The sequence below is a fragment of the Calypte anna genome, chromosome 2 (genome assembly GCF_003957555.1).
Source record: "Calypte anna isolate BGI_N300 chromosome 2, bCalAnn1_v1.p, whole genome shotgun sequence".
Taxonomy (NCBI): Eukaryota; Metazoa; Chordata; class Aves; order Apodiformes; family Trochilidae; genus Calypte; species Calypte anna.
In genome coordinates, this window is record NC_044245.1 from 133051016 (window position 1) to 133339373 (window position 288358).

At 36.8% G+C, this 288358-nt stretch overlaps 1 protein-coding gene across 1 annotated transcript; it reads right to left on the reverse strand.

The window, feature by feature from the left end:
- Positions 1 to 19300: 19300 nt before the first annotated feature.
- On the reverse strand, positions 19301 to 177124 carry ANGPT1 (angiopoietin 1). The gene is made up of 9 exons (XM_008502688.2): positions 176828 to 177124; positions 102092 to 102247; positions 98893 to 99014; positions 89625 to 89857; positions 70931 to 71058; positions 66881 to 66982; positions 53362 to 53528; positions 29464 to 29594; positions 19301 to 19617 (listed from the first exon to the last, which is right to left on the reverse strand). Exons 1-9 carry the CDS (start codon positions 177122 to 177124, stop codon positions 19457 to 19459), a joined length of 1497 nt encoding a protein of 498 aa, XP_008500910.1. The 3' UTR covers positions 19301 to 19456.
- Positions 177125 to 288358: the final 111234 nt, after the last annotated feature.

Genomic DNA, 288358 nt, shown 5'->3' on the forward strand with positions numbered 1-288358 from the left:
GCAGGCTTGTGACGTGGCTGCTCTTCCATGCACTGTTCTTACTGCAAACACATAACCTGCACATAGCGTGTGCTAAGAAAAAAACTGGGTGCTGCAATCATATATTTCTCCATTCTTATTTGGAAGTGGTGTTGGAGTAGCTTGATCTTGGTATCAGATAAAATATTTATTCAGCAGTACACCATGTGAGGAAAGTTATGCAATATCTTATATCTTAAGATACATTGTTAATGCCCTGCCAAATTCTGATCTTAGATAAGTGTTGAAAAATTCATATTGCATTGACTGAATTAATCAAAACTTACTGGCAAAAATGACAGTAAGCCTTTTCACATTGTTGTCAACTAAGCTGCACATATATATCTGAAGGGAGGAATGAATTTGCAAACATAGGGCCAAACTGAAGGTTTCCCACTGATTTTTCTGGGCTTTGTTTCACACCGTAAAGTAATTTCAGGGTCAAATGACACATCTTTAACAACAGCTGCGTAGGGGATAATACATCCACTCTTCTAACAAGCTTTTTCAAAACTAGTTAACAATCTTTGGCTTTTTTCACGTATGAGATTTTTCTGAAAGACCTTGCCAAAGTGCTACATAGCTCCAAATCTATCTCCTCTCCAGTTAAGCCAATACTGTTAACTGGGATTTAAATTGGTGTTGGTGAGTGCAGATTATACCTTAAGAAGGCTACTCACATGGGTAAAAGGAGCAGGATTTTTTTCTTTAGAAATGGAATGGAAACTTTGCTGTTAGAATGTTGCTCAATTATATCAATTATATATCAATTATATAGAGTATCTCTCTATAAAATTATTCCAGAATCCAGCTGAAAGCACTTAGAACAACAGAATATAAACTTAATTTGTAATAAAATTCGAACGATTTTAATAGACTTTTTATCCTGGCTGTGCAAAATTGTATTTAAATTTCTGATCAGCAACATTTGAAAAAAGCCTTGTCTATGATTTTGAGCTACAAATTTTCTAGTGCATATACGTGTGTGGGAGAGAGCTCATTAAAGAATTTTAGAGCTTACTTTGTTATTTAATCAGTTTGTCATTCAGTTGTTATGGATGGTGTGTCTCCATGTCTCCTGACTGGAGACCAGAGTGGACCCCTGATGGCAGTCAGTATGGCCAAAGCTGAGGGATTGTTTCAGGAAGCCCCTGTATCTCTTCTCTGGGGCTCCTCTGCTGTGGCAGCTGGTGGCAAGTTCACCATAGAGCACAATCTTAGGGAGGAGGTGATTCTCCATCCTGGAGATGTGCCCTGCCCAGCACAGGTAGAGCCTTTCTTTAATCTTCATTTGTGAAGCCAAGCCATGATGATGATGATGATGATGATGATGTTCAGTTGCAGTCAGAAAAGCAAATCAAAGGTTGGAAAGGATCAAAAAGGAAAAGAGTTTAAAACCTTCTGCCACTGTGTCATACTATGGGTCTCTTACAAGCTGAATTCTGACTGTATTTATGCTGCTGCCATTACAAAGAGAAATCAACATCAGAGGGAAGAGGAGGGAACTGAGAAAAGGGAGGCAAGAAGAATGATTCAAGATTTGAAAAAGTTTCTGAAAAAAAAATGAAGAAGGAATACCTATTATTAATCAAGATATGTACTCCATTGAAATAATGAGTGGTGTAGAACAGGGAATGATTGCTCGCTGTCTTTGATTTGATGATGTAAAAATAAGAATATCTTTATCCTGAAATTCTAGAAATATTGAATGTTCAAAGTGTTTAGAATACATGATTGGAAAAAAATACTGTCAGAAAATCTATAGTCATTAAATAAAAGACATTGCCTTTGAATTAAGAAGTTCCTGAGCGATGTTCATGGGCATCATCTCTACATTCTGGCCCTGCTTTTACCCTTTGTCTTAAACTTCAACTAAATTATAGGGCTTCCTCTATAGAAAATCAAAACATAGGGAGGAGTTTGGTCTTACCTGGTAGAAGCTTCCTTATATGTTCATTTGGAAACTACCACTCTGTAGAGAAACAAGATAAACCAGGTGCCTCGAGTTGCTAAAGAGTAGGTGTGAATCCACCTGTGCCTGGTTAGGGCAGGCCCCCTATTACCAGGGGGCCAATAAAGGTGGGACACACCCACAGAGGGAGCTCACTCTGGTGCGAGGCATGGAGAGGCCAGCAGCTCGTCGAGCCTCTGGAGCAAGAAAGGCTCTTCCCGCTACACTTCTACCCTGGAAGCGCTGTGTGGTGGCTGGAGTCCTGGAAGAGACCAGCAGCTCGTCAAGCTTCAGGAGCAAGAATGGCTCCTCCCGCTACACCATTCAGTTGAAATTGTGGCCTGTAAATATCAGTTGTCCAGAGGAGAGAGAAGGGCTGCAGTCTTTACAGGAAATGAAGGCTAGGCCAACACTGCAATGTCAGTTTTGTTTAAAATGAAAAGTTACAAGCACGAAAGAAAGACAAGAATAAAATAACACAGAAAGCTTGATAAGACAGTCTTAGAAATCTTTATTTAAAAGATGGCATTTTAAAAGGATAAAACTTTATCATATTACTCCTCATTTTTCAGTCTATGTAGCAACATTAGACAGTACATGCAGGATTATTGCGTGTTTGATTTTACTTATAATTCACCAAGCAATAATGCTATGTCCCAAGTCTGCAGTGCTTGCTGATCTCAGGAAAGATTACTTGTTGTAAGGACTGTCTGCACAATGTTTTGACCAGTGTGGCTGCATACCCCCTTCTGTGCTGAAAGCACACAAACCATCAGCAAGGTACCACCCACAGCTGCTTATAAATGCCTCTTGATAAATCCTGTGGGCTGGAGGCCTGTGAGGCTGTGCTCAGTGCACCGAACATGACAGCTGCCATCACTTGAGTGGAAATTCATGGGAAATTTTAATTGTTGTGGGCTTTTAGCTCTTAGTTTCTTTTTCCCGGCAGAGGCTTTAAGTCCCTTTGCTGGGATGATCTTAAGGTTGGTTCAACTCCAGCAGAACTGAGCAAAATAGTGCTGTGCATCATCTGAGGGAATGTGCGTGAGCAACGCATCTGCTCAAAAAAGAAGGGCTTCCAACCTGTCAGGTTTGACCCTTTTTAATATCTGATTAGCTACACACTTTAAAATTAAGTCTGAGAAATATTAGTTGCAATACATTTGCAAAAACAACAGCTATGCAGTTTTTCCAGCTATAGCAAATTCAAAGTACCACACAGGAGAGTACAGCATGATTTTGAGCCACTGAAGAAATAATTCACTTCTCTTTTCTTTTTATATTATTCCTTAAATTTTCCAAGTATAGGTGAATCAGTCCTTTCCTATTCCAGCATAACAGTACTGGTGTCAACAGGATATCTATAAGGCAAAACTGTTCTCTCAATTTTGATTAAAAGTTAGTGGTTAGTGAACTCCTCTCTCATCCCTTCATTGGTTATGAACTCAGTATAAATTCAGCCTTTTGACTCCAATTAGAGGTTTGAGATTTCTTGGGAACAGATGACATATTTATAGCTCAATATGTTTGTCTCATCCATCTGTTCTCTGTTGGCAGGTTGTAAATTATTAGGACACATACTGTCTTGTCTGTATCTTTGCACAGAAGAGAACAGGGTGGGAGCAGTTTCCTGCTCTAATTGGTATTTAGGCTCCTCCATTGTGTGAAAGTTATTTTATAATAACCCATGCATGTTTTTTTAATATTCTCTAAACACATTTATTTCAAATCTCATCACTAAAGAGTCATGGTAAAAGGACAACAAGCACTCCTGCAGACTAGACCAATGTCAGACACAAAGTCTCAGACTTTGAAAGCTGATGAGTTCCAAAATCAGGTTCTTGTAAAATCAAGGGAATGCACAGAAAATGGTTGGTGCTGCCACACTCAGTATGTGATTTATTGGGAAAATAAATTTTTAAACCTGTACAGATAATTGCAGTTTCATAAACTTAGTCCCTGTAGGAATAACCATCAAGCCAAAAAATGTATCTTTTTCCTCAAACCAAAATTTGTTTCAATATAATGTATGACACTTTTAACTGCCATATTTTCTGCGAACCCACTGCTGGAATCAGTTTTATTTGAGAATTCTCTATCAAGTTTCTTTTACAAACCCTAGTTATGTGGTTGGCTTTGACAGTGTGGACACTTTGAAGTTTAAAAGCAAACCTGTGGGAATAGCAAAGGTGCAGAATCATTGTGCTGTAAATGCTGTTCTAACTGGGAAAGCCAAAATAGCAGTACAACTTTTATGGAAATCAAACAAAAATTGAAGAATGCATTAAACACCCTAGAAAAGATTATTGAGGAGTCAATAGGATGATATTGTTGACAGTTCATCAAGCCAAACACTATTCGTTCAAAAATTATAAGGAAAGAGGGGTTAGAAATTAGAGAAGCTTAAGCAGATGCTTTTATGATTTTCCCTAGTACAAGTAAGATCTCCAAGGACTGGGCCATGGTTAGCATAACCTCATTATTAAAAGTCTAGAGATTTACTTAGAAATTATATATTAATCCATTCTGCCTCATATGGGACAGAAGTGTTTCACAAGATCAAATAAAGATACCCTTGGAGAAACTGACTGCCTGAGAACTGACACATGTTCTCAGGAAGTGGAGATCATGCTTGAGCTGGTTGGAATTCCTGGCAGATATTATTGCTTCAGAGGTGCAGGGTGATTTGCTAGAGTACCAAACAAAAAACTAGAGAATTTGCACTGTGGTTATTCAGACACTTTGAGCATATAAATTTGTTAGAATTGTAAACTGATGTGGATAAATGTTCTTTAGTTCAAGGATAAGTAAAACTGGTTAATGAAATTAAAGGTGTTTCTTAAACTCTTCTGGCTTAAGACTTTTAAGCCATTAGCAGACTAAAACTTTCTGTTTAGGGTTCTTGGGATCTTGCAGGTTTGGATGCAATGAAAAAAAGTAATAGTGAAGTTACTACACTGTGAAGACCAAGAGAAGTGAAAAAGAAACAGGAGGCAAAAAGTACTTTAAAAGTTTTCAGAGTTTCTCTAAATGGTATTCTGCCACCTAGAAGGTCCAGCAGGGTAGCAGAAGGACAGAGAAAATGGTGCTTTAGTTTTGTTTGCTTAATTTGTGAACACAAGCAGTGTTTAGTACAAGCTTAGTAATGTTTAGCAGAGCTCTTTTGTAAGTGTATTAAAGGTTAAAGTCACCTCAAGATTAAAGGTTTTTTTCCTCTTAGTGCACCAAGCCATCGCTGACCTACTGGGATCAACTCATTTTTTGTTGTATACTTGGGGAACTTGGAAAGATGGAATAGTAGGCGACAACACAGAAAGAAACCAGCTTCAGGGAAGACCAAAGTTAAGACTCAAAGAATAACTTCTTCAGGATTAGCAAACTTTTCAACTTAGATGACTGTTGAGTTTTCATTATCAGCATAAAAATTCCCAGATTGCACGGACTAGACAGAAGAGTTAACAAAAAGAACAACTGCCAAACTAAAGCTTTTCAGCAGGCCTTACAGAAACCTTCAACCAAGAAATCAGGTTAAGAGTAAATAATTTTATGAGTGATATGGGATTACAGTAAGTCAAAGTAATAATTGTATTCTCAAAATAAATACATTCAAGTTATCCTTTATGCAGGGAAAATACAAGACCTTGTGACTCTAACAGTAACAAATACATGCAATGGGAAGATTTTAACCCATACATCCTAAGTTGGTTTGGTTCTGAAATGAAAATAAATACAAAAAGGCAATGTACAAAAATTGGTTTCCTCTTCAATATTTATTTTGAACTCTCACAATGAAGCCTTTGTGCATGACTGACAATTAAGGTTGCTGTTCTCAAAAAAAAAAATGGACAAGAGATAATGAACTCTCCCTTGCTTTTATATATGTAAATATATATACATCATTATATACATATATATGCATTAAAAATGTATTGTTATAACATGCAAAATGATCTAAGATTTAAGAGAAAAGTACTTGTTTCTCTGACTGCTATCAAGAGATCTTCAGCAAAATTAACCTCACCAAGCTTATACCTGTCTAGCAGAGTTTTCTTTGAATGAAATGTCTCCCACACATCTCTGTCAAATGGCTACGAGTCTTATGAGACAAAAATTGAGTTTGAAATGGAAGGAGCATTTCTGGTTTCTTCCTTATGGTGCAGACTAGGTTCAGTGTCAGTAGTATCAAGTGGGAGCAACACTATTCCAAAGGCTTTGGTGAAGGATTCAGATAATTGATCAAGCTGCTGTGGTAATTTTCCTGCTTGGCATCAGGCTTGATTTTTGGTAATTTTGAAATATCACTACTGAGCATCATTGTCCCTGATGTAGCCACAAAATCTAGGTGTGTGTTCCTATGTTTAATAGCTATTTTGCTGAGATTTAGATTTGAAATTGTGACTGCTTAAGATTCTTATTTTCAATTGAGTCAATGAAATATTTGCCAGATTTTTTATTTAGGACTAGACTTGGTTTTTTTAGCCTTGTATATATTGAAACAGTTATGCTTGTTAGAAATAGATGCTAGTCCAGATGGATTGAAACCAGATTTCTGAGGTAAGGAGTCTAAAGTAACAAATTATTGACACATTTCATTACTTCCACTGCAGCCTAAAATATTGGACAAAGATGTAATATAAATGCACAGCTTAGATAGCTTTTGGAACAAAGGAAGGCCATGAATTCTTTCTGGTCAAACATGATATATAATCACTCAAGTAACACCACTCTGCTTAAAACTGCAGATGTCATTTTTGGATTAGATTTAATATTATGGTTTGGTTTTTTTTCTTTTTTTTCTTTTCTTTTTTTATGAGAAAAATTTGGGTGATTTCTTTTGTTATATGAATTATTCTGTGTTTCCGTCTGACATGTATTTTTGTGAGGTGGAAATCTACTGAAAACTTGGCTTCAGTCACACTGCTCTAATGGCATAATTGTTACTCGAACAGAAAATGGCAATGTCCACAGATCAAAGTCTTCTCAAAACTAAAGTGAATTCCTTGGATACTCCAGAGATTTGTATTCATGTTGAATCATATTATCTAGAATTCTTGCAATAATCATTTTATGCCTGCCTATAAACACAGAACAGATGCAGGTTCCCCTTTCTCTTAATGCTCTTATGTATGCAGTATCTGGAGAGGCTGGTTTTGCATGTAGTCCACTGACACAATATTCTGTGTCCAGCAGATTTCATACAGCTTTATTAACCCATTCAAGAGCTGAACTTATTTCCACAATTATTTTTGAATAAGCAATTCAAAACATTACCTAGACAATACAGGACACCATAAAACTTATTGTTGGTTGGGTTTTTTTCTGTTTGGTTGGTTGTTTTTTTGTTTGGTTTTTGGTTTGGTTTGGTTTGGTTTAGTTTGGCTTTGGTTTTGTTGGTTTGGGTTTTTTTTGCATGTTTTGTTTTGGTTTTTTTCCATTAAATAAAAGGGCAAAGGACTGTGGTGAAACTTTTACTTCCCCTACATATACCAGGTTTGATTTCTATGCAGGCTACTTGATTGAAAGATTTTTTAAAAATCATGCCAGAGGCAAAAGAAAAAGATGATATACAGAAAAAAAGATCTTGCACCATCTGCACAGGAAAGAGTATTGCTGCTACTTTCCATAGTTTTACACATGATCTTGAGAGATCCAGAAGCTGAGTGCACCTTTATGGATTGCAGTTCTAATTGCTTTCAAATCATGTGTTGTTTTTGGAGGGTCTTGAGAAAAAAGTATTTTTTATTTAGATGTTACTGAAGAAGATACAAAAGACCCCCCACCCCAAAACTGATTTTTTACATGAAATTCTGTACAAGATCCATGATCACATGGTCAGCTTCTCTTTTCTAGCTTCATGCAATTATGATTCTAGTAGGGCTGGATCTGTCACTAGTCTTGAATTACAGTGACACTAAATCAGGAATATACTTTCAGACACTTAATTATGCCCTTATGTTACCTAAAATACAGAGAAGAGGGACAGGAAATGCAATTTTTCCCACAATTTTTTTCAGAAACCCGTTAATTATTGTCTCTTATTTATATTTAATTGTTGATTTCCTTAGTGGTATTTGGGGTTGGTAAGGGAGTTATTAAATAAAAAACCCCATAATTCTTCCACCATAATATGAAAATATGTGGACTTTTCATTGGAAACCCAAACACTTCATTCCAAGGTTTTCTGTGAAACCACAAATATGTCTAAAAAGAAATGTCCCTGCCCTGAAAATTTCTGTTTAATGTAAATCCTCTGTGAAAATCCTTGTTTTGTAGAAATAGATCAGCATGTTTGATGTCTGGTTGTAATAGAAATAATTTTCAGTCCCAGTTTTTTTAAGCATCTTGGTTAATCATATCTTTCACCTTTTTTAGATTTGGTAACTTCACCAAAGTAGAATAAGTGTCAAATACATTAATCCTTTATAAGGTAATGTATTCCATGGTATCACAGAAATTTTGTACTCATTTTTGTACTTATTTGGCCAAGCCCTTTGAAGTTTGAAAATATAAATGGCCCCAAAAGAAATAGGTTGGAGAAAGTTAGTCAGCACAGGCTATTAGCAGTCCGGGTGTTAACATCAACAAAACTGAAGAACAATTTACCTGCTACAACAAGCAATATTAATAGGATGAAACAGTCTCAAAAATTTAATGAAGAGGTACATTTGAACATAAAAAATACCTCTGGATTCTTTAGCTATAGTTGTCTTCTCACATAAATTATTTTCAATAGAAATTACTAGACATGGAAAAGGTAATGTTAAGTTTCAGCTGTGGCATTTGAATCCATTCCTGTGTTATGACCCATTTTATGTCAATGTTCGAAGTATTGCCAAACCAATAGACAAGATGTTCAGAAAGTTTATTTCCCCCCCCCCCTCCTTTTTTTTTTTTCATAAGTAAAAAGCTGCCCAGGAAAAAAAAAAAAAAAAGTTTATTTAAATTAATAAGAAAATGCAGCCTGATACAATGCAATAGAATTCTGCTGATGTGAGTTCTGACACTCAGGAATTAAAGAAAGCAATTGCTGTTGTTTCATTTTATCCTATTTGAAAGGAAATAATTTTGAAGAGTCAAGACAAAAATGAAGATTATTCAGCTAAAGGATGAAGCAGTTAAGACGTAATTGAATTTAGAAACATTCTACACTGTCTCCTGAAAAATAATTCATTTATGCTGCCACATAGATTTTCTGTACACAGACATATGTATGGGAAATCTGTTTGCTTGTGTGGAGACCACTGCCCAAATAAGATCTTACTTAGCAGAGGCCACCCACGACAGCCTTGCATTGAAGTAACTCTTCACCACCAGCCATGATTCAGTTAACCTTTGCTTAAACACAGGAATTTAAACTATGGAAAGGTCTGAAACCTGACACAATTCTCTGACACCTTAGTGTCTGTCATTAGAGATAATCTTGCATTAGGTACCGATTTCTGAAAATAGAATTAAACTACTTTGGGTTTTGATCTTAACCCTTCTGTATTACAAATGTAACCCTGCTGTGTCAGGAGACTTCCTGAATTATTGCTTCTCCTTTCAAGTCCTTGTGTTTGTGAAGGAGCTTTGGGGGTAGAACAGGGGCCAGTGAACACAAACTGGGCAACCCCATCATCAGCAAATTAAGTGACTGTCTGGGTCATAATGATTGGTGGACCGCAGAAAAACCCTGGGACTTCTAAGTCTGATTGTACCTCATTCTTCCTTTGTTTCTTCATACTTCATACAGAGATATTGCATCAGAAAGACAGACAACATGTTGCTTATTGTTTTTTTAAAAAGATATTTTCTTTGTCTGAGCACTGGCAGTGCCATGCTGCTATTTTAAACTGTTTTAACTCTCTGGAGTCTGTGCTCTGTGCAGTTTCTGGGGGGCAGAACCTCCTTGTGAAGATGGTCCTGGGATGACCTGAGAGGCTCACACTCTTAGTTGTAGTTTTACTTTAACTACCCAATTTTTTCTCCTCTTCCTCAACTGTTTATCCTGGTAGCTAAGAAAATCTCAGCGGGGTATGCTGATATTTCCTCATCCTGATGTTCTTTTCCTCTGTGCATCATTAAACACTGGCAGTGACATGGTTTCATTTTGTAGTGGTTGTGTCACACCTGGAAATACAAAATAACAAACTGAGAGGAACACAACTCAGCAGCAGATTTCCATTGGGAAACAATGCAATCCAAAGTTCATAGACTATAAAATATGAGAAAGTCTTTGTATTTATATGTTTTTTGCAAATTTGCCCATCAGTTTTTTGGGTTGTAGTGTACTGCAGCTGAATTGGAACAGGGTCCTGGCTGACAACAGCCCAGGCACTGATTGTTCTGCAGAGACAACTTCTACACCCTGATCACCAGCGATGCTATTGAGGAGTGGGACATTGCCTCACAAAGGGGCTGAGCTTGGAATTCTGGCAGTAGTCCAATCTGACCAAGCAAACCCTGTTTGAGAACAGATTTCTCTTGAACCTGAACATGAACACAGGTGACAATGTGTTCTACAGCTCTCTCTAAGCCACCCCAACACTCCTGCATGCTGGAGTTCCCATCAGTCTTTTCAAGTCACTAGCAGTTTCATCACTTTTAGAAATAAACCTTTTCCTTCTGCTGATGCAGAAGTTTATCAGTCTGTCTTTTCAGCCTTTATCCTCTTTGCAATGCACAGAGGATGTTCCTATTCTCCAATTATTCACAGCAAACTGAAAAAAAGAAGTCAATACTATTTTCTTCTAGCTCCATGATGCATGGGCACAGAGCTTATGAAGGACAGATTGGTCCATGGCAGGTCTTCAAGTGACACCTACTTTGTCCCAGGGGGCTGCAGTGCAGCTGCAGTTTCCTAAAATTAAAACCCATCTTGTGTGCCTCTCTATAGTTAAGGTTCTGGGTCCTCTTCACATGTGTCCTATGAAGAAAAAGTCCAAAAGTTTCAAAATTCTTAGTTGCAACAAGGCTGTTGAAAGTTTCAATATGAATGAAGTTATTTTAGGATCATGCCCATATTAACATTTTTTAAAGCATTTCCACATGTACTTTCTAAAAAAAAAAAAAAAAAAGGCAGAAAGACAGACAACCTAAGGAAGCTTTAAGCTTTAGCTTAAGGCCGATCAATGCAAACAAAGAAAGATGGCAAAAGCTGAAAAGTCTCCCTCAGGGATGTGGCCTTTACAGAAAGAGGAAAATGAAATCTTACCCTTGTCAGTGAAGCTCATTTCACAGTACTGAAGAGGGCATTGCATTTTGGCAGGGTCTTGCTGGCTGATTATTAGTGCTGTTTATTGTGCAATCTTTGTGTCTGATAACAATGTGCAGAGCACTAACTGGAGATAAATACTGAGATGCATAGAGTAACATGATATTTCCTGGTGAAATAACAAGTTTATCCCTTACATGACACTAATCTTGTAATTCGCTTGCTGAGCACTAAAAATTTCTCTTACAAATTATATCAATTTGATAATCCATCCAGTGCTCTGACATACTTAAAATGTTGCTTTTCATGTTGCTCCCTGGATAAGAGTTTAACATGGTGATTTGAAAAGAGCCAACAGTGGACGCTTGCAGCCCAGAAGGCCAATTGCACCCTGGGCTGCATCAAAAGAAGCATGGCCAGCAGATTGAGAGAGGTGATTCTGCCACTTTGCTCTGGTAAGACCTCATCTGGAGTACTGGAGTCCCTCATAGGAAGGACACGAATCTGTTGGATTGGGTCGGGAGGAGCACCATAAAGATGATCAGGGGGCTAGAACAACTTTCCTACAAAGCCAGGCCTCATTTCTTTACCATGAGGGTAGTAGAAGAGTGGAACAAGCTACCCAGGGAGATAGTTGAGACCTTATCTCTGGAGATATTCAAGAGAAGGCTTGACAAGGCTCTGCACAAACAGATCTAGTTGAGGATGCCCCTGCTTACTGAAGGGGGCTGGAATAGATGACCTTCAGAGGTCCCTTCCAAGCCAAATCATTCTATGATTTTATGATTTGTAGATGCCAGACTCATACAGGTGCACACGTGAAAGGAGCTTCCATGTTCTCATTGATAATGCAGGAACCTGGAGGTTTCCAAAATCCTTGTTTTCTTTACCACACTATTTTTTATAAAAGCCTTGTAAGCTTCATTGAGTGTCGCTTCTAACAAAGAGAATACAGAAATAAATAATGCCAACTAGCTTTTTCCAACTTAATTTTTGTGTAGAAGGATGAATGTTTTTTATTCTTATTATTATTTACATCATGTTCCATATTAAAACCCTCAAATTCAGGATCTATTTTGATAAGACACTGAACCTGCCCCAGAGTTCTAGGAGATAAAGACAATCAAGACACAATGCTAAAAGTTTCAGAAAAGAATGGTCATTCAGTCCCTATTGAAGCAACTGGAGTGTCTATCCAATCACAAATCTTAGTCCTTCAAAGGCTTTACATTGAATTTATTATGTAGCTTTTCTTGCCTTTAGTAAAAGTAGGACATTAGGACATTGATTTTCTGTCATTCATTAGATGTGAGATCCTCTGCATGTGTTCTTAAGAGGGTAGACAACTGAAAAAAAATCCCATTTAAGAAATCTGTGGCATTAGATAAAAAGCTGGGCAGTCCACAATGATGTGACACTAAGGTTTTTATATCAACAAACTGACATGTAAAAGCACATCCTCAAAATATTTCGGTGTCTAACTCATAAGTGTAAAATGTTGATCTAGAAGCAAGCGTGTGAAATGATGGTGCTGATTTGAGCCTCTTCAGGTGTATATTAGTGATCCAGAGAAGAGATATTTGAGTTACAGTAGGACATAATGCCTGAGCTCCTTCATGGCAAGAGCCTCACCATACACAAAGAAGATGAAGATCCAAAAGAAGGACATTAGTCCCCTTTCCCCCAAAGACCCCAATCTCTATAGTGCAGAGCAGATTAGAACTGAACTGCAGTCCCAGGGCACAGCTGCCATGAGAAATTTCTTTACAGCCAAGGTGCTTGGATTGAACTCTCCACTGTGCGTGTAACACAGAGCCAGCTCCTCCATCCTGCACCACAGGCACTGTGCAAACCTGGAGCTGGAGCTGGGATACGTCCTAGGCAGCCACGAGCAAACCAGGTTTGTCCATCAGATTTGTGGCCCACAGGTAACAAAATCCCTTCTGGCTTTGTTTCGCCTTCATTCATTTTTATGTGTTCAGAGCTCCTAAGTTCACAACCTTTGAAACTCAAACTGGACAAGAGGGCCTGAACAACTGGATTTCTCCAGCTTTCTAAATATTGATTCACCTCTGGTTTCTGTAAGAAAATGACATGGGGTTCTACTAATATCTAAGGTTATCTGTGCCCTTTTGACCTGTGAATCATAACCACAGTGCAACTCTGGTTTGAACACTGGAAAGTGAAAGGTCAGAGAAACAAGATAGTTTATGCATGGCAACAAGATTAACAGTTTAGGCTTCTCTGAAGATATTAATTTGAACCCTCTTGTGGGCAACATCACCCAGGTGCACTTAAGAGAAAAAAAGTGAATTCTTGAACTCTTGAAATGACCCACTTTTTGGATTGATAAATAAGATTCCAGAGTAAATTAAGCACTAGAATGAGTTGATTAGTAGGAGAATTAAAAGTACAAAATTATACCGACATGCTTTCATTACCCAGTGAATTATTCCTCATGAGCAAAACCTCTATTGTGATGTGATTCTTGGACCATGCAAAACAACCAATCTGTGACAGAGTAAGTAAAGATTTTCAGAGTAATGCATTATGCATAAGTTTGCTAAATTTAGTTTGGAAGAACAAACAGAATTCTTACATTTACAACTGATGGGCATTTGTTTTGAAGACTACTTTAACATGTATTGGGCTTTTTTTGTGTTTTTTGGTTTGTTTTTTTTTTAATATAGTTCAACATCAATCTCAATGTACATCTTTCTTTTCTTTGCTTCCTTCCTAGGTCCCCTGATACATGCTGATCCATATATATCCATATACATGATCCATAATGTATCTGTGGTCTAGTGAAATTGTAGTAAATGCTATATAACTTTTTAAAATGGTTATGTGTAATTCCCCTTTCTCCATAACTTATGTTTTTTGGAGCAACTTTTTACTCTGTAAGTACCAATCTTTTCCTTAGGGAAGATCTAAGCTGCTATAAAACCAATGTATTTTTAATCCATTTGGGATAAAATGAAATCAGTGGGAGTTCAGTACATTTAAAAGTGGAAGCACGTACCTAAATATAAACTTAACTTTGACCACCCATGCTGGATGTCCTAACCATTTCTATTAGTCCCTTTAGTTTCCTTTGTTTCAGATCTTTTTTTCACTGAGTGTTCAGTTGATTCTGACGAGTTGATTTTTGGAAAAGCTTCTTTTTGAACCATAGGTGGCAGCAGACAGCAGAAACTTCTTATACTCCTCTGCATCTCCGAATGAGCCAGTACCAGGACAGCTTGCTTTGTTGTAGGATGAGTTCTCCACCGTTTTTTGCCGACATCCAGTGCCTATTTGAACTACGTGTTATATATACTTTTATAATGCTTAGCTTTAGAGAAAATATTTTTGCCTTTTTTTTCTCTGAGTACTTATACGTATAAAATATTAACATGAACAGGTTAGTTATTTTATAAATCTCCTTACATTTCCTGCATTACACACTGACTTGCAGCAGTTTGATTTAATCCGTTTTAGATTTTATCAAGCTGAGGAAGATTTTCTGATGTACTTTTTGGGTTGTGGGGCAGCTCCCAGAGGCAGGAATGGAGATTCCTGAAGTGCTGGTGCCAAGTCACATTTTCACGAGTCACACAGTGGAAAAGAAGCAGTGACAGAGCTGCTGGCTCCCACCAGGAACTCTGTTAATAAACCCATAGTCACAGCCACAGAGGTAATTTTTCCATCTCTTCATTTTACACTGTTGGGTAATAAAATTTGTTCTTGCTTAGAAATTTATTTTTACGACACAAAGTCCGGTGTATTTATTAATCTTTTCCCAAACTAATTACCAAAGCTTTTGTAACATACTAAAGGTGAGGGAGCGTATCAGTCCTATGTGCGTGACACCAGAGGCACCTGCACCTCCCTGTTTAGGGAACAGCCTGTCTCCTCTTATGGCAAACCTAACATTAGTTTCTTAATGTAATAAACAGAATAAATTTGTGGAAAAGCCTTTGGCAAATGCACCTGTGCTTTTTAAAAATACTGACAAGCATTTGTACCAACTTTGGCTTGTGATCTGGCAATCTAAAACCCAGCACCTTCACTCCTCAGGGGCTGCTCTGCTGTGTACATGGCCCAGAGATATCTAAATCACCTTCTGAGAAACTGGTATCATGGTGGGTCCTGGGCTGTGCTTCTCTCCACTCATGGGACAGGGAGCTATTCCAGAAGAATAGGAATGTAAAAGGGAAGCAGGGAGGCTGGATTTAGGCCTGGACTTAGGGTACAGAAAGCTGTGATGTCACTTTCAGCCATAAGCATTTGGGTAGCCACAGGTCAGTATGCAGGGATGAGCCAGAATTTTTGGGATCCAGGACCTGCATTGGTGTTGCTCCAAGGAGTTCCATATTTCTTGGAGGACTGAGCAAGATGCCTCAAAAAAGAGGTTATTGATGCCTGGCAGTGCCATATTCTACATGAAGGCAGAAGAGAAAACTGGAGACAGGAACCACTGCATGAATCCAGGAGGAGGCTTTTGCCTGGGGATTTTACAGAACAAACAGCACAAAGTGCAACTATCAAAGAGAGATTAAATAATCATCTCTGGTGGATGTAAGATGAACTCCAAAGCAGGAACTTCTTCAAAAGAGGAAGACCAAAAATCTATCCAGGAGTTCTGCTCCATTTCTCAAAAGAAAACAAAATAGTGGTTTGACAATGAAGCTGAATGAGATGTTTCTCAGACATATGGACTTGTGCATGTGTGCACGCGCGTGTGCATATCTGCACACCACAGGTCAGTCAGGCAGCACCAGCAGCACCAGCTGTGTTCAGGGGTTGCTGCCTCTCTCCCTCAGCTGTCCAGAAAAAAGCTGGAAGGCAGGAATGCCTCCTGGAACAACTGCAACACAGTCTGCTTGTAAATTGAGCTTGTTGCTACCTAGAGAGTTAAGATCTTGTGATTGCTGTTTCAGTTTTGCTCTTCCCAACAGAGCGCTATGCCAATCCCAAATGAGGCTGAGACATGGCCAGAGCTGTGGTTTGAGCTGTGGGTTTACAGAGAAGAAAGTTGTTATTGTAGCTGGAAGAGTTTTTTAAGGAACTTTGTCTTGGGAACCTGTTGTACAGATGATTATAAATATAAATATAGGTGACTGGCCTACTTGATGGGCTTATATTGCATGCTAGGGCATTTGGCAAAGTGTATATTTAAATTGTATCTCCAGCCTTAGAAGATGCAAAAAATTAAGGAGCTATATGTTATGGAACACACATCTACTGATTTATAAAAATTCTGTATATTCTTGTTCTATAAAACAGGGAGAAACATATCTGTGAAGGTTACATAGTAAGGTTACATTACCATTGACCACTGACAATTTTTTCAATATCTTTCAAGGCAAGTGACATTTTAATACAAAGCAAATCCAAAGTCCATTTTTACTAATTATAATTTGTCAATTCATGCAGTAAATATGTGTTCCACTTAAGGAGCAAAATGTGCTTTCATGTACTCAGTCTGTCAGAGCTTTAGTGTTGATTTTAAAAGTTTTAAAAAACTAAAAAGCATACATTGGTCTGAATGAACAATATGAGCAAATCCAATTAAGCAAAAATTCCTGAGAAAATGAGGATAAGTGACTACAAAAAAAATGATAAAACCAATTCCTGTAGTGTTAAACCATGTAGTGTTAAAAAGAGTACAAATGGAGCAAGAGGAATTTCTGTAAAAGAGATCAATGGAGATGGGTCACTGCCATGCAACATAATCAAACAGATGATAGAAGAACACAGCATAAGGCAAGAGAAATAAGTGTTGCAACTTTTTTTTTATCTTTGTCCCTAGAATTAGAAACATTTCATTTACAGATTGATAGAGAGCTGTATGATTTGAACTTAAAATAAGAAAGTTATTTTAATCAAGAAAACTGAATAAAAAATGCTGAAATATGGATTTGAAATGTTAGAAATATTAATTTCTGGACAAACTGATCAGACTTCCTAGGCTGTGTCTGAAATCATTAGTATATTTTACAAGGAGAGATGGTGGCTTGTAAAATGGTGTAAGCCTTTCACAGAAAGGTATACTCAGAGTAAAGCAAATCATGGACTCTGCAGTTTTAAAAAATGTTTTATTATAAATGATGGGAAACCAAATCCACATTTTTTCAAACCCAGATAAATAAACAGTAAATATCATGCTTCAGATTTTAAATGTGTTTTACCTTTTTTCAATAGCATCTGCAAAAATGACATTCCTAACTTGGAGACCTGTGAAAATATTTTTTTTGGGGAATATGGAGGAAGACAAACCACATATTGTGCACATAAATGGAGACAATTTCAAAAAAGCTGCTGAAAACAGAGACAAAACATTTCTTTGAAGAAATTACTGAGTAAGAATTAGGTTGGAAATTTTCAGCAGAAAGCATCAAATCAACCCTTAGGCAAGAATATTTCAAATATATATATAAATATATACAAATACACAGAAAACAAAGATCTTCCCACTTAAAACCAAACAAAACTAGAGAACTCTGTGGGGCTTGTGACCTTTAAGAATTATTTTAAAAATCCAGGTATTTTTATTTCAATTCCATAGAAATAAATTCCTAAAAGAAAAACAAAAAACGAAAAAAAACCCAGCTGAAAACAAAGAAACAACAAACCTCAAACAAACTCTAAACTATTACCATTATTTTTTAAAAAAGAATCTTATCTTTGTTGGGACTGATCCCAGGAAAAGTTTCATGAATGAAACAAATCAACAGATAAAAAACATCACCACATCCAGATTTTGAGTGTCACGTTGGTCCCAATTTAATCAATGAAAATGTCAGCTTTGATTTCAGTGGGATCAAGGTTAAATTCTTTTTTATATAGCAAAAGCAGAATGACTGAAAGTTTCTTTTCCAAATGGTATTTAATCATATGACTAGATCACAAGAGGCTGTAAATACCGAATGCAGCCACTACTATAACCTTATGGGCCACCCAGCTATTTTTTTTTGCTTTTTATTGCAGGAACTTATCTTTTCTGAAAGTTAAATGGTGAAACTTGCCCCACACAATTCTGCAGAATTTTAACATACCAAAATTGCTTGCTAGAAACCTATAAGCAGCCTTCTAAAGTTCTTTTAATATTTATATCCTTTTGAGGCTTTGAACCCTTGTGGTAGGGTCAGGGCTGCCTGTACAAATTAAATGACCATTAAAAGAAATATAAACATGCTATTTACAAGTACACAATTCTTTACTCTCTATACAGTTCCAATGAGTATTTTGTATAGTTGTAGCCTAAGCACTGTGTAGAACTGGCATGCTTCTGATATTCACAAAAAATGTAATAAAAAAGTAGAATAATTAAAAAAATTTGTGCACATGCAAGGAAACTGCAAAATGTATCCATTGCCTTAAGCTATGCTTTTGTGTAATTTTTATATACCCTAACAGTTTGCCTTCCTGTATACTTTTGATGGAAATATTCCATGTAAAATCCCATATTTTTTCTTTAGGATAATATATCACATTCTTTAAGCCTTCCATTAATTTTTCTAGATGACATTCGGACTGCTTTTAGTGAAAGAAGAGTAAAACCTCAAAACACAGCTACTTTTGTTATCACACTATAAATCCTAGTTTAGGGATTACACCAGTTATCTGATTTACTTCTACATAGCAACTGAAGAATTTACATTTTTATTCTTATCATTCTTCATATGTTTGACTGAGTTTATTTATGATATATGTGTCCTTTAAGGATTTAATGAAAAATAATATTCAGACAAATTATTTGACTCTGGGCTTAACATAAATCCACCAACCATTCAAATTCTATTCATTTAAGAAAAACAATACTTAGTCACCTTGAGTGCTTTAAGATGAGTTTTAATAAAGATGTCTCCATAATCCTTTTTCATGTGTATAAAGTTGGCATTTCACTGCTGAATAACATTCAAATCAATAGACCGTGGTTGATAAATTTCATTTCTTCAGATTCTGATGCTGTTCCCTAATAATCAAGTATGCTTTTGCATCTCTTTTTGGAGAAAAAAAAAAAAAAGAACATCCACTGACAAGCACCAGATAATGGTAGAAGAATCAGATCCAGTTTTTCTCTGGAAAATCATTGCAACTCCCTTCTTCTAAATCAAGCCTCCCCCAGTCATCAAAATGTGAGGTGATGACATTTGGAGAATTTTTGTAGGTTCTGGAGTGACCATGAAGAGACTTCACCTCATTGCTATGTGTCACTTTGAAGAAGCCCTTCACCTTTCACCTTTAAAATGTGACAGAGGTGCTGCTGGGGTGTCCTGTTTTGTTCTGGGGTCCCCTGCTCAATGCCTTTAGAAATCCAAGGGCCGAATCATCATGGTCGTGGAGCGCAAGGAGTAGCTGGGCCCTTTGAAGTAATGCCACTTGATGCCATTCAGCTTCCCATGGTTTTGCCCAGCTGTGTAGAACATCCCATTGAGATTGGAGGGGCCGCAGGCATCAAACCACCACCCTGAAAATGTTAAGACAAACGATCAAGCTGCAAACGCAGTAGGCATTTTTATTGTGTTTTATAGGTTTAGCTGATCAACAGACTGTGGTATTCCCAGCCTCATAAACACTCCTAGTGGTAGTATTTTCATATTATCCTTTTTTGCTCCCTTGTGCATTCTGTAGCCAGTGGTGTTGGAGAATAAACAACTGTAATTACAGAGTTGGACAAGTGTTTAAGTCTTAGTTAATTATGTTTTTTCTATTCACTATGTGAAGCAAGAACAAGAACAAAAAACCTGCTTTGCTCATCTAGGGAGTATTACAGTTCTGTTTCCTGTAAACCTCACAAAAAAAAAGACTATATTAATAAACATTTTGCATAGTTTCAGTTGTTTGGTTATTTTTTGGGTAAGCATGATTTAACTTTAATTACTTTTCCATTGCTTTAACTGGTATTGTTCAATTGCTCAGTTTGCTTTTGCTCTCAGGTGAGATGTTCTTAGTGAACATAGGTTATCAGTGTGGTAGTGCTGCTCTGTTATTGTAATTACAATATTGTAGTAATATATAACAAGTATTCAGAATGGGGCACAGGGATACAGGTAGACTCTTTCTTTGAGACATGACAAGTTTATAAACAAGTCTCAAAAAATTCATGAAAGCACAGAGTGAAGAAGACAATCATAACACTGCAGGACACTGACTTTTACAATACCCAGGAGCATGGAGAGATGATTGAGATGATTACCTGAGCATGTATGCATTTAAGTAACAGTATAGCCTGCTTCAATCAAGGTTTATTCATTGTATGCAGAGTTTTGGGCCAGAACAGTAACATTCAGTCCTGAATCTTATTATTTTCAATGGGGAAACCTATATTAAAACATAAACCTCTTATTTTGATTTTGTAATACGCAAAATGCTTTTGAGTCAAAGTGTCAGGAGGGTCCTTATTGAGATGTATCTGACATTTGTTCACTTCTCTGAAAAGCCTCTAATGAAGTTTACATCTGATACTTAGAAAATTGACCACTTTATTTATTTATTTATTTATTAAGCAAAAGTGGTGTTAGGCACCTGTAGGTATAAATAGCAGGAAATTACTGCTTGTCTATCATTGACTAGAAAATGGATTTAAAATGTTACTGATTGATGAAAATTAGGCTTAGAAACTTGCTAACTGCCTTTGTGAGTGCTCTGTTAACATACCACTGAAAATAAATCAGAAATAATTATTAAGTACTAGTGAATACTACTAACAACAACAGAGGTTTTGTTACCATTTGTATGATGGAGTGCAGAAAATTAAAAATTACTAGAAGCACAGGCTGGTTGCAAACTGTATGCAAAAAAGTCATCTCACTTTTGGATTTGTGCAGTGAAGATATGTATATATGTCTTTAACCATTGGAGAAAATTGAGCCAGTGGTGAAATATAGTATGAGTGCTCAAATCTATTTTGAACTAAGATGAAATTAATAAGTCAAGTCTCTTGTCTACATCCCCAAAATTTTTTCTTGTTAAGGTGAATTTTAGATTGCCATGGGGATTAGAGTTTTAAGAAAAACTGCAAGTAACAAGAAACTTGGCAATGCTAACATTACAGAATACAAAATGACAAAGATAAAGTAGGTGAAATGCTGACTCCACTGAAAGTAGTGGGAGTTTTGTGGTGTATCTTGATGGAAATAGAGTATTCTCCCCAACATCTTACAGCCTATCCATGTAATATAACAGCAAGATGCTTAGTACAGACTGAGGAAGGCAGAATCAATCCCCAAACTGCAAAGAGCTAATATTCCCAATGTCAAAAATATATTAACCTCAATGGCTAGGAGCTCCATTTTTCAGAGAGATTTGTGATGATTTTTTTCATAGTAAGACCTGCGGGGTTTCTGACCCTTTAATATAGGATTTATGCATCTTTCCATGTAATAGGTTTGTACTGAATATTTGGCTTCTTGTATGAAGACAAATATCATAAAGATCAGGTGGTGGGTTTTGCTTTTGGTGGTTAAATGCAACTTTATTTTTAGAAGTTATTTCAGCCTGCACATTACAGAATTGTGGTGTTCCTAAGACCCCCTGCAAACCTTTTTCAAGCACCACCAGAAATAATGAAGTGATCATCTAGTGAGTGATCATCTAGAAGTGATCATCTAGAATTCTGCAGGTGACATTGTGAACTGAAAGGCAGAATTTTAAATTTTCAGTGTGTTTCCCACTCTAACTTCTAAGAATGGAATTAAACTGTGAGAAGCTCCTTTTAGACAATAGTGAATCCTCCATTTTAATCATATTCAGTGGTTAGTATTTTATCTACTTATAATGAATGTATTATATGAAAGTATTTTAAAACATTCCTTACTACCGCTGATGGGACAGTGAGCACGATTACCCTTCAGATCCAGTGCTTACTTTGTCCTTTGAATTCAGATCCATGTAATTTATGCTTCAAGTCTTGTAAAGTAGTATCTTAGATTTTGGATAATACTTAGTGGGCTATTTTCAGAAGTAACACTTCATAATGAAATCTTGAGGGAAGAATTTATGCCAGATAAATTCTGGCAAACTTTTATTTTGATACAATTGACCTCCCTTTGATTACAGTGTTATACCTAAGGGGGCAATTAGCAAAGAAAGGGAAAACCATACAGCTGATGTTTTCCTGTAACCAGAGTATAATCTTGTAGAAACTTAAAGCAAAGTTAAACAGAGAAAATTTAATCCTCATTTTTCAAAGCTGGAACGCAGATGCAGCTGGATTCTGTTTATGGTATTGGGATGAAGACATGGCAAGCTGTGCTAGTTACCATTTCAGCTTAAAGGCACAGCAAAAGATGCACAAATGGCCATTTCAGGAAGAAGGATTTCAGTGGTGTCCTACAGAAAACCTTTTGTGAAGACCTGCTCAAAGCTCTCATCATAGATTTCTTCTAATGAAATAATTATTTCGAAATATTTTTTTTAAAGTCTACTTTCTCTCTTTTGCTAAGTGTTGATTTTTGTTTGTTTTGATTTTTTTTCCTTTCTCTCTCTCTTTTTTTTTTTTTTTTGATGTGTTTTTTCCATATAGTTATTTCTCTCCATCCTCCATTGCAACCTCCTAAAGGCTGTTTATTCCCCATATGGCCTCAGATTATCACAGGACTTCCTACTGCATGTCTCAACACCAAAAAAAATCCACATTTTAAAATGGATGTAAAGGGAATGTTTTTTCAGATGCTTTGTATACCAGGGAAAAGGGAAATGGAAGCAGTGATTTTCATGGTAGCTGTGATGAACTGGGGAAAATAAAATACGGGTTTCTGAAAGTGATATCTGCAGCACTGCCATTGCAGAAAATATCAGATAAAGCGCTCCCAGAAACAGTTTCGCCTGAGGAAAGACTCCCAGTAGCTAGATGTTGGCTTATTCCCTAGCGTTCGTAGGATTTCCCTCCCATGAAGAGTCTTGTTTATTTTTCACTACAGGGTAAAGGCTTTCCCAAATACGTATCAATTCTTCCTTGGCTAGCAGTTAGATTTTAACCTTGGAGATAATTTTTGTCAATGATTTTCATGGTATATTTGAATTTTTCATGAGAATCATGAAGAGTGGGCACTATGAGAAACAATAAAAGAGACACAAGATTTTAGAGTGAACAATGAAGTGATAAAGAGGATGCTTTAATGAGAAAGTTAAGAGAATTTTTATTCAGAAAAACAGGTAGTTTCTTCAAGTTGTTGTGATCACAACGTTGCTAATTGTTTATTTGAAGTTAATCCATCTCCAATACAAGCAGCACTACCATCGCTGAAATAAAAATCCATAGCTCATAGAGTATATAGTCCAAACAAAAACTAATTTAGATAATACATTGATAAGTAGTTGAAAATTCAGTGGCAGCAATAAACATGAATGCTCACAGCTGCTTTTTTGGTGCAGTTAAATCATGCTTATACTTTGTGGACTCCTGCTTTGGTCTTTAATTAGTGTTGCTATTACCGCTGGGAAGTTCATTATGTAATGAACTCTTCATTACATAAATATAGTCTGAATGCTTCAGTCTACTTCAGCCACCTAGGACCAGATAGTTCAGCTCCATGTGCCTGCTTTTATTACATCTTTATAAGACAACTAATATCCTTTGAGGTAATTTCCACTAATTCTTGCAAAACACTACCTACTAGAGAAGCACTGTTCACATGAGTGATAGTATAACAAGAAAAAAGTAATGGCCATCTTCTATAAGAGTCTTCTGAAGTTACTTATGACTACCTACTAGACTAGTTACTCGGTAACTAGTTACCTAGTTACCTAGTAACCTAGTAGTTACCTACCTAGTTACTTATGACTACCTACTAGTGAAAACACTACCTACTAGAGAAGCACTGTTCACATGAGTGATAGTATAACAAGAAAAAAGTAATGGCCATCTTCTATAAGAGTCTTCTGAAGTTACTTATAAAGTTATTTCTTATATAATACAATCTTCTTTGTCAAAAGCAACATAAAGAGGTTTCTGCATGTGAAAGCCAAATCTTTCATTTTTTTGGCTTGTATAAATTGTAATTAAACATATATGCATGTAAAATTCTTTGTTAGTAACCCAGTGCTCATCGTTTAATCAGTGCACTGTAAATCTAGTGCTTGTTGAGAAGTTGCTAATGATCACTTAAGTTTCATAAGAGATTTACATACTAAAAGAATGGGTTTCTAAACACTGCACATATGATGGCAGACACTTTCTTCACACTTTTGCCTCTGCTCTCCCTTATAAGTGCATTGAATCACTCCAAATGTAGGAAAACCAATATAATCCATTCACTAATATCCAAAGTATGTTTGAACTGCATATTTATATGGCTTTACAGGGTACTTGGATGCTCTGAAAAGCCCTCTGGGTTTGTGCATAAAATTTAGTTCATTTGGCAACAAAGCCAAAAAAATGTCTAATGAAAAATATTTTAAAAGTTCTCATTGTTCAAAAGACCTAACGATTTTATAACAATTTAACTGTTTCTGATATTCTGAACTTTAAAGAAGTTAGATGGTAATACTTAGGCTCTGGTAACTTCTCAGCAAGAAGACTGGGTGAAGTTTTGGATGACACCTCAAGCTGTATGTGGATCAAATCCAGAAGACTGAATATAAGATGAAAGAATCTTATAGTCCAGAACTCAAAAGAGATATAGGTAAAAATCTCAAATTCTTAAAAAATCTGCTGAAAAAAAGAGCAGCTTTTCAAAGAAATGAAAAGGAATTGCCTGTTCTTTGAAGTGATGGAACACATTTAAATTAGCACAGAATTCATTAAGTCAACAAGCCAAGATTTCTTATATTAAGTACAGAAAAACATATTATAAAAAAGAATCTCTATCACTACAAATCTTCAAGATGAACAGAAAGACAAAAATAAATAGATGGAGAAGAGTCTGTCCTAGACTAAATGATCTTTGGAAGTTATTTATGGACCTATATTCTTTTATTCGTTAGAGTATTGGATTGACTGAACTATCATTTAGCAATTGGTACTTGACATTAAATCAGAATTTAGTTCTCAGGATGTAAGACAAAAGTCATTAGCTTTTTGTACCAACTGGATAACACAAGGACCTTTTGATGAGATAAAATTAACACAAAACTTGCAGTCTGGTGACCATATCTCCTAAATAGGGTAATTTTAAAGTTAGTCACTCCTTGGTGTTCTTCTAATATTTTAAGAGCGTTGTTCATTCTTAAACCTGATAAACACATCAATATATTAATTAATTAAAACCATTGAGTAGTCACATATCTAATGAAACATTTCAGCACCAATCAAACAATATTCCAATAACTTTTTAACTGCATGGTGTATATATTTTTCTGTCAAAATATTAGACAACATAAATGATACTTCATGAAGGGTGTTTTATAATAATGTTCATTAAAAAATGCCACAGTACTCTGCAATGCCCATAAAACCCAACAACTGATGCTTTGCTATTTAAGTAGAGGTATATCCAGGGGGTGAAGTTTGGTACTTCTACGCTTGCTGAGGTTGCAAATTGAATTTTTTTTCAAATAAAATGTATGAGATATTTGGTGTGGGGTTTTTTTCATTGTTTTGGTTTGGTTTTTCTTTTTTTTTCTATTGGTTTTTTTTCTTTTCTGATTGGATGATGAATGGGCAGTTTTCTATATTCAGCCAAAAATGTCAGTCCAAGTTATGGCAAGAATAATACATAGGATTCTTGCCAGAAATTCATAAAATTCAACACTTGGAGAAAGAAGCAATGAAACAAAAGGCAATGAGTGCACTACTGTTTGGTATTGTCGTTGAGCAGCCTCTCAAACAGATGACAAATCCATTGAGGATTACTGAATACATGGGAACTATGTCTGATTTGGGAAGCCCCTGAGATGTAAAAGATACTGGGAAAATACCCATGGGAAGCATAATTTATTTGCATTGGTTTTATGGCTGTACTGAGTCATCTGCTGACACTGTGGTTGGATGGACCTCTCATTTCAATAAAATAAAAAAGATATTTCAATAATGTCATGCTGTTTCCATACTAGCAAAACACCTAGAAAGTCTCTAACACTTTTTCAAATTATTTCAGGGATCAGAAGTTGCGAAATGTTCTTCCTTACCACCTGAAGCAAGGTAAATGACTTCAGCTAATTGAAGACCAAGCAAATCACCTTGAGATTTTATCATGAGCCAAGTTATTGCAAACCACTTTCCAGTGCTGAAAACAATAGCAAGAAGAATTCCTGGGGCCCAGCTGACAGGTGGTACCCTGGCAGAATGTTCTAACTTGGCATCGTGCCCTCAGATCTCATCCAGTGACATTAAGTGTTCTGCAGTTGGAATCTATCTGAAGCATCTTGGATGTTTACTCAGGGCTTCGTTCTGGTGAGAGTTTGTTATATTTTACTCACTGTTTCTTGCAAAACCCTGTGTGTGTAGCTCACTGGGGTACCCTTCTGAATAATGTTTGAAATTAAATTGGGACATAACCTTATGTTTTTCTTCCTGGACTGAGATACTGTACTGGTTCTTGATGGGTATTTTAATGATATAGAGTTCTTTTACTATTTTGACAAATGTTAAGTTTAAATGAAAAAAATATTTGAATAGTTGTACTTTGCCTCCCCCTAAAATAAACCACAAATGCTTAGATTAAATTTGTCAAGACACAAAAAAAGCGGATAAACCATGTGACTACCATATAAAACTCACAGGGGCTAAAAGGCCAGCTCATGCTTGTACTTTTGAAGTTATTCCCTAAAATCAATATTGAGATAGAGTCTAATATCATAGCATGGGTCTTAAAAATACAAGAAACACCCACAAGAAACACCCTCTGTTGATGCTACTTCTTTATTTCCCCATTATTTAATTTCTTATTCTGGGAGAGAGGGAGGAAAAAAAGGAGAATAATAGTTTTAATATAGACCAAATAAAAATGACAACTAGTAAGATCACAGAGAGAAGAGTGTGCTTTCCTTACATTTTTATTTTCATCCTTGGCTATAGCCACATTACAGCCTTCAGCTTCAGCTTATCTCACCCTTTATTTCTGACATAAATATATTCAGTTCACCTCATAGAGATAACAGGATCAACAAAACTGTCAAGATATCTAGAAACCTTCCTGTATATTTCATATCAATCACCATTAAAGAGTTCTCTGTGATGTTGCCAAAACTAATAGAGAGTCTGATATCTTTCAGGAAAAAAAAGAGGTTTTCCAAAACCTATTATGATTGCTACTCTTATTTTGTCTTTGTCTGAAGCACAAAACTGAAATTGACTCATTAAACAAATGTTTTGGCACTTAATTAAATTTCTGATATTTCTCAAGGAATGAAAAAGCCATTTCAAGGAGCAAAGTATAGCAGAGTGAGAGGAGCCCTAGCATGACTGAAGTATTTCTCAAAAAACTACAAATTGCTCATTACTATACAGGTTATCTCCAAAGACTGATACTCAGAGTCTAATACAAAAAAAACAGACTCCTCTACCTCCAAAGGAGCTGCATCTCCTTTTACTCTGCAGTGATTTGTTCTCTTTGTGGTTTCTCTTATGCGCTGGTAGTTCTCCTCCTTTCTCCCTATTTCTTTTGTTTTCTACCAGTATATTCCAATATGTGGTTTTCTTGATTTACAAGACTGCTGCAGCTAAATATATGTGAACCTTGCAGAAGACCTGCCCTTAGAGGGGCAGTGACCTGCCATAGAAGTCAGGGCAGGAAAATAAACAAAACCCTCAGCTCCCAGAATTAGCTGTCTGGGAGCTGAGGTATTTCCAGGCAGCTTGGACACATGAGTGAGTATCCACTTCAGCAGAGACACAACTCACATTTAGGAGCTTCTCACTAGCCTCTGGCTTGCCCTGGAAGTAAGACACTTTAATTTAGGATGGTCTCCAAAGGGAAAGGTTAACAGTTTTATTAAAATAAACCACTGACTGCCTATCCATTATCTGTCTCTGGAACTACCTGGTCAGCTTCCTTTTTTATGCAAGTGGAGAGCTCTGATCACCTATTTGGTGGAAGAAGTTTCCCATGCTGATTTTTAATAAGCCATCACTAAAGGAAGCTACGAAAGTCTGAAAAAACATCTCCTTAAAGACTTTCCCATCTGGGTCATTTCCAGTCGGCAAAAAGGAATGAGGAGCTAGGCTGTGCATTTGATACAAATTCCCAGTGATGGGAAAACATCTCCTATTAGCAGATGATAGCTTTAGAGGCCTGAATGTGGCCTGAGCTGGATTCAGACAAAGTGCCAGGAACCACAAATTCTGTATGTTTAACAGTCTGATCCAAAATACCAAATAATTTATATGCTATAGGATTTTTTCCAGGAAAGTTAGAAATCACTGAGGGAGAGTCTCTGAGGAAGATCAGATGTGAAGATAAGGACTTCTTTTGTTCATATGGTCAATGGATGAAATACTCACAATTTAAGCTTTTTGCTTTAATGCAGTGTCCTAGAGATAAAAATGAGGTTGCTCACTGAGGGACTAGGAACAATTGTCACTTGCCAGAGAAAGATCTCATACTTGTGCAGAGATTTAGATGTCTGGATAAAGACATAATCCCAGATATTCCTCTCTATAGGAGGGAATAAGTATCAGTCCCACATACTATCCTTGCTGACAGATTGACTTGGTGCTTCAAGTATCCCAGTACAATTTCTCTGTGCTCTCCCCTACTTTGACTTTCTCTTCTTCTGCAGCTCACTAATAATACTATTTTAAATCTTCCAGAATACAAAAATACTGCAATTTGAATGAGGGGTTGCATGTCTTGTCTTTCACAGGTGAGTGAATTAACCATTATATTCACTATATCTACATGTGCATATGTATTATGCTCATATAAAACAGAAAGCTAAGTCATTATAACTATTTTAATAACAGAATCACAGCTCTAAGTGAAGTATTTAATATATTGCAAACCCAGATATTGAGTGTTTTAAATTTTATCTTCCATTATCAATGTCCCTGCATTTTCTCCTTTATTTTCAGCTGATTCTTCAACTTCTTACAAAGTTCTTTCCCCCTTCTTCATCTCTTAGCTGTTTCTTTGACACCTTTTTTGCCTTAACTGTAACACTAACTTAGGCTTTCTCCCTTGACACTGTTTCAATAGATTCAGTGCAGAAGTATACTGGCTGCATCTCTGAATAATCACTTCCCTGCTGATAGGAATTGAGGTATTGGCACTACCACAATATATATACAGAAAAGACTAGGAGGAATAAGAATAACAGGAATTTTCACACAGTACTTACACATCCATGAATACAACTTCATCCACAGTTACTTTAGGGAAATAGAGTAGATTCCTATCAATGTACCAAATATTTTAAGAGTTGTTGTACTCACCTCCAGTCAACATGAGAGCACATTTACACATGCAGTTGTCATTGTCAGCATCTTTTGTACTGAATTCAGCACCATGTAAGATCAGACTACTCTGTTTTCCAGCTGTTCCACTGTGACCCTTTAAATAAAGCCTGAAAAGGCAAGAGAAAACAACCAGTGTCACCAGAAAGGAAAATAAAAGATCCAGATCCCTTTCTACATCAGATTTGCCTTGTATGAAGCACACACGGAAAACTCAGAAATGTCTTATGTTTAGGCTCAATCTTTTTGTTGTTTCAGGTGTCAAATGGAGGCACTATGGAGTTTCCAGTGTATCTGTATTAGTACATTGTCCCTGCCACAGAGCAGAACTGAGCACATGGATTTCACACAGAAAAATGCAACAAAGTGGAGGGAGTCAGAAACAGAAAAGAGAATGAGGAGAGGTGCCCAGAGATTTGGAATACACTGACAGAATAATTAAGTATTTGAGTAACTGGTCTCTTTACTGTGGCACAGAAACAGAAGTCCCAGTTAACAGCAGCCACATTATTAATCTGTGGGCTCAGAAGAGGATTTCAGCAGTTTCAGAGTTTTTAATTCCACCAGTTAAAGCATAAGTCAGCAGCCCAGTTCTGCCAAAGCTGTCTCTGAGTGATGAATGGAGAATAACTTAAGAGTTCAAGCCACAAAAGTCTTCATGATTTGCAATGCTAAATATCCCTTTTCTTAAAGTCTTGTCAACTAGTTGAACAACTGTGAGCTAGGAAACTGTGAGCTTGGAGCCTAAACCCAGCTCCAGCAAGTAACAGAGCATTGGTGGTGCTCAGTGCTGTGATGCCCAAGCATGCCAGCTGCAGGGATGCTGAACAGAGCATCTCTGTATCAGCAAGGAAACATTGTGGCCCTAGGCAGGTCTAACTGGAGTTCATAACTGCATGGACATGCACAAGAAAATGAGTAAGAGCAAGGCGAAGGGAAGAAGGAGAAAGAGAAGGAGGAATAGGGAGAGGGAGAGGAGAGACAAGACTTAAACTTCACATAATTTTCAGAAAAATTCTTCTTATGTGTCCTTTCTCCATCTTTAAAAATGGAGTTAATAGATGCTAAGCACAAGCATGTTATTTATTAACAAAGAGAATTGTTTGGGTTACTCTTACAAAGTAGTTACAGTGCCCACCTTCATTTGATTTAATGTTTCCTGTCACCTGATCTGAATCTTACTATTAAACAGTCTTGGATGAAATCCTTAGAGTGCATTTTATATATAGATAAGTATACACACACACGCACACACAAAAAATCTTGGATTAAATATAAACACCATGGATAATCAAATCCCTTTGGATAGCACGAAAATGGATACAGCAAAGTGTAAGCCTCAATAAAAGATCATGAAGATTCTTCAAAATTTAACAAGGAACAACCTAGAAAAAGGTATCCAGGAAGGTCATTGTATTATGCTGTTTTTCCATCTCGCTTGCAATTAGCTCATAATTATCATGTTACGCTATCAAAAGATACTTGTTTTAGACAAGATTACTCAAAGATCTGTCTTTGCCCATGTTCATTTCTTTTTTCCATACAAATAAAAGACTGGAATTGATCCCATCTTCATTCATTGGACTTTTGCCTTGTTTAGCAAGCTGTGCCTAATTTTTTGCAGAACAAAATAAACTTCCCTGAGGATGTGTTGATAGAGAAATTACTTTGCTACAGGATATCTATAACCTGTTTTAAATGGCTATACATCCTCACTATATCAGCAACACCAAAGAAGTCTCATAATGTGAGCATAAAAAGTAAATTTATTCATTTAATTCAGAAAGACAATGGTATCCAGATCATTTTATTAACAATCAACACTATAAAGCCCACGTACTCCAGTAAAAAATTCATATACTGTAAGAAAACAATAAAGAAATTAATAACACTTGGTGTGCAATGTTTACCCTGAAGGGGTTGGACATTAGGATTATTTACAAGCTCATACTCTTGCCCTGATGTTTTATAAAAATTCCACTCATCACAAATTTAGATTTTGCCAGTTATGTTTGACTTTCCCTCAACACCATTTATCTAGTAGGTCTCTAGTGACTTTAAAAGAATAAAGCTTAGCTTAGCTTTAAACTCTGGTAGGCTTACCATACTGCATCAGTGCACAGATGTACCATAGGGTGAAACAGTAATTGTTTTGCTTTGGCTCTTTCTCCTGGAACTGATATTGATTGGAGAAGGAAAAAATGATACAGCAAAGTTGTTGCTACTTAAGGCCAAAATCAAAGAACTAAACCTGGTCCTGAAGCAATTAGTTCTTTGAGTTTCATTTCAAGCTGTATGGGTTGGAACTAACTTGGCTTAAGACAGCATATCTACATAACACTGGGGCAGCTGCAGAGCTGCAAGTTCTGAGGCAGCTGTAGATACCTTAACACTTAAACTTTATTAATTTTTAGTATTACCAGATTCAGATCAGTAGGATTGACAATTTGAAATAAACACAGAACAACTATCAGGACTTATTTTCTCTCCCTTGGAAAAGATGGCTGTTCAAAGTAGAGTTCCTCTTGGTTGTTCTTGAAGGAGACAAAGAAAAGGAAGTTACAAATAAAAAGGAATTTGTTTAATTCAAAATTCAGGTTACTGGACTTTATCTCCAGTTGTACTCCTTGCTTAGAGCAGGGAATTTCTGAAGAACACAGAAAGCAGTGGAAACATTGCTCAGATTTACAGTCAGTGTGAAAAGCAAATTCATTCTTAAATAAGCAAGAATAAGTCTACTTTGTATAAAATGGAGTGAAAATAGCAATAAATAATAATAAACCAACAATTAAATAGGAGTAAGAGAAATACCGCACATGTATAAATTCATTTTTTAAGACTTCTGATGAGACTTTTTATGAAATTCTAAAACACTATGAGAAACATCAGGTGTTAGCATTTAGTTAGAGATTAGCAGATTTCCTAATGTACTTAAGAAGAAACAGTAGAATTGTTAAAAAAATTGCAGCTGTTGTCTCTTATCTAGCATGAGTGTTAGAAATTCCCAATATATTTTTTCCCTATTATAGCAGTAGCATCTTTTGATCAATACATACAGAGGGTAAGGAAAAAATCTTAAGCATGTTTTGCTTTTACCATTCCTACTGTGTGACAGAGCTATCTGCAGTCCCCTGAAACCAAAGTAAGGTATATTATGGAGAAGGAATAGTTCTACAAATACACAACTGTTACATAAACAACTGCATTGCATTCTCTAACTTCAAAATTGTGCAATAAACCTTTCCTTTTAACTGCCTACAACACCTAGAATTCTTCTTTCACATAGAATCATAGAATTGGCTGGGTTGGAATGGACCTCCAGAGATCATCAAGTCCAACCCTTGATCCACTACTGCTGCAGTTACCAGACCATGGCACTGAGTGCCACATCCAGTCTCTTTTTAAATATCTCCAGGGATGGAGAATCCACTACTTCCCGGGGCAGCCCATTCCAATGTCTGATCACCCTTTCCGTAAAGAAATTCTTTCTAATGTCCAACCTAAACTTCCCCTGGCACAACTTAAGACTGTGTCCTCTTGTCTTGCTGAGAGCTGCCTGGGAAAAGAGACCAACCCCCCCCTGGCTCCAACCTCTTTTCAGGTAGTTGTAGAGAGTGATGAGGTCTCCTCGGAGCCTCCTCTTCTCCAGGCCGAACAGCCCCAGCTCCCTCAGCCTCTCCTCATAGGGTCTGTGCTCAAGTCCCTTCACCAGCTTAGTTGCCCTCCTTTGGACCTGCTCCAGGACCTCGATATCCTTCCTAAACTGAGTGGCCCAGAACTGGACACAGTACTCTAGGCTTAGCTGTGTTCACACCGTATTTGAGGAGTTTAAAAGCTGAGCTTGGGATAATTCCAAATAAATATCAGAGATATTTGTTTCTTTCTGCACTACTCATTTCTGAAGACTGCAACATACAGAATGAGATATTAAAAATAAATAAATAAACAGAAATTCCAAGGTCAAGAATTCAGCCACAAGAAAGGGTACTTAAACATATTTATGAACTTTACTTAAGTACATAAACAAGCAGAAACATAAGGCAAATATTGGACCACTGCTAAACAGAAGTGAATTAGTCACTGAGGAGGCTGAGGTTCTCAACACTTTTTTCACCTTTCTCTTTACAAGCACTGTTGAACCCTAGACCTAGGAAATAAAAAAGAGTTGTGCAAAGGGTGGTGCATTCCACATGGCTGGCAGAAAGAAATCCCAGATTCTGATCTCTTCCCTAATAACACAACTAAACCACCCTCAAAATGAGCAGTTTTATTTTAAGTTCAGGTGCCTGGTTTTTTCTTGTGGTTTTTTTGGCTTTCACTTTGGTTTGGTTTGTGGTTGTTTGTTTATCTTGGGTTTTTTTGGGTTTTTTGTTTGTTTTTTTTAAATTAAAAATGCTCTGGTCAATAATTTGGGGATCACAAATTGTTTGTTACCAATGAATAAAACCTAATATCTACCAAAGTAATATTACCTGTCATTGACTCCTTCTAAAGTTTCCCAGTGTGCCTTTTACTAAACATATGACAAAACTGCATGAAGTCTCCCAATAATAACAGTTGTCCCTGAATACCAAAAGCACATCTGTAATATAGGCATCTTCCAAATATTCAGTGATAGATAAGGTGTTGTGAACAGGAGATATTATGAACAGGAGACAGCTTCTAAATAATCACTCCAAAGTAAAACTGCTGTCACTGAGTTTGAAGCTCCAGTGTCTGCCAAAATCCCATCACACGTGGAACTAAATATAATTTGGTAACTATCTTGGAAGCCTAGCCCTGGTATTCAACTTTTTTATCATTTAATTATACCACTAAAGGACAAAGGAAAACATCCCTTGCGTGTACATTTGTAAATTCAAAAGGAAGATCATCTGGTTGTTGGAGACTGAGCATGAGCCTCCTGTGGTGATCGGGGAGATCCCTGAGTTTGGAATGATCTTTGTAGAGCAGAAGGCATCAGAGTCAGTGCTTTTGAACTTCAGATTACAGATAGATTGCCCAGGCATCCATCTGGATCCTTCATCTATGTTAGGAAATGTTAAGAATTTTATTTTTAAATATAATATACTTTTTTTGGGAAAAAGTTTAACTTAGGTTTGTTAGCATAGTGCATACTCTCCTTAGGAAGACAAACAAAATTAAACTAAACCCCAATATTTCATAGTAAATCAAGATTTATTAGCTAACAATAGCTAACACTAGATGAGGTAAGTAACCATTAGAAGTAAATTAAAAGACACTCTCAAAATAAGAGAAATACTTTGGAGAAATTGAAGAAACTAGATAGTGTGCAAGATGACAAAAACTTCTCCAGTGACCCCTGCTCTGACAAAATTTTGAGCTGTTGCTAACCCATTTATGTGATTTTCAAGCACAATTCACCACCTTTACCACCACCTGTCCTTGACGGACTGACATAAAAATGCCAAAAAGAAGAAAAATCAGAATGTCACAGTTACTGTCTGTTGGTAGAAAAACAATATTAATCTTAAAAAACAAACAATACTATTTTTTTTCCCTACTCTTAACTTTAGTCCAAGCTTGAGTAACAGTATACATGATAAATCCATGCTGAAGTTCATAAGAAACACAGCTACATATTGCAGCAAACTATACAACAATCTAGTAAGTTTTGCTGTTGCACTGAATGTGCACTTACACACGTAGTGGAACAAATTTGTTTTTTCTATATTAAATGTAATGATTGACTGAAGAGCTCTATTTATTTGAAGCAGGTATACTGAGAAGTGATAATTAAATTACATCCAGATTTACTGTCAGATAAATTTTTCCTCTAGTAGCACAAATAGTCTGTCAGCACTGTCTGCAGACAAATGGTGCTTTGTCACAGATTACAAAAAGTGTTTAAAAATATTTTTATTCTGGACAGTGAGCAAGCAAACATTCACTTCTGCTACTTGAAATACATGCTACAGATGCCACAGAAACTGTCACTGGGGCAGTGTGAGCTGCTTGGCTTGCAGCTGATGTGAATAACATTGTGGTGATAGAGAAGAAACATGAGGCAACAGCTTATTTACTGCTAACAGGGACCGAAACATTTAAAGTCTGCTATCACAACGATGTGTTGAGCAGAAATAATTCCCTCTAATCTAATCTCTCACTAAACACAGCACAGAAAAGATACATTCATTTGATACTACAATTTTTTGTTAAAACTGTTTTTCAAAACAATAATTATATAAAAAAGTCACCCACTAATTTTTTTCTCATTAAAATCTGGAATTAATTTTTTCAGTCGTTAAATTTATTTTTTTATTGATGGAAAGTTAAAATCTTGTCACAGGATAAAAAAAAATAATCTTACTCTCCCACCAGCTACATAAATGCCAAGATATCCTATTGTTACATTATTCCTGATTCATGGCTGTATAATAGATAAAATGTTAATTTAGAAAGTATGTGGACTGTACTAATTTCAAACTTTAAATAACTAGAGATGATCAATGTTTTAGACAGATATATAAACACTGAATATCTACTCAGATGATAATGCAGACTGTTTTGATAGGAATGAAGATGAACGGACTTCTTAAAAAATAAAATACGAAATCACAACTTAATATGAACATTTGCCCAGGATACAGGCAATGCCAGAGTTAAGAAATTTGGTTGGCTTAAAGTGTAACTTGAAATGTAAAAATGTGTTTCATCCTACTCCACTTCTCAGGTTTGGCTGAAGCCAGCAGCAGAAGTGCCAAACTTGATTCTCAAGGGATTTTTTTAGCCCAGAAACACAGGGAGCCTCCAGAGAAACTCATATTTTTAGTTTCTAAGAAATAAGAAATCAGGCCTTTTACTGCTTATCTTTACTGAATTTCTGAACCTTGTGAAGATTGTATGCTTTTTTTTTTAAGGATCTGTTTTACAGCCTTTGAAGATATTGAAAAAATTCAGTGTACTTTGGTTTGAAATTTTGTTTACTATAAATTGATTAATACCATTTCAAAATCAATAAAAGAGACCTTCACAACTCCAGTAAAATTTAAACTTAACAATACTTCCAAAGTACTTGCCTAATGTTCCCAAAGTCTCATAAATCTAAGTTATTGAAACATGTGCAGATATATTGCAATTGTGAGCTTCATGAATGTGGGCTTTAGTTGTACTGAAGGCAACATTAATTACCTACTGTCATCCACATAGGCTGTACATTATACTAATTAACTGTTTTAGATAAAATACAATGGAAAACTTCATGTATGAGCATGCTGCCAGTGCTTTTACTCTGATCCCTACTATAGAGATAATAACTTCTTACTCTTCAGTGTCATTTAAAAATATCATTTACAGGCCACAGTAAAGTATTTATCACACAGTTTACATAATTGAAAGTAATTAATCATAAGTAACCATAAATGTTACAAATATCATAGATAGAGTTATGTTAAAAAATTTTATAAATCTTGCTGAGATACGTTGGTGTTTGCAAACTGATGTGCTTAAAAAAGTATATAGCTAATGAGATTTGGGGGTAGCGTTAGGGATTTAGTTTGGGGGTTTTGGGGGTTGCTTTTTGGGGGGGGGGGTTAGGAGGCATGGTTTTTATTTTTTTGTCTTTGTAAAGAGCATTCTGGAATTATGGCTGAAATTGGCTTTAGTCGTGCCAGTCGTAGCCAAGTTAAGTACCACAAGTCCATCTCTACTTTTGAATTATGCTAATTATAATTTTGCTGTGTTGTATTTTGTTTAGAATCAGAAGAAATCTGTGAAGATGCTGTCAAAATGTATTACTTTTTTCTATTCAGCAATAAAATAGAAAATATAACTCATTATGGATTCTTTTTCCCCCAGCATTTGCCTGAAGCTAGGATATCAGTACCACCTATTTAAGGATGCCTGTTATTAATATATAAATACCCTTTTATAAAATAGAGTTTAGATGTTGGAAAACCCTAACATTTCAGGGAAAAAATGTATTATCTGTCCATTCAGAACTTATATCTTCTCACTTTTTCCAGATGCACCAGATTAAAAAACTATTCTGCTTACTAAAGGACAATTCAGAAGTTGCTTTATGCACAGGCTTATTCTCATTAGAAATCCACTGTCACTTGACAGGATGATTTTGTATATGCCTTTTTTGAGGTTACATAGGTTATGTATGCATTTTTAGTATTTTTTTTTAGTTAAAAAACAATCCAAGTAATTTTATAAGTGGAGTTGGCCTTCTATTTTACCTGGATATAGGACTTTTATTTTTTTTCTTAATTGTGAACGTTCAAACAAATGTTTGTACAGCTTAGCAGAAAACTGCAGCCTACCTGAAAAAAGTCACTATTTAAAGGAGCTGATCTCCTTTCAGAGAAGAAATTAATATATTTAATAATATATATATAATATGATATTTATATATATATATATAATACACACACACACACACACATATATATATATATAAGATTAATATTTTAATTGAAATTGTGCTCTTTCTTAATATCAGACTCTTTAAATTTCCATGGTCATGGTAATATCTTAGGTGACACATCAGGCAGTGAGCTAATTAACCCTTCAGCAGGCCTGCTCTGCAAGACAGACAGACCAAGAGAAGGATTTAGCACCATAAATTATTTTGTAAGAACTGGCTAAGAAAGGAGAAAAAGTTATAAGTGTAAAAGCAAGGACCAGCACTTACACAATGTCTTTAAATTCCAAAGATTTACATTAAAAAATGAGATAATATCCTTGAAATTAGCTATTCCAAAAATGTCACCAGGCCTGAAGCACACTCAGAAAAAAACATTAACACTTCTACACTGTGAAAGTCAAATGCTGTCATTCTGTTCAAGAATCATTCCTGCTTCACACAGGCTTATATTGCTTCAACTTAAGTGCAATTGTTGAGGCTGTTGGCTAGAAAAGCAATGAGAGACACACTAGCTCATAAAATTCCAGACTGGAAATATGAGTACTGAACTTTGTGTTTTTTCATGTTAAATGCTGAATGAGGTGTAACCTGTAATCACCATTAAGAAATTATTTAAATATTGAATTGGACACAATGTCCAGATTGAATAAACCTCTTCCCCATGTTTCCATTAGCACAATGGCTGCTTACTTAAAGATACCTTTCTGTGTAAGATACCTTTAAAATATTTATATTGGCTTTTTTTTTTTTTTTTAACTCCTTGTGAAGAACTTGAATGTCAGGAAATGCATCAGTACTGATTAGAAGTACTGATAGAAGTACTGAGTATTACTTACTGAAGATTATAGCTTGCAATAAATTTTTCCTATTTTTTTGTTTTATTGTTTATACTGATTCTGTGCTAGCAGTGCAATCTTCTTTTACAATTGTGCTCCTCTGGGCATTTGCAGATTTTGGGTTTGAATTTTTTCCAGTGTTAATGACCTAATGACCCTCTCAAATCATACTACAGCATTGCTATAATGTGGATGGAATGGAATCAGTTTGCAGCTGCCAACAGTCTACGATTTAAAGAAATAACTTAATGAATAACACATTAAAGTAAATATTTTGCATTCTGTGTGAGATTTTAAAGATTTATGATAGGGCTGTGTCAAGAGATGTGTGCTTCCTGCTGGGTGAATCCCAGAGGAAAATGGGGGGATGTTTTTTGAGGGTTATTATTTTCAAAGCAAAATGTTAACCAGCTTTTCCATTCACTTACCTATGTTTGAACCTGTTTAGTCTTGATGAATAAGCAAGTTCAGATTTTATTAGTTTCTACTAATTAGATTAATGAGCTTAATCTGGTGTCTGTGTACTCAGACCCATGACTTCAGTAAGCAGAAGAATCACTTCATGTAGACGACAGTAAATGCAATAATTCCCAAATAAAGAAATAATCTGAGGTAGCGTTAATGGCAATGTAATTGTCATGGTTTTTTTCTGACAGAAATGCCTTTATATATGTATATATTTATGGCATTTTAAAGAGTTTTCAATGGCAATGAAACAAGAGTGATTTGACCTCCAGTGAGAGCTCTGGTGGCCCTGCCTCAGCAAAGTACTTAGTATGTGCTTAAAATAAAAAAAATTGCCTAAGTGCATTGCTGAATGAGGGCCTAAGTACACTTTAAAAAAAAAAAAAGAAATTTAAAATTGAGAAGAAGGGAAAGAGGAGAAGAAAAGAAGAAAAAAGCAAGGAAGAGAAAGAAGAGGTGTCTCTTATTCATATATTATCACTCACATCAATAATGTGAAAATTAGTTAAGTTTTATGATATTAGAAACAGGATGTAAGCCAAAAATATTTATATATTCAAGTATGTCCCATCTCCAGTGTGAGTAAGATGCAAGAGGTCTGCCTTGATGCCTCTACTCATTAGTGGCTGTTTTGTACAACTTTCTACTCTCATCCTCTGGCCTTTATCTCCATTATCACACAAATGTTAGGATTTCTTTAAAAGGGCAAGTATCTAGGAAAAGGTAACTGGTACATAGAGACTTTCTGTGAAATGTTTATACTTATTTTAAAAATAAATATTGGCTTCACTGTTTGCTTGGTTTTCTTAATGCAAAATTAAGTTTAAAAAATGCCAAAATGACTTATGTGGCACTAAGACCTCTGTAGAAAAACATAAACAGACTGTTAAAACATATTTCAACTCCCTTGGCGTCATTTGTGGCCGATAAACAGTCATATATGAGTGAAAGGTTCACTGACTGTCACCCATTTATGATCCAAGTTCTTTGCTGGTGCCACACTGACCAGGCTAACAGAGATCAGCATGTCTTACATGCCTTTTTCCCCCCTAAAAATCCAGGTCAAGACCTTATAAGAGCTGTGATTCACAGTAATTACTTCTTTGGTCTACATGGCATTGAGTTTGGTACAAAGAGGTTTTACTTCAGTGCAACTGAATTACAATGCTACAAAAAAGAAAACAGAACACAAATGATACACTCACACTTGGGTCAAGTGTGTTGAGCTGTTCCAGCACTGATTTAAAATTGAAAACCAGTCAGTCTCTACTATCTGATGAAACAGAAGGCTGGAGAATAGACTCTAATTCTGCTCCAGGCACTCATTTGTCTTTTGCTCATTAGACTTGCATTGTTATTTAGTTTCTCCTTTTTCCATTATTGTGAAGGTTTATTTCAACTTTGCAGACCAACCAACCAAATTATTTTGTATCAAATATCACAATACTTCTGTGCTCTGATGTTCAGAGTTGTTACTTGTTTGTAGGTTTATGTAAATCAGTAGCTCTTTATACATGGTGTTTACCTCTGCTTTGTGCCCTAACTCATCTGCTGCACTGCTGATGTGGACCAAATAATAAATAATATCACTATTATTACCATTGCATTAAAGGGAGACACAGCAAAATCAAGTAGTTTTCCTTTAGATAAGGAAAAAACCAAAACAACTACAAAATAATAACAAATTCTTAAAGACTGATGCAATAAATGACTCTGGGAAAATCTGGGATGATCCCCTTCCCATAATCTCCCCAAGTCTTAAAGGTACACTTGACTTTTTGAGTCATGAAAGAAGTGAACTCACAGAAAATACCACCCTACTGTGGTGGTATTATCCTGAAAATATAGTGAATCACTGAAGAAAGTGTTCTCAGAATTAGGTTTTACAAACACTTGGCAGTAGACCTGTTAATGATAACAGGGGGGATGGGGTGAAAAACCACGAGAGTTTGTTGGCTGGGCTGTTGGAACAGACTTTGGAGACTTTTACCACGAAAATACTAGATTAACTAAGGGTCACTCTAAGAATTTCTGCATGTTATTTTTGCAGACAGATGAAAGCTTGCTCTGTCAGGTCTCTGAGCAGACATGAGCTCATTCTGCCCACACTCCATCCTTGCTGGAAGCAATAAGCACGAAACTGAGCCTACTGAAGGGCAGGATATATTAGTGTGGGCTTGATGCCCACAGTTGTACCCAGCTTCTGTTTAGTTCAGAGATTGGGCAGAGAGGAAATAGTTATGAGGGCACCACAATGCACGTCTCTTTGTTAAACTATACAGAGGGTACCTCCAGGCCCCATTCTTCTTTGCTCTTGCATTATGGATTATTAAGTTTGAATTTCTGGCTCATGGTAAAAATTGTGGACATTTGGGAAAACTTTCCAGGCATCATTATTTTTAATCTGGAGATCTGGTCCATAATGATAACTAAATTCATCATAATCTTGTAAACATGTAATGGTCTTCACTCTGATGGAGATCTTAATCATACATGGGAAAAATATAATTTTTATAATTGACACATCTCATTCTTTATTTCCACACAACCTTTTCTGGATTGACATATAGAAATGTCAATTTTTTCAGTTTGGAACAAGAATAATGTGCAGGTTAAAAAATTTTGAGCTCAACTTGAATTTGGATCCTGAAACCGTACTCCAGTTCCCAACATTCACAGATAATAGTGAGAATGATCTAGTAGTGGAATCTGAGTTAAAGGCACTATTCTAATACTGAGATATTTTGTAATCCTGGATTTTACTGAGATAATTTTTTCTCATAATACATTTTACTTTTGCATTAGTCTCTCACAGTCCTTTACTGCTTGTACTCTTAAACTTATATATTCATTATGATGCAATCCTAAATGATCAATGTAAAAGTGAGTAGTAAATATTTAAACTTTCATAAATGTTCACTCTGTAATGCTGTTTCTATCTGTAACTTTTGGCATGTCCTTATTTGTATCCCTTACACATTGTAAATAAATTTTCAGAATGCTAACCTACGTTCTCATATTCATTATAAATTGCAGAGTTTCAAGAGTTATGATATTATATAAAAATTAAGCCACTTTAAACAGTGAAAAAGGGACAAGAATAATCAATTACTGATTAAGAAAATTATTCCAACATTTAAAATTATTTACTATGTTATTTAGGGTTTTTGTTTTTTAGAAGTAGAACCAAATATCACATCACTTATGTTCCTGAACTTAAATGCCATCTGATCTTGGAGATGCCTGGACATCCTACACATACTAGTTTTGAGATAAAAAAATTTCCTCATATGCAGACATATCTCAGCGTCACAATGTTCTTTTATTCAGAAGCTTTTTCATGTCAAAACCCAGGGGAGACTGAAAAATTATGCTACTGATTTCTATACTAAATTCTACACTAATAAAAACATCAGTAGGTTTAAGCCCTTTGGAAATGCTTTGACAGAGTAGATTAGAGAAACATAGTTCTTCTTGGCGTTGTTACTGGCAAAAGTGGGAGTTCTTACCTTGGGGACAGTGGGGTCCATTCACACCAGGATTTTATAAACTTTGTTAAAATACTTTTTTGACATTCTTTCATAATACAAATATACAGAGGTTCCATAAAACAACATAGGCTTAAAAGAGCAACACTGTGCAAGAAGAATAACAATATAGGTTACTCACAAGGATATCAACAAGATGAGAGGAGTCATTTTATACTAGTGAACCAAAAAATGGCCATTACCTTATAATAGCCTGTGCAGCTTTTTTCTAAGTGCCTTGCCATGCTCTAATTGTGCTACAATAGCTTGGGAATAGCTGGTGAAATCTCCACTGTGCTACAAAATCTAACATGTAAGATCACTACCGAGTTTCCATATATTGTTTTCTGCCAAAACTTACATGAATTAAAAAGTTATTTTGGATTTGTGTCCCTGTATGTTTCTTGCTTTGCATTATAATGTTTTCACACAAGTCTACTTTCTGTAGATTCTCACGTGATAATAAGTAGTTGAGCTCCCAGTGATTGTCACTCTCCACTATTCATGTAACAACTGATTGATCTCAGTGATTAATCACCATGGAGGAGCTGTGGTTTAAAACCACAAAACTTCCCTCACAAAGGTGCCATAACCAGCAACACGTCCCACCGAAAAAAAATTGTTCAGGATTCACAGAGCCTTAGAGGGAGTACAAGTGTAAGCCTAGCAGAATTGTTTGTATAGTGTTCAGAGCTCAGAGATAGCCCTCACTGATTCATAACATGTTTGTGTCATTTAATTAAAGCCCATTTAATTCAATATGAGACACAATCCATGGAGTAGGAAGCATAAACTTAGAATTCTTTCTCCCATCTCACTGACAAATGACTTGGTACCTACTCATTCAATGAGCATTGAATTCTTCCCTGCACAGTATCAGAGCTTCATCAACCAGCCTGGGTTTATGCTTCCTCTTGGGAGGCAAAAGCTGTGGTCAGGACCCCCTCTGGCAAATGAATGCATTAACCCAGGGTCTTTCATTTCTTTCCTGATTAACACAGGACATCATCTCCTACCTTCAGGCTGTGTGCTGTGAACCATCAGTGGATATAAATGGATGTCTCGCTCTTTGCAGAATTTCCTAATGGTTAATTCTAGGTAGCTCTCTGGTCTGCACGTCGCCTGATTTGGCTTCTGTCTCGGGAGCTTATCTCTCCCCAGGCATGCACAGAGAATCAAGCTGTCTCAGCTAGGATCCTTCAGTCTGGTCCTAGGGCTCAACAGCTTTAATGTTAGCACTGAAAAATCTTTATCTCCCCTACCTCTAGGAAACCATGTCTGATCTGTGAATAAGCACTTAATTTCATTTAATCCAGGATGATGTTTAAATCTAGTAAACTGTTACAAACGTTTTTTTCCCTGTCTCAAGTAATCAGTAATTTGAGCTGATGTGTTTATTTTATTGTAGATAAGCTTTATGGAAAAGTAAGATGTTTTTGTTCTTACTCTGTATTTTTCTCTTCTTAAAAAAGTAATTTAGGAGAAGATAAAGACATGAACACTATGTCCCATAGAGATAGCTGTGGTGGAAGATGAACTTCTTCCCAGCTATGTGATTGAAACACCAAAGGAAAAACAGGTTTCTACAAACATAAGAGCACAATCAAATTTAATTACTGTAGGTTTCATTATCAATAGCCTACCAAAACCCCCTGGTAGGTGGACTCTACAGGTACATGGAAATCGAGATAAAATAGAGCTATCTAGATTTGGTGAAGGAAATATAGGAGGGCAACTTTGGGCAACCTGTTCCAGTGTCTCACCACCCTCATATGTCTTCCTAATATCTAATTTAAATCTATCCTCTTTCAGCTTGAAACCATTCACCTTCAATCTATCTCTACATGCCCTTGTGAAAAGCCCCTGCACCTGAAAATAAGGTTTCCTTGGAGCCTTCTCTTCTCTAGGCTAACAAACCTAACTTTCTCATCCTGTCCAGCCTTCTGACCATCTTTGTAGGCCTCTGGAAATGTTCTGGGAGTACAGCTCCCTGTACTACTTATGTTGGGCACCCTGGATCTGGACAGAATAATCAAGGTGGCATCTCATGAGAGCAAAGAAGAGGGGGGAATCACATCCTTTGACTTCTGATGCCACCAAGAAACAGCTGACTTTCTGGGCTGCAAGTGCACATTGCCAGCTCACGTTGAGCATCAACCAACACCCTCCAGTAATTTTCCTCATGGCTGTTTTCAATCCTAGATATTGGTGCATGAAAGAGCTCTAGCTTTATTTTAGTCCAAAATAAAACCCAAAAAGAAATGTATGGAGATTCAATGGTGGTTTTTAACAGATACTGGCTGATAAATTGGATTATTCATGGGCATATACAAATTGACATTTCAGTTCCTAAAAAGATATTTTCCTATATCTTTTATTTCAATCCATTCATGCTTGTGATCCATCAATTTAGAAAGGTGAGGAGATTTGTGTTCTTCAAGTATATTACTGTAATTGAATATGTATATATTCTTTACCACAAGGGCCTAGAGACTAATAGCAGCATTCATTTTACAATGACTAAGAAGGCTAATGATGAAAATGCAAATACTTAACTCTTTCAGAGGAAATAGACACATTTGTAACTATTTGTGCCATAATACATACATTGAACCACATCATAAATTTCCAAAATAAATTTCTCATTTATAAAGTTATAGGCTAAGAAAAATAACCATGAATGCCTTTCTGTCACATGAAAGACAGTTCAGTGAACTATGTTAGTACAATATCTTACTGGTAATTCTTTAAAAATCTGTAACTCTTGGAAAATCAATTATTGCACTTCATAAGGACAGATATAGTTTTATATTGAATATCTGTTACATCTGGGTTTGGTACAGCTGGGTTTTCACGGCTGCAGCCTGTGCTCTTTCCTCACTGAAGCGTGTCAGACAGTCAGTAGATTTTGCAGAGCTGCCAGTTATGAAGTTCCAGGGGGATAATAAAGAATCACATACCACTTCATGGAGGGCCTTCAGTTTTGCTGAAGTGAACCTGTTTTCTTGTTTCTTAAAGGGAATACAAGCAATAAATGCTTTGGTGTTGGCAACTGCCCCCTACTCCCTGGCCAACTTCCCACCAAAATGGGCATGTGGTGGGGGAAAGTGCTCCACAAGGCCCTAACATAATATCCAATAGCATCTTCTCCTCTCCCTCTCAGGAGCTGCACATCATCCCTCTTCTATCTCTTCCCATCATTGTCTCTCACTATTCACTTCCCCTTTTCTGCTCAGTCACTCCTTTCCAGCACTCAGCACATACATGTTTTTATTAAATTCCTGAACACAGAAGAGGAAAACCTCAGTTCCTGCTTAAGGATATACACAGCTGTTGTATGGTGAACTGCAAATGAGCTTTATGTAGTTAGAGCAGGCAATGATCAGCTGTAGATGGATAGTATACATAGAGATTTGTGTGGATTAAGTTAAATTTTATTATTCATAAACTCCACAAGTATATTTGCATCAACTTTCAGTTAGTCAGAGAAAATGTTGCATTTCTTTTCTGCTTACATTTGGAGATAATGCATGGAGAGCTAGTGAGCATTAGTCATTGGTATAATATATTAACCCTGGCCTGGTTCCAGAAAGCCCTCTGGTTAATGGGCATCAGACTGAATCCCTGTAGTTGGACTTCATCAAACATTGGTGGACTGACAGTGCTCTTAACTAGAATGCAGTTATTTCAGCCAAATATTTATATACACAAAAATACACTAAATCTGTTTTCCATATTACACATTTTATACCATTTTTGATGAAAAAATATTAAATACATTTTCAAATCATGGGAAGTGTGTATAGCACAGATATCATTCTGCCTGTTGATAGGATTTTGTACGGATATTTCCTCTTAAGTAGACTTGCAAATTGAATTTCAAGTTGTCAAAGAAAAATTAATTACTATGGGTTAAAATTTTCACACCATGTCTATTTTTTTGAAACATTTAGTTTTCATATTTGGCGAGACAATTACTTTGATATGCACAGGGGTGTGGGTATCAGGAGCTCTGGTTTTATTTTCTTGCTTCACTAAAGATTTCCTATGTGTCCTCCACTGCACTTTTACTTTGCCATCTTAAAATGGTCCCTTTGAATTCCTGCGATAAGATTAGCACAGAAGAATCTGAGCAGATGGCTCAGAAACAAAAGTCACTCTGGTTGCCTGCTTTACCTAAACCACTAAAGTCACCCAAGAAAGATGTATGTTACTTGTAGCAAATGCATCACTGAAAAGCCTTCTTAATAACAAAGAACCACATCAATTGATAAAACTGAGCTTTCATGCACTGAGGAAAGTGCCAATGACCTGTTATTGTTCTGTTATAGAGGAAAGAGTAATAGTTTGTGGAATATATTTTAAAATTAAAGATACATGAATGCAGTTATCCCCATAAAAATCACATTCACCAGTGATAATTCCATATATATACTGCAGCACTTTTATTAGTACAATTTAAAAGATCAGACAAAAAAATTCTCCTTCATTTTGCAGAAAGAAAAGTGAGAACTTTTGGTAGCAAATTCCAGCATTAGTTCAGCAACAATTATTAAAATAAATCAGCTGCATCTTCCTTAAAAAAATCAAAGATTAATATCACACCAAGGCCTCTGGTTCCAGGATACCTACCTAGTTTGCCTCAGTGCAATTTAGTAGAAAATAAATATACAAACAAAAAAGAGCTAAAACCCCCAATATACTGTTGTGATAGGATGAAGGGTAATAGATTTAAATTAAAAGAGGGTATATTCAGATATTAACAGTAGTGCTAATGAAACACTGAACAAATCATCAAAGGAGATGGTAGATGCCCCATCCCTGGAAATATTTAAAGTCAGGTTGGACAGGGCTTTGAGTAACCTGATCTAATTGAAAATTTCCATGCTCATTTCAGGGGCACTGGACTAGACGACCTTGAATGGTTCTTCCCAACCCAAATTATTCTATGATTCTGTGATTCTACTCAGTGAATTAAAAACTCTCTGCTGCCAGCTCCCATATAGTCTAGCAGTCATGAGTTTACATTCAACGACCATTCTGGTTTCCCAAAGGAAAGCCTGAAGAGAAAGAGTATTTTAGAACTCTCAGAAACTGTGCTATCTAGATCTATATGAACCACAGCACCATAACAGTGCTCTGAATAATTTAAATTACTCTGCCTCCTGTTTGCAACAAATTCCATCAACTTCTTCCTTATGAGGACTCATACATCTGACTCTTTCCTGCACAATTGTCTCCTGTCAAATTGTCTCTTACTTATTCTACTAATAATGTATTTATGCTCTTTTTCATTTTTTCATAAGATTTTCTAATCTCTTTAGCATGTTGGTTCCAATATAAAAAGTGTTCTCCTTAATTTCAACTATCAGGGGTCAGCCAGAACCTTCACATTAATTATTCTATCACAGAAGTTAAGATGATCTCTGCCTACCATCAGTTTTCACCTATACCTACATTAAACCCAAAGTCTTGCTCACCTCAGCTCACCTAATCATTTTATCATATAGGTACCATAGGTACCATTCATTGAAGAAATGGAAAGGTTTTCTAAATAAGACATGATTAAGTAGTGGAATATAGGAAGAGATTCTTTACAGAGAGGGCACTGGAATGGGCTGCCCAGGGAGGTGGTGGATTCTCCATCCTTGAAGCTTTTTAAGAAGAGACTGAATGTGGCACTCAGTGCCATGGTCTGGTAACCATGGTGGTAGTGGCTCAAGGGTTGGACTTGATGATCTCCGAGGTCCTTTTCAACCTGGCTGATTCAATGATTCTATGATTCCGTGACACTGTCACAGAAAGGTGAGGGTATATTAAATGTCTCTAAGGGTTCTGAGGTACAAACAGATCAGCTAATTGAAAACTGCTTTTCCCCTATTGCCCATCCAGTGGCCTCTTCAGAAGTTCTGCTCCTGTATCACAAGTTGCAAAACCAGGTGTGTATGCAGGATGAATTTAGTGGTGTTCAAAATGCAGCATCAGTATAACTTTCTGAAGCTTTCAGTTGCTGGTATGTGGGATTATGAAGTGTGGTGCCTGAAACCCCAACACAAGGTTACTTTTCCTGTTTAATTCTGGAGGGTCTGAAGGTACAGATCAGAAGAGCAGTATGTCATAACTGTACACTTTCTAAGAACTTTAAACAATATCAACAGGCTATCAGGAATAGGCTAGGTAGAGTCTGCACAGGAAAAGAAGACAGGCAGCGTGTCTTCTGGGATTGTCTTTCAATTTATGTTTTTATCGTTCTATGAATAATTCCTTTGACTGAAATTAAGAAATGCTGCACTAAATGGGGATTGCAAGATCTGACTTTTCTCACTCTATAGAGATTTTACTTGCCACAATATAAGAATTACTAAAGGAATGGCAGAAATAGTTGTTATCACATTTACCAACAGCCTTTTGTGTAATCATTTTGTGTAGATAAGCTGCCTATGGATGTTCTAAAGCAAATTAATCGCTTAGATACTTCCATGCTATTGAAAGTTTTACATGTGGTGCAACCTTGATTTTCCTGTTTCAGTTGCCATTTATCATTATACATTTATTGCCTCAGTAATCCACCCTCTCATCTCAGCTTTATTCTCCACAGTCCTCATCTGGGATAGATAGATTTTATTCTGCATTCCCAGAAACCCTTTTGGAGCTGTCTCATTTTGAAAGAGAAACAAGTATGTTTTTATCATACATGTGTTCAGCATTATTCTTTTTAATCATTGATTCTTTAGGGTAATAAAAAGTAGTAAAGAGAATACAAAGAGCCCAGAGAACAAACAGAACCCTTCTGAAATCACCAATTGGGAGTTATCCAGACTGAATCAAACTTTGCATAATGTTGGGGATGGATTTTTGAAAAACAGCATGAAAATTATTTTCTGTATTTTCTCAGACACATTTTGTCACCTCAAGTAGATTTGTTTTGGTTTGATTTAGTTTTAATTTATTATAATCAAATATGAGACCTGGAACAATAAGTTGGCTTTTTGTATGTCTTTCAGGTAGTGTCACAGCAAAAATGAAAGATGTTCTATCTCTTCAGCTTCTCCTTTCATTTCAGTGCCCTTTCACTATTTCATATCTCCTTGATGGAGTGCCCAGACCAGCATGGAAACTTGCCTCTTTACTGGCTATTATTTTTTAGTGAACTTGTATTATTTGAAACTAATGTACAGCGCAGCCATCCTATAATGAATTTTTTTACAATTATCTTTGCAAATAGTGTTGAAGAATCAGCATTTAATGTAGGTTAGCAGATAAATCTAACAGCTTCCAAAGTAAGTACTCTAGTTTGTTTGGCAAACTTATTTCTAATGAACAGAAACTAGTTTTGAACAGGTATTCTGTATTGTGTTTGAGGTATTGAAAGCAAACAGCAAATGTCTGACAACTGTGAAGGAAAGGCACAGTGAACAGAAGGCAGGGAATTGTGGTTTTCAGATCCAGAGGAATCATTTAAATGCCTAATGGCAGCTCCTCAGATAAAGAGAAAACAGCATCCTCTGAAGAGTGGCCAGCTGCTTAGGACTCAATAATCAGGCTCTTATTTGGCCTGCCTTCTGGAATTGCTTCTATTACAGATAGTGAAGCTGGCAAACAAAATAAAGAGTTTTCATGCACAGGATGCATTCTTGTAATAATTTCTAAAGGGAATCCAACATAATTTTGGTTTACAAAATGTCTGTTGGACAAACATTTGTTGGACACAAGCACTAGTATATTTGTCAAAAATGAAAGACAGTTTAGGTTTGCACATGGCTAATACTCATTATTTCCAGGACTCTTAGTGTGTTATTCAGATTTTTTCTTCAAGTATTCATATATTTTTTCAGTGAAAATAACCAAGGAATTAATTTGAAACCCTAAGGGCCAACAGAGATAGACAGAGCCTTTTTACCTCTTCAGGTTATGCTCTTTGTTTATTCCTGGATAACATGAATGGATTTTATTCCCTGTTCCCCAGACAGGAATTTCAGTAAGGAGGCCACAAAACCAGCATGAATAGAGTTCATTCTGGACTTTCATTGGATTGTAGAGTAGGACAGGAACCAAAGCTGCAGTCATTAGTCTCAAGTCAAATTCCTTCTGACTTTGTGGAAAAGTGACTTCAACATGAATAACAGAATACATCCCTGTTTTGGGGTTTTTTGTTCAGCAAGAATTTTCATGGATCAGTTTTCACAACTGTATCCATGTTCGGAAAACATAGTTTATATCTCCAAAAGATCTCCTGTTCTTCTAATGAAAGTGCATTTACTTTAGATTCCTAAATATTTCCCTGTTCTTACAGAGAACCTGGAGACCTTGACTGATCCAGGATGACTTTCCAGGGCTATTGAACTGTTTATCAAAATACGAAATCTAATCCATTTAAGAAATCTCCAAGCGACTGAGTTATCAGACAAGGAAGAGAGACAAATCCTATGCCCAAGTCCTTCAAAGACTTTGAAGTAAAGTTTATTATAGATGGCAAAGAACATATAAGAACTTGAATAGAGTTTAAATCCTGAGCTAGGGCTTTCTCTTTGGTCTTCAGATTTAACAACACACCACTATTCATGTCTGTATGGTCAGACTTTCTTCCTCAACAAACTAACAGAGACTTGCTCACAGTGTGTATTGGAAAAAGTCTCTGCTGCATGGGATTGTGCAGATGTGTTCATAAATTGCCTGGGAAAGTGCTGCTTGGATCAGGCTAAAAGTGTGCCAGGAAAAAGGCAATCAAATATATATATATATTTATATATATATATATACATACATAGGCAACTGTACATCATTTCTTAAGTAATTAAGAATTTATTATCCTGATCAGTTGAAAGCACCTGAGGTATTCTCAGGCTGCAGCCCCCAGCAGAGCTTCTCGACTGTTGGAGAGACAACAGTCAAACCTTCCCCAGAACTCATTGCCTCTTCTTCTACTCTGGGCACATTACATGGACTTATAACAGGCAGAAATCCCTTAAGCATTTCTAATTTGCTGTACTATCTTACTACAAATACAATCTAGCATTTTGAAAAAAAATAAAAGAAATTCTCTGATTATTTTGCTATGAATGAATCCAGAGGAGTTCTGAAAATAAATCCTTCCTTAACATAGGCTTTAACGTAAGTTAAATTTTCCACATCCTTCTGATTCAACAATGTGTTGTCTCTATTCAGTACAGAATAAATGTGAGCTAAAAAGAAAGCTCTTGTTAGCAAATTCAGGCATCTTAATTCATGCTCTGAGTAAAACTGCCATTTTCTCTGATTTTCATAATAATTTTAAGAACTATGTGTAACTCTGTCCTTTGAGATTTTTTCTCATGTGACAAGTATTACTCCCATTTTTTCCTGACATTTTTTAACATCTTCCTGTACTAATATTTAGGCCACCACATTATCTACTATTACACTGCTAGTTTTATGTTTTGTATCAGTAGTTCTAATTTCCTTTTTTAGAAACCCCCTTTACTTATATTCACTCTTTGCTTAAAAGTGCCTCAAATGGGTGCTTTGCTTTCCTGAATCCAGGGAAATGTCATGCCATGGGCAGTGCCAGGCAGGGCATTGCTGGAGTCAATGGAGGACAGAGCTGTCCTTTGTCTGCCCTGGGATAAACCTTGATTTACACAGGAGCTAAACTCAGATTGCTTCTAAATGTAGCTTTGTGTTTTTACACTCTGTGTCAGTGCACTTTGCCAATCCCCAAGATTGAATGGAGCACTATTTCTAGTCCCATATGGGCAGAGTCCTGTCAGCAGAGCGAGCCAGTTGCCCTCACTTCCATTTCTTTGTAGGCCTAAGGGAGAGAAAGGAAACCAACCTTTCTGAGAATCAAGTGACTTGAATTTAAAAATCTGGCTACCAACTTAATCTCACATGTTATGACTTGAATGTTTGGGTTTACAATGTATTTGTTTCTCTACTAAGGTTTATGCTAATTAGATGTGCTGTAATAAAAAAATAAAGATATTTTTCTGGGTTTAATTTTCTTTGTTCAGCAGTACAATAAATTATTATTAAAAAAATAAAATTAAACCACTTAAGTCATCCATAACACTGGTGTCTCCAAGGTTCCTTTTTTTAATAAGCAGGTTTAAATTCCCTACTTTTTTACCTTTCAAATGATGATGAATCAAGGCTATCCAGTACCTGACATTGACTTTTGTTTCATTTCGTCACAATAAGATCCAGCATTCTGGTTTTCCTCTTCATCCATACTGAATTTTTAGTTTGAAATTTTTAGCTTGAAATTTTTAGTTAGAAATTATCAGGTGTTTTAAAAGCATTTTCAGCCTCTTCTTCCCATGTTCATCCCTCCAGTTTTATCTTCTGAGGTAGAAATCCTTCCAGTTATAATGAAGAATCCATAGCCCTTTTCAATTCAGTCAGTTCTGTGTTTTGACTGGCTCAGATATGCTGAAATTTACACAATTTTTTTAACTCTTCTACAAGCCAGCATCATTCAGAGTTCAACCCTTGTTCTCAGGTATTATTTTTACTCTAACCTGCCATCACTGAGAAATCAGATTTCTATGTTATTTTTACCCTCTTACTAATTTTTGATGAAAATCAGTATCATCTTCTTATGCTTTCTTATATTTAGCATGTGGAAAGTAAACAATATTTATCACTCAACAGAGTCAAAAGAATTTCAATAGATTCTTACCTGTAATTCTGTTTTTCATTTCCTATGTGAAATCTGTCATACTGTGAATATGCCCGGTTTCCTTCCCAGTCCATTAATTCAATTCTTAGAGAATATTGCCTCTGACTTGTTATTGCAAAGATAAATTCATTTCCCAGCCAATGTTCACCTGATGGGCTACCAAAACCCTAGAAAAAAAGTTGGCAGAATAACTAGATGTAATTATTGCAAGTGATAGAATCTTTATACAATAATAAAATAGTCATTACATTTTACCTATGAATTCTAATTACTGCTCATAACTTTCTATGTTTCAGTTTGATAATACATAGCAGCATGATGCTGTACTTATACATCCTCCAATGGGAATTCTGGACAGAGTCATAATCTAGAACACATTTTCTATAGTGTTAACCCTGGTTATCATTAAGATAAGTTAGAGCAGAATACAGCTATACACTAGAAAAGGTTAAAAAACAGTTAAATTAGCCTAGATCACACAGTGAATTCAATTTAGCTGTGGATGATAGCTTGTGTTTTAATCTTTAAAGAAGAATGGACCATTCCTATCTTGTCAAGTGTCTGCCACAACTGAAGGAGGGAGGATTATAGTTTAAAATCCTCTTTTGTACATAAGACCTTCTGGGTGGGTCAGTGTCTGTTGGTGATCATGAGTTGTAACATTTATTTACTTCATTCTTGGTCCTCTAAATCTCATATTGGCTCAGATTTTGACTACTAGAAAGTATTTTTTTTCTCATTCTGCAGAGCTGAAATATAATATCCATCTATACATGTTTTCATGCTTTAAAATCTTGAACCAAAATATGCAGACATATTCCTACAAACTATCCAAAGCACAGGAGAGGGTACTGTAACTTTATTTTCTAAGAATGAAAGATAAACAGCAGTATAAAATTTTAAGTATCTAACCTCATATTTCATATATTAAAATGATCTTATATGCAGTTATACAAGCTAAACCATTTCAAATGTGGAAAAATCAATTAAAAACATAACCATTTTTCAAAATTTATTCCTAGATCTCTTTTTTTTTAAGTGCGCATCTTCCAAGTTTTAAGGTTGTTTAAAATTTTTTAAAGATTTTAATGCATTACATTTAAATTTTTATTTAATGCCATTAATTTACTATACATTAGAATTTTTTTTCATAAAATATTCATACCTGAGAACTTTTAGCTCCATTTTTTGTCTCTTTAAACAACAAAAATTTTTAAAAATCATAATCTTTACTTATGAATAAGATCAACTTCAACCTGACTATGGTTATTCATGTTTCTCAAGCTGGAAACTGGAAAATGGGAAGTGGAAAACCTCTGATTTGTTTATAGTGATGGGCTGGGAGTGTTTCAGCTACTGATCAAATTAAAATGAAAGAATGGAAGATTTGCTCACCTATGATAATAATTCACCCTGTGTTCTAAGCTAAGACTCTTAGTCTAAGGAAAGAAACAAAGAAGAGAACAAGCCTGGTTTTGGAATAGACTGTGACCAATCACAGATATTTTCCTTTGTCATTCATTATAGAACGTTACTTTTCCTCCCCACTCCCTTTCATGGCATGCAACAGGCAACATTTTCTTATAGTTTCAGATCATGAATTCAGCAATGTGATCTGCAACTGAATGAGTCAGGGTAATTTTCAAGAATAAGAGTGAACATTTACAGAAAGTACCTTTTTTTTTTATTAAAGGTGGTAAAGTTAAGAGACTTCCATAGGACTGGAAGGTAGGCAACAGGAAATGTGAGACACATAGGTGAGAAATCGCTCTTTTCTGTATGAAGTTTCAGTCACTCATAATGTGAGATGTAAGCACTGAAAGGACATCCCTCTCTCTCTTTTGTTTTTTTACATTGCCCCTGGCTCCTGCCCATGAGGAGTTGGGTCTCTTTGAGGGTGAAATCCTACCTCACCAGAGGCCTCGCAGCAGTGAGAGAAGCTGCAGCTCAGCTGATACCTCACTCAGGAAATGCACAGGTGTACCAGCTGCAAACTTCTGAAGTAACTTAATTTAAAATAAGTGGAAGTTTAAAAGTTTGATTGGATCAAAAGAATATAATACAGAGGGATTTTTAAATTGTTCCTACAGGGAGTTATACTAGAAAACACTAGAAAACTATTGAGAGGTCATTTTTTTTTTTATTAGCCCACCTGAGCTCACTGATAGGAGGCTGGGAAGAAGACATGACACATTTGACTACCCTGAGCTAAGTACCCCGAGCTTACAATTTCAATAAGTATATCTGCCTTTTGGCATGGAGACCACCAAATGTTTCCCGCAGACAAAGTGTTTACTCTGCAAGAACTGAAATTCAGTAGTTCATGGTGAGTCTCAGACAAAACCCAAACTGAAATATGGGAGGATACTACTAGTTGGCTTTTCCTTTCCTGCACATTATTTCATTATATCCTCTTTCTCAAATAAATGATTTTCTACATAAGTTCCTGTAAATACTGACTGTAGCTGGTACTGGTAATATCTTGCTTTGACCAATCAGTTTTCCAGTGCTTTGATCACATTCACATGGATATTTGGTATCATACAAAACGTTTGTTCCTTACCTGCATATGCCTTGACTTCAGCTGACATACCCTTCTGCAGTTATCTCATCTTTCTCTCTGTTCCTTTGACCCTTTCCATCTCCTTGACTTCTCTGCCCCACTACTGTCACACCTCATCTCTCCTATTCTAGCAGCTTTGGCAGTGCCATACCAGAGGAGTCAGTGCTTTGTCCCTGACATCTTGTTTCACCAGTGGTCATTGCCACTTGTCTCAGAGAGAGGGAAAATATGCTGTGCAGGGACTACCTAAGAGTTCGTCTCCCTAAAATCCAGCAAGCGGAAGTTGGAGCATAGGTATTTATATATTAGCAAAACTATGCCTCTTTGCAGTCTAAATAATTTCTTATTCACCAAAGATATATTATTATCAGCTGTCTCCCTTTAAAAGAAGATTTTCAGGAAATCCTTTCTCCCTTTTCCCCATTGCTGGCAAGCTGAGGGGACTCCCCTTTGAACTGTGGCTCTGTTGAATTACATTTGTCTTATCTTATTTAGATTACAGCCTATTCAGAATGTAATACATGTGGCTTTTTTAACATTATGTGTTCCCTTATGTGCTCTATATAAACTCCAGACACCATATATAATTATTATGAAATAATAATTTTTCTTCTTCACATTTACACTTCCTTCTCCCTTTTCACATATGTTATTACAATAAGATGAAAATCTATCACTAAGTGGTTTGCTCTCCTGACCAGAGGAAATGAAGTTGTAGCAAAGGGGAACAGAAGGAATATAAAAAGAAATAAAAAAAATTATGAGGAAAGCCACCACTTTAGTTAGGAAAAACTGAATCCTATTATAAGGAGACCATGAAAAGAAAACCATGGAATTAAGTGGAGTATAAAACATATCTTTGCAGCAAGAAATGTTCCCAGGGAGAAGTAGTGTATTTTATTAAACACCTAATATGGCTGGAAAAAGAAATAAACAAACAAACAATCAGGCACTTAAAGCTTTCATAGATCTAAACCAGAGAGGAGCAATACATTTCTGTTAAGCACAGAGTTGGGAGCAATTTCTTCAAGCATAATTTTATTATGCCAAACTCAACTGTTTCCAACCTGTATTTCAACAGCAGTTTACTGCCTTTATTTCAGACCTGAAGAGACTTGCATGCTTGCTGTTTTTTCCCAGATACTTTGGCTGACTTAATAACCACACAGCTTTTCTTGTTTATATATTACTTAGGCTGCCACTGCTACAAGAACACTACGATTTGACAAGATATGTAAGCTTTTGGATGCAGAAGGGAATGGTGTATTATTAGAAAAAAAATTACTGAAAAGCAAGATTTAACTTTTCATTCCCATTCGTAATGCTGAGGCTGCAAAAAAAAAAATGAATATTGTACCACGTTTTGCCTTCAAGATCTTTAGCCTTCAAAGTACATCTCAGTGTTTTATCTTCAAACACAACATCTTTTCTTTGTTTTCCTTCAGCCAGAAAACTGAGGGAAACAAGCTTGTGCAATTGGTATGCCCATCTGTCCTTTATTTTTGCAGACTTCTGAGGATGGGATAGAAATCACGCAAACTTGAAGCTCAGCAAAGTTTCAGGGGAATTGGTGTCTGGGATGAGTTGCTGCAGAGAGAAATTCTGAAGCAGAAGCCCGTCAGTTGCTCATTCTAATTGCCTATTGGCAGGAGAAGACCATCCAGCCAAGCACATATTTTGCCTAAGTGGACCCTTAGACATCTGGGAAAGATATAAGGAACATAAAAGTGGAACTCAAGTTATTGCCACAGAGAATCTTAGAAAATAATAGGGATTCATGAGAGTATTACTAACAAGGATGGAACTTATATGTGGGACACAGGAAAAATACCCACAGAAAAGCAAACCTCAGTAATTTTGCTGTGCATGAGACAACTTGGTAGCTGTTCAGTAATGAAAATTCAAGCATTCAGTAATGAAATTCAAGCATTTAAGGTAACAGAACATTTATGTTTATACTGCTTATGTTTATACAGCTGCTGAAATTTTAGGGTCCCAAGGGATAAGATGCCTTTACCTTGTCTTAGACCATACTTGTCATCTTCTATGGACTAGGAGTTTGGTTTTGAGGATGTCTTAGGACATAGAGGTAGATCTTAGAAGTTAACAACATTAGGATTGACTTATTCCATGCCCATTCTTGTAATTAGATGTGTTTCCCAGTATAGATATACTCTGTCAACATACTCACTGCTTTGCATTCATATTGCTATAGCAAATACTTCCAGAATTATTTGTGTTAAAGTTTTGAGCTAAAGAAAGTACAAGAGATGATCCAAGTCATCCCCAACTATCAATGTACTAAGAAAAGGAACATCTGTATTTCATGAATATATCTGTAGTCAAATGCATTCTAAATGGCTCTGAAACCCAGTGGGTAGTAAGTGCTGTTCCAAAATTGTATTTTAACTTACCAAGATAAACTATTTTGTCATAAGTTTTCTATATTTATTCAGTATATTTCCAAATAGAGGGATTAGCTCATTAAACACTCCATTTTATATAAAAAGTGTTCATTTTGCTTTTCCCTTGAAATTTGCATAAAGTTTTGGGATGACTGACAAATTACGGTCTTTAGGTACCCAAAAGAGTGCTTAGTCTAATAGGAAAAAGTAAGGAATTTCTAAAAGTTTTCAGAGTCCTCCTACATTTTCCTCATTTGCACTCTGTGGAATTGGAAATATCCTTACATTATAGTAATATGCTTTCTTAATTATTTATATATATATATATTTATATATATATATGCATTTAACTATAGTAATATGCTTTCTTAACCAAGCCACAGACAGGATACCCAAATATGCCTAGCACAGATTACTTTAATAGTTCATTTTATTATTGTTCACAAGTGTAGAAACATGTTTTTTGCTCCTGAAATTTGCATTAAGATCATATTTTGGAAAATGTTGATCTTAAATAAGTAATCTAAAACACTATAAATCACATCCAATTAGTAAAATAGGGTTTTTATCAAGGAATAACACCATTTATGTACTAGGATGAAGCAAAGGAGTTTTCTGGTTCTTTATGCCCTATAATTATATAACAAAATTTCAAACTCTGAAATAGTGCCCAACTGCTACATAAAAAAAAATAAAATAGTTATTTGTTATTCTTCTGTATGTATTTAAGTACTTAGAACCAGGAATCACAGACAAATGTGCATGATTTTATAATATTTACTCTAGATGACATCCAGGTTCTGCATCACCTCATTTCCAGTTGCATGGTGATTAACAGAGTCAAAACTACTAAAGCAGTCATGAGTACAAAGAAACAGAATCTAACACTGATCTTAAAAATGACCTTAGGAATTTACAAAGTTGATACTTATTCAAAAATAATAAGTAGGGTGCAAAAGAGTTTTATTAGCTTTGGCAAAATCTGTGAGGGTATTCTGCTTGAATAATGTTACTCCAAGTTCATTAAACAATTATCTCTCTTACTTTATTTATTTTGTCTGATAATGCTCATAGGAAGCTTTGACTTTTTATAGACAAAACAAAATTGAAACCAGACACAGTCAATATATCCTATGAGTTCAACGCATGTCAGACAATTCACTGAATAAAGCAGATAATAATTCAGTGTTTTACAGCAGCAGTGTCTTCCCAGAAGCCATAAAGACTATACAGCTCCTTTTGCCTTAGCTGAGAATGTGGAATGGATTTTGTTTCAGAACATGATTTCTAAAAACATCAGTATACTCTCTCATTTCCACTGTTTTGAATTATTGATTGTATTATTTGAAATAAAGGTGTGGTCTATAAAAATTGCTTTGATTTCCTCAGAGAAAAATAGTTTTAAATATTGCTAGCTTAAGGAAATATAATACTAAATATCAGAAAATATTTCTGTGAAATACTAATATGCATTTGGAGGTGAATTTAAAAAATATGTTTAGATTGAAGCCAGGTACTTTCTCAAAATGATAAAACAAAAATTGAGTTATTGTCAGTTTAAACAAAAAACTGTATAATCTGTATATCTGTATAATCATTCCAAGTTTGAAAAGCATGTCTCAAAGTCTTTTTGATAGCCAGCAGTAATTCAGGCAGTTGCACAGAATATAGTGGACATATAGAAATAAGGTTCACTATTTTAATTTTTTTTTCTCAGACACAGACAGGATCAACAGTAGTAGGCTTCCTGATAAGGAAGAATCACAGCAAGAAAATACAGGCAAACCTTACAGAAATGTTACTTCTGGCTAGGCAATGGGCCTCAAACAGCTCTGCTTCCTACAGTGACCCATACACAACAGACAGTGAATTTTCCTCAGTCTAATTCCTTACTGTCTAAGTAAAACCAGGAGAGTATTTCCTACTGAGACAAATAATGTTGAGAAGTTCTGTCCCAAACACTGTCTTCACTCTATAACAAGTGAGTCCAAGGAATATGCAGACCTAGTGAGTGTACCCCAGGGAGATGGGTATGTTTTAAAGAAAACTCATTTTTTGTATCCATAGAAAGACACAGTCATTTTGGTTGGAAAAGACCTTCAAGGTCACAGATTTCAACTATTAACCTAGCACTGCCAAATCCACCACTAAGCCATGTCCTGAAGCATCAAATCTACACATCTTTTAAATACCTTCAGGGATGGAGAGTCAGACATATCCCTGGACAGCCCGTTCCAAAGCCTGACAAGTTTCAGTAAAGAAATTTCTCCTAATATCTGAACTAACCCTCTCCTGGCACAACCTTAGGCCATTGCCTCTTCTGTCACTTGCTATTTACAAGAAGAGGCTGACCTCCACCTCACTACAAGGTTAACTGTAGAGCATGATAATGTCTCCATTCAGCCTCCTTTTCTCCAGACTAAACAAGCCCCATTCCTTCAGCTGCTCCTCAAAAGATTTGTGCTATAGACCCTTCAGTAGTTTTGTCTGCCTTCTCTGGACACACTCTGATACCTTAATGTGCTTCTCATAACAGAGGAGCCCAAAACTGAACATAGTATTTGAGGTGCAGTGTCACCAGTGCTGCATACAGGGGCACAATCACTTCCCTCTTCCTTCTGGCCACACTATTTCTGATGCAGAAGGATATCCAAGCCTGTAGCGTTTCATAGGGTTGTTGTGACTCAAGCACAATACCCAAAACTTAGCCTTGTTGGTCCAGATGCTTTTTCCTGGATCCTTCTTCCAGCCCTTCTTGTAGATGGGCATCATTTGTTAAGCTCCAGTTACTGGGACCTCCCTGGTTAGCCAAGACTGGTGATAAAAGATGGAAAGTGTCTTGGTAAGCACTTCTGCCAACATTCTCCATACCCTTGGGTGTATCCCTTCCAACTTTGTTCCAAGAAAGATGAGCTGGGAGCTTAGGAGAGCTTTCTGTTTTATCCTTTGCAAAGAAATAATGTGCTTGATTCAGGACAAAAATTTCTAAATCTACTTCTGTTTCACTTCAGGTAAATAGAAGGAACTTTCGGAGCTAGGATTTAATTATCTTTTCTTTTCAGAAGACTTTGATTCACGCCAAATAGCAAAGATGCACATGATTAGGAGAACAGATGTTATATAAAAAATCAACAGCCAAACCATCTGTACATGGGTATGAGCAGGGACTTTGAGTCTCAGCCCCATAATCTCTCTAAATATTCCAAGCATCAGACTTCTGGGTTGCTGTTCCTTCTCTTGCTTGGGCTAAGCAGCTACACTAACTAGCTGAAGAAGAACTGAAGCTGACTGACATCAGAGCCAGAAAGTTATAATGTCAATGGTACACAAGTCCCAAAGTGAAGGGCTGCCCCAGAGAGTCCGAAAAGGAAGAGATCAGGCAGGAGGTGCTGCTCCCTGAAGGCAACTGTTCCATGATGAGAGCACACATTCAGGAGGAACACTGCTACAACTCAAGTTCACTCAAGTTCAAGTCACTTATTTAAAAAAACAACCTCTCAAAATCTCACCTGACTCTTGTAAAACAGAATTTCTATCTTTTAGTTAGAAAGTTTCTTTAATAGCATTAATCTTCTTCATGATGCTCTGCTACAGGCTATCAGAAAAATTTAGCTGAATCATTATATCATTTCATAATATTTGTTAAGTTTTTTCATGTGAGGAATACCTTATATTAATTGGTAGAGGAAGACCGTTTGAGTCTTATCAGTTAAATTAAATTAAAGAACTAGTTAAATTAAAGAACTAGTAGTAGAATAGGCACAAGTTTACAGCCATGTGTCAACACAACACTTGAAACTGATTTTGTCCAGTAAAGTTCTCATAGGAAATACTGTGTTAATCATAAAACATATGAACCACAACTGTACTCCAATACAAAATTGTGCTTATTTTCACATCCAAAAGTATTCACAAAATAAAGAAGATGCTTATTTGTGTGATAATATCTTCTCTGGAGCCCAATCTAGCAATCCAAAGCCCTCAGAAACAAGTATTGTCTCAGTCTTGCTCCTTTAGATCATACTGTTGAGATGCACACTGTAGAGTAAACGTTGGTCAGGACTAGAAAAGTTTCATGAACATGTTTTCAGAAAAGTTAGTATGTTCTCTCACCACTTTGATATCATATCTATCTCCACTGAACACACTGGATTTAGACCTCAGGAGAAGAATAGAACATGACATCTCTTTTTATAGCACTGACAAATGGGACAATTATTTGACAAACCACTAAAGTCAGAAGTGACTTTTTTTTAAAATAGTGTGACATGTCATTCTTTATCACAGAAGAGTGGGTCTCCATGAAAGGCATTACTCACACAATATCTTAATACACATTCCAGTCACCAAAAATCATTTCCTTAAACCCCAATTATTTGTTAAACATTCGAAAGAGGCAAATTATTTCCATATCATCTATCCCAGTCCCTTTAGGTAAATGATTTTTTTTAGATGTAAGCAACTTCTGACTTTGAAGTATACTATTATCTATCATTTAAAAAGTATTTGTAACTATATGTTACAAAATCATTCGTCTCAAGTGTGCCTTTTTTATCCTCTTGTACTTATAACCCACCTCCATAAGCTTACTCATGCAAAATAATAATTCAACAAGAACACCACTCCCAACCCATTACATTTATTGACTGTATAGAATCAACATGCCTTTTGTCTTTTCTAAGGACATTCATTCCCTACTTCCTGCCTTTCTCACAGGCCCATTTCTCACAATGTCCTCCTTTGAAGGACCATGCTGATTTTGCAAGGCACTTTATGCCACTGACAGGGAATGAACATAGAGATGTTTCTGTAGAATTATGAAATACACCTCCACCTAGCTAGCTCCAGTTCTATGAAGGTTTTCCTCTTTCCACAAAACTTTCTGAATTCCTTTTTTATTTTCAGGTCAACTTCAAAACGCCTCCCCATGTTCTTTGAACCAGCAATTCTTTTCCTCAAAACTGTTTCACTGAGCCACAGGGGGAAGGAGAAGCTGTGAAGAGTGCTTTGAACTGCCCCTACTGCTCTGTTAAGTAGAAGAGAGCAAACAAGTATAACCCCTGAAAAACCTTCTCAGCTCTGAAAGCAAGGTAACCCTTTGCAAACTGCCATTTTGCTCAGGCATTATTTGTGGAATGCTATTTGAGTTAGACCAAAAGACTACTAAAATTCAATGAGAAGGGTCTTGTGTTACAAGACTGCGTTCACACCCAGGCCATGGCCTTGTTCAGTGTGGGAGTACAGGGATGGCCTGGAAGCTGAGACTTACATTTGAAGGGGTGAGCAGTTGTAAGCAGCACAACTCTCTTATGTAAGCAGAAGACATGGTTCACCAGACTTGTCAAACTAGTTACAATTTACAGAGTCAGATTATTCCAGATGACTTAATGTAAATGCCCACAAGAACTGCATCCAAAAATACTTCTCTAGAAAGCTCTGGTAACTATCTCTATGGTTCAGCTCTCAGTGTGCTGCAGACTTTAAGCCACAGAAGAGCATATGTTATCCTGCTCTGGCACCATACTACATTGGCACCATGAAGCTATCCATCAGTTTGACACAAAAGCTTTAAGGAGAAAAGAAAATGAAGAAAAAGAAATGAATGTTGTTTTTCAGATGTGCTTTTCAGGCACAAAAAAATGCTTATGATAAAATCTGAGATAAGTTGGCAGCAGACTTGTTTTAATACCTGGAACTCTTAGATGTTAATAGTACAATTAGATGTTAATAGTACAATAAAATATCAATATGCAGGGGAAAAAAATGGCTAGGAAAAGGATTGCCGCAGGCTGGCCAAGGCACAGAATTTCAAATACCTATTGAGATTTTTTTTCCAGTGTTGGAAAATAAGAAAATAATGTTAAAGGCCAGAGGAAGCCCCCCAAAATATTTAACTAGGTATGCTAAAAGGCTAGAGAACAGGGATTACATCACTCCGTCACCTAATTTGGCAAAAATGGAGACGGTGACTGGGAAAGGTGCATTTCTCCAACAACAGAGAAGATGATATTTGAGCAAGAAGTCCTCAAGCAAGAGGACATTTGAGCAAGATAGTCAGCTTAGCATATGCATGCAACTTAGCATTATTATTTGTTTGGATTTGATTATTCCTAATGACTAATAAATGCCAGAAATTGTATTTTAGAGTCGAAAAGCCCATTCTAAAAGCGATTCAGGTTTGCAGGTGGTAAGCAATACCTTTAAAATTATATTCTGCTTCTACAGGACAAAACTCTCATAGTATTTTACCTTTCCTCTTTAGTCCAGGATATATGAAAAATGATTGAAGCCTGCTTTAGGGTGATCTTAGCAGCTGTTTATTAAAAAATTGCCTGTTTCTCGATTTCAGATTTTTGTGATAATAAAGAAATAGTATAATGGAAAATCCATTGAAAGATGTGAAAAAAAAAAACGTTGTAGTAGTATTGATAAAAAAAGGAGAGGAGCATGAGCTCACTCTGAATTTCTTCCAATTAATATTGAATGTACAAAACTGAAATGGCCCAAGATATTATGTAGTCAGAAATGACCTATACAAACAAAGTCACAAATTACACTGCACATCATAAGAAGAATTAAAAACCTGAACGATACCGGTAAGCACATTTGGCACTAAGGGAAAGATGGAATAATCAATCTTGCATATCAATAAATATGCATAAAGGTTTTGCATTCATCACCTGTTGTTTAGATAGGAGGGACAGGGGAAATGATCCAATACACACTGCACACCCTCTCTGAACAATGAGTGGAGTTAATGGTGTCCTTGCCTTGAAGCTCAGACACTGTCATGTATTCCAGTAATCCACAAAACGTTCCCCAGTCCCTGTCATCCAGTGTTTGCTGATACAAATGAATCACAGAAGGAGTTTTAAGCTATTACTGTGGTGAAATGTTGCACAGAAGCAGAGACAAGACTAAGTCCTCTCTTCTCTCCTGACTTACAGGATATCAGAAAAGCACAGATCCTTTTTATTTGGTAGAAATAAATAATGTCTTGGAAGACTGTGACATTCCTAAGGAGAAGTATAACTAATTTTGACAAATTGAACTAAAAACCAACATAATCAGCCTCACACCATTGTAAAGGAAAATTTGAGTCAAACATTTAAATAAGTGAAGGGATATGTATGAAAAAGGCAGCATAGGGAAACTTTTTAAAAGATGGTGTTCTTTTTTTTTTTTTATTAAATACTATTTAAAAAGCACAGAAGACTACAACTGACCAAATCTCAGTAATTTATATTTTGTGCATAAATTAAAATAGACTATATTTTGACAATGAGTTAAATTGCATATACAAATTATAAGTTCTACTCATAAGTAGAACTGGTAGCATCTTCAGCTTTTAATTCTGCCCAAATAAATTAATATTTTATATTTTGTTTGAGTGTGAGGCTAAATAGAGCAAAATACTTTTCAAGTTTTCTGTTAAATTAAAACTTTAAGAATTTTGTATTATTTTCAATTTTGCAAATCCATTCAGAAGCATCTGTTGTTATTTTAATATTCTTTTCACTTCACATACATTATGAAAATTACTATATCCTGTGGTTATCCATAGTAACAGAGGTCTGACCCAAGTGGTTATTTTTCACCCGTAAAATTTATATTTTCAAGTAATATAGAATAATGAAAAAAAGGCACTCATAAAATCCAAAAGGATATTTTTGTCATTAACTTGCTACTACATTTGTTTCTAAAATTATAAGTTCTGTAACAGAACTTTTCCCTTATAAACTTTCTGAACTGAACTTGCTTTTATATTTTTAAGCATTTTAAATGCTTTCTTCATTTATTCCTTTTTGAAAACTCTTAGAACAAAGATTTTCCTCTTTCAAGCTGATGACATGGTTCTGAAAACTTCACTGGAAATGTCATTGAAATCCAAGCCAGTCCTCAGGGACCCAGAGAAAGGAGCTCCATCAAAAAGTTTGATCAGGCAGCAAATGAGAAAACACAGAAGTTATTTAGATTGGAGTAAAAATTTTTTAAGCTGGCAAAGGGAAAATAGCCTGCTGAAGTCATGTCACATGTAATTTGGTAAGCTATTTATTTTCTTTTAATCCTATTTGAAGTATCAACATTTCCAGTACACTGGCTTGATTGGCAGAGGTGTTGTATGACTTGGGAGATACCCCAGTAAAACTTCTAATTCCTGTCTGAGATGCTCCAAGTTCTGAAGGAGTTTCCCTCAGCTGAAAACACCCATGTATTAGGAACATCATCATATGTATGTTATCCCTTAAAATCACAGAAAGTTAAAATTTCAGAGGGACAGACAGCAATATTTTTTAGTGCATATGCCTTGGCCTGACCACATTTTAATCTCAGTAACTGATCTGAAAGAAAACCTAAATAATACTCAACTGAGTAAAAAGAATATTACAATTTTTAAAAGTAACAGATATGAAAAAAGGTACCTCATAAAAGACTGCAGGAAAACATCACATCAATATAAACAGAACTATCTTCTCAAGATAATTTGAAGTACTATGTGAAGTCTAATGCTTCTATGAATTGTACAGCCATTCCACATTTTTGACCTTACCATTTTGTATTCTTTCCAGCTTTTTTGAAAATCAAGACTCCCATCTTCTCGGTGTTGTATAACTGTCCAGCCTCCTCCAGCAATTTCCATATTGCAAAAGACCTATGCAGTAATAACAAAAAAACACCACAAACACATACAAAAGCAATTAAAATAAACTTCCATTGGAATCCTGTCATCTAAGGTGGAAAAAATATTTGTGAATAACAGATCTAAGTCAGCCTCTTTTCTGATGGATTCGTGCCCTGTGCCCTCAATGGTCTCCTCAATTGCTTGCTTACAACTCTTTCAGCATAATGTCCCAGAGCATCTGCTCATCATCCCCTTCCATATCCTCAGATCTACTTTTCTCATTCTCTGCATGCTTGCCTTTTATTTTCTCTGCATAAAATTCACTTTTCTTAGCACGTTTAAAGTGATAGCATTAACTTTTTTCCTATTTTTGTATCAGACTTGATTTTAAGATCCAGCAAAGTTTCTCAGTGTTGCTCAGTCAAGGAAGTTGTCCTGATTTTCATTCCTGTGTACTATCTGTGCCATATTGACACTGGAACTATCCTACAGTCCATTTGTCAGTACTCTTGGATAATTTTATCCCTCTTTTGAAGTAAGATGTCAGTAAGTAAGAGGGCTGAAGAGGTGTCAACCATCCGCTTAGTTTTCGGCATTTACATTGAGAAGAGTCAGCCTATTCTGCACTGGCTGGTCAGTAATTTAGCTTTAAGTTGCTTTGCAAGGTTGAAAGTTACTATCAGTTCAGTTAAACAAAAATTTGTCCCTCAGTTAACTTAAGAGCCACATTCCACCTCACCAATTTCAAATCTTTCTTGCTCATAAGCATTGTCATAGCAATCCTGTGTAAGTACTTTTGGTTTAGCTTGCTGCAGGCAATGCCAAGTGAAGTCCCAGTGTAGGTACAGGAAGGAAGCAGAATATTGAACAATTCAAACGTGAACTTGATTTAGGGTAACCACAAGAAAACCCACAATTTGCTAGACAAACATTTTGGCCCTATTCCTCCTTCAGGGAAGACTGAGTCAAAACATTTTTATACAGGACTTAATTTCTTTAGTCTGATTTATAGTGAGAATTTCTAAATGATGGGTTTACTTTTCTTGTAAGTCATTTCAAGCTCCCATGAATCTGCTGCTAATTTTTCAAACATTGAATGCTCATCTCTATTAGGACTACTCATTTTAAAGATGAGCACCAAAAAATGATGGGGTTTTACTGAAATATAATAAAACACCTGTAAAAAAAATTAGATGTTTTCTGTATAATGTAAAAAATTAAAAGAGAAAACTGCTCAGTGAAAAAAAGATTTTCAGCAGCACATTATTCACCACCCATCACTGTGTGGTCTGGCACTTTCCATAGTAGTAGACACAAACACCTGCTACATGAACAGGAGTGCCAAGCTGATTATAGATGTTCATTGTGCCAACAAATGTCCTGAACTGGATTCTATCCCAGATGAGGTCAAGCCGTTCAGCCATTCAACACCTTTTAAAATGTTTTGATATTTAACCCCCGAACAGAAGAGAAAAAGATGAAGAAAAGTCACTTTACATTGTATGTATCTTTAAATTCTGAGTTTACTGACAATAAATTAACCTGATTTTGATTAAAAGAACATCCAAAGCACTGCACTCTTGCTCTTTCTAAAATGCATGGGTAAAAATACTCAAGCTACTTAAAGGTGGATATATGAGATTATTTGTATGTATTTTAGCTTAGCCAACTAACAAGGTTAATACTTCAAGCCAAACTTTTTCTCTTCCCTTCTCCAAAATTTGGAATGGTATAGGATCCTTTTAAACAGAAATGAATCACTACAACTAATGAACTGTTGAAGACAGGAACATGAAAGAAAAATATAAAAACGAGGTGTATAAACTCTAAACATATCTTCGAATATATGGGGGTAAAACCTACAAAACACTAGAACTGAAATTTGTATATATGACAAAGGATTACTTTCTATCAGATACCAGTATTCTAATTAGTGGCTCTTGGGAAATATAACATTGAAAGAAGATATAGTTTTGTGACCTATAGTATAAAATTACTGTGAATGAGACAGTTGCCAGTGGCTGCAAATATCTATTACAGAAATGTAACAAGACATTAGGCCTCTTAAGACATGTCAGAGTTGTGCATTGCACTGCAGTAATCCAAATAACTAATCTGGCTTTAAACGAGGTGTATGTATCCAAGGAGCACCAACCAGGATATTACCTTGGTTGCCAGAGCACTCTATGTCAGCATGGTGCTACCTCTGGGCTAATTGGACCTTGTGCAGTGCTACATTGACGTGATTTTGAAGCTATCTCAGCTGGAGCTAGTTCAGCTATCTCTGCACAGCACTACCTTGCAGACTGTTAATATGACCTTAATGTCTGAAAAAACATCTGTTAAGGCAATCACACTTCTCACGTGCCTGGATGAGCTCTTGCTGTGTTATCACTAGAGCAAGAAAGAAACAAGTGGTAACAGAAATGCCCTCCACACACTCTCTCTCACCCTCCTCCCCCCACTCCTCCCTCAGGTTTTCTTGATAAAACAGGAAGCCTCCAGGGAAAATAATTCAATTATGTCGCTGGGTTGTTCTTCCTCTATTGACTGATCAAACTGTCTGCACACAGAGGTAAAGTGGAAACATGGGGTGACTTCTAGCTTCACTGTCCTTGTATTACCAGTGAAGTGGATTTAAGGTAAATATACAGAACCATCAGTGCCGTAGTTCTTTCAGGTAACCATGTTTTTTTAATTGAAACCCTATTTCTGGGATTGGTTTATGAACTTTAATAAGGCTAAGTAGAAACAATTTCTACATGCAATTTGGACTTTGACGTTACATCTGACTTATGAGTTGAAGAGCTTCTACAGAACTTCTTTTATTGTTCTAGTGCTGTTCAGTAATGCATAAAGGGGTTTGTGTATTTTACATCATGTCAATTTTTTCCCCATTCACATTCACCATATCTTTGCCCAGAGCACTCTCCCACCCCAAATCTACTCAGGGTTTAACAAACTAATTCCCTAGGCAACTCTAGCATCTTAACATCTACAGGCTTCAAAAGGCTTCTAATAAAAGTTAGAAGTTAGAAAGGTTAGAAATAAGTTTTACATACCTTAATATAATTATTACATGACTATGGTCAATAACATCACTGATATGTGTAATTGGCTTTTTCTATTTGCAGTGAGAATTCTACTGCAGAATAAATTTTCCAGACATATGTTGTTCCCTCTGTCCTATTTGGCCCAGTTTCTGGACACAATTCGATTTTCCTCTTCTGGATAATCAGCTTTTAGCCTTGTTGGAGGCTGCTCCCATTAGTTCCCAGCCAGAGGGACGAACAACTTTTCTCCATGACTAAGTGAGGCTTAGGTCGTTGTGTCATGCTCCTAGCTTCATTTGACTCAGGTTCCTTAGCACCACAAGCCTTCCAAACAATCAGACTTCTTTACAGAGTAATGTTTTGTTTTCATCAAAAAGACCTCCAAAAGATCTTTTTTTTTTAAAAGAACTGGATTATAAACGCTTCATTATTTCAAAAGGTGCTAATATTTTGTTGTGTTCTTTACAGCAAAAAAATACTCATCCCTGCTCCCTAAAAGAGGTGCAGAATTTTTGTAAATCTTTATTTTTGACAACTCATTATACTATTTCTTTCCTTATTTTACCAGATAATCCCTCATCGGCTTTCTCTTTATAGCACTTTTCTAAACATTTTCTCAGATTTATTTGCAGCCTGTCTGATTCAACTGAGCTTGCCAAGTGGGAGGAAGTAAATCAAGTATTGAATGTATGTTGGAACTTAGGAAGGATTCTCTGTCAGTGAGAAAGAACAATGTTTGGAAGAATACAGTTTATAATTTCCTTCACTCTATTGTATTTCATTCAAGGCTGAATATATCCCAAGTTATTTATTCCACTACAACACTTTGCAGAATGAGAACTTCAATAAAGGCTCCAAATGCTCCTTTAAGGCCAGAGCAACATCATATTAATAAATAAGAAAATATACCAAATATTTACTTTACCTTTTTAGGATCCGACACATTGTTAATATAAATAGTGTAGACCCCACTTTTGTTAAAACCAGATTGGTATACATCTGCACAGTCTCTGAAAGGCTTTTCTTCCTCCTGTTTTGCATTCTTTAGTAAAACTGCAAAACAAAAACCCATAATAAGTTACAGTGGCAATCAAGAATTTGTTTACCAAGGAAGTTCCCTTCTGCACATTGTATTGCTTTTAAACATACAGTACCCACTGTACTATGGTACTTAGGCAGTTAGTGCATTTGATAAGTTCTATTAAAGAATTAGTATGAAAATTTTAGACAGATATAGGCAGAATAGGTACCAGGAGAAGCAAGTCATGATGCAAATAGCTAAATAAAGCATCCTGGCTACAGAGAGGTGAACAGAGTACATTCCTTCTGAGTGCAAAGGTCTGTGCGGCTGCTGGTGTAGCCCTTGACTCAAGCTGTGTCTCAGAGATTGACAAAGAATGCCACAGAGATGGCACATGGAGGTGAATAAGCTTGTTCAGTGTTGAGATCTGAGACAGACCCTTACCTAAGACAGCAACACAGAACCTCAGAAGAAACCCATGCGCTCTCTCCATGGGGTACTACCATGACCAGTATAGGGCTTGAGGCAAAAGAATATTGACTTAAGTTTACTTTTTTGGCAGAGAATTAATTTGTGATTTTCATCTCTATACACATGAAAGTACAATTATCATGGAAAAAAAGAGAAAAACAGTGCTACTGAAGTCAGTTGTTTAGAGTCAGGATATACTGAATTATTTTTGGCTCAGAAAAGAGAGCTAATTAATTTTAGAAAATCAGTGAAGATCTTGATCTGCATGCAGACCACATATATGAGTTTGGTCTGAGAAATAAGGAGGAAGAGATATTTGAGGATCCTAATTCTTCTTAGAAGGAGTAACATCTGAGAGTGTTCATTCACTTCACAAACAAAAGTAACGTGACCCCACATGATAGAGAAGGATATGACTTCATTCCAACAACACGTACTTTAAGCACATCAGTATTCCCAAGAAAATCTATCAGTCTACACAGATTCTTCTAGTTAAACATGTCCTTAAGAGCTGTTGCAGGGCCTGAGCCAGCACTTCATTAACCCCTACAATAAGGAAACAATACTTTAGACCTCCAGACACACTCATCGTCTGGTAACAGGCAAATCTTTTTCATTTTTGGCTTGAAAATGTATTATAGGTACAAAAGGGACTACACCTTATTCACTCTCAATGAAATGGCCTGTGCTGTAAAGCTGGAGCTTAACGTCAATGATGTGTAAATAAACAATGGCCTTGCACAGCATGTGGGACTATCCAGGATATAAAACACTCTGCAATATTGCCAAGATTTTGCAGCTTGACCCATTATCTCCCCTTGAACACTTCGAAGCAGTACTATAGGATGGCAAATTCCCGCCAGATAAATTTGCATTAATACCATTTCACAGATGGGGAAATTGAGGAAACGAAAGGCTAAATATTTTACCTCAGTGATTTTGAGAAAAGGTGAAAATAGTAAAATAGTCAGAAATCTAATCCTAAAATGTAAGACTCTTCTGCTCTTTAGGTGGGCATTACACATGCATCATATTCTTTTTCCCCTTTTTTATGTTTTCTTTTTACATTTGATTTTAACAAACAAAATCAGCTTAATTCTCCCTTTCTATGCATTTGCTACATATTTATTATTTTTATGCAAAATCATCAATAAAAATAAAGCCTGGTTCATATACATGCCTATGAACTCCAACTGAAAAACCAATGGCTTTGAACTTAGCCCTATTTGGAAAAAGTAGTGCTGGCACCCTCACATGAGATGGCAGTGAATGAGATGCTCAGCAGGATACACAGCATTAGTGCACTCTCAAAGATGCCATTTTTAAGATAAGACAAAAAAATAAGGCTTCATGATTTGTGTTATTTAAAGATTTCGTGTTACTTTCCTGTAAGCAGATGGTGTTAGCACCAGTGGCCAAAGTAGAACTTGAATAATTACTTGGGGCTGGAGCCAAAGCCTAGAGGAGTTAAACCAAAGCCTCTTATTGATTTCAGGGAGCTTTAGATTAGATCCATTCTTCCTGGCCTGAATTTCTCTAATGCTGTTGTTTCAACTGCAGACATAAGTCTCTTGTCTAAAAATTTATTTAGTTGTGCAGAAGCAGTGTTCATTTTTTGTGTCATAAAGAACTTATATTTAATATCTATAGGTAGAGAGATTATCTTACCTCTGCTTTACCATTATATACACATTGAAAAGCACTTGGAAATTACTTAACAGTCAATTGTGAAAATTTGAATTTGGTTCCTTTTTAACTGTCAGTCAGACAAAAAAAATCATGAGTATATCCTAAAGTTAATATTATTTAACTTCAAAATAAGGTAAGATTTTAATTTCAGAGTAATTAGAACTAGATTTGAGAATAATTTTCTAAGGAGGTGGATCTCTAGAAAGCATACTTAGAAATATTTTTTCCCTCAATCTTAAAGGCTAGAAAAAACCCAACAAAACTCCTGTTTATGTGATGAAGGACAGATAGCTGCTATAGATGTGTCTGGTTGCTACCATCCTTTCTCTCACTATCTGACAGAAGAAATACCAGAGACCACAGACATCAGATGTGTTAATTTCTTATAGATTAAGCAACCTAACAGCCTTCATTTGCAGCAGTGAGTTTTATTCAGTGAACCACAGTACCTAGTAGAAGATGGCTTTCCCTAGGTGCTTCTCTTGCCTGTCTCAGGAGCTGGTGTAACCACTGCAGGAAAGCTCAGCTCCTTGTGAAGGAGATGAACTATTACAGATTGCAGTACAGTATATTCATCATGACTAGCACAAAGTTCAGTTTTTCTGAATATATTAGATAGGAGTTTTCAAGTACAGCCCCAAATTATCACAAAATTAATACTCAGGAATATTATAGTAACATTCTTTTAGGGTAAAATGTGTTTGGTTTTTTTCTGTGGCTTGCTGTTGTTTTTCTGACTTAATATTCCATACAGTTTCCAAACCACTTCTACCCACTATAGTTTCAGACTGTTTTTTCTGTAATGTTACATAGACCTTGAATCTTTTATACATCAAGTGACGTTCCTGAGTGATGTATTGGCTCACACGGTAGATGTGAGTATAATGCTTATGCCAAAGTTTTATGTACCTGAAGAAAAACATAAGTCTATGTCAAGCAAAATAATATTATCATTTTTGAAGCTAAATACTCAGCCAAAATTTGAAGCCCTGGAGGGTTTTTTTGATTGCCTTTTCTGGATGAATAAACTGGTGATGAAGTCATGCTCCTTTAAAGGAAGGATGCCTATAAACAAGTTCTTTCGTTGCATTACCAAGTCTTTTTGGACTTTTTTTCCTTGGGCTATGATACCTGTTTTTCCCTCCTTGAGGAATTATTTCTTTCAGTTACCAGTCTTTCAGGTGCTTCTTTTCCTCAGTACCCTGGATGATGATTTGAGTCCAGGCAATACATCATAACTGCCCAGAGCTCCATCAGATGGCTGTTCCCAAGTAGAGGCAATAGCCCTGGCAGTGCAAACATTTTGCAGCCCTGTGGAGGAACAGGAACCTAAAATAATGAGGTTTCTGCTAATGCAGAGGCTGTGAACAGCCAGGGTTGAGAAGATTTTCTGCTAATTCTACTAATAGGGTATCAATCAGGGTTGTCCTCCTAAGCAGAAAGGGTTATTTGAGCTTGCAAATAATAGATCTCAGTCATGAAGGGACCTTTTCCCAAAGCACTAGCCAGGGAAATCCCTTGACTGATCGTTAGCTCTGTGTGCTTCTGTGTAGGGTTGATACCATTTTTCTTCTGTTAGTCATAAAATCAGTCAATAACAAAATGGTTTACTAATTCCTAACAGCTGTCACAAATGAAGGATGCCTGATTTTCTGCCTGGGTTTGAAGAAGTACAAACTGACTACTAAGAAAAAACAGCTTCTGACATATTTAGTAATCTGAAGTTCTCCTCTAGGAAGATCCTCACCCTTCTTTGACTGCAGTGTGCTCATCAGTGCTGTTCGGAAAGGACAGGAGAGGAAGGGGTGGAGGTGTTGCCCTCTGTGTAAAGTGGACAGGGTATGAAGAGTTGTCCCTAAAGAATAGCCATGAGCAGGCTGAAAGTTTATGTGTGGGAATTAGGGATCAGGACAGCAAAGGGAGCCTTGTGGCTGGAGTTTACTACAGGCCACCTGATCAAGTGAAGTGTATTAATGGAGCCTTCTTACTCCATCTCAAGGAGACATTGTGTTCATAGAATCATAGAATCATAGAATTGGCTGGGTTGGAAGGGACCTCGGAGATTATCAAGTCCAACTCTTGATCCACTACTGCTGCAGTTACTAGACTATGGCACCGAATGCCACATCCAGTCTCTTTTTAAATATCTCCAGGGACGGAGAATCCACTACTTCCCTGGGCAGCCCATTCCAATGCCTGATCACCCTCTCAGTAAAGAAATTCTTTCTAATATCCAACCTAAACCTCCCCTGGCACAACTTAAGACCATGCCCTCTTGTCTTGCTGAGAGCTGCCTGGGAAAAGAGACCAGCCCCCACCTGGCTACACCCTCCTTTCAGGGAGTTGTAGAGAGTGATGAGGTCTCCTCTGAGCTGCCTCTTCTTTAGGCTGAACAGCCCCAGCTCCCTCAGCCTCTCCTCATAGGATCTGTGCTCGAGTCCCTTCACCAGCCTGGCTGCCCTCCTTTGGACCCACTCCAGGACCTCGATATCCTTCCTAAACTGAGGGGCCCAGAACTGGACACAGTACTCGAGGTGTGGCCTCACCAGGGCTGAGTACAGGGGCAGAATCACTTCCTTGAGCCTGCTGGCCACGCTGTTTCTGATACAGGCCAGGATGTCGTTGGCCTTCTTGGCTACCTGGGCACACTGCTGGCTCATGTTCAGCTTCTTGTCAATCCAGACTCCCAGGTCCCTTTCTGCCTGGCTGCTCTCCAGCCACTCTGTCCCCAGCCTGTAGCGCTGCATGGGGTTGTTGTGGCCTTGTTGAACCTCATCCCGTTGGAATCAGCCCAACTCTCCAGTCTGTCCAGGTCCCTCTGCAGAGCCCTCCTGCCTTCCAGCTGACCGACACTTCCCCCCCGGCTTAGTGTCATCTGCAAATTTTCTGATGTTGGACTCAATCCCCTCCTCTAAATCATCAATAAAGATATAAAACAGAACTGGGCACAACACTGATCCCTGGGGGACACCACTAGTGACTGGCTGCCGACTGGATGCAGCACTGTTCAGCACCACTCTCTGGGCCTGGCCCTCCAGCCGGTTCCCAACCCAGCGCAGAGTGCCCCTGTCCAAGCTGTGGGCTGACAGCTTTTTCAGGAGTATGCTGTGGGAGATGGTGTCAAAGGCCTTGCTGAAGTCCAGGTAGACCGTACCGACAGCCCTGCAGAAAATTACTTGGGGGTGCTGGTGAACAAAAAGTTGGACATGAACCAATAGTGTGCATTTGCAGCCCAGAAGGGCAATTGTATCTTGGGTTGCATCAAAAGAAGCATGACCGGCAGATCAAGAGAGCTGATTCTGCCACTTGGCTCTGCTCTGCTAAGACTTCACTTTGAATATTGCATCCAGCTCTAGAGCCCTAAATACAGGAAGGACATGGATCTGATAAAGCAGGTTCAGACGGAACACTTCTAGAAATCCAGGCTGAGGGAACTTGGAGAAAAGCTTGGAGAAAAGACAGTTCTGGGGAGATCTAACAGAGACTTCCAGTATCTGAAGGAACCGTATAGAAAGTCTGGAGAGGGACTGTTTGCCAGGGTTTGTGGTGATAGGATGAGGGGCAATGGTTTTAAATTAGAGAAAAGTTGATTTAGATTTGATATTAGGAAAAAGTTCTTTAACATGAGGATGGTGGAAAAATTGAACAGTCTGCCCAGGGACGTAGTTGAGGCTCATACCTGGAGATTTTCAAGGGAAGGCTTGCTGAGGTTCTGAGCAACCTGATCTAGTTGAGGGTGTCTTTGCTTACTGCAGGGGGTTTGGACTAGATGACCCTTCCAACTCAAATTATTCTGATTCTATAAATCTATGAATATGAAATTTAAAACATACTATATTTATCTTTTGTTTTTTCATAGCTGAATTAATATTATCTAACCCTTTCTCTACTTGAAAAAATATTCTAAAATAATATGCTTGATTTTTAAATTGAGATTTCTGATTGTTTTTGAGAAAATGAACTTGTTATCTCATCTAGTTTTCAGTCTCAGTCAGACATTCTGTGCAGTTCATCTGTAAGCAGTAAATATTAAACTGCAGTTCATTATGTTTATGGACTCAATAAAACCATATTCTTGTTTACTAGATTATTTAGGATCTGAACTGCCATACTTGTGAAATCATTTGAGAAAGAGTTAATCACTAGCATCTTATGTCCTTTAATGATATTGCCAGCAAATATAAGACAGCTGGTGTTTTTTATTGCATGATAGTGACTTGAACAGATACTCAGAGATTTCTGTAGTGTCTTAATGAATTATTATATTTTCATTTTTAAAATGTTTTATTTACAATATAATTTTCCTCTAGGACTGCACATACCAAAATACAGTTCTTTATGCTTTTGAAGACAGGGAGAACAATCTCTCTCCATGTCTTAATGGCAAGCAAAATTGACCTAAATTTTAGCTACTCTATCAAAAGCAGCTAAGTTGAAAATTTCTGTCCCCATATGAGCAGCTTCTAAAAAATCAAAAAGGGGAAGATTGGAAAATGATTTACCTTCAGCTGTAGCATTGCAAGACAGGGTTATACAAGGACTACAAAATGGCAGTTTCTGTACAGATCCAGACTGCAAATAAATTTTTCCTTGATCTTGTCATTGTTCCAGACACATAATGGGAAATCCTAAATTTCTGTAAGACTACGTCTTTGACCTCTTTCCCAGCCATTTGGGTGCAGCTGGTGTGCACCACCACAGTTCCAGTAATGATGGCAAATAACACTAAGCTAGCAAAGAATCAAATCAGTAACAGTTTGCTAATATTATCAAAAGGATGTCAATCTAATATCCCCAGTGAGGAGGCCTGAAACACAGCCAATGCATGTATGTATGTTCCCAGACTTAACAGCAGGAATTGCAAACAGATCTGACAGAGAAAGGGTGAAGATTATTATTGTTTTGAGGAGCAAAAATATGCAAAGAGTTACAGCCACTCAGTTTTTCCTGACTTACAGCCAGAGGTATAGCCTGTTGTTTCGGTGGCCTAGTATTGCATATACCAACCAACCTCCACTTGAGAACATTAAACTGCAACCTGATAGCTGGTTGTGATGTGCAGCTATTCCCTTCAACAAGATAACCCTGTAACAACCAAGCTGTATTGGAATTGTTACACAAACCACAGGAAAAGTCACAAACCTGGAGGCTACCTTCAAGTCAGATATGGTATCCAGATAACCATTGCTGCTTACAAACTAAACTGATAACCGTGTAACAGTGTCCCTGTCAAAAAGGACTTGAAAAGTGCATTTTCTGGATTCTGGTCTCTTCATGTACGTTATACAAACATTGTGTTTTTCCTCTCCAGAAAGCATTTCTGGGTTATTTAATCTACCAACATTACCTGATATAGCCAATGTCAAAAGGAATTAGAAAATTTCAACCGCTGAAGAGATATGACATTAAAAAATATCAGGAACTTATGCTTCTAGTGAGTTAGACAAGAGTTTTACATGTGAATTTATCTTCACTTTGTACCCAATTCTAAATGACTGTAGTGACAAACTACCACTGGCTGACTCAAAACTTTCTCCAACAACAATTTTATTACCTACTTTATTAAAACTGTGTTTTATTTTCATCTCCACAAAGTCTGAATATCATTAGGGAAAAAAAAATTAAGGTGGGAGGATGTTGATATGAAAATTGCATCTAGATGTCTTGGAGTTCAGCATTCTTCTGAGATAAGTCCTTGAATGTACGTGCTTTTTAAATAATGTTTATTAGAGAGGTGAGAGAAACTTTAGGACTGGAACAGAGAAAGTTTAGGACTGGAACTTTTTCCTTCCATAAATTTTCTTTCCAGAAAAATAGATATTCATAAGAATGTTTTTCAAACTAATATCTCTTTGTGAGATTGCTCTGAATCAGACAGCAACAGCTCACCAAAGGCAAATTTGAAAAAAACACCTTAATTTTGATATCCCGGAATAAAATATTTCTGTTCTGGGAACTCTTGCTGTATAATCAAGTTTATAGGTTATAAATTTGCAGATTCTAGCTTATAAAAACTTTATTGTTAAGGTTCACATTAATCCCAAACAAATTTATGAGAGTGGCTCTACCAGGTCACATTGCCACTTCAGCCTCTCTAGTGTTCCATCTGCAGCATCTGGGGCCCCAGAAGTCATGGGGATTCTTCACGAGACTTGATCTTTTAACCCTCACTGCTCTTTTATTTTTGGCCTTCACTTGCACCCCCATAATTACTTATTTTATTGTTATTTTGTTTTTCCTTTAGTCCTTTTCCTTCCCAGGAAAACACTATGGTTTTCTAAGAGTTGGGCTAACACCTAGTTCAAAACAGTATCTTCAGTAGGAACAGATGTCCAAAGCAGATGACTGGAGAAGAGCAGAAGAGCAGGCAGCATGTCCAGAAATTTACAGCACAGGTACTTCTTCTGCCAGATATAATATTTGTATATTTAATAGGCTTTCAAAGTTTTTTTACCATTAACTTATCTGGTTACTTTTTGAAGCCACATGAATTTTAATTATTCAGTGTCCCATACCAAGGAACTCCATACACATACCATGTGAAGGACAAGCTCCCATTGCTGTCTTTTAACAGTATTTAACCATTATTTTAACCAGTATTTTAACCAGTATTTCAGCTGGTGACCCTTTATTCCTATCCAAAAGTGTAAGCAATTCTGCATCTATGCTCTACAATCTACCTATGACCCTAGGACTTCTACTTCATTCACCTGCTATTATCCTATTATTATTTAACCTGCTGAAATATCTCTGATATGTTTAATGAATGTTATTTCACATCTTTGATGATCTGTCTTTGTAGCTTATTCCATTTTTTAAAAAAAATTTTTTTAAGACACGGGATGCAGTATTTTACACAGTATTTTAGCACACATTGGTACAATTTTTTCTGATTTCCTATCTGATTCTTTGTAATAATTCATGAATTACTATTTTTATTTTGACCTCTAATAGGCAAGTAGCACCTTCTGCACCTTTCATCCTTTCATTCAAGATCGCCATGGGAACTGAACTTAAACTGGTATTGTAGAAGGTGGGAGAAAAGAGAACTCCAGAATTCCTTCCTCAGGCATACTCATCTGCTGAAAGCCTAGAATGGAAAGTGCTGGCCTTCATTAAAGAGTTCAACATTTATGGCAGTATAATTAAATATATCTATGTACACACACATTTTTAATGTCTAAAGGAGCACTTAGTCATAATGCAATAGCAGGTTTCACTCAAAGGAGCAGTGCTGCTGCTGCCAGCTCTGTTGGCTGTAGACTGTCTCCATGGACAAAGAATGAATCAACTAATAACAGATCTGGCAGAATGTGTTTTGGTTTGGAAGAGGACACACATAGGCAGTCTTTGGCTTTCTGTTTATTTGTTTGGTTGCATTTTCGTTGGTTTTGTTGGTTTGTTTCTTTGTTAAACAATTTTATTTTTCCACTGATCCAAATGACCTGATCATCACAAGACTGGATGCAGAAGTGGAAGAATTTTGTTTCCAAGCAACAATGACAAAAGCAAAATAACCTCTTTGCCATCAACCTCGCCCTTCATGGCTGCATGTGGGCCACTTACTGCATGTGGGAGGCCTGAATGGATATGGAAAGCTTGTTTAAGTAGAGCCCATGATAACTACCAGGACATAAAGAAATGCATTTAATAGGCTTATGACAATAATATTAGCCTAGGAATGAGTCCAGTCTCAGATTCACTAGGAATACTAAGGTTCATTACTTACAGGAGTTTCAGATCCATACTTTTAAAGTGTGAAGGAAAGAGAAAAGTAGTAGCCAATTAGTTGCCTCGCATTAACATTTACAGAAATGTTTTAGCAGCTAACAGATTATTACTCTTCTCTCCCATTCACCCCCTAAGAGTCTGGAGTAAGAAAGGCTAACTATTGCACAGCAAGAGCACCTAACTGTCCAACTACTTATTAAATAAATCATTTAAAGCAGAATTTCCCTCCTGTAGTGCTGTAGGAATGGACTTGGTCTTCAAAAATGATATTAATGCAATGAGCTTTCACCCTTTCTAGGGCATAATTATTTTCTACCTAATAAATTATCAACACTTATCTAGTTTGTTTCCCAATAAATCCAGCTTTAGTGACAGCTAACAACAATACTTCAATTTACTGTGCTTTTGAAAGACAGCACTTAGGAATACCATAAAGTGATCCTCATTAGTGAGCTGAAATAGAATGCCTCATGGCCCATTTATGAGGAGATAAGACACTTAATTATCCAGCTGCAATTTAGTTCCTTAATGGTCCCTGTTCGAGACCATAATTTTGTGGGTAACCAGCTATTCACTGAGAGCTGAGGACTAAAGAAGTTTTTCATTAACTGCTACATGACAGATTAAGCCACTGGCTTTGTTTAATATTTCTAGTGTCCATATTTCTTGAATTGATTTGTATTTTTTCACACAGGCACCCCAATGTGCATTTAGTGTTTCCAGCTGAAGAATGGTGTGCATACAAAGAAAATTTTCACTAATAAGGCATTTGGATGATTCTATCTGTGTCATTAGTTGATTTATATATGTTGATATCCCCTGCAATACCTTGTATGTGAGTGAATAATAGCAAAGAGAGATTTGGCACTGACATATACTGTATGAATGAGGGTAGGTAATTGATTTTTAATATTAACAATGAAGAATTTAAATTAAGAAATATGTACTTTAACTTTTCAGATTTCAGTACCAATAAATATTGACCTCCTGCTGTGATCATTTACGAGTTAATATAGATATAGGGAGAACTCCAATTCTGTTTTGAAGAATTTAAATATTTTCCCACTGACCTAAATTTAAAATTTTGCACATTCAGACTGACTATTTCAATACAGAATCTCTATTAAACATAAATCCAGGCTTGATCTTACCTAATACACTATGTTGCATTTTATTATACAGCATAATTTGGACATTAAGGTATCCTTGTCTGAGAAATGTATGAAAATACTTTTATTTTTAAATCATGATGATTTGGAACTAGCAGTTTTGGGTTTTTTATTAGTTTTAGAAAACAAGAATATAAAATTAATCTGTCCCAATGTAGATACTGATTATATAAATAGGAGCACTAATACCATCACTCTTTAAACAGATATATGGAGAAAAAAACACTTGCAGATGGAATTCAACCCCATTCTTGACAGAATTGCCTTTGTTGACTCCAAAGGAACTCCAGACCATGCTATCTACATCTACATTGTAAATGTTATGTGAACCAGTTGAGGCTTAGCCTTGAAACCTCTAACTTTAGCTTTCTGGGCACCCCTGAGAAATGCAAACACATACAGAAAGAGAAACAGGAACTCTGTAGCACCTGGACAGGATTAACAAGAAACACAAAATAAAGGTGGTGCTGATGTACATGTTTAACTGAACACCTACACAACTACACAAAGAAAACCCAGCCTTTGGCTGCAGCACTGCAGTGTTTTCCACCTCAGTGCACCGTGTGCTCAATTGGATCCAGCAACAGTAATGGTAAGGGGACCCCTCTTTCATGACAATAGGTGCAAAACAAAGATTCATTTTTTTTCTTTCAAAATATAAATAGTGGAATGCATCTTTATAATAGTGAGCTTGTGAATCGGGGATGGGAATTTTTTGACAATGATCATTTGGTCTCATTTTAAATTAAATGTGTTCCTGGTCTTTAAAGAATTCATCTACTTGCTCATAAAATCTCTAAAGCAGGAGGAAGCACAAAGAAACTGGGAAAATGGATGTTTTCTGTATTCTTGAATACAAATACTATCAACCTTAGCTGAAGTTATTTGCTTCGACACCTTTGGTGATCAAATTAGGACTTCAACAGGACAAGGTAATTGTGGAAGACTAGAGGACTTCAGTGCATTAAATGAGGTTTTGTTTAAACTTCTGGAGTGGTGACTCCAACTTTGTCGAGTCTGTGATTTTTAATTCATCCCTAATAAAATATTACAAAAAATAACCTTGAAAACCCCCCCTGAAGCTCCTAGATGAAAACACTGTGTTTTGCCAGTATTGCAGTATAATACATTGGTACTAAAAACGTGATTTCAGGTGTAAGAAAAAAATGTCTGTCACTTTAATCAAACGTTCTTTTCTTATAACCAAGTTTCGAAAACACTCTGATCTACCTCAGGCCTACAGATTGAAGCCAAAATTGGTCAGCACCCTCTGTGCTTTTAGCATAACTCTTATTTTGTTTGTCTATATGCTTCAGAAGAAAACTAATGAAGTGACTGATATGCCATAATTGGGAATTTTGACTCACTATTTATTTCCCATCACATTGAAAAAACCTTAACAGTGTCAAGGATGAGGCACAAAGAGGCGATGAGTGATTAAGGCATGCAAGACATTGTTAAGGAAATAGCACCAAACAAAACATCCTGTCACCTCAAAATGTATCTCAGATTAGTATGAATATTATTCTTTCTGTGCACCAAAAAAATTAAAAAGACCAAGAACTGTATCATGCAACCTCACTCTCCTACACTGCTGTCTACAATCTACTACATTTAAATATCCTCATTATTTTGTTCCATTATGTTCCTCTTTCAATATAATATGGAAAATATGCTTTGCTGAACACAGTCCAAAAGTTAAAATTTAAAATTAACTTTCAGAACACCTGAATCTGTTATTCTATCCTGGGATTCCTATGCTCCTACTGGGATTTTTTTTTTTTTTTTTTTTTTTACTAAATAAGAGCTTGTATTATAAAAGGTGTCTTTGAAGTCTTTCTAATGAAGTATGCCTGCATCACTGCTGGGGTAATTCTGATTATGTCAATGGAGTTTCCCCTGTGTCTGTAACCTTCGGTTCATTTCTTTGAAGTTCTCACTGTGTTTCAGAGGAGAGCTTTAGCACAAATTTTAACATTATAATAGCTGTGGTCTAAGAAGTGAAATAAACTACATAAAGTTTAATGTTTTGAATAAATTAATTAATATGCCTTTTAGAGGCATCAATTCCATTTAAATAAAGTTTTGCACATATTTACTCTCCCTCCATAATTTTCTAAATATTACAACAACCCATAGCCCAGGAGATCTATACCTTTTCAGAAATGCCAGACCCATTAACCATGTTATTTACTTCAAGAGCTCAATAAGCACTTGTGGGGAGGTAAATTCCTAGTGTATATGTGTATTATTTTGAGAATTAAGTTTAAGCTTCTTGTCAGCATTCAAGAGGAAGCTAATGCTTTATTTCTCTCCTACTAGGAGGTCACAAAACTGGACATTCATGAAAAAGCTTTCTTTGCTGTTCCAGTAGTCCTCTGAAGTATTCAATTTTAGACCAAACATTTTAGCAAGGCATGTTATTATATAGTTGACAACATAAAAAAAAAAAAATTAAAAAAAAAATCAGAAAAGGAAAATAATTTTCTGGTTAAATATACCTTCCTACTGAATTTTTATGTTCCCTTATCCTATGGGTAGGCAGCTATCCTAAGTTATGCAAAATAATGTTAACACAATAGACACTCTAGATCTATCTTCTCCTACAGGAAAAAAAAAAGGACAATGTATTTGAAAACATATGTGACTTTTGACTGGGCAAATTTTGTGACATTTGGCTTGACAGAGAATTTCCCACTGAACCAATACAATTTCTCAGTTATTTAGTTTGAATGTGTATACACATCTTTGCTGATGATATTATCTATTACTTAACATAATTTGTAGTGCATTCCTTACACTTACCAGCAATGTGTGTGCAGCTCTCTACTTAGCACTATACATCCTTTTCATAGGTAATTTTGCTTATGTGGAAGCTCAGAAAGTCAGTCACAAACCTAGTTACTGTGTTGCAGATTTATTGTTTGACAGTGGGATAAAATGGGCCAAAATGTTTTATCCATCCTTGGAAAAATAATGTTCAAATTATTATGAGGAGTAAACAATTAAAAAAAAAAAACAATAATCAAAAATCTTTTATGATTTTTGCAAAGAATGATGAGGTCTCTATCAAACTCTTCCACAGGTGAAGGACTTCTACAGTCTTGGAGATAATCATACAATATCTCTATGGTGATTAATTAAGCCTTCAACTCAATCTTTTGCCTCCTCCTTTTTTTGGAGAAAAGTAAATGTTTCAGGCATTTATCCTTATTTGAGATTAATTAGTCTTTAAAAGCTATGATAATTTTTCACCATAATGAACAGCCATTTCTATTGGAAATTCTATTTAGAAATTTATTGGCAATCTCTGCCAAGATCATTGCCCCTGCCTTAGGAGTACATGGGCTATGGGACAGATCTATCTAGCTGTAGACACAGGCCAAAAGGGAGACATGGGAGTCTCCATGGTATCCTACATATATTTAGCACTCTGTAGGCTTTGTGACCTACCAGAGTGTCTGTTTTAAGGATTACATGCAATTGAAATCCTAGAATTGTTCACACTGGGAAGAAGGATGGTGGTATTTTGAAAACCCAACTCACAAACAATCCAAGCTCTACAGGTGACCCCCATCCCAAAACTTATCTGTACCAAAACTGGACACTGAACATGAGATCTGGATTTTGTATTTAGGTCCATCTATATTTTAACAATTTATCCTTTTTCTGGCTTTTCTCTTACTTTTTTTTCTTACTCCTTTACATTTATCTTTCAGAAATTCTCTTAAAAGTTTGTCTAGTCACAGTGGAAGTGGCAAAGCAGATTTCCTTTGGTTGTCATCTGAAAGTGGGGGCTATGTTAGATAAGCTTCTCAGAGTGTACCACAAAAGTGGCTTCTGTTCAGCCCTGTATCTGTACACTGTTCAGTTATTTTACTCACAGATTCCTAGCAGACAAAATTTTGAAAGTCTCCAAACATTTAAATTAATCTAAAAATCATAGAATCATAGAATGGCTTGGGTTGGAAGGGACCTCAAAGCTCATCCAATTCCAACCCCCCTGCTATAGGCAAGGATACCTCCCACTATACCAGGTTGCTCATAGCCCCATTCCACCTGGCCTTGAGCACTTCTGGGGAGGGGGTAGCCACAACTTCCCTGGGAAACCTGTGACAGCATCTCATCACCCTCACACTATTCTTCCTAATGTCTAAGCTAAATCTCCTCTCTTCCAAGTTAAAGCCATTAACCCTTGTTTTATTGCTACATGCTCTTGTAAAAAGTCCTTCCCCAGCTTTCCTGTATGCCCCCTTCAGGTACTGGATGGATGCTACAAGTTCTCCCTGGAGTCTTCTCCAGGCTATATAAGATAGATCTACTTTCATTTTTTCATTTATGTTTGCAAGTCCAACAAAGATTCTTAAAGCCACTTTCAAAAGACCACAGGGTTTAAATGTTGCAATTCCTCTCAAACATTGTCATCCTTAGGAAGTTACTCATCTGTGTCAATCTGACCCTCTAGACCTGATGCTTTGCTTAGGTTGTTCTTCCTTTCATATATATCAAAGTTAGTTAAAAGTTTAAAGTTTTTAAGGGGACCAATCCTTTGCCAGCTCTTCAGCTTTCTAAGAATTCAAAAATCTTTATCAATCACAATGATATCTATCAACTTTTACTGAACTTAATCAAGTACTATCTTTTATCAGTGGAAAATATCTCTCGTTGTTAGATACTCCTTATCTCCCTACCATTAGTAATTTTGTATGCTGTCATAACAGCATTCCACATACCTTTTTTCCCATCTAGTAGTTCTGTATATTACAATTCTCTCTCCTCATATGGAAATCATTCCAGGTCTCTAATTATTTCCATTGTCCTATTATTTTCTGGACCATTTCCATTTCTGCTCTATCCCTTAAGAAATAAGATGACTGAGATTTACCAAAGTATAAGACAGAAGTACAGTCACTGATTTATGTATCACATTTTGTTACTCTCTCTTTCCAAATAAACACCAGTTCTCACAGCATATTTTATGCTTTTAATATTAGTGTAAACATAAAGTCTTCCGTAAGACTATCTAGACTTCATATTTTCATGTGAATTTAGAGTAGCTCCAGTTGCACTTCCCAGCATGCACACTTTTCCATCTTCAACATGTAATTCCACAGACTGAAGCTGATATTATTTTTTGGTACAACCAAATGCTTTAGTATTGAGCAAGTCTTAGAGCAAATAATATTATTATTATTTTAACTTAAGCTGTCTAACTCCTTTTTCAGCAATGAATGTACTTACCAAAACTGTTGGTCAATTAGACCTAAGTAGTCAGTAAGTGTAAAAATTTTTCTCTAAATAAAAAATTTTCCAAGGAAAATTCTGAACAGGTTAATATACAAAAGGTAAAGGACTCCAAAACCAAGAGTTTAAATTAGGATATTAAAATTATACTTAGGCATTTCTCAATGGCTACCATTGTTGTGTTTCTCAGAAGGAACAAAAAAACAAAATGAAACAACCTATTGAGAATTCAGATTTTCAAGCACCTGAACCAGGAGCCCAGTTTGAATATTCACTTCTGTAATCCTTACCCTAAGTTTTTATATGAAGCAGCCAAGGATAATAAATTTAGGGAAAATGCTGGGTATTTTTGTTTCTTGGTTTTATGTTCTAATCAAATTCAAAATTATTAGAAAATATGCTTCTAACCTTGAAAAGAACTTTCAGTTTATTTCTGTATGAGAATAATATCTTTCATATTTATATTAATTTTAAAGTACTCTTGAGCTCTACTAGAACAGTCTGAACGCATCTTTGCTAGGTGGTTTTGCCAAAATACTGTAAAACATAATAAAGGATTTGCATTGCATCACAATGTTTCTCTACTGGTATGAGAACAGCTTGCTATGAAGGATATTATTTAATTCAAAATGCTCGGGAACTCTATAACAGAATAAGCAGACGGAAACATTCAGAATGAACTTAAGGTGGGAAAATGTCTTAAAAAAAAGAAGTAGTCTAGCAACATGAACCAAACATGCAACCCTTCCAAAGGAAGGGATGTAATCCTTGTCACTGGAGCAGTTCAGATGTAGCCACACAAGTTGCATGGGAATATGTAGTAGAGAGCAAACCCACCCTTGCCGTTAGCTGACTAGTTTTAATGATCAGATTTGTTCTTCTGCCTCTTTAAGAGAGTATTGAATAACCACACAGGTGAGAAGGTTGTGACTGGGGGGATGGGGTGGTTGCCTGGGGGCTTTGTTTATTTTTTTTGTTTTTTAGATAATTTATGGCACTTAGGGATCTAGAATTACAATAGGCAAGTATGCTGGGCTCTTCACTGCTGATACTTTACCTTCCATAGACCTCTTCAATTCGTACTTGCACACTCACTGAATTACTACCACATTTTGTAAATCTACAGTTTCTCTCTAAGCTGTTTTTTGTTTGGTTCATTGGGGGGGGGTGGGGTGAGGGTGGGGTGTTATTTTTTTTTTTTAATTCTATTTAAGAAGAGTTTTGATAGCTTCTTCCCAGGTGGATATTATTTTCTTTCCTCAGCTTTATGTCCCCCAGTATTTTTAACCCTCTGCTTGCCACACAAGGCACATCCATTAATCCCTTTTTAGCTGTTATTTTTCACCTGTGCCTTTTCTCTTATATTCGCCTTTATATTTCTTCTTCCGTCTGTACTGTATGATTTTGCTTGCTTTTTGCAGTTACTAAGCTGTTTCTTCCCATGTCTCATTTTCATCCTTCACAGTGGTCTCTATTGAGCAGTTCTTACTAATTTATTCCCAGAGATATTCTGCAGTGTCTTTAGCACATCAAAATTGAAATTCTGAATTAATTTCTTTCTCAGACTCTATAATAAACTTTTTTACTAAGAAAGACAGGTGTGAGAAGGATTGTCCTAGAGTCTTTGTCAACTCCTTCTTTCAAAAGATGTTATTTCTGCCTTTTGTGGTTGTAAATTGACAATTATTCCCAGAAACAAACAACATCCAGCTAGGCAGAGGGGAGGAAAATGATCCCTTAGTACAAATAAAATCACATTTGAAAGAAGAAATTAATCTTTTGGATGTCTACAGCACCATTCACATTTATATCCAAGTATATATACAATCCACATATATGCATTAAGTTTGGGGTTACTTTCCTTTGTTTAGTACCCTGTTCACCCCATTGATTGTAAAGAAAGTCAAGTAAATCAGATACAGTAATCTATAAAGTTGGTATCTACTGCTGGTGGAATTATTCCAACAAAAGTACAAAGGTACTCTGAAGACCACATCAGTATTACTCATGTGAAATCAAAGGAAGTATGGCCTACTTCCTTTGATATCAAAGATATCAAGATATCTACTTCAAGATATCAAATCAATATCCAATTAAAAAAATAAAAAATGTTAGTACAAGGGTTGACCTCATCACTGTCTGAACCTTCTTTGATTTGTGGGTTCTCATCAGCTCTTTTGTCCTCAATTATAATGTCCCTTGCTTTCTTGGAACGGGACCATTAAGTTCTGCCTTTCCAAAAATTCAGGATTTACTCCTTGTACTTCAAATGTTTTACAATGTTATTTTCTTACCTCCTTCCTTGGAACAAAGGGTGATCAGAGTGTGAACTGTATCCATCAATTCAAGCTGCTGTTTCTGCAGGACACTGTTATTGCTTGTTGCCTTGTTTAACTGCTTCTCTAGTTCCTGGATTATGTAGCTTTGTCGTGTGACCAAGCTTTCTAAGTTCTCTTTCTCCTCCTTCAAAGTGTCCAGCTCCTCTTTATGCCTTTCTTCCATTTCTAAAACTCTGTGCTCAAGTAAACTAAAATGAAATAAAACAATTAATAGGTAGTACTTAAGGCCAATTATTTATTAATACAGAAAACAAAACTCTTATTTTCTTCACCATATAATTCAGTACAGAAATAAATTATTCTAAATAAAATCACACGTACTAATTCAGCCCATTGATTTCCTCTGTCAAGCAGTCAAATATAACTGCTCTCTAAGGCTCCATTTTGTGATTTTATCATGCTGTAGTGCTTAAAGTGCATGGAACTGTAATCTTGTTGCTAGACCCACTCAAGTACACGAGCATAGGGACAGTAACACAATTTGATATCCATCTGAACATGAGCCAGAAGTCTTCTCAGGAGCCCAAGAAGGCCAACAGCATCCTGGCCTGCATCAGTAATAGTGTGGCCAGCAGAAGCAGGGAAGTGGCTTTGCCCCTGTACTCAGCACTGGTGAAGCTGCACCTCATTTACTGTGTTCAGTTTTTCGTGCCTCACTACAAGAAGGACATTGAGTTACTGGAGCATGTCTACAGGAGAGCAACCAAGCTGGTGTAGGGTCTAGAAACAAGTCTTATGAGGAAAAGTTAAGGGAATTGGGAAAGTTTAGTTTGGAGAAGAGGGGCTGAGGGAAGACCTTATTGCTCTTTGCTGAAAGGAGGTTGAAAGGAGGTGGGTGCTGGCGTCTTCTCCCAAGTAGGTAATAATAGGACTAGAGGAAATGAAGGGCCTCCACTTGTGTCAGGGGAGGTTTAGACTAGGTATCAGGAAGCATTTATTTACTGGGAGGCTAGTTAGGTGCTGGAATAAGCTGCTCAGAGAGGTGGTGGAGTCACCAACCCTGGAAGTATTTAAGAAACTTGTAGATAAGGCACATCAGAACATGCTCTAGTGGGCATGGTGGTTTTTTCTGCTTTGATGGTTGGACTCAGTGATCTTAGAGGTCTTTTCCAGCCATGACAGTTCTGTGATTCTGTTATATGTATACAGAAGTGCAAGCTAAAAAGCCTAAGGTAGACAAAGGAGGGAGAAGAGCAAGGCATTGAAAAGGACATAATCAGTAGTATCAGTGGATAAATATAATAAGAGACAAAAACCAGGGGTAAACTAAGGAAGAGTTTGTGAAGGGCCTTACCACTGAATGGAAGAGAAGCTTTAGTAACTATGGAGTACTATCAAAGAATATGTAACCCCTGGTTCTATGATTCTACAAAAGTACCATTTTATGTTGTCTGTGATGCTAGGAAAGGAATGGTGCACCAGATGACTGATATCTACTTTCACATGAAGAATTACACTGCTTCCCCAAAAGATAAATCCCAAGCTGCATTTCAATGTTGGATTCCCTCATTTAGCTTGAATGCACATAGACATTTTCCCTAAGCCTTTTCTGGTTCCATGAAAGGCTCCTCAGACAGAAACCTATTTAGCATCAAACTATGCAACCTTCTTACATCAATTTTTATACATTTTATTAAATTTTTTTGTTTTAAATAAAAGAAATCAAGCAGTAAATTTTTTCACATGTAAACACTGACTAATAGTTCCTTTCTGTTACTCTCTTTGTCTTTAGAAGACAAAGAGACTTTGGACATGTACAATTTAGAAAGATCAAAGGCATGTCAGATTATATCTAGAAGAATTTAAGGGGTTGTAGACAGAAAGGACAGCTAATATCTGTCAACAGTGAACAAGAACTTTTTTCAGGCCAATGCTTTGGCGCTTTGGTGGGCATATAAAAGAAAGATTTTATTAATATTAGATAAAGAAATTAATTCAATACCTCTGATACTTTGTGTTCAATAATTCTGCTCTATATGCCAAAAGAGGTGTTTCTCATGCCCATAAACCAACTGGTGGTTACAATCTTGCCAACAAACTGCTTCCTGTTCAAGTCAGTCTTAGGTTTTATTTATTTGCACTCTCCCCCCACCTTTGTTTTTACTTCTGGATAATAGATCAGTGGCAAAATGCCTGCATAATTTCAGGTCATTTAACCTAACTGAAGAATGTAATAAAATCCCTATGGAATTGTTTCTACTAGGTATCACGGAGCCTTAATATGAGCTCTAACAAATGATAACAATGCAAAGCTTAAATTCAGGCCCTGGACTTACTGTACAAGCTAAAGTAATGTAAAAAAATTTGTTTTTAAAAACAAAAGAAATCAAACAGCAAATTTCTTCTTCTGAAATATTATGAATGTGGACTTACAAAGATACTGAATAAAATATACTTTGTAATCTCAATGTATCTAGTTTTGTGAAAAATAGAAGAATGTGGGTAAAGGGGAAAACAATAGTAAAGATGAGAAGGGAAAATAGTTTTCTTTGGGGTCCCAAATGCAAAAGGAACATGATATCTCATTCTAAAAGGCTCATTAATTAGTAGTAAAAGAGTTAAAAGATTCAATGGACTGGAGTCAGAGAAGAGAAGGTTTTGATCTGAAACGAGATAGAGATTTTGAAGCCAAAGATAATAAATTATTTTAACATGTTATGAGACCTGCAGCCATTTTTTTTAATCTCTTGAACTCTAACATTAAACAAGTCTTTATGCTCTAGACTCACATGGATTTTCTGGACAGTATGTCTATGGAAGTTGTTGAGATTTGTTGTGCAGAATGTCAGATCAATTTGTTTATTTAGGCAGAAGTGTCTGAAAATTCCTAGTGGAACTGGTTTTAGTCATAAAATACTGTCAAAAATGTTTTATGTGAATTTTATCAGTTCTGTCCACTTTTTTATGTAAATTATTGAAATGCTCATTTTCACTCCAGATTTTAACTTTGTGATAGACTATAAGTTATATCAATGCATTCCATATAGGAATGTATATAGGCCCTGGGCATAGTCTGTGATAGAATGAGTGCTAAGTGTGGCCACATCACAATCTGACAATTTACAGTCTAGTGAAATGTTGTGTACTGTAAATGTAAGAGAAGATGCCATTCTTGAAGCCAGAATATTACTTTTTAAGTTCAATGGTAAGTGGTGGAAAAAAAAATATCTCTTTATCTTTGTTCATATCTGTATCATATCAGCACGGGGTATTTCCCTAATTCCACAACATCCTATCTGCATGCCCACATCTAAATGATTTCCCTATCTGAATAACTTCATGCAAAAGAAAGAGCTTTTGCCAGCCACAGTTTGTGCATTGCATTATTTGTTTCCCACCGTAGCCTAAGACCACAGTAAATGAACCCATGGTGATGACAGTCTTATTTGTAGCAATGCTGGCCATGTCAGGCAAGAAGGAAGAATGTTTAGAGCTCCTCAGTTTGGCATCTACAAAGATAAACAGCAAGCAGATGTTTTACAGCTTTAGTAATAATACATCCTAATATTTACGAGTAGTGTGTCAACAACATGTGGTAGAAAGATGGTAATGTCACACCACTTGGTTCCTTTACTGTGGAGATATGGTTTTCTATGTAGAGTAAAAGTCCTCTTATTGTAAAATGCAGAACTAAGCTATTTTAAAGAATGCACATGCATTTATGCAATGATCTTTAATCTGCAACAGATATTCCCGAGGATAGGAGCACTCCCTATATTCTTGGGAGAAATCCAGAACAGTCATAACATTTTACTAAGAATCAATGGGAAACCTTTGGTCAAAGCTCCAAATGAATAAAAGCAAAATCTTAGCATAGAGTGGGGATTTCTGCACTGGCCTGTTCCAAAAAGAAGAAGACCTTAAACAGCATGGAAAAACCTGCTTTTATGGTCTTGGACTACAGTGTGGCCAGAAATGTTATTTTTTATTGTTATATTGTTATATTTATTACACCTCATTCAAAATATATATATATATATTTAAAAAGAACTAAAAACCTCATTAAAAATCTTGAAACAGGTAAAAAAAAATTATCTATATATATATATAGATAACTTGTTTAACAGTTGTGAGACTGGTCTGTTCTCTCTTTCTTCCTTGTAACATCAGTCAATTTCTAATAGAAATATGCCATGATGAAAAAAAATTTGGTGAGGTTTCTTTTTTCCTAAGAAGCATTCTGAAGAGAGAGTTAAAGTGAAAATATTTCTACCAGTTTCCATTGACAAGTATTTCTTACATAAAATATTAAATTTAAAAAAAAGAAGGCTGTCTCTATAGTAATCAATGAAACAATCGGTAAGGGTTGAATGAAATTGTTATATAACATTCTTTTGTGACATTTTCCAGCAAGATGTTACAGGTATGATATAATGACTGGCTCTTTTTTACATTGTTTATTTTATACATTTCCTACACTTCTGCAATTACTATACATTGCTATATATTTGAACTTCCTATATTTTTGAAGACATTTTAGATAAAGACAGATGAAGCTGGCACAGGAACTATAATACAATAAAAATAAATCACCATTTTCCATCTTATATACAACTATATGTATACACACAGGCACATACATAGTTCTATGTTTTCTATAATTGTAGCCTTCAGTTTGGGGAAACAAATCAGACAACTGGGGAACAAAGTGAAGTCAGGGAGACACGAATGTTAACATGGACGAATAGCAATGTTATCCATTGGACAGTGACTCATTGGAGCCATTATCTAGAAGACAATTAAAACCAAACACACACATACACACCCAAAACCCAAACAAACTTGATTTTCTTAAAGGTTAACCATGTTCAGTGTCTACTCCACTGATCCTGGCAAGGCTAGAAGTCTATTTTCAACCACACAAATCATGTGTTACTTTGTCAGGATGTTACTTTTGCCAGTAGGATGCTTTGGTGTAACTGTGCTGTGTCCAGCTTATTCAGAAAAACCCTTCTGATAACACTGGAGAGGGTAGAAGGCCCATACAGAAGTCAAAGAACAATTTTTAATGAAAGCTGATGTCATTTTGAAAGGTGATGAAGTAGAACATGTAGAAAGCACTCTGGTAGCTCTCCAGGGAGAAAGGAAAGTCTGGTTTAGACAATCTGCCTTATAAGGCTGGTAGTTTATTCACTAATCCCTTCCAGACCATGGCAGTTTAAGAGATTTTTTTTTATTTTTGTTTTCAGAGGCCTCGGTTTAGACAGAGGATGTAGACCAGATCTTAGCAATGGACATCTTTTGCATTAAAATAATCATTTTTTAAATGGATTTATTAAAAATACAGTTAAAAATACTTACTTTTTTTGAGACATTTGATAAATAAAGACTAGTAATATCATACTAGAAAAAAATGCTCTGGATGTATATATATGGTTCTCTTTTACTATGTATGCATGGGAAGCAAAGCAGGTAAGGGATTTAAATGCTTACTTTTGAGTGCAAGAATGCTATTTTCTCATTGAGACAGCTTCTTTGTATTTGCTTTTACATGAGTGAATTTTACGCTACATTGTTACTTGCTGATCACCCATGCTTTGGTAGTCTGATATTGTCTGATCAGTTTAAGAAAATATAAAAATATGTGTTCCCATATTTCTCAAGGTCAGTAAAGTAAAAGGTGACTTAGCATCACTAAGCCTATTTTTTTCATGCCAGTGGTACAATAATTCAATTGAAATCACAAAAGTTAAGAAAAGAATCTGCATGTGTCTTTTTAGAATATGCAAAACCTGCAAATAGACATACTGTGTCTTTCACACAATCATCTTTCACACAATCAGATGGCTATTCAAGAATAATTCTTGAGCCCTCACCTGTCATGAGGTATAACAGTTTTTATATTGAATGTGTTAAGGTACTTTAATTGTCTGCAAATTCAAGCTTGACTTTATTTTTAAATTTTACTTCCAGAATTACATTATTTTTTTTCTTACTTGCTCAATTGAGTAAATAAAAACTTGTTTTCACACTTGCACACTTAAACAAATGGCACACAATAAGATAAATGCAGCTAGTACATTGGGGGGAAAAAAGGAACTCATAAAGGCACTGAAGCAGGGAAATAATTCAAGAATAAATCAAAATAGTTCTAGAAACCTCTTGTGGGAGAAGAAATGGCAATGGAAGAAACCACCATTTACAATATGGTGGGTGGGAACCCACAGAACTAAATTATTTATGGCATGAGAACACTCAATAGAAACATGATTCTGGGGCAAATGTTACTCTACTTGTGAAATGGAATATCTTTCAGTTCAGTGAGATAAAAAGAAAAAAAATTGGCCAGTCTTCCCAGCAGAGGCAGGAAGTAGAGAGAAAGTCCAGGAATAAATATATTCCTAGTCAAAAGAACACACATTGGTCCCTTTTTGATATGCAGTGTTCATTTTATTCAAGGGTAATATACAGTTTACACCAACTATCAGCTATTATTATTATAAGATTTTGCATTACTTTCCCCCAAAGTCCATCTTTTTGAAAATTATCAAGATCATTATTTTTATTTTATATAGAGGAAAGTTTAGCACAGATAAAGAAATCTACCCACAGTACACTCTCTGTTTTAATTATTTTTGTGATGATGATAGTTCAAACACTTATTCTTGCTGTGGTGTACAAAAGGCCCTTTTCAAAAAAGCTTACTGTCCACATAGGCAATGCAGATAAAAAATCTTGTCTATTTTAATGATATTAATGCGATATGGAGAGGAATGAAAACATTTTACCTGCAAACAACTACTGAACCTAGACTGAGGGGTAATCTTTAATTACTGTTTGAAGTTAAGCAAACTAAAACCATTGGCTTGTTCAGTATCTGCTTTAATCATCAAGATTTGTTTCCTCATGAACCTGTTGCATGCATAATTGATCTCAGCATCAGGACATACAAGGCCAAGATTACAAAGTTCTTTGTTAGGAATAGATGAAGATACAGGTGATGATGATCCATTTTCTAGTGTTCATAACACCCTAATTTTATCACTCCCAAGGAGAGAGCAGCAGAACCCAGGCAGTGTATGCCAGGTTCTGGCTTCATTACAAGGTAAAACTCCATGTGTTTTTCCATTTCTCTGCTTACAACTATACTTCTGAAAGAAACAGTAGGGTATAGAATGTGCTTTCTAGCATATCTCTCCTTTTCTCCCCTTCAACACAGGCCATTTTGTCACTTCACAGACCACTTCATCATAATGTCAACCAAGTCAAAGGTGAATGTATGTGAAACTTAATTGTTTACTGACATGAGAGCTTTACACCCTAACACATAACTAAGATAAATAAATAAATACAGATTGTTAAGTACACAAGACTTGGTCTCATGAGCAACCAGTAAAATTTTGATGCTAACCACATTTCAGCAAATAAAAATGCTGTTATTTATGTACTTAACTAATGCTTGGATTAATCCCAACTTGAAATAGGTTTGTAAAGCATGCAGAACGAATTCCCTTGTGCACATGCCGACACTCCTCATGGACAACAGGGAGATCAGATATGAAATTTAAGTGAATTACTTAATTACAAGGTAGCTGAAGTCAAGGCTAATCCCACACACATTTATTCATATTTATAACTGGTCAAAGGAAATCTGTGGAGTTCAAAATTTTTCAGTGTAATCCAGGTTCCCCACAATAACATATGCTGGAAATACTGGTTATAAACAGATACTAGATTTAAAGCATTAAACTGGTTTTCATAACCAGTGGCAATAATAGTAAATTATTTGACCAGATCTGCAGCTAGACACATTCAGCAAACACATTTCTTTGTGACAGTATTTTATATTTTTCATGGTTATCTGGTTCTTCGCTCACTCATCCCAGTAGGCCCTTGCCTGTTGTGAGCTGGTTTTCCTTAGCATAAACCTGGGCAAGGTCTTGCTGCCTCAACTGCTGATTCCTGCCCAGCAGCACCCAAGTCATGCTGCCTTTTTTGGCAAACTCTCTGATCTCAGTTCAGACAATCAGCTAAACTTGTACAGCAAGCTTTAGTAAATGCTTCATTTTTGAAGCTCTTTGCCTTAATTTCATGTCAAATGTAGGCACAGGAAAGAGAAACCTTAGTCCTAGTCAGATTTACCTCACAGTGTAACCTCACAGCTCCTTCTTTGTACAAAGGAGCCCAGAGTGAAGCACTCTGAACTCTTGGCCTAAACTGTACTGCTACAGGGATATGAGCCTTAGGTCACTAGAAAAAGGGCAGCCAAGACAGAAAATGGATTTGCTCACTTTATTGTGCATGTGTTCAGGTTTGGGCAGTCTGAGTCTGTGGGCACTGCATCCAGACACAGGCAGCTCCAGCCACCTCCAGCCAGCCCACTGCAGGGCACAGCTGAGCCCAGCAGCCAAGTCTGAGGAGTGAGGGGAAAATCTGAGAGAAACAGTGCTGCATCCACCAAGATCAGAGAGGAATGTAGGGAGGACACATCAGAGCAGAGAGAGAGAGAGAACATGGTGGAGTGGGCATTTTTGTGGAGGATGAGGCAGAGTCAGAGCCTGGATGGGTGGGTATCTGGCAGCCAGACAAGGACAACCCACCACACGTGTTCTCTGAGATACTGGATTGCTAAATTCGGTGACTTCAGGTGCTGAGTCCCAGTGTCACATAAATACCTTCCTGTGAGAGAAAGTGACGACACAGAAAGGGACTACACTGGAACTTCTTTTTGACACTTGTTTCACTGCTTAAAGAATCATGTTCTTCTGAACATTTTTTTTTCTTCAATTTCAACATAAATTGTTTATCTTTCTCTTATTCTTTAGATGCAACATGACTCCAAGTATGCTTTACACAATTTGGTCCAAAGGTTCAGACAGATTCTTCCATGTTAGATCTACTGAAGATTTAATCTTTCTTTTGCATTTTAGGCTATCTGATAATCTCATAATTTAGTATCCCTATTTTCAACTTCAAAGTGCCTATGCATGTTATCACAATGCTTTTCAGCAGCAGGACTGTGGTCATCCACTGGGCTGTCAGGAAGCAAACTGATCTGTAAACTTACAGTGTGCATGAAGTAATAAAAATCAACTTTCATTTATCATATAGAACCCCAACAGAGTGTGAGTCCACAACCTGGTTCTTTCAGCCATTTCATAAATTTTACCTGTACTTTTCACCTACTGTATATCCTTCTTCTATTTCACCAGCTGCTTAGAACAGCATATGCACAGTCTTTATGATGAACAGTGAATGTAAAAGACCAGTTATTCATTCTTACCTGTTTTTCTCATGAATTTTCAGGATTTCATGTGTCTGTTGCAGAAGCTGCTTTTCTAGCTTGTATGTTGACAGTGAATTTTCCAGTAGCTGAATTTCAAGTCTGGATGTTTGATTTAGCACCTTAAGGACAAATTAAAAACATTAATGTTTATATTCTCCTGGTTCTGTTGTTATAGCCACATAATGCAACCATTTCACTCTGATTTGATGATTCTTCAAGAATTGTTTCTAAATTATTTTTTAATCTCAGCTGCTCAGCTGGTGCAAATGAACTCAATCAAGCTCCACAGATATGTACCAGCTGATATTCTGGCACCCTGCTTAATGTAGAATAATACTAAGTCGGCAGAAAAAAGAAAGATGACTGCCAAATAAGCTTTATTTTAATGGAACAATCAAGAGGCGTGCCTCAAACATTCATTCTTACAAAGCATGCCTCAACCAGAAGAGGGCAAGAGTACTTGGACTGAAGCCAAAGTGTTGCATCTGCTGTTTTGTAAATAGAGCTCCTGCTGTAGCTTTCCCAAGTTCTCTCTTTTGCAGTGTTGGCAGAACTCTGGTGTCTACTTGCATTCTTGCACAGATTTTTAAGATAATAGCTGTGATCCTAAACTTTGCTTTATGCAATTATCTTTAACATTAGTAGTGATCTGTACCAAAAGCACAAGTTTTACTAAGTACAACAGATGAAAAGAAGCCTTTTGAGTAGATGAGCAAGGATTCTAATAAGAAAGAGTTCAAATGAGGAAATAACAGAATACAATAAAGAATGAAAGTAATAATATTAATGTTAGCTGATTCTGTTTGCATATCGTTAATTACATAGAGTCTGGAGGAGGGTATTGTAAACTGTTTTTGTAGGTATGTGTCCACACAACAGCTGAGATGCAATCACTTCTAGAACTGAACATAATGCCTCTTTAATAGAACCTATCAGATCTTTCTTGGAAGAGTATTTGTCATTATCATCATAAGATTATATAGTAAACTTATTTTTGTGCATGCCTGATAGGAAATTGTTAAAGAACATAAAGCAAAAAGAATGGTTCTCACACTCAGTCTGGTGCCTTAATTTTGTTTGAAATTATTTGCATTCCTAGAGCAACTTGTCTTTTTTTAAGCTTCTAGAGGTTGAGAAAAAGTGGAAATCATCAGTACACAGATGTTATACCCTTCAGGATGGATATATCTGGAGGTGCCAGGAGGCATTACCACAGTTTCCTGACAGAAACTGAAGGTGCATTGCAAAGGCTGGCATCAAATAAGAAGACCGGAAAGTAGCAACAGAGTTCCAAAGAGGATACATCTGTGGAGAAACCTACAGAATATCAGTGGAGATCCAAGTAAAGAAGAAAGCCAAAAGAGTATCAGTAGTGTTATGGATGGGTCAGCGGTTGGGAAGGGTCAGTGAGGTTTAAAGGATGTGGAGGCTCAATCTTCAGCCCTTCAGATTCCTCCTTACTCTGGTATGAGACCCTGCCCTGCCTTTCTCCTCCCTGCATCCTACAGACCTTTACCTCTCAACCATGCAGTTGGCTACCTCCATCACTGTACAAAGCAGTCTCTTTTCACTTTATTAAGCCACCTGTACCACTTTTCTGATTGATGGTAAAGACAGAAAGTTTCTCATACTGCTGAAAGAGGGAAGGTGGGAAAAACCGTCACTGAACTTGAAGTCAGAGCATGTACTGCAACAAGGAAGACCATGCCACTCACACTGAGATCTTGAACATCCCTTAAATTATCCATCAAGAGGTATAGAAGGAGGAAGTCACCCACTCCTTCATGCAGCTACCAGTGATACTATTACCTTGAAGTAGTTTCTCAAAGGAAAAAGTAAGACAGAGACAATGCACTGCCCCTTTTGTCCTTACCTGCCTGCAGGAGCAAAAAGCCAAACAGTACTCAACACTTACACCTATGTAGGTCTTTTGTGATATAAGAAGAATTTCCACACCTCTCTCTCTTTTTACTGATCATATGTTACTACAATCCACAGGTTTTCTTCTCTATGTTTCTGTTTAGATATTCTGTTGATACTGAATTAGACATTTTAATAATCAATATACTAAGTTTGAGAAACTGTGTTCATTTGAGATTACAACACTTATAAGCAAATGTTGAACTGTTAACCAAGATGTAGAAAATAGGTGCAGGGAACCTGTATGACAGTGTATTTCTCTCTCATAATTACTGGTGTTTCTCTGTATACTAGAATCCAATTATATAAAAACTTGGTAATGATATTGTAAACATGAGTAAGGACATTTGAACAGAAAACATGTTCTTTCAGGAAATATATGTGCTACTGGAACTAACCAAACAAATGGGACACTTTAATTCCCCTGTTCTAAATGAACAGAGAATGTAGTTCAACTGGTAATATAACAAATGCTATGAAGATCAAGAGCAAGTCAGCAAAAAAACTAAAACCAAATACACATCTTAAAATGATAAAAGAATTCCAAAGACCAGAAGTCATATGTACCTTTGCAAAAAGCTCAGTATGACATTGTATTCTGTGTTAAACCATAATAGTGATTTTAGTGTGAGGAGTCATATGGAAATGGCTCTTTAAATTTGTGTGAGGTTTCTACAAAGGAGCCCAGAGTGAAGCACTCTCTGAACTTTTGGCCTAAACTGTACTGCTACAGAGATATGAAGGTCACCAGCAAAAGGGCTCTACTCTAGAGGTAGAGTTTTACAATAATAACAAATACATGAGTATTTTATGAAGAAGCTGATGTTTGTCCCACTCTGCTTCTAAAAGCTGCAGGTATACACTACTTTTCAAAAGCTGTGAGTATTTTGCAGGAAATAAACAAACTTTTTTGTAAAGAAGCAAAGAACAATGGAGATCAAAGGCTATTTTACCCTGAAACTCATTATTTTGCTTGACATTTGTATTATTCAAAGTTGGTAACTGGGCTGTTTATTTGAAGGGAAATGATGATTTAGTTTCCTAGACAATCCTTCCTGCCTTACACACATAGAGCTAACTATGCTCACCCAATGAAATCAAAGGGAAGGAACATAACAAAGGTCAGTCATCACCAGTGTTTATACCAAGATACAATGTGTGTGTTTCTTGGAGGCCTGTGCTGAAATGGTTTGAGTGGTGATGCCTTAGGAAAGGAAGAGGGTGGGAAAAGTTCTCTGCAATTAACAGCTTTTAGAAAACCACTCAGGGAACATACCTGTGTTTCAACATCTGTGAGTTTTCTGGTCTGCTCTGCTGTCTGACTGAGGAGGCTGGTCCCTATTTCGAGCATGGTGGCGGTGTGGTTCTGCACAGCATTCTGCTGCAGCTGCACCATCTCCGATTTCATGTTTTCCACAATGTAGTTCTCAAGCTGTGAAAGAGAAAAGGTTGCAGCTATGGTATTTTTGCCTGTTTAAGCATTCCGGTGGCATAAGAATGCATAGCTGGAGTTCTGGCCAAAAGAGGAATTGTCAGTGTTTTCAGTGAGAGCTCAAGTGACCCTATGGCACTTAGGGCAGGGACCTGACTATCTGGGTAGCCCCTTTCAATCACACCCCTTTCAAGTCCCAATGTTTTTCTAAGTATCACAACCTGCTGGCATGAGCTGGAGCAGGTCCTACCTTCCTCCATCGGTGTCAAATTTGAAGAGAGCATTTGTGGAAAAGGTGTCATGGCAGCTGAAAAATGAACCAGTAAATAAACAAAGCTCACCACAGGGAAATGTCAGATCCTATTTGTACATCATAACTTACATGAGAATCCTACCTGGAAGAGATCCTACCACATCCTACTTTCCCTGGAATGTTCCTATTGCACATTTATTCAGCAAGATTAGATCCCCACAAAACCTGTCACAAACTCAACAATGAAGACATTAGTTTAGCTGTGATCAAAAAGCTGGAAAAGGACGAGACACTGTCATGGCAATAAAAGAAAGAAATTGTTGATTAAAACCATATAAATGTATTTTTGGTCCTTTGCGTTTGTTTTATTGATATTAATTAGCTTGCATTTGCAGTCAGTTGGATGGAATCTGAATTAGGACCCTCTAAAACAGCACTGCAGGGAGAGGATCAATTTTTTGTTTGTTTTACATAACATAAGCAAGGCCATTCCCTTCGAGCTGCCTCAGTCCTCACTCTGCCACAACATACTAGGACTGGTTTACAGATTGATGAGGTTGTTTCTTACTTACACAAGCATCATTTTGGCATCTTGCTTGATGTATTCCTAAAGTATTAACTAAAAAAAAAGTGGCCCAGAATATTGCTTTTAATACCTTACATTGAAATCAGCTGGAGTCCAGCCAAATTACACCAAGTGAAGATTTGGTCCTCAATTGCATTTCTTGGCTGATCATTTTTTTTTGTGGTTAGCTGATTCCACACTTAAGCAATCAGTATTTTTCCTAATAATTTGGATCACATTGGACCTGTTTCTGCAACAGTAAGCATGTTTCATTGTGAAAAGTAAGCTGCACAACTAAAAATTAAAAAACAGATGGAGTTGATTTAAAGACCGAAGAAAGGAACCAGAGTGAGCTACACAGTGTGATTAATAAGAAAGGCTACTTTTATCTTATCTCTAAGCATTCCTGTGCTTAGGGGTGACTACTGTTAGATGTTCTGATGAGCCACATTAGCTAAGCTCTCAAAAGAGTTATAAAAAATGTGATCATTTATGTGCACCTCCTACTAGTTTTAAAAACATTTTATTTACAGAGAAACAACACTGCAACAATGCAAAATATTTTCTGCATAACACCGTTGTTGGTAATTTGTTTGTCTGTTCAGAGCAATTTAGAGAAGCATTTTATATCCATGGTGGTCAAAAAAAAAAGTGGATGTCTGTAGAGAAACAAGATAAACCAGGTGCCTCGAGTTGCCAAAGAGTGGGTGTGAGTCCACCTGTGCCTGGTTAGGGCAGGCCCCCTATTACCAGGGGGCCAATAAAGGTGGGACACACACCCACAGAGGAAGCTCACTCTGGTGCAAGGCGTGGAGAGGCCAGCAGCTTGTTGAGCCTCTGGAGCAAGAAAGGCTCTTCCCGCTACACTTCTACCCTGGAAGCTCTGTGTGGTGGCTGGAGTCCTGGAAGAGACCAGCAGCTCGTCGAGCTTCAGGAGCAAGAATGGCTCCTCCCGCTACAGATGTCCTACAGTTTCGGACAAAAAAAATAATTTACTTCAATTGACAGGCAAACTCTCTGGGCTGGAAACCTGTAGAGTGCTTTAAGTGGTGGGGAAAACTTATTGCTGAATACTCTGATAAGTCTTAAAATGAGGTTTAACAGCCAAGGAAAACTGTGTATTGCAAAATAATGTCTGCAGTGGATGTCATTGTTTTCCACACCAAGTGTAAGTTTACTTTGGTTTCATTTATTGCTGGGAGATAAATGTTATAGATGTTAAGCTGGTTTGAGGGAGATTTTACAGATCCATTTTACTTTATGTTCAAAAGTATTTTCTCTTTATAAATCCTTAATATCAGATGCTGCATTTTAGCCACTCTACTTTTGCTTTTTTCCCAAACTAGTTCTTGGTTGCAAATGATCCTTACGAAAGAACCTCAAAATTAATGGTTTTGCTTCTTCAGATTCTGATTCAGATACTGGAACACCTGAACAAGAAGTTCAAATTTCCCCCATAGCTTTCACCTCTTAAAGAAAAATATGGGACTCTCAAGTACAGCCCGCAGTGGGTATCAACCCAGACAGACATTTCCTCATGTCTAACCTTTTTTCTTTCCATGTAGGACCATAGCATGCCTGTGGTGGATGTACAATGCTAAATTTGTTTGTCTGAAGCTTTCTGAAATTGCCTTACTGTACGTGGGCTATGTGGTGCACATGTGTAATGGATGTCTGGGGAAATCCTCTATTTAAAAGCTAGGTTGGCTGTTCTTATTATACAGCAGAAAGAGAAATTTGATGTTTTCACTCATTAATGAAAAAAGCCCCATAGCTAGGGATAAAAAGTCATATTTCAGATTTTTTGCCTGTTATTTACTCACATTACAAGATTGATTGTGTTTGGAACATCTAAGTGCTAGATGTGTGGAGCTAGAACAGGTTTTGACTAGCAAAAAAGTAGGCATAGTTTGAGGTGTGTTTGATAATTTAGACCTTTAATTATTGTAGTCTAATACCACAACATATCCAGTCTTGGACAATTGTTCCTGGTTACTCACCCCTAAAACAACCTGTGGTTGAATCTGAGACTGACTCATTATACTAAAAAAGCTGATTTTCCTGTTTCAGAATTACTTTTTAAATGCTTTTGTAAATATTTGGTGTTCAGTATACTGCCGCTGAGATTTCTCTGGGCACGTATCAGGAGTATCATGAGCTTTCTACTTAGGCAAAGGAAGTTAGAGCAAGAACTGAAATAATGTATAGATTCTGTTACACTAATTCCCCTTCTTTCCTTCGCCCACTTCTTGTAGTTTGCTCAATAGATTTATTGGTTGCAGTACTGGCCCTACTAAAATCAATTGCAAAATTCTCACTGGCTTTTTTTTCCCACTGACACTGAAAATTTCACCTATTATTTTTATTACAGGAAACTAAGATTTACCAGGTTCATTATGGCCAAGCACTGAGTTTTATCTGACACATTCCCTTTTCAGAGGCTTTGTGTGGAGGTTAAGTGTACGAAACCTCAGACTGAACTTTCTTTCTTAGAGGGATAACATCTATCTAACAGGTGATAAAAGGATCTTGCAGGGTGGTCTCACAGAAAATACAACACACAGAAACCTATTCATGGAACATGTAGGGTTTTAAGACATTTTTTTGATCCCTACATCTTATAGTCAAGTTAAATCCAGTTTCTTGAGAGATTCTGCATTGCATAGTAAATACATAATGAAGTAAATATATAATGTATGAAATACTCTTTGCAGATGAATCTACTTTTTACGTTTATTTTTAAATCCTTATATTTCCATTTCTTCTTATTTAAGTTACTTTTAAATGCAAAAGCGAAGCAGAATTCTTTTCTATGTTCTTCCTTCCCTCCCTGCCCCAGCCCCATCCTACCCCTTCCACTTTATGACTTTCTATAATTCCTTTATGTCCTTGCTATTAATTCATCTGCATCTGTTTTTGGTAAGGCTCTTTACATTGCACAGGAGTTTTCAGTAATGCAGAGTTACTAGAGGGATGCATAATAATGCTATAACATTCTTAGAAATAAAACTGTCAGAAGTTTAACATTCCAAAGGATTATTACTTTAAAAGTATCAAGCTTTTTCTGGACAATGTTTATTGAATAATCTTCATAGAAACCACCCAAACATTAATAGAACTATTAAAATGGAAACCGTAACTTAGGACCTAAGTAAATGATAATGGCTTGTGGCAGATGGCTTATAAATAAACTAAGAGCTTTTTCTTTTACTTTGATCAAGTAATGTTGGTCTCATATAATTATATGGTAAGGACTGCTATGATATCCAGATGACATTAGGTTTTGATACACTCCCTTAGAACAAGGACACAAGTTAAAGATTATAAATTCTCCTTCTCCTACCATTGACCCTGTATTTCACATCTTTCAGAATAATAGAAAGACAAAGCACCAGGGACATTTTGTAAGAGCTGCTTTGTCTTTTCTTGCTTTGCATACCTGAAGATGTACTAGCAATACTATACTACACAGACCAATGACAGTTCTTTTCTTCTTTCTTTGCTTTTCTGAGGAAAGTCATACCTCCCTTCACTGACAAACATCCTCAGGGAGTCAGATACAAAAGTGGCATTCCATGCAATTAGAAGTTGAAATATATAGAATATTGCAGAAGTCTTTTCAACCTTTGTGGAAGCCAAATAGGTTAGGAAGGAGTTTATCACCAAGAAAATCAATCTTATTTGTGCAATAAAAAGGCCAACATTACATGTATTTTTTTTTTAAATAGAATCTTCTATGAACTCTTTTTCAATGAGAAAAATTTGACAAAACAACAAATATAAAGCTATGCAGCCTTCTCATATGACAGATTCTAGGAGCAGAGATAAATCTGCCCATTATTTCTGACTGTATGTGATCAGTGAGGATCAGGGGAAATGAACATGGATGGCACATAAAGGCAATGAATAATGCTGAAATGTTAACATGTCACTCTGCACCTGATTCAGAACAGCCTTGCCTGGGTTTTAAGCATGGCAAGGAAAGTTTACATCAGCCAGAAAAAAATTGCAGGTATGTGTCCTGGTTTGGGCCAGGATAAAGGTGATTTTCTGTCTTGTACTTTTGCTTTTAGCTAAGTCTCTTGTAAGTAGTTGCACTTGCTGAAATTAACAGCAAGTTTCTCAGACAGTGTGTGCTTCTAGGACTGATAACACTTGATGTTTATAGTTACTGCTAAAGACTGGTGTGCAGAGCCAAGGACACTGCTCAGATCTGAGGAAAACATTTTACTGTCCAGGAGGATAAAGAGGTCCCACCTGAGCCCTCCTTTGGGGAGGAACAGACAAGATAGATGCCAGAATTGACCAAACAGAGTATTCCATCCCATACACGTCACACTCAGTATAAATTTGAGGCATCACAAGGGCCGAGCCAGATCTTTCCAGATTTCCAGACTTCTGGATTTCCTGATTTCCCTGCTTCCTTTCCTTCACCTGGCATCCTGGAAGGATCCCATCCGTTCGTCTGCCTGTGGTCCTGATCCGTGCCAGCCCATATCTGTGTGTTCCTGCCTCCGGTTCCCGACTGCTGCCGACTCCAGGACTCCATCCTGGACTTTCCCAGGGCTGCCCTGCAGCCTCGGTGGTGACGTGAGAGTTATTGGGGGAAAGGAGGGAGGAATGTGGTTTCCATTTTCCTGTATATTTGTATATATTTAGTAATTTTTCCTATTTATCATTACTGTTTCATTAAAGTTGTGTAGTTTAGTTTCCAACCCATAAGTCTCTCTCCCTTATTCTCTCTCCTTTCTTTATCGAGGAGAGAGACATTAATAGAGAGCGTCTGTTATTCGGTTTAATTGCCGGGCCAGTGTTAAACCGTGACAGTATGCAATCAAATAGACAATGAAGATGACTGCTTTTCAAAACCTATCCTCAATTTAACTTTTGCATATTAGGGGAAAGTTTTTCTAACAGTACAGATAAACAATACTGATAGGGATTCTGTGTTAAAACTTTATCACTGGGGATCTTTAAAGAATACTTTAGTTAACAATCAGGCAGATTATATGGTATTTTATGGTTCTTTCTAGTTCTATATTTTTTTTATTTTCAGTTTTCACTCTATTTCAAACCTAAGCTCACAGATTCAATATTTGGAATTAAACTCTAAAATCTTCATTGGACTGAGAAGAGGTTTGGAAAACTCATCTCCTGAAGAAAATTTTAGAAAGAAATCAATAAAAAAGAGGAGTTGCATGAATTAAAGACACACAAAAAATAAAACAAACAAACAAAAGCAACAACAAAACATACAAAAAATAAATATAAAAGCACACATCATGACACAAATAAGAGGAAATTGGCAAAACGAGGAAAGCCACTGAGACTGTTTCTGAATGTCTGAATATACCTCAGTAAGAACACAGTCTGCAGAACCATCTGAGAAACTGCTGCATTAACCAGCTTTGAAACTACAAAATGCATCTCTGTGTTGTACTCAAGATACTTCTATAAGGCTGCTTTAGAAACTACAGTCCCTGAAAATCAATTTGTGGATACTTGAGCTTATGCCAGTGGTGGCTTGGCATCTGTAACATGTTATGTTATGCAGTAAAATACATAAAATGTAATAGACATAAGAGCTAATGATGGCAGAAGACACTGCATGGCATCTCACTGGAATCTTGGGGAACTGGAAGCAAAAGTGTATTAATTAAGCACTTTAATGCTAGCAGAAATAGTCCTTGCTATACCAGTCATGAGAAGATATGGGGAACACAGAGATCTTTCAAGCTATCAGAAGACTTCTCCAGTCTTCTGATTATGCCCAACAGCATAACATTCAACATATGGGTAATTTATGTGAGCAAGAAAGTGTATTTTCTCTTCCTCACAAAGAATCTGGCATATGAAAGACAGGTTTTTTACTTAGTTTTGATTGCACTGGCCTGATGATTCAATCTAAGCTTTCTACTGCCATCTTCAAGAAATATTTCCAATTGATTTTTGAAGTTTTATATTACTCTAAATGCTTGTCGACTTCTAAACCAAAATCAAAAAAATTGTATAAATGATTTTGCCATTTCATTTTTTTAACCTTAAAGCCTAATAAAGTCAATAAGCAGCATAAATAAGAATCATATCAAATGTGATTAAATGGTCCCATAAGAAAGCCACTTTTAACAAGTAAATCAGATCAATATGTGCCCATTTTCTATTGATTATTAATAATTTTTGTTCAAAGAATTACCAGTTAATATTAACCTTTACAAATCCTATTACAACATCAAGTGTATTTTTCTTTCTATATCTGACATTCCAAACCCCTGAACTCTATAAACTAAACTCATTTATGATTATACAGTAGAGTGCAAATGTGAACCTTCCCCAATATATACTGAAGGGGAAAGCATAATTGTAGAAAAGGCAATGTCTGAAATCTTAGCCTAAATGAGTTAGCATCTGGGGGGAGGCATGTTAAGAAAATATTTGCCTATTAAAATGTGGAACTACTGAATTTTCTTTGGCAGAGATACTTGTGGTGAGAGGTACTTTCCAGAATGCCTAATTTTGTAACAACTTCTTTGTCAAAAAATATTTTAAAACCTTATGGCTCATTCTGGAAGATGGACAGGACTTAATATCAAAATGATTTCCTATGGTGACTGTGATGTTTCACAGTCACATGGTTAAGGACTGAACCATGGTAGGGTTTTTGCCTTGGCCAAAATGAGATTTAGTGCAGGGCCAGTGATCCTTGTGGCCATGATTAGTGGTCAAGTGGTTGTCTTTACCTCAAATCCTCAGTTTTGGGAACCTCAGTACAAAAAGGACTTTGAGGTGTTGGCGCAAGTCCAAAGAAGGGCAACAAAGCTAGTGGAGGGTTTGAAAAACATCCCTTGTGAGGAGCAACTGAGGGTGTTGGGGCTGTGTAGTCTGGGGAAACCCAGGCTGAGAGGAAACCTTATCACTCTTTACAAATACCTGAAAGGAGGTTGTAGTGAGAGTGGGGTTGTTCTCTTCTCACTGGTAACAGATGACAGGACAAAGGGAAATGGCTTCAAGTTGTGTCAGGGGAGAATTAGGTTGGATATTAGGAGAAACTTAAAGTGTTCTCAAACACTGGAACAGGCTCCCCAGGGAGGTGGTTGAGTCTCCATCCCTGAATGTGTTTAAAAATCATCTGGAGGTGGTGCCTGGGGACATAGTTTACTGGTGGGTCATTGGTGATAGGCAGGACTCAATGATCTTGAAGGTCTTTTCCAGCCTGAGCATTTCTATGATTCTATGATTCTAACACACATGGGAAAATGGAAACAGAATGTATCTGCAGTGACAGTGTGGTTTGTGATCTGCTCTATGGCAGAGCGTGCTGCTACCAACTTCTGACTCTTGGTGAAGCCTTTTACAAGCTGAAGCACCTGAGCAGCCAAGGTGTTTTTGAGCAGATGAGATCCCTCACCCCACTGTATCTTATTTAGTGAAAAATGTTTAAAGGAATCTTAGCCACGCTAGCTAGAATGAGAATATTGCTACCATGAGGCTTGTTCTAATAATGGCAAATATATTTTATTCTGGTTTATGTCTTATGTTTGGCATTTGACTGGAACACCATGATCCCAGTTTATGATGAGGGCTGGTGTTCATCTCCATTGATACCTAATACAGCAAAGAGCAAAACCTCTGTGTGCTGTAAAATCCATTACCCTGCAGAACCCAGGGAAGCACAGGCATGAAATCTGCTGAAGTACTATGGAGTATCAACCATTAATATGTAGACAAATGTTTTTATCTTCTCCCACACAATATTTATGAGCATGGATTTACAAGAGTGTACACATAATAACTCCCTTGAATTATGCATTACATATGTAGGTAGAGAGCAAGATTCATTTGTGCCCTTTAAATTTTGGCTGTATTTATGGTTCTTAACTTTCATTACAGTAATCTGGGCACAAGTATTTTAATGATAGATACTGTGGATACATTAAAATATTTACCTTAGTTTAAGTACAGACATTAAAAAATTATATTAATACATCCTTTTTGGAACCACTTTAGAATTTTAAGGCACAAATAAATGAAATTTCCAGAAATATCTGCAACAGTGAACTAAGAACTTTAATTGCCCAGAGCACTATGAAAAAGTTAACTACAAGTACAAACTCTTAACACGTTTTCTTTCCATTCTTGAAATTATATATATACCCATTAATCTCTAAGTGCCTCTCATAATTCCAATCATTATAATGTGTGTGTAACCCTACATACTGGAGAGACGTTCCTGCCAAAATATGTGCAGTCCTAGAAACTTTGGTTTCTGTCTGTGCTGATGGAATTGATTGCTTTAGTAAATGTCAAATAGTGAACTAAAATACCCAAATAAAATTGTTGACATTTACTTCCAATAATTATTAAAATTTAAAACTTGCATAAAAGTCTCAAATTGAAACTGTTGTATTCAGTGTACATGAATTCACATATGCACATACATAAATTCATCCCATTAAATAGGTTATAAAAACCCTGTTTTAGAATTTTTAGTGGAAAGTTCTGAAATTCACTAAACCATTTAATGAAATATCAGGTACTCAGACTAGCTTGTGGAAGATACTATAAAACTTAAAGAAAAAGTATTACAAAAAGACATATAAAAAAGACAAAAGTGCCTGCATTTATCTGAAATGGCATCGTTCAAGATAAATACCCTTTTATGGCTGTAATAATTGTGTAGAATGGTAAGACCTTTTTATAGGAAATATGAGAGCATCCAAAGGGAATAAAGATAAGTCTGGTCCCTCTTTTCATTAAATTCCTGTGGGGATTTTGAAAGGGACCAATCACAGGTTTCCCTTAGGTAAACATGCTAATACAATCTCCTTCATCCCTGGTTGTTGAGGTGAGATTCACAGTTTGATTATGATTCAATTCTTTGTCCAGTTTACTTCTTGAATGGTACAAGAGTAATGTCAGTCAGAAATGTAAACCTACAGGTTTCTCTAAAGGTCTCATTTACTGGGAATTAGTATTATCATTTCCATTAGCTGCTAAGGGAATAGTTGTAAGGAGTTGCAATGATGAAGAGTAGAATCAGTCTGGTCTGTACTTAGCAACAAGCACAAAGTTAGCAGTAGTGACAAAAAATTGGGTTCAGAATTTCTTCTTTAATTCTGTAGGTTTAAAAATGGTCAAAAAAAAATATCAAAGTTTAGGGAAAATCTAAAAACTTAAATCTTTTGAGCATATTCCTGCACTTAAATCACTGTGAAGAAGTGACAGCTGAAAGGCAATGATGGAAGACTCTCCCTCCTCAGGCCTTGCTTTAGGAGCAGCATTTTTCTCCTGTGTTTTTTTTTTTTCAGGGCCTGGCAAGAATATTGCCTCCTACTTCAGTTTATCATAATCACAGCTCTTCCTGGAAGCCAATGTTATTATGAGGCATTCTTTTGTAAGTCATGAAATCATGTGGGGGACTTTCAGCCTTCAGTTTCATATCTGCTAGTTCACTGTCAGTAATAAATTCATAGGTGAACAACAGTTATATGAGTGTGCAAGCACATATGCAGAACAGTTGTAGCTAGTGATAGAGAAAGAGGGATGTATATTAGACATTGATTGCTATACAAAGAGATGAACACGTCGCAGGCAGCAATTTCAAAGTGTATCTGGTTTTACAAGGGAAAACAGAAGCCACTAGAAGTGTATTCACAAATGTTACATCTAATAAGTTAAAAAGAAGCAGTCACAAATGGTTTAAGGTTCTTGCAAGGGCAATAAAAATTCAAAGAGTTATACTGAAAGTGGAGTGGAATAGTTTTCACTACTTGGTAATAGTACGAAACTATTTGGATAGGTCCTTTGGACAATCTGAATATTAATATCTTCCCAGTGATCCCAGGCGTATTGGCAGCCACAGCTGCTCCCGCATTCCCAGGAGGGTGGCAGGGTGGCTGTCAGAATCACTCTCTCACTGATTAAGTTGCTACTTTTGTTTGCAAATTTCCACACAATATCCCTGTGCCTGAAGTGATAATGATCACAGTCATTTCCGATTTGTAATCCAGGAACATGTACTGGCCCTTGCCCTGATGGAGCTTCACAGTTCACAAATATAAAGTGACAGTCTTTAAGGCATGATTAATGGAGTGAAAACACAGAGCAATGATTCAAAGACGAGACACAGCAGTTATTTCTATGTCTGTCATTCACTCAAATCTAATATGAATTCTTAGCATTTATCATTGCTTTTGCTTTCTTAATCTTCCTTCTACAGTACTTTAAATTTTACAATAAATCCCAAGGAGGTCATGTATTACAGTAAGACTAATGTTTTCTTGCCAAGTAAAAGTGTATTCAGAAGGGTGGTTTTGTAATAACTAAGAGGAATTTACTATGTAATAAAAAATACATTGAATAAACCAGCATATCAAAATAACAGGACTATTAAATAAAAGTAAAATATCCCAGTCCTTTAAAACATGCTGTAACTATTCACAATCAGAGATGATCAAGGTTTGAAATCAAATACAGATATTCCTAAACTTTCAAGTATTCAGATTCATTATTTTAGTTCAATCTCATTTTCATAACGTTAGCCATGTGGTACTGTTCTTCACCCACAGGGGAAAGGAAAAATATCTCTTGTACTGACTTTTTAGTTGCAGTGCTTAAGTGCAAACTTTCAGGTCATTAGTTTAACCACATGTGCAGAACACGCAGGAATTAGGATAACATTTCTCATTACTACAGCTACTCAATTGAAAGAACGGTGCATATCTATCACTCTGTACCATAATAGCAGAGAATAAAGTGGTTATGAGAAACTTGAGGAAGTTTGGTAGATGTTTCACTAAAATGCAGATCACAATTATGGTAAGAGTTATTCATTCTGCCCATTAGCTGGCAATAAAATTCACACCCTGTGGTCAGAACATTATGGCATAACAATGTCTTCAGTACTGAAAGTAGGTGAAAAATCTTGACAGGCACCAAAAGAATATGTCTGTGGCTCTAATCATATCTGTTGCTCCTGGGGGACCTCAAGAAACTGTAGCAGTTACTGCAAAGCACATCTGAACTTCACTCCCATCTGCAAACACCTGATCCCAGAGCACAGAAAACCGAAGCCATGCAAAATTCAGGAATAAATGCTCCAGGATAGGTGTTCTCTTTTCAGGACACAGGTTTTCCATGCTTGGTTTTGATGCTGGTGGAAGCAGCGTAAACTCTAGGCCACACCTAGGTGTGGGAGACCAGAATACAAGAGCAAATAGAGCCACATCCCTGACTCATCTGGATCCAATTCCCTCCATTCAGAGGTAATGCTGCGGTCTCATTTCCATGAGGTCAAATATTGTGAGGTTAGTATGAATTTATCTGTGGGAAAAAAAAAACATTTGATCCTCTACTGGGATGACACAGGAAGGTTAGATAAAGTCTGGAATCCTGACATACTGAAGTCAATGGAGGTTTTGCAATTAACCAGAATTTCACCCCCGACACTTCACTTTCCTTTTGACTTTCAGCTCTAGAACAGGTAAAAATATCTTTCCAATGTCAAAATGAATGTTGTTATTTTTTTATGACTTAGCTGTTGGCAATTCTAATCTTCTCTGAAACCAAACATTGGGGTTTGTCAATTTACTGTAAATATGTTAACATGCTATCCAAAATTATTTTCTTGTATAAAGCGTGCTTAGTAACATCAGTGCAAGTGTGCACATAGGGATTATCAACCATATTACAGTTGGACCAAACTGCTAGCTTCTAGGCATGAAAAGAAACCCAAAACACAAGTGCTTCTATTCCACTGTAAATGCCATGCTACCACAAATTTCCATCAAGAAAAGTGAAGGAGAGATGTAAATTTCTGCACAATATTTAGAATGCTTAATGGATTTCTGTGTGATACCAGTGGAAGCGTTCATTTTGTCAGTGTGATGACAAGGAAGCAGGAAAACAGGACTTCATTCTGTTCCTTTCTTTGCAAGTAAACCACAAGGCTATCACAAAGGTGTTTTCTATAGAAGGAAGAATACAGGAAGGATTATGTAAAATGAGCAAAAGCTGCAGAGTTCCAGTTGGGAACTGAACTTCCTGAAAGGTCAAGATGTTGAAGGTGTGTTTGAAGCTTATCTTTTTGTCTCCCTGCATTTCCAGCAGCAGATCTGTCACAGCTGGGCAACAGCAATATCTCTGCTTTCATGGCACCTCAAAGCAGAGTCATTCTAAGCAGACTTTACAGTCCTCTGCTGCTGCACAGGAAAAGGTCATGGTATGAAAACTTCTTCATTATCATCCACAAACCTGTGGTATATGGGACCAGAAGCTCAGCTGGAAGACTGCAATAGCTTTGCTGATCTGAACTAATTTTCCAGGTAGGACTTCTCTTACTTGCAAATGTAATTTATATTTTAAGTAGTATGCTCTCTTCGAATGTTCCTTGTCCAAAGGAACAGCTGACTGTTTAGAAATCCTACTTCTCCCTCTTGTTCATGCTCTTGTAAACACCTGTGTTAGTCTGGGTTTATGTGAAGTTCCCTTTTATCTGGGACTGTTGCTCAGCTTTTCACTGACATATGGACAAACCAGACTCTTTTCTTGAGTGAAAGCACATTTTTACAAGAAGCAGAAATTCCCTCTAACACTACTAACAAAATTCCCTACAGATTGCTATTCAGACATTACAAAAATGTAAGAGAAAAGCAATCTAACTTTTTTCCCTTGTCCCAGCTCCCAGATCAGGGATTCACCCAGCCCTGCTTCACCTTAATGCATTCATAATCCTGCCTCTATTTTTGTTAGGCAGAAGGGATATGGACTCTGGATCACTGGTGGCTGGAGCTGATTATTCTTGGGACATTTCAATAGGAAGGTTTAGTCTGTTCCCCACTTTCCTGGTGGTGACAGTGTACTCGTGTATGTGACAGTCGATTTCGTAATGTGTAAGAAGCAGCTTCTGTTCCCATCCTGCCAGAAAAGATTGTGTTCAACAGATGAGTCAGTGAATTTATCAACCAAAAAGGAAACTGTCACTGATAACTCATTTGCTGCTAAAATTAGAGTGTGAGTCCCTATTTAATAGAGACAGCTATAAAACACATTGAAATAGAAAAAGCATCTGAATAAATCAAGTGAACTTTGAACTTAGAGCTTTCTGGCTTCTCTGAACTTTCCATGAGGCTTCTAGCTTGTCTAAGAAGTCTCTGATACACCTCTGAAATAAGAAACTGAAACACAGTCTGTCCCAGTAATTTTCTTTCATGTAGCAGATCTAATTTCCTTTCGTAAATGCAAGGTAAACAACTATGGACTACCAAAATCACAAATGTCAAATTAATGTGGACAGAAAAACGTTTCCTAGCATTTGTTTCCTATTCCAGTGCTTTTTTGTATTGGTTGATAAACAAATATCCCATAAACATGGATGGAATTCTGCTATGTACAATTCAAACATAACACCAAACCACTTTGTCTTCTTATTACCCAGGACGCTTTGAACAAACAGTGACATTTAAAAGAATGAAGTGACTAGTGACAAATCTGAAGAACAGCTCAGGGGTGGATGTGTTTCATAGCTACATTTAAGAAAGGTGGTTGGTCTTGGCACAGACCTTGCTGTAGATCAGCTGAACCAGCACAAAGAACACTTGAATCCTTTACTCCAATGGATCTTCATAATCCCCATCTTTTAACACATGGTTCGCAAAACCAGAATCATAAGAAGGCTTTTTAATATAAAATGGCTTTCCGTGTCCTGAAATGTTAATCAGATTGGTATTTCATTTTATTTCTTTTATACTTAAAGCCTATTTTACTCTTGCATGAACTTTAAGCTTTTATTGAGAGGAGTGAGATGAATGTCAAAAATGAAATGTACAGGATATAATTAGCTCTGGTGGATTTAGTGGTTGCAGGGGTATGCTCTTGGAAATTATCTTGAATTGTCAAGGAAGAAATTAGATGATAAAATATTTTTATTCAAGTACTTCCAAAGATACTGTGAATAGCTGCTCCTTGGTATACCAGTAAAACAAATGCTTACCACATGATTACTTAAAAATAGTGTCTTTTGTCTACTGTGAATATCCTTTGAGGATATAAATATATAAATAAATAATATATACATATATATAAGCATTAAAAGACACTGGTTTATTGTCACTTAAATGATTTAAATTGATTTTCAACAGTTAAAAGTTATTTAAAAATAAAAGAGTAGGGTTTTGGCATAGAATGTTGTGTGAGAGAATACATTGGAATTCAATGTGCAGGCCAGTCTTTCTGCTAGAAATAGTTAATCTCTCACCTAAAAAGGAAAGAACATAGAATAGAACATGAACATTGCTGAAGAAAAACCTCACAGCTGTACTTCCTCTTGACTTCCAATATCAGATTAAATCAGGTATTTCAACTGTCCCTCTCATTTTGTTTAAGACTTAATTTGTCTCTCAAATTTAGTGAAATTTTGATACCATTAAAGGAAAGGTTAGTCATCTCATTAAGTTGAATTTAAATTAATACATTTTTTCTAACATAAATAAACAATCCAAATATTTTTGTGGGACAAATTTAATGTGATGTTCAGTTAAGGAAACAGAACATTCTGTAAGACTTTAAATTCACAGAGTGAGCTGAAATATTTTTATAAGACAATACCAACTTAAAGTCAACTTTGAATTTAGTCCTTTTTTGCCTTACTTATACTTTTTCCAAGTAACAACGAAAGCAATAGCTAAACAAGTGAAAGAAAGTCTGTCCTCGTTTGGGCCAGGATAAAGGTGATTTTCTGTCTTGTGCTTTTGCTTTCAGCTACGTCTCTTGTAAGTAATTGCACTTGCTGAAATTAACAGCATGTTTCTCAGACAGTGTGTGCTTCTAGGACTGATAACACTTGATGTTTATAGTTACTGCTAGAGACTGGTATGCAGAGCCAAGGACACTGCTCAGATCTGAGGATAACATTTTACTGTCCAGGAGGATAAAGAGGTCCCACCTGAGCCCTCCTTTGGGGAGGAACAGACAAGATAGATGCCAGAATTGACCAAACAGAGTATTCCATCCCATACACGCCATACTCAGTATAAATTTGAGGCATCACAAGGGCCAAGCCATGCTTCCAGCTTCCAGCTGCCTGCCCTTCCTGCCTTTCCTGCTTCCCTTCCTTCACCCCACATCCTGGAAGGATCCTGTCCGTTCGTCTGCCTGTGGTCCTGATCCGTGCCAGCCCATATCTGTGTGTTCCTGCTTCCGGTTCCCGACTGCTGCCGACTCCAGGAGTCCAGCCTGGACTTTCCCAGGGCTGTCCTGCAGCCTCAGTGGTGACGTGAGAGTTATTGGGGGAAAGGAGGGAGGAACGTGGTTTCCATTTTCCTGTATATTTGTATATATTTAGTAATTTTTCCTATTTATCATTACTGTTTCATTAAAGTTGTGTAGTTTAATTTCCAACCCATAAGTCTCTCTCCCTTATTCTCTCTCCTTTCTTTATCAAGGAGGAGAGAGACATTAATAGAGAGCGTCTGTTATTCAGTTTAATTGCCGGGCCAGTGTTAAACCGTGACAAGGTCTTTCTGGTAATTTTGTTTTGTTTTCACAGCTAATAACATTCCATTTCAGCCCACTTAACTTGATCCCAAAAAGGGCTATAAATAAAGCCAAGATGACATCAGTCTAGGTGTAAGCCCCACACTTGCCATATGCAGTGAACTTGCATACGAAGACACAAACTGATGTAAATTATCATGGCTGTTCTTTGAAGAAGAGGCAGGACTTCTCTCCAAACCTTTAGCTGCATGTATAGGCCAATATTCATAGAATCACAGAATCATAGAATGGCTGGGGTTGGAAGGGACCTTAAAGATCATCTCGTTCCAATACCCCTGCATGGGAAGGGACATCTTCCACTAGACCATGTTGCTTCAGACCTCATCCAACCTTGCCTTGAATGCTTCCAGAGTAGGGGCAGCCACAGGTTCCTTGGGCAACCTGTTCCCACATCTCACCACCCTCAGAGGAAAGAAGGTGAGACTGTACCTTGGCTTTTGTAACATGGAGGGTGTAACCAGAGTCCTTTTCTGGTGAAGACAGAGGAGAAATAGTCATTGAGTACCTTGGCCTTCTCTACATCTTGAGTTACAACCTCTCCTTTTGGGCCCGCATTTTCCCTAGTCTTCCTCTTATCATTGACATACCAATAGAAATGTATCTTGTTGCCCTTAACCCCCTTGCTAGGTCCAATTCTCTCTGCTTTTGCTTTCCTAACCTGATCTCTTGCTACTCTGACTATTATTAACAATATCAAGTGCATATGTGGGTGTATTGGTATTTTTGCACATAGCTGAAATTATGAGTATCTCTTATACAGTTTCCTCCCATGGAGAACTCAGTCCAAGATCTCCAAGATCAGGGCATACGAACTGAACCGAAGCCAGCAAATTATTTCATTAAAGCCCCCTGAAATCTAGTAAATGAAAATGTCTTTGACCATTGTTGACCCGAACTGCATTTTACAAGTGAGCTGTTTGTGATGGGATCTCTAGACCATTAATAATTTCCTGAGTCATGAAGTTAAATCACCCTATTCTTTTTTTTTTTTTTTTTTTTTTTTTTTTTTTTTTTAATTAGTTAACTACATAAAAGGGCTACTAGTGATCTCATTAAAGTCAATGGCTCAAGCAGGTTTGTTTTTGTGTGTTGTGGGGTTTTTTTCTTGCTGATGACCTCCCTTTCCACAAAGTAGTTAACAGATCCTTTTTTTACTGCAGAAATCTATACCAATTAGCTCTTCAAAGGGACCCTCAACTTAGTTAAAATCAGCTCCTCAAAGATTTATGCTTGCTTGCAAAATCTTAGCATCTGTTTAAAAAGCCTTATTTTGGCTGAGTTTCCACTGCTGAGTTTTTACTGGATTTGTTCTTGCCACTGCAGTTCAGTACTAACTTTGGTAACTTCAACCACAGAAATGCATCACCATGGGTACACAGAATTAAGCATACTGGACAGGGTATTGCAAAGAGATGGACACTAGCAAAGCCTGAGGCCAACACAGCTCTCATTTTAATAATGGAGCATTTCTATGATCATTGAGATGATCTGCAGACACACATACATATGTACATAATGTGGAACATGAGAAGAGTTCAGAAATTTGGTGGATTCAAATGCCAGGCTTCATTCTACATGCCCCTTTCATTCAAAATTGTATTCAGTGCTTTTGATATTCCATAACTTTTCCCTCCTCACATATTAGGGTTTCTTCCAGCCTCATTATTCTCTTGAAAAACAGAAAGTTAAAGTTTAAAGCCTTACTTTGATCTGAGATGTCATAATATAAACAACAGAGGCAAATACTTCTTTGGTGACTACTAATCTCTCTGTAAATCTCCTGTTGAATCAGTGCTAAAAATAATTACATTCTGTGTTATTTGGCATTATTCATCTCTTCACTTTCATACTCTGGAAAAACAGAAAAATGTTGCCAACTTTAAAGAGTTTGTGGTCTTAAGATGTCTCATAGCTAGCTTGTTACATACCTTTAGTGCCAAGGACACCATGGTCGATGGGCTCTAAGCTCTGTTCTAATATATTTATAAAGGGCACAATTTTGCTCTTTGTTTACTTTTCTCAACAAGGAAAGAGTGTGAATCACTCTGATAAATCAGTATTAGCCTACTCAATTCAACTCTTTTACAAGAATATTAGTTTAGTTTTGTGAGATGAGGGTACAGCGTAAGTTATTTTACTATTTCCTTTAAGCTGGGTGCTATAACAATTTACCATTAAGACTGTCATTTCACTAATACACCCCAATGGGCCATGGCAGAAACAATAATGATTAATGCTTTTGGACATGATTGTAGACATCCTACACTAGTATTAAAGTAGCCAACCTAAAACCAAAAGTATATTACTGTTTAGTCAACTGTTGCCAAATGCACACAGATTTAACAGTGCCATATTAAACTGTATACATAGTGTTAATTGTATATTATTATATTGTACAGTGTTAATGCACCTTGCCTTTCTATCACTGGTATTAGTCTAGAATCATATAAGCACAGAACAGTTTGGGTTGGAAGGGACCTCAAATAATATTTAGTTACAACCCCCCTGCAATAAGCAGGGACACCTCCCACTAGACCAGGCTGCTCAGAGCCGCATCTAACCTGGCCTTGAACACTTCCAGGGATGAGGCATCCACAACTTCTCTGGGCAATCTGTTCCAGAGTCTCATCACCCTCACAGTAAAGAATTTCTCCCTGATGTCCAACCTAAATCCACCCTCTTCCAGCTTAAAACCATTGCTCCTCATCCTGTCCCTATATGCCTTTGTGGAAAGTCCCTCTCCAGCTTTCCTGAAGGTTACCTTCAGGTACTGCAAGGCTGCTATGAGGTCTCTCTGGAGTCTTCTCTTCTCCAGGCTTAAGAAACCCAACTTTCTCAGCCTGTCCTCATAGCAGAGGTGCTCCAGCCTTCTGATCTTCTGATCTTCATCTTTGTGGCCCTCCTCTGGATTCTCTCCAAGAACCTGTGGGCTCCACAAATTTTTTTGTAAAGCGACTCTGAGTCTAGTCTAGCTAGAGGATGCTCACCATCTTGTTCATAAAACATACTCCTCTACAGTAAAAAAATCTATTCATTATACTTCAACATTGTATCTCTTATATAAAAAGCATGGAAACATCTTTAAGGTTAGTCTTTTAGGACAAGAATCTCAATAGTGCTTAAGTTTAGTTGATCCAGATGTCAGGTGTCGTAGGTGTCTTTTTCCAAGTTTTTGATTTGAATTTTGCATGAATCATAGAAAAAAATTAAAACTTAACTCCTTCTCCCAGCAGCTAAGCATTAATAATTATAATAAATATAGAAAGCATATGAGTGTACTTCATGGTGTATTTAAGATTTCAGGTATGCATTAGGCAGACCCTGAAGAGAGTTTTTGAACATAATGGTGAAAACCTATTGATATGAGGTTCTCAGGCCAAGTGATCCCATACCAAATCCACCACAGATTTGTAAAATACTTCTATTTTAGTGCCTCCATACCACCAAAATTCCACTGTAGGCATCAGACTTTTCTAAATCTGTGGCTTATGGCCATACTGTGCTTCTGTACCTAATTCCTGCAGATTTCTTGTTTGAACACAGTTCAGTGTAAGATATTCAGAAAAATCCTCCACAAATTCTTTATATAAATGAACTTTTGGCTTGTTGTGTTGTGATTACAGAAATTCTCACATCCCCCACACACAACAGTAGCACAGCATTCAACTCTGACAACCTGTTTTCCAAAGAGATCAGAATATACAGCTACACACATACACTTCATCAAGCCAGTGCTTTTTTTTTTTTTTTTTTCACAGACAGAGCTAACTACCCTTGCAAAAGAACAAACCAAAACAAAAAAGTTTATAAGGATTCAGAATTGATGGAATTTCTCTGAAACTGTCAACTTAACATGTGGATGTGAGACAAGAAATGGTCTCCAAAATCACTTAATATCAAGTTATGGACATGTCCAACACTAGAAGAGATCCAGGACCTACTTTTAAGAAAGTACTTTTTCTGTACAAAAGAGGCATTGAAAGGGATATGAAGACACTGTCAATACAAACACGTTTCAAATTAACTGGTTTTTATCAGTCATCACTTTAATGAAATAGAACTTCTTTGCTTCCTTTTTCCAAACAATGTGGTTTCTCATGTTGGGTCCACTTCAAAGTGGTATTATCAACTTCTGGTTACCTACATAGGTTATGACTGAGGAAACAAAACTGACAGCAGAGTGTAGATTTCACATGTAAAAGATTCCATTATTTTTCAGGTAATCCATTTTGTTCTTTCAAATGCTTACTGGTCATTGTATAAGAGGGCTTTTGTTTCCTGGGATGCAGATAAGGAGCATAGAAAATAAAAATATCAAACTCTCATGTTTCAAGACTTGCAATTAAAGCCTTCACCTTCTTCAGTGACAGCAGAGCTACTGCTGAGTATGCTCATCTCAGCTGGTCTTTAAAGCTGGGCTACTATGCTCTGGTGATAGAGGCCCACATCTTCAAGGTATACATAGCATCAATGAGTTTGTCAGATTTCTGTCAAGCATTGGGCACAGAATTAACAGGTTAGGCAGATACAGGTTTCAAAAAAGTCCCTAAATGTATCACCACATCCTTCTAATATACTTTTCACAGATGAGGTAATTTATAGATGTCAGATAATCTACTGCCATTAAGCAATCATAGAAGTTTTAATTCTCCTTTTCTCTATATTTTCTCCCTTCCCCTTTCTCTTCTCATTCTCTTCTCCCTTTCTCCGTCCCCTTCATAATATAAAGCAGGAGCAGATATTTTTTCTCCAGTTTTCCCCTCCAGATGAAGGAACTCCAATATCTGTAAATACATGGGTTGATTTTTTTTAATGCAATTTGAAGTACAATTTGAAAAAACAACAAACGGCACAGTATTTATTAGTCTGTAGGAAAAAATGCTGAAACTTCAGGGTTGGCATGATCAAATCAGATTTCTCAATCTGACAATAACTGAGTATCTGCAAGAATAACTCAGAAATTGGAAATATGGCATTTGTTACCCCAGTCTTCGGTATATATTTAAAGTAAAAATTTTATATACTAGCTTCTTAACCTGTTTTTCATTGTGGAATTTACACTTTTCATCTTATTATTTTATTTGTTCTTTGCTTTTCCTTTATGAATAAGTGATCTCCAATACAGTAAATTTCTGCCTTCCCTTACAGAAATTTCAGATTTCCCAAAAAGTTTTAAAAATAAAGGATGCTACACACTGCTGGCAGTGAAGAATTTTGCTGGTACTTAGCTGCTATTTAGTTAGTATGTAGTCTTCTAGGGGATTTAGGAACACTTACAATTCTTCCCTCAGGCTGTGAGTTTAAATGTACTTATTCATCCCTCTGTGGGTTTTAGCTGCAGCATGTCCTAGAACAGCTCAAACACTTCGAAAAATAGGGTATTGTCAGACTTTGTGGTGAAGCAGTGTGGTTCCACACATTACAGTCCAGATATTTTCAACAACTAATTCTCTGAGAGGGGCAAGGCATTGATAACTTGATGTCAAAGCTGTTTCTCCTCCACTGTTGACTGCCAAGACATTTTGTTAACAAGTTATGATGACAGAATTTACAGGCTTAATACAGTTGTTGAGATTTGCACAAAAAATGTGACCAACCTCATTGATTCCAGTACTATTTTGCAATTTTTCTTATCAAACTATTCCTATGTACTTTGCAGTCCATTATATACACCATAGAATTTCTTTCTTGCCTATTTCCTTCTCACATTCTATTTAAAGGTTTCCTTTTCTCTGCGGCTCTCTGGCTAATTATGTATCTTATGTCTACACCTTTAAGCAAAAGCATTTAGCACCATCTTTCAGCACCTCATCACCTCACATAGGAATCTCCTGTCCCTGTATTAGCAAAACCAAAACTTATTTCCTTCAAAACCATCTTATTTTAATGCTGTAAAATTAAGACTGAGATTAAATTTAATGGGAGAATGGATTTAGTATTGAGAAGCTTTTATTGAAGTGCATAGTCACATTTTCTATAGTCTTTACTGTAGCGGCCTCCTGGGGATGATTTGGATTTGTTGTTTTCTATCTGAATTCAATATTTAACAAAAGAACTACTCTCCCATCTATACATGAAACTGTACAGTGTAAATACCATTACTGCCAAATTACATAGTTGGGATCCATAAGTCACATTCACAATTCTTAGTTGAGTTACTTGGAACATTAATTGCAACTGTATGGAAAGAGATTAATGTACAGTCCTAAAATTTGGGGGGAGAGAGAAAGGAAGTCAAAGGTTAAAATACAGCAAAAGAATAAAGCTACAGGCCTGATTTTGCTTCCATTACAAACATTTGGACCTGTATGACTTTGTTCCAGCTTACTTCACAAGTGGTTATTGATAACTTCCAAGATAATTTCAGAGGAGGAAGCATGACCTTTACAAGTAAACAATTGATGAAGTAGATACATTAAAATGTATTATTTCAGTGATCAGTCTGTATTTCTTCTCATGATGCTTTGGTGCAAATATTTTTTTTAAGCTACAGTTGTTGTATTATTCAAATCTCGAATCTTATCCTCATCTGTCTGACATATCTGGAGATAGTGGCGCTGATTTGTGTCAGATAAGGATGACCACCAGAGAAGGATCTTAATCTTTAACAATGGTCAATATTCCTAAATCTGTTCCTGACTGAACTTTGGACAACCTTTCTTGAGCAGTCTGTGCAAACAGATCCCAGATCACTTCCTGCAGATTCTTGCTGGAATTCAATTGAGTAACTATAAGCCAGTTCGATATTTTTTAAAACTAATGATTTTTCCTAAAGAGCAAGGAAGAATTTCTTCTGGCTAAAGTACTGTGTTGCAAGCTGTATTCTTGTTGCATAAGATTAAAGACTGACTCAGCAAAATGGCTTCCATCATCTGTGAGAGTAAAACAATCCACTGTGGCAATCTGAGGATAATGTTATGAAACAAGTTTATATTTTAGTAGCATTTTCTATTGCTTCATTACCTTGGGAAATAAGTTAGTGGGTTAAAGGAGAAGATAAATAAGAAAACATTCTGGGAGATTTTAGCCCTGGCAATAAATAAACTATTTTCTTAAGAAATTAAAAAATACAAGAACAGACGAACATCAAATGGATATAATGATTTATGCCAAAGTTTTGTCTTCTTCAGAATCCTACTTCTGACAATAGTCAGTAAGAGCCCACTGAGAACAGAGCATGTTTAAGTTCTCTAGGACAATATATTTTCCAGGCTATCCACAGCTTAGGAACTGAGTTAATTTAAATACAGACTTTGTACTTTTTAGTAACTGCTGGGCCCAACACTCATGAATTTATCTAACATCATTTAAAAAACATTTATATTTTTGGCCTCAAACATCCTGTGGCAATGAGTTCCATAATTTTATTATGCATCATGAAAAGTACATGCTTGTGTTTGCTTGTCTCTAAGGGGAACAGGGACAGACGAAAAGGCACTGTATTTACCCAGGAATGGGTAACACTGCTGTAGGAGACACTTGCAGAGCTGTACAAAGATACTGACTATGACCACAGCTTTGCAGCTGGGAGGGCGAGGGGGCAGCCGCAGCTTAGGCTAAAGACCGAGCTGCAGTTTTGCAGTGGAGCAAAGCAGAGAGGCCTGTACTCATAATATGTATCACACTCATAAGGAGTTTCTCCTTTTTGTCTGTACTCTCTTTTAGTCTGGGATATCTGTGTGACACAAACCAATGCCAGATGTTTATCCACATGCATTCAATGAGACATCTAAGTGACTGAAAAAAAAGCTTATCTCACGTACATTCCACTGAAGAGCCCCAGCCTGCTATGGAAATACATGAACAGGAAATTGTATGGATCCTACAGGCAGGCCAGAACACAGCCTGTGGTGTGGTGAGCAGCATGTTTTCATACTCTGTGGTTTGTCCTGTTTGAAGTGGTCATGTCATGAGCTGAAAATATCCACGTTTAGATAGTAAACATGCATGTAAGGCTGCTGGTAGCGAATTTCTGCTTTGAAGAGTCTGGCTTTCTAAATGGACAGCTACAGCCTGGCGCCCTCACACCTTCCTTCCTTTTCTAGAAACAACAAACAAGAAGACCAAAACTTTTCAGACTTATTCTTACATTTCTTGTACTTACCAAATACAAAGCAAATTTGCTCTATTTAGTTTTTCATTGCCCAAATGTTTAAATCTTCCCACTGCTAACCACAGAATTTGAAAATTGTTGTTCCTTTACTGGAAAGAATCTTTCAGAGAGAAAACACATCTTCATAGACAAATTATAAAACATTAAGGTAGTGGCAGCACTTTGAAATATAAGCTATATTCTTTATTCCATAAGAGTTGATTTTCAATAAAAATAATTGGTATTCACTAAATTGCATAATGCTTCTGTGAGTCAGATTCTCAAGGCTTTTCACAGGCTTAAAAAGAAGGACTACTGTACATGGTACCAGGAAGAAAATATGGCTTTGCAGCATTTGGCTGCCTATGGAGCTTCTGGTAAGTATAGATCAAAATATGAGCACTGCAAGTAATTGGTGGAGAGCAAGAGCTAGAAATGTAACGCTGGGTTTCCAACTGCTTAGACTCACTCTAGGAACCTTAGTGCCTGGAAAGCATAAAGTATTGGTAAATAAATGCAGCTAGGGATCTCTGGTGCTTAGGAACGTGAGTTGCACATAGTTGTTCTTTTATGTTCTGCAGTACTTTGTGTAGTTCAGATCAGGTTTATATTCCAGTGTCAGCTTTGTAGACATATTACCAGACATGTTCTGTACTAAATAGCTATCAGGAGAAAAAGAAAGATGAAGATAATAGACATAGGTGGTTACACAGACTTGGTATCATATGAAAAGCAGTAAGTTGGAAAGGGAGCTGGGGGTATTGGTCAACAGTTGACATAATACGAGTCAGCAGTGTGTGCAGGTGGCCAAGAAGGCCAGTGACATCCTGGCTTGTATTAGGAACTCAGTGGCCAGCAGGAATAGGGAGGTGATTGTCCCTCTGTACTCAGCTCTGGTGAGGCCACATCTTGAGTCCTGTGTTCAGTTCTGGGCACCTCACTATAGGAGGGACAGGGAAGTGCTGGAAGTGTGTCCAGAGAAGGGCGACAAAACTCATGAAGGGCCTGGAGCACAAGTCCTGTGAGAAGCAGCTGAGGGAGCTGGGGGTGTTCAGTCTAGAGAGGAGGAGGCTGAGAGGAGACCTTATTGCTCTCTTCAACTACCTCAAGGGAGGTTGGAGAGAGGAGGGAAAAAACTTCTTCTCCTTAGTGCACTGTGATAGGACCAGAGGAAATGGATGGAAGCTGCACCAGAGGAGGCTTAGGCTGGATGTTAGGATATATTTCTTCACTAAGAGGGTTGTCAGGCATTGGAATGGCCTGCCCAGGACAGTGGTGGAGTCACTATCCTTGGAGGTATTTAAAAAGAATTTGGACCTGGTCCTTAAGGACATGGTTTAGTAGTTAGCTTGTGGTGTTTGTCAAAGGTTGGACTGAATGAACTTGGAGATCTCTTCCAACCTAAAAGATCCTTTGATTCTCTGATATCTGTCTTTGCTTATTCATTACATTTTATGAACATGGGTGTAGTAATGACAGAAAAAATTCACAAATTACTTGTGAAATCAGGGTGAGCTCTTCCATAGTCTTTACAGCAGAAAGGAATCTAAAGTACATATACTGAAGAAGCCAAAGTACACTGAAGTTCAGTATACTTACACTTCAGGAAAGTAAGGGGTGATAAAAGCTTCTGCACTGAAATTTCTTACTCCTATGATTCTACTATGATTCTATATAACCTTCAGACAAACTATTACCATGCCATATGTCTACATAAAAATAAATCTCTTTGGGGACAATGCCCCTTGAATAAATTATTGTGCATGAAAATTAACAAACCACATAATTCAAGATGGTAATTCAGTAATGTGGCTAGGCAAATACAAGGTCCAATGAAAGACAATATTATCACATTTAATTATGCCAATGAATCACCAGTGAAAAACAAAAAAAGAAAGATCAGTCCTTGGAAATGCGAGGAGATATTTACTACTTAGCAAAGAACAAGTGATAACACCAATCAAACAGAGAGCATATTCAAGGAAGTGAAGCAACTCTTATTTCTGCTGGGAAGAATAGTGAGGGTAATTCCTGTAGGTAGAATAGGAAGAAATTAGTTTGAACTTGAGGGTTGCATCACCACTGCACAGTGAATATTCAAAGGATATGCTCCTGAAAGACTCTTCTGATGGAAGCACTCAGGGTTTTCCAACAGAGGCTCCCAACTGGTATTATGTCAGTGTAAGTCTTTTGGATAGACTTACACCATGATTACCATCTTCCTGGAAGCTGAAAAGGAGTCAGCTAGGCCAGGGGAGAAAGCCCTGAGAAACACAGCCTTAAAACACACAGGTTAGTGTACCTGCGTATATTAACCTGATGTAAAGCATCTCCATGCTTTTCAGTTCACTGACATATTTAACATATTTAGCATACTTAACAAACATCTATGACTTTACTACCTATTTTGAATACAGTGCCTTTATTTAACAGTTACCTTCAGCTGACTTTAAGTAAATAATATTTTAGGGCATCTGGATAACACAGATCTGATAAGGTGGTATGGAAAGCTTATAAATCGGTGGAGATACCTTTTAACTTGTCCATCTACACAGTATTTCCTCAGCTATATTCAAAGAATATCAACCTCAGCTTCACAAGCCAGTGGCAAGTTCTTAACATGCAGCAGGATATTGGGGTATAAGCTTGAACATAAGGGTCAAAAAGAACATATGACAGGTGTGGCAGGCTGCCTGCAGAGAACTCAGATCTAGGTATTATTCAGACCATCTGTTCTAGGCATCCCACATTGATGTCTACAAAGGAAGGCTCACAGTATAGCTGATCTGCATTACTTTTCACAGGTCCCTCCTCTCTTCACTGCTTGTATAAGGCTTCTGCACTCCTTATACACACATACAGCTCAAGTGCCTGGAGCTGGACAGTACACACAGCATGCTTCCCTTTTTAATTCTGAACGTCCCATCAAATAATGACCAAGCTGAGGTAATTACAGCTTGTTTTGGCTTGCTTTGCTAACCCCTTTCTAATTTTAAATGGAGGTGATTTTAACCAGCTTCTAATTTAAGATGTTAGAAAATGTGATCGTGTGGTGTTAACTTTGACATGGGGCTGCCCATGTCAATAGCAATCACTGCATGACAGTGTTTGGCATGCTGATGCTTGAAAGGACACTGAAAAATAGCATGTGATTATCTGAGATAAACAAGCATGATGGAAATGCTTATTTTATAGTGTCAAACTGAATAGACAGAGAACAAATTAGAAACTCCTGTGGTCTAGAGCTTACTGTGCCACTGTCTTCATTTGGCATCTCTATGCTTTAATTTCCTTCAGGAAAAATGGGGGATTAACTCACTTTTACATTTGAATAAAGTAAATCCTGAACTCTAAGTGTTCCCAACAGGTCATTTTTTTTCAACTCTCTCATTTGGGGCTGGGAACACTTTTGTTACAGCCAGAGACAATGGATTAAGTATCAAGTAGAACAAGTCTGTGAAAAAAAAACATGTTACAGGAAAACAGCTCTAAGCACCAAAGCTCTCAAAACTCAATAGTTCAAGAAAACAAAAAATATTTGTAATGGTTAAGCATGCTTGTAAAAAGCACAAATGACAGCAATTTGTAAAGGCATTGTAAAAACAATCATAGGGTGTGTTTTGACTTTAAGCAATTATGTTTTTCCAACTGCCAAAGGCTGACAGGTAAGATCAAGATTTTAGATATACTTTTTATTCAGCTTTGCCTATTTCTTGATCCTTGTATTTTCTGAAAAACTTATATTTAGTCTTTATAAAATGCAAATCAGTTATTGAAACTGATTATTGAAATCAGTTATTGAATCAGAAGAGCCTGTTCATTTTCCACTTTCTCATATAATTAAGACAGATAACATAGCAGTTCTCTTATCACACTTTTGATAAGATTACTGCAGATAGATTTTCTAGACAAAAAGATGAATTACCAGTAGTTCAGAGAAAGCTGTGTGAAGCATATATTCTTACTATAAGATGAATGTGACTTTTGTTTGTTTGTTTTTTTAAGATATTCAGTTTAAAAGTGATAGGATAGCTGTGTATTACAGGTCTAACAAACAAGGCTTTATGTGTTGATTTCCAAAGGCTTGCACGTTAATCTTGGTCAAGTGGTAGCATCAGATCTGTGAAGTGGCTAATAACTGAAACTACTGTGAGTTTTATGTGTTGCATTTTCAGATCCAAGATTTCATTAAAATTTAGACTATCAGAGAACTGATATAGGAATCCTTTCAAAAAGTAACAGGCTAGTGAATAAATCATTGAACTGACTGCATTGACCAATGTTATATTTGAGCTCACTAATTTTTCAGTATTTGAAAAAAAACGAGACTTGTACATAACTAGGACACAGAGAAGTTTTTCTCCCAGGGGTAAATCCACTGGGTTTTCATTTACTGTGAAAGTTTCTAATAACAGAACTGGACCTAGCTGCCACTGATGACAAGCAATCAGCCACGTATTGCCTACAGTTCAAGGATCTGCTCTTTCAGTGATACATTCACTAAGTTCTCTGTCTTTTTGCCAACTTACAAATGAATGTTTGAGGCTGCAGCTGATATTCTTTAGCTTAAACTCAATGTCATCGGCAAACTCCAACCACAGTGCTGCACTGAGTACACATGGGCATGGGGATATTGAGTTTACATGCCCAGATAAATTCACCTGTAAATAGAAACTGAAAGGCTTGTCTTGTTGAAGGTCATCTAAGCATAGGCAGCACAGTCTTGAGCATCTATGTGTGTTTTAACCATCAAATCCTACTTCCAAGAACCAAAGTAGTCCGAGAATGGAGGAATGAAGGATTCTGTACTTGAATCCAGGTGCTTAAATATTTATGAGTTCTTTTATTTAATACTCTCTACAGGCAGGAATTGACTTATTGCTACAAACCACTACCTATAAAAATCTAAAGCAAGAGAAATTGTTCATTACTTTCCTTGAATAAAGGTATTGTACCTCACTGACAGAATCTGCAAACTGCAGTTGTTTGCCTCTCTCATTGCAACACAAATAAATTCTAAAATAAACTGACTTCTAAATATTAGTGTATATAATTTTGAAACTCAGTTGTGTGAAGTAAGTTCTATATTCTGTAGGAAAACATCTGTACTTGAGAAGTACGTTCTGGAAGGGCTTGCAGTAGACCTCACCGGTAACTTCAAAAATGTTTTAAAACTTTCAGTTACTGTATTCAAATTTATTTTATAAATGTTTGTTGGAAGACGATTGCAAAACCTTGTGCAAACCAGATAAAAATCAGGTTGCTGATTCTATTACAAATACAATTATAAGCTGTATCCAGTGTCTAAAACTAAAGGCAATGATTCAAGTCTGAAAATACCTACACTCAGCTTCACATTTTGGTAATACCATTTTGACTGCTGTTTAATTTCCCTTGGGTTATACACATTACAAAGCATCAACCTTTGGAGGAAAGCATTTTAACATAAATGGAACATCACAAAAGATATTTTCATATGTATAGGTGTATAGCATGAATCATGATAAGCCTTTTTCAAGTTTTACATTATTATCATTCATATATAAATATATGCGTACACAATACTTATTTTTTCTATGTACAGAAACTTGCCACTTTGGGTTTTTTTTAATTATTTTGGTTTTTTAGTTGTGATGTTTTTTTATCTTTTAAAGTAAGATCATGTATTTGTGTCCCTTCCTGGCAAAGCTGATGAAAATGCATTAGAATAATTATGATCCATTTTACCATACCAGTATCCTCTGGAACCTCCATGAAATAAATAACTGCTATTTTTAGAGTACTGGCATAGTTGTATGATTTATTTTCAATGAATAATCCTTATAATTCCTAATAATTTTCATTATTTTTCATTAGCTGATAACTATTAATATCAATGAATCTAAAATCCAGTCTTTAGTGTAAAATTAACTGGTAGGAGAAAAATATTTATCTTAAGCTTTTACTTATTGAATATTTATTAAAAAACATTTCCTATTGCTTGGGTTAGAAGGGATTCACATGTGAAAGAAAGCCTAAATCAGTCAAGGCAATGAATTTATTCTCCTCTACAAATCCTTGTAAATGTAATTTTGCAACCTTACCCACAGAAAACCCACATCAAAACTTGTTCTAAAGTCACAAAAAAATTGTTTGAGTGGAAGGAACATATCTGAGGCCCCAGAGAACTGTATCCCATTCCTGTTTTAGATGAATTTTTTTTTGTTATGGTACAATCAATTAACACTTAAGATATATTCAGTAACTTAATTTTCTTTCTTTGAAACTGGGTTTGCAACTGCCCGCCTGACAAATTGTGCCAATGGTCAGATGCACTGAGGTATTCCCGTGGTAAGAGGTGTGGAGGTCCTCAAAACAGATATATCTCTCCTTTTTGTACCAGGTTATTTGTTTTCCTTTGCTCAGAAGGGATGAATTTTATATCTCTATAAAGATATAAATAAATAAATTTATATGTGCATGGTTGCAGTCCCTTACTGTAACTCTGAGGAGACAGAAGGACACTCCTATATTGCACTGAGCTGAGCACAGCACCCTTCAGAGGTCAGGTCATGTGTAAAGCTGGTTAAAAACATAATCATTTAAACACCTAACTTTACTGAGCCATCAGATGTGATGATTCTGAGGGATGATTATCTGACCCATGTGTTGCAAGAGTTTGGTCTGTGTGTGTTTTTCATTCTGATTAGCAGATATCTCCCAGGGCAATGGACAGTACCTTCTTTAAAAGGTCACTGCCACAAAGGATGATGTGGTAAATCTGATTTTTAATTATATGGAGTTAATTTATTTCAAAATGACCCATTTAAAGTTTTGCTTTGCTTTGTAATTAGAAAAATGGAATAATTCAGTTTCACTGGGAGAAAGTTTGAGGATTTCAACAATGAATATTCTAGGTCCTGAGCTATATCTTTTACACTTGAAGGTGTGAAGGCATCTTAAAATCTTTCACGGATGCAGACAAAGCTGATTTATAGTAAAGACTTTCTATGTATAGGGACAAATGGATCTATCAGACCTATTGCTGTGCCTCTGCTAACTATGGGCCCATTATTTTCTTATCTGACATTCTTTAATGTATTTATCAATGCAACAACTCATGGAAGTAAGAAAATGCCACTATTCTCATTTTACAGAGAAAACTGGATCGTGAGGTCTTCAGTTCATACAGTAAATCAGTTACATAAATACAAGTTGGACCCTATTTGACTCATCCCATGCAGCTAAGGCAGGTTCATCCTGTCAAACAGCAGGAAGTTAATGGTCTCAAAGTGATGAGAGTGGACATATAATGTGCCACTATAAATATGATCCAAGACTAGAAAGTATGGGATATTAACAGAAGAGCCAGCAGGGAAATCTGGCTAGTGCACTGAGTAGATGAAATATAGTCTTTCACCACTTGTCATTTCTATAAAATCTGTGCAATTCAATAACAGAAAGGATTTAAAATCTGGATGCATTGCATTATTTTTACAAAGATAATTACCAAAGGATGAAACTGAACTCCAGACTCATAGATGTCACAGACTTATCTCATATTTTTCCATAAGATTCAAATATCCTGACAGCTAAATCTAAATCTTGTTAAAATAGTATTGGCATTAAAATGTAAGAAAGAAACACACACACACACACATAAAAAATGAGCATCTGAGGGCGTCTCATAGCTTCATATGATAAGTATGTTGCAGAGACCTGGATAGTCAGAAATAAAAAAAAAAAAGGAGGGAAACTTGCACCCCACAGGAGTCCACAATACAGTGTGTTACATTTCAAACCTGCACAGAATACTGGAACTTCTGGAGTGCTGAAACACCATGAGGTACATATAGAGAGATCCTAAATATAGTAAGTAATAAATATAATAATATTACATATAATATGTAAACAATAACATAAATTATATAAAATACCCAGTACTTAATAATAATTAATAACAAATAAATAAATAATTTTATTAAATATGAGCTAGCTGGACATCATATGTTCTAAAACAAGCTAAACATTAAGCAAGTGATCCATGAAATATCTTTCATTAAATTTTTTTGACAATTAACACATGAGTATTTGACAAATATGTGTGAAAAAATGACAGGAATTAATTTACAAGCCTATTTTATGTTTTCATTGAGCTAGAAGGATAAATGCAGTAAGATCTGTAAGTTTAAAAAATGGTTAATTTGAACATTTGAAAATGCACATATTAACCTCTGACACTGTGAAAAAACATGATGAACTGTGACAAATTGGGACAGATTCCAAAGGCCTTTAAATATAAGAGAGGATAACAAGGTTTTGTTAATAGTGTATAATCTCACCAGCATGGCCTATGCGTTCAGTCCCTTGGAAACTCTAAATGTGAACCAGGTTTGTTCTTTCAGTGTGCAAGGAGGACAGAGCTATCTTGTCATTTGTGTGAGGGGAGCAGGGGGCAGGAGGTGGTATGGGTCAGCAGGGCTGGCAGCAGAGTCACGCCTGGCTTGCTCAGCCTTTCCCAATTTGCTCAGACAAATTTCTCAGCTTGCACTGATGGAGCTGTATCTGAGGGAGGATTGATTGGTACAGAGAAATCTTTGGGAAATGCGGGAATGTTCACTGAGGAAAACCTGTCTGAAGATGAAGAGAAATGATGAAATGTTCTGCTTTCTGTCAAACTGCACTTTGAGGGGGGGAGCTGCTGCAGAGCCTGGCAGGGCAACAAGGAGCCACAGACCTGCAGGAGGCCCTGAACTTGCCAAGAAAGTGCATCTGCATGTGCCACTCTAGGAACATTCACTCCAAGTAAGAAGAAAAAGGTTAGGCTGTATTACTGCAGCCTGTGGGGCCCATAAATGCCTCATTTATGCTACTGTGCTAGGGAAGTGATAAGAAGGGAAAGTCTTCTGACCCTCTACTTTGCATGCATATACAGCAATTGCTAACGTTAAATCCTTAAAAAATTTCTACTTTCAATGGAGCATAAATAAAAAAATATCACACTCTCTCTGGCCTGCTTCCTTTCCTGAATAATATATCCGGTCCCCTGTGAATGCATATGGTAAATGCATCATTTGTTTCCAAAAAAAAAAAAAAAAAGGCAATATATGTGCAGGGGATTCTGCAAAGCAGGATCATTGCACATTCACTTGTTGAAGTGTGGCAGCCTAGCCTGAGGCTGGCTATGAGATGCATGGAGTAAAGCAAGAAATTCTGGTCTCTGTGTCTCTCTTTCTGAGAAGAAAGTATCCAAGACAAAACACCTAAAACATAAATAAGGATCCCAGTATTACAAAAAGTCTTCCCACTCCCTTTCTGTGAAGAAGACAAAATGCCATCCTGGCTGAGTTATCCTGTGACCAGGGAGCTGAGATTTCCTGCTCGAGCCTGTCTACACCCAAACCAGCTCCTAAGGACGGGCACTGAGCAGACGATGGGCTCCCAGCAGCACCATCCTTCATTCTTTACTCAGCACAAATGTCCTTTTGGTTCCATTGGCAATTCTACCTAAAAGCATATATAAGGTCAGTCCTGAAAGCAATAAGCTGGGTGCTATAGGCACTCCGAATAACTTTGCCATTCAGTTTCAGGCATCTGGTAACTGGTTTGGGCTGTTACCCCATCTTAAAATGGTCTTTGCTTGTTTCTACAGTGATATGCCACTGAAGAAAAGGTGGAGTGATAATCAGAAATATGCAAATTGTTTACTTTTTCAGTACATTGATGTAATTTTGTGTATTCTTTGTTCAATCCATTAAAAATCTGCTGTTTCCAATGTGCAGTCACTGGCCCATGTGGAAAGGTAAACACTGAAATCTTTATTCTTTTAGTAGCTGACAGCTCCTCTCCTGGGGGAATGAAAAAAAATGTCCTTTTTTTTTTCTTCTTGTCAAATAACAATAGGGTGCATTAGTCACAGAGAATATGGAAATCTGCCAGGAAAAGAAAGTAAGTAGTACCCTGTAGAAACCTAATAAAAACGTCCATTCGGCTTTTGGAAATGACCCTTAACTACCAGCCAAAGCACAAAGAAATTGGCAAAACACAAAAAGCAAAGTTTCACTTTGTTTTCCAGCTTTCAAATGACCCACAAACCTCGTTAAGAAGGATCAGCCCTGGCAATATAGACTCTGCCAAAGTTCTTTGGCAACATGTCCCAGAAATCTGACAGAGGACAGGTTTACATAGAAGCAATAAGCTTGCTAGTAAGGTTAACTGCTGTCAACGTCTCACTCTACAAACAGAAAATTTCCCTTTGATTGGTTTCTTAATGAGTTATCCTGTTGAATTTATTTCACCCACAGTCCACGGGATCAGATACAGCAGTTCTTTATTCAGATAAAATCCAGATGAAACTAATGAAGGGGAGTGCTGCTGGAGAAAGAAGGATAGGATAGGATTGGGCTGTCTGGAGCAACTGCTGCATGTTAGTTGTGAGGAAATTGTTTTTTTAAAGGTAAGTGCTGAACAGCATTTACCATTTTAATGCATAAATTAGTGTTCATAAATTGCAATGAAGGGCAGATTTTACCCTGAATTAAACCAACAGAAAAAGGGGAACTCATTTCTCCACATCCCACTAGCTGTTTTTTTGTCTATGAGAAGGCAGGATCAGTATTTCAGCTTAAATTTCCTTCTAGACAGTACATTCCAGCTTGAGTGCAGGCTATGTGTTTGTGCAAGAGCTATTTATGTTATGAAAGAGTTCTGGCTAACTGTTCCTCTCAAGTCTTAAAGTCCATTAAATTTTGAAAAATTCAGTGTTTTGATGTCAAGTTGTTAGCAAAATAACACCTACCTTATTTCTTTACACTAAATTGGCAGATAGTGTCTTGCAAAATCATCCTCACGTGCCATTTCATATGTTCAATTAAAAAAAAAAATTAGAACAATACAAATGCCTATGCATACCAAGTCAACAGGGTGAAGAAGGAGTGAACAGATGTTGCAAGATATATATTTGGACTTGTGGGGTTTTTTTATGAGTCTGTATAGCTGATTTGCCTTTAGATAGTCCTGAGGACTCCATCATGCTATAGAAACCAATAGGAAAACTAGTGAGAGTATGGTTTTCAAGACTGAACCATCAGGTTATAACAAAGTAATCTGATTTTCCCTGAGACTCCATGTTTGCACAGAGCTTTATTCATTGTGTGCCCTGCTCTATTTGTGGACCATGTCTGCAGAATTTTAATGAGCCCCATGCAGAGCTCTTTTCAGAGGCAGCTTTGGGAAGAGGGATGTCACACTGAGAAATTCCTTGCGTGTCACCGCTTTATTCTTCTGTGCACAAGTTTAAGTCTATCCTCATTTCACTCCAAACACTTCCTTGGTCCTACTGTATGGAACTGATAAATTGTCTGTGTCTGAAGAAGTCGTGCAGTTTTGAAGTTATTAATTCTCACCTACTTTCCCTGTTTGACCTGACCCAGGCAGGTCACATTGCCTTAGAAATCTGCCAGCCTACACAGCTCAGAGATAGTACTGGTATACAAGCATTTCCATCCTTGTTTAAGGCCAAAGTCCTAAATCCCAAAAAAGATTTAGCTATAAAATTCAGTCTGACATCAACCGGAAGTCAGTGGAATGTCTTCCCAAGTAAAGACTGAAAATCAAGGACTGTTAGTCACTGACTCCTCCAGTGACAAAAACAGGATGCTGGGTACCTTAATAGTTTTACTGTTCATATTTTCCTTCAGATGGTGTATGGCAATATACATGTTTGAATGTGGGGCAGTATAGTCCTTAAAAACAACTGTTTCTTACAAAGTGCCTTTATTTTCTCTACACTTTGTTGCAGAATAAGAGTTGTAGAGTACCACAACTCCAAAAGCAGCAGGGATTGGGGACATTGAGATCATGATGGGCACAGAAAAAAGTGAGACAGGACTAATGTACATGCTATGTCTTGGGTGTCTAATGTAGCTCACTGGGGAGTTCAGAGCCTGCCTGGCTGTGCCTCCCAAGCCCAGCTTCTCAGGTGGTCTTCTCAGGGTACAATAAATCCACACAACGTTTCCATGGTGTGCAGACTATAAAGGCAGAAAATATTTGGAGTCATGTTATCATTACAGAGAAGGGCTTTGTGGCAACCTTAAGATGTGAACAAAGCACCAGGATAAAATAATCTGCTGATAATAATTACACGCCTAATTACTAAAGAAAAAGAAGACGCACACACTTGATTTCACTCCAGATTCAGCTTTAGCTTTGTACAAATATTCTGGTATTATTGTAGCTTTCTTGTTCCCCTGAACTTCCTGCTCAGACTGGAAGTGGAAGGGCCAGACAGTTCTCCTCTTCTCAAGGGAATTTCAGAGCAATTTTGAAGAAAAGAACATTCATGTTTACAAAGTTGGTGCTGACATTCCAATATAAATCATAGTTCATCAGTGAATCTTAACAGTGAGTTGGACTGGCCAAAGTCCATAAGAACTATCATCAAAGGAAACAAAATCTTTGTAATAAACAGAGGGAAAATTGGGCTCAGGGTTCTTGCTTAAGATTTGCATGAGAAATTTCATAACATTCCACTATTTTCTTTGAATGGTAACATTTGTTATTAGGAATGGCTCATTTTATTGTTGAGTCAAATTCTACACCCCATGGATGAGCAAAGGCGTTTTTTGCCTCTCTTAGAAAGCAATTTTTCTGAAGTATAACTTGATGCTATTTTACTCAGAGCAAAACTTTTTTTTTAAATTTATTTTACAGAATTTAACTGCCATTTTATCTGAACTGAATGTACTCTTGGTTCAGAATATACTTTTTGCAGTATTTTTGAGGTATATTCTGCTGATTTCATTTTTTAGGTTCATAGTCTTTGTCTAAGAAATTGGTGACTAATACCAAAGAAATGTAAAGTAATTTTCTATCAGTGTTCAAAGGTCCTCATCCACCAGAAAAGTTTCAAAAGCACTGTGTTCCTGAAAGTTTAAAAATCCTGTTAGGTAAGCAAAATAAGAGAATGGATTTATAAATGCTTACTCAATTATAAAGTTGCTCAGCTCAGCTCGTTACCAGTTAATTATTGAACATACATTTCAGTCATTCTTTAGCTGAGATATTTGGGAAGCAGATGGCTCCTATCAACAGAGTTAAAAATAAATAAAGACCATCTTCAGAAACATCTGTTACTGGCAACTGTCAGAATCAGTGCCAAGCTTCAAAATTCAAATACAGCCGTGGAGTTTGAGTGCTTCTGTCCTTGAGCCTGAAAAGGACCAAAGGAAAGATCTAGCTATACAATTAACCTGGAATCAGATTCCAAATTTTCTCCAAGGTATTTGGCCACATTGAGACCAAAGTAATTTTTTTCCTTGGCTCTTACCTAACACAGCTAAATACCAAAGTACAGATAAATCTACTACTTCATATTTTCTCTTGTGACTGAAAATAAAATGTGTAACTTGGAGTGTTTAGTCTTTTACCTTTTATCAACTGCACTTCACAAAAGGTCTTTAACTTTTTGTCAGGTTCCTAAGCCTGCTCTCACTGAGTCTTTCAACCATCTCTCTCACTGCAATTTCAGCAAACTTTCTGATGGGAAGAAAAGAGAAGTATTTAGTTTGCTGATATTTGAATTAGTCTTTAATTCATTTTAGGGTAAGGAACAAAAGAACCCCACCCATTAAAATGCTATTTGGGTATTTCAGTGTTCTTTTATTTCCAAAAGGACAGTCCAGTTTCACCCTGTAGTATGTCAGACTGACCACCTATGAAATGAGGGTTTCCAATTTAACCACCCAATTTCTTGCTGAATCAGAGTCTCCGCTTTGGAAATCTGTTTTCAAAGAAAACAGGATTGTGGTGGTGGGATGATGACCAGGCTCCATCTGGAAACGTTCTTGCCCTGAAACATCAGCCAGACAAATGACTTCTAGCATGACTCTGCACGTCTAGGACACAAGTCGTCCAGAAAACTGGAGCACTAATGTGAAACCCTAGAGCATATTTTCCCATTCCTATTATGACTTTTCCCAAAAATCCACATTATGAGCTTACAACTTTGTTGTCTTGGAGATGCTATGGAAGAAAATGTCTTAGGGAAGAAAACATTAAAATTACAACATTTGTCACACTGAGTATTAGAGTACTCATAATTTGGAATTAGAAAATTTCATATACTTGTGATAATTCTATGCAGAAACCCAAGTTATTTCACATTGCTTTTCTTTATACACAGGTTTACAAATGTCATTGAAATATTATGAATTCTTATCTGAGAAAAAATAAGACTTTAAGGGGAAGGTCAATTTTCATTCTTACATTTTATTTTAGATTTCTTTTTGTCTTATTCTCTAGTAAATGTAGGTTGCAGTTCCATATTGTTTTACTCTAACAATATGAGTAACTTTTTCATAATATGGTAAATCCAAGAAGTGAGGCTTTCTGAAGGTGAAAGAAACAATAACAACAAAAAAAAGAACCAACCAAACAAACAAAAAAATAAAAAATGAAAAGACAAAGAAAACAGATTTTTACACTTAGACAAAAATGAAGAACACTGAAAAGTGCAACCCTCTACATGCAAAGTCTTATCCATTAGTTGTGGAGCAATACTGTGAAATAAAAGAACTCTGCTATTGTTCAGAGTTAGAATTTCCTGGCATATTACATTTATTAATCTCAAGTTGGATTTAAACCACTTATTTGCTGCATTTCTTAAATATAAATTTAAAAAATCCACAAAACCCCAACCAAAATAACCCCACATAAAATCAATGTGTATTTTAAGCATATGTGACATTCATCCTAACATTAATAATTTATCAGCAGTGATAATTGTGAATATTTTTATTAAATTTCACAGATTTTAAAACCAAATATTAGTCCCATAACTGCTCAGCAGAAGACTGTAAGAGGAACTAACCTTGCCCTGTGTAAGGAGATCTGGACATCCTCTCACTGATTCTCACTTTTCCTCTGTTAATGCACTGTATCTGAACTGTCTCTACCTCTTGGCTCCTCCTTATCCAGAGTTAATGCACTAATCAAGATAACTGACAATTTGTTCATTACCCAACCAACCATCCAGCTGTGGTGAGAGGGTGCAAGGTGTGGTACACAGCAACCACCCCAGTGTGGGCTCCATTTGAGTGACTCCCTGATCACCACGCTTGTCACTGCCAGAATCCACACAAGAGACCTCATCAGACTCTCCTGTGCCACCTCCTCCACAACTGCAGGCTGTATAGAGGATTAAAAGAAGTCTTTTTAAGACATTCAGGTTCATTTTTTGTCTTTGTTTCCTCCGGTGTGTTCTGCTCCTGTCAAGTGCCACTCTGATTATAGGGGTTTGCAACTATGTTTTGTGGTTTTTTTTAAATGCTCTTGACTGACACAGAAAACATCTGACAGCACACCTGAAAGATGGCACAGTGTGGAGTGCTGTCCAGAAAATCCTCTAATTTCTCACACAAGATGGTGCCTTCTGATGACCCTTTCTGCACATCCTTCAGAGCTTTTGTTTTTTGCAGTCAGTCAGTGTGCCAGATCCCTGGGCAGTCGCTGTGTCAGGACTGGAATTCCTACTGCTTATAATTTGAAACATTTAGTCTGATTTTTTTTTCTCTCAGCTGAGTGTTCCTCAGGCCTGAGCTTTGGTGGCCTGGTGGTGAACACTGGTGTCTAGAGTTTCATGATACTGGGATTCCATTTTCTGCTTTACCACAGATTTCCTCTGTCCTTGAGGAAGTCACTTCGATGTTACTTCCTAAATACTTCAGAGAAAATGATGCTGTTCTTCCTGAGTGAGTGTTTTGTGAGGACAGTTCTGCTCCCTCTCAAAGGAGAATGTATGGCACCGTGGCAACAGATAGGAAGCAAAACAGAATTTTAACTCATTGAAAAACTTGGGACATTCATTGTGACACAATCATCTGTGACAGACAGAAAAAAACATTTTATCTGCCCAGAGAGGAGATGAAATTATTGTAGAATTCATTTGTGTGTGGATATTTCATTTCATGTTGGCTCTTTAATGTAAGATAGTTCTGAATATTTTCTTCACCATAGAATAAATCCCTAATAAAAATATAACACAGTTGCAATTGTGCAGGTGCAATTATCCATGGAAAATTAAATCAAATCTGAAAATACTCTTCAGGCAATGAAATAAATTACTTTAGTTGTGGATTTTTTTTAAGGCAGCTTTGCCTCACCTTAATTTATCATAATTGGTCACATTTTGTACCTAAAAACATCCTGGCACATCTGAGATGGTAGGACACAAATTCTGGCACAAATACTTTGGAAGCTGCATTCATTAGTCTTTCCAGATCCCTGACAACTGGCAGTTTGACTAAGATGAAAAAAGTCCTGATTTGTATTCAGTCCCCTGATTTAAAAACATTAGGTATCTGGTCATGCAAATAATGTAGCACTGAGTTTGGATTTTGTTTCAGGAAGAGTTGTTGGATTTTCTGAGTTAGGGACTGAACAGACCTAAGTGCTGGGGAATTTGACCAAGAACTTTATCAGACTTTAAGGGACTTGCATGAACAATTTAAAATTGTATTGCTGGCCTGTTGAAGATGCTGGCATGTATCCAGCTATTTCCTAAATCTGAATATTTGCAAATTGTGTAACATTCAATGTTTGGCCATTTAAATTACTGACATATTTTAAATAATTTAAAAGTATTTGAAGCATAGCACAGATGTTTCCATACTAAAGAAGAAACAGAAAATAAAGATAATATACAGGTTATAGACTGCTGTGATGAAGACTCAGTAAGCTCAGGTGACTTCTTACCTCTTCTGCTTGCCTCTTATGATACCTTGGCTGGCTGGGGAGATGAGAGGCTGGTACTGGGTACCTTGTTGCAGCAAAGCTTTCAGTCTGTCCTCCAAATAGCCATATTAGTGAGAAGGGAACAGGGTAGGTAAACTAAAGAGATAGGTGAAAAACTGGCTGGTTCTGCTTCAGCTACAATCTAACTGATGGATGGCTATAGATTACACCAAAATCAGAGAGCAGCTGCTAGGCAAGAGGGCAGGATTACCGTCCAGAGGAAGCTCAGCAGATCCCCCTTGGAGAAGAGGGGTGGTGGAAACCTGATCAAGTTCAGCATTGGCGGGTACAAAGTCATCCAGCCCAGAGGGATAGCCCAGTGCTTGACTGCAGGATGAAGGTAAACTGACTGTGGAGCTGCTCTGCAGGCCCCAGGGGTCCTGGTGAAGCTGAGTGAGAGGGTGGTACCCTTGTAGTTCTGAGGCTCAGCTACAATCACATTAGAAGAGCATAGTTTGAAGGCTGAAAAGCTTCCTGCCTCTTTAAAACTTAACTGCAAAAGTCCCTGAACTATTTGGAACTCAGAAGAGCACATCTGGATCCATGAATCCCAGTTCAGGTTCCCCAGTACAAGAAAGCCATCAACAAACTAGAGCAGTTATCTTCAAGCTGACCCATGGTGTCAGAGCATGAACCAGAGAGCAAAGCCTATGTAACCTGTGACTTTAGAGCAAGGTAACTGAATTTCTTACCTTTTAATTCAACATTTCAGTTTTTCCTGAGATGACTTCAACATTATAATCTAAATTTTTTCTGTTTCTAAATTCAGCCACATTTTCCATTGTAGATAAGTGCATTATGGTACAATTTCTAAGACATCTTCAGGTGCTTGTTTAATGTTGTATATACCTACAGCATATGCTCACATATGCTCATGAGGCACAGAAGATGAGAAATAAAAGGAAAACATCAAATCAACCAAAAAACCCAAAAACCCAACCCCTCAAGAAACCCCATAAAACACCCCTAACCAACCAGCCAAATAAAAACCAAACAAAGCCAAGCAATTTCCGCCCTCTGGCCCTCCCCAAGAAAAAAAAAAAAAAGAAAAAAAAAAAAAAAGAAAAAACAAAACCAAAAGCAAAATGCAAACCAACAAAGCAATAGCAGAAGAAAGGAGGAAAGAGTATCCTGAAAACAGAGCTTGGGTCCATATCAGGTAAATATCCAGACTAAGATGTTACTTGCTATATTAACTTGGATAAGTCTATCTTTCTTCTTCAGATTAATTATCTCTCCTAAAAAAACCAAAAAACCAAAACACTTTTAACACATCCTTTCCACAGAAGGAAAATATTTTAATCAGAAATAATTTCTACATCAGATTTTCATTCTCCTGTTCTTGAACCATAACCATTTTGTAATTAAATATAGTTTTCAATCTATTGTCAAAGTAAATCGAGAAACTGAACTGTTAAGTGATGTGAACCTGCTCATTAGTTTCCTTTCTCTGGAATGCTTTCATTTCTTCTGTTGTGTGAATAGCATGGTGGTGGTGGTATTCATTTTTTTGGGTAGTTGCATTGCTGTGTTGTCCTCAAGCAAATGCACTGCATCATTTCACAGCTATGAGATTGCAACATTTAATGGGATTTTTAAATGAAGTAGTCAATTTGAAGAGTCATTTTTTTCTTAATGCAGCACTTCTTTTTGCTAAGACAATATAACAATTATCTAGAAGCACTGTGACAGGATTTCAACAAAATGCATGCAGGATCATGAAATATGAAAAATTTCCCCCATCCTAGTTTTAAGTTTTGTGACTGGAGACTTCATGCCTATCCAAACCTCAAATCTAATATTTCATATATTTTAAAGAACATTGCCTAATATAACAATCTTATTGTTTGGAATTCAAAGCAAGGACACTCTACTTGTCAATATTTTGGTCAAATATGCCACAAATATAATCAGTAAAAGTCCTTACAATACTCAGTAATTTAAATTGTTGGTTTCCCATTCACATACATAGGGCTATCTTGTATTTTCAATTCCAGTGTAAAGCATTGGAACTTTTCAAAAATTTTTACACAGGAGAAAAAACTTCTAGTGACCATCCAATAGTATAACTAATATTTTTTACTTTTTATCATTATTAAGGAGAAGGACAGGGTCAAAATTCCACAGGTCCAAAGGAGTGGTGGAGGGAAAATGAAGACATGGAAGGTGAAACAGGCTCTTGAAAGACAAAATGAAACTCAGATTTCAGCTAAAGTTAAATTTCACAGGGAAGCACTTTAGCTATCTTCAGAACTCCTACTTTCCTTTTTTTGACCAAGTGTCTCAGCAATTGATATGAAAAATATCCTTGCTTTAGACAACAAGGTTGGAAACTAAAGCAGTGATAGAGATGAAAATACATGAGAAATGTTTAGGGAAAAAAAGTAAGGCACAGACGTTGATAAATGCTGGGGCATCCTGGTGAATATTCCAGAGGCCCGTAGCCATAGCCATTCCATTTATATATGCTTGCTTCCAATTACATTTATGTAATTTTGCAATTTATATATTTTTCTAGTATAAATATTTTCCTTTTTTTAAGTGATATTGCCTTTAATGCAAAAAGGTTTTTTTAAATATTCATATTCCCAAATAAAACTGAATGAAAAGTTTTCCAACAGTATGTTTCTGAAACACTCAGTTGTTAAGGTAAGGTTTCTTCAATGTAAGAGCTATCTGTCACCTAGCTATAATAGATTTTATCCATCTTAAAATAAAATCACAGATGAAAACCTGCCTTTCTGATACAGCTGATGACAATAGCTGTGACAGCTGCATCAGATCCTTTCACATTGTGTCCTTGAAAATTTATTCTATTTGCAAAAAGAAATAAGTATAAAGGACTTGCATGACTGATTTGTTGACAAAGCCTGACCCCTGCTCATCTTCAGGCTCAGCTTTTGGCTGTTTGAAACAAGTTCTATATATGACATAAACTGGAAAATCAAATATTTCAAAAGTGTAAATACTCTGAAATACTGAAATGGCTATAGTTTCATGACAACTGCATTAAGTACACAAAGGTTTTTTTTATGACTGTGCTTATAACATGGTAAAAGTGCTAAATGTGCAAGCAATTATGAACTTGGCACAGTAGCAGTATTTATTTTAAGCTCTACTTCTGCTGCTTTGGCAGAGGATGTTTACTTAACCAGATTCTATTAAACATACTGAAGACTTTGTACTCTAAAACATTTTTAATTGATGGAACACAGAAGAAATCAGTCATCACAAATGGTAGAGAAAGGCAGACAAGTCCAGGCAAACAGAATAAGATCTGTAGGTGTCTTTTTATCTCTTAAGGAGGAAAAAAAAAAAAAAAAAAAAAAAAAAAAAAAAAAAAAAAGGGGAAAAAAAAAGAAAAAAGGCTATTTGCACTGCTGAATTAAGTGTTTGTAAAAAGAGAAGACTTGATAGTGGTGGAGACTGAAGTCTTCTATTTATTTACAAGAAGTCCATAGTGGTGGGAACTCTTGCACGGTCTCTTGCCTATCCTATTCAACCTCTGACCTAATGGACCTGATGTGCTTATCCTCTCTCATGACAGGAAAAATCCATGCTGGGGATACAACCTGTGGGTCTAACTTGCCCAAACAATGCTGACCGGTGGTACTTTTCATGCACCATTTGTACACATATGAAAGCCATTGCACTGCCTCACATTCCTGCTGCAGGAAGCAAATTCAGGACAATCCTGAGCCCCAGTAGATGGGAAGTGTTTCTCCAGGCACCTTACTCTCAAACTGCATCTGTCCTGAGCTTCCAGACCTTCATTCCTAAATTATGTGCTCATAAACATGTGTTTTAAGTGTCAGTTTAAAACCAATAAATTAGCAGAAGACATTTCAGAAGCCGTTTTAGAACACAGATTTTGTTTGAAAAAGGGATTATTGGGAGCTTTTTCTCAATAAGATTCTTAAACCTAAAACACTTCCTCAGACCAAACTTCTTTACAGTGGAAACTTTGAAAGAGAATGATGGAACTGGATATACAATAGAATAAATTAAATATTTAAATTGCATAGGGTCATATTCCAAAGTCCTATAGTCACTTATGAATCTCATAACTGAGACACTGAAAGCAAATACATTAACTGTATATAAATAAATTTTTCCTTTCAACTTCACATGAGCATAACAGGTACATTGGTGTGCTTTACTTTTTTCTTAGACTGAAACAAAAAATACTTATATAAACATGCACAAATGCACACATGCATTCATACCTGTACTCAAAACAGCTTTCATATGAACAAGTATTTGTATCAAAAAATCAGAAAATATTAATGATTTTTCTGCAATTTCTAAAAACATAATACAGTAAAGGCAGTATGCTTAAAATGTATGGAGATACTACTATTTTACTGTGAGATTTTGCCTTGCATTAGCATTTTCCTTTTTATTTCTCTTATGTATCACTTTCACATATATATCACTTCATATAAATTAAAATATCATTTCAGTACCTTCCTAGAAAATTAGAATGCCCTCTGCTGTCAAACACTCCAAAATTCTTGTAAAACTTATGAAATGTGTATAGGAAATCTATTTAAATTATTGTCTTCTGCGTGAGCAAGCATGATTGCAAACCTATTGCATAATTGCTATTAAACCTTATTTTTTTCCCTCTAGGCTACAGATTCCTGAAGTCTTATTTTTTGGGTCTTGATCTGTGAAAGCGAAGACTAATAATTAATTTCATCTCTACCTCTGTTCGAAGTTCAACATTAGAATTTGATTGCAATTTTCTCAGGTGAAAAAAAAAAATCATGTATAATGGCAGGATTTTTTCCCCTTAGAAAAATGTCCCTTCAATCATAATTGAGATCATAACATGACCAGAATTGCTTGGTTTTCCTTGAGACAGCAGCAATCCATGAGAATTGTTTGAAAATTATTTTCTTTTTATCATGGAAAACTACATAATTAGAGATGATGAATAAAATACGTTATTTCAGCTAAAATGATTTTAAGTACTGATTCATGCCTCTGACTTGAAATCTACAACATAGCATGATTTCCCATTTAAGTTTGCAAACGGATGTGACATGCAAGCATATTTGCAAGGGCAATAGATTTTAGTGTACTGGCAAAAATTAAGGAAACAATATAATATTTTGCATAAGCAGAGATAACTGCTTCAGAGATCTTTTACACATTAAAACATTAAAAGTTTGAGTTTCTTTAGTTAAAAAAAGTGTACAATCACTATTTTAAGTAGACAGCATATGCAAAATATAAATTATTATATCAATGTTCCATTAAATTAATAGGAATATGAATCTTAGGTAGAGGTGTGATAGTAGAAAACTTTGATTATTTCATATCTGAAATATAAGTATTACTCAAAAGACCTTGGTGTTTATATTATTTTAAAACTTAATTTCCACTTTCTGGTCTAAACCCATAACTTCTTAACTTCTTTTATTCTAAACACACACACAAAGGAAGCTTGATCTGACCTGACACAATTGAAGTGTAGAGGAATAAACCATGAAATTATTTATTATTTCATATTTTCTTGCCAAAAACATTGATAGGGATTTATTTATTTATTTTCACTTCTTTTTAAATGAGACACAAAAGAGCCTCTGACACTATTAGTCATAAAACAAGGGATATTGAGCTTAAAATCTCTTTTGTCAGGGCAAAACTGTTCTCTTCAATTTTTATCTTTAAGCAGAGGTTGAACAATCATCCCCAGACCCCACCATCTCTCATAAATCTTGGCATTCTTCTGCATTTACAAATGACAGCATAATTGTGTGCAACTGCATTATTTACATTACAACAATATTATTTACATTTATTTTCTATTTTGGCAGTAATAAGCAAACAAAGCCAATCCCTTCAGAGCCATTACAGTGGTTTCTTGACTTTTGATTCATTTAGCCTGCCAAAATAAGGAAATTATTTGAACCCTTCTATTTCTTGGACTAACCCATCATCTGTGGCTTGTGTCTATCACTTTTCCAGCACCACAGCAGCAGCAATGTGAGCACCATGAAGACACTCATTGACTCAGCATCTCTCATGGAGCCTCTCTCAAGCACAGATCCCTTTATACCAGGAGCTGGCACTCTTGGCTCTGCTGCCCTCCCTCTGAACACACCTGTGTGTCCTTGCATCTAACAGCCTCTGCTGGTGGGAACATCAGCAGGAGATGCATGGATCATGGTGCATGCATGGATCACACCTGTCTCACATCTGTCTCACAGTGTAGACACAGCCCAGGACTGACTGAGTGGCCTGGTGCTTTGGAGCACATGCCAGGAGGTGGCAATCCCAAGAATCAGTCTGCTCCTTAGGCAAATATATCACGGGCATATGAACAACACACTTCTTGCTGTGTTGTTGAAACTCTGTGACCTACAGACTTACACTCCTCCATTATATAATTTTAAATGTGCTTCCTGTGTTCAAATCCTGCAAGAATGATACAAAATAAATTTTAAAAGACAGGACTTTTGTAGAAAGACCTGATGGGTTGTGTATAAGAATCAGCCACTGAAGAATGAGGAGAGTAATTTATTAGCTTGTAAGAAAGATTCATCCACTATCTAGTTCTTTGTGACAAAATATGTCCCACTGTAATGTTAAAAAAAAATAAATTTTATCTATGTCTTTCTGAAAAACATGTTTATTATTACTGTTTATTTACATATCACCCCACAAACAGCTTTCCCCAAATCACTGAGTTTGTTTTCCTTAGCAACCATGTCTGTACATGGTTAGTGATGTCCTTATCTGACTTAGCTGTTTGTGTCATCCATATTAAATAATCTCAATTCCTGCTCCTGCCAGCATGATATAGTAATAAAGAGCTCATAGAGAATTTTTTTTTAAATTTGGTTAGAACAAAAAAATCAGGTTTCATTGTCAGACTTTGGTGACTTAGCAAAAAAATATTTATAAAGGAATGTCCTCAAATTAATGCTCTCCCTTTCATGTTCCTTAAAATAATGCAGAAAACAGCTGCAAAGAAATACATTTAGCTGTTTATTTCGATTGACAGAAAGCAGAACACAATCTGTCAATAATGCAAAGAATTCCTATACAGGTCCTCTTAAATTTTATCATTAATCGGATTTCCAGAAAAGTTTAATCAAATAGTTTAACATCTATTAATGTGGACATTCAGCTCAAAGTAAACTCTCAGGAATACTTGGAATTGCTAGTTTGCTTGTGTAACTTCTGCTGGTCATGTGTTTTCCAACATTACACAAGGCTGGCAGAAGTGAGATAGGAATTGAATAAAATAATATTCTTATAAGGAAGAACAAACAAACAAAGAGTTTTACAATAATGGTATCATTGGTAATTGCTTCAAGTTTTTACTAGATGCTGCCTTTTATTTCCTTCTTTGTCTTCCTTTCAGTATTTGCTTTTTTTCTTCCCCAGCTGCACAATGAGTTACATAAATATGAAGCACACTACTGACATAGATACAGATCTAACAAGCCCTTTAGCATCTGCATCCTGAGATATAAGGATGATATGAGGAGAAGGTATAAACCTTGAGAAGACTAAACTCAGAGTCAGAGCCTTTGTTCTAGCATTTGGGACATGGTACTTCTGATTTATAAGGAAATAGTACAGTACAGAAATATGTTTCCCTCCTTTTCATGCTTAGATGTTTTTTTATTAGGAAACTGCAAAAGATGTGAAGCCTGTTTAGGAATATTTTTTGTTGATTAGAAGAATGTAGTTCCCTATCATAAAGAACAGTAAGAACCTGCTTAAAAGGAGAAAGACCTTTAATACTGTCACTGGTCCTTCCATTTATTGCTTTATTTTGTCCTGGATCCATTACAGTAAATATGCCCTATATATTTACCTGTAGTTTAAGATATCCTAAGATATTGCACCAGTGATTTTAAAGCTATCAACTAATACCCATTGACATTTTTGTTTAAGAGCTGATAATAAATCTTAAGCATATTCTTAATATTAAACTTCAACTTTAATGTTGCTGATCAGAATCCTGGCCAAATAAATAAAGTAACAAACACAATAGTTTCTACTTTATCTGAGACACTTCATTTAGCTATTTACAGTATCCTCTCTTTTGCAAATGATAGTATTTTGGTGTTTCCTTTTCATATCCATCTTAGTAATTGCATACTGTGACATGGAATTCTGGAGGTCTCTATTAAGCAGCATATATATATCTCTGTTCTTAGTAATCCAAACACAGACTGACTGCATTGCTTGCTTTGAGAGCTAAAAATATTTACAATGGAAACTCAAACACATCATGCCTTTTTTCTCTACAGTTTTATTTTAAGGGTAAGGTAAGGTCTCTGAGTTGGTTGCTGTGCCTCTCAACACTTTAAACTGCTTTCCTGCACATCGAATTTTAATAATGTGCCTGAAAAAAAAAATAAAATTAGGGTTCTAGACCTTTGTTTCAGACTGTTGTTCCACTGCAATGTCCTACCTCAGGAAGCATTATTTTAGTTAACAGAGATTAATTGAAAGAGTTAAACCCAGTCTCTGGCAGAGCCCCGCCCCACAGCAGGGAAAGCTTTTAAAGCACAGACCCCTCTGGTCTCCTCTGCAAGAGTTCCCACTACTTCACAGAAGATGTCTTCAAAGACTGAGGCTGTGGCTTCTCTCCTTAATTCAGGGTTGAGAGAGACAACAGGAGAGGGGGACGATGAGCAATTTTCTCCTAAAGAATGGGTGAACACACCAGTACTTGTTGGGAGATTCCCATGGGCCAGGACAGCAATAGGAACTCAGGATATGCAGTTTTATACAAACAGCCACTGCCTGGCTAACCAGAAGCCTCAATGGTCCAAACAGACTGGATTAAGCAGGATAATAGCTAGCCTTTTTTACCCCTCATATTAGATCATGCCCTGGAAAGTTTAGAAAATTCAGAGCCTGGTAGAATATCAAAGAAGTCTGAGAGAAAAACTGTTTCACAAGTTTCCTGGCTCTTCAGGCAAAAAGTATTAGAAATGTTCAGGACAACCTGTTATTTCTGTAGGATTCTTAGCCCAGATGCATAGTAAAGAAGCTGATATTATTCTTACTCAATAAGCATTCAAATATAAAGATTCAGTAGCATCTGAATGTTTGGAGGCTAATCCAAATTGAACTTGAACTCTGACCTTGTCACTAGACCTGACTTTCATGCACATTAAATTCTGGTTATCCTGAGTATTAAGGGAGTGTAACATTCTGCATCTGAAACAAAAGGATAAAGATGAATTTTATTCCTTTATAAAGAAAAAACCCAAAAATCCCAAAAAACAAAATTAAAAAACCCCAAACTGACCAAACCCAGTAAGTATCCACATTACTGTAACCCTAACAACCTTGCCACTTCTGTTGTTTTTTTTTTCATTTTAGCTTATGTAAATTACACAAACCACATTCCAGTGCTAAAAAGCAGCAATCCTCATAGCTATTATGAAAAGATACAAGATGAACATGCCAAAGAATCTGTTTATTTATGAATTAATATCTAGTTTGTTTTAACTGAAATCAGTTGCCAAACTCCAGCTGATTTAAGGGAAGTAGAATTATGATCATTGTGGAATTCCAATGTAAGCACATACTATACGCACATCTGCATATATCCCTCTGTGAAAATAACCTCGGGGTCATCAAAAATAACAGACATGTCTTGCTTTCTAGGGAAAATGTGGAGCAAGAGTTGAAATAAAATTTCTGGAGCCATTGCAAGATACTCCAAATCCTGTTTTTCCACAAATCAGTGTCTCCAAAAAAAAACCTCCAGGAACTTGCAGAGATTCTTCAAGCTAACATGTTCAACACTGCTCCCAAATTGTTTCCCCTTAAAGCAATTCCAGTTGTTCCTGTAAGAATCTTTCATGAAAGGAGTTCAAACACAAAACTGCAATGGAAGCCTGCTTTCCAGGCAGGATTTGTCACCTTCACTTCCCAGATACCATGTAGCCTGACAAAAAGACACTTCCAGGCTTCCAGTCCTGAACAGAATGAGCCCATGAATGGATCTGCAAGGCCACGTGACCCAGAAAGTTCTGGAACCACCAGCTGCAAAGGTCCGAATTCCCAGGTCCTCCAAGGTTAGCAAGCTCTTGGCTCAGTTTCAGCCTGGACAGACATGAAGCCAGGAATTTTGGAGCTCCTGGGAGCCATAGCATCCAAGTGCCAAGGTTTCTGGGTCAGTTTTGATTCCTAGGCACTCCGCTTCCTCCGCATCCTGGGATCTGAGGGAATCCAAGACCTGCGGCTCACAGCCAGCTCATCAGCCTGGATGTTTCTGAAGCCAGGACTGCATTTCCTTTCACAGATAATTACAAATAATAATTCCTGATCAAGCTGAAACACATTTTTTAAATGCTGGGAAATTCTCGAAAATACCTGACTAGTAGAGAACTGAAAAGTTAACGTGCAATGAATGGCCAAAGAAACAAATGTATTAATGAGGAAGTAAAACAGTGTCATAAAGATCAGAGGCACTTGAATAAGTCATCTGATGTCCAGTTACAGTAAATATAAAGACAAAGAAGAAAGGAAGAAGGCAGCTGGGTGGTGAAGAGAAGGCTGAAAACTGAAAGGTACTGTCTGTATGGATCTGGAACTGAATAAACTTTCGGTGTCAATTTTTCATAAAAATATTTATATGCAGATTAGGGAGGCAGATGGCTATTTAACATCAAGAAATAGAAGGTTTTGCCATCAAATGGAAATAATCTTCCAACACTTCAACTAAGGAAGTTCATTTCCACCCAAGTTCTGTGCAATTTTTACATTAAATGCAATTTAAGAAATAAAAATCTTGTATAATTCATCAGTTTGGCAGAGTGAACACATGATATTTGGGCTCAAATGGAGTCTAGACAAATAATAGACAAGAAGCAAAATCCATTATGTTACTAAGTACACTGAACAAGACTCTGGCTTAGAGCATCCATGAGATATGTCTGGTATCCTATTGCTGGGAACTCAGAGACTCCTACTAAAATAAAAAATAAAAAAATAAATAGATTTTTGTTGTATTCTTTAGACACTCACTATTGGAGACAACACACTGAGCTAGATGTTGCTTTGATTTTATTTTCATGTTTCTTATTTTTAAGTGAGGGAACTATTTAGAAGAACACTGGTTAAAATAAATGTTAGTAGTATCCTTGGTTGTTAAATTAGTAAAATTCTGAGAAAAATGGAGAAGTATAATATTAGCAATCAATGAAGAGACTGTGGCTTTCTACCCGTCATAGCTGTCATTTCTCCACATGGAAAAATCAGTTAAAGTAATTCACACAAAACACCCTATACTTGAAATACTTTAGCAAATCATGATAAAAATTTGGATACCAGTACAACTTTAATGACTTATTAAGGTAATAACAAAAACATGAGTCTTTGGGTTGAACGAAAAGGAAAGTAAAAAAGATTAGTAGACATCTTAACTGGACAATTTCAGACCTACTTTACTTAATAGAGCTGATAATGAGTTTGACACCCATAAAAAATAATTTTAATGTTTTTTACTGATACCTAAACATTAGGACATAGTCTAGATGGACAAAACACTACATTTAAGCATATGGAGGAAAGAAGTAGATGATGCTGAAATTAGAATATGAGAGGAGAAAGAGTTTTATATTTATGATGTCGTATCTGCTAGGCATAGAATATGAAATCGTTATTATCTGAAGTTTTCTAGAGAAAGAAAAGTTTAGAAATAGACTAATTGGTACGGTTCTAAGTATCTACTCTTGATTCTAAGATTCTAAGATTCTAAGATTCTAAGATTCTAAGATTCTAAGATTCTAAGATTCTAAGATTCTAAGATTCTAAGATTCTAAGATTCTAAGATTCTAAGATTCTAAGATTCTAAGATTCTAAGATTCTAAGATTCTAAGATGATTCTAAGATTCTAAGATTCTAAGATTCTAAGATGATTCTAAGATTCTAAGATTCTAAGATGATTCTAAGATTCTAAGATTCTAAGATGATTCTAAGATTCTAAGATTCTAAGATTCTAAGATTCTAAGATTCTAAGATTCTAAGATTCTAAGATTCTAAGATTCTAAGATTCTAAGATTCTAAGATTCTAAGATTCTAAGATTCTAAGATTCTAAGATTCTAAGATTCTAAGATTCTAAGATTCTAAGATTCTAAGATTCTAAGATTCTAAGATTCTAAGATTCTAAGATTCTAAGATTCTAAGATTCTAAGATTCTAAGATTCTAAGATTCTAAGATTCTAAGATTCTAAGATTCTAAGATTCTAAGATTCTAAGATTCTAAGATTCTAAGATTCTAAGATTCTAAGATTCTAAGATTCTAAGATTCTAAGATTCTAAGATTCTAAGATTCTAAGATTCTAAGATTCTAAGATTCTAAGATTCTAAGATTCTAAGATTCTAAGATTCTAAGATTCTAAGATTCTAAGATTCTAAGATTCTAAGATTCTAAGATTCTAAGATTCTAAGATTCTAAGATTCTAAGATTCTAAGATTCTAAGATTCTAAGATTCTAAGATTCTAAGATTCTAAGATTCTAAGATTCTAAGATTCTAAGATTCTAAGATTCTAAGATTCTAAGATTCTAAGATTCTAAGATTCTAAGATTACTTTCTAATTTTCAGATTGTATAAGAGCAGAAAAGTACTGCTGTGGTAAAGTATGGAGAACTAAACTGATAGAAACTTAAAAGTGATTAGGTCAGATTTTATTTACAAAAAAACCCAAACAAAACCAACCCACATTATTTTTTTCTATATATTATGATATGCCCTTCCTATCTTTAAAATCTGGATTCCTATTAATCTTCCTGTTGTTCAGGATATTCAGCAGAAGTGTTGGAACTTAACATGTTTTCTTCTTTACTGCTATATAACATCTTGATATGAAAAATAGGAAATTCAATATTTAAACCACCCTGTTCATTCCACCAAATCTGAGAGATTGAGAATGGTGTTTAATAACAGGAGAAAACCAGGCCAAATTTAAAACTAAAGTGATGTTGCTGAGAGCTGAGCCTTAACCTCAAGGCAATAAAGGTTAGGAGTAGTATGATGGATACATATAAAATTGTCAGTGCTTACACCTATTATATGTTTCAATTTTTACCATCATCAAGTAAAAAAATACGTATTTTCTAATAGTTAAGCAACAGACACTGCCATATTTTTTCTGACAAATTTAGCATTATGCTAACTTTCAACCAAATCAGCCTGTGCTGAAGAGAGATTCCTTTTCACATTTGTAATGCAGTTAGCTGATCTTGTTTCTGAAAGCAATATAAATGGATTCCATGACCGTGCATAATAAACAAAATGTGATAAAAGGATTCTTTCAAACGGTATATAGTGTCACTCAAAACTTCAGATGTTTTGTGTCACATTCATTATCTTTCTGGTACAATACTCTTGAATTCCTAGATGGAACATAATCTCATTTGCATCTTACAAGACAGTGTGCTCAGCTAACACAATATGGGTATTTCAGGATTAGAACTGGAAGACAAGCAATATTATATATACCTGAAAGGTTATTTTGCTCAAAGGAGTAGACAAATCATCTTTGGGTCATGTGTTGAAGTAAGAGAAAAATATAATATTTTCACTCTCTCCCTGACAGGGTGAGCAATTGAAAGAAAAATTGGCCTCACCAGAAGTTAAAACACCTCTAGAAGAATGATGATTTGTATTATCTTTTAAAATCTCCAATTCCAGCGGTGATTTTCATTCAAATTTTATTTAACACCCCAGTCTCACTTCTCATCATAGTCCCTTGTACCAGTTAACCTAAATATTTTTTGATCCTTTCATACAATAGAGATTTCTATCTGTCTTCATAGAAGTCTTTCCGGGTGTTGCCCAACACATGAGGCTTACAGCTGGCTGTGAATCTCTTGGACAACAAGAGCAAAACATCAAAGTAGGAGAAAAATGAAGAAGCATGCATTAAAGTTAGTGACAATTTAAATGAAGAATAAGCTTGAAACCATATGTTCAAAATTATGCATACATATGCAAAGGAAAACAATGCTTGTTCTCCTTGTAGTTACATTTTACTCAACTCAGAAATTCTACACTGATGTACAGCCAACATAAGCAGATACAGAAGCAGGGCCAGTGGTTATTCCAGTAAGTATAACATAGAAGAGAGAATACTCGTGTCACTGAGAGAAATTAATCATAAAGTGAAATGAACGTTAACGTTCCATTGGCTTGATAACATAAAATTGGATATGAAAATATAGATAATCCTACAAATTAACATAAAAGTCTCTTTTTTCATTACAGAAATTTTTGGGGGTATGAGTAAAAAACCTGATCATTTTAGTTGAAAACTACAATTTTTCAGACATAATAACTTTGTTCCTTGGAATTTTATTTTTCCTTCTTCCTACAGAAAATTTAATGTATTTTCCACTTAGCAGTGGAGTAGTGTCTTTACTACTGATGTTCCTTACACTTTTACCCAATTTCTTTGAGCATATGTATTTAAATATTTCATTCCATTACATACTGTGTGACAGAGATAACAGTAGCTAACAAGCTAGCTCTTCCAAACTAGAAGACCTTTGAAAAATTGTAAGACAAACAAAAGTATTCTATTCCAAATATTTATATGAACACAGATTTTCTAAGACCTACAGTAGAAAACATGTGGACACATACTAGGATTCAGCTACAATTATAGACAATATAGTAAATGTTTTAAATTTGGAAATACGTACATATTTGAGATATATAAAAACATGCTGCTTTCCTTTATTTGTCTGGAAATTCACACAATGTGTGTTTGGGAAAATATGTAGTGACATTAGATTCACTCATAAAAACTATATATCCATATTTTTGTACTAATTTGTTCTGCAATTAATAACAGTTTGCCTAGGAACCAACTCAAAAATCTGTATCAGACAACACAAGAAGCTTATTGAGGAATTTGGTCCCAAATTTCGTGTGGCAAAGCCCTTTGAAAAATATTCATATTTTGTAGCCAGTTTACAACAACTCATTTCTGCAATTATTCAACTGCCTTCTATAGAGCTATGCTACCACAATCTTGCTGGAAAATGGATCCATTTGGTGTACTCTACACTGACAATGTCCTATTCATGGGTCCAATTTTTGCTTTCAGCTGATAAATACTGGAAAGCAGCAACTTTCCAGTAACCTCTGCAGCAGCTTGGTGACCAGACATGCTCTTTGCCTGCTGCAGGTCTGGGACACGCCAGTGCATGTCTTGCTGCAAACAAAGCAAATATAAAAAAATAATAATAAAAAAAAAAATTAAGGAAATACCTTCATTTCCAGCCTGGAACCTGGATAACAATGTAGAAGTGTGTTGTCTTTGCTGACCCAGTGGTCACCAGAGTGCTCTAATACTATCTGATCTAAGACTGCTCTCATTTCTTAACAGGTCTAATTTTCAACATATATTGACTCTGTAGCTCCTAAGAGATGAGCACTGCAGCTTGTGCACCCTGACTATTAGTCATAATTAGAAATATAAACTATTTATGGATGTGCAATGACACTAAACACTCACCTGGTCCTGCTGAAGTCAAAGGCAGCTGTCACAGTCCCTGTAAAATTCAGATTTTACATTTTTCTCCTAAGGCACTTCTATGTTCTAAGTTTACAGAAGTGTAGCGGGAGGAGCCATTCTTGCTCCTGAAGCTCGACGAGCTGCTGGTCTCTTCCAGGACTCCAACCACCACACAGCGCTTCCAGGGTAGAAGTGTAGTGGGAGGAGCCTTTCTTGCTCCAGAGGCTCGACGAGCTGCTGGCCTCTCCGTGCCTCACACCAGAGTGAGCTCTGCTCTGTGGGTGTGTGTCCCACCTTTATTGGCCCCCTGGTCTTGCTCATGCCCAATAGGGGCCTGTCCTAATCAGGCACAGGTGGACTCACACCCACTCTTTGGCAACTCGAGGCACCTGGTTGACAATGTCTCTCTACACAGAAGCCTCTAAACTTTGAACAACGTATGTTAAATGGAAAACAAAGAATAATTCAAACCTACTGTTAAACTGTATGGTTTTCCTACTGGTGATTAAACAAATGTTTTCAATGTACATTCTTCATGTAAAATAATACAAGGTCTACACACATTTCACCAATCATTTGGATAAATTTCTAGCATGATTTGTACAAAGTGGCACATGTTTTACTTGTCATCACACTGGACCCCAGTGGAGTCTGATTTTGTTGATAATGAATAACCCATGACATTAGTAGGGCTTTTTCAGCAAATTTAAGGTTTTGCTTGTAGTTTTTAAAAATAGTGCTTTCTGGTGTTTCCATGCCTTCTCTACAGAGATGGGAAGCAATGTGTCATAATATAACAATATTTTTTGTGTTCAGGAAAGGTCTTTACTTGCCAAAAAGGAGGAAATGGCCCTGGGTTCAATAGACAGAAGTAGGTGTCAAATAGTTTGGCTTTTCCATGGTGGTGCTGTGGATATACTGCTGCATAGCATCACTTCCCCTTGAATGTCCTGTTGTGAGACTAAGACTGGTCGTTTATGGAAGCCAAGGAAAAAAAGAAAAAAAGAAATTGAGTGAGAAAATGAAGTAAAGGGTATGTGTGCAGGAGCCCTTGCCAGCTTAGTTTTCCTTCCAGTAAAGAGGGCAAATCCATTGAAGCAAACTGTTTCTCATAATCTGGAACATAGTAATTATAACATTTTCTTCTCAAGTTTGCCCTAGGTCTGTAAACTTTTCCCAAGCTAAAATACTAGCAAGTGTTTACTGCAATTGCATTTCACCAGTATTAACAGCAGGTGTATTACTGCTCAACTTCATGTTGTGTTGAATATGTTATTCAGTTGTGATGAAATGTGAAGGAAAAATGGTCTGATCTATTTATCTGTGCTATGAAATAAAAATAAATACTGAAGACCTTCATTACTGTTTCTAGTTAGTAATACTATAGAATAATTTCTGGATTTTAGAATTGGGCAAACTGTTTTCTTGCATACACAAAAGAAACACTGAAGGAAGGAACAGTCAGGTGTTTTTTTTTTTGAAAATACATCTACAATAAACAATCATTTTGCAATGAGCACTATATGAAAGAATCACAGACACCTAAATTTCCTCATTTGTTAGTAAAGACAGCACAAGCAGAAAAATATGAACAGGTTAAAAATTCAAGAAAACAGAGAGATCTGGAGATATGGAGAGAGACATTCAAGTAGCTCTTGCCATTGTAAAAATTTTATCTGGTCACCTTCACAGTAAAAATTTTTATTATCATGTTACAGTATAGAAACACAAAAGCAAAATATACATTGGCTCTGTGACTGGTATACAGTATGAAAAGGCATCATCATCATCATCATCATCATCATCATCATCATCATAAGATAGCCAAAGGACAGCAAATAGTGTTGTCAGGCAGGACCCAAAATGTCTAGAAAAAAAAAAGAGCCCCTAATTTTCAGATCATCTCTGCATCATCCAGATATGCATTTTAAGTATTTCACTCAAGAAAACAGTGAAATATTATCATGTGGTCAGCATGAATCTACTCTTTTGTTTTGCAACACAATTGCTGTGAGAGCATTTTTTAATGAAGTTTAATGATTTTTTTTTCCTTTAGCAGGAACTAAATTATCCAGCTAAAAATATTTTTCTTAATTAAGCCAAAAGCCAGAACAGTGGAAGAAAAGTTACAAATAGTTGTCTTTGAACTCAGATGGCTCTAGTGAAGTGGAGATACTTTGCATGATCTTTCTATATCAATAACATTCCACATGCATATGCTCTCTCTTTTTCAGGAAATAAAAAAGGAACTGCAGAAGCAACTCTTCATAGATAGACAGGTCACCAATACAGTGCATCCTTTTCTAACATCTCCACCGTGTATATACATGGATATTACACTTAGGTTTCTCCTTCCTATCCCAAGATAATACTGAACTTCTTTGTACTTTCACTTGTTAGCCCTAAGGCAGTCACTTTGTGGCTGTGTGCTAACCTTCTCTTTATCAGTAGACAAAAAAAAAAAAAGATTTTGAGTGACATTTCTCTCAGCTAATGAAAAACTCATTTTTTAAAAACAAAAATTAATTTACATAAGTAAAAATAAATAGATAGAAAAGAGCAGATGATATTGCTTAACCAAGAATTCTAATCTTTTGGCTGGAAATGGCAATAATTTTTTTTGCAGATGTGGCTCTCTGTCACCTGACTACTTTTACCTGAGGTCTCAAGCCCTCAGATTGGAAAGTCTCTAACTGGACTATATCTGCTGCATAGTAATTCTGTGACAGAAATAACTTGTGGAAATGTCCGAATAATATGCAGAAAATATCAACAAAAAATATTTTCCTATTTCAGAATATTTGATAAAAATGAAACAAAAAAATTTCTGGACTGTCATCAGTAAAAGAGACATGAAAAACTCAAATATTCCATGAAAATGCAGGAAGAAGAGAGTCTGAGACTAGGTTTAAATTAAAATAATCTGTCTAAGCAGTTCGAAGTGCTTCTGTTTCATCAGGCACCTCAGTTACTCTTTGGTGTCCTGATGTGCTGGAAAGAGGAATACTGAAAAAAATCCTATAGGTAAAGTTGCATTCACATTCTTTTTGACATTAAAAAAATATTGAAAATATCTTTATAAAATTTTTCTCATGAGAGGTACATCTCACTTTCAGGCCAGGAGAAGGTTATGCACATAATAAAAGATGTACACTGAATCCTGTCCTCAAATGAACAAAAAAATCTGTTTCGTCTGCTTCTCATAAACTGGGCTTGAGTCTGCTTCCAGCTGCAGCAGATTGACATTGGCATCACTCCACTGATGCCACTGACATGATTTCTGACTTCCAGTGTTGTTCCAGGTCTTTCTAAAGGCAGTCTTTTTTGAATTACAAAAGCACCACTGCACGTGGTGTTAGCTGGTATCTTTCTAGGCGTGCTGAGGAAAGAACTGGCTGGGGACAGAGATCATACTATCAGCTCTGTTCTTGATGTGGTACCCCACAAATTTATGCTGACACAATGCTGCGATTGTGGAGCATATTGTAAGGAAGCTCACCATCTGTTTTCTGCCTCTGCTTTTCTATAAATAACAGATTTCAGCCTCCGTGGGTGCCAGGCTAGCATTTTGCAACATTCCCCTCCAGCCTTTAAAATTCCTCACGACCATCTGGGAATTTCCTGTTCTGCCAAATAGGTTTGTTGGGACAGAGCTGAGGTCAGTTTCTTACCATGAAGAAATCTCTCTAAACCAGCACGAAGAAGTTTTCAATTAGATGAATCCAGAGAGACAGTGCCAAGAAACAGACCTGGAAATTCTGCCACCCTTAAAAGCACCAGGAGAAGAAGAGAGGGAAGGGTCAGCTTCATCTGGGTGGGCTTGGGGTTGGGAAATACCCTTTCCAGGACAGGAACTGAGCTCATATTTGTGATGCTGACTCACTGTGAGCAACATTAGGCCAAGTTCCACAGGAATTCATTAGCATCACACACTGGGTGAGAGACAAGAGACTTTTCTTTTTTCAGTTTCTAATCCTCTTGAGGCTATTTAATGATAATAGTTTGAGTTTGTGGAACATGTTGAAAACCTCCCTTGGGTTCATGTTCCCATAGGAAATTACTGTTTTTTCTAGTCATACTTTTTGAATAGTATGCTAGAAACACCTGGAAATACCACAGTAATTCTGACAGAAGTAAACTCAAATTAACGTCCACTGATAGAAAAAAATCCAAGCAATTGTGACCTAGGATGTGAAGCTGACTCGAAATATAAAACTTGTATTCCATTCTGAGTAGTATTCTAAAATAATCTTTCTGCAGCTTGCTTGTAGCCTTTCAAAAGGATTTTACAAGGGATGCAGAGACAAGACAGCATTCAACTAACACTGAGGTATTATCTTGAAACTTAAAAAAAATAAAATGTGAAATTTACCCCAGAACACATTTCCAGTTTCCCATCATAGAGAGTTATAGCCTAGAATAAAAAGCAAGGATAATTTTAGGGACAAAGGACCAAAGATGTTTAATCATAATTTCAAGAACTCTGCATGTTTTTCCCAGGAAAAAAAATGAATGAAAATGTTGAAATTGTCTTTAAAAATGCACAAAAAGAAAATTAAGATCACATTTGATTCCTGTTTTACAAATCAAGAATTCATGTTTTATCTTCATGCCCAGAACAGTGCAACAAAAACATTTTCAGGCTTGCTCAATTATACTTCTAGGAAATACCCCACGGGTCAGTGTCCAAATTACTAGATGTTTCCAAGATGTGCAGGAGTGTTAAATCCTGGATCACAGAAATTTGTTTTGTTTTTGGGTTTTGGTTTTTTTTTTCATTTCTAGGCCTTATAATGCAGAGGGGTTTTGTGGGGAAGCATTAAGGCAGAAGGTAACAACTGCAACTGGTTTTGGTTTAGCATTAAAAAAATACAAAAATAATCCTATCTTTAAAAACCTAAATTCCAGAAAAATTCTTTTATATCTGTGTTTAATTTTATAACTTATTCTAATGTTGCTATATTCTTTACAATCAATATATAAATATATCCTCTAAACACCTAAATAGGTGCATTAACTCACTGTATGCATAGCAATAATGAAATATATTTATTTTTGTAAGACTTAGGGGTGGCCAGTACAGCATATACAATCATGATTATCATACACCAGAAAAAAAAGGGAAAAAAATGTCTTTAAGGTCATATGATCCCTCAGCGAACAGTGAACTGTACAAGGAATCATAATTCACCTTTTTTAATACACTGAATTGTGGCATTGTTCTCTTTAGGAAATCTTCTATAGGAAGTCTCTGGACTTCCCGTTCTCAGCCACTTAATCAAAAGTACAAAATAGAGTAACAGAGCAATTCCAACTCACTTCTACTGCTCTTGAAGTCTACTGAAAAGCCTGTAGATGCTGTCATAACACCTTCCAATGGTGAAATGAAAATAACTTATTTTACAGGAGTAAAGCTTGTAATGTGCCAGATGTTTCCTGGAAAGCTCTAAGTACCATCCGGGTCAAGTCCTTAGACCTTGCATAACATAAAGCTGGCAAGTTTGGACAAATGCCTTACTAATATTTCTGTCCTCTAGCTCATCACACACTCTTTATGGTGCTTACTTGATGCTAGCAAATTGTTTCTTCACTTAATGTTCAAGTGTACACAGCAAATGCAACCATTATTTTTGAGATTGTTCTTGACAAGTGCCAAGTGAGTTCCTGGTAAGTAGGTGATGTTCTGGTGACCACCTGCACTGCCACAAGCACCACGCTGGTTCCACTCAACATTTCAGCTGAAGGACAACTGCAATTCAGGTATTTTAATAACCAGCAAAATTTTGAGATTTCATGGTTTTCTCATTGAAACATGCTACTGAGCATCATCTTTGTCTTCCTCCTTATTCTTCTTAAATTAAAGCAAAGAATATCTTTAGTTCTTTTTTTAAACAAAGAAAACAGTGTAATTTTAAAATAAAGTCTTCCTCAACTATGGTAAGACTTTCTTTAACAGACTGTAATACTACTGAAATACATAATATTGTGGTCTTTGCATGGCCACACAGCCAGTAAACACTTTGTGGCATTTTACTATTGTGTGTGGTTTAGTGATGTGTTTATACTTTGGGCAGCACACAAATTTATGGATTACAACAGCAACATTCACCCTTCCTGTCATATTTTAGTGAAAATTCAGAAGCATCACCCCCACCTCCCAGTTTATCTTTAACCTTTCCAGTCTTTCTTCAGGTCCCTTATGCTTTCTCTGAGATGACCTTTTCCAAGAGGCAATAGTCCACAGTCACAACCTTATCTTCAGTTTTCTTAGGAGTTACTTGTCTCATAAACATAAATATTGTGGAAAATTAAAAAAAAAAAAAAAAAAAAAGCACTGGAAAAATCTACATATATTCTTCTTATTATTATTGCATTTACAGTTTACCCAGCCCACAAACTCATCATATATTTCACATTGTTTAGCATTACATTGTGTCCTTAGGGCGGTGTGTGTAAGTATACAATGAGGAGCAAGCATTTTGCCAGTGAGGTGAAATGCAGAAACTCTACTAATACCTTGCTTTTCAGGAAGTCAGGAGAGTGTGAAACAAAGCCAGATTCCTCAGTAAAACTCAGCTAATGAGGCTTTGAAATAATTCATTCAACAGGATACTTCTCAGCTGCAGACAGGATCATGCATTCTATCTTCACACAGGGACTGGCACAATGGCTCATCAAGCAGATCAAACTATAAAAAAATTAATCTTTTACCAATGATTACTGAATTCATTCTGATGCAATCATCCTTCACCTTTAATGATAGCTTGGCAAATTTCCTGCTTTTTGTGCCCCTGCATGAAAAGATGACAAGAAGTCATCCTGCTTATTCTTCAATGCATAAAACTCTGGTATTGAAACAGGTACAAATACTTTTTGAACAACTGATACTAAGGCAGAGGCCATAGCAGTTGAGTTGTATGATGCCATGGAGGTAAACAATGTCAGAGGAATATACAAAAGATTATTTATTGCATCAGCCAGAATTCTTGGAAAAGCCAAGAGATCAAAATGAATCATTCAAAAAAAATGTGAAGAGAAACAACCTTAATCATCACCTCTGTAGTTAACAGGCTAACGTGATAAAGAATTGTACAGCTCATATCTTCTTTGCACAAAAATAGTAACACAGAAAAACTTTCTAGCAGAGCATTGATGGCCTTTCCCATTAAGAGGAGAGAAGTGACGCAGGGCAGGATAGATAGGTGGCCCTTGACCATTTATCTCTACTATGGTAAGTCACACAGAGAGTGAAGTATGAAGTTTCAACCAAGGAACAAAGGGGAATAGTTCATTAGGAGGAGAGTAAGTCATCTTTTTGAGCAATTGTCCCTCTAAGAAGATCCTCAAAATTCCAGGCACAGCAACAAAGGCGTTGGGGTTTGGGAGCTGCCTGTTACACTGATGAGGCCTAGGAGGCCACAGGTATTCCATGATGAATTGAGACTGTAGAGGGTAAATATTTAATTACGGCACAAATAAATACACTTAATACTTCAATGATAAGTGATTCTAAATCCTCGTTTAATCTACTTTTGTCTACATATCAGTCCCTAGTTTTCAAAGGCTGTAATAGCCTTTGTTTAGTTCTTTGGTGTTTGTGGAGACTTCAGAGAGCCAGGCTGTACATGAAGTGTTTCTGTGAGATTTCAGAAATATTGAGTAATTTCTACATGGTTTTTCATAAGAAATGTTAGGTTTTTAGGAGAACTAGCGATCTGATAGTGATAGTGAGATATTTACCTGAAGAACCTTCTTACGGCACAAACACATAACTCAGAAGTCAGAAGGAAAAGGCATGAAAATGACCCTAGTATTCACTTTCACTGTTACCCACAGTCTGAGATGATGAGAGAGTTTTAAAAACATATTTATTTAGTACAGCTCTCTCTTCAGCAAAAGACTTCTGCATGACAACTAAAACTCACAGACGATAAGTACTGCTAAATCTATTCAAAGTTGAACATACAAAAGTGAAAGAAGCATAATTAAATAGGTTGTATAATTCAAATTGAAAATTCATTCAATAAATGCTTAGGAAAAAAACAATAATTCAAAATAATAATTTAATAAAAGCTACGTTATTTTTTCTCTAAATCTCCACTATGCAAGACCATATTTGGAGACAAGAGATTCAGAAAGAAAAATAAACTTTTATAAGCATAAGCTGACAATTTTAAAACATTCATAAATAATATGCTCCAAAGTGCAGGCAAGTCTACCATAACCATGAAGATAAATGCAAAAGCATCTCTAGAGATTATGCTTGGACTGCTCCCTTGATTTCTAAGGGGTTTTAAAATGCATTCTGTGTATTTAGATTACACTAAAGGTCAAATATCAAGGTAAATACTAAATTTACACATCAAGAATCAGGTTTTTTTTCACCTATAGTCAGAAAGTATGAACCCCCCTTTGAAAGCTGGAGAGCCTTTCTTAATGATTTGAAGTTTGTTGTAACCATAAAGAACTGTAAAAAAATGGCAGGAGCACTCAAATGACACCAGTAATGTTTCTCTTTGAAATCATGCAAGTTGCCTTTGCAGATTTAGCCTGGTGTGGATCACGGATGAGGAAACTAAAAGTCTGGCCTGTTGAACAGTTATGCCTAAGAGAAGTTTCATAACACAGATATTATCTTTCAAGAAAATCCTCTTGCACACAGGCAGCCTTTAAAGGAAGTTTAGATGTGAAAGAAGGCAGGATCAGTCTACAGATTCCATTTCAGCCTGCTGCAGAAATAGTTTCTAGATTCAGAATTGATTAGCACCAATCTGACCAACTGTGCTCTGGTGTGAAAGAAGCTATGCTGTCAAAACCAGACAAGTTACCTTCTAAGGTCATCTGCTGGTTCTCCTTCCAATTTTCTCCCACAAAATGCTCTATTATTGCCTTAATTTCCTGGCACGGATGCTCAGAGTTTATTCTGTCTCTAGGGTAATCTCTCAGGCCTATTTTCCTACTTGGTACAGAAGGAGGAGACAGAATAACAGAAAGAATAACAGGACGCAAATCCTCAGGCAGAACGAAGTTAGAAGGCAGCTCTGCTAACTGAACAAGTGGAATTTTCTTGTTCCCATATATTCCTATTGCAGAAGGAACTCCTAGTACATTATTTGCAACCAGACAAATAGACAAAGCATGACAAATGGCATGAATTTACTCCAACAAATAAAAATTCCAAGCAGACGTGCTGAAAATTTATAACTATATAGTTATGCCAAGTCCTATTAAAGAAGCAGATGCCATGCATGCACAAAGCACAATCAGGTTTGTCTTGAAACATAGGTAAGGACAGAAATGCATATGGGATGGGGAGTCAAATATTATTTCCAGAATATATGGAAATTCATATATATTCTGGAAAGGACAAAAGCAAAGGCACACTTATAATTTATTGTCATCATGTTATGGGGACTCATTCACATAAAATTAATGCATGTACAATACACAGGGTTTCCTCTTGCTTCCAACTCTTCTATTTTTTCAGGCCAACATTTCAATTGCAAGAGAATGACAGATCAGCAGGAGGCAATTAGGTATAAAACACAAAAATGTATTTAAAATACAATACTTAGAAACAGATTTCCACGTACCTTAACAGAGGAAACTCCAAAAATCTAAATGGATATGTGTGTATATGCACATAGGTATATGCTTTCAGTCATGCACTGGTGTGAGGGAAAGGAATTCTGCAGACTTTTTACAGAATTTTGATCAGTCACTTTTTACTCATGGATCTTCAGCTCAGATTTTCCAAGTGCCAGATCCTATCTACACTTTCAGCCTATTCCTCTCTCTCTTTTATGATGGGAATATTAGTACATATCATATGATTGTCCAGGTACAACCCTACAACAGACCTTTAAAGTACCTTTGCTAAAGACACACCGACTCTACCATAAAACTAACATATTTTTCTCATTATTACCATTTTCTTGTTAGATTTTTTTTTTAATTTGTGCTTCTAAAAGCTTGGCAAGGGAGTATAAGAATTTTTTTCAATCATGTAACTATGGCCTAGAAAACTGATTTTCAATATGACTTCCTCTGAGGGACTATAGAATAATCTTAATCCTTTTTTTTTTCCTTGTTTCTTTTATTTTATTTCTGAAATAAAAATATTTTTAGAAATGTAGAATAGTTCAACTTGAGCATCTTTCCATCTGGCCATGTTTGACCATCTGGCCAATCATTCATATGTTTGTTGAGTGTAGTCCCACTGTTAGGTCTTCTTTAGACAGAATCACACAATCATTCTGATTGGAAAGATGATCAAATCCAACCACAACCCAACTCAACCAACAATTAATGTAGTTCTACCAAGTCCAGTGCTTAAACCATGTTCATCAGCAAGAAAGTTCCACTAGTTTGACTTGCATCAGTTTTAAACATGGATAATTAAAAAGTCCTGGATAGACTTCTAATACCAGTTTAGGAGTGATTTATGCCATTTTAGACAACCCAATTCCTAAGGTAATGGAAAATGAAACTTGATTTTTGTGCAGGAACATTAGTGAGAAAGTAGCTCAAATGTGCAACAATTTATGGCATTTCTAAGTTACCCTTCCAAGTGAATATTCATCAGCCTGGTGTTTTATAACAGCCTAAAATATGCACATGTGGTTATATAAGAATAACTTTGTGTTAAAGTACAGTTTGTTTCATAAGAAAAAGAACTCTTCCTTTGAAATATGACACTTTCAATTTCCTTTTCCTGATCACACTTCAACCCTCTAAACAAGAGAGGAAGTGCTCATGATACTGAGAAGACTTTGACACCAGAGCTGTTTGTTCAAGACACCTGGGCTGCTGGTGCTGAAGATAAGGTAATTTTGATAATGACAAATTTATTAAAAGGTGCTGGTAACAATAGATCTGAAAAACTAGTCCTCACTGGTCTTCCTAAGAATCTGTACAAGACTAAGATACAGTCCTATTCATCTTAGGTTGAAGCATCCTATTTATCATACAGGTTGGAGCAGCAGCTGCTTAACGGGTTTTAAGCACAATGAAAGGATGAGGGCCACTCTCTCTGTTAGCAGGGTATGTATTTACTCAACCGCAACCTGCAAAATGTGCTTACAATTATAGCATCATATCTGAATGCCATCCAGAGGGACCTTGACAGGCTGGAGAGGTGGGCCCATGCCAGCCTCGTGAAGTTCAACAAGACCGAGTTCAAGGTCCTGCATCTGGGTCCAGGCAATATCAAGCACTGATACAGACTGGGTAGTCCCTGGCTTAACAGCAGCCCTGAGGAAAAGGACTTGGGGATGTTGGTGGATGAGAAGCTCAACATGAGCCATCAGTGTACACTTGCAGCCCAGAAAGCTAAATGTATCCTTGGCTGCATCAAGAGAAATGTGGCCAGCAGGTTAAGGGAGGTGATTCTCCCCTTTTACTCTGCTCTTGTGAAATCTCTGCTGCATCCCTTTCTGGAGCCCCTTTTACAGGAGGGATATGGACATACTGGAGCATGTCCAGAGAAGGCCCATTCAGATGATCAGAGGGCTGGAGAACTCCTGTGCAGACAGAGAGTTGGGGTTATTCAGTCGGGAGAGGAAAAGGCTCTGAGGAGAGCTTATTGCAGTCTTCCAATATCTGCAGGGGGCCTAAAAGAAAGCTGGTGATTGGACTTTTTAGGATGTCAGGTAGTGATAGGACTGGGGGGAATGGGTTCAAACTACAGGAGAGTAGATTTAGATTATAAGTTAGGAAGAAGTTCTTCACCATGAGGGACAGGTTGCCCAGAGAGGTGGTGGAAGCCCCATCCCTGGAAGTTTTTAAGTCCAGGCTGGACGGGGCTCTGAGCAACTTGATCTAGTGGGAGGTGTCCCTGCCCATGGCAGGGGGGTTGGAACTAGATGAGCTTAAAGGTTCCTTCCAATCCTGAAAATTCCATGATTCTACATTTATTACCTTTATCTGCTTATTTTTTCACTACTTTTAAAACTGGTTTCCTTCCAAAGATCTTTAAAATTTCACATTTTTCTGTAAACATTGAAAGTATTATTATCATATGTAAACTGTTACTAGCACAAACTAACTTCTGCTAGAAAGACTGTAACACAAAAAAATGTATTAAGCTTCCCAACAGCCTTATGAAATTGAGTAGTACTATATCTGTGTTAGAAGACAGAAACAGGAATACTTAAAGTTTATGATTTCCTTGCAGTCACAAGGGAAATCTATGCTACAGCTTAAAAAGTAAAGCTTAAATCCATTTCAGTTAACTGACACATTTACATCAGCAAGCAAGATGCACAGGATTTCCCTGGAGTCAATGAAGAGAAGCACAACTTCCACAGGACCATTCAGATGTGTGGCTCTTCCTCTGGGCTTGCTACTGTGTCCTGAACCAGCACTGAGAAATTCCCCAGAGTAAAGAAAAACCCAGCTTGGATATCTCTGGGCTTTGTCCAGAAGTCTGGGTGGAATGATGCAGACCTAAAATACTCAGCTTTATACTTTTCCCACATTGGCTGATTTTCTTCTAAGGCACCCAGCACTGTGAAGTAAAGTTTGCTTCCAAACCACAGAAGAGAATGGGAACGACGAGTTCTCAGCACCCTCATAATGACACACCATTTACTTTATATCAATTTCATTTACAAATGTTCTCAGTGCTCCAAATGAGATCTCCCACTGGGCATGTTGGTTGGACAGTTCTGATGACTAATAAATGTAATATTTTATTGTTACCAAAAAGATCCTAATTACAGCTGTCATCACTGAAAGTAAACACATTCAGGTTCCACTGCACATTGTGATAAAGCCTTCTGCCCAAGCATGGGAAATATTTTTTAAAGTAATTTCCTGCAATATGTGAGAATGTCCTTCAGTCTACTTCTTTGATTCTTCTGCTTTTTTTAAAAAATTGCCAAATAGATTATCCCCCAACAATGTAAAGCTTTCAGGTATTTACATGTTTGAAATCTTGTTTCTTTCTTGTGGACACCTCAAAATATCTCAAGGATTTCAGCAACACATCATAGAGTCATAGAATGATCTGTTTGAAGGGATCTTAAAATGAAGCCATAGTATTGGCAAAGAATTTTTTTAGAGACAAAGGAGCAATTTTGGTTTTACACTCATATTTGAATTTTCTTACAATCAGTTTGTTTCTGTGAACGTATTATTACTCCTTAAATCTGGCTTTTATATACACTTATACACTGAGTATTAGAAACTATGTAAGTAATCCCACTAATTTGATTTGCACCATTTGTTTCACAGCTTGTGTGTGGAAGCTGCACTTCAAATGTCACTAGGATGAAGCTCTGCTTTGGATATGAGAATTCATTGACTTCAAAAGAAATTGAGTCTAGATAAGAAATCCAGGTTCAAGATGGTTGCCAAATAACAGGTTTGAGGCCAGTTTTAGTTGAAAGTTTCTCAATGTTTCCTTTTAATCCTCCTCCTCCTTAAAAATTAAAGATTTACTGAAAAGTCATTCCTTTCACACCAGTGTTAGCACTGCTTATACAAACCAAATGGCAGATTCCAAATCTAATGGTTTTATTTGTTAAAATTAACAGGTCATCGTGGATCTCCTTGTTGCATTTCACATTCAAATAGTATGTAGACTTTAGGGTCACAAGTTGCATTACAAAATGCATATATATATATATATATATATATATATACACACCTATAAATAAAATGAAATTTTTACTAATTCTTGTAATATTTAAATTAGGGAAAATTAGTTTCTTAATGTGACAGAATTTTCCACACCATCTTTATATTGGCCACCTCCATATTTATTAATATTGATTTGCCTCATAGAACATTATGACAGCTCCTTAGCTCTGTCCTCTTCAGGGCAGGCTCTGTCACACCTTCACACAGCTTCACAGGAAGAGTGACATGTAAGGAATTTTTCTATCTTCAGCAAACCAACAAAAAAAAAAAATTAAGCCATAATCCAGCCACACATAAGCGTATTCTAACTATTTAATTTCAGTGTCAGACCTTGCTGGTAGGCAGAAGAGAGGGGCAGACTTCCCATAGAAACCCTGCACACAGTGAGTGTACATCAGTCTTTTTCAAGGCCACTTTCTTCTATACAATGACTGGTGGCCCTTAAAACTTAGATTCCTGACATCTTTAAAACCCAAGTGAGCACTTGAGATGTTACTTCTGCATAATAAGGAAAGTACCCAAGAATACAGAGAATGCCATAGTCAAATAATTTATCAAAGCCAAGGTAAGAATCAACTTTAAAGTAGACCATCAAATAACTACCAATACTCCAGAAAAATTTCTCATATTTTCTTTCTTTAATGACTGAATGCAGCTCATCATCCTATACTAATTCTCTAATAGCTTGTGGCAGCACTGGCACTTTGAAGGGAAAGGAAAGTGAATTGAAGCCGGTTTATTTGGTTTAAGTGTAGTGCCATGTAAGTTTAAACCATCAATATTTGAAGAGAAAAGGAAAAAAAAAATAAATCTGTGTTTGGATAGTGTTTGACCAGAATAATGGTGGTTCACTTTCAACTTGGACGTGTATGTCTGTGTTAGTGGCTCATAGGAGACTATTATTAAGCATTCATTTTATAAAAAATTATGGCATTCTGCTAGGAAAAAAAAAAGAAAAAGAGAGACTGGATCATGTAGAACTCATTTATTACTGCAATAACAGTTACTACTATTTGGACTGAAGGATAAGTATCTGAAACACTCATCCCTGTAGCTATCCTGAATGCATACTTAGTAAGTTCAGCAAGTTAACATAAAGTTAGACAAGCAAGACATGATGATAACATTTCATGTAACTCCTCTTTGGCAATACTTAGCCACTGCAATTAAATACCAAACAGTGTCACGTGTGCCAGTCAGTTACTGCAAGAAGGAAAATGTGATGAACTGTTTGTTTTGAACTATTAGTATAAACATATTGCAGAAATGAAACCCAAGGTTAAACAACAGGGAAAGTTAGCTGGTGTTAAAATAAACAGTTCTAGGAAAATCTCTAAAAATGTTTACCAAGTCATCTTCTTCTGAGTAGTTCCTGTGCAGTGTTTTGCCATCTCCCTGATTTGCCAACCAATTCCACTTACACTGATTACAGATATGCAAATGTTAATGGACAAGGCTGGGATTTAATTGCCTGTAATTTGCTCCACAAGACAGTGGATTTTTATTTTCAATCAAGCTTGGAGGTCAAAAGAAATACTTTTGGTTTTAAGCATTAAAAAATAAAATTGCCTTTTTAAAAACAAACCAAACCAAACCATGCTTGTTTTGCTTCTAGAAACCTGCTAATTTAGATACTAAGAAAAACCTTTTTTATTCAAGTCCTACAGACTTAAGAAAAACATGATTCTTACAAACTTTCTTAATATGTTCCCTTCCAGTACTGCAGGCTAGTATTTGAGCTGAGAAAATTATTCACCCTGCCAAACATTGCCTATATACAATTTTACTTACAGTTCCATATATTACCTGAAGTAATAAGCATACTTCCTCTTTATAAGTCAGAATATCTCAAATTCTGAAACACTGTTTCTTTCATTTCTTAGTAAAACTATTCACTTTCTGTCACAGACTTATAACCATTAATTATTCTTCACTTTGTTCACAGCAGGTGCACTGTAAAATGCCTCTTAGTGCAGCAGCAGTTGTACCTGATTTTAAAAATCCAGGGAGGAAAATCAATTCAGAGTCTAAAAAATGAAGCTCAAGGTATCTGCATAGCATATTCATTACACTTAAGTGTTGTGCTTGTTTTGAAAGGAAATGAGATATGGCTGAGGTGCTTTGTAATGGCAACAGCAACAAAGCAAATTCAGTATTCAGAGATGCTATAATGGAGCTGCATCAGCCTCATTTGTTCAGAGTGAGCCATACTCCCTCACACAGGGGAATGGGTCCTTTCATTCCAAGCTGACACATGGGGGATACGTGCACAATCCCAGTTTTATGTAAACCCTTGAGAGCAGAGGGCTGGGGGATGGGAAGGAGACGATGGGAAGGGGGTGGTTCTGCCCATAGCCAGTTTTACAATCACTGCAGAAAGCAGCCCTCACATATAAACCCTTTTCATTGGGCTTTCTACCTGCTTAATCGCTTCCCTCCAAAGTGTGAGAGGGCTAACCCTAACTCAAACATTCACCCTCCAGAGACTCATATTTCTTCGCTTTCAGTTCACAGTGAAATAGTGATCTTAGCTCAGTCTCTAGTGGACAAACACAGAATAAGTAAAGTCTTCTAAGCATGATTCAGCAGGCAATTTCCTCTAGTAAAATCATGTGGCCAAAAACACAGATAACAACTTTCCTCTTTTTAGTGCTTACCTCAGCCTCTCAAGGTACAGTTAAATAATTTCTTAAGAAATCCTTTCCTCTACAAAAGACATCCCTGCATCCCTGCATTTCCAGCCTTATATTCCCCAAAGCAGACCAACATATTAAAAAATGACAAAAGTAGTCTGAAAAAGAAATACTCGGTTATATTTTGTTTTAAAGTCACATGTGTACTGGACAGAGTCTTTCTCTCTTGATAAAGACAGATTTGCAAACAACACAATTAATTTACCAAGAGATCACGAAATTCTGTAAATATTTTAGTAGGGTTAGAGGAATGGGGATAGCTGCATACACACTTTAATGTGTTTCTGACCTGTATACTGTCTGAATGAAACAAAACTTGTAAATGAGAGAGGTAGTGTAGTAACTATGCTAATACAAAGGTTTAGCTCACCAAGTAGATTCATCACTAGATTTTTGTTGATGTCCATTCTTAGTATGAACTTGTGTTACAGATAAATCATATATCTCTTAATTGGCTACATGCAGCAATTTTTTTGTGCCATCTTACATGACTAGTTACATCACTCAACTGCTCAGTTTTCTAAGTTTTGCCAGGTAAAAATTCCAGTGCAAGAATGGGAAAGTTACACATAATTATATACAAATACTAATTTTTTATCTGTTTTTACCGATCAGCTATCTCAAGGCATTTTCATTACCAAGTCATGGACAAGATGCTGCAAGGTACATCATTTTGCACAAGTGAGTAATCCTGTTAAGGTGAATGGGGCTGCTCATATGAGGGAAATTATTCACATATTTAAGTCTTTTCAGGACCAAACTTTAGCTCATGAATAAAATACTGAAGAGTTCACTAGAAGTTTAGAGTTATTGAACAAATTCTTAAAAACAATTACTTCTGCTAACTTACTGCAACACCTTCAAACCCAGTTTTTCCTTTCTATGAAAGAATGCACATATATACACACAAATTAAAACAGGCTGTTTCAAGTCAGTGTAATCTACACAGTTAAAAAGTTTTACTGCATGTCTTAGGAGTGTGAATGCCTGTATAATTTTTTTCTTTCTTTCCAGTAATTAACTGAGTGGAATAGTGCTACAGGATCTACTTATGGAGGAACAATGGCATTCTTAACCCAGTGCCTTAAAGCACCAATTTGTTAAAACGTTCCCTTTTGCTGTCAGAGTAGCAGGTATCCTCTATGGCATCTGATCTGAAGCTGTTAACTGCAAGCAGTTTATAGAAATACTCAGAAAGTTTTGTCATTAAGGTCTCTGGGGGATTTTTGTGTTCCCTGGCTCAGAAATATCCAGAGTCTCTTGAGATAAAGCTTTAAAAAGTTGCATCTTTCAGTAACATGAAGAAAATTCCTCTCCCAAGAGCAATGTCACTAAGGGTGCACTCTGGCTGAAACATTTCTCCTCTACACAGTCACAAACCAGATCAGTCCTTATGACACCAGTTCTCACAGAAACTAAGGAAAACTTTGAACAGCATAAGCATCACCCCAAAAATTCATTTAATGAGAAATTAAAAAAAAAAAAAAGAGAAACACTTACTTTTTGCAGCCACTGGGTGTAATTTTCCATCACATGTTCCAGATGTTGCAGTTTCTGGGAAGAGAAATCCTGTTCCACGTGAGGAGCATCTCTTTGAAGAGCATTTGTGTTGTACTGGTCTGTCGTGCTCTCACGACAGTTCCCATCTTGTTCTGGCAGAATGAAAGTGTAGGTGCACTGCCCGTGCTGAATCCGGTTGAATCTTCTCCCGCTGGCTTCCGGACCCCGGCGCTGGTTGCTACAGCCTATATGAGCAAGAATTGCTGCCAGGAAAGCAAAGGAAAGGAACACTGACATGTTGTTATTACTTTCCTTTCCTACTGCAAGAAAAACTTTTTCTTCCTCTTTCTTTCAATATGTTCTCAATTTCCCTTCAAGTCTTTGGAAAAAGGACTGGAGAAGCGCACTTTAGTATTTAAGATTGGATAAACTGTTATTGCTTTAATTTCACTATGAGGACAGCTTCCTTAGTTAAAATAGGGAATATTTATTGCATAGTAGTTAAGATTTATTGTTTCCTCTTGCTTACAGTCCAGCATGTAGCCTGCTTTAGTCAGCTGCATATGCATATCCCAGTCTCTTTCCCCTACACTATCTGCTGCAGAACTGCTATTTTCTCTCAGACTTCAGTGAGTTTTATTAAGGTTGCACTTTCAAGCCAAGCTGGAAGCAGACAGCCTTTCACAAGATGACTTGACAGGAATGCGTGTATGAGTGCGCCCCTATGCTGAGGATGGCTGATGGCTCAGTACAGAGGGATCATCTTACAAACTGGCTGGATGCATGACCTCAATCATGCATGGCTTTCCAGCCCCTGTTGCACACAACTGCTAAGGGCTTTTGACAAATTCACAGAAGTTTAATAAGGAAGGCAGTCCACCTTAATACACTTCATATGTTCACACTGACCTATTAAAATGTAGATAAAGTGTAGAAGTTTGTTGTAATCCCTCAGTAAATATACAAAGCACTGAAATTAAAAATGCTTTCAGCTCTGTGCTGCTCAGTACCTATTAAAGAATTCTAAGTCAGGCGAATGACACTTGCCGGAAAAAAGTTACGTTTAACCCTCACGTGCTTTAGCTACTTTTCTGAGAAAACTGTTTCTTTAGCAGTGTTTGAAGAGACCTGATTAACAGCATTTAATGAACTTAAGGCTGCCAAATAGTAATGGCAAAAGGCACTTCAGAGGGATACTAATTGTCTCTGTTTGGCATAAGAACTAAGCTAACTAATTATATGACAGTGAGGATGGTGGATGAAATACTGCAGATTGTTTCCTGTACTGCTTCATAATTATCACATGTAAAACCCTTCTTCCAATATGCATGGGCTATACAGGAATCCCTCATTATATGGAGATAATTTCTTTGGGGCAATTTCCTCAGAAAAAAAAATATGGTAACTATTCAAGAATCTATCTTATACTTAAATAATGTCTCTTAAATTTGCTAGAGGCAGATAAAAAATTCATAGATTAGAAAAATTATTGGACTATTTCTGAAATTCAGAGGAAAGTGGATCCAAGTTATAGCATTTGTTGTTATTACATACATATCGGCCAGATTCCATGCAGACCACTTTTCACATTCCTTCCTGTGAAATTAAGTAATCTTCTAAGTGGCAATAGTGCACCACTGTAAAAAACACAATTTTTAAAAAAAGCTACAGTTTCATCTAGAAGAACTGCCAGGAATATTTAGCCAGGCATCTGACCTGTTCCTAAAGAAACTATTCCTGCTCAAAACTGGGGGCACAGGTTTTTCATCTTGAATATGGAAAGAAACCACTGCATTTGAACCAATAAGAAATATCCCCTACAATAATACAGAGGAATAAGAAAGTCTTATTTTAATTTAAAATATCTATGTGTCCAATATAGAGAGAGGAAAAAAAGAAAGAATACAAATTGAAGACCAAAATATGATGCTATTGTTGCTTTCAGCAAAATCAGAATCACCTCGGAGCCCACCTTTTTTTTTTTTTTTAATTTTTATTTTTTCCTCAGAAAATCATCTAATAGCTTGGTTTTTTTGCTGTCATACAGCATTTCTCATAGTTCTCCACCATCACCAGAATTAATTCTGCTGTGGTTTATTACACTGTCTTTGCCATTATTGTGAAATGTAGTTGCAAGATATTTGCTCACATAAGAGCAGAGAGCTTCAGTCAGGAAGACAAGCATAGGATCAGAGATAGAGCTTAAGGGTTAGCATAAAACCACCTATTCCCTGTGAGGCAAAACAAAAATTCCAGAGCACAAACATGATAACAATATATGCTATTTTTTTAAATTAAAAAAAAGAGAACTTTATGAATGGGCCTCAGAGCAGCTAAAAGGAGTATAACAAATGTGGGTGTACAAAAGGTTCCTAGATTTTGAGTTCATATTTTAAAATGCTGTTGTTCACACAAATGCCTCATTCACTTTCTTCAGGGTATTTAATGGACTTACTCTCATGCAAACATGGAAAAGTGAGTAATATGTTTTTCAGATGAGAAAAGACTCAAGTTCTCTTGTTCTATTTGTTCTCTTTGTTGCTATTGCATAGCCCCTTCCCACTGGTTTAAGATGACTTGTCCTTCCCCTTCTCTCCCCTTCTTCCTGAGGAGTAACAGCCATGAGGACATTCAAAAAGAGCACAGAATTATCAGACATTATCAGTATTTGCTCATTTGTCTCCATCTTAGTTCCTTGCCCCAGCACCTGCTTCTCAATGCCAGATTGATCTCTGACCACAGGCCCTAAACTGAAGGCTCATGAGCAGCATACAGCTGGCAGATGCCACAGTGAGGAGATGTAGCAGGGACATGCAGCAGCCAGAGCATAATCTTTCAGCATCCTGCAGAGTAGGCTTCATTTCTAGAGAGAAACAAGTCGCCCCAGCCACTCAGTGACTCTGTACTGCCACATCTGTGCTGTGCATCTGAGACATCTGTGCCCAGCCACAGTTAGTCTTAGGAAGAGAGAGGAGGGGATGGCAGGAGCCTGGGGAAAGCCCAGGAATCATTCTGCCACTCCCAGTTTGCAGCCTTCCTAACCCAAAGGGAGACAGAGAAAGGGGTGCATTTAAATCTGTGCAAGGACTCAGCTGTTGCTGAAATGGCAGCAGCTCTATGAGCAGAATTGAAACTCAGCAAGTTTTGGGGCTGGTCCTGCTGATACCAGGGCCTGAGCTAGTCACCAGGGCCCCTAGCTAGAAGCACAGACACTCCCAATCCTGAGATGCAGGGATCATCAAGGTAATTTTGCTCTTCCCCTAAACACATAGAAAAGTCATTTTGACATGGACATTGAACTGTCCAGACCAGGTTCAGTTTGCACTCTTGGAATTCTATGGAATTCCATTTTATCTAAGGAAAGGAGGTTCAGAAATAAGAAGAGGTTATATTTTCTAAAATACCCTATTCTTATCTTGGGATTTGCTTTCTCTTGAGAAAAAAAAACAACAACCAACCAACAAAAAAACACCCCAAAGTATCTTGCCTCAAGATTTGATAAATGTACAGTTTACTGTTACAGTACCATGTGATCTATGTGACCTGTCCCAGATTTTTAGGACCTGAAAATTTCAGTGAGGTGAGAAAATAAAATAGTTCTCAAAGCTCAATCAAAGTCACCATGGGCATTTCTGCAGATCCTTGCTTTATATACTATAAGCTTTAAGCTAAATTATTTCTCCAGGACAATGCACAGAAAGTCAGTGGCTCAGCCAGAAAAAGAGGGGCATGGATGTGTTTAAGACTTTTATTCTCCTAAGACCACTTCCTCCAACACAAGGACTAGTTTTGTATTCCCTGAACTCTTCCTTCAGTGTAACAGGGAATGGATGGATCCAGACGCTTCCTTCCCACACCATGCAACGTCTCATATAAATTGTTTATCTATTAGCTACAGAAAATTCTGTAGCTCATTTTGTTTTCGATCCTACAAGGCAAAATAAATGGTAATTCAATATTCAGGAAAAGTTACATTCATATGGTATCAGTTCCCACGTATCTACAATTAAAATAATCTAATGGCTTTTGTCACAGAATGATATGCATGCTCAGAGTTCAAATACATATTCTAGGAAACCAAAATCTATTTCTGTTTCTTTACATTTTTTCTGCAATATGTGTTATTGCTGCAGATGAGTTGCAATAAGATTTCATCATGTCACATACTGTAACTGGAGTTGCTCCAACTCCCTCAGTGTCTAAGAGAAGTCACTGATGAATGGTCTCTAAGTATAGGTAGAAGCAGCAGGATTTTTTTTTTAGGTAAACCAATGTTATACAGTGGGACACAAAGCGTTTATTCTTAATGTAGCACTTTCCAAATAATCTAATTTTACATATACAAATTTTAATTAATAAAATGAGATCTGAAGTGCCAAGACTGCCTGGTTCTGTGCTAATGTTTATCCAATGACTTTGGTCCCAATTTACCATAGTGCTGCGACCAGAAGGGGATGCAGGAGAATTTCCTGATTGCACAGGATCCAGAAGGTATTGAGAGCAGATGAAGGGGAAGACTTAAGGTACAGTAACACTTTCCCACACTACCTGTGTGCTTTCTATTATTACTCTCCTGGGAGCAAGCAAGTAGTCACCTCAAATAAATTAGTCTTCAGGACTGATGTTTGTATATTTACATCTGCATATTTAAGGTATGATCCCATGGAGCACTTCTTGCCAGATCCTTCCTTGAAAAGAACACAGAGATGGGCTGTAAGCCTCTCTTCAGCCCAGCCTGACTCTCTTGGAATTTGATTTCACACCTGAGAAGAAGTAAACAGCTGGGAACATTAACAGAGTGGTGAAAAGCAGCAGCTCTTAGGAGACCATGGTGGTTTACCACAGACACATCTGAGCTGCTGTTTATGGCGAATGACTTGTCTAACTTTTGTCTCATACAGAGTCTGTGAGGCTTCTCAGGGCAAAAGTTTTATCAGACCCTCTTATGGTTCAATGTAACTTAAAATTCTGGATACGCAAAAACAAAGTCTAACCACTAAGGATCAAGTGCAAGCATAAAGTTTTATTTATTACAATACTTATTCCATTATTTTGGATTATTTCTTATATTATTAAAATATTTATTATAAATATTTATTTATTTTATTGACAAATGACATGGGCAAAGTCATATAGCCCTGTGAAGATATGAAAAATATGTTGCATGGCAAAAGTGAGAGAGAGATAAAGAGAGAGAGAGGGGAGAGAAAAGAATGAGAGGGAGAAAGAATGACAGAGAGAAAGAGAGGGATATCACCACCCACGCATCCAGAGGCATCCAGCAATCTTTCTTCTTCGGGATGGTGATCACCAGCTGGATGGCATCCAGATGGGGTAAAGGTCTGGTGCAGGGTGGGTGGGTAGGCAACCATGAATAAAAACACTCTGGTGTTCCTTATATAAACTGGGTTTTCCACTGCTCCCAAGGTTGATTCAGGATGTTGCCCCTAAAATTCCAGGAATTTTGCCTCTCAGGAGGGTCCCCCCGCCCCACCCCAGGGGCTGTTGGTGGCCTGCCCTGGGGCTGTCTTTGGCCAGGCTGCTGCCTCCACCTGGGTAAAAGCCTCCACCTGACATTTTCAGTCAGGGTGGTTCTACACCCAAATATTGCATTTGCCACATTGTCATTTGAGGCAAAGAAAATTCAAAATTCCACTGAATGGAACCTCTCAAACCCTTTCCAAAGGTGTCAGCAGCTAAGAGAGCTGTCCGGAACTTGTCTTGAAATTCATAACCTATCTTTGATCTTACGTATAGAAAAACATGTAGATTAGTTGGGTTAAATTTACTCTTATTCACTTTGGGAACAAGGGAATGCAACCAGCATCCTCTTGGGATCTGCCTAGGGTAATTTTTGTCCTTATTTTTCACACTTTCAGGATACTTGAGGCATTTTCAAACATCCTCTTCCAACCCTATCAAACAGGAGTGATGCACAGTAGGTGAACAAGGTAGCCAGAAAATTGATGCCCTAGTCTAAAATGGCTGATGAGAGGACCAACAGGAGTAATCTTCCACTGTAATACCTAGCAAGAATCAATTGGTTTTTAATTTTAAAAGAAAGGCATTTCATATAGCTACAAGCCTTTTAGCCCCACCATGTGAATGTGCCTTCTGTTGTAAAACATATGGAAAGTGCAGTTTTGGGGAAAGGATTAATCAGCAGTGTTGGTTGAACAGTTTATTCTGTGGACTGTCCTCAGGTCTTATTCCTCACCAGGGAAAGATACAGAAGAGAAACAACAACCCATCGGTGCATTACTCTTAACTTCTGAATTAATTTAACATGTAGCCCCAAGTACTGCACAATATGTGCATCTATTCTTGGGGTCATGAAGGCAAGAACCATGGCAGTATGATTTGCCTGGGAAAGGGAAAATTGCAGTCCTTCAGTCAAGTGTTAAAAAAAAAAAAAAGGGTTATCCTAAATCCTAGTAAATGTTTAATATCTAGCAAAAAAAATATTTCTTCAGACACTATGGGTTAGTAGCTTAAGATCTCTCCTTTGGAGAGCACATCCTACGGGTGATGTGCTGCAAGGCTGCAGCCTACCTGCCTAATAGAAACCAAAGTCTTAAATCAAATGCTTAAAATTCCCATACATTAAAAGCATTAGATATGTAATGGTTAGAGACAGAAAAGCCAACATGCTGGTGACAGAATCCCTTATGCCATCTGCAGAGGAATATGAGACCTACAGATCATTCCTGAGCACCCTGCACCAGTGAGCTGTCTTTCTGTCACCATCAGAATGTTTTTTCTTCATGGGCCTCTCTGTAGCTCTGCTCTTTTCAACTCAGGTGCAGAAAAGGCAAATGATGCTACTGCCAAGGATGGTCAGAGCATTTGGAGGAGAGTCCCAGGTTTAAATCCTGATTTAGAGAGAAAGGAATCAGACATTCATCTTTTTGAGTATATATATTCACAGTAAGGCATGAACAAGCCTTTTGATTGCTTCTGCTGGTTCAGCCATGTCAGCCACATTTTCCATCAACCTGAATTACACCTTAGTCAACCAAGAAAGTCAATCTTGGCTGCTCTCTGACCTAAGTAAGAGCTAGAATATTCTCCTTCATCTTCTCCAGCTGGGACTAATACAGTTGGTTTTCAGTATTTATGTCCTTCAAGAACTCAAGAATCTAGCTAAGAATAACCAGAATATAGCATTTATGAGGTTGTACTTTCCTACTTTCCTCAAAGGTTGACTTTGTTCTATTTACAACTGATTTACCAAACAAGCTTCATTTTTTTCATAGACTTTGCTAAAATAATCCACAGGAAATAAACTTTATTGAATATAATGCTGTTGAAGAAACTAAATACAGCAACATTTTCTCTTTAATTTCTATGTTGCTCTAATTACTTTTATCTATCTTTTGGAAAATACCTGTGATTCAAAAGACCTGGGAAAATGGTCTGAAAAAAATGTAATCTGTTCAACAATGAACAAAGAGGAAAAAGCTACATAGACTACTCTGATTCTCCATTCTACAAGTTTCTGTAAAGAATCTGGCATTAGCCTTTCACAACACATCTTCGCAATTCAGTCAAGAAAAAGAATGAAACTGCGTCAGCTGTACAAGCTAATAGTTATGTGGGTGAAATACCTATCTTTTGATGTAGCTTTAAACTGGAAAAACATGGCATTAAGATCTTGCATTGCTATTCTTTTTTGAGTTCCCCTTCAAAGCTTAATTGCTTTAGGTATCCTGTTAAAAGGAAAATGTGGTGAAGACAATCATATTTCTGAAATGTATTTAATTACAAATCAGAAATGAACCAGAATCCTATGAGTGCATGAGCTCAGTATTGCAGTTTTTTCAGTTCTCACTCTTGCTACATTTTTCATAAATGGGCACTGTAGAGAAACAAGATAAACCAGGTGCCTCGAATTGCCAGTGAGTGGGTGTGAGTCCACCTGTGTCTGATTAGGACAGGCCCCCTATTGGGCATGAGCAAGACCAGGGGGCCAATAAAGGTGGGACACACACCCACAGAGGAGACCTCAGCTCACTCTGGTGTGAGGCATGGAGAGGCCAGCAGCTCATTGAGCCTCTGGAGCAAGAAAGGCTCTTCCCACTACACTTCTACCCTGGAAGCGCTGTGTGGTGGCTGGAGTCCTGGAAGAGACCAGCAGCTCGTCGAGCTTCAGGAGCAAGAATGGCTCCTCCCGCTACAGGGCACACTGAACTCCATGAGTAGTCTCAGAGTTCATCCATTTTAGCATAAGTTTTTGGCCAGTAACAAAATGAAATAAATGAAACAAAACAAAAAAAAACCCACCCCCTTGTCACATTCTTCTAGAACCTGGAGACAAAAATATAAAACTGTGTTTCAGTTCAAACTGCAGGAACTAATGAGCTCACTCTGACTATGTGGGCATATGATAGGTCTGATGGAGCCCAGCTTTGGTGAAAAAATATAAATCTTTAAAAATCTTGGTTTCTCTGTGATTTTTGAGTTTTAAATATGCAGTCAGAATGTTAAATGTTTTATATATATTTATATATAATATATAGTTATATATCCATATAACTATAAATATTTTTAGGAATTAAGTCAAATACTAATTGAACACTTCAACAGCTAGTATTGTAGTAGCTAGCATATTGGAATTCAGTCTACCTAAAACCTTGCAGGCTGCAGGACTGCTGCAACTTCATTATATTCAGCCTAATTTCTGGTTCAGTCCCAGCAAATAATACTTATGTTCTGGGTTACAGATGTAGCAGGGAAAATGGCAGGAATTAACTACCAGTGATTTGAAACATCAGAGGTAAGTAAATGGCAGTGTAGATATTGAAAGAGAGGCACAGAGAGACAGTCTGGAATTAGGAATTGCAACCATTTCTTATTTAAGAAGGTGGTTTATAAATAAAATATCTCTCATATTTATATATAGTGTACTTTTCTCCCCACACCTATTATTTATTTTTGCAAACAGCTTCTGGTTTCACATTCCATATACACTTACGAAGCAGAGACTTGGCTTTCTGTGCTCCATTTTGGCATCATCCCCACAATACCAAAAATTGTGGTTAACAAATTAGAAACCTCAATCAACTGGTCACAATTATTTTAAGAGGCCATCAGCTTCTTCCCAACTGTATATGTCATTGTTAATTACAAAACAAAAAGTCAGACACCACAAATAAATAGCAGTGAGGCATGAGGTTAGCTATGGTTTGCCAGCAGCGTCCTTGTGGAACTGCAGCAGTGAGGCAGGCTAAAGAGCCTCCTGACATCCCCATCACCCCCTTCATCTGAAGTGTAGGATGCATTCATCCTATAATTTTATACGGGAGAAGCATTTATCACAATTTTCCTATGATTAATTGTCCTTCTAGAACCAAGTCATTAATAGTAGTCAGAGACAGTATAGATGGTAAACAGAGACAGGAATCCATGTCCTGGGGATGCTGACGTTCAGGCACTGTGGTGAATAGCTGTAAATAGCCTTGTAGCTTAGACATCCTCATGTCACACTGCAATTGCAGTGAAGAAATACTACCCTTCAGAAATTCCTTCTAGCAAATTTGTACAGATACTCAAAGAGATGTGTAAAACTCACTTCATCTGCGGACAGTGACAGGCTGTGGCTCCCTGTGGTGAGCAGGCATAGCCAGACTAGCAGGCAGCTGGAATATAGGTCTCAGTCTTCTGATCGTACTGAAGATCTCAAAATGTGCCATCAAGCAAGCAGTAAAGCCAGAGATAATTACTGGGATTACAAATATCTTTGGTTTCCTTTGACATTAACATCACATAAATACTGCATGAACTGTATTGAATCCAAAAAACATGTTTATATGGGTAATGAGTTTTGCAGCTGATTCTTCAGCCACTTGTGTGAATGAAGAGCAGTGTAGGACCTGTGACACCTTGGCAATGATTCTTCCAAGTATGGTGCTCTATCCTTTGGAACATCACTGATGAAATATGAGCACCAGAGCCTGGACTGTGTCCTCAGGAGTGTGTGTGCTCAGACACTGGGTCACTAGAGCACCAGTAGCTTCAGGGCTTCATTTCCAATTGTAAACAGCCTGAAGGACAATATTTAAAAATGAGCATTTTCCTTTCTGTGTACAGCAGTTGCTGTACCTCTCACACACATTAACACAAAGAACTCACATGACCCAGTGGCTCTAACACGGCGTAACTCAAAGATTAACTCCTAATTCACTTTAATCACCATAAACTTATCAGCACACTAGTAGGTATTTAACTACTGTATGCCAATAAAAAATGCTGTTTAAACAGTTAACTGCCTATTTAAAGAAGCAATTAATCCCCAAGATCAACACCTCTGAAATTACTGCCATGAGGCATAGATAAATACTAGCCTTGGCTCTCTGGGAAAGTGTTTGGCTTATGACATGGGAAGGGATCACTCTGGATGGTTTAGGGTTTGGCACTGAGCTGTTGTATAGTTCTCAGGGAAAAAAGTGTCAAAAACACTACTCCAATTTTACATCCCTGATCTTCTCTTCTTTTTCAAAATTCGGAGATAAAGTGTTTTCCAATGGCAACTTTGAAAAACATTTCCTCATGTTTCCTACACAAGAATTGAACCTAATTTTTTGGATCAGGTGAGGGTTAACAATGGTATAATGATGAAGACTAGGAGGGATATAACTTGTGAAAATCCATATTCTTTTTTCTAAAAGGACCACAGTCCCTCTTCTGCTTGAAGGAATGTGCTCAGCAGTGCCCACTGAAGGACTGTGCCCACTGAACAGTGATCAGCCATGCTTCCCCAGGCTAGGTCCCAGAATAACAGTCAGACTTCATTTAATCTAGAAATGCTAGAACAGGAGAGAAGGAAACAGAGATAAAACATGGAAAGCAGGATAATAGACAGGTCTGTATCCAAGTATTACTGTAAGTAAGGCATTTTATATCTTTTATAAAAGGTACAAAATTCACATGTTTATGTAATGTCACGTATTCAGTCAATAATTTGCAGTCATTTATAAAAAACATTGTAATTTAGAAAAAGTAACATCTGGCCAATAATATATTTTATATAGAAAAATATTATTTTAAAGCAAGTGGCAAAATGAGCACAAATGTAACTATAAAAATTCTAAGTACAGCTTTCAAAATGTGGTCCAGATCCTAGAGAACCAAGCTCTGGGGAGTTTTGTTGCATGATATAATCTTGTTTTCTAGGTTCTGTAGTGTTTAAGGGAAATATCCTGTACTCAGCTTTTACATGTGCCCTAGCTGCACACACATCCATGTTCAGTGTTGTGAAGTCAGGTTCCCTTCATTACCCACTTCAGATGACACTACATAGCTGGGTGGGACCACACTATGTGGCTGGAAATATTAGGGATTTGCAAGTCTTCTTAATGATGTATTCAAGTCAGAATTGGGAAAACCAGCAGTAACATGAGAAGGCCAAGCACAGTGGTGAGGCCTCGGAACAAAGATCACAGTGCTGTGACATTTAATACGGCTCTGCTTTCTCCAGCCTTAGTCAGTGCTTCTACAAGATTTCTGTTGCTCATTAAGTATTTTTAAAACAATGTTTTAATAAATATAGAACTCTAAATACTACCATAGGCAATAGGCAAGTGTAAACTCAAAGTTCCTAAAATACACATGAATGTAGTTGGGAGTGAAAAGCAAAACTGTGTATCTGAAGGCACTCTCTGTTGTAGGAAGCAGGGAGGGCTGCAGGCATTGTCCAGCCAAACAGAAACAGGCAGAAAAGTCTACAAGGACTGTGCTGTGTTGGGGATGTTGTAATGTTATTAGCATGTTGCCACTATATTGCTGTTCTGGTTTTTTGAAATAAATTGCACATACTACCTATATTTTATCAGGGCCTGTCAATGTGTGAGCTTTGAGCATTAGGAGGCTAACAGGTGCCACTTCTTCCACTCGCTGCTCTGCATGTGAGAAAAAAACATCATACCACTGTACCACAATTTCACATAATCACAGAATCATCCAGGTTGGAAAGGAGCTGAGATCATCAAGTCCAACCCTTCTGCCTGGCTGCTCTCAGCCACTCTGTGCCCAGCCTGGAGCTCCCCATGGGGTTGTTGTGGCCAAAGTGCAGGACCCGGCACTTGGCCTTGTTGAACCTCATCCTGTTGGAATCAGCCCAATTCTCCAGTCTATCCAGGTCCCTCTGCAGAAACCTCCTGCCTTCCAGCTGATCCACACTCCCCCCGAGTTAGTGTCGTCTGTGAATTTGCTAATTGTGGACTCAATCCCCTCATCTAAATCATTGATGAAGATATTGAACAGAACTGGGTCCAACACGGATCCCTGGGGGACACCATTGGTGACTGGCTGCCAGTTTCACCAGTACTAGACCAAAATGAGAGGATGAACTAAAATTTCTGTAGCAGACACTATCGACACTTTATATTTTCTGAACTACTTTGTGCAATGCTGTTTTCACACTGTTTTATAAGTGAGGATTTTTGTTTTTTCAAAGGCAACAGAAAATTGAAGACTTGAATGGGAACATGAGCAAATGTAGAAGAGAAGAGATAAGAAATATTTTAAAGCAAGGCAATTTCTGTAATAATAAAATGTGAAGGAAACAACATCAGTGTAATTACTCTTTTCCATACAGTTGCCATTTAAGATTATCTCTGTTTCTGCTACACTTTCAATATTTGAACTTCTTTTCCTCAGCCTTTCCCAATGTGTCTTTTGACCATATCACTTCCCCTTTAGTTCACCAGAATTAGGTCCTGAGAAGTGTATCACTGCTCAAAAGTGCAGGACCTCAGAAGACAGATGGAATATGAAACCTGAAGAAGCACAGTAGTATGTTCTCACCTGGACTGTGCCATGGAGGCTGGGGGACACTGATGGAAACCAAATCTTTCATTTAAGAAGGCCCTGCTCTTAAGACTAAAAGATTTTTTGAGGAGATTTGAAAATCTTTTGTATTGGAAGAGAATGGGATAGGAACAATGAAAAGCAGCAGAAATAGCGTGGTAGGGAAAGGTGGTTTCATTGCTCTTTTTTAAGTGTAGCACTCTTGCAGCAAGCTAGGAAGTCCATTGTGCTTACACATAGCTTTAGTGGAAGCCATGGACTGAACATTGTATCTGTCTATCAGTACTCCCCAGTGTCATCACATTCACTCAGGTTCTCAATAATCTGACAATGCCTTGACCTGTTCATTTGCCAAAGTTCTTGCTCATCCATGAGGGCAACAACCATCACCTATCACAGTGTTTCCAAAATAGGCAGTGAATTGTTCACATAGACTATCTCCCTTCCCTGTGCTTTTCCACATACACCACTGATTAATTGGCAGGGTCAAGATCATCCTGGCTACATCAGTCCTTAACACTCGGTATCATACCTCTTACACCCAGGGGACCCTTAGTGAATCCAGGTAAAGGGAAAGTAATTCACCTACCAAAGATAAAGAACCTGTGAGTATCAAGACTGAGGCTGGTTGGTGAGACTTGAGGTTGGTTGGCAAGAGTATAGCAATAAGGAGAGTTGATATCAGTACCATCAGTCACTGGAAATATTATAATCATCCCTTCTTAACCTTCTGGACTTCTCTTTAGCACTAGGCACCAATGACCAAGCACTAATGATGTCTTAACTGAGAAGCAGCAGAAGTCCCTAACTGCTGAACAGGCAGCTAATCTAATGTGAGTTGTTTTTGAGGAGAATGTATCCCATCAGAAGAGATAGGAAACAGCATCTCCAATGCTAAGTCACTTAAAGATTCTTAAAAAGAAACAGTTCTTCCTCAGATGCTATTTGTAATCTGTTTTCAATTACTTTTTGATTGATTCGTTCAGTTGGCCATATCACGGAAAGACGTCAGGCGGCATCACTGTTGCATCAGATATTAGACAAAACAAGGAATAGTTGAATCCAGTAAGAGGAGAGATCAATGCTGACAGGAAGAGTTGAGCTGTACAGTGCGCTCCCATTCATTGACATGTAAAAGACTCAGTTCAGACTGTAATCCACATAATTTACAAAAAGACAACCATATGGCATCCAGACAGCTAGTGATCCCCTCTCAGTCACATTTCAGCCAAACCATAGTGATTCCAAGTACTTGAGCAGGAAGTTTGAAGCCCAGTCTATATTAAATGCCGTTGAATGCCTTGGCGAAACAGGCTGCTACAAGCAGTCTGATCTGCCTCTGCACACTGACAGAATCTCATGCCAAGTTTAAGGTCTTGGACCATTTGACTTTGTGTGTTGCATAAATTTTGCCCAAGAAATCGATCTGATCTTTTAAATGTCATGGCTAATAAGTGTCTTCCAGTGCAAGGAGCTACAAAAGTGAAGGCCATCTTTTCAGAAATAGATGGTGTTTTCTTGTTTGTTTTTTAGTACTTTCAATGGATTTTTTTAAGGGCTTTGGATGTAGAATACCTGTACAAATTTATTATTCCAGATGAAAGGTATGTTTCTTTGCCAAGCATTTAAGCAAAGTAAATGCATGCATGTGCTCCTTTTTGGTATTTTTAAAAAATATACTTATTTGGACAAATAGGTGCCCAGTAGAAATGCTGCTTTTACTTGCCATTAATCTTAATCTATGAGGAGTGCTCATCAAAGAAGAAAGAAACAAGAGAAAGGAAATATAACCAGGCTGTACTTTTGCAAATCATTTATAAATTGCCAGTTACTGACAACAAGTATGTTTGCATATACATAATCTGCAGCTCAGATTAGTTGTACCACTAAAAATACTTCCTCAGATGAGCTGAAAAAAACCCTGGTTGCTAGAGAGGTGAAACTAGAGATCAGGAAGCTACTGGGAAGTCAGAGTGAGATCCATGTGTAGATCTCCCACTGGATGGAGATTTATAAGAGGAGAAGAGGGTAATCAGATGTATGTTGCCTGTGTACTATCAGCACACTTGTGTGCAGATGAATCTCAAAGTAAAGCATTTCTAGTTTATGTTAAATCACTCACCCTTTTTTGTCTGTAAAACAAGCAGGAAGGGAACTGCAGGAAGGATATGATGCTCGTGAATTGCTGGGCCTAGAAATAAAGCATATGCACTTCTGTAGTATAGATGGGTTTACCTTAATGTTTGTTTAAGGAATAAAGTTTTGAGCTAAATGGACAATGATGGGAAAATCATTGTCTGAATCTGTAAAAAAAATAATACACTCAATAACAGAACACTGCAGTCCAGTGACAGAACACTGCAGCCCAATGTTTAGCACTTCAGTGTCATCCTACTTTTCTACATTTAGGCACTGGTCTGATTAAATGAGAAAGATTTTGCTGTGATAATAATGAAAGAAAAGGACAGGAATCACCTATGACTTCTTAGGTAACTGGTATTTAAGCAGATACAAAATCAAGCTACTTATCTTTTGTGTTCATGTAAGACTTAACAGATGCAGTGCAGGCACTTTGCTCTTGAAGAAATAAATCAAAATTAATTCCCCTCTAAAATATTCATGACTGTAGGAGGGAGCACTTCCAGCAACATTATCTGAGAGAGTTTCAGTTCTCATGCACTTATAAACACAGGCATTTCCAATAAGTTTTCAAACAACAGCAAACCCAGTTACTGCACTGTAGCAAAGATCAGCCCGTCAGGAGGAAGCCTGTTCTTAACTGTGCTGTCGTTTGGATTGTCACCGTGTTTTTGCTACGTATTTAAAACATATGTTTTAAAAGAAGGCAGATTTTGTTGTTATTTTCTATTTTTCTGGTTATATTGTGATTCAAAAAAGTTACTTTTGGTTTTGTTTGTGCTTGTTTTGTTTTGTTTATTCTAGGGATATTAGGAGAAGTGACAGAGCAGTCCTCTCTGGCTGGGTGGTTTCTGCCACCCGTTACCTTCTAGCGCACTGCTGGAGCAGCATCTCCGTACCTCAGCCGGTCACGGTGTCCCTTCCCGCTGTCCCGGGGCTGTCACCGCCCCTCAGACACCGCCGAACCCCAGGGGCCGCCCGGCGCCTGCGGCCTCGCAGCGCCCTCTGCTGGCCCCGTGCCTGTCCCGGTAGCCACGGGAGAAATCCCGCAGGAAATCCCGAGCTGTTCCTGCCTGTCCTGGCAAGGAGGGAGCACACTCCTGGTACGCTACGGGGAAAAATGCGGGAAATGGACATCACTGGTGTGGGAAAAACCAAACCAAAACAAAATAAAACAAACAAACAAAAAAACAACACACAAAAAAGCAAAACCAACAGCAAACACCAAGTTTAAAAATAAATAAAAATCAATTAGATAAAATCAATAAATAAAATCGATTAAAATGAATAATAAAAATCAATAATTTTATCATTAAATAAATAATTAAGATTAAATAAATACATAAATAATTTTATATTAAAATAAATAAAATCAATTAAAATGAAGGTTTTAGCTAGGATGTTTTGAGATACTCTGTATTCTTGCAGGCAGGACAACAGCTTCCTATGTCTGTATGTTTTCAGAGCAGCTGCTTTTGGGGTATGGCTATGACAGGGACAGAGACAATACAGAACCCAGGACAGGGCAGGCACAGGGCAGAGTGGTGGGGGTGCCCCCACCCCCAGGTAAATGAGGGCAGTAGGGCCTGGGTTCCATAAAACCAATTTCTGAACATCAGCAGGTAACACCAGTTGATCACTGGTAAGACTATGTCATTTTTTTTGTCCTGCAGAGTGCATAAAAAAATTAATCCCCTTCTTTTTATGCATCTTTTATCTCATTTTCTTTCATTGTCTAAACAAAATTTTAAAAGAGAAACATTTATATTCAGGTTATCACTGGAACTTAAACATTGGCTTCCAGCTCATTGATATTTCTGCCAATCTATATGTAATTGCTAATCAAGAAAATCCACTGATTGAGCTTCCCATTTTGAAATCAGTTATTTTCATTAGACCAATTATTATCAAAATATTTCAGCTACTGTTCTCTTTACAATGTTTATAGAAGAAAATTGTCTAAAAGAGCAACATAATTACTATACCAGAATGTGATTTCACCATTAGAGGCAGCCTTAGACTCCATAAATGAGACTAAAATTAAGCCCTTCACTCAGTCCAGGCAATGCCATGTTTCTGACATTAGCAAAAGATTTCTTTTTAAAAATGCCCTGTACAAATAATATATCAGCCTGTATCAGTAGGAGTCAAATCTTGAAATCATTGATGTTAACAAAAATTTTGCCACGGACCTAGGCTTTTATCTGAAAATACTTATGCTACTTTTTCATCAATTCCCTGGCTACACAGTGTTACAACACACACTACTTGCAGACTTGGTAAAAGGATCTGGGCTTGGGCCCAAGCCTCAAACCCTTATCAGACCAACTCAACTTCTTGTTTCAGTCAGCTGTAAACAATTGATACTATCACTGAAAAGTGCAAGAACTCTATTATAAATAATATTATCTGTCCTTGGAGAAATGTCATTCTCCCCTTTACACATAATGCTGACCTATATATGTAACATTAAACTATATGTAAGGGCATTAGCATTTTGATGTGCTCAAAACTCAGAACCCGTATTACTGTGGTGTATGGGAAGCAAACACACACAATTTTCTCCTTCACAAGGAAACCAAGATCTCAAGCTCTGCATTGCTGTACGCCCACGTGGGTCACAATCAAAGGGACACAAGTTGCAGGGCACTTGAAAACAAATGACATTTGAGAACAAATGACCTAAATGAACCTGTTTCTCCATAATGGCTTAAAAATGGCTGAACAACAACAGAAATGTTGATAAGAATTCATAGAATCACAGAATCATAGAATCTTTTTAGGTTGGAAAAGACCTGTGGGATCATTGAGTCCAGGCATCATCCCTACTCTACAAAGCTTTCCCCTAAACCATATCCCTCAACACCACATCTAAATGACCCTTAAACACATCCAGGGATTGTGACTCAACCACCTCTCTGGGCAGCCTGTTCCAGTGTCTGTGAAAGTTTTTTCCCTCATGTCCAGTCTAAATTCTTAACATCCTGGTGATTTTAGAAAGACAGTATTTATGTATATTTGCACAGGATTCTGCTGTGCCTCCTATATCCTTCCAGATTGCATAATTATGCAAAAATTCTCCATTTGCAATGTTTTATATTTCATATCAGATGAAAAATGCATCAGAAATAGTTGATAAGAGCAAAAGCACAAATCTTTGAATGACATTTCTATATTTACACCAGATAACTTTGCAAGTAACTGAAGTGCCTGAGTAGACAACGAGACTGCTGCCAAATGCACCAAAAACTTCTCAGCCACAAGCAGAAGGAGTAAGAGACTGCATAATGGGAAGGTCTGACTATGTATCTGTCTGTACCAATTTGCAAAGCATTCCAAGTACCAAAAGAGCTGTTTCTTATTAGTGTGGGGACCAAAACCTATGACCCCGAATCATTTCTTCCTCTGAAGAAATGGTATTAGTGAAGGTGCTGTATTTTTTCATGCAGAGATTAGATAACCAGCCTGTCCCTCAATACCAGTGATCAAACCACCCTACACAGAGTCTGCAGAGTAGAACAAGGAGATAATTATCACTTAAATATGTTAAATTTTTAAATAACTATTGCATCCTAAAACATCAATATCCATTATGCTCGGAAACATGAAAAGCTTTATTTTAGAAGCTTAAGAAATACTGAAAACTATTAAAAACCTAAATATGAAATAAAGAAAAACTGAAAACTAACAAATTATTTATTAAAATGTATACTCATGTATACGCAAACATACCAAAAATAATACAACAAGATTTATAATAGTATTTTTTTATATAGCTAAATATATCTAGCCAGAGAATATAGGTATAAATATAATGGCTTTGGCTTTGCATCTCCAAGAAGGTCATTGCTTGTGACTTCTGTGATGAGCAGCTCCTTATAGAACACTTCACTCCAGAGGCAGCAGAAGGCTTTCCTGTGCACTTAGAAAGCAGCCTTTGTTGAAGGTCAAATATCAAATGGTGCTACAGATCATTTGTAACCCCCACTCATAAGTCATCTAGTAACATAGATTGTACATCCTAAGAGAGCTAACACCCACTTTTGAGCATGCAATTTCTTAGTGTCAGAACTGCCAGCAAACACTGGTGTGCTTTAGAAAGTTTTATTAAGGCTTTTGGTAAAAAGAAGGATATTCCTGGTGTTTAAGTTTGAGAAGTAATATTTAATACCCTGAGGACAGAAGTATTTTCATCATATAAAGAGTAATGTCTTTATTTTACTCTTTTAATTTGTTTAAATTGTTAAAGATTGCATGCAAATATAGCCAAAGAAGGTTCTTCTGACTTTCCATTGCTAACAGGGCCAGTAGCAATGACACCTTAGTATATAATTCCAAATACCTATAACATTGTTTAAAATAAGTAAATAAAAAATTGAACGTTTACAACTCAGTTATCAGTATTTTCTTTTTAAGAGCAGGACAGTGTATAACAAATAGATTTTCCAATAAGATTATGTTATTGCACATGTGCCTTACATTTTTAAATAACATAAGAGTGCTAAATACTTTTTATACTATTTTGCATCAAAATGAATGCAGGAATTGAGGTGTGAATTATTTTTATGGAGTGAAATGTAACAGCTGAAAAGAATTTCTTAAAGAGATACTTCTTCTGAAGTTTTGAGTGACTGTACTGTTTGAGAGAGTTACAGTCTGCCCAGAGATACTTTGGGAACTAAAGGGAAGCTGTAGTAGTTAGCTAAGATATTTGCTGCAAATTACTTAAGCATCCACTGATTAAAAGCTCTTTGAGGTCTACATATGCAAGTGCTTGGTATGAGTATTGCTCCTCTGAGTTCCACAGCCCTGGTATATTTGTGATAACCCTTTACCTCAAAGATTTTAACTTTATTAAAACTGGAGACAAATCAATTGAAAACTTTCAAGGCTTGACATATAGCTTAGAAATACACCAGACCTCTGTCTGATATCTCACTTAAAACATTTTCTTGTGACACACTCATGCAATCTTTTGACCATTTGGACCATTCTGCAATTTTAGCAGCAATGAGAATCCTGTTCCTTTTCTGCCAGGGTCTCAAGAAAATAATCAGGATGCATTTTCCTTACTTGCAAATTTGCCTTATTAGAAGAAAAAAAACCCAAACTCTCTAATAAACTAAGTACCAATATTTAGAATAGATAACATATGTTTTTAGAAACAAACTTTGCTATTACTGTGCTGCTAATAGCAGACATAAACCATAGCAGCAATTTCAGCAGGAGATAGCAACTACACAAAACTTCTCTATAGCAGTAAGTGGTTATACTGTGTTTAAAGGATTTTGGTCTTCAAAGAGAGACAAGTCAACACAAATTTGAAGAAAAAGGCTTAAGTTTCACTTTTTCTTTTTGTGTATCAGAGTTGCAGTTTCTGTCTATCCCAGGTCAAATGCTGCTGTGGATTCCAGATAGGGTGACCTGGGAAGTTCATAGCATTGAATTTGTCTGTGCAGCAGTTCTAGGCAGAAATGAGGTTTTAAGGACCAGAAGCACTGTATCAGCTTGACTAAAGAGAAGATAAAGAAACGATAGATCACATTTTTGGTGCCACAAGCAATTTAAAATCCAGTGTGGATTTACTGAGCTTTCACTGCTTAGGGTTTCAAATGGTGGTAAACTGGGAAAGGTTTAAACAGTATCTGCTGTTTACATATTTACTGTTTTAGCTCATATGACAACAAAGAGACACAAAAAGCCTCCAGCGTGATAATTATCAAAGTGAACATCATCCCTCTTTATACACCTTTTTTTATGTTCTCATTCCCTACAAACTCAAAGGAGGAAGCTTATACTGAGGCATAATGCTCTTGAACCGGTTCTCACATACACAGAACAGCAAACATTTGGGAAGATGTTGTTTCTGTGTTCTTTTCCTGGCCTCACACACAGGAGTGCACACAAATCCCATTTACCTCTTCATTTAGCCTCAGCCATGGAGGTAAGGAGCAGTTATTCCATATGATTGAAAAGCAGAGTTTCTCATCCCTGTCCCACAGCTTTCCTCAGCTTCTGAAGATGTCCTAGGAGATCAGGTGGACCCAGGATAGAACAGGGAGAAAACCAACTCAGCAACACCACAGCGTGACCTCTTTTTAATCCTATAATGGATACTTTTTCCCCTGGTCCAATTACAAATTGAATCCTCTCCAGTAGGTTGTTTCTTTATGAATTTAATTCACAAATTCCCTTAGTGGGGATAAGTTCCCTATCATAAGGCTGAAGTTTACCACCTTACCCACTGCTGCCTGTGGCTCTCCTTTCAGTGCTAATATTACAGCTTTTGGCATTACACTGTCTTGCACAAATGTTTCCAACCTTTAAATTTAGCTTTCTCTGGACTTTCAGACTGACAGCCCATTCATCTTAGCCTTTAGAATTTCCTTTTTTTTTTTTTTTTCATATTAAAATCTATGTGGAGTGCAACATCCTCAGAATTGTGTAATGTAGTTTTACAGCCAGCTTCCTCTGCCTACAGCAGCCGGAAACCATCAAGAACAAGCACCAGAACAAAGCACTTGTTAGAAACAGAGCAAACCCCTTTTGCCTGCAAAATTGCTTTTGTCCTCAGAACAAAGCAGTATTTTCTCTACTCACTATCTGCATTTGTATGTTTTTTTGAAGATTCATTTGGATGAATCTTTAGGATAAGCTGGAGAGCTTCTTTTATCATTAATTGAAGTATCAGTTACTGTTCAGTAAATACGCATAAGCAAGAGAGCTAAAAATATTTGCTTCAGTCAGCGTCAAGTTTAACTGATCACTGTCACACAGCAATTTCAAGTACACAGTACAGCACCTTGCTCCAATATTCTCATATCAGAGGGGTTTTGACATTTGCCTCTTCATCCCTTCTAGGCTCCTTCTCAGTTCAGTTCTTAACTGACAGAGCAACTCCCACACATTTTCTGCAGTCTTTTGAAAGTTTTTAAGAAAATAGAAAACAAACTACTGTAGCCTGACTTCAGAATATTCCAGAAATCTTTCTTTGTTTCCAGGGTCCCTTTCTTTCATCACAAAAAGTGCCAACCTTCCAGGGATGCTTTTCTGGAGCACTGCACCAATATCAACTATTTATAAAAACAAAACCTCAAAACAAATGAAAAATACCAAACCAAGCAAACAACCCTCTAACTCTTCTGTCATTTTACCTTTCCTAAAATAAGCTGAGAGCAATTCTCCATCTTATATGAGGGTGACTCTGCACTCATGAGAGCACCACATAGCTAGAACCCCAGATAAGAACTTTAAATTCACTGTAACAAGTTTTCTTTTCTATCTTCCCACATCAGAGGTTAAAGAATGACAGATCACTGCAAGGGATGCTCTCAGAGTCTGCCGAGGTCTGTGTACTGAGACCACAGCCTGACCACAGCTTTTTCTGGCCTGCCCAAATGCAGTTCAAGGAACACACAGCTGCACAAGATTTGGAGAGTTCTGATTCCCAGTATTCCCAACTGTAGCTATTATGTATAATACTGAAATTTTAATTTTATGATAGTAGTCCAGTAAATGCAGATAACCATGCAGGCCTATTTGAAACTAAAATTATTGCCTTATATATTTTGCATTGTGATAATGCAAAAAGATTTCAGCTCTGTTTCAAACTCTTTTCTGACTTGCAAGGTGGGAACTATATACACACCATAAATCTTTCCTAATGGAAAACATTATTTAATGCCTTCTTTCTGCAACAGATGTATAGCTTCCCTTTCCACACAGTCCCAAGCAGTCTGTTAGGTACATAACACAAGCATTTTCTTAACTCTGATACTAACTGCCATTTATAACTCTCTGTCTCTGGAGTACGGTTCAATTATAGCACTCTTCAGCCCTCTACATTACCAGTGCAGTGTCAGATGTGATAGGGTCTAGGCAACAGGATCCAAAGAGCCTAGTTACAACTCTGTCATAGAGCCAGATGTAAATATAAATCTCTCTAATTATATGTGTTTGAAATATAGATGGATCAAATTGCTATATGGTAATTTAAGGCTTACAAATTTAAACTGTTTAGAAATCTGGGTATAATGGAAGGCTTTGTACCTTCGTTTCTTTTAGGAAAATCAAAGGAAGAAAGAACACATTTCCGGGAGGAAAAATAATTATTATGAAGTCTTCAGAATGAACTGATTTTCCATTATTTTGAAAAGCATTAGGAAGCACACTGTCTAGCAATATTCCTAAAATAATACATATATTTGAAACATTTAAATATAATGCTCCCTGCTGAAGGGGTTCATTGAGGTTTTCATTGCACTTGAGAGCATACTTATAATTTCAGGCAAGTTCCAGGACAGAGGAAAATTAAATACAATGAACCACGGTTAGGAATGTCTAAATGCACATATATGTGTGCATACACCCGTTATAGTACCAGCAGTGATATACACCTTGAATTCTGAAAACAAAAGGCCTTTTACTCAATTTTAATCTCACTGAAAATCTACAAGTGTTTTAAGCTACAAATATTAAATAATTTTGATATCATCATAAGGTTTTTTTGTTTGTGCTTATCAGTCTGGAAGCAGCTGTGATGCTGACTGGAGGAGGCGTTTAGAGGGCACCTCAGCCTCTCCAACAGTCATTAGCTGTGCTCATCCCTCCTGCCCTCCCACTAAATCCATCTGAGATTTTAAATTGTTTGGTGGCAGCTGGCAGACACTGTCACTCAGTTGTTAACACTGGTCATCTAAAAGCCAAAGTAACAGTGCGAGCACACCAGGCTTCCATCTGAATGGCCTTTGTAGCCAAAAATTAAAAACTGACTTAAATACTGCAACTATGCAGTTGCCATCTGCACATTATTGTAAGTGTCATGGTTCCTGTCCCTTGTATCTGACACTGGTTGGACATGAGACAAATTGTGTCTGATTTACACTTAGGGAAACAGACAGATTGAGAAGGTTTGGACCAGACAGCTCTTGTAGGCAAAGTCATTTGATGCTTGTGTCAATAAACATGCCAATAACTATTGAATTTGGTACTGTCTGTGAGGAAATTTCATCAGGAAAACTTCAGGATACTCTTGAGGATTGACATCACAATTGAAAATAATTGTGAGAAGACTCATCTATTAGCTCATGGAGTCCTGCAACAGCAGGTGATTTTCATAGCTGTTGCTGTGACAGGAAAAAGTAAATACTATTTTTCCAGAGCCTAGTTCTCCCTTTTTACTCTTATATTTTCATGTAATGAAATCTGAATCAAATTAATAACTCCTGATTCCCTTTCCTATCAGGAACACTGTTCTCTTTAAATAGTTATTAAAACCATTTTGCAGAACTCATGTTATTCAACAATGCAATTTAACATGGATGCTTTCACATGTCACAACATGAAACTAAACCATGAAAAATGCTTGCAGGCTTACAGTTAGCAGATATAGAATCATAGAATAATAATTCCCCTTAAAGACAGTACAGAAAAAATACAACTTTCTACAAACTTCTATCATTATTATTTTCTTTGTCTTACACTAAATGATCAATCATAGAATCATAGAAGGTAAAGGGTTGGAAGGCACCTTGAAAGATCACCTAGTCCCAGTCCCCCTGCCAGAGCAGGGTCACCTTTAGGAGGTCACACAGGAACGCATCCTGGTGGGCTTGGATTTCTCCAGGGAAGGAGACTCCACAACCTCCCTGGGTAGCCTGTTCCAGTGCTCTGTCACCCTCACAGTGAAAAAAATCTTCCTTATATTTATACAGAACCACCTATGCTCCAGTTTATAACCACTGCCCCTTGTCCTATTGTTGGCCACCCCTGAGAAAAGCTTGGCTCCATCCTCATGGCACTCACCATTTACATATTTATAAACATTGGTGAAGTCACCTCTCATTCTCATTCTCCTCTCTCTCATTCGCCATTCAGTCTGGTATCCTACACTTAATCTTTTATTCTGGCTTTTTTATCAGTCTATTTACTATATGCTATTAAGCAAACTTATATAGCATAGAAACTATGCATGTTTTCAGGCACACAAGAACTTCTTTTGTCTTAGGCAAAGCAGTCTCTCTGAAGATTTACTTGCAATTTCCAGCTCTGCCGTTTGGTCTGGCAGTAGACATTATGACTCCCTCCAAACTTTGCCTTACTTTTCTCTTTAAATCATGTCAACTATAACACTAATATCTGTTTCCATTAGAGTATCCAATATGCTATTAATTAAGAAAACATTATATGCTAGAAGAACACCCACCAAAAACTATTGCTTTAAACAATAAAAAAAATAAATGTTCTATCTAGCAACCTAGATGGTGACTCAGTGATATCAGTATTGAACAGTCTTCTGTGTGACCATATCTTAGTTTATTTTTCAAGAAAAGCTTCAACTGATTTTTTCAGACTAAATCCAGAAATAGTCACCTCAACAAAACTTCCATTCTATGACCTTTTTAAATTGCTATGATGCTTTCACACTGTGTCATAGAGCTTTACCCCATTTCTATTATTCTAGTTTATGTTGGTTTCCCTGTACAATATGCTGCTCCATGCTTGTTGACTTTGTGCCATCAGGAAATTTCTTGTTGTTTTCTCTATTGTGATGGTAATATGTTATATTATGTCATACACTTATATATTCTTAACTACTTTTCCAGTGCACAAGTCATTCTTCCATCAAATGACATTTCAAAACAGATATGATCCACCAAAAAGTTACTAAATTCCATATTCCCTACCTGTATTTATCTTGAAGTAGCTGCTTAATAAAAAGAATTTTTTTTTATCATACAGAGGTGTCATTTGCAGCATGACCAAGCTTGAGACAATTGCTCACAAATCCTCTGAAGTCAAGAATCTATTCCAGAGAAATTGGTTAAGTTAATTTTTCTGAGATGATCTGAACTTACTATGACAACAGGGCTACTTATAGTGGAATTGTTTAACATACAAGGTCAATCAGCACAAAAGGGATGTGGAGGTTATAAATCATTATTTGTTCTTTCTTTAGGGAAAAAGTGTAGTACGATGGGCATTGCCACCATCTCTGTTTTCAGACATCTTACCTAAGTTCCAACGGCAATGACCACAACCTCCTGTCCCGTTCAGCTCAATGACTGCCAACATCCATTTCTGAGAATTACATTTGTACTGCATTTTCTTTCTAAAACACAGAAATTAATATAGAAGATCCAAAGTAAGACTCATTTCACATTGAAACATGCTGCTCGGTCACCAAACAGGGAAGAAATCTACCCTAATGTAAGCATAGACAACTTTATTTTCCAGATTGTCTAATAAATCAAGAGTGTGTAGCAATCATCTGCTTAACAGACAACTACAACCAAACTCTCATAAATAAGAAAGGAACAGGCTGAATATCAGGATCAAAGATTTGTCTGAATACCTCTATGAATTTAAAGGGAGGTTTTTTTGAAAGTGTTGACATACTCAATCCAGCAAAACCACTGGTGCAATCTGACTTTATCTGAAGATCAATCTTGCAAGTTGGACCTGAATTTGGGAATTGATAGAAGTTCTATTAGGGAACCTTCTGAAAGAGCTTCTGCAAGTCATATGGAACAGGTATCTCAGGGCTGGAATTGTCACCTTTTCAGAACCAGGATTCACCTCATAAAGCAGAGACCTTTCTTACATAAACTTAGAATGAGCAGGGGAAAATTTTTCTCTTTAGTTTTTATGGCTACATTTTTATAAACACTAGTAACAGCATTGTCTATCTGGAATGTTAAGAATACTGCTAATTTCTACTTTTCTTTATCTGGTTTGACTTAGGTGTGGTTTTAGACCTCCTAATAATATGAGGTTGCTTACTTGAAGGAAAAATTGGTTCTATAAACCAAAGAACAGGGAACATTTTCAGGCAGTTTGGTTCTCCAGGATATCCTTCAGGCTTCAGATGTCATAAGAGTGGGTTCTGTGCTGAGCTGTAACAGCCCATTAAGAAAGAAGTGACACTGAAGGAAGGCAGGAGAGACTTCCAATAAAGTTAGCAAGACAGAAATTTTTCTGGTCTGCAGGAAATTACTGGTGTGATACATGAACATTAAGGATCACAGGGAGCATGTCACAGGCTCGTTCACTGTGTTTTTCACTTGTCTTTCCTACTGTGAAGGCTTTATATTTCAGCTTCCACTGAGCCATTTGCAAAACATTTGTCACAGCATGCTCTGCACTTGATATCCATAGGAACTGTATATTCTGAGTATAGCATCATGCCTCTATAATCACTTGGTATTTTGGATATTTCTTATTTCTCAGCTCAGCACTTAAATTTGCCAGTTTGTTCCCCCATGCTGTAATGACTTCTTTTTCTTGAATTTTTACCATTAGTGCATTTATCCATTTTCTTGTTTGGTTACAGATCTCACTGGCTATGTCTATGATTTGGCTGTAGATTAAATCCAGACTCTGCTGGAATAAGAACACTCCCACTGCATGATGCAAAGTACTGATAAGCTTACACTGGAGCCAGCAAAGTAAGTTTACAGTACTCAAAAAATGTTGATGAGCTAACTTTGTGCCAACTAACTTTATGCTAAGTCAGGACTGTCTGGCCATGCCAGATCTCCCACAGCTAGAGAACCTCCTACAGATAGTCTGTGAGACTTCTCACAGCCCCTTCCTGCTCAGTTTCTGCCTGCTTGCCCACAGAGCCATTGGAAGTAGCCTTGCATCTTTTATATGCAGGCACAGAGCTCTCTATTTCCCTTTTTCTTTATTTTGAATCTGTAGTCATGGACCTAGCTGTGGTCCTGCCATGCTTTGTGTCTAAATTGTCCCACTGCTTCAGGCTTTGCCACTGCCAGAAAACTGAATGTAAGCTACAACACCACAGTTATCATCACAGAGACAGGGAGAGAATTTGAGCCAGATCAAGGCCATGTGTGCTCCTTTCCCAGATATCAGGGTCTTTATCTCAAGCCAGAATGAAGGTGGGTAGATCTGAAACAGCTGTTAGAGCTCTAGGGGCAAACTCTTCTGCAGGTCTTCTATTGCCAGAACTTACAAATGTTCTGTATAGTACAATATGGATGTGTAGGAAGTTTTTATATTGCCCTTGCATAGGGCTGAGTCCTACCCTGATGTTTAACTGTTAATATTTGCCTTTGAGCAGTTTTGTCCTGAGCCAGCTGAGCTTCTCCCACAAATTTGGAAAATACCTTTGGCCAGGGACTGGCCCACGGGAAATGCTGACTTTTTTGCTCCTTTTTTGCTCCTATAGAGGAAGGAAAACATTAGCTATCCAAACTTCCTGTGTTCAGGACCATCTGAGAGGCCCTGGCTTTGTTTTATTTGTTGGTAGAGGACTAAAAGAACAAGTTGTGCTTGACTAAGGTGAAGGGTCTGTAGAAGGGCTGGGTGGACTGAGGATGATAATGGCTGCTTGGGAAAATGCCATGCAAGTACTACCAAGAACTTGGCAACTTCCTGACTGTAATGTAGCCAGATGCAGATGTTTGAGATTTTGGGCCTTCCTGTTTGCTGCCCTCTTTAAGGAAAAGAGGAAACATCTGACAAGAGATTCTGGATCTTTTTTTGAAGGCTTTTGGACCTTTTTCTATTCCCTTATCATTTTTTATGTATGCAGTCAGGTCCTAGTCATTTTGCCAATAAAACTGCCTAGTGTTGCTGGCAGTTCTGTCCCTGCTCTTCTGTTAGTGACTGGGAACTGGTCTTATGCTACCTATACCCTTCCTCTCTAAACATAAACTTTCATGGTCCAAGACCCAGTGTATGTCACATCTCGAGCCTTTGAATTCTTGCTACACTTTTTTTACTTTGGGACATTATGAATCACAGCCCCTGTTTTATTCCACAAAATGGCTTATTTTACTGGAGTTGCACAGTAGGCCATATTAAATTTAAAATGTACATACACACCTATGTAAACAGAAATAATGATTGGTTTTCTTGCTCTGAAAAAGTACTTGGAAAGAGCTTGAGCTGGCATCCTTCCTGCCTAGTTATCACATTCTATTAGCATTTCTGTTAATGTGTCTGTGGCTACACATCTATACTTCATCTTAAGACACAGGCAAAAGAGTACACCCAGGTGTTTCCTGGGATAATAAACTTCTCCACAGAGGCCATTTTTGTCTTCCCAATAAACTGAGCATTTTGGAGCGTTTTGTGCCACGTATGAAGGATGCATACTGTTGAAAAAACATTTGTGTACCCCTGTAATTACATTACATCATGAAGCACCATTAATTTCCTGCCAGAGGTAATGGGGGTCATCTGCATCTGATGGTCCCCCAAGATGCATCATGGGTCTGTCAAAGTCTGTGTGCTGAACCTAGTGGACTCAGTCATGGAGAGGGCATGCTGGATCCAGCAGTTACAAGCTTTTCCCTCCTTCATTCTCACTGGGGCAACAACCAGGCACAGGAGCAAACAGAGAGAACCCATCATCACCAGAGCTGATGTAGACAGAGAATATGTCAGCTGCCATCCATGATAGTCTAGAGTCAAGTCTTCACTTATTTAGCTGAGGTATCTACAATGAGCTTTTCTATTTTCTGTTTAATCAATTTGTGTACCTGTAGTCAGTTATCTGTCTGGGCATGTGAGCTCAGTCAGCTTCAGCCAAGTGGATAGGTGTAATCTAGGAAACTAAAACTATGGGAGAGGAAAGAGTGGACTCATGGAAACAAAGCCTGGCCCAGTAGAGCTGTACTGTTCTTTTACTGTCCTGGGCCAGAGACAAATGACAGCTACAGCTGCACTCAATTACTTGACATTACTTTTGTCCAAACAGGATGAAAGGCAGCTGATAGCAGAGGTAGGTTATGAGCACATTGTGTGGTAATGTCTTTAGTGGCACCTGGTTCTTACTCAAACATATCACATTTATTTAAACCACCTACATCATAAACACAGGTTTCCTGGTCCATGTCTCCATGTAGGAGACCTACATTTTCCTAAGTAAACAGTCCACTAAAATTCCATTAGCTTCTAGAGGTCAAAATCCAGTAGAATAACAAACAGGCTGCAAGTAATGTCTACTAGGGCCAAGTCTGGTTCTGTGATCCTGAGAGTTAAATCTAGTCTAAATTTTGTAGTTTCTGTTATGTGCTCTTTCCAGCATCTGTTTTCCAAAATCCTTTGTTTTAAAGTCTTTGTGCTTCTTTCCCTTGACAAATTCTAAGTTTTATTGTTATTTCTGTAGTTAGAATCCCAGAGCCTTCAGGGTTGGGATGGAAAAGCTCACTCATCTGGGACTTAAAGGATGGTAGAACCTGCAGGACAGAAACACTGTAAGAAGAAGCAACAGAGATAAAAAACTCATGGGAAAAATTAAGTTGCATCATTGTGTCCCTTTATTGGGACATATAAACAGCTGTGGTGCTCTTTCTGTGTCTGCAAGCTGAGCTGCTACATGAAAGCATGTAGATCTCTAAAAAAAAAAAGAAATCTTGCAAGGATAAGGCTGAAGGAGTGTGTAACAAAGCTAACCCGATGTTGTGCCTTTCAAAATGTCTGTTGTGATGTTTTTTCTGAAGTCACTTTTCCTCAGACTCAAAAACAAAGAGGGCCCAGCTAGATCAGCCTAGACATCTGCTCAGGAATGAACTGGTGAGTACACAGAATGTATGAGCATCACACATGGGAGGGTCATGGGACTGCACATCCAATGAATGGGATGTGCACTGGAAGGATCTAAGTCTGCCAAGACTGAGGCATATGTTCAGCCACTGAAATTTTTAGCAATTGCCAAATACCCAAGATTGATGGCTTTGAATTTCTATCCCCAGTCCCCATTCTTCCCCACTTTTGTATGCAAACACTGTATGGAGCAATCTGACAGCTGGGTCTTTCATCCTCACCCTTCAAAGGCCACCACATTTAATACTATGCTGAGCAATAAATTCAAAATTATTGGAGAATTACTGAGAGTAACAACAGAGAAGTGGCTTGTTAACACTTTCCTGAACCAAAGCAGTAGGTACAGCCATGGTTACCAAGTAACAAGGCTGCTAAGGTGACATCACTGAGGGGTTTAGTGTCCACAGCAGTATATAATAGCTTGTAGTACAAAACTTGTGACAGCAAGGAACAGGATTAGTTATATAGGAAAGATAGAAACCATGGATCAGGGCAGAAAGATGTGAAAGCAGTAGAACAGATGGGAAAATAAATTTGAGCAGAGTCTGGTGTGATCTGTGTGCACTTCCTCTGGATGTAATCCAAGCCAAGATCCTTTGTGCAGTCAGTCACAAACCAATCACAGATGAGATACAGATACAGTTCTGAAGCAACTATGAAGAGAAAAGCAGACTCTAGGCGTTTTGAAGTTCAAAGTTCTATTGGTTGAAACACCAAATGAAACACCACTTACAGGGCAAATTCAAGACAAATCTCCTTGAGCAACATCTCCTCCACCCTGGAATCTTCTATCTATTGTGGATTCTTACATGTTTGCAGACTATCTACCAGCTGTTGTTCTTCTCAAAGGCACTGAAAGTGGAATAGCACAGTCATAAATCTTAAGTGCTTCCAAACCACCTTCGTGTGTTACTTGCTGCTGAATGATGTTAATTGGGATGGCATTTAAAAGTAGAAGTTTTAAATACCTTTTTTTTTTTTCCCTGTATAAGTCAATGTCAAAAATGTGAATGAGTCTTTTTAAACACAGAAGTGAGGTGTGACTGGAATGTGAACTAAAAAGAATGCAAATTAGCTGAATGAATAGCAATTGTCTTTTCTAAAAAAGAAAATTCAGCATGAGATAGCACTAAAAACCTCTACACCACATTGTAATGCATTCTTTCCTCTACACTTGCTGTGAATCCATGACTTTTGGAATCTCACACAAAAAATTCATGGAACCATCAGATCACAGAGCAGTTGAGATTGGAATTGACCACTGGAAGTCATCTGTTCCAGAACTTCACACAATACAAAATATGAAGTTGCACCAACACTGAATACACCAAGTTAATCACCTCTTTTGATTTGCTGGTGGTGCTGTGTTTGATGCACTCCAGGATGCAGTTTGCCCTCATGGCTGCCCAGGCACAGCTGTAGATCCATATTTGCCCATGTGTATTATTCTACTCTCTGTTTTATCAGTTGCCCAGGTAACTGAGATGTTCCTTTAGCCTTGTGCAGAGAGGTGTAAATACTCATTCAGCAAGAACTTCTAGTGATAACATTCACAGAACCTTTGCTTAATTTGAAAACAGAAGCTAAGTTCCCCCCCAAAACTGCCCAAGAACTTACTACATTGTAATGAGATTGACATCCAACAACCCATTAAATGGACAAGTGGATGCACTGCAAGATGTGATCCTCAGGCAGTTAATGTTTATCTTTTGCTTGTACAGAATCACTGTTGTGTGGTCTCACTAAATGAAATGTGTATTTCTGTGCCTTCAACTGGATTACATCTGTGTTCCAAAACATTCTGGTTTACATAAAAACCACATGCTTTCACAAAACACACAACAGCATCTCTGAGTGAAATTCTCAGCTATCCATGTGACCCCACACATACCCTGGCTATTTTTTTTTTTAAAACAAGGAAATAAAAATTTACTAGCTTTTGATTTTTAAAATCTATCTGTAAGATTTTAAACTCAATTCAAATTCTTGGTTTCTATGCTTCCTTTTCAGTTCTCCTCCTCCTTTTCCTTTCCCCTCATCTTGAAGATAGCTTGGGCTTGGGCAATGCTCTTTCACTGAAAGTTATTCTTTGTTTGCTGCTAGTTCTTCACTACTTAGGCCTCTGAAACATTTACCTGAGTCAACCCTACCCTGTCACAGCTTTGGCAGCCAACAAACAGCACCGTTGGCAGTGATTAAAAGCAGAAAGACTTTTTCACCCTTGGGTTGCAAGATGTTTTTCCTGCTCACAACAGACAGCCCCAAACAGACTCAGCAAACACAAAACTGCAGCCAAACCACAGATCTGACAGACTGCAATCAAACAAATCATTAATCAAACAGATAAGCAAACAAATTAATTACTCCTAGGGAACAGGGACTTATTTCTTCCACACCAGCAGTCACACGGCTTGGTCTTTCCTACAGCTGCATTCTGACTTTGCTGAGAAAGAGGAAATGTGGATTTAAAAAGCCTTAAAGATATGCACATTTTTTCTGTCCCTCTCCTGATGAGGGCTTAATTAGTCCTCAAAAGAAAAACATCTTTAATAGATACTTCTTCTGCTGACTAATTTCCTGAGCAACAAGAAGTTGAAAACTGGGAGGGATTTTGTTGAATTCTTTTTAATTCCTATCGGGATATGTGCTTTTGACTTCTGTTGGCTACTAAGCCAGATGGGCCCAGTGTGGCTGCTAGTGTTAATAAATCCCAGCAAAGCATGAACAGTCCCACCCCATCCTATGTACCTGCTAACTATGGGATAAAGACTCTCCCATGCAGAAGAACATACTGCTTCAAAACAGTTTAGAGAGCACGTGAACCTTTATCCAAGTCTCCATTTGTCAGGTGAATGTTGTAATTTGGAGCTATATGGAAGCAGTCAACCATAACTCACTCCTCCTTTGACCTTGGCCCCCCGACTCATTCTTTAAGCAAAGGGCTTCAACAGCTTCAACAGACTGGCTATGAATCAGACAGAAAATGAAATCTCTTGCTGTGGCAAAGTTAAAATGCCTAAATCTTGACAAGGGATTATTTGCAACGTTTCCTGCTGGCTTGTTTGGGCTATTATCTGGTCAGAGTGCTGGCACTCCTCTTTCCACACAACGTATGGAGAGCCTGTATGTATCTAATGCATACACTGTGACCTCCCAAGAGACTACAGGAGCCCTAAACCCTGTACACTGGAGTGCCAGGGAACATAAACATTGCATGAGACACCACAGTATGGTACAGATTATCAGAAACATGATAGCTGTGTTAGTGGGGTGATCCACACAGACTCATTTACCCAGCTCCTCAGCAGTTGCATTGATTGCAGTAGCCAAGCTGCAATGTGCACTGCAGATGTATCTTGATCACGATGTTGAAGTATTTTGTGAACTTAGCCCTAAAGCCTGTAATTTCCCTTGAATTGAAATAGATGTTGGCAGCATCTCTGGTCATCAAGTGACAGTTTGAATCTTTATGAATGTAGACATGCTTTATCTTAGCATGATTTGGTAAACTTCATGTTACTAGCTCAAAATCAAATAATCCAGATAATTCAGGAAATTCAGGTTTTTAGTATCTCCCTCTGCTTCCTCACTTTTCTTTGACTGATACCAGCTATCAGCCATCAAGACATGGCCATGGCCTAACCTATATAATAATAACTGGACCAAAAAAGTTCTGTCTTTAAGAAAGAGAAAAGAAAGTGTTGGATCAAGTATTAGCTATAGAACAGAAAGGAAGAAGAGAAATAAAGATTTATATTTCAACAGTAATTTATCATAATTTTCTCATACAGAAACCTAGAACTGAAAGGTGAAACTTTGCATTCCAAAATTAAAAGAAAAATCATGGGTGTTGAAAGACTGAATTCTATGAGATGTGACACGGAAAATATCAGTGGTTTGGAAGCTTTAATAGCACATAATTGGAGAGCTTTCAAATATCTTTCTGATAGATGACAATTCAAGTTTTAGTAAACAGATGCTTGTTTAAATGTAGCAATATACATAAAACACCAAAGATGTCAGAAGATATATTTTGATAGTGAGATATCTGAAAATAAGACAAAATATCTTTTTATCATTGGATGAATTAGAATGCTAAAAGGTATTCTCCGTAATTTTAAGTATTTCATTAAAACTCTTTACTATTACAGAAATTCTTGGGCTCAGTAAAGAAATTACTAAGAGCTTTGGCTTTCTTCTGTCCACAAAGATCACTTTATAATTTTTTTATCCAGAACCTGTTCCAGTTATTTCTTATACATAGGCAATAGTGGCTATTCATTATTCAGAGATTTTTTCCTATGAAGTCTGTTGTCAAAAAACAGTTGCCTGCTCTCAAAACCAAAAATCTTTCTCTGCACCTTTGTTGTGGTGCTTCTTGTATTTCTTTACGTATTCCTGAAAATAGGCTTCTATTATCACTTTCTTGTATACTCAAAGAGTTATGGAGGCAAAACTGTAGATAAAGAGCCTACAACCTGGAAAATCAAATTAGAAATAGAAGCTTAGAGAATTCTTTGAAAGTAGTTTTACATTGAATGTATATAGCCATGTGTTAATATGATGGGGTGGGGGTTAATTAAGCTGAGACCAAGTACAAATCTTCACTCTCCTTGAGTTTTAATCATGCTCTTAAAATGAGCACATGTTGACAGGTATGGCAGTCTGGTACTGGCAGATGTCATTGCATACTGAATTAGAAATATTAACTAGGTTACTTCAGGAGATAAACACAGGTATTCAGGCGGTGCCTCTGTCAATGTAGAGCATAACATACACTCAATTGAGATGATAAAATGTTAAAAAGACAACACTGGAGAATTCTACAAAAGGTTTTTCTAACTTTCAGAGGTTGGCTGGGTTACCTCGCCAATGAGGTGTGCTGAACAGTTCACACCATCACCAACTCTATGTAGAAGTGGACAGTTCTGAAATCAATTTGGGTCACAAAAAACTTGTGTGAAGGGAGACTGAAGAGTTTGGAGTTGTTTAAAAAAGCAGAAGCTAAGATGAGATACGATAAAAACAAGAAATTAAATTAATGTAATATTGTTTCAGTCCCATACAAAACCAAACAGATCTCTGGAAAATGTCAATTATTTGACAAAACTTAAAACTCCAAAAGTTATTGGCTAAAAAAAGTATTGGGGATTGGCAACAAAGGTTTTGATTTGGGGATTTTAGCAAAAGATTAGGTTTTCCATGAAAAACAAACACTTTCAGTATAAAAATGTTTCTTAGAAAATTGAATTTTCTGCTGAAAATAAATTTCATAGAAAACATTTGATCATCTCCAATTTTGTTACGTAAAATCCTAGGAGGATATGATGCAAGTATTTGACACATCTGCTGTTCAAAGTTGGTAAATTCATACAAGGTATGAAGTATTTCACCATGGCTGAGAAAAAATTCTGCTGCCATCATTTTCTCTGCAAAATTGTCTCCTTTTGGAACTGTCTTTAATTCAGATTGCAGTTCACTTGGTTCTGTTGACCCGCAAGGAACAGCAAAGTCACATCTTCAATAACTCAATGTTCTTTTAACAAATATTGAGTGAAAATTTTCAGTGAACTCAACATTTTATCCAAACACTGCTGTTATGGCTTTTGACTTGCTTGGCAGCAAGAGCTGCAGGAGGTCTCCTGTTTTGCCTTAAAGGAACAAAATTTGCAATTGTTAAATTTCAGCATAGCAAATGAAGGTATACAACCATATCCATGATTGTTTCTACTTAGAAGAAGAAAAAGATGCCTACAGCAAAGTAGAGGTGCTCTTGTGTTTATGTAAACAAATTAAATGATAATGGCTTTGCTTTAATGCAATTTGTAAAGCTAAGTTTGCAGTCATCCAGAACAACAATCTGTTCCCCTGGAAGATAAAGCACCAGTTCCCACATGCTCTTTTTTTTGTAAAAAATGTGAAAATGCATATTTAACAAAACATCTACTTTGCTCTGTAGCCACTGCATAATCTTTTTCACTGAGAAACAAATATACCATCATATTTTGCAGAATTTTGGCAGGAAGGAGAGTGTCTGCTACTAGTGTTTCCTTGCTTTCTTGGGCATTGTGAAAAAGATCTTATAGAACAGCTTTGAATCCAGATGTTTCTCTTCCCTGATGTGTTGACACACTAGGCCAGATTCTCATCTCACATCTGTTGAGTGTAAATCTGGAATATTTCTACAAAAGTAAAGAAGGAACTGAGTATTACTTTGTATAGAAATTTGCCAAGAGTCCAGATGAAATTTTTAATAACCATTAAGAGTTGAAACATTTGCTTAAATGCTTTGACTATATATGACTAGAAAACCAGACCACATCAGACTTATTCCACCTTTTATAACAGCTTCTAGTTTCCTTATCATTTCAGTGGAGAACAGGGTACTTCTGTGGGTGGAAGGTGGGACGAGAGGAAGAAGGAAAAGGAGAGAAGATCCGGTCAGTGCTATGAATGCCTCACTTATTCTTGATTATTGCAACCTTCAATCGTGCCATATTGCAGCTCAATGGTGTTAGGCACAGTTTTATACTCTTAGTAATACCTCTGTCTGAGCAGGGCTTTGATAAAAAGATAGAGATATAGGTAGCAGCACTTATGTGTTGGAATATTCAGAAGGGCTGGGCCAGAAAATTTGTTAATTAACGTTACCAAACTCATACAACTTTTCCCAGCATGCATGCAAAAATTATGCTTGTCAGCATTTTCTTCCAAAGATCCCTCCTTTTTTTGACTGGCTTTTCTCTAAGTCATATCTAATTATATTCAGCTCTTCTTGAAGTTAATGAGCTAGTCCAGATGAAAATCAACAAATCTGAAATTTATTTCTTTCTCATGCCTCTCTGTAGTCCACACCCAGATGAGATCTGCTTCATGACACTTCTTCAGATGCAGTCTGATGAGAAACATTTTTTAAGTTTGCTTTTTAAACTTGATATATCCTAGGATTCAGCAAATGACCTCCATGCAGAACCTAATTTTAATCTATCATTTTATGAAGTTCTAGTGAAAATGACAGTTCAGTGTCTGAGCCAAAGAGCTTAAAAGTGTTTAAACCAGCTTTAACAATTTGAATGAAAAAGCATGTGTGTTTTTAATTGCAGTCCAATCACTTTGAAATAACTGCTTATTTCTATCTATGGGTTGTACTGTATTTTCGCTCCTTGTGTCTCTGAATTCCCTCTAGGAATTGGTGTTGATTCCTACAGGGCAGTAGTTACAGCCCATAGGACAAATCCTATAGTCTGCAGGGGCTAATCAAGTAACACCTCTTCCTCCTGGGTGATGTTCAGCAATAGCAACCATGCAAGTATGGAGTCTAAGAAGCCAGTTCCCAGCCAGTCGATTTGGACCTGCACAACCCAGGTCCCCACCCTGGCTTCAGGTCACCACGCCTTCCAAGTTCTCCCCAAAACCTCCTCTCTTCTTGCTCCAGCAAAGACTTATGCTCAGGAGATCCTGGGTTCTGGACCTCAAGTGTAACTTAAAGCTTTATCAGAGTTCATGAGCTCCTTAGAATTTCATGTTTCTTTGCCTTATGCTTTGCTGTTCTTTGCAGGCTGAGTGCCCTAAACAGATGTTATGAATCTTATATTTAAATTCATCTAAGGCATCTAAGGCTACTTCTATAGACTCATGAAATTCAGAACCCACCACCTCTGAGTGCAGCAATACTTCAGCTCATGGAAATCAAATGCAAAGAAACAAAAGGGGCATGCTAACATAAGAGTTCAAAATGGTACAAATTAAGTCATCTGGTGGCCTTCTAGCTCTAAAGTGTGTTAATTATTACAATTTCTCTACTTTGTTCTAAAGAAAGACTATTGGCATCTTAATGTATGGCCCACTGTGCTGGTATTTTTTCTCCCCTTGCTTGAGGTTATCAGTGTTTTAATTCAGTTTTATTCTGTGAAATGCCCTGAAAAGCACAACCTCACAAAACACAGTAATGGAATCTGTAATTTTTTCATCTCTCAGGGATGACATTTCTTATCATAACTGTAAAAGGCCCACCATCTTCACTACAACTCTAATGCACAAGTACTGAGGGAAGATGAGATAGAACTGAGATTGTGATTATATTGCTGTGTAATGAATCACAGAATGGTTCTGGTTGGAAAAGAACCTAACTGTACCAACCTTAACCTAACTCTACAAAATCTGATGCTTAAACCATGTTCTGAAGCACCATATCTATATGGCTTTTAAACACCTTCAGGCATGGTGATTAAACCATCTCCCTAGGCAACCTATTCCAGTGTTTAATTACCCTTTCAGTGAAGTTGTTTTTCTCATATCTAATCTAAACCTCTCTTGACACAATGTTAAGGCTATTTCCTCTTGTCCTGTTGCTTGTTACCAGGGAAAAGAGACCAACACCCCCTTGTCTACATCCTCCTTTCTGGTAGTTGTCGATTGGTAGTTGCGTTAAGGTCTCCCCTCAGCCTGCTTTTCTCCAGGCTAAACAATTCCCATTCCCACAGCTGCTCCTCATAAGGCTTATGCTAAAGATTGTTCACCAGCTTCATTGCCTTTCTTAGGACTCACTCCAGTACCTCAATGTCTTTCATGTAACGGAGGCCCAAAACTGAACACAGTATTCAAGGTGTGGAGATATGCAACCACATATATATAAAAAAAAATTAGAAATGGTATTTGCTTTTATCTGTGTTGCACATTATTTGATCCACTGCCATTCTCAAAGTTTCAAGTCTGAGTTTCAAGTCTGACTTTTTTATGGACCACACCACTCAGAGATACAGACAAGTCTGCTGTATCTGATGCAGCATGACAGGAATTTAACAGTCATATTGGGAAGATATTGTCTCAAGAAACTCATGTAAAAGCGTTATAGTCAGAAGCATCAGACATGTTTTTGAAAATATGCTCATCTGATAATTTATTAGGATTGAAGTCTTTACTGTCAGTGACTGAAAGTCTCAACTGTTTTGGAACAGTGACTCACACATGCTCTTCCTCTCCTGTGTCTGACTTCCCTCATATGATGAACATTTCTATTAGCAGATTAGCACAGAAGCTTCAGCAAAATATAAAATTCTTATTTCTGCTCCTTTAAGAGCTCATTTCTTAAATGGTTAGTGCCTTATTTACCTGGGTGGTGTGCAACTACAGTAATCTTATGTCTATTTTTTCTCACTATTTCCAGATGATGAAAAGAAATATGCTTATCAAATATGTAAATCAAGTTTGGCTTGACTTCTTTGGTGCTGTTTGTTCCCAAAATTTGAATATGATTTTTTATGTCCCTTCTTTCTATGAAATACAAAAGTCTTCAAATTTATATGCTCAGGAGGAAAGACATTCCACAGAATATTTTGAAGAAAGTTCCACAAAAGCATATAGTCTAATAGTCTAATAACACCTAATAGGTTTTAAATTTGTCCTTCTCCTAACAGAATCAAAGAGAATTAAAGCACTGATGCTAGAAAACAGAAAAAAAAGTTTTAGCTGAGGTGTTGCTCTTACTCTTCCTCAGTGAAGTAATCAGCAAAGCAAGAAATTCCCTGACCTGGAATAACTGTGCTTGTATGGATCTTCTCGTTCCTTAATGTCCAGTTATGGGCATTGCTGGAGGCAAAATACTGACCTAAATGGAGCTTTCATAAGAACCATTGTGACAGTTCCCATGTTCTGTGGCAGTTTTAAGGTCTAGTGGAATGAAAATGCAAGTCTACCTCTAGCTGATAACATTATCAACAGCACTATTTTACAAAGAAAGAGATTTTTTTACAGGATTACAGACCACGGTGATAGCATAATTTGTCTTCAAAGCACAAGAAATATATATATATAACTTAAAAGAAAAAAAAAGATGGAAATTCTGCAAATAATCTCAAAAGTATTTACAAAATCAAGTAATATCACACTTTTTAATATTAAATATGGTATTTATCATTAATAAAATAAAACATTTTTATGGTTTTGTAACTTTGTTTATAGATACATGTTATATTTTATGACTTATAGTGCTATTTGATATGAGTTACCACAGTGCTTTCATGTAAAGTTCCACAAAACTATTACTGAATTTTCTATCCTGATTTTTTTTGGTCATAGCTCTAGTGCTCTATGTTTTTAGTTAAGGAAGTCATATGTTTTACATTACTTGGCTTGTAAGAATAATAGTTGCTTCCATATTCCCATTAAGCCCTACAAGATTATCTAACTAATTTACTTGCACGGTTATTTCATTCTACTTCCCTATAAAGAAGTAGATCTGTTTATCTATTTCTTGTCTAAAAGGACTCTTTTTCCCATAGAAGGAAAACAAGAAGACACTTCAAGTTGGATATTTAAGATTGTTCTAATTATCTCTGCTTGTCACAGTGAAAAACATTACTGTTAAAATGTAATAGTGTCCTAGACTATAAATGTTCCTTACCAAATACGAAGCAACATTTTCCTTTTGAAAACAAAGCATAACTGTGGGGACTGATTTAAAATCATTCTGCCTGTCCTGCAGCCATAGTCTTTGCTGGTGTAATTTGGCACAAACTCACTGTATTAAAGATAAGCACATTCACTCCAACTGATGATTTGATCCTGTCTACACATGAAAGAAAGACACTTTTATTTCCTAAAAAAAACCCCTTCCAATGTAATCCTGAAAGCTTGATTGGCTCTTTTAGCCCTGGGAGGTTAACAGCTCACATCTGGAGGGCAATTTTACCCCACAAATGGTTGTTATATGTGACAAGACAGAGCGAGCTACTGCTCACTTTCATCAAGCTGGAAATAATGAAAAAGGGTTCAAACTAGAAAGTCCAGTCCATGCATTATTCCTGAACATTATAAATGTCAACTTATTTTAACACATTTATGAATTCCACCAGTATGGGTGCCCAACGAGTATGCCTGGTCGGGGTATGGTGCAGACAAGATGAAACTAAGAGGAATGCAAAAAAGACTTTTTTGTTCATGTTGTTATGACTTGTGAGACAAGTGAAGTGCCCAAGAGTGCTCTCAGAGTCAGTGACAAGAATGTTTGGCAGGTTGGTACTATTGGTACTATTGTGCCAGTGCCCTTGAATCTGGAATTCAGACAGAGTTCTAATTAAGAAAATCTTGACGTTGAAAACTTGTCCAACAAAACTAATAATGTTTTACTGAAAACATTATGAATTATCATACTCTTGTAAAGATGATCAACTAAGACCCCAAGGCCATCTCACCTGGAATACTTTGTATTCTTACAACTAAACTCTCCTACATCTCAATAAGATGATTATATCCAATTTTTCTCTGGAATGGCCCATGGCTTGTGTTAGGCGTCAAAGTCAAGGTTTATTTGAGAGGGTGTTACACTGCTAATTGACAAAGATAAAAGAGTGGAAGCAATCACATGCCTGTGCCTAGGTCCACACATTGACCATCTTTATTTTACTAAAAGAGAGGATTCACGTGCAGCCAGCATAGACCTCTTTCAAAAGGAAATTTACAGGTTTTGCAGGGCTTCTATATTATCAAAGTCCAGGCTGCTAGGAAGTGCTGCCATCAAAGAAGGGATGCTGTACTCTAGTGTTGCAGCCTCAGCTTTTAGAGGAATTACAGTTATAGCTATTACTGATTAACACTCACTTCCATGTGGCCCCACAGCCAATGAAACCACTCTGCCTCCAAAACCTTTGCAGGGCCAACCTCTGCATCCAATTTCTTCAGTATTACAATATCCCTTGGCAAAATACCATATAATATACTATTAATTCCTGAAAAATTTTAAAAGTCAGCACATGATTTCCTAACAGATGGAGGCAGATTAATGAGTAGTATTGTGTTATAGGAATGTAGGTAGAAAAGGGCATAGACTTCAAGATCTAAAAGAAAAAAAGTCTTACACAGGACAGAGAAAAATTACTTATTTTTTTAATCAACAGGACGTTTCACAAGTATTTTGGCTAAAGACTTCTACAAGGGCTGACTTAGATTTATTCATGAGAAAGGAGGATAACCTTTGATCTTTCTGAGTTTTCTTGCTGGACAAACTTTTAAAAACATTCCTTTCTTCCTCATGCAGCTATTGGTGCTAGCAGAAGTTGTCTTTTTGCAAAACTAGGAGAATAATGAAAGACTAGACTACCAAAGAGAGAATTTCAATAAAATAAACTATTTTCTCTTTAATTAAATCCTTTGCTATGTGATAACGCAATATTCTTCTAATGCAAAATCAGAGTTTTTAGAATGGACAATCACATTACTAGTAAAAACACAAAGTTGATCATCATACTTCAGAATTTTAGTGCCTTAGAATAAACCAGAATTCATGAGAATTTCATGCCATATATGAATACAGAGGGAAAGAGTGGATGTGTCATATATTGACTTTAATACAGCTTTTAAAACCTCCTCCCATGGCATTTTCCATGAGAAATTATGGGCTGGATGGGTACACTGCTGGGGATGCTGTAAGCTGACTGGAACTATTGGGTTCATCCAGTTTGTGGCTGGGCAGGAGTGCTGTACTCCAGAAGCTGATGTGGACTTTATTAAATTATGAGGGCAGAACAATGTGCCCATCAATGGAACTTCAATCTGGAGTGTACTGAGAGCTTGACAACTAGACCAAGAGAAACTTCATCAAATTCAAGACAGACAAATACAAGGCTTTGATCCTGACCTGATCTGCGGGCTGATGTCCCATCTCAGCCTTGGCCTATCCCCAGAGAGATGCCCAATGCTTGGGACTGTAGCTGTCCCTGTCCCAGGCTGCCAGACTCTGCCCTGTCACCACTGCAGAGCCCACACAGCCCCCAGGGAGCCCCTGGTTCACACTGCATGCTGACAGCTTTACACCCAAGATAGAGTAAGCCAGGGGTGCAAACCATGGGGTGGTAGCTGGAAACCTGGAGGGCCTGAGCTGCTGCTGTGCACCCTGCCTGCCTGTGACACTGGGCACAGTTTCTCTACAACTGCTAAATTGGTCACAGAACTTTTGATAGTGCTCCTCCTGAATTTATGTCTCAAATCTGAGTGAAATAAGTGTGAAACTCAGTGCATTTGCTAAATAGACTTCAGGGAAATTCTCCAGAAAGCTACTGCAGAAGGTCAAGTAATTATTATTACCTTGTCTATTTGTATTTTTCCCACAGTAATGCCTATTTGTCTTTTCATCAATTACATTTCATCAGAATTTGATCCTCATGGGCAAGATTTCCCTTCAGGGTTTTATAACCTCTCATACACCTCTTTTTATGAAGATGGTCCCTCACACCTAATGGTGTTTTTGAGGTGAGCTATAGATTTGTCTGTCTGCATCTGAACCTGTTACTGATTACCTGGATTATCGATACCTCTATAATGTTATACAAGGGGCTGGTATTCTCAGCTCTCTTAGTGTTCAGCTATATTTTTAGATAAATATGAATAAGTGCGTGTGTGTATATATGTGTGTATGTGTATATATGTATATATAGAACTGTTGGAATCACCATGACGGTCAGTGAAAAGAAACCATCTTCTACCCAACAAGTGTGCCACTTGCAAGTCACACAGACACAGAAAAAAGGTGATGGGCAGAAGCTCCCCTGTGCACAAAAAGAGAACAATTTTTTGCAGCTCCCTGGAGAACAACTGAGGAGAATAAGTCCCAGCCCAGCACAGGAGGCAGGGGGGACAGTCCTGGCACCAGCTGCCTGGCTGCAGGCTGCCAGCAGAGCACAGATGAGGCTTGGTAAGTGAAGTGCATCAGACTGAGCATGGACGTGGTGCTGACTGCAGGTGAGTGTCACAGCAGTCATGGTGGGCCACCTTACTGTCCCCAGTGCTGGGAACACCGAGGTCAGTCTGTGTTAGCAGATGGGCAGGAAGAGATTAATATTTAGCTTTTGTTACTATAACAGGAAAGTATTTGCCTACCTGCAAGAGGTGAAAGGCTCTTGCTTTCTACCATGTATCGCTATTACAGGCTATTAGAGGTTTCTTTCATGATTTATGAGTAGCAGATGTTATTAAATGGAAACACTAGAAGAAAAGCTAGAGAATTGTTAAAATACCTCTTTTCTCATTTTACTTTCATTTCAGTGACCGGTTCTTAAAAGCTAACCACAGCATACACAGAGGCTTTGCTCTTCTGGGACACGATGAGAAGAAAGTGATGTTGAAAGGAACAATTAAAGCATTCTGAAAGTCATTTATGTTCACAAAATTATGGGGGGATTTTCATTTTTGGCAGCTGACACAAAGAATTCTGTTACTTTTCATGTATTTCGTCTCAGGATTAACCCTTCTCCAATTTTTCATATGCTTCTAAGAGATCTTTACATAGCAATAAGGAGGGGGCAAACCTGCCTTGAGTTGTGAAATAAATACTTCTCAGTATTTGAAGAAGGGGTTGCCAGAGTCAAGACATTTTAAACTTTTATCATTCTGCTTATTAAAGACTGCAGACTGGCCAGATTATTAATTGCCAGGTGCTACTCATCTCTAGTCTTGGTTCTGCTGTTATCAAATCTGAGAGCAGGAGATACTTGCAGCTTACAAACCTAAAATAGCCCAAAAGTGTTGGTAAAGATATACTTGCTCTGAAGGTACATAAAGTGCTCTTTGTCAATTTTGCTCCATAGTGTTAACTGACATACTGCATGCAGTGACTTGACAGCCCTGTTAAAACATAGTTTAAAAGTAACTAAAAGACTGAGAATTTGGCTGCTTGATGCATGGGCCACTTCAGCCTTCATAACATAAAAAGAAGAGGCTTCCAGAGGTGCCAGATCAGACCTCTTCATGACAAAAGCAAGGCTGATAAATGCATAGCTCCCATTTTAATTTAATATTCCTTTACTCTCTTTACTGGTGACAGGTCTGGAATGCTGAGGGCTGGAAGAACAAATAAATTTGGACCAGAGCTGTGGAAATAAAGATGTTCACGTGGTAATCTCTGACCTGCCAATCCAACAGGACTGGGAAACAGTTTAAAAAAAAAGAAAGTCTGAATTATTTCATATTGTGTGGACCAAGGCATTGGATGCTTTCTGTACTGCTCTCAAGGGAACTGTTTTAAGTTGTTTCTTTAAAATAGTAGGAGTTTTGACATTGCTTTTAATTCAAATAATTTTAGACCAAGTGAATTATTTTGCTGTTTCACAGTAATGACTAAATAAAGGTTTTGTAAAAAAATATTTAAATCTTTACTTCATTGACATCAGGGGAAAAAATTCACTTAACACAGCGGGGTTATGGTTTCACCTAGCTCATTCTATTTGAAAATCTCTTTCACTAACTTCTTCAGCAGTACTTGCTAGTGACAAATTATCTGTTATAAGTTTAATTTTCCACTGAAATTTCACCTAATAGGGCTAGATTGGTGTCCAGGACTACCGAATATTGTGTGCCATACCATAAAATGCTGTGCAACAAAGAAGTATCATTGATTTGATTCTAGTGGGTTTGTGAGCTTCATCAGTTGCTGAATAAAACCTCAAAAAATTAAAAAGGCTATTTGATATATAAAACATTTCATTCTACCAGAGTTCCTCACATAAAAAAAGAAACGGCCAAAATGTTCCCTTGGACTACATCAATCTCCATCTTAACCAAACTGCATTATTATTTTTTTCACCAATCTTCACTCTATTCCTAGACACACTGTTGTGTGTGGCATAACCCAGTAAAGAATGACCTGGGATGTGCATCATGGGTATATGATTTATTATGAAAAGCAACAGCACACTGTCCTGATCAGCAAGCTTACTCAAAACCACATGTTTCTGGTAAGTCATTTTATCCTATAATCAGCTGAGCTTTCTTACACTGAAGATGAAAGCCCAAATTCCTGATTTTTTTTGTTTGTTTTTGGTTTTGTTTTTTGAGTTTGTTTGGGTTTTTTTTGAGCTGCATTGTAAATTGTATCAGATGCTGCACGATATAACCTGACATGATATAAAACAGCATTCCCAAATACAAGGAAAGCTTAATGTTATTTCAGCTGTCAGGTGTATTTTTGGATAGTAAATTTTATAGTCAGTCTTTGTGAAAGAACACATAGAGAACAGAATACAACTACTTTTAGAATTGAAATGTTATCCATTTCAGAAAGAGTGGCTGTGGATATGACTATTGTACCATGATCTGTAGTATACACGTTTTTAAAGTAAGTACTATCTAAAGCTGCCAGAAATACAATGAATTAAAAATAAAATACCTCTGTCCTCAAAATTCAACAAAGACAAGAGTATAACACAATATTAAAAGATCTCTGTAGGTAAAGCTAGGTAAAATAGTGACAGAAGGAGGTGAGAAGAAACAGATATCATCATCTGCAAGAATTAAAAGATGGTGGGAATCAAAGATGACATGATTGTTTTATGCAGCCAAAGAGACCTTAGACTCTTAGACTGAGTTCAGGGAGTATCTAGTGGCTCTCTGGTTATGTTTCCTAAACCAAGATCTGTTAGACTGGTATATACTCCTGAGGAAAGAGTAGAATGCCCCTTAATACTCAGGTCAATTTCAGACTGGCAGGGGAGAGTAGCATATGACCTAATACTGGCCTCTCCATCTCTAGTTACCCTCACTCTGACTGCATGTTTCAGGGGATTCAAATCAAGATCTCAAACTCTCACAGCCAGGGCACTGGGGCTCTTAGGTGGCTCATTTGCTCTTGCTCTGACTCTGCAGCATTACTTCAGTAGAAGTGCGCTGACATTGGAACCAGAGGTGAGTTCTGGTTAAAACACCACAAAAATCCTGTTAAAAGGCTGTCAGAGGGAAAAGGCACATACGAAGCCCAGGTTCTGCTTTTAAATATTAGCTAATGTTGGAACACGGGATGGGGCTGGGGAATTCGGAGACTGATTACGAGTTATAGCCCTCTTCCTGTTTCCAGTGAAGTCAAAGGCAAAACTCCCATTGATCCCATGGGAATACATGCTATATTTTCCCATTCCATAGCTCTAATATTTAATGGATTTAAACATCTTTGCTTAAAAAAAAAGTCATGCTCCTGCTGACAATTTAGACACCACATTTCTTGAAGCTTGATGTAATTTGAAATAACACAGATGTGAAAACTTGTACAAATGAGATTTATAAAGGAAACTAAATTTTAACCTTAATGTTGACTACTCTTCTGATACCACTAATATCAATAAAGGGAAGAAAAGTTATTTTTTGCATCTTTATGGGGACAAAACCATTCAGCTACTCCCATATGAAAAATAACTCCCACTAGGACTTCAAAAGATACTGGTTACAACCTCAGATACATGAGGATTCATTAGTGCTTCCGAGTAGTTCTCTCTAAGCTATTTTTATGGAAAGCACTGAGTTCAGAGGTCACACTATACATCACACACAGCATACTGGGGAGCTTTCAGAAGCATAGGTATATTTGAAGAGTTATATGTCCTGTCATATTACATGACTGTAACTATGTAAGGAAAGCCATGTGAATCTCTCTATAAAGCAGACTGAAAAATACCTCAGTCCTTTGTACTTTCAAGCAACTGTTTTGTACTGAAGAACAATGCTGTACTCAAAAAGGCCAAGATCAATCTTGGGATGAGAGTCTGCTCCTGCACTCCCATTTATTGGGCAAATTAAAGTCTATTTTACTCATTTTCATGTGCTATTCTTTCCGTTGACCATTCAAGATTTCAATTTTGAAATGCCTATTTTTTTTCACACATTTGACTTCTGTTTACAGTAAAATACCAATCAAATTCAGGAGTGACAAGTCCTCCTGCACTTTTTCTCAGGGAAATAAAGAGAGACCTACCCTGACTCATTTACATGTTACCATCATGGCTCTTCTCAGTTCAAAGCTTTGCATGAAACATATTAGAAGAGGGTGGGGAAAACACATGAAGCCCTTCCTAATAAACCTCAACCCAAGTCCACAAGAGCCTCTATGGTCATGAGGCCCACCTCTCAGAAGTGGTCTGCCTTTTGTTCCTTGATTCAGGAGGTCACTGGGTCAAGGTAAATAACAGCAAATACATGTGTTGATCTTAAGCAAGTATGCTTGTTTGGTTATTCTTTTAAATGTCACTCACCTTTTCCTCCTGTGATGTCAATAACCCTTAGGTCTCAGAAAATCCAACTTTCTATATTCTTTCTATTAAAGATAACCTTCTCTTTGAGAAAGAAGCAGGTTCTGGTCTCTCCTGCCTGATAACCAGAGAGACGACGCATGGAAATAGTTCGAAGCTGTGTTAGGGGAGGTTCAGACTTGACATTAGGAAGCCCTCATTTCCTGGGAGGGTGGTTAAACACTGAAATGGACTTCCTAGAGAGCTGATCAATGCCCCAAGCCTGTTGATATTTAAAAAGTATCTGGGAAATCTTATTTAATAACATGCTTTAACACTTGATCAGCCCTGAATTGCTCAGACAGTTGGACTAGGTGATCTTTTAGCTTCTTTCCACCTGAACTATTATATTCTGTTCTGTTCATCTAGCCTAGTTTATATAGTTAATGCATATTATGTAATACTATCATTTATAAGGAACAAAACTGTAATCATTAGGAGCAGGTGAAAATATAAGGCACAGTTTGAAAACAAGGTTTTGCTCATATAGGCATAGCTTTGCCTTCAGGAATCAGCCTTTATCAACTAATTCCTTAGTGCATATCAATACAATAATATTAGGATTAGGATACTTTACAAACACAAGATAAGCATGTAAGCAAATAGCAGGAAATAATCACTTGGAGACCCCTCTAAAAAATTTGTTCATAAAGAAAGAAAGTCTGACATTTTTAAAACTCTACAGGAGTTAGATAATTATTTTCCCCAGCATTGTAATGGCATTTGAACAACTAATTCCTTTAGATCTCTTTAAAAATGGCAGATAGCCATATTATTAGAAGAAGAGGAAACAATGAGTAAAAATGAACCAATGTTTTGGAAGAAGAGATACTTTGTTGAAGCAGATGTCTTCCAGAAGTGTATTTGTTTCAACAACATTTTTGCAGATCCAAGGTTTTTTCTGAGTATGCTAACCAGAAAAAGGGAGAAAGATCAAGATTAATCCCCACATTTCATGGATTGTATTGGTTGGATGCCGAGATGTCAAAGACAATGACTGAATTCTTAGTCTGACAGTAAAATATCTATCCCAGACTGTAAGACAGAGAAACAAATATGAACATACAGTGAAGTTAAAGAACCCTCTCACATAAAAGCTTTTCTAGTTTCAGCTCAAAACCTAGTATTTCTTCACCATTTTGTGTTGTAAAGTTTTCAATAGGTGTGGGATTTTTTATGAGCTGGAATCAAAATTTCGAACCTTAAATCTTGTTAAAAAAACAGTGTTTGTATGAAAAACAGCATTGTATTATCTACTCTTTTTTGACTATGATGTTATTCATGTCACACCTTCTTAATCCTATGTAAAACTCCCTCCTTCTGTTTTTACTAGGAAAGGATGCTTCCAGTTTAGACTAAGAGTGGAAATGTGAAAGGGTCACCAGTGCAACTTTTAACCAGCTTCTGGAGGGATATGGTAGGCAGAACTCTACATATTTAAAGGTACACAGAGAATTACAAGCCCTTGCAAGCTTTTGTTTCCCATCATTATCTTCTCTCATGAAAGGTTGTTGTGTTCTTCATGCAGACTGTCTCTGAAGTGATGAACTGGTTCTAGCTGGCTGTGGTGGCACCGCTTCCTTGCAGGGATCCATTCAGTGTCCCTGCAGGCTGCAGGGACATCTCTTTGTTGTGGCATCTCTAAAGGGCAGTAACAGGGTAACTGATTCAGACAATTCCTACCCTAGGCCTAATTTAGAACAATGTGTTAAAGCAGTTTTTCCAATATGTTCAGTTATCCTCCAGGTTTTTGTGTTTAAGACATTCAAAAGCGAAGGTGAAGTGTTCTTGTTTTCAAAATGGGTACTTCTGACAACTGTGTCTTAATCTGTTAAAGGCTTCAAGGACTATTTAAAGGCTTTATATTTCTGGTAGAACCTGAAGCTAATTCAGATACTGTAAAAGAAAATATACCTGAGCACTCCCAAGTTACATTGTATTTCTCAACTGCTATTTCCCTTCCCTCACTTTCTTGTGTTTGGTTTTTTCTAAACCTTTTGAAACTAATGAAAAACATCACATTTTGGGCACTGACACCATGCAATACATCATGTTGCAAAGACTCTGAAATGTAAAGACAATATCTGTTCTGAAAGTAGAAGCATTATGGATGCCTCAGACTGTCACTGCTTCATAACTCAGAGATCATTAACTTGGGCTGTGGTGCTCTGAAGATAAAGAGCAGCTCTGCATGGGCTGGATGTAGCACATGGGATCATTGCTAGCTCAAGAATGTTTTCTCCATTTCATCACCTGGCACAGACATTATCTCCTCACCTTCTCCCTCACATCTCAAATGTATCTTCTTTCAATAAAATATTACTGAATATGTATATACATAAACCTCATGCAAGTGTATAAGATACACATATGTCTGATTTATTTTTCATGTTGCTTTGGAAAGCAAATAATAAGCAAACAAAGAGCTGAACTATCAATAGTTCAAGTTTCAAGTGATGTTGCAAATTATGTAGGTTTCAAAAATACTGAGAAAAGTGTACTGATCCTCAACAGGAAAGGACAGCAATCCTTATCAACTAATAAATTGAAATGAAGTAAAATAATGTAACAGTTTCTGAAAGAAAAAAAATATAGAAGAGAATGGGCAAAAAGTAGTCATCTGTGGAGTAAAAAGCCCATTTGCCTGATAAAGTGATTTTCAGATATTAAAATACCACAGAATTATATGAATACAGTGTGTTAGAATTAAATTTTAATAAAGCATTTTATATTCTTTGCCAAAAAATCTATCTTGACATATTTCCCCAAGCCAATCTGAATTATTAAAGATATAAATGTAGATTTAGAACTGGCTAAAGGAGCAAATAAAGGATTATATTAAAGAAGAAATATCACACTGGAAGAGACAGCATGACTGGCAATTTGCCTTCCTGACTGTGTCCATCTGGAAGCTGTAGTGTAGAGATGGATAAATTTCTGAGACAACACTGAACTAGAAAAGGTGTTCATACTAGCTGGAAAGTGAAGGGCTAAGGGAAGTGAAATTTTTGTTTAAATAACTGTAAAACTTGGGGGGACAGGGGAGATAAATTTCATGCAGTACAGAGGAAGGAAAAAACCTCAGAAAATTAGTGCAGCACATAAGCATTTTTGACAGTAATAATAATCCTACAAAGTACTGTACAGTACTACTGAAGCTGAATGAATAACGAAGGAGTCTTTGAGCTGTACATGTGAAGAGGTACCAAGGATGAGAAAAGCCTTCTGTAAGCAGCCAGGCTGCAGTAAGTATTCTGGAACTTTATGGCATCTAGAGCTTACTGAAAGATGAAAAATAAACGTGACCTACATATAAGCTAGAACAATAGGCCTAAATGTATTTATGTTGGAGAAGCAGCAAGCAGGGATGAAGCATGGCAACAGTCCACATAGAGTTGACAGGTAAGGGCATGAACAATGAAAAAGGAACCACACAGTGATCATAATCCTTCATAGGAATGAAGGATTCAGATCTCAAAACCTTCATTCAGAGAGGCATGTTATTCTGGAAAGAAGACAGAGATAAATAAAACTGAAGTATTTCAAATGATTGAATAGAACACTAAGATCAAGCCTGGAGAAAATGGATGCTCTAAGTCAGGCCTCTGGGTGCAGAATTAGCTGACAAAGCACATTTATGTATTTGTGTGCCCATCAAAGGCTGCTTTTACTTCCCTCCTCTCTTTCCAGATCTCTTTTCATAAGAAAAGGATACTAATATTTCTAGGCCAAAATATATTGTTATTGTCCTCTGATTCTGACTCTTGAAAAGCTGCAACTTGCAGAGCAGAATATGCAAGTCTGGACAAAGTCCTTCATACAAACATCTCCATTCAATCAAGGCTGCTTTGATTCAGTCAAACACAATTACAGCCTTCAGGATTCTCCTGTTCCCTAGAATCATAGAATGTACTCAAAGCCCCATCAAAACTGAACTTGAATGGATGGGGCTCCTACCATCTCTCTGGGAAACCGGTTCCAGTGTTTCACCACCCTCAGTGCAAAATAATTTTTCTCATACCTAGTCTAAATCTACCCTCTCTTAGTTTAAAACCATTAACCCTGGTCCTATCACAACTAATAATAATATATCTTCATCTTTATTGTAAGTCTCCTTTAACTATTGAAAAGCTGTTTTAAGGACTCCCCAAGCCTTCTCTTCTGGCTGAACAACTCCGACTTTCTCAGCATTTCTTCACAGCACAGGTGCTCTGGCCCTCTGATGATTTTTGTGGATTGTGCCTTATTGGATTGATGTTAGAAGAAAAGTTTAAATGCTGAACAGAGATTACTGTTTATTCTCTTCTTAAAATTATTCTAGAATTCCATTTATCATATTTTTTTCTATGACTCAGTATCATTGCTGGTACTTACTCTGCCTTACACAACAAAAAGTATCATAAGTAGAAGTTCTTGTCATAAGAAGTTCATGCTTACAAACACTTTTAAGATGATGTTTTATCATCTTGTGCAAAACCATTATATACTTATTTTTAAAAGATTAAAATTATTATTTTGTTAAGATATATTTGTTTCAAATTGATACCTCTCAGGTTCCTTTTAAAAATTTTACAATTTCTGACTGATTATAGGCTAGTATAATAAATCACCCAACCCCTACATATTCACAAGTGACTGTGGTTTGCAATGAGATCCTGGAAAACTTTACATTTTCTAAAATAATATTTATTTTTAATATCCTGAACAACATTTATTTCAAGTGGCAGAAATAAAGTGCCTGGGTTATATATAGTAGAAAGAGTTGAATTTCAGGCAAAGGTGGCTAGAACAGTTGAATGAAAATAGTACTGTGGAATTAAGTGCTGAGAGCTGCAGTAATGTGATGCCTCAGACTTTTCCTTCTCTAGACATATCTTGTAAAGTCTACAAAGCCCTGCTCTGGGCTAGACAGCCTTGTTTTCAGGCTCATACTCTCAGGCTCTTGTCCTAATCTCAGTTCAAGGTGTTGCCAGGCCTGGTTTTCTTGGCACATTTGTTTCCATCTGAGCACATACACACACAAGCCATAGAGTGAAGACATGGTCAGGCTTAAGATGAGATCAGAAAGCCATCAAGGTGACTGATGGGCCAGTGGAAATGGAAACAAAACAGATTAAGTTTTGGGGTTTTTTTAATCAATGGCAAGAAAAGACACATCAAAATTAAAAAAAAAATAAAATTTAACAGTTAGTTGCATTGAACAAAAGAGCTATGTTGCATTCTTTTTTTTTTTTTAGACAATTATCTGATCCTAGGGAAGAGGGAAGGACCCTTCGGGTATGCTTCATCTGCTGCTTGTTTTGATCCCCTACCTGCTGAGTCTGAACAGGGACGAAGAGATTGCTGGAAGGATTGTCTGTCCTAGTCGAGTAGCCTCTGCTTTCTAATGAAATTTCTGGAGATCCTTTGTACTACTCATTGGACAAGCTCTAATCCACCTTGAATATGGCTTGTATCCTCCAAGTGACTTCTGTTATTTTAACTATCTTATTCTGAAACAAGAGCTCAGCTGCTTCTCGATGTTAACTTTAAATGAATGACACCCATTTTACCACCACATACAGCCTCCTGTGTGGCAGTATTATAGAGCCACTGTGAAGATGATTTCTCAAGATTATGATAAAATTTATGAAGCTACAGCCAGATACTTGCTTTTCATACCTAATGCTAATAAAGATGCTAAATATTTAAAAACCCTTCAATTTCAAGACTCCAGCTCTCCACTCTGCGGATAAATCACTCTGAAATGTTTTACATGTATGGAATACCTTACACTGGGGATAGTGTCTACTTCACAGCTAAATAAATAAGAAGTTTTTGACAAGTGCTAATATGAGGAAAGTCATGGAATATCCTGGCATGGAGGATTCACCACTTCTATTAAACACTTCACATCCTACTGTCAGCAAACTCTCCCCTTGCATAGGTAAATCTTGCCAGGAGTGAGCAGCTCTGCTAGTGTCATAACCATTAACAGAAATGTAGGTATGCCTCACTTTGTGAGCCATGGAAAATAACCAGAGAGCTCTCATAACAAGCCATGTGCATTACTTTAAAACTTTGAAAGCACCGAAGACTTTAAATGTCACCACCAGCAGGGTGTACATGTTAGCCCGATAAAAAGCGCATGTTTGCCTGCAAGGCTGTGAAGTGAACCCTGTGGCTGGCCTGGCAGGTACTGCTGTCTGCTGATGGGGATCACAGCCAATGGCTCCCACAGCAGTTCTCACTGAGCAGGGAAATCAGGAAAAGGAGTGGAGCTGAGCCCACCTAGCACAGAACCCTGCAGGGCTGAGGAGTCTCTTTACGGTTTAAAGAACCCAAGTATCCAGTAGACCTGCAGTCTCTGAGCCACTTCTCAGTAATTTAGTGTATGTTTGGCTACTCCTAAGCAACTCAGATACAACGATTTTGTTCCTAGAAAAATCCACTTTTGACTCTAGACAGAAGAGCTGGTGCCTAAATTTGGGGTCTTCAGGCAATCTTACAGTTATGCTCTCCTCAGAGTCATGGGCTGCACTTGACTTTCACAGATGCATCCAAATCATAGAATCATAGAATTGGCTGGGTTGTAAGGGACCTCAGAGATCATCGAGTCCAACCCTTGATCCACTACTGCTGCAGTTATTAGATCATGGCACTGAGTGCCACATCCAGTCTCTTTTTAAATATCTCCAGGGATGGAGAATCCACTACTTCCTGGGACAGCCCTTTCCAATGCTTGATCATCCTCTCGGTAAAGAAATTCTTTCTAATATCCACCTAAACCTCCCTCGGCACAACTTAAGACCATGCCCTCTTGTCTTGCTGATAGTTGCCTGGGAAAAGAGACCAACCCCCACCTGGCTACAACCTCCTTTCAGGGAATTGTAGAGTCATGAGGTCTCCCCTGAGCCTCCTCTTCTCCAGACTGAACACCCCCAGCTCCCTCAGCCTCTTCTCATAGGATCTGTGCGCGAGTCCCTTCACCAGCCTGGTTGCCCTCCTTTGGACCTGCTCCAGGGCCTTGATATCCTTCCTAAACTGAGGGGCCCAGAACTGGACACAGTACTCGAGGTGTGGCCTCACCAGGGCTGAGTACAGGGGCAGAATCACTTCCTTGGACCTGCTGGCCATGCTGTTCCTGATACAGGCCAGGATGCCATTGGCCTTCTTGGCTACCTGGGTACACTGCTGGCTCATGTTCAGCTTCCTGTCAATCCAAACTCCAAGGTCTCTTTCTGCCTGGCTGCTCTCTAACCACTCTGTCCTCAGCCTGGAGCTCCCCATGGGGTTGTTGTGGCAAAAGTGCAGGACCTGGCATGTAAGAATAGATGTATGAATAGAATGAATAGATACGTATGAATAGATAAATGTATGAATAATAAGCATTTTCTATAGCAAAAGGATGTTTGCATCAAATAAAGAAATAAAATGAGTAAAAATGTGATCATCTAACAGTGCTAAAAGAACAACTAGTAGAAAACAAGAGTTTAATATTCTCAAAATAAATGTCCATTTTCATATACTTTCTTTGCTGGAAACAATATATTGTAAGAGTAAAATTTTTGCTAAATCAGCAATAAATCAGACTGCTAGTTTTCCTGCAGGTGGACAAAAACAGTTGAGTGTCACCTGTGCTATAGAATTAGGATGCAATTTAAAATCAGGCATAATAAGCAGATTTTTTACATATTCTACCCAGCTTCTGTGGCTTTCATGTATCGCCACTCATCCATGTTTCCACGAAAATGGTAAAAATAAATGTTCTTTTTCTTCCTTTTAGGAAATAAATCTTGAAGTTTTTAATCTCAGGTTATGCCTTTGTAGTCCTGCTCTCAAAAAGGTAAGCTTCAGCTCAGGGAGAAGACACCATATATTCCATTTTATTGTGCAATAAGCCTGCTAGGATGCCATATGACAGCCTAAGATTAATTCATTTCCTTACCCTTCATGCCTGTACAGGAGATTGGAGACAGCACTTTCTGTTTGTCTTTAAAGGCATACGGGAACGAGCATATTAAAAAGAGCCATTTCTAAGGGAAAAAATGCTGAACATGGATTAATGCAGTGTGAAATCACATTATGTGTAGAAAAACTTGTTCCCTGCCAGCACTGAGTGATTTCAATTTAGGGAGTTTTTATAAGGAGAAAAAGTGTTATTTGTGAACACCTTAATACCTTAACATGCCTGTTTTGAGAAACTGGAAATCAGTAGTTTTTTTACTAAGGATCTGCCATATGAATAAAATTCAATCAGTATTTGGATTACAGATAGTTCTTACATTCCTGCAGCAGTTGTGGACTTGGAGGACTCAGGTCTGAAATGTTGAGCATGTATTCCCGTAAGGCATGAACTGAAGCATGAGATTCATGTTGAAAGATAGCTAGATTTATACTTTTTTTCCCCCCCATAGACAGAGGACAGCTTAAAGCACTTTTTAAACTCGGAGACATGTTTTGAGTCTTACACATATCGCAGATCATTCATCTTATGGGATGTATGGGAACAAAACTTCCCATGCATGGGAAATAAAATGAAATAAATTTATTGTAAAGTACCTTCTTATGATTTATACCTAAATATTTTTTAAAATATTGTTCAACATTTTGTTACTATGCTCCACTGTGATACACTGCACAATGACCAAATAACTGGAAAAAAAGCTCAGGGACCAACCTTCTGCAGCACTAACCGTGTGACCTCAAACCCATCCTTCAAAGTACTCAGCTCCTTATGATGTGCCTTAGGAAGCCACATGCAGGCCTTCAGCTTGCAATCATTTTCTCATCTCTCAAAACTAACAGGTTTCAAACATGCTTTTTGCTTTGCATTTGGAAGGACCCAAGAAACTTAGAAGACCACTGGGAAGAAAAGTTGGAAGCTACAGATTCCAGTGTTCTCTGCATTTGCCTGTGCATGTGTGGTGGTTTCAGACACAGGCTCTGGACTGTGACTGCTTGGTGCAGGGTTAACCTCACAGGCTGCCCCATGGGGCCAAAATTCAACCTCGTCTTGAGCACTCTATTGGAGCTTCCCAGAAAATTCACTGGTGTCTGCACATCAACACCTTGGAGGAAAAGGGGCTTGATTCAAATTTCAACTGTAGCCCCAATATCTTTAGAAAGTAGTCAATATCAAGACTTGTCATCTCAGAGCTGCTCAGAGCACTGGTCTGGGGACTGAGGGGAAGGGGTCAGCAAGGCTGTTCAGATGCAACCCAGACCTCCATGGATCTCAGTGCATGCACAAGAAAGAGGGAATGCATGAGTTTGTATACATCTTTGGGCCCTTCAAAGCAAAGTACAGCCCATCTGCCTATTCTGGCTTCTATCTACAGCTACCAGCATTTCAAAAATGTTTTGCAGCTTTCAGTTTTCCAACACAGAGAGAAGAGAATTTTTTCATTTATCTGGATGGCATATTTAATTTAAAAGGACAAATAAAAAAAAGACAAATAAAACAAATATGAGCTAAGCCCACATTAGTGTGTTCACAAGAGACTCAAATGGATGCTTGGCCCTTTTGGGTTTGAATTAGCATGTGGAGCAGCAAGTTCCTCACATCTGGGCAACAGGGAGAGTCATATGCAATTTGTCTGTGCTCAAAACAGCTGCATAGAGAAAGAAAAACTGGTTGGTTTTTTGGTTGTTTTGTTATTTGCCTTATAAAAACTACTTCTAGAGACAACATTTTATGTAAGCAGAAGATCTGAGGCTTTCCTATGTGACTGAAGTTTTGAGTAGGGATACTACTCAAAGAGTTAGAGTTCTGTACATTTTTCTATATGTCTTCCTGTGTAGTGTCTGCGTTAGACAGAAGATAAAAGTTGTGTCCTAGAGTCAGCAATCATAAGTAAAATGTGACCATAAAGTTAATCTCATTTTATGCTTGACATGTTCATCTATTTAACATATTTTCTCATCCCTTTAAATGATAGCAATATACTTTTTTCAAATTTCACTTAGGAATAATATAAGCTAAATTAGATCAGGCAAAAGGACTGTTCTTCCAACTTTCTCCCTTGTAGCTGAAATTCTATGCTGTGTTCCTTAATCTCTATAATCTTTTCTTTTCCAGTTTATATTAACATACTCTTTAGAAATAGTATAATATGATGACAACATTCCCAGAGAAGTTTTCATTCTTAGAAACTTCTGTTTTCCAACAGCATAGATTATTGTTATAAACTTGTATTTTAAATCAGGATATCAAAAGAGCACAGTACACAAACTCTAAAAATAACCCTTTGAAACAGAGCTCTTCAAAACTAAGCTGGTGGTGTTCATGCATTTTACACTTGCATAGTAATAATTACAGTGCTTTTAGAGCTTGGATTCAGGAAAGAGAAGCTGGGAAAGGTTTTAGCTACTTACCAATCTTTCATACAAATAACCTGAATTACTTTTAAGTTCAAAACTTGGAGAAACTGTCTTGAAAGTAGACTTTCTGAAACACAGATGACTCAATTCTGATTCTAGCTGAAAACCAGAAAGCAAGTGTGCTTTCCAAAGGCATTTCAAGCCCAAAGCAGAGCAGAAAAGAAGACAGATGTGATCTGAAAGTTAAGATAACATTTGACCCATGTGGTTAAAAGTCTAGTTTGAGCAAAGCCATTTTGCATTGCTTTGGATGTGAATGCTGACTTCTGCTTTGAGCTGAGCTGACTCTTACCATGACTTCTCATCTGGCTGTTGGAAGGGTGCTAGATATTGAGGTCTCAGTGTGTTTATGAACTCAGAGAAGGAATTTGTATTGCTGAACATCCACTGCTCTTTATGGTCAGATTTTGTTTTCTGTAGAACTGTGTACTATGTTCTTTTTATTTGAAAATAAATCGTGTCATTTCCCTATGTACCCAGAGTCACACATCCTTTCTTGTAGAATAATGCTACTGGAGTTGAGGGACTTGTCTCTCCTCATCCTGGGTTTAGGCCATGGTGAGGAAAGTTACAACTTGAATATTTTGTACTGATCACTTCCAAGGTAATCTGAATAATGTTGGATAAAATTCCCTAATGTCTGGAAGGTCAGACATTATCAGCACCCCAAAACCCTGATGTGCATACTACAGTCAGGAGAGCAAATGGAAAGTGTGATAGGTCAAACCTGACCAGGAAACCTGACTGGTACAGGTGGAGTTCATTCAGTATTAACCTGAGCTGATTCACTTTACAGAGCCCAATTCAGGCTTAAACTGAAGTTGTTTTTTGTTTTTTTTTAATTTGAAGGAATGAAGTTTTTTTAAGTTTCAAATATAATTTTTGTCCTTTTTTTTTTTTTTTTTGTAATGCAAGCCAAATATTCTGCAATTCCATTAATTCTTAGTAAATGAAACAGTATTTTCCAATAAGCTCTAAACCATGTATTCACAGGTACATGAAGTATGTAACTCATTCAATATGGGATTCTTTACCTTCCACTTCATCAACAGCTACATACTTTTTTTAGCACTTCCATCTGCTCTTAATTAACAAAAGCAAACAGTGATTGATAGGTTGATACTGTGTCTGGTAAGAGTCACAAGCTGTCAGTTTACAGGTGTGGTGAAAACTTAGAGCAGGGAAAACAGATTCCCCAACTGGGAGAAAGTTCTTTATAACCCAGTTTATGTGACTTTAGACCTCCACTAGACTTGTAGGTTTCTTTTCACTTTAAAAGTTAAAAACAGGCTTCTACTTCTCCCCTTACATAAGCAAACAAACTATTTGGAAAGGAAAAAAAAAAATGAAACCCCTAAATTAAGATTAAAACTATTAATAAAGAATGCTCATTAAGGGCAAAGAGCTATGAAAAAGACTATGAATGAAACATGGAGCAGTGAACTGCAATAGAACAAATCAAGGAATTTTACTGAAAAAATAGCTAGAATAGCAAAGCATAATAATTTTTAGCATTTTCTCAAGGATGTGGAAAGCTGTTAACTGGAATATCTGTCAGTGCAGAAGAATACACATAGTGTTAAAAATTGTGCTACTGAATTTTACAAAGGAAAAAAGGTATAATTGTATATATTAAATATAAATATAAAAGTATAATTGGCTCAACAACACAGAAATTTTAAAAAGCTATAAAATAACCCTTGCATGTTATGGAGAAGAAAGGAACTACCATAGGTCTATAATTACAGTGCATATCATAGCACTTTACAATTACAGTGCATATTGTAGAACTGTAATTATAAAGAAGCTTACATTGGCTGTGCATTTTTAGGGGAACAGGAGGGGAAAGAAGTATCAGTGCTCTTCAGCAATAGAGCAGCTGTTAGTTTTTAATCTTTCATGATAAACTTTAAGACTGTGAAATATGTTTTTACTTTGTACTTGTATGAAAACAACCTTTCAGACACTTATGCAGAGAGTGACTTAGTATGTAAACAACCATTTAAAAACTTCTGTCATTTCTGAAAAAAATTTGTCCCTAAAGAGTTAACCCTTTCTAAACTTCTTTAAACTGATACATTCTTCAAAGTGTTTTGGATTAAATATCATAGATTTTTTAGTGAAGAAAACACTTTTAAAGATTTCCTTACAAACTTATCCTTCCCAAGACTTTCCCATAAACAAATAAGCTAAAGTAAAGAGGTGCAGCCTCATCTCTCTCCACTGGTTTGGTTTTTTTGTTCACTGGAACCAGACATGTTGCTTTACTATAAAATATATGTGCTTTGTTGAACTGTCTTTGCCATGACATGCCACCAGAGGGAAAAGGGTTACTTGGTGAAGGGCAATTAAAGAAATATTACTATGCAAGTTTTATAAAAATGTACCTTTGAGTAATTTGACTACGTCCATAATTTTCACCTGCAAGGAATGTATTCTGGTATGTAGACCAGACAGACATAAAGTCAGTCTAAATGCAACCTAAATAAATTCAAAGGAAACATATTAATGTAGCTGAAAAGTTCTAACAGTTGTTTTTTACTGAAAACTGTAAATAATTAGATTTAACCTTTTATATATTTCTATTAAAAATCTATTTCTTTATCTTTAGTCAACCTGTAAACTATTTCATTTGGTTTTAAGTGTTAAAATCTCAAAAGAAGTTCTAAATTTTTTTAATATCTCCCTGTCAGAAGAATTCTGAAAATCATCCAGATTATGTAATCTTTAAGATTTTCAGCACTCCCATGAATCCTACTCCAGCTATGCAGAACTTCAGTGGACATGTATAACCTTGGAGAAAGGTTTGTTTGAAAATCCATCTATTTTACAGCTACCCTTTAGACCACTGTGACTATGACAAAATTTTTCCTACTGTATGTTAAGCAAGTGAAAAAAACAGCCTTGAAATCAGCAGGACAAGATATGTCAGTAAAATTCACCATCTATTCAGTTCATAAAAAAACCTGAAAATCTGAAGCAAAAATTTCTGAACGTGTGCAATAGCTGGAGGTGGTGAAATACAGTGCTCCTGAATTATGTGAACATGTCTTGAAATTCTGGGTAGTAGTAGCTACCACCATAAAATACTTGAAGTGACTCCTACAACTTTTCATGTCCAATTAATGCCACTTGGTTGTAGCTGTCTTCAAAAGTTCAATCCATTTTCTGCTGGCAGGCCGACCCCTCTCTGCTGTGCTGGGAATGGCAGTTCCCTTTGTTGGAAGCACAGCCTCCGTTATGTACAGGGAACTACCTTGAAAACAGTTTATGTTGCCTAAGGGAGTAACATCAAACCTGTGGTGGGAGTCTGATGAGACCTGGACAATTATGACTCCTTGGTGATGCACATTATTCATACTGGCTCATGTCTATCATGATTTTTGAGTATCCTTTATATATTGCATCTCAAATATTCTTGCAGGATGGAGGTCTGTGTGGACTAAATCAGCTGCTGATACTACAAGGGAGGTAGTTTTACCCACATACAACTGGCTTTTTTTGCACCTCTGCAGCAGGTACTGACAGCAGGATTACTGCAATTTTGGAGAAATCAGATGGAGCACTGTGAGTATTCCCATCATAAGACTTCTCCCTTCCAATGTTCAACACTGCAAGAAAGAGCAGAGATTAAAATACTCTGACTTATTCAATTCTATTTCTCACACTTCTCCATTGCATAGCTGTAGCAATAAGAGCAGGGAAAAAAAAAAAAAAAGCCATTATATACATGTGTTTTATGTGCCTGTTATGTGTATATAGATATTCTAGCTATGAATCTCTTGATATAATGAAACCAAACCATCATCATAAAATTACAAGGCAAACAAGTAGATTAAAATAAACTGCTTTTTGGTAAGCTTGAGTTCATTCAAAAATGTATTATTTTCAGGACAGTGCACAAAGTCTTTTTGGAGGACATGTATGTCCTCATGCTGTATTTGAGCAATAGCATCTCCCCTAAATTTGCCACTTATAAGGACGAGCAATGCCATTTCATTTAAATCCCAAGACACTTTACTACAATTCATATGATGCCTGTGAAGCATCACTACAACTTGCCAGTTCAGAGCAAATCCCTCTCTTTGAACACCTTGTTGTGATGAGAGCTGCCTGCCAAGAAAGCTCTCAACAGATGGACTGAAGCTCTGAAGAATGTCTTTCTTGACTTAGAGATGTCTTTGACACCACTTTCACAGTAAGACTTGTAAATCCTTCTGTAATTTTGGGGAGGGATAAGAGACGTGTCTGCAAATGCACCTGATCAAAACATAAACCATTCCAGAGGTATTTCCTAATCTTCCCTCCACGTTTCTCAAAAGATAAAGTGTATTTCACTAATGCCTATGTTCTGCCTTAAAGGGTCAGCCACATTGCCCTAAAGCATGCAATATGGAAAAGAGGTATCTGCATAAATAAGAGGCTATATCAGGTGTTGCAGAGATACATGTGAAACCAAATTAACAGCCAGGCTTTGGTAATGACTGGTTTTTATTTATCTATCACATGGCAGAAATTTTGCCCCCTCATACCCTGGAGTCTCACAGTTTTTCTTTAAATGGGTACTTTAACTGTAGGGTAGAGACTTTGGAGACCCACAGTACAAATTTTATCATTAGAATTTCTTTTTAACCTTCCAGCACATTAGCTAAATCTCTGTGCAGAGATAAGATTGCAGGAGTACAACAATAATTGCTCATGTAACAGAAGTTTTTTTGCTGAACTCTTAAATGACCCAAGACTGGTTCTGGACAAACCTTAAATGGCTTATCTAAACAATGAGATCCCCCCTGGGCCTGCAAAACTGCACTGACAATCTTGAGAATCGTCTGTCTCACAATATTTCTGGTACTTCCTGCTCCAAGACTGATATACTGCAACAGGACCTTCTTTGTAACACAATCTATTTATCCCTACATCTGAATTTAACTTCAAACGGAAGAATAATGTACATAAAGCAGAAAATAATAGTTTGGAAGTACGCTATATTTTTAAAAAAATATTTTTAAGTGGTGTTTTTCACTAGCAAACTTGGTAGGAGAATATGAGAAAAAGTTTTTCCTGAAAATATGTTGTTTTGTTAAAACTGAAGTGGTTTGTTAAATTGCATCACTTTTGACAGCATTTAATGGAAAAGTTTCTGAAGTTCAGAGTACACTTTATTTCAACCAACGTTAGAGAAACAAAAAACAGTCCAGTTTAAAGTGCATATTTTGACTAAAATCATATTTTTTTCACAAATTATTGAAATAATTTTGTTTAAATTCAGACTTTGAATGTAGATAAAATTAAGGATAGAAAGATCTGTGTGGACAGAGAACTCTTGTCTTCTGACCTGTTAATCTATCTGTTCATGAAGTGTAACTCATATTATACATTTATTTTGCTAAGAAGGAAAGAAAAATATCAGAAATCTGCTAATGAAGGGGATCTGAATTAAATCAGCAATTGTTCAAGAGAAAAATGCTGGCTTTCTACTGAGAAAGGAGTTGAATAACTAAAAGAACCTCCACTTAACATGCCTCATTCTAAGCATTCCAAATAACATAAGAGAGAGGCATGTAAAAGGTGAAATGATACAGTCTGCAGAGCTTTAGCTCATTAATTTTTTGCAATTATAAATATCATTATGCTTTTTTCACTTGAGATTAATCAAATGAAGAAACTGCTCTCCTGGAATTTCTCTTGTTCCCAGTACAATTTAGGAGCTAAAATTTCATTGTGCTGCATTATTCTGAGAATGGAACAGTTTCGTAATGCTTACATCTGGCTTAGGAAGATGTCACCACAATAAACACTTACAGAGGCATGAACAGAGATAAAGTTTGATTCTGGAGTCTGGGGTTATGTTACACAAAGTTTACCTCGTTCAGTTCTGGTTTTAATGTGCCACAATACTATAGTCATCAGGAAAATAATATCTTCAGTATTTCTTTAAAATACTTTGTCATTTCTTTAATTGACTTTTTTGAAATGACTTTTTCGGAGTAGATTCTAAGAGAAGAGTGAACAAATTTACAGATGCATCAGCTGATGATGTAGCCTGAGTGTTTGTATCCAACAACCTCCATAAAACTAATTTTTTGCTGGTGTAAAAGTAAATCAGATTCTTGTATCTGAGGAGAGAATTCTAGTCTAGAGACAAGAAGATGGAATAAGATACTGCATTTTATCATCTTGAGTATAATTTTATTCAACTTGTTGGTAAGAAATGCAACCTGTAAGAAATTTCTTACCATAGGGTGTTAAGTAGAAATTTGCATTTGTTGCTCATTTTTCTCTTGTAAAATTAAAATTATTTTGATATATAGAACCACTAAAGCTGTATAAAATATTTGAGGCCACAGATCTGACACCCATCAAGTTATCCCATTGATTCAACGTGCCTATGTAAAAATGCTTAAACATAGACCTGTGTTTAAACCTTTCCAGACTGGTTTCTGAGAGTGCTTTATCACAAAGGAGTGAATCCTCATGTACAAAAACATATAAACATGAACTTGATGCAAATATCATGTGTCTGGCACAAATACAACAAAAGACTGGCAAGAGATTCTATTTTCTCTTCTTCCCAAATGTAAAGCCCACATGGGAAGAGGCAGATATCTGGCAGCCTCAGAAATGGACTCTGTCCACTTGGATTCTGTTAACTACCAAAATCTATATTCCAGGGTCTCTTGTACAGGTTATTCACAAATGAAATGCAAAATAAGCATTCCAGAGGTTCATACAGACAAAGAGTTTGTGTTTGTCAGGCTCATCTAGAAGCTGGTGACACAAAATGTATGACAAAATCCTGATGGGAGCAAGACGGTGTTTCCTTTGAATTTTCTAGTACTTGCTCAGTTTTTTAGATAACCTCACAGTATCCAATCTTCCTACTAAAAGCAAATCATATAGAGAAGGATATATAAGGGAAGGTAAAAAAGACCCATGTACATTTTATTGAAGACTGCTTTTTTTTTTTTTCTGAAAAATAAAGACAAATCTAATTTTAAGCAAATCTGCAAATCTGCAAGCTGATTCACAAGTTCCTCACTCAGATGAAAAATAATGATTGCTAACATGTAATGTTACACTAACAACAATGCTAAAGGATCATCACTATAATAAACCTAGAACCAATGTATTTCTCTGAACAGTATTTTTGTCTTTATATTGCCTTTATATTGTCTGGGTTATTTCTGATATTCTTAGTTCAGATGGTCAATTCTTGCTCTTAGTGACTATACATTAAACACATTAATTTTGAAAGTTTCATATTTATTATTAATAAGAAAAAAAATAGCACTTTATTTGTATCAGAAATTATGCATTTAAAGTCAGACATTATTTTACCACTAATAAAAGTTATTATCATTTCCAAATATTCATCTATACTTGAGTGTTTCTGAAACAATTAAAACTGTTTAACAAATATCACCCTAAAATGCCCATCATAATGAAACATTTCAAGGTTTTGGACACTATTTTAATGACATCTTTGTCTATGTACACTTCTTTTTGTGGAAAGAGACTAAAAATCTAGATAATCTTATGTATATCAATGTAACTTTTCCTAATACTAATTTATGCTTGAAGATAAAACCCATTTAACCTAAGGTCTGAACTATACAAAAAAATGTATATTCTGCATATTGTCAGGAAAAGATTCCAATTTGTCATTTCTAATGTAAAATTTGTATTTTAATAATATTTTATCTATTTCTATCTTATTTTCCATTCTGCATACTAATCCAGCTCACTGAAAAATAATTGCATGAAACACAGTGGGGCAAATGTAAACCAATAGTTTTTAACTAACAGAATTTGCCATACCTTAGGATTTAGATGACCAGCTCCAATAGACACTAATCTTGTCCCAGCCAAAAATGTTTCTACATCAATACAGACACTTAAGGTCAAAATCTAATGAGTGCTTGAGATTTGAGAGTACTTAACATTTTGCAGAAGCAATGCATTAAGTAGAAAAGAAATGGGGGTGAGAGATCAGGCTCCTACCATGCAATTTTTAAAGTGGCATTTTCAAGAACTCAGCATCTGTACATGTGGGCTGTAGTCCCTATGGAAAGACATTCTGGATCCACTGTAGGCACCCAGAGCCCCTAAGGGTGCTGAATTCCTGGCAGGCAGAGTGCAAACACATAGATAAGTGTCATTCACTGGATCTGTCATGAATATTAAAGTACTATTTTGTATCACAAAATTGCAACATCAAAAAATGGTACTTATGTACTGAATTTTAAGGAGGTCTACTACATCAAAGTCAGAGACTGATGTGAAGCTGATAGTTCATTTTTATCCCAAAGAATAACCTAGACAAGCAGGAAAACCAGAAAATCTTCCACTTCTTGTCACAAATCAGTGTTTTCTCTGTCAATGTGTCTGATTCAAAACACTAAAATCTGAAAATTTAAAATGCTTTCTCTTGAATATATGATCTTGAATGTATGATCTCTTCAGGGGATGGTATGAATGAATAAAGGCAGAATGACATTAGTTTTTGAAGCTTTTACCTTCTTATGCCTTTCTTCAATCTGGTAACAATATTATAAATAAAAGCATGTTTGATTATTATGGCTTAACTTATATCTCATTCAGACAGAAAAGGGAAAATTCCTTTTTAAATAACATGTAAGTACTCAGAGGACAGTTATCAGATCTGAAACTGTTTGACACTGAGGTCCTATGGTGGGATGTAAATTCTGTAAAACATAACTACCTAGGGAGAGAAAGTAGAGCAAAATAAGAAAAAGGGGAAAAAAGAAAAATCACAATGTTTTTTTGTCACATGCCATTGAAATGTAGAGACCTGATTAACATGTAGCCTAACACAGGCTTCATATCAGGTTCAGTGTGCTTTCTGGAAATTAATTCATGTTTTGAAAATTGAGTTTAAATGTTTCCTAGATTATGTCTGTGGTGTTCTACATTTCTAAGAGCTGGATCCCTAAGGAGAAAAATAAAGTCCCACGGGTTATGTGAAAAATTTTAGCAATCATCATATATGAAAAGCAGGGGACATTTAAGATGAGACAGATTATATTTGTAGTTTATTTAGTTACTAATGGATTTTATAATACCATGATTTATATGACAGTTAAAGCCAGCAGCATTTTCTTTCCTTGCTATTCCAAACATGAGGGGAAAAATTCAGTGTGTTTAAATTATTTGTTTGATTATCCACTTCCATCTGTTCACTACAGCTTAACTCTAGCAACAGGTTTCACATTTTAAAACATATGCACATGTTTCATGAATTCACAGGAATAGTCTTAAAATTTAGGAGAAATTCCATTTATGGACCCCTGACTCCTGCTGTCTATAATCACAGACAATCAAAATTTGTATTTCCCTGAAATCTCTATGCTGTCTCTCTTGACAGCAGGTCTGCTTCTTGCTTCCAATGATCTGTGGGAGAATTGTTACAAGACCTCATTGCCCTGATATTTAAGACCATTGTTTCTACATTCCATCCAATTTTTTCTTTATATACTACTTTTCTCTTGTTTCATTGTGGTCCTTAAGTTTAAACAACACTTTGGAATTTTGCATATAAAATACATTCACTCTAAACATTTCGCTACAGATGAAAGAGACATTTTCTCCCTGAACAATACTTCTTCCATCATTATACCAGTAATTCCAGTTTCATGACATGAGCAGTTTCCAAAAGAAAACTTCAACCCCCTGTGTTCAGGTCACTAACTGAAACATTTAATCTGATTAATCCCAAACTAGTTCTTCAAGAGCTAAACCAAAGTGTCCTTCCAGCATGTTTTGAAGCCTGCTCTCTACCCAGAACACAATGTCCTAATTTTATACTATTACTCATTTTTCTTCGGTTAATTAGTGATTTTAAATAACTTACTAAAGTTCATTTTATGCAGTTTTATGAAGTTTCCATGCAGTCATGGAAGGAAAGTGACTGATTAAACAGGAAAATATGACTATTCCTGCAAAATACATTCCCTTCAATTCACTTTTCAGAAATAAATACAAGGAATATAACAGGAAACAAAGCCTGTTTAGGGGCTATATGCTGCTATAGGCAGCAATGACCAGAAGCAGAAGTGATAGAAATTTTAAAAGCAACCATCCTCCTGCAAGGCTTCAGTCCGACTGGGCAGGCTCCAGAGGATCAGATAAACATCTGAACTTCTAGACATTTGTCCATAGCTTAGCCAAATTCCAAATCTTTTGGGGTCACCCATCATTCTGAATTTCCTTATTTTTATGTTTGTTAGACCCTTTTAACCCCAAATTTTCAGAGGCTCATAGAAATTAATTGCTCAACTCCCCAAAAATCCAGAGGTTGGGTGATTAAATTCCACTTAACTCTGAAAAGTTAGAGTTCACTATTACTTAATGTATAACCCTGTCTAAAAAATGTCATTAACATACATAACTCATACAATTGCAGAAATTCAAGTATCCCCTTAAGGTGAAGCTGCTCTTGTCTTGCTACATATAAGTATGTGTCATGCGTTTCCTTGTTTATGGGTGATTGTTAAAAAACAAAACAAAACAAAAACTTGAAAGTGTTAAAACTCAAGACCATTAGAAAGTGTAAATTCTGTCAAGTATCAAAATCTGTGAAATTATTTTATTTTTCTTAATAAAGTGTGTTCTTTAAGAACACACAATTAGAAGTAGCCTATAATTATATGTATTTTTATATGTTGTAGGTTTTTACTGTCCACAGAAAATAATAACTGTGGTTCTACTAGTTTTATCATACCTGGGGGTATTTTTCATGTTTTAAAAAAGATTTTTATTCCCTTTTCAAATATAAAGCTGTATCTATACATATTAATAAAATAGGTAAATTAGGCACCATTAAAAATATCTTCACATTTGACTATCTGAAAATGAACATAAAGGAACATAAAATAATAATAAAGGGTCTAACTTGTTTAATTTTTTAGTAATTAGCATCTAGCTTAATACTAAAGATCAAGTAAAATAAACACCTTCTCAGCACAGAGTACAGTTTCATACCTACACATTGGATGTATCTTTCAGACTGAGAAATGAGATGATCACAATCCTGACTTCTAAATACAGAGCTGCTCCACTAATATATTAAATACATGTTTATGGCATGGCCACTTTTTGTACAGATGTATCTACTTCTACTTTCTATTTCTTTGCCTGAAATTAGAAATACTTGTGCAAGAAGATGGCATCTAACAGATTATATTGCCTCAATAATGGAAACAGGTATAAATTTCTCATAAATAATATAAGCTTTTTTTAGATATCTCTGTTAGCAGACACGGTTTATTCAGCCTTAAGGAGAGCTAGAAAGAGTAGTGAATTTGTCAAAAGGAAGGTGTAATAGTCCTGATACACAATGAATAGGAAACCAGGATGGAAGAGCAGTGGAGTCAGCCTTGCAGAGACTCAGACTTGTTGTCATCTTTGTGCCTTCAAAATCAATGGGAGTAGGAAGTTCAGTGCCTCACAGTACATGTGTTATAAGATGAGTATGAGTTATTACAGGCTTGTCTCCATGAAAAAGGAACTTTCTGAAAGTTTCAGGTTTCTTTAGAGATAACTGCAGAAACTCCAACAGACTAAATATTGAGAAAATACAGTAAGTCTGAAGTGCTTTCCCAGTAATTTAGGGGTTCTCCTTTTAAATGCAGAATTCAGTGGAAAATAAAACATCAGTTAAAAAATCCTCTCACCAACACTTTCTCATTAAAAAAAAAATAGTTACAAAGGGCTTTATGAAATTTGGCTTTTGGATACTGATATTGAATGAAAGTTAAAATTGTTTTGTCTAGACCTGCAGGGGTTAAGGTGCCAAAATTCCTAAATAAGTCCTAAATGTTTCTTCGGTCTTTTTGCAAATGACTTTACTGCTGATGTGATTCAACATGCAAAATTTGAAGAAAATTGAACATTAAAGTCCAAATGTCCTCCCCCCCCACAAAATAACATCCCAAAGAGGAAAATAAAAGCCCCAAACTGATACAAAAGGCATTTTTATTCACAATGTCTCCATAGTAATTGCCATAGCTATTTCAGAATAAAGCACAGCTTTCAAGAGAGCATTACATGCTTGAAATATGCAACAAATTTAGTTGCCATTCTAGCCCCATTGGCACAATTTCAGTATAACAGTGACAATATTGTACTTTTCTTAATTGAGAATGATGTGTTACTTGCACATCAAAGTTTAGTTGCCTTTTCAGCTTATATCAAATGACAAAATGTTAGCTTGACATTGAAGCACAGCATTTATCTTCACTTAATAGCAAAACATTGGTCTGACATTACACTGTGGTATTTGTCCTAATATGACAATTTTTCATGTTATACTACATTTATTGCCAAATCATTCCTACTGGCAAATTAAAACCACAAAATAGCCCTTAGCCTTTCATTTTGTTTGAATTCCCCAAACTCCATTAAAAGACAATACTGACATCCTTAACACATTACAACAAAATTTTTTGTCATGGCAAAAAAAAACAGTACATTTGTTTTGTGTTTGTAATTTGCTATGGTCATTTCTACAATGGTATCTAGTTAAGTTTTTGTCTCTCTATCACCAAATACCCTTACTGGGTTTCAGCCATCTTCCTGATTTAACCACAATCTCTCTACTGAGGTTAGCAAGGCATAAAAATTAGACTGGTTCTAAATGGATGTTTAAATTGAATAATGTGCAAAATCACTGTCTGTGTGAGACAGCAGGATGATAAATGAGCATGAGCTGGAGTGGGAAGCCCTCCGGGTTATGTATCTCTTGAAATCCCCACGAAGAATGAGACCACATCCTAGATTTAACTGCAGCTGTAGGCATTAGTAGTCATCAATTTTTGACAAAAAGTTTAATGAAAGAAACATTCAGAAGGAAAGACACAACATCATATAGTTCTGACGTAGTTAAAGTTTTAGCTGATCTGTTCAAAACTGAAACTGAAAGGAAAATAATTTTTCAAGACAGTAATATAGAGGGGAATTGAAATACTGTGGGAGTTTAATCTATTCATTTAATGTTAAAACTTTCACTAAAGTACAACATAAATGACTGAGAATTTAGTTAGGATTTTGTTCCCCCAAGGCATTACCTGTTTCTGTTAAAGCAATGGACATTTTTCCACTGGAATAAATAGGAGCCACTGGTGTGATGGGAGTCGTAGAAGGGCAGTGCTGGGAAGAAAATGACCATTACTGTACTTGCAGAACTTGTAGTACTTGTGTTCATTGCATTTCTTGTTGTACTGAGATCACTTTAAATTAAAAAAAATGAACAATGTATCTTTAAAGATGTTTACCTGCAGTGTAGAAAACTGAGGTCCAGCTCCCAGTGCCTTTCCTCATGTTGAATCATACTTAATCACTCTAACAGGAGCCCCACTGAGTATGGTGAGATTGTGTCTACTGAGGAACTGCTGGAGTTGAAATGCATCAGAATCTGCTCATAATATGTGAATGGTCTGTATCACACAGCTTCCATAATCTCTATATAAACACACTGTAAAGTTTATACACACTAAGGTGAAAGGACCACAGTGCAGTGTGCAGGTCCAGCTTCCAGCACTTGTTATCTTGGGGAAGAGTGGTGGGATTGTCCTGTAGCAAACCCTGGGAGTTGAAAGAAAGGTCAACAATAGTTATAAAATAAAGTTCTACCATATGGTGTGTTATTGTTTTCATATGCTGTGAAGTATGGACCATCAAAAGAGTGAGTTCCAAAGCAAATCTAAACCTTCTAAAACTAAGCTCAGCCCAAAGCATGTCAATCATTAAAAGTTGAGCCAACTGTTATAAACTTAATTTAATTCTCTTTTCAGGTATCTAGCTCACATTTTTCAGACAAGAATTGTAACAAACTGTGAAGAGAAGGTTCTTACCACATTATTGCTTCAAATAAAATTTTACTAGGTATCTAGTCCTACATACAAAAACTCCTACATTGGCAATACTCAAGATACTCAAAACACTAGCTTATACTTCTCTAAATCAAGTTTAAGCTTTGAATCATGACCTGTGTGATCCTGTACAACTCTCTTCCAAGTGATGCTTCTCATATGTATAACAGAATCACAGAATGGGTGAGGTTAGAAGCGAGCTCTGGAGGTCACCTGGTCTAACACTACTCTTCACACAGGGGCTCATAGAGACAGGTGCTCAGGACCATGCCCAGGTGGCTTTGGAACGTCTCCAAGCAGGACTCTCTCTAGTAACTCAGTGTCTCTCTCATACTGGGGAGCCCAGAACTGGACACACTGCTCCAGATGGAAGGGAAGGATCACCTCTCTCAACCTGCTGGCATCACATCTTATGCAGTTCAGGATACCTTTAGCCTCTGCTGTAATGTCACATTTCTGGCTCTTGTTCTATCTGATGTCCACCAAACCCCTCAGGTCCTTTTCTGACAAGCTATTTTCCAGCCAGTTGGCCCCCAAAGATGTAGTAGTTAAAACTTATTATTATTCTTTCCCACTTGAAGAATCCAGAAATTTAAACAAAATTGTCAGTTGTCAAACAAAACAACAAAAAAAGTATTCTTCCACTGGATTACTGGAAAATTAAAAGCAACAAGTGTATGAAACTTCAGTTTTACTTGACAGTAGTTTGGAGCTCTCTGGACAAATGACAGCCATTGGAAAACACAACTAATAAATCACTTGGGCAATGTACGCGTAGATTTGAACGATATCTCAAGGAGTTATTTTAGCAATCCACCTGAATATCAACAGGTCAGTCTAATAGTGGTAGGCATAAGTCATTAATGTTTATATACTTGGATGGAAAAGAAACATATTTTCCTAAATCTGCAAAGATTGTACAGGGCAGCTATGAAGGACAGCCAGATTTATTCTAGGATGATTCAGCCCTGTGGAACTGAAAGTAGCATGGGCAGACTGCAGGGAAATAGCTGGGAATTAAAGAATACAGAAAATCTCATTACTCACAAGAGCTCTTTTGTGCAGTTCAGCATAGTCCACTTTGGGAAGGAGTTGTTTAGGCTTGTCCACATAGAGACTTCACATTATTTTGCAACAGCTTTCCTTGGCAACAGTTCAGATCGATTCAAACAGCCTGTATTGATATGACAGACAATGAGAGCACTGTCAAAAGTGAGAGAGAAAGGGATCCTTATAGGGACCTGTCTTAAAGCAACAGTCCATTGCTTTCTAAAGAGCTTTCTTTTACTCACTTCAGTGGCCACAAGCTTACCACAAAAGAAATTCCTTTTTTTTGTTTCTCAGAAAGGTCAAAACAGACGAGCAGATGACTGAAGATAAAGTAAGAACAGATCTGACTTCAGTGTCCTCATCCAGCTGAGCTGAAAAAATATTTATGCTGCTTTTCAGAGTATCTCCTCGCTCTGATTCTAGATGAATCTAAATTGGGTTAGAAGCAGGAGGAACAAAGGCAGACTGTTTCTGGCTTAATCAGAAATCCCAGGAGAAAAACTAGTTGTAAGATTACCAGTGTGATTTCTCACTCTGGAGCAGGCCAAACAAGCTTCCAACAAACATCCAGAAAATTGGAAGTGTATCTAAATAATTTCCAGTATCAGTTCAGAGTCCTCTCTATTTCAAATCCATGGTGGAATTTTAAATCCGTACTGGAAATGGAACAGAAGAATTAACTAAAGAATATTATTTCTCTTCCCAGTGCTCATCTGTCTACCGATCACTGCTAGCTAATTACAAATTGCCTGAACTAATATTACCAGTTTTCTATTACTATTAAAAGTTTGACAGAAAAATTCCCTGTAAAACTCCTGATTTTAATTCTGAAATTGACTCAGAGAAGTTGTGTTGGCTTGAAAAATGCCAGGTGAAAATGAAGTGAAAATAAATTAGCAAATAAAGACCAAGTAATAATAAATTACACTAGCTGTCATGGTCACAAATGAAAGTAGATCTTTGGTTTTGATGCACAACTACAGGGATATGTAGGGACGGAAATAGATCTTTCATGCTGTGGAGTCAGACCTTCAGTGATATTTGATGTGATGTTATCTGTGATGGAACAGCATCAGTTCTAGGAGCTGAGATTTAACTCCATATTTTTAGTATTTCTTCTCCTCTTCCTGGTTACTGAGAGCTATGAAAATATTTTCCTAATGCAAATATTCTCTCACTATCATGTATCAGTTTGGTTTTCTTTCAGGAGTTCATTACACAGCCAGCTTTGTCCAACTCTACTGCAGCTTCCACACACAGTCCCTTGCATTTTGTAGTTGAATTATACAAGCAGAAAACAAATGTATTATCATAGAATCATAGAGTCAGAATCATAGAATCATAGAATCGGCTGGGTTGGAAGGGACCTTTGAGATCATCAAGTCCATGTGAACTTTCAATCCCTGTTTCAGTAAGGTCTTATTGTGCTGTTAGTTTTGAAAAATTAAAGCCACCAACACTCAATGCAATTCTGGATGTCAGTGGAGAGCTTGCTCAGAAGACAGACCCTTCAGTTTTGCACAGAGAAGTCTCTGAACTGCTTCCAAGCTCCCCACCTGAGCACAGTGATTTATGAGCCATTGTTTTCTTCCACATTCCCACACCACTCACAGGAGGAACTTTCAGCTGCAAATCTGTTTCCTCTGACAATGCAGTATTATCCCTCTGACAGTAATTCATCTCTACTACAGCAGAAATGCATCAGCCTTTCTCAAATGCAAAAATAAAAAATAAACCTAAAAAAAAATGAAATTACAAAAGCTATCAGCTAGACAATAGAAACCTGACTGGTTGTTTCAAAAGATGAAGTAGCAGTCTTATCACAATATAACAAACTTATCTGTGAGCCAAAATCAAAATTATCTTTCACTGGTAATTTTCAAACATCTCCAAATACAAATCTCTATATGTTCAGAATTTTATTATAATTAAAACTTCTTCCCACTAAGTTACATGGGCATAATTACACTCAGAAAAGGGAAATTGTAAAAAAGAAACAAAAGCAAACACTTTACAGTGAACTGAAAAACATTTAAAATAACATATCTCTTAAAAATTCTTTTAAAAATTAAAAACTGTAACACCAAAATTAGGATAAGAAGTTTCATACACAAACATTTAGATTTCTTTTCAAAGGCAATACAGCAGCTGGCAGCTTCCAGTTTTCTGTCTTTCTATATAAGCAATAAGCATCCATTTTCAGCAGAACATTAAATCTCCTTTAAACTTCCATTTAGAAAAATATTAAAAAGATTCAAAGCAGAATAAAAAATAAGATTCTAAAAAGACAAGAATATTATAGAATATGTCATCAGCTTCACACAACTTGACAGAAATTTAAGGTTTGCCTATAAGAATTATGGATTATTATAAATATTTAGAAAATATTAACAATAAGTGAACTCAATAAGCATGAGGTCAGCAACATAGGAAGTATAATGACTCATGACAATTTTATGTGGAATTGGAAGATTATATAAATAGTTTGTTTTACAGCTTCAGAATGTCTTCTGTGTTGGAGGTAGTTTTGTATCTAAAGGAAATTTCAAAGATTTGTGGACTTGCCTTTGCCATCTAGCTGTGAACATTAAACTTCTAAAAAACTTAGTTAAATTTATTGCATCATTTAACTTACCTTATTCTAACTCAAGTTGAAAACTGGAATCATCTTCAAAAATAGAAACTAATGAAATATGAAAAATATTAACCTAGAAAGAGTATATCTATTTGAAACACCAACTGATAGTAAAACTAATTTTGATTAATATACTGTCAATCAATCGGAAAGCAGTCACATTTTTTCACTGAAATTTTTAAACAGGATAGAAATGAAAAAAAAAGAACATTTTCCTGCATTTCAGAGTGGTCTTCACTAAAAGGACGACAGGTTTGACTTTTAAAAATTTAAATTATATACTTTTCAGCAATTTTTTGCATATGAGACAGTGTAAATAACCTCATTTATCACCTCATACGGGAAATTAGTAGTAAAAAGAACAGGCACTAATAATTATCTGATTTCAGCCCTTGATTTGGACAAACTTGGACATACCTACACTATTCTCAGTAGTTGTTTACATGAGCTGACCTAGAAAACATCCAATGAAAATTCTACAATATCTCATGCTAAATATCCTTTAATGAAATTGAATATCTACTTCCATTTGTCCAGTTCTTGTGACCAAGGAGAACAATTTGATTACACTTCTTTGTCAACTGGAAGACTCTTATGTCTCCTTCCCTAAGTCTTCTGTTTAATAGATTAAACAAACTCAGCTCTTTCACCCTTTTCTAATAGTTCATGGTATCAAAACCTTTTTTCATGTTTGTCTCTCTCTTCTCAATTAATTTGTAGTGATCTATATCTTTCTAGAAGTATGGCATGCAGTTGGGCACAAAAATCCAGGTAAAACCTTATGTTTCCTGAAAAATCCTTTCTAGTTACTTCCTGGATTAACATCCTGGAAGGAGACTTGTTTAGTTCTTTTTTGCAGCCTCATTAATGTATGTTATGTTTAGATCCAATTTCTGTCATGCTTTTTCTTCCAAAACACTTCACACTTTTTAAACTGTGTTTTACTCCTTTGATTTCAGACTCTCTTCAATGATTCTCTTCAAATAACCATTTTGAATGGCCATAAGGAATTACATTATGCTTAGGTCTTGTCACCAGTTTGACTTTAGTGTTATCCTTCCATAAAAAAGATTAAGTGGCCCATGAAAATCCATTAGTGTCTCCTACAATAAATAATGTCTTTTATTTCTACCCAGAGGAGTTTAAAACAGTTATGCTCTCTCTCTTCTTCAAAGTAATAATTGGCAACATCACTGAGGTAATAAAGTCACCAAATCCCAGCCACCTTACTTACACTGTTAGATCGAATGACTTTAGAAAAGTTAATGGCCTGAGTAATTTAAATGGAATTCAGGCCTGGGTGGCATACTGGTCATTTTTATAATGATTAGGTAGAAATATGTTTCTGTGTAAGACTGAGCTTCATTTCTCAGTTCACTTAACAACCAAAATATAGAACCTCAGGAAACTCAGTTCTCTGTGCTACCATTGTCTGTACTATTCTAGGAAAAGTTCATCAGTCTAAGAAGTTAAAAATTAAAAAAAAAAATAATTAATTGAGAAACAATTTAACCTATTTTCATGGATTGGATTTAGGGTTTTTCTTGTAGTAACAGAACGAATACTGAAGTAGCTATTTGCATGTAAACATGAAGTGATGCCTCTTAGGTTACTTCAAAAGACTATTTCATTGCTATAGGTGCATTTTTCCTCCTTTCTTTTCCTTCTTCTTTTGGAACAAACATCCCCCTAAACCACACAAAGCACAAGAAGAGTTTATTTTCTTAAGAAGTTTCAAACTTCTTAACACTACATTTCTGGGACAGCTATTGCAGGGTACCCACTTATTTAGCTGTCCCCTTTAAAAGAAGAGATTTTTTCATGGCTTGTAAGGAGGAAGACATTGTCAAGTCATTACTCCTAAATGTTTTGTTTGCTTGGTCTTTTCATCAAATTCCCTTAATTGCATTACACAATCCCATTGTGCCTTGAATGATACACATCTGGAATGCAGCATAAAGAGTTTATTGGATTGATAGCCCTTATTTCTTTAAAATGAAATACTGTAGAAAATCCATTTTTTGTTTGTACTGGTCTGAGAAGAAGGTAGGGATGAAGGGATTTGTTGTTACAAAAATGTTATGTGTAGTAATTAAAATACCCCATTTGTTTTACTGAGAGTGATTGACAGGAGTATAGCATCACTTTGATTATTTACAGACCCACTATTTCAGAAAAATTTACTTAAGTAAAAAGATTTGGCAGCTTTGTATCCCCTGGAAACCTACATAAGTAGATTTGGCTCACAATTTTATTAAACAGTGAGAAATAGTCTAGAGGTATTTTTCTTCTTACCCTCTCAATGGGATCAACAGATACAGCTAAGGGATCTGGGGAAATTCCTTATCTGATTATGGTATTAGTAATAGATAAAGTTCAGACTTGTTTTTAACATACAATAACATGAGACAAAGTCAATATTGTTATTCAGATATGCTTCAGTTCCCCCAATAGAACTAAAGTAATTCACTATGCTTGTTTCTGTTTTGGCAATCAGGATCAATTATTGTGCTAGGTGATGTATGAAGACACCCCAGTGTGTCTGCAATCTCATTTAGGGAAAAATAAAATTGATATGTAAAATGCAAAAGAGATTGTAAAATTATTAATATTATAACAAACAATTAAATTAACCTACTGTGTCAATTTTGTCCACTTTCTTTTGGCTATCAACTGCATGTCCATCACAAAGATGCATGGCTATAGCAGTTGGATTTGTATTCAGAAATATTTGACCCAGAACCAGAGTCCAAGCAAATTCGTATTTTTATTTCCTTTTGCCACCTATAGCAGTAATTATTTGCTAATTTCTAGTCAGTTATATACAAGTAAGCATTTCAACCTTGTATCAGACATATTTTCAAGAGTGACCTCGTCAAATGCTTCATATTAATATTCAAAAAGCCCATATGAGAAAACAGAGGTGAGTCTAGAAGTAGAAACAGCCCTAATCAATGAGTCATGATGTTTATTATTTGTTCTGAAACTTGTTTCAAACACATTAAATCCTTTTAATATCAGTGTTCTATTTCCTTTCTCTGGTCTTGCCCTTTACTTTTCTTGTGAGGTTGCTAGGAGCATCCTGTGTCAGAAAGCTTTGCAATGCACTATGTAGAAAATTAATACCATTCATGGATTTTTGATTTCTTACACTCAAGTTTCTTTTAATGTCTCTCATTTTTAAGAGCCAGGAGAACAGAAGCTACAAAAATGTAGGTTTTAATTCATTCTTTATATACTTTTATATTGTGCCATGACAGGTTGTCTTCTATTAAAAGCTAAGTAATCTTTGAATTTCTCTTGATATAAACATTTCTATAGCTATAGCTTTTGCAATTTCATCACATGATTCTGACTCACTCTACATTCTGCTTTTTTGGAGTTTTTTTCCTTTTAAGATAGGGTGGCCAATTTTACATAGAGTATTCCAGACGAACATATCAAGGAATTGTGTAATAGTAATAACAATTTAAAATAAAAATTCCCAGTTCTTACAAACCCTTGTGACTTAGGGAAACTTTCATCTGATTCCTGTCTAACTCCCTTGAACATAGGTCCTCACTAATGTATCTGCACTGATAGCCAGAGCCCTAAACTGAGCTGGTGCTATTAATTTTAGGTTCTTCTAAAGTACTTTAGTTTTTCCCTATGGTATTGTTTTATATTTATCAGCATCAAAATCCAACTGCAATAGCACTGACTCAATTTAATCTACCTCGTTACATATCTCTGAATTTTTTACAGTTCTCTGGGCAACTTATCAAAATCCTTCTAATTTACAGTTCTACTTCAAGCTACCAAATACTTTCTATTCTTATGTAGCCCAACATCTGCTCACCGTCCCCATAAAATCAATGGCAGTAATGCAGAAATTAGTGAAATTTTAAAAGACTTTAATACTTCCTCCTCTGGGAAGAAAACATTTCTTGAAATAAGATTTGGTTTGGGAAACAGCAGGAAAGAGAAGACAATGGTAAGAAGCCTGGACACAAAATTATTTTGTGTGACTACACACATTGAAGAAAATATCCAGAAAAGGAAAGCTGTTAACCATTTCCTAAAAGCAGACAGGTTTGATACCCACATCATGTCTTCAGAGCTTCATTTCAACATTGGCTTCATTAGTAAATAACTCTTGTCCTTGGTATTTTCTGGGTAGAATTTCCCAAAATGAATACTGCTCTGCCTGGTAACTGCCTTCAGCATCTTCAAGATGAGCAAAAAGTCATTAAACTGGAAGACAAAGTCTCTTACCAAGATGGAATTCTACACAAACTTCTTTTTTCTTTTTTCCTCTTTCTTTGTTTTGATTTTTTCTTTTTTCGTTTTTCTTTTCCCCTTTTTTCTTTTTTCTTTTACCCTTTTTCTTTTTCCCTTTTTCTTTTTCTCTTTTTTTTTCTTTTTTGTTTTCTTTTTCTTTTTTCTCTCTTTTTTCTCTTTTTTTCTTTTTTCTTCCTTCTTTTTTCTTCTTTCTTTTTTCCTCTTTCTTTTTTTCTTTTCTTTTTTCTCTTTTTTTTTTTTTCTCTTTTACTCTTTTCTTTTTTAAAATTTTTTTTTCACTGGATGGAACCAGGAGGAAGGTAGAAAGCTAGATTTTGTACCAGCTGGAACCTGCTTATGGCAGTCACATTCAGTTTCTAAACACAGATTTAAAGTAGCCTTTGTGGGAGCTGGGCAAAACTGCAGACTACTGCAGTAGAGATCTCATCAGAGAAAAGGGAATTAATTTTCCCAGCCAGCTGGAGGGGGAAAAAGGAACTTTTGGAAACTCATGCTACCTGTTCATCCAGAGTCGGCAAGGAGTCAAACAGAGCCCTGAGGCTTTGCACAGTTTTGATGAATGACAGCTGCATTTCTTTAATGAAAGGTGAAAGCAATTTTTTTTTACCAGATATTCCAAGGATTTCCCTTTTCAGGTCAGTCCTATTTCACTCTTCCCTGGGTTCACCTTGATCAGTGGGGTATGGATCTTAGTATTCTGATAGTCCAAAATAGGGAGGTCCAGAAGTCTATCAGTTGACATAACCACATAATTTCTTTTTCTCTTCTGATTGCAGCTAAAGGCAGTCAGCAATGTCACTCATGATGTGCATCTCAGTTCCATGCAATCCTTTAAAATGTCCAGCATGTGCCTGGTCTTCATGGAGCTTTTGACAAATGCCACAATCAGAAGCAACGGGAGGACATGGAGATTTGAACCTTTGTTACCAGCTGTTAGAGCAGGAATATAAGTTGGGTAGAATTCAAATCTATTTTCTAATCTAATGCTGTATCTGTAGGGTTGGCAGGTCTTCTTTATGGAACAGGAAACAACTTTTGTGTGAAACAGAGTAAGACAAAACAAACAGAAATTCACAACATCATTTTTACGATGCCAGCCTTCAGAAAGAAATCTATAATAAGAAATTAAATCAGTATAGGGAAACATCCATCTGATACAGTTTTTACTTGTCAGCCTCTCTCATTTAGGAAAATAGGCTGAAATATCTCCATATGTAGCAGATAATTCTCTTCCAGTTTTTGGAAGAGGTAAGCTGTGTTAGGCATCTCATGAGTGGTTGATTATAACAGAAGAAAGGTATTTTAATGTAAATAGGTCTGCCATAATTCCACATTAAGTAATTAAAAATAACCTACCTGTCCATATGGCATTCACCAGAGTATTAACCCAAACTGCACAACATTAGCATAAAACTGTTTTCTGACAAGCTAAATAAAAAAGATGGTCCTGTAAAATATTCTAACAGTAGAAAAAGTGAAGGTTAAACAGAACCATTGAGGAAAAAAAGGTATATGAGCAAAAGGAGAATGATCTGAAAGGCAAACTGTCTTTTTACAGGAGGAATTTCAATCCAGTCATCTCTGCTCACCAAAATGTGTCACAAGAGAACTTGAGGTCTCTTAGGCTACACTTACATACTTAAATACCTTAGGTCTAAGAAATTTCTTTCCAGATTTGAGGCCAAATAGCACAGACCACCCACATCCACATTCCTAGCACATGACCCTTTGTCTCTTCTGTCCTGTGCTCTTTCAGAGCAAGATGTGATATTAGGATTTACATGTTGGATTTTATTCAGCATCTGAAAGCAACACTGGTATCTCTTAGAGTGAGGTTTTTTTCAGACCATAATATTGCAATTGCATGCTACATGTCGAGGGAACGTATGTAAGGGCGCTTGAGATGGTAAGACTTGTTGGAATAAACAAGAAAACATGGGGAAAAGTTCAACACCTGCTGCAGTCTTGACAATCCTGCCTGTTGGTGATGGCTTTGGTGTATGTTATACACAAATCCAAGCTTAGGCTTTGTCTCAGAGAAAATTAGTGACCATTAGTGACGAGATGGCACCTAGAAGCATGGTAAAAATTAAGGAATATTGATGGCTGGCAATTCATCTATGTCTCTCACTGTTATGTCTTCAGAAACATAAATGTGTGTTTTGTGAGGAATATAGGGCTTGGGAGGGATACAGAGAAACTGCCTGATCCCATAGGAATGAGATTAGGAACATCAAAGCCCAAATGGAATTGAATATGGCAAGAGATGTCAAAGGCAACCAAAGGGGCCTTTATACACATGTAGGTGACAAAAGGAAGATCAGGGAAAATTTGAGTCTGCTGCTGAAGAAGATGGAGGACTTGATGACACCAAACGTGGAAAAGGCTGAGGTATTGAATGCCTTCCTCACCTCAGCCTTAACGAGTAAGACCAATCTCTAGGCAATCCAAGTCCAAGAAACATGGGGGAAAGCCTGGAGCAAGGAATACATATTTGCCAAATCCAAGGGACCTGATGTGCTTCACTGATATATAACAAGGGAGATGGCACATGTGATGGCAAGGCCACTCTCAGTTTTCATACAATCAGGATCAGAGGTGCCTGAACACTGAAGGAAGGCAAACATTGCCCATATTAAGAAGGGTGAGAAGGAGAATCCAGGGAACTACAGGATTATAGAGAAGGATGGGCTGGAAGTGTATGGAGTGAGGTGGACTGAAATGTCACTGAATGACCAGGTATAGAATGGTAATCAGTGGCACAAAGTCTAGTTGGAGGCTGGTAACTAATGGTGTACCCCAGAGGTCAATACTGGGTTCAGTCCTGTTTAACATCTTCATTAATGAACAGGATGATGCAACTTTGCTGATGACACAAAACAGGTAAGAGTGGCTGATAGACCAGGATGACTTCACCAGGATGGAAGAATGGGCTCACAAGTATATCATGAAGTTCAACAAGGGCCACAGAGATGATCAAGGTATTAGATCATTCCTACTGTGAGGAAAGGGAGAGGGAGACTGGATTTGTCAGCTTGGAGAAGGCCCAAGGAGAATCTCATCAATGTAGCTGAAGGGAGGGTGCACAGAGGATAGAGCCAGGCTCTTTTCAGTACCAGGACCAGAAGCAGTGGTCACAAACTGAAGGTCCCCTCTGAACATCAGGAAACACTTTTTTTGCTGTGAGATTGATTGAGCGTTGGCACAGCTTGACCAGGGAGGTTGGATGTCTCCTTAGGAATATCCAAAAGCCATCTGGGCAAATTCTGGCCAGCTGTGTCTGTGTCCGTGCTTAAGCAGAGGGGTTGGACTGGATGACCTCCAGAGATCCTTTTCAACCTCCCCCATTTTATGCTTCTGGTATTCTCTGTTGGACTGCCCACTTAATATCAGACTTTAAAACAAGATAAAGTAACAAAGATTACATAGTTATGGTTGTGCTCACTTACTAAAAAAAATACAACCTAATTATTAAGTTAAAGGTTTTTTTAATTTGTTTAGCAGATTGTTAAGAACTAAATAGAAGGAGAGCATTAGTTCAATGTTGGCATGAAAAGGTGTGGATGATGGCTGTAAGCTTTGCAGTGGTGTAAACAAGCAGTGTCTGCCAGCTGTCTGGCTGAAAAGAGGCAGATCTTCAAACACAGAGGGTTTAAAACATCAGTTAGATGGGTCACAGGATGTCTCAATATGTTGGCTCAGTGTCCAGTACAAGGGAGTCCTCATCCTAGATGAGGTCAGCTTCACAGCACAAGCATAACACATTATAAATAATATGTACAGTGTTTTTCCTAGTCCTCTACATATACAACATTTTAAAGAGCATCTTTATTTATAGGGACCTAACCTGTCTCATTCACTAATTTTTAATGAAATCATATTACTTTCTCCTTGTCATAGCTGAGTTCAGCTGCATTATATATGACTGCCTGGAGAATTTTTGGGAAGAAAATATGTTATACATTTCCCTGAAGTGTCACAACACTAAAGATTTTAATGCAGATATTCTTTGTGGTTGAATTGCTCTCTCAACCTCTCATTAAAGTAATTTAAGAGTAAACCTTCTTTTTATATGCAGTCATTTTCTTCAGTTAAGTTCCTTAACCCCCTCCCCCAGGTTTTCAGAGACCAACATCTATTTTCTCCTAAAATGACTTGTCTTGGGACACTATCATCCTATTCACATCTTAGAGAACTGTCTTGCTTTGAAGAATTGGTGAACTGAGAAGTTAGGAAGACAAGGCTTTTAGTCAAATTATTTATTATACTGGTAGTCTGTTATTTGCAATGATGAAACCAGGTACTGCAGTTTGCCTACAATAACTAACCCACTGTCTATGAATTAACAGTATTTTTATTAAAACATCCAGTTTTCTAAGAGCTGGAAACCACAATAGCTGTATTTACTCATGAGTAATTCTAAGTCCTAACAGTAAGTGAACTGAAACTGAATTTTTTGTTAATGTTTATGTGACAACTGCAACGTCTGTGACATCAAGAACCCAAAGTGGTCTCCACATTCGTAACAGTTTACTCATGACCTAGAGAGCTGAACTCCAAAAATTAGAGCTGTAAGTGATCAGCATTTCAAAAGAAAAAGTGCAGCAAAATTCCCTTGAACTCACTGGAGCTTGAGAGCAATGTAGCTTGTCATTAAGTTTCAGATGAAAACTAAATAATTTACATCGTGTATCAAATCATTCTTCAATGAGCATCATGGAGCTATTGCAGTTTGTGAAAGCTCAAAATTTAGACTAAGCCTCACAGAGGATCTTCTGATTTTTTACAGAGGAATGACAATATAGCTTCACTTTGGGGTAAATAAAGTGGAAACCAGGTTTAAACAGTAATGCTCTTGTTTGGTTTTGTGTTTTTTTTTAAATCCACCTTGCTGTGATGTTAGCCAATGGTGTTGACTTCAGTCTTAGCAATGGTCCAGAGTAACTATCTGTAAACAGAGAAGCACAGTAAATCCCAGCACGGGCATACACAAGTTATGAGAGATCTGAAGTGAGCAGAGAAGCAAGTTTGTTGTGCTTTATGGGGAGATTAGGCAGCTACCTCCCTAGGAGAACTGTTTAGAAAATGCAATGTTTTCCCATGAAAAATGGGAGAAGTACCTACAGGCACTGTAGGAATGCATCTATTTGAATATCTTCCCAATGGAAATGAGAGAACCCTGTTTTTCTGACACTTTATGGACCTTGTCTGCAATTGCCCTATCTCCTGAACCAGCTGGCCTGCCTGACTTGCAGGAATCACAATCCATGTTTTTGGAAAACTAGGTGCCATAGAAATCCCAGCTCCCCAGCACAGCTGGGCCTTCACAGTTCATAGCCATTAATACACTTCAGGCTGCTCCAGGAATGAGCTCCTCTGGGTTTCAGCAGTTTTTAAATCACAGCTCCTACACTTTTTTTTTTTTTTTTTTTTTTTTTTTTGTAAATGTACCTTAAACTTTCTAAATAGGTCTGAACAACATTTTAAGTGCTTCATTTTAATTTCTTCTTCAAAGTATTTCCTCTGTTGTACTAAAACAATTTTTCACCTTGAATAAAAGTGTACAACTGCTCAATTATAACATCAATTAAGGGAAGAAATACTTGGAACAAGGAAAAAAGGTGCCTCACTCAATACAAGTTGGAGTAGCAGCTGTTTTACTGCAGCAGCAAAATTCAACCACTCTGCCATTCAAATATTGAAACCAGGCATGTATTGAAATTGTGTTGAGGGCTCATTTTCTTTTTCTAGTTCAAAGTTTAAGGCTCTTTTATGAAAACTCTAAATAAAACCAGTCTGAAGAAAAAAAATTTAAAAAACTTCTTATGTTAGCAGCAGTTGTTCTTTGAAATATTTTTTTTTAATTAATGATAATTCATAAATAATTAAAAGGTATCTAAAAGTTGCACAAAATCAAAATACATGTTAACAAAAATAAGAAAAAATATTGGAAATATTTCAAAATTTTAAAAAATTATGGTGATTCTCAATGAAATTTATTTTTTTTTTTAAGTAAATATTATAGTTAGTTTGAAATTGAATTAATAACAGGTTCTTTTTTCCATGGATGGCTTTGTAATTTTAAGTTCTCATTTCAAATTCAAATAGAAGCAAATGTCAAACCCACTAGTAATGGATTTTCCTGTCTTTGTCCAATTCTCTTTGCAAGAACCAAGAGATTTTTTTAAGGCTACACTATGAGAATGTACTATTTTCTTTGGCAGTCTGTGAACCATAACCAAGGAAATATTGCCTTTGTAGATATCAATTTAGATGCCTACTATTTCAGTCTACAGTGTATTTCAAACATATGTCTGCTACAGAGTTGCCAATTCAATATATATCATTCTTTTAGGCTTTATTGCTATTATTTGCAAAGTACCTTCAGAAGAAGCCCATGAGAAGCAGACTGAATCAGAGTGGAATGAACCAACTCTGAAAAACTGGATATATTATCTGAAACAACTGAACAAACTAGAAAATATAAGAATTCCTCAGAAACTAAAGGCTTGTGCAGAAGCATTGTGTGCATGTTAATTAAATTTTTGGAACCTATTCATGTAGTCAATTGTGAAGATTTTTTTCCTTTATGAGCACCAGACATCTGCCATGAACTTTATGTAGCTCTGTACAGGTGGAGCTGTACCCAGAGAGTGCAAAATGCCAAACTCTGACACCCCACCTGCCTCAGGAATGTTTCCTACCACCAATTCATTCCTCAGCATAAGTGGAAAATTAATTTCATTTCCTTAAACTTTAGAAAGGTGGAAATGCATTTATGGATATGTAGTGCATAATGGGTGTTTTAGTCCAATAGTTTTATGAACTGACTGATTTCTTGAATTACTGAAGTTGCTTGCTAAAAAAATGAAAATGAAATGGGGAAAAAAGCAGATTAGCATTGTTTTTATTTAGAAATAAAATTATCTCTATATTGCATTTTTAACAGTGCATTTTTAAAAGCAAATCCTTGTATTACTGGAAAGTTGAATTTATAGAAATTTCAGGTTTGGTAACATTTATATAATAACTCCAATATTTTCATGAAAAATCACTAACAGTGAAAAAAATCAATGGAAACAAGTATGAAAGTGACTTTAAAGTAATTAAAATAGTCTTTAACCTGAAACACTTAACCAAATTTTATTTATTTTACAAATTTAGGAAAATAGTGCATCTAGTGTTCAGTTTCAGAGCTTGTGAGCTAAAGTTAAAATACTGTACAGATGTTGTGTTAGAAAAATATTTTTAGCTTAAACTTGACTGCTCTACCATTTCTTTCAAGTGCAACTGAAATTCTGGGATGCATTTGCCTTAGGGATTGAGAATTTTTGGCAAGCATATTCTCAGACTCTAGTATAAGACTTCATGCTCAGCTGTAGCAGAAACAGTGAACTCTTGCTTGTTGAGCAGGTGAGGTGCAACACCTCCCAAAATATTTTTTCCCTTTCTGTCCCCACTCAGGACACTGCCAATAAAACTGGAGTGCTGTAAACTCATCTTTTCCTTCTCATACTTATAAAGATGCATATTTATAATTTATTTACCCAGTCACAGTCCTTAGAAGAATCATCAAAATATGGTGACCTGAGCTACTCTTTGAATGAAGCCTTCCCTGCCACATCTGCCTGTAGAGAAACAAGATAAACCAGGTGCCTCGAGTTGCCAAAGAGTGGGTGTGAGTCCACCTGTGCCTGGTTAGGACAGGCCCCTATTGGGCATGAGCAAGACCGGGAGCCAACAAAGGTGGGACACACACCCACCGAGAGAAGCTCAGCTCACTCTGGTGTGAGGCAATGAAGAGGCCAGCAGCTCATCGAGCCTCAGAAACAAGAAGAAAGGCTCTTCCCTGCCACATCTGCCTCTCTGGCAGCATAAACCCTGCTGCAAATTGTGCTGATTCTGAGTGCAGCAGCCCAGAAACAATATCCTGGTTTCCAGAGTCCCTGAGAAAGGCTGGGGAAGAGTGATGACTCCTTTACAGAGTAGTGACACTCCTTTTCCCCTGGAGTACTGATTTCTACCTCAGAAAACATTTTTCATGCTCTAAAATATTCCTTGCCATAATTTCCTGGATGCCAGCCACATCTAACAGGTTAAAACCTTCAGAGATTTTCCAATCTGCAGGACTTTTTAAAGAGCAGGAGTGGCTCAAGTACGATTCGAGTCCAAATGCAGAGTTTTAAACACTAGAGATATCTAAAAATAGTGCTTAGCAACAGTGGAGAAAGGTTCCTGTGCCTCCTTAATCTCCAGATTTGTGATTTGTGTCCATAAACAATTGACTAGATATTACAACAGATCTTCATGGGAAGAAAATACATATTGTGGGATCATTTGAACAAGCCAGTATAATTATAGCCATTGGGCTGAAGAAAATCTTGGTCTGTAGGAAGAAAAATCAGTACAGACATGCTCACAAAGCAGGGAGTTCAGAAGTTTGAAAATATCCTTACTACTTCTTTTTGTGTGTTTGTAAAGGTGTTTCCTACCAGCCCTTCATTATTGCAGCAACAGACATTCTAGTGCAGTGATAGGAAGAGGCCTTGTGGAGTTGGCATCTTGTTCTGTGTTATCCTAGAATCATAGAGTGGTTCTATCTCTTCTATACTCACACCTCATTTCTCTTCTACTCAGTTTAAGCAAAAGTATCACTTGCTTTGGGACATTGTTAGCAATGCTCTCTTTTGTCCTCCTGAACTTACTGCCCCACACATCTTGCCCATTCCCTCAAGTTTCTTTCCAGTAGAAGGCTTCAAAACCATGCCTCTACTGAAGCATTCTGATAGATTTTTTTTGTTTATAGTAATTCCCAAACAACAATAATATGGTCATACAAATCTCTTCTTTCACCAGTGCACGGTAGAGGTTCCACTGCTACAGGAATAACAAGAAGGAGAAGAAATTCCTAACTTGGGTGTAGCAGTTGTATAGGCCCCTTTGTCTGCCACCTCAGTATTAAATTTATCTAAACATCAATCTAATTAGAAAAGCATACAGTCCTTAGACCTCTGAAGACATAATTTTTATTAGATGTTGCTTCTTACTTGACTTAATGGAAAGAAATGAGCAAGATTTTCACTAAACCATTTGTTAGATAGTAACAATGAGATATCATGACTTATGGCCATTTGGTGAATATATTTCCAATATTTAGAGCTATGTAATGAGAAAGAATCCCGTGACATAAAAAAATCTTCTTTCAAGGAGGTCCTGGGAAAGACTCCAGACACAGGCAGATTCACAGATGGAGTGTCACAGTGTATCATATATTTATTTCAGTAAGACAGCTAAACTTTAAGAAATAAAACACAACAACCATTTGAAGTAGCATTTGCTAAATTCCAGCAATCCCATTGCTCTCTATCTGAAAACAGGTTAATCATGTCCATGCATTTCACCCAACCATTACCTATCTGTATTAGAGGAAAGAAGCAGTAGACAGAAAAAATAAACACTGCTAATTGCAGGTTTAGCTTGTGCTATATATCTTCCTCTCTTCATGCCAGGTTCCACATCCCACTCATTCATATCTCTAAGAGTGTATGTACAAACGTATGCTGAAAATAAATAACGTGTCTCATACAAAGTAGAAATGCTCATTCTTGGTCTTTTTCAAATATCTGTAACACAGTAGCGATAAAATACTTTATGTTCTGGTAGAAAAAAAGCTCCTCAGCATTTAACACTTAAATCTTCATCTCCAGCTTCAAATATTTCAAAATAAAAAATAAAAAATCCCTATGCATGTCATATGTTTCTCAGATAAATCTCAATATCTGTAAGAAGTACCATTAAATCCTTCAGAAGATGTGCAGTAATGCATAATCTTTCTGTTTGTAAAACAAAGAAAATTAATCAGCCTCTTATTTCAGAGGAGACTCCCTCATACATTTCATATGGTCTTTGACAGTAACTTTACCTATTTCTTCTCCTCGTGAGTTCTGGTGAGGCAGATTATTCTTTTTTCATTATTATTTTTTATTATTATTATTTTTCTTTCTCTGGATAAGTTAGCATTTTAGCCCTCCAAGTTATTTTTGGCGGAACCAATAGAACCAGCATTGTGACAGAGTCTGATCCCACAGCCCTCTATTGTTTTACAGGATAGCCCCAGTTTTCATTTTCTGTAAAAAGACTTGAAAAAATAGTTCCTCTAAAAATCCCCATCGCTAGTCAGCTGTTCCCATTGCTATCCAGTTGTTGAACTTTCTACACACCTCAAAGCCATTCTTTGCACAAATAACTGGGAAATTTTAATCACCATAAAATAATGAAAACAGAGCACTGATTTCTCATCATCCACTGATTAATCCCATGCATACTTCTCTAGCTCACAGCTGCACTTCAGGGGTCTAGGGAGAAGCATACCTGTAAGCTTCTTAACAGAGAAAAAACCCTTGGAGGGGACATGCCATAATCACAGTAAAGAGTATGCACAGTTTGCTATCAGAACATCAGTCATCAGAAGTAAATTGCTATATTTTGGATGACAGCCAGAGTCTGTAATTTTTGGAAGTAATAATTGTGAGGTTCACAGCCACATTCCTTGCATCTAGCAAAACCTCACAGGCCAGCCCTCCTGGGGTGCTCACAGAGGGCTACGCAGCCATGCCCACCTCAGTCATCTTGGAGAACAAGTCAGATTACAAAGTGCATCTCTGGGTCTACCTGTGTGGCTCCATACATGGAGACTCATGTGGTGATGAAGTGGAAATGCTTAAATCAAGGCTTCTAGAACAGGCAGATAGATGTGTTGTTTCAAGACAAGGGCAATTAGTAGTGATGGATATATTTAAGGCTGCCAAAGTCCAGCTGGGATCAGTTCTCAGAAAGTACAAAAGGAAAACAGATTATGTGTTCTACCGAACTGCATAGGCACCTACATCACTACAAATCTCAGATCTCTGACATTTCAAAATGAAATAAGAGTGTGGATTTTAAGGTGAAATAGATTTTAAAAGGGATAAGAGAAGTGAAGAGCATAATACAGTCCCTCTTCTTTAGCTTCTCTCCAGTGCTGAGGGCCAGAGAAATGAATCTTGAAGGTGTTCTTTACTTTTACTGAATCTCTAAGGAACACCTTGTATCAGGAAGTGTTGATTGGCATAGAAAAACCAGGTAGATTATAATATCAACAGAAACAAGTGATAATAACAGTATCTTTTCTTCCAATGGAGCAATACAAACATATTTCTGTATTTCATGCTAACTACATTTATTATGAAAAGTGAGAGAAGTTTACTTAGGGCACATGGAGCCTATCATTTACAGGAGTGATGCAAACGTAAGGAACCACTAGATCATATATTTAAAAGCAATGGCATCATCTCTGGGATAAGTTTTGCCATCTCTTTACACTAATATATAGATGTTTCAACATTTAAAATTAATATATGATTTATTAAGTCTGTGTATTTCTTTGCTTTTCTTCTTTTTTTTTTCCCTTCATAAATGAAATAATTTTGTTCTGCATGCCAAAGAAGGCATAGAAAACAACAATACAGAAGAAGCACACAGATAGAAAAGATGCATTTCTGTATATCTGTAATATTACAAGAACTCAAACTCTCCTGGAATAGAGAGATGGATATTCAAATGTTTATCAGATGTGAAATGTTGATAAAACATGAACTTGGTTGCTTTCTTGAGCACTCTGATACCTTTGCTTAAGTGTTGTCTGTAGGGTCAGCTTTAATAGAATAATAATTTAACTGGAAGACCCGTGGGAATAAAAATGATTGAATTTTGCTTTAACCAGTAGAATACCTTTATAAACTGGTGAATTACCTATCTTTAAAGGAGAATGGTCCATAAGGACTAGACTTATATCAAAGAGAATACCAAAGGCTTGAAATCTTAGCACTAAAGTGCAGAGATTTTAATGATGGAAACAAAGATGTTTTATTATTTAACACTCTTCCTGTAATGAATCACACACAAATCTTACTCTACCTAGGAAAAATATTTGTATTTCAATCACTATTCGAAGTAAAATTTCATATTAGTGCAAATACATCCCAGTGCAAACAAAGTGCATATTTATTGGTTGTAGTTTCTGTATAACACTTCTGCAAAATGATTAAATGGATATACTGTTAATACTGTAGTTGTGGCATGACAGTAGTCAAGAAAGCCATCTATCTTACCAGTCTTCCCCACTGCTTTATGGAAATGTTACGTTTTGGAAAACAGAAATCAGCCATTCGGATCAAACTGGTTTTATCTTGTCCATAATCTGCTCTTGACAAAAAAAAAAGCATCATATATTTTCAGTGAACTGGATATGATCTATGGCAGCAAGCATATGCTGCCTGTCATATGGCACCTACTAGCTCAGCTGAAAATATATAGTGCTACGCAGTGAGGTTTTTCACTGCTTGAAATAAATGGGTAGAATTACATAAACACAGTAAAAACCTTGTAACTTTGCAGTTGTGTTGCTCATTTTCCTTCTTCAGAGTTGCAAAACAGATTATTAAACATTTAAGACAAAAACTTAGTATAACCTGGTAACTAAAGGTGCCGGAAAAGTGTAAGGAGGCTTCATGACTGGACAAACATCCCACATCAACAGTTTGACAGTGCAAGGGACAGAACACTGAGATCCTAATTTTAAATCTTTAAGTTATACATTTAACTTGTTCCTGAGAAGTCTTACTCACACATAACTTCAATTATTCAAAAAATTTCAGGAGAAACTTCTTTACAGAAAGGGTGGTTAAGCACTGAAACAGGCTACCTGGGGAGGTGGCCAAGCCTTCATCCTTGACTGGGTTTAAAATCATATGGATGTGGTGCTTGGGGAAAGGGTTTAGTGGTGGGTCATCAGGAGTAGGATAATAGAGTTAGGATGAAGTTGGACTTGACAATCTTGAAGATCTTTTCCTGTCTGAGCCGTTCATGATTCTGTGCTTATATCCCACCTCTGTTTGGTATAAAGTCAGTACAAATCATTCTACTTTAAGCAGTTTATGCACTCACTAATGTAATTTTATCATTGAACGATATTGTAATGAAAAGAAAAACATGCTGGATCATTATTATGTTGAACTCCTTTCAGATATGTTTTGGAGGATAAATTTTCAACTGTTATTCATACCAGACCACATGTTTAGCTGGATCATACTGGTGGTTTGCCCTTGGTTAGATCAAATGTCAGACTGTTACACACACACACACACAGATTCTTCCAGTGAAAATAAGTTCAAGGATGGTTTAACTAACAAAGGCACAAAAACCTCGGATGGAGAACAATGTCACTACTAGGATTCTCTTTACAGAATGAGACGTGGGTGAATTATCACCCTCACAATAAACAACTTCTTTATAAAGCCAGAGCAACAAATATCCTCATTGTTTTTAGAGTTTAAAGTTTTTAGCAGCAGTTTTCCTGAAGACATATGTCCAAAAAGACTCAAGCGCTTTACTGAACTTGTACCTGAAACACACAAAAAAATGTAATTGGTACCAACATTGAAAAAGCATCAATTTTTATTTACATTTTAGAAATTAAATAGTTAGAAGAATGATTTTTTAAAAATCAAAACATTATTTTCTTGTGAATTTCCCAAAAGGCTGCAGTCAGATAGGGAGACAGATTCTTTATTGAACCTTCCATCCTCTCAAAGGCAACCTCTCTTAAATGGTCAAAATGATCTGTTTACATATGTGTCAGCAGCTGCTTTTCTTAAGGGTTTTTTGCATGCCTAAGAATCAGAACAAAAAACTTCAAATTACACTATTCTACGTCAGTCTTGAATATTGAATATTGTGATATTATCTCAGAAACACCTGTTTTGGTGATGTTAAATAGAAGGAAAAATGTTTGTTTTTTTCTTTTTCTCGTCCACTTCTGTTTTCATAGTCTCTGTAGGCTTTGGGATCATTTGGCAGGCTGCCCAACTATCATAAGCTTCAGAAAGTAATTTTCTATTTGGTCGGTCCAAATAGTTGCTAGCAAATTAGTTTCTGCAGCTATTCAGTTCCCTCTCAGGCAAAAGGCAAAGGACCAAAGGAAATCCCTCATTTTCCACACCCAGAGTTACCATAAAATAATATGTGTTTTCTCCAGAAACATAAGCCTGACACTGTCTTACAGCTATTTGACCACATTGTAACTAGCTTATTTATGTTCCGTGAGAATTTATGCTCTAGTTACACAGAATTATTGTTGGGTTATGTCTTCCTGCAAATGAACCCTGAAATTTTTTCTTGTGCATCATGTTTTTTTGGTGTCCATCTGCATTAATGACTAAATTTAATGCTTCGAAGCAAGTGACAGGCATTTTACAAGTTAATACTGTCTCTTATTGTTTCCAAAGTAGTTTATTTTTCAAAGCCAGCCAGGGTTGATAGAGAAGCAATGTTCTCAGTTCAGCCTGAGAAAAGTTTCTAAGAATGATTACCAGGTTTTATGTAAATTAATATTATTTTTAAAAATAATTTTAAAAGCCACATAGCACCAAAACTAAAAGAAAACCTTTACTCATTATTATGAATCAACATTTTTCATATATACATAAGCCAGGAGGTACTCCTGGTGTTAATGATTGTAAAAGTAACCCCTGTTACAACATTCCAAGAAGCTGCAGACCACAGTCAGTATCTGCATCCCAACAGCTCTTGGTGACAACACTTCTGTGATGAGGAGCCTGAGGTACTGTAGTGGCTTCTGGACTTGGAAAACAAGGTGTCAGGGAAGCTGTTCTGCAGCCATTTCAACCCATGGCTGGTTCTTTCAACCTAAACAAGTCCAAATTAGAAATGTTTGCTGCAATTAGCTGATTTGTCACCTCAGTTCCCTTCCACCCTCTTCCCATTAAAGCTGTTCACAAACTCAGAGAAACAGCTCATATTTAAGCACACTAAGAAGCCTTGCAAAATACACTTAGAAAGAAAGCTATGTTTGGACTTGAAAGGACTCCAACTGAGAGCTCAGCAGCAGTGCACAATTCATCCTAGCACTGCCCATATTGAATCTGTCATATCTTTGTAAAGAAAAAATGTGCATTTCAGATGCAGCATCTTGCATAGCACAAAATTAATTTTAAAATAAAAGTGAAAGCCCAGGGAAATGCAGAAGTTGGAGCTGAATTAATTTTGTCTCTGGGAAAGAATTTCTACCCAGAAGCATTACCTTATATATAATTATTTGATAGGTAATGACAAATGACCTAATGATTAGAGAAGTTGTCAACACCATAGATTTGCCTGCAATAGAAAGCATCTGGAGCTCTATGTGGAAATAATTGCCACAAAACCTGGTTTTAAAATGAAATGTGCCAACCATGCTTACCTCATTGCATAAATTCTTATTGCACTTCTGAAATAATCTCACGTTTATGTTTTAAAAGATAGGGAAGTGATACAACTCAAGAGCTACCATTCTAAAAAAATGACTGTACAACAGAGTATGAGAACTTTAACAAGCAATGATAAGTCACTTATGGAAGGTTCTCTAAATAATATCGCTCATAAGTGTACTGAAAAAAGTGGTAATAATACATGAAAGACAGGAATGTACTTTGTAATTTCAGAACAACTTTATATGTCAGACTGCCAGATAAATATTTACAACACACTCCAGCTCAGCTGAACTTATATGACTTCAATCAGGGGAAACTGCTTCCAGACACAGAGGTCGTGAAATATGTTATCAACTTTCCAGAGCCTGCCTTCAAAATCACATTGAAAGTGGAGAGCCACATGGCTGCCTAGTGTTATGCAGGCTTAGAAACACTGATAGGAAGTTTATTAAACACCCCCATGGGAAAAAAAATAAAAATTTTAAAAAAATTGTGCTGCTATCATATTATTTAATGAAACCTACGGAAGGTCATTCTTTATGTATAATTTTTTATAACCATGCCTGGGAACACAGACCTGTGACACAGGAGGCCAGGCAGATTGCTGAGACTGTGAACATGGATGGTAAAAATCACTATGACAAGTGAGAACAAATGCATAGAAAGCCTGTGCAGTAGTGGTAAGTTATCTTCTTTTAAAAGAAATGTTACTGGTGTTACATCAGAGTGGAAGGGGAAAGTTTACCAGTTAGAAATTAATTCATTCAGTGAATGAAGACAGAGACTGCCCAAAGCTGTCACAGCCACAGTCACAAGTGACAACAAATAATTATTTCAGATGATAATCTTTCAGATATTAAAGAAGAAAATGTGAAGAATGAACAGCATTTCTAAGAAATGTCATGTTCCACTTGACATCATTATTATTCCCTTATTAAGTTGACTCATTATATGATATAATCATGCAAAGGACCTTTCACCCTGCTAAACTGAAGACAGATAGAAGGAAAGTATCCCAGGTATGACACAACCTTGCAATTTAGGCATAGGGTTGTGTACAATAAATTCTCCAAAATGCAGTTAAAAGAACTGTTTTGTTTCAATTACTATTTTGAAGCATCACTAGCTATGCTGAGAATTAAAGAAATTTCCAGTCAGGAATCCCTCCTCTAATGAAAATGTTTGGTTTCTTTCTATTTCCTTTTTGTTTTCTGAATCTTAGGAACATCAAGCATACTATTTTCTAGTTCTTAAACATGATGAGAAAAGCTAGAAATTACTTTTGCTTCATATATTTGGACTCTTATTTTTTGATAAATTAAAAATAAAACAGAACATACAGTAATAATGCAATAAAATAATATTCTAACCTTTCTTCATTGTGATTTTATTCTTATCTGGTAAAAGCAGAGAGAAAAGGATTAGACCCTTAACTCTTTTTCTTTCAACAGTAGAGAATTTATTACTTCTTGCACACCCAGTATTACCTATAGCTGATCCTGTTGTATACTACAGGATACTGTAGGATACTTCTATTACTACTGGACAACAATGTTGCAACTGAAAGAAAAAAATATAAAACAGTAAAAAAAAATTGAAATCACTGTTTTCTTGTCTGATCCTCACAGTAAATAAAAAAATATTATTTTTTTTTATACATGCTGCTGTAGGTATAAAAGCACACACAAGTCAATGTTTACTTCAATATTACTTCCCAAATAATCTGAAATTAACTCATCATGGCCTACAGTAATATGGACTATTATTACCAACACACTGAATATATCAGTTCTCAGCACATATGCCAATTCATGTAGATTGTCAAGGAAAGGCAGATCCATAGACTATTCACTCACTTTGGTCTATTTGCTGTCTCTAAACACTTTAATTAAAGCAGAAGATAATGCATGCCCGGAGCAGCCATATGAAACCTTTGCCAATGGCCAGCCCATCAATCCAAGAAATACAAATTAAGATGACTGCAATTTAAAGACCCATCTTAGACTGAGTTCCAGAATATTGGTTGTGAGGCATAGCAAGGAAAGAGGCAGGTAGGTGGCAGGGAGAAGGGCTTAATTCATGCTTTTCTGGAGGTGATAAAGGAAAGATTTTCTATGTGTATCAGAAACTCATGAATCATATCCTTGGCATAATGAAAGGATGGGCAAGTTGTGCTAGTTAGCCCACCCATTTATTGACATTCCTGCTTGGCTCTCAAGCAAATTAATTTTACTGATTTAACTTGCAACATTACAAAGAAAAGATCTGAGGGAGGTACTTTTATGGGAAAAGCATAGAAGTATTTTCCTTTTTCCAAAAGCTGTCCTGGGAACAAAAAAACCATTAATGTGTGGCCTAATTCTCCCAAAAAACAGCTCAGTGATTTTCCCCACTATTGAAGCAGAAGCCCATCACCAAATTTTAATGCATTTGCCTTGTCATTAACCATTGTCATTTTAGGATTAATAACCTTGTCATTTTAGGATTAATTCATTGTGAATTTGCTGTAGTCACATCTACACTGTTATGGCCACACAAATCAGCCACACAGGTTTGACTAATTTTTTAACATTTTAATTTCTTTGTCCCATAACCTGGTTTATTTTAACACAAACTGTCAGAAGAACAAGATCCTGTGAAACTGGATTGCTGTCTCTTCCTGGTGAGATAATGGATGTTCCAGGCCTGTTGTTCTTATCTTTGGGGAGTGTTTAACAGCACAATGGGAGTTCCATTTTGATTTGTGACTGTCTCATCTGGGTGGCCCAAATAGTCCATGGGAGGTGTGAACAAACAGACAGCTGTTGCTTTTATAAAGTAAAGAGTGTGTTCAGGATCTTAGGTTTTACTTTTGAGGCAGGTAGAATTTTGGGATTATAGCAAGTAAGATCTGGGGATCAGCCCGGTGCCTGCACATCAGATATTATTTGTTTGAAGGGGGATTCACTCATCCAAAACCAGGTCTGTCTGGAACTAGTATATTCAAGAAATAATACAAAAAATGATATAATAGACCATGCACTCCCTCTTGTAGCCTAAACAGCAAAACATTTGCAGGATCATAGGGATGTTCTGAAAGCACCTGCCAATTTTAAATAAATTACATTTTCTAATGCTTGGTCTTTCTCAAACCTCTTTTTAAAAAGGTTTGCATTTCAAGCATGGCATCAGTCACTGTTGCTTGTAATGGTAAAATGTAAAAAATGAAATTAAAAGAATAACTGTTTACACAAGAGGCCTTAGGTTATTAAAATGTCTCAGACACAATGCTATTTTTAAATTAGCTCAGATATATTTAAGAAGGGGTAAAGAAAACTGTTGTTAGAAAGCTCCTGGACATAAGAAGGTATAATCTCTACTGATTGTTTAAAAAAATATATCCTGACATAATGTATGGTTTTCTATTAAAAAGAGAAACATATTAAGAGATTGTACCAGGTTTTGGTTGTTAGGGCCACTGTTCAATTAAGTGTATTTCAGCTGGAGCTTTTAAGCCACAAGTTAGTTAAGAAAGTTGATGACCTGCAGGAATATGTAGAGTATGCATGGTGCTGAAAGGCAAGAGAGTGAAGTTTGACTCTATTAAGATGGATGTGGAGTGATTGATAACATGTGTGAGAATGTAGATAGGAGTCTTGAACACGGAAGCAGAGGAGACAGGGAGTGTATTTTTACTTGTTTCTAAAACTTCTTCTCTAGACCCAGAAGGGACAGAGTGCATATTTGTACTCTCCAGTATCTTGTGGTAAATACAATTTTTTTAAAGATCTGCCGAACCACAGCTAAACCTAGAACACTGGAAACACTATGACTTGAATTCATCACAAGGTCTCCATATGTGGTAAAAGAATCACGTTCTGTTGCACACAACCACAAAAAAATCTGTCAACATTCATTAGGAACATTACATTGAACATAAAAACTCCTGAGTGCTCTTCTGCCTTTTTGCAGAACTATCTTTTCATTTTCTATGCAGACAGATCTAACTTGAGATCCAAAGAAGTAACCTTAGAAGACTTTGACATAAGCAGACATATAAAAAGAGATTATCTGCCTTCTAAACCTGAAAGAGATGGTTAGAAATAATTAGGCAACTGTTCCTTAAATTTGAGTTAAGCCATTTGAAAATGTTGGGTATTAAGCCTTCTGCCCATAAATAAGACATGCTTTACATGTTTATCCTAAAACCAGTGGTTTTAATTTATTGCAATCAGTAGGCTCTCAATCGCTAAACAGTGATGATTTCTTTAACTTTTTTTTTTTTTTTTAACTTAAACATTAGAATTTACATAGGCTAAATATAATGTACGCAACCTAAGTCAGTCAAACGTACTCAAACTTTTAGTTGTTATAACCCATTTTTTGGACCTAATTTTCCAATAAAATTTATTAAACGTTCATGTGAGTAGGTGCCCCTTTTCTTTATTATCTTTACTTCGCCAGGAAGATGTCTGTAAAATGTATAAGCATTTTCAAAATTCTCCATTACATATTGAAACATCATTCTTGTAGCTAGGGCTGCCTAAAGCAATGGTGTCTCTATTTTGCCACACAAGTACCATTTGAGCTTTTTCGGTCCCTCTGCACCATGACAACAGGCACACAAGTGGTACCTCTTAATGCAAGAGGTAAATAAGATGCAGAAAGATCTTTACCTTTCTGAAAGCTACAGAGTGGATGCTGATACTCAAAAGGCAAGAGAGGACACTGATCTAAAGACAATCATTCCTCCTTAAGTGCCATGATCTTCCACTCACTGTTGTTTTTAAACAAACTTTCTAATATTTATTAAACTCAACATTTTCCTCCAAGTCATAAACTGTCAGTAAAATAAACATATTAATAAATAGGTTGGGGTAATTTTTTTTTATTTATCACCGTGAAAACAAATCTCTGGAAAATGTTCTACAACTATTTTCCCCTGTTTTGTTCAGACTGTTCCTAAAGAAGTTTTTAAGTTCTCAGTCAGTATTTTCCATTTTGTATATATGGCCCTCGTTGAAAATGTATCATAATCTGCTTTCCACACATTAGAAACTGTTCTTCCCAAAAGTTGATAAAAATTATCTCTATTAAAAACTGAGTAAATACAAAGAACAGTTCTGTGATCTATTGTTGCATGTCCAACTACAGATATACTATTTAAATAAAAAGAAGAGCGATCAGTTAATCTGAAACAATAAAACATTTTAAATTTGACATTAAATAACCATAGTTTTGAGATCATAAGCTCAATATTTCAAGGATTTTCCATATTATTTTTGTTGAGTTCAAAGGTAAGTTTACCAGTAAGGAGCTCCTAATTCTGCCACCTGATTTTTTGGCAGACTTGAGGAAATCCGTTCTTTCAGCTTCTTTTTTTTTTTTTTTTCATTGAATATTTAAAGGGTTCATCATCACAGTTCTTGTTTCAAAGTGAATGCTTTGGGTATTTCAGGAAAGAGTGGTTTGTTTTACTCACACCTGGCTCCTCATTGCTACTGCTCCATCTCTCTTTGCCTATTGCGGAGCCTTCACAAACCCTTTCCTTCCCAGCTTCCTTCAGCAGACTGAAGCAAGTGCTATACAATTCCTGGTGGAGGACAACACACAAGCATTAACCCATGATTGTTTCTAGCTCACTTCGGTTACACCCATCACCTCTGGAATATGATTTTTCTTGGTACTGTTTACTTCTTTTTCTTAATACCAACATGGCACAGTGAATCTATGCCATCTTTGCCTGTGCAAAATATTTCCTTGCTACACATGAATAGACCTTTAATATGATGCCTTCATCCTAACACATGAAAGTGGATTTATGAAAGCACTTCTTGTTTGGTCCTCATGAATCCTCCCCATCTGATCATTCTTTTTGTGCTTTTTCATGTTGGGTTTAAGTCACAACATATTATGCTAAAAAACTTGTGGCTCTACTTCATAACACTGAAGCAGGAAGACTCATAATAAATTGATTTATGATCTGCAAAAAGACCTTATAGAATGTGTGAGCCCTGGCCCTCTATTCAGTGTATATACATAGAAAACATATGCATGCATGTGCATGTATGTGTACATGTATATCATATAAAAGTTTACATGATATTACTTCAAAGTTGTAAGGGTTCAAGATCTGAAGGTTTCTCACTGTGGTACAGTTTAGGTCGGTAGCCAAAATACACTGATAGCACATATATCAGTAGCACAATCAGGAGAAAAACACTTTATATTAACTGCCTCCTACCTCTACTACTACGCAGATATTTCTTAGCAAAGCTTATGTGCATGACTACTTTCTGAAAGACAAAGAGAGAAGCAGGGGACAGAGAGGAAAGTGAAAAAAAAAAACCAAAACGTGAAGTAAGTTGCTACAGATCTCTCCACTGACTGGAGCTTACAGGTTTCACTTATCTTTTTAGAAAAGAAAACAGTTGGCACATTTTTGTCAGGGTGAAATAAACAGTGTTATTTTAAGCAAAGATTATATACATATTTTCAAAACCTCTTGGCATGACTAAGAGTGAGACATTAGGGAAATAGAAGTGTCTGTTTTTTGTAAAATTCCTCTGGTTCCTACAGAGATCCTCTCTGACCACAAAGATCTACAAGGAAAAGAAAATATAATGAATTCTCTCATAACTGCTCATGCCTCATATACCTGATTTTTTAATAAATATGTCCTGATTCTGACTATAAGGAGTACTTTTTTCTTTTTTGTCAGTCAGCAGCAAAACTTTCTTCTTTAAAAAGTAAAACATAAATTTGACTAAAAATAAGTAGAAAGAATTAGGACTGAGATATTCTGCTTTTCCCCTCAGATGCAGTATTCATATTTAATTGTAGAGTATCTGAATGTTATGATGTTTATCTGAAATTTTTTCTGCTTGTGGTAATAAAGTTGTTTACAAACTGGATGAAATCCTTGTTTTCTATATATTTTGGGTGAAGATTTTAGAGCAGTGATATTCCTTTATGAATGTAAATTTTCTTGTACCATCTACTCAATAAAGTTCAGTCTTTATCCTTGCCTTTCTATACTTTTTCTTCAGCTTTACCACCCTTCAAAACCTTTTAGAAGTGACTCTATTGCTAGTTTTACACCTGAGAATGTAAAAAGTTCAAGGTGTTACAGTAGCTGCTCATTTCTTACAAGCAGAGAATGGTCAAATTTTTGTCCCAAATTTCTGTTTTTATTACTTGAAGGGGAAAAATCTGATACACTCCAACTATTGCCACATCTCATTGATGATCTCATTGTCACATCTCTTTATTAGTATTCTGTAATGCTCAGAAAAGGACGTAGAAAGATAAACTATGCTTGGGATAATCAAAATAACTTTAAGTTCTTGTAGTTTGAGTCCTAATTTCAGAATCAACTGTTCATTTAGAAATGATACTGTGGTTTGAAATGAATGGTAAAGCAGCGTGAATTAGCTCTTCCCATCTGCTTATTTTTTACAGATATGAGTCTATGAAGACCTGGAAGTGTAAGTAATTGCAGTAACAGAGCTATTTGCAAATCATCCTTGTTTGGTGGACCTCCAAGGAAGCACTGGCAATCTGAAATGGAGGAGTAGGCAGAGCTTACTTTCATTAGCAAAGCCTGGGCTGAATTTCCATTTCATTTCGAAGTCTGGCAGTCAACTAACTAAGAAAGTTGTGAGCATTCATTAAAAAGTGGGAAACAGGAAGCATGCAGGCACCATTTCTCATACACACACAACCTATGCATGTTCCTTTTAGGATATAACTACCTGGGATTAGTGGATAGGTGTATGACCACTAGGTAACTTAAAGCCACGTAGATCCACAAAAATAGTTTAAAATATTGCTGTATTTAAAACAGCGTTTGTTCCTTTGCTCTGGCTCTTCACATCCCCTTCACAGATAATGAGTGATTTTTTTCTAAAAAATACTTTGTGTACATTTGTCTCACTGAACTATGACCAGGCTTGATGATGAGGACAACTGTACAAAGAAGCCTAAAACTAGTAAAATTGTGTCTGTCAGAGATAAGTCTGCTGGGTATTTGTTTTGAACAAGATTGTGCTCTGGCAACACAGTGCTGCAAATGTTCTAATAGCAGTTTTGGCACAGCCACATGCTCCAATCTTAATTTAAGTTGTCAGGCTCATCATGAAGTGAACTGCTTGCATTTTATTTTAATCTGGTGTATGTCAATTCCATGTGAGAAGCTAACAAAAGAATGGGTTAAAGCAACAGCTCACTCACATCCTTACCTGGCTTGAGACAGGCAATAAAAGTATCCAGCTTATGATGACAGGAAAAGCAGGACAATATTCTGCTCAAAAAATTGCATTTTTTCAAAGTTAATGCTTAAGCAACAAAGCAGAGGGATGAAATTCTATTACAGGCTTCTGTATGATTTCTGTGAATTATGTCCATGGACTCAATCGCCCTAAATGGGTGTGTGTATTGCAGACATGGAAGTCTGCAAGAAGACATCTACACTGTCCCATTCTAGTCCATGGAAAAAAACATCACTTCTAGAGCATCATTTCATCTTGAGATAGGTGTGCTGAAAATGTCTGCCCATCATTCTACTGCTTAAGGTCTTCATTCCTACAGAGAGAAAGGCAGAGAAGTGGAGGACAAGGATGCTGGAGGCAATGTTCACAAAGGTATTTTGACAATTTGGTACCTAATTAGGTACCTAATTTCTTCCAAAATTCATGGGCATACTATGTTTGCCTAAGGTTAAGCTATAAATTGTAATCACCTTTCAATACCTGGCTCTGTTTGCATGTGACAGGAAATTTTTAGCAAAGCAAGGAAGCAATGTGACTTTTGCAAGTTTAGACCAGCATTAAATCTCTCGGGTCATCTGGCCTCTGTTTTATCTCTCCTGTTCCTTAATATTTATCTGGCTAGTTCCTATGTCTCCATGTCTCAGTAGACTCACTGCTCTTGAGAAGTTAACTTACGTATTATCCTTAACAAAATCACTCACAATCACAATCACAAGTTATTTGAAAAGCTGTATAGATACCCCTGACAAGGAATAGCCCATGCTGACAGGTTCTCCTTTGTTTCCTAGTCTTTTCTTCCCTGGCACCTTAATCCTCCTTGTTTAATTAGTTACTCTGAAAGTATCAACTCTCATCAACATGATGGGATGTCATCTTCACAGCTCAAAACCCTGAGACAAGAGGCATTCAGCTTAATTTCAAAGTGGACTAAATTAAAAAAAATAATAATAAAAAGAAACCATAGTTCAGTTTTAAAGGAGATGTTATTGCTAAATGAACTGACTGTTCCCAAACCCCACACTCAAATTTGGTTGTCAGACTGTCATCTGCTCCAAGGAAAGGGCAGGGAACTGAGGTCTAACTCATAATGTAGCCCAAAGCTCTCTCCTTATTGCAGGATTGATACAAATGGTCCATCTCTGGATGGACAGAGATGTGAGACATCTCTGACTTAAAAGCTGAAGAGATGTGACAGTACTGCAAAAAAAAAAGTGTCCATCTTCTAATCAGAGCTTGTGAGTTCAAAAATGTGGTGTGGTGCTGGTACATCTGCATGCCTCCTGAAATGGCTGGCTTGCGTCTATCTTGGCATGTGGGTAAAACTTTCCTGTATTCACCCAAACGCACCAGTTTCCCATGATTCAGTCATACCTGCCCTGCAGAAGTGCAGGGATGTGAGGGATCAGGTCTGTCAGACCTGTGGCATCTCCCAAATTCTGATGGGAAGAGAACTCTCAGCCATGTTTCCTGATGCTGACACTGGGATTGGGTGAGAGAGACAAAGGATCTATCACACTGTGCCTCAACCCCTCTATGTGGCCAAGTGAAGATTTAGCCTCAGAAATAAATATCAGGATGTGTCAACAAAAATGTGTACAGAGACTTCAGGCATGTCTGCACAGCAAAGGGAACGAATGTTTGAAATCAAAGCTTAAGCAGTTATTTGGAGTCCAAGTGTTGGTTTAATGACTCTTTGTTGATACATTTCCTGATCCCAGATATTTAGAAAAAAAACACCTCCTGTTTTTTTAAAAGGATTATCCATTCTGTCACAAAATATGCCAAACAGCTGATTACCATTTACACCTGGATGAATTCTTTCCCTGTTTAAAAAGAATAACTGTTTTAAATTCTTTCTAATGACTTTACAAAAGCACACTGTGTTTTATAATTAACTGCTAATAGGTAGCAACATGATATGAAAAGGCTTAATAAATTTAATTAAACTACTTAAACATTTACATTGCTCTAATCAGCTGTTAGGAAATGAGTATGATACCTGGTTTTATGATTAATTTTAAAAAACATTTTATGAATATAAATAGACCTTTATTTGAAAGCTATGCTTTCAGTAATAAATGCAAAAGGTGCTTGCACATCTTATTCCATAGAAGTGAGCAAGATTTCCTCAGCAGATGTTTACAATGCAAGGAAAAGCTCCTGTCTGGCAAGAGTTCCTGTAAAACTGTTACTGACAGAGTTAATCCCTCAGATTTCTGTCTTCATTTAATCTGCTCCTTGTATGTTAAAGATGAGGGATGAGGCTTGGCTGTTTATTTTCCTGCTTTCTGACAGGTTGATGCTTTACTTTGACAAGCAAATTATTTTTAACCACAGTGATGAATAGGCTGCTTGTAACACTACAGGTTTGGGTCAAAAATTCATTGATTATCATGAATAAAATCACTGATTTGTCATTTGCTTTTTATCTGTCCATGGGAGAAGCAGCTGGGGTGCCACCTGGAACTAGAGGCTGAAAAAATAGGTGACATCCCACCAAAATGAAAAGTTCATGGCACAAAGCAAAGGTAACCTGAGGGATGGGTGAGTTTAAAAGTATTGGTTGTTCTTCTGTGAGGATTTATGGGTCTTCAAAAGTAAGGCAGGAAGTCCCTTATTGAGGATGGGAGAAGGTGTCAGACACCAATGTACTGATATTATGGTGGCGAGAAAAGTTAGCTGGGAGCTGCTTCCTGACCTTGTGCAGTTAGCAAAACCCTTACTCCCTGTCCTTGAAATCTTGCTGTGTCCACATCAGAACCAATGGTATCAGAGCTTCTGCTCCAAAGGGGTTCCGTCAGCAGCATGGTGCTGTGGGGCAGGAGTTCAGGCAGAACTCAGGACAGGTCTTTAGCAGCCATTCACATGCCCATTCCTGTGCAACCTCTAGGTCAAGAAGCCTCCAGCTGCTGATTACCTGAACATATTCACCCTACACCTTACCCTCAATTTCTTTCCCTGCAGTAGCATCCACTACCAGATATATATTCAAAATGAGAAACTAGGAAAAATGGATTTAGATTTAGTCTGCATGTTCCTCAGTTTTACCTACTTTACAAAGTAAATTTAAAAAAATGAAAGACATCACAGGAATCCCTGCAGTACATTGGAGTAGTCATAGTTTGTAGTCTTCATTTCATACTGCGTGATTAAATATTCCTTATTTTTTCTAACAATAAAAATTATGACAGTGGTAACAGTGACATGCATAGTTTCTTTTGCGAAAGGGAAATCATATAGATCAACTACAGTTTGGAGATAAAATAAATTTTGGTCTATTAAACAATAAATAAGGGGATGTTGGCCTTCCTTATTATTTCTTTACTTTCATTTTGTTAAATTCCTTTGAATCACAGTAAATATCCAAATGTGAACACATACAAAGCTTTTCTCTGTATTTAAGTCTTTGCATTGTTGAGTGAACTCAATGAGAGTTTCAGTGCATTCCTAGTTCAACTTCACTTATACATTTTTTTTTCTCAGTTTATTTTTATAGTGTGTACCACAGCAGCACCTAGCAGGAGGGTCAAATTATATTAGGTGATGCTATAGAAATGTACAAAGAAAACAAGATTCTTCATGCCTAAACCTGGGTAGTTGATGCTTGGCCATGTACTAGTGGCTGACTCAAGAATAACTATATTCTGGAATAGGGCTATGATAGAGCAAGACTTGAGAAGAAATGGTAAATGCAAAGCAAAAAAATGGCTGAACACTCAGAATCAATCATGATTCACAGCATTTGTCTTTAGGTACAACTACAAAGTGTGTGGGGCCTCAGTAGGCTTTGATGGGTTTACCAGACGGTTATTATTAGATGAAGAATCTGATGGAGAGATTTCTAGTGTGCATTTTAAAACCTGCATGTCAAGTGAAGAGAAAAATGTCTTCAAAATCAGATAATATAGTAAAATATTTTATATGGATGTGCAAAGAACATCCATCTGTCAGCTGCTTTGGAACAATATTGTTTTATATTTACAATATAAGTGTATTTTGTACAGCAATGCTAAATATAAACCAGACATCACAGAAGCTGTTATGCAAGGATCCCCATTCAGCTTTGCCAGCAAATGTCAACACTGACCCCACAACACCCAATGCCTAGAGCCTCTCTTAAACAGAGAATGACAATTGTATTGAACTGTGGGAGCACTTATACTGTAGGGAACTGAGGCTAAAACAAGACCCACCAAACTTATTTTCACTTGAGATCAAAGCCAGAATGCAAGTTCAATTCTCCAGACATCAAAGACCAACACAAAAGCCCACTGTGCCACTTCAACCTGAAATTATGCACTTATTGTATACAGTGGGAAGTTTACAGCTTTTATCCCAGAATGCAATGCAAGAAATTCTCTTAGGTCAAAATATCAAAGCTATGTAAAGAATAACAATAGTAGTAGTCATTATCATCTTCATCATCCTTATCTTCATCATAATCTGGACTTGATCAGTAAGAACACTGGTAAGTAGAAGGATTGTTTTTATTCTGCCCAGATTTCACTTTAAGTAAACTGTGAAAATGATTAAGTAAAAAGACCTTATCCACAGACAATGAAATCAGTATATGTTTTTTTAAAAGTTTAATTTGATGACACTCAAAGGTCATCATGTCTTTAAGGTTCCCATGTCTTTACTGTGTTTCATATACGGAGACCTCAGAAATGGTTTCTGGTTTAACCTGTTGTACTAAACTGAAGATTATAACCCCCTGCAGTCCTGTTTCCTTGGCCTCTGAAATCATCAGAAAGGCCACACACTTCTTTAGGCAAGAAAGCAGAAGATGATTCCAAGCTTGTGGCTAATGTTAGTTCCTGTTCAACACTCACATTTCCTTTCAAGTAGGTGCATTGATACAAATCAGTGCAAAGACCTCACCAGTGCCACCAAAGCAGGACAATGTTAGTTCTGCAATGTTTTCCTTTCCAGTAATGTAGCAGAAAACACGATTATTTAAACATCTGCTTTCTTAAGCTGAAGGAATGGGTATAACTTACATGGAAGCAGATGATGGACATTCACAAATTGGGCATTTGCCCAACTTTGCATGTGATTTTGATATTAAACAACAAAATGTTGATGCCATTCTGTTATGTGGCAGTAAGAGGAAAAAATGCAGAGCATATGCTTTTAGCTGGTCTGATGAAATTTAACCTTTTTTTTTTTTTTTTTTTTTTCCATTTTATTTTAGACACCACATGAAATACTTTTTGGTAGAGTGTGTACACTTAACCAGATAATAGTTCTATTGACAAAAGGCTATTTTTTAGTAGTCCACCACATCAAACCCCACAGAATAAAGCCTGCAGAATCCCAAGGACCTGGAAAAAAAATTAAGCAATGCATTGATTTAATAAACTTTTCAATTCCCAACACAGCAATTTTTCATTTCCCAAAGATCCAAGAAGTGAATAGTAGGCATTACAAATAGTCATTCATTCAGGCAGAACAGACAAGCCACATGAGATTATTTTCTATTGGCGTATTGCTATACCATGAATATGAGTTCTTGGTGAAGGACTGTCTGAAAATTTCTGTGAATCCTGTGGCCCATCTCAGTACTGATACTCCAGTAGGTCGTAAAGGCTACCTAAGCATGGTCTGTGGCTAGTTAAAGGTATGAAAAACATGACTAGATTAACTGGCAGGCACACAAAGATTTTGGAACCTTAAACATCCATATCAAGGATCTGGTCAGAGCAAATTTTCTATTATTTCCAATTAACAACTTGAGCTTTCTGCTGTGGAAACAAGGTTGTACAGAGTAGACCAGGTACCTGGATCCAACAAGATTCTGATGTGTGGAAGAGGACCAGGACTCTGAGGCTTAGGTCTAGTGATAAATGATTGTATCTTCTGTCTGCTAAAGCTTCTTACTTGTTAACTGTACAAGAAAGTTTTCACTTAAAACCCCTATTTTTAGACTACCCTCAGTTCTTGGAATAATTACAGAGAGGATTGTAGTGGGTATTATTGACAGGCATTTAAAGAATAATGTAATCATCAGGACAGATCCACATGGATTCACAAAGAGAAAAACCCTTTCAACTAATCTGATAACCTTCTGTGATAATATCACCCACCTAGTGAATTCAGAGAAGAAATGGATGTAGTTTTTCTGGATTTAGCAAGGCTTTGGGTACTGCCCCTCACAACATCCTTCTGGAGAGAACGTCCAGCTATGGGATGAGTGTGTTCAGGGTGCACTGGGAGAAGAACTGTCTGGATGGCAGGGATCAAAGGATTGTAGTGAACAGGACTAGATCTGGCTGGTGACTGGCCACCAGCAATGTTCCTTGGGGTTCAGTTCTGGGGACAGTTATGTTCAGTATATTTATCATTGATCTAGATACAGAAGTTTTATGCACCACTAGAAAGTTTGTTGATGATACCAGACTGAAGGTGCTGTTGATTCTCATTGCAGTCAGGAAGCCTTGCAGGGGGGGTCTAGATATATTGAAGCACTGGGTTATGATTAATGGAATGAAATTTTACAAATCCAATTGAAATTTAAAATTCCAGAGCTTGCAGCTAGGACTGGCTGCACACAAGGCACAAGTATAACCTGGGAGAGGAGTAACTGGAGGGCAGCCCTGCAGAGAAAGACTTTGGGTTACTAGTTGGCAGACAGTTCAGTAGAAGCCAGCAGTGTGCCCTGGGAGCCATGAGGGGAAACCACATCATGAGGTGCATAAAACAGAGCATCAACAGCCAGTCAAAAGAAGTGAACATCCCATTGTATTCAGTGTGGGTGCAATGTCACCTCAAGCACTGTGTGCAGTTCTGGGCCCTGCAACATAGGCAGGACATGAAAGTTCTTGAAGGCATCCAGAGGAAAGCAACAAAGCTGGTGACATGACTGAAAGGAATATCCTATGTGGAGTGGCTGAGGACTTTGGGCTTGTATAGTCTGGAAAGAATGAGTCTGAGGAGGACCTCATGGCTCTGTGCAGCTTCCTGAGGAGGGAGGTGAAAAGGGAGGTGCTGATCTCTTCTCCCTGGTATCCAGTGATAGGACATGTCGGAATGGTTCAAAGCTGTGCATGGAGAGGTTTGGACCTGACATTAGGAAGCATTTCTTTACCAAGAAGGTTGTTAAACACTAAAGCAGGCTTCCTAGAGAGATGAATGATACCCCAAGCCTGTCAATGTTCAAGAGGCATTTGGATGATGATGTTGAGCTGCATG

Bases quoted from the DNA above. Each gene is read 5' to 3' on its own strand.
- ANGPT1 (XM_008502688.2), bottom strand. From the start codon at position 177,124: ATGTCAGTGTTCCTTTCCTTTGCTTTCCTGGCAGCAATTCTTGCTCAT. The intron at 102,248-176,827 runs GTAAGTGTTTCT...TCTCTTTCACAG, and splicing joins ACACCCAGTGGCTGCAAAAA to CTTGAGAACTACATTGTGGA. The intron at 71,059-89,624 runs GTAAGAAAATAA...TTTGTTTTGCAG, and splicing joins CCTTTGTTCCAAGGAAGGAG to TTTTACTAAAGAATGCAAAA.